This window comes from Melopsittacus undulatus, chromosome 4, assembly GCF_012275295.1.
Source record: "Melopsittacus undulatus isolate bMelUnd1 chromosome 4, bMelUnd1.mat.Z, whole genome shotgun sequence".
In the NCBI taxonomy this organism is placed as follows: Eukaryota; Metazoa; Chordata; class Aves; order Psittaciformes; family Psittaculidae; genus Melopsittacus; species Melopsittacus undulatus.
Genome location: NC_047530.1, coordinates 40,556,479 through 40,782,632, shown reverse-complemented (window position 1 = coordinate 40,782,632; position 226,154 = coordinate 40,556,479). Strand labels below are relative to the sequence as shown.

At 37.9% G+C, this 226,154-nt stretch overlaps 4 protein-coding genes across 13 annotated transcripts; 2 read left to right on the top strand and 2 right to left on the bottom strand.

The window, feature by feature from the left end:
* The first annotated feature begins 38,635 nt into the window (after positions 1–38,635).
* COCH (cochlin) lies at positions 38,636–58,504 on the top strand. Its single transcript, XM_013129105.3, has 11 exons — positions 38,636–38,758; positions 38,839–38,883; positions 43,973–44,129; positions 51,167–51,300; positions 52,421–52,483; positions 53,306–53,350; positions 53,435–53,582; positions 54,155–54,258; positions 55,644–55,870; positions 57,080–57,596; positions 58,329–58,504. Exons 1-11 carry the CDS (start codon positions 38,734–38,736, stop codon positions 58,502–58,504), a joined length of 1,641 nt encoding a protein of 546 aa, XP_012984559.2. The 5' UTR covers positions 38,636–38,733.
* Positions 58,505–66,413: 7,909 nt separating this feature from the next.
* Positions 66,414–127,466, bottom strand: STRN3 (striatin 3). 5 transcript variants are annotated; one of them, XM_034061322.1, is made up of 19 exons: positions 127,078–127,466; positions 107,835–107,938; positions 102,940–103,013; positions 101,574–101,655; positions 101,097–101,276; positions 100,509–100,641; positions 98,818–98,959; positions 93,246–93,356; positions 86,578–86,718; positions 80,912–81,045; positions 75,882–76,057; positions 75,702–75,749; positions 73,662–73,783; positions 72,404–72,571; positions 72,003–72,143; positions 70,186–70,293; positions 69,416–69,502; positions 69,112–69,313; positions 66,414–68,504 (listed from the first exon to the last, which is right to left on the bottom strand). In XM_034061322.1, exons 1-18 carry the CDS (start codon positions 127,390–127,392, stop codon positions 69,144–69,146), a joined length of 2,436 nt encoding a protein of 811 aa, XP_033917213.1. In that variant the 5' UTR covers positions 127,393–127,466; the 3' UTR covers positions 66,414–68,504; positions 69,112–69,143. The 5 variants fall into 5 exon arrangements, with proteins under 5 accessions (XP_033917213.1, XP_005149400.4, XP_030904974.2 ...); XM_005149343.4 differs by having other exon boundaries at positions 66,414–69,313; XM_031049114.2 differs by having other exon boundaries at positions 66,414–69,313; positions 101,574–101,652.
* On the top strand, positions 126,426–149,221 carry AP4S1 (adaptor related protein complex 4 subunit sigma 1). Of its 3 annotated transcripts, none has more exons than XM_005149294.3 (6): positions 126,426–126,908; positions 134,842–135,043; positions 136,694–136,780; positions 137,696–137,764; positions 140,896–140,907; positions 148,460–149,221. In XM_005149294.3, exons 2-6 carry the CDS (start codon positions 134,906–134,908, stop codon positions 148,586–148,588), a joined length of 435 nt encoding a protein of 144 aa, XP_005149351.1. In that variant the 5' UTR covers positions 126,426–126,908; positions 134,842–134,905; the 3' UTR covers positions 148,589–149,221. The 3 variants fall into 3 exon arrangements, with proteins under 3 accessions (XP_005149351.1, XP_033917215.1, XP_030904977.1); XM_034061324.1 differs by lacking the exon at positions 126,426–126,908 and adding an exon at positions 127,603–127,717; XM_031049117.2 differs by lacking the exon at positions 126,426–126,908 and adding an exon at positions 127,818–128,149.
* Positions 149,222–150,466: 1,245 nt separating this feature from the next.
* On the bottom strand, positions 150,467–206,584 carry HECTD1 (HECT domain E3 ubiquitin protein ligase 1). Of its 4 annotated transcripts, none has more exons than XM_031049111.2 (41): positions 206,423–206,584; positions 191,165–191,399; positions 190,036–190,263; positions 187,701–187,982; positions 187,167–187,437; positions 186,786–186,862; positions 186,600–186,698; positions 186,142–186,256; positions 185,277–185,451; positions 183,699–183,837; positions 183,331–183,501; positions 182,000–182,222; positions 178,601–178,876; positions 178,420–178,496; positions 176,891–177,025; positions 176,520–176,666; positions 176,044–176,138; positions 175,518–175,623; positions 174,511–174,645; positions 174,288–174,427; positions 173,523–173,846; positions 172,912–173,078; positions 172,555–172,731; positions 169,021–169,857; positions 165,786–166,007; positions 163,940–164,073; positions 162,287–162,443; positions 161,253–161,475; positions 160,527–160,581; positions 160,102–160,284; positions 159,536–159,746; positions 159,369–159,454; positions 158,159–158,286; positions 156,063–156,264; positions 155,782–155,919; positions 154,919–155,526; positions 153,785–153,863; positions 153,583–153,676; positions 153,136–153,286; positions 151,804–151,948; positions 150,467–151,424 (listed from the first exon to the last, which is right to left on the bottom strand). In XM_031049111.2, the coding sequence occupies exons 1-41, from the start codon at positions 206,560–206,562 to the stop codon at positions 151,287–151,289; spliced, it is 7,725 nt and encodes a 2,574-aa protein (XP_030904971.1). In that variant the 5' UTR covers positions 206,563–206,584; the 3' UTR covers positions 150,467–151,286. The 4 variants fall into 4 exon arrangements, with proteins under 4 accessions (XP_030904971.1, XP_030904972.1, XP_005149352.1 ...); XM_031049112.2 differs by having other exon boundaries at positions 169,021–169,716; XM_005149295.4 differs by having other exon boundaries at positions 178,613–178,876.
* Positions 206,585–226,154: the final 19,570 nt, after the last annotated feature.

The following is a 226,154-nucleotide window of genomic DNA, read 5'->3' as shown; positions in this document are numbered from 1 at the left end:
CCAGCTGCAATGTGAATTCACCCTAGAAGTAGAATTTCGATCCACTTCCCATAGATTGTTAGTCAGCCACAGGCCCTGTTCATTCAGGTGCAGTTTGAATTGGTAACTCACAGGGAGAGGTACCTACTCCTAGAAGTCTTCTGTCCAGTTTCAGTACTGGGGATATATTTTTCTGCCCAGTGAAAAAAAGCTTTGGCTAGCCAGCCTTCCCTCACTGTAGCCGCACTCTGATGAAGATAAGCACTACTCCACAGGGAAGGTAACTACATAAATCTATATTCTGTGGATTTGTATCTCCATCAATCTGGAAGTCACCTTTATCACATGAGGGATACATAGTAGCTTGAAGAAAAGGAAGGGAAAACAAACAAACCAATCAACCTACAACTGGAAATCCTCTAGAAGTGTCAAAGACAACAAACCCAATTGCTGCGTAGACCCTCACTGTATGCCACAAGACTGTTGTGCAGCTCTTACTTCTCTAGCCACATCACCAGCTTTCTGATGGTTCTGCAGACCATGTTTCTCCCCAAGGAATGGAATCTGGTCCATTAATCTTGCCTTGCATAGGGCAAGAAAAAGCAGTGTTACCAGCCCAGGGCTCTCAGGGGGGAAGCACGAGCACTCACATCTTCAGCTGCACCCACTGCTCACTGGAAAAGTTGACTTTCTGCAGGCTCAGGGCCCAGCATGAAAACAGGTGAACCAAAAAGAGCTTGCCCTTCTGCAGAGAAACTTGTTCAGTTTGGGCTTTAATTTTTTCTAAATGATAAAATCTCTCACGTATTGGTTAGGATTAAGTTTCTGTCTTTTTTCCCTTACCTTTCCTCCTCAATTCACTGCAATGCCAGTGATCAAAAGCATAGTCCCTATGCTTTAGGATAGGATCCAGCTTAATCAGTCAGTGAAAACCTGATGAAAACTGATGTAGTTTTCTAATTGTGGCACTTGAACCACGAACACCAAATCCATGATGTTTTCCAAGCTATATTTACTTTTTTAGGTGTCATTAGTAATTTGTTCTGCAATTCGCCTGGCCTGGCCTCCCTCAGTGCAATCTCTATCTGGTCAGGATCCGGGCTTCAAGTGCCAAGCTCACCAGTAGCCTTGCCAGCCTTTCTACAGGACCTTAGAAACCTGTCCCAGCAGAGACAAGGATTTAGCCTCAAAATGCTCACATTGATGCCTCAAAGGAAACAGCTAGCTCCCTTCCCAAACCCACAGGAATATTTGTACATCTAAAGTTCCCAAACGAGAAACACATCAGATTTAAAAGAATCTTTTGGCACACAATGATGTTGTTTTCTGTTACCTATTTCTAATAAACATTCATTTTGGTAATGAAAACAGGGTTAAGGAAATAAATGCAACTCTGGCTGACTTAGATCCAGAAAGGATGAAAACTGGACTGCATTCATTGGAAATTTTCACAGTAAGAAATCAAGGACAAACATCTATCATTTAGCTAATATGTCACATTTTTACACTGTTTGAATATTTATAGGTATTTTCACAATGACAATGGAAAAGCTAAATGACCTCAAGGCGTGCTCACTGAAAGACAACCTTACTCTAGTCTTCTCCTTCCTTTTTCTTACAATTATTATATTAAAGTGATTCCATTTTGTTCAAGTATTTTTACCCCAAATTTACCCCTTCTATACACAGTATTCCAATTTTTCCAATCATGCCCAGTGCTTCTAAATGTAAGAAGACTTCCACTTCTGCAGCTGCATCCTAAAGAAGTCTATAAGTGAGCAGCCACTGCATCCAAGTCCAACTTCTCAAACAGGTTTGTTGTTGTTTTCCCTTCCTCACAATGGAGATAAAATTGGAGAGAGATGGCAGGACTGACTCAGTTTGCAGATGCGTCTTGATTACCATCTTAGTTTCCCTTGCTCACTGGAAAACAATTTTGGCTGGTTTTGCGACCTCACAATTGCCAAACCTGCAAGCCTCAGCGCAGCACGGTCTGGATCACAGCTTTGCAGCACACAGATTGTGATAAAGACTCCATGGCTGCTCAAACTCCAGTGCAACCAAAGCTTGAGGAGCAACATTCAGTAAAGGGACAGTTCAAGTGGTCTAAGTCAGCAGTGGGTGGGGAATTTGGTGGGCAACAGTAAGGGCCAGGAGGGACTATGAAGGAGGCAGGTCCAGATAAGCACCTTCCTTCACCCAACTGAATGCCTAGATCAGGTGTTGGGATGACACAATTCAGAAGAAGGGTTCATGGAAGTGGCAGGGCTTGGGGATAGTTTGCTTGGTTTATGGAAAGCTCCAGAACAGTCAAGTATTAAATACTCGTTCAGTATGACCACAGGCAAGGACTGGTAACTGAAGAGGTTTCAGCCTGAAAGGAAAATGGAGAACAGGCCCTTCCCAAGGCATCAGGGTGTCAAGAGCACTCAGACAGCAGTGTGGGAAGGGAGAGGGATCATAAAAAAGACTCCAGCACAATTCCAAGAGGGAGATTCTCCCCTAAAATGGAAGGCAAGGGCAGAAAGTAATGCTATCGGTTCCTGTGGGAGCACAGGTTCCCACACTCTTTTTATAGTAGCCATGAGTAGAGGACTCTGCCCCACGCCAGGGATGGTCCAAGGGTAGGGGACATCTCCCTCTTTTCTTCTCCTCAGGAGGATGGCCAGGAGAAGAGCAGGACACTGAGCCACAAACCAGTGACTACATGCAGTTGGCAGTATCTGTCACCAAACAGAGTCAGGAGGAAGACTCCAGCATGCGAAAGTCATATCCTGCTAAGCCAGAGATGAGACTGGAAACACACTAGCATTCCACATTAGAAGAATCAAGTTGCCAAAGAACTAGTGAATCAATTCACGTATTTATGAACAGTACTGAATACCAGGAAAAATAAATGCTGCCTACCCAAACAGTGTTTACAGCTCTGTTATCAACATAAGCTATAAGCACAAAAAAAGGCACTTCAAATGACTGCAGGATCTTGCACGTTGTTTGGTGCCACAGCTACAATTCCACTGTAGAAAATTTGCAGGTATACAAAAATCTGAATGGTTTGGCAATAGATCATCAGGAAAAAAAATAAAAAAAGAAAGGTGGAGATCAAAAACATTTGGCTGATCTTGCTGATCCTATATTGGAAAGCCTGGATTGGAAAGGAAAGGAAACCTTAACCAGGTTCATGTATCAGCTATTTTGACAGGAAGCACAGGAAAACAATTTATGCCAACAGGCTGCCTTGCAATGCATACAGTCAGGTGCCCAAGTCTTTTAGAGAAACTGATATTCCTACGAGAACATGCTACTTGATGTGAATGTTGAGTGACCAACAGTTAAGGAGAATCTACCTGCAGTATCCTATGTTGATTTGAGTGTCTTTTGTTTATCCCCAAATTCACCAGAACTCATCAAAACCACCAGTACTTTATGGACTGCAATGGTAGACATGCAGTATATATTTCCACACACATCAGGACCAAAGCAAATCTCCTGATTAAACACAAAACATGGATTTAGGAGTCTTAACATTTTCCATACCACGGTTATATTAATGTGTTGCCTTCTTTATGCAAGTACTTTTATTGTATTTGATACTGGAAAGGTCCGAACATGCCTAAATCTAAGAAGTCAGCAGGGCAGTTGTTTTGAAATGGGAAAAGAGTTGACATGATGTGAACTAAAATAAAATTATTACTAATCAAGTGGCATCAAGTTATTTGACTTGCTGTTTACATTAACCCTGACGGGTTGGTGGGCAGCAGGAGCCATACTTGCAATGGAATGTAATTAGCTTGGAATCTTTTTTAAAATGTGTTTTAACAAAAGTGTTTTTCATAACTCGCTGTTCCTTTTCCCTTTCCCCACTGGGATCAGAATTCAACTGTCTGAAAGTTCATCTGGCAGCGGAAATGTTATTTCCGGTTTGCCTACAGATACAGTCATTTCTCAGGGGCTGGCTCATAGCAGGCGCTTTTGTAGATAGTCTTTAAACTTTGCCATTTCAGAGGCAAACACTCTGATCAAAGGATGAATAAAAAGAAAGGCCTCAGGAGATTCCTTCTCTGCTGACTACCTCCAAAGGGTCTTCTTGGGTTACGAGCTCACTGAATCAAAAAGCTACCTTTAGCTTCCATTTATATCGCCTAAACTTCTAGACACGTAGACCTGAAAACAGTTACAAAGCTTCCTCACAGAATAGGCATACTTCATCTCATTTCACACACTACTTTTAAAGAGAGAAGAAAGCAGAGCTGTGGATGGAAGCCAATGCCATAGCACGAGCACCCAATTGATTGGTCATCTCCTCCATAGGACAGTTTTGGTGCTCCATGGACCACAGAAGAGGGTATGCTTGTAGGAGAAATACATGGTACTTTCTTTGAGTGGATGAATAACAAAATCTAGAGAGCAAAAGACAGAGTGATGATACAGAGAGCAAATGAAATATGCACCACAGTCACCCATGTGAACACAGTCCTTTTATCAAGACTTAGATGAGAGCATTGGTGCCACTGAAGGAGTGGGAAGGAAGTAGGGAGCCATATGCATGGCTGGAAAGAAACATCTAAGAGGGGCAAACAGCCACCATTTGAGTTAGATTAGCTCCTAATTGGAATCTCTTAAAAGAAAAGATGTAAAAGAAAGTACAGGCACTCACGCATAGAGAATTATCCTTGTAGGAGGAAAGTTTTCCTACTGCAAGAGAAAAGGGCCCTATTCTACTGAAATGAAATACTGGCTATTTAACAAGATCTAACCAAAAAAAAAAAAACTCATCTGAGGACAATGTATCTATTATAGCCTTGTTTTTCAGCAGATGTTTTGAGGTGACACAGAACAACTTAGTAGCTGGGTGTTCTGTTTAAAGACCATGCTGTGAGTCGTTCCGGAACAGAGCTATTTTGGCTATACAGGGCTTTTAAATTACCATTTTTAAAGTGTACTTAAGCTGGTAAGCTATGTGTAGCTAAAGACTTTTTTTTGAGGAAGAGAGGTGGGATGCCAAGAAAGGTACCTCCAAAAGGAGAATGGACTTTATTAAATCAAAGTGCACAAACAGTACTAATCTTACCTGGTTTTCATACATTGCTCTGCAGCCCTGATAAAACAGTGTATTTTGTTTGAATTTAAAAAAAAACATTTCCTAGCACGTAGAGAAAGAGGTTTTGCTTTGCAAAAATATTCTTGCAACAATCAGGTATCTGAATGCACTTCCCAATGAATGAGCATGAGGTGAATAACGCTGCTACAGACTACATTTGACCTTTAAACAGCTTTCATTTTGAAACATGCCTTCACTGAAGCACTCACAGAATCAAAGAGTATTTAGGGTTGGAAAGAACCTTAAGAAAAGTTGTTCAGCATGAACTTAGTTTCCAGAAGTTTGAATAATAAACTACTAAGAAGAAAAAACTCAAAGAATCTCCCCAATCATCTCATTGATTTTTCCTATCTGACAAAAGACCTGATTGCTGCTGTCTGGCTGGTCTGCAGGTACCTCTGCAGTACTTAGTGTCCCACTCATATCCATTTATGCAGGCTTGTGGGCAGCAAAACACATCATTTTACTCATAACCTACCATAAATGTATTGCTGCCAGGCCTCTGTGCTTCACCAGCACCTTTCACATAAATACAACTGAACTATTTCCAGTGTTTGTCTTGCCCACCGCTGCCTAGAAAACCCTTGCTCAAAAAAGCTTTGTCCTAATGCTACTCCATCAATGCTTTTACATTGCATTGAAATTATGTAACTTCAAATTTCTCTTTTGCACCAGCAAATTCCAAATACATATGCTGTAATTTAAAATCAATTATGTGTGTGTGAAGTAAATTGCTTGTGGCCAGCAATATTTGCAGTTGTACTACTATTTCTGCCCACAGCAAATGTGGAAAAGAGCACTTACATTCTGAGGTTGAACACACAAAGCTGTGTCGTGTTCAGGCCGTGCCCTTACAGAAAGATGACCATCCAGAAGCTGCAGAGCTTCCTCTGAAGTCCTAAATTAATACCACAAGTTTTTGAATGCATCATGTTTCTATTAAAAAGTCCAAACATTTGAGATTAATCAGCAGAGATAAATCTATTTAAAATCCCACAAATTACAATCACTATATAAGCCACAGGAGAAAAGTTTTCTCAAGTTCCTGCCTGAAGGGTGAAGCAGTCCTGACACGAATGGGATACTTCCCAGCTGCGTATCCTCTTGCAGTGTCCGTGCTCCTGAGGAGATCCCACTTCCATCAGCCTCCCTGGTAAGCACCCACGCATGCACTGCAAGCAGCCAACATATAAGAAGCCACCACATTCTTTTGTTTAGTTGTCCAGAAACCATACCAATGCATGAATTGCTACAACTATTAAAATCTTTGATGGTCAGTTTAATCATTTCCATCAATAACGAAGAAACCACATACACCCCCATTGCCAATCTCTCATTGCCAACCCCTCCCTCAGACTACTGTTATCTTTATGAAGAGTTCACTAAGAAAGTGTTAACAACCTTAAATACTTAATAATAACATAGGCCACATAAAACTGGTTTTAACCAGGTCTACTTCATTGTCACCTGTACCATGTGTTCTAAAGGCTTGTAATTTGAGGTCTAAGTTAGACGTTTGCAAGCTACTTTGATTTTACTTTATATAAAGCAGATGGAGTTTTTTTGAAAGTGCTCATTAGTATCTTAATCCTGCTGCAACTGAAATCAGCAAAACACAGGAAACAACAACAGTTGTATTAGCAAGCCCAGGCAACCCACCCAGCCCAGCAAATCCAGCACAGTCAGTACCAGCAGCTTCAGAGACAAAACATATTGGCAGCCCAGATCTTGTTTCTAATGCATATTTCCATACATCTTTGACTCATGCCTACAAATTAGTCCAAGCTGTCTATAATTCATAAGCCTCAATCAAACCTCTTGTAATTACACTTACTGTATCTGAGCATCTGATCTCATTGACACTTTGCAGATACGACATGTGTCCTAACTTGCTTGGTTTTTTAATCACGAGTTTAATGGTAACAGCCCAACCTGAAAATTCCTAGTATACACACAGAACACACAGAGACGTTTTCTCCAAGTGAAACTACACCACCAGCTGCGAGTTCAGACTTATATATTTGAAAACACCAAGGACAGTACAATGTACATCTCTGCCCATAAGTTAGTGGGGGATCAACACAACAAAACCCCAATTGCCTCTCTCACTTCTTCCAGTTGAATAAAAGAGCAGAAATAATATAAGTCTTCCAAAAACCAAATGGTTCAACAGCTGTGGGGAACCAACCCAGAATTCAACAGAATGGCTTCCTCACTGCTTATGGGTCCTTGAGGTGCTGCTCACCACCATGACAGACAGAAAAGATACACAATTTAAATGCAAGGAAATACTGTCTTTTTACTTTCTTGAAAGTGCAGATTGCGTATGCTTGCTAATCCTAACTGTGGCTTTTATCATTTCAGCATTTATTATGCTACTTCTGGAAAACTAAGGAGACAAAGCCATTTCACTATTTGTGCTAATGGTATCACCCATTGCTGACTTATTTTCTCCAGACAAATGACTTGACTTTACCAAGTTCTCTTTTCCACTCTAATTTCTTTTCTCTGCTCCCCAGACATTTTTCACACACAGATTTTCTTTCTCACTTACAAATCTCCTCTTGGCATTCACTAAAATACTACAGGACATAGTTAAAAGCCAGAGGATTAAAATCCATTTAAACCAACTTGATAGAAAAGCAAGAACCTGGAGGGGTGGGGGAAGACACTGAACTCTTCTCTACTGACCTCATGGCAAGTGTCTCTCCCTGAGAACAACCTTGTGTATGGGAATATTATTATTTAAATCTCCACTGGGAACCTAAACAAATCAGTCACATGAAATACAAGCCATTACACACGACAATTTTCAAATGCACCCTCTGCCTTCAAATACTTCCCTCAAGCTAGTGTTTTTCTGCACCTACCTCTTTGAACAACTTTGAACAACTGTGCTGTCAAAGAGACTGTCTGCACCACAACAAAAGAATTTGTTTCAACGAAATTTTCATTGAGGTTAAAGCACAACTGCATTGAGACCACCTAAGTCTGAACAGTATTTAGTGTCAGGAGGGCAAGGACTTTTTCTTCTCTGAAGCCTGAAAGTCAGTAACGTAGCGAAGCCATGAAAAAGGGACAGAAGAGAATACTTTAATATTATTTTTCCTCCTCAAACACTGAAATATTCCAAAGGCAAAGTGATTCACTTGAAAGTTACATTTTTAAAACTTTAATGTAGAATTCTAGCAGGAAAATCTCTTTCATTTCTTGATGACCCTCACATAATGCCGCTCCAAGCATTCAATAAATAATGCCCTCTGGGCTTTACAAGCTGCACTGCTGGCACTCCACAGCTGTGATGTGGCCACAAAATTCATCTTTATCCAAGATGTCAGCTGCCCTGCCTGTTTGCTCTGTGTGCAAAGGCTTACCGCATATCTGAAGAATTTAAAGTAAGGGTAATGTTCACAATTTCAAAATTGGAAAGTAAAAGATTCACAGTCTATATTGAGTAATTAAAAACACACACTGACAAAATTACTTGATGTTCCTGCAGAATTTCCAGAATTCATACATACTGCAACAAAACTGAGAGTCAGATTACTGTTACTACCCATGGCTTTGATTATGAGTCTTTCAGAGCCTTTTACGTATGTGGAAACTGTTCTAACAACAAAGTAATTTCATCCATGACTGCTTAACCATTATCAGCGAGAAGATAGTCTACTCAACACTACCGATAGTTGCCAAAGCCAACAGAGTCAATATACTCATCTGGAAGTTCTATATTGAGCTATTTTGGAGATACGGTGAGCCAAGAGAGTTCGGAAAGTGTTCAAGTGAGTTAATCTTATTTTTCTGAAGCAGGAAAAATTTCCCAAATGCCTTTTCTAATTTTCCTCAATTTCCCTAAAATAAAATAAAAAGGAAGCCTTATGAAAGACCACATATGTACCAGATAAATTATTCTGGTCACAGTGAGGTGAGCAAATATGAAAAGTGAAAAGCCAATTTTAAACGTGGAGGCAAGATCAGTCCCTGCAAAATGAATGGGAATAAATAACAACAACAAAAAAAGCAAATTTATTAAGAAGCCTAAAACAGTGTTCTGCAGAAATTTTTCAAAGACACTAACCCAAACCACAGGGGAGAGAAGATTATTTCCTAGCAGATAACTCAGTAGAAATATTACAAAAATCAGGTACTGTCTCCCTCTTGTCTGCCACGAGTTTATCTTATAGGAAATTCAGGCTGGCAAAAGGGGAGAGGGGAAAGGACTTCAGATTTCAGGGGAAGGAAATTCATCTCTTCTTCTTCCAGAGGTATACAACCTCTAACTCCTGTAGCTGGCCGTGTGGCAAGGAAGACTAAGACCAGAGTAAGCATACAACAAATAATCCCAGAGCTGACAAAAAAAGAAAGATGAAAGTCAGTAGGCAGACCAAATCTGAGAAGAAATTCACAAGGAGAAGGGCAAATCTGAGCACTGAAGAGTGCGCAGTCACTGAGAAAAGAGACAAAAATCATTTGTGCAATAAAATAAGGATGGAGGGCCACCTACATTTTTCCTGAAACCTGATGGGTTTCCAAGGTCAATTTTTTTTTCCAGCTGCACATGAATTTGGAGTTATCCCCATCCTAAAAATGCTCTGTTTTCTATTAAAGCTTAGTGAGTATAACAATAAGTTTTTTATAACATGCACACTGAACATAGCAGCCATGGACACTCAGTGAAGTCACTTGCCACTATGACAGATAGTAAAACTAGAATATAAAAAATAACTTGATTTGCAAAAGCTGATTTTCTTTTTTCATGAGCTAGTTATGAGGTTGATGAACTGGTGGAGATACAAGAAGGGCATTTACAACAAACCCACTGCTGTCAGAATGCAACATTGGGCTTAGTACACCATAAAAAATGATGTTTTCACATTGCTCCTGCTCCAAGATAAACCCTGTTGCTGCAGGCCTTCAACACACCCTGCAAAGTGCAGTCCTTTGCCTCAAGTTTCTTTCACATTTTTCTCCCGTCCAGTTTAACATCAAACCCAGCAAAGTCATGTGTACTTCCAGGCACTGCAAAGGATTTGCCCATTGCTACATCAGCTATAACCGAAGACTCGGAAGATGACTGGTGTCAACAAGGGCATAGACCCTACAAACAAGGCTTTCTAGAAAAGAAGCCAGAGCTGAGCCAATTTATGCAGGGTAAGGATGTCTGCCTTCAGTGTCTTGAGAAGGAGAGACCGGTAATCCTTCATTCCAGGCCATCAATCACTCAGAGCCATTTGCTCTACTGAGTGTCAGCAGCTCTGAGGGATGCTCTATCATGCAATTCACACCATCAGAAACAGTTGCAATCACAGCAGGATGCAACAAATGCAAAGAAGAGTCTGGAAAACTGTGATCCCATGTGCCTCATTGCTGTGGTCACAGGGCACAGAAGGAGGCAAGAAAATGGTAAACAAGGCGTTGCTGTTAAAATGAAGAGTTGTGGGAGCACTGTGCACTGCAGAGTGCTTCTATCAGCACTAAAAGACTTTCCAAGAAGGGTATAAGCTAATCCAAAACACATAGAAACTGGAGCATTCTTCAGAGGGTATACCAAAACCCAACAAACTTCAGCATTACCTCTACATTAATTGCAGTAGATCTGGTGGCAAAGTACTCCAGAGATCCCTACATAAGACAACTCTCAGAACCAAAGATCTGAAAACACTTTGGCTTGTATTTAGCTCCTGGAACTCTGAAAATCATAATTTTCAATATTTTTCCTTTCCCTCAGTCCAGCTGGTCTTAGAGTTTTATTATGTTCTATTTTTTTTTTTTACTCACAGAGTAAAATTACCTATATTAAATATATTAATAGCTTGACTGAAAGATGCAATTGCAGTAAAACACAACAGAGAATCATCGAATCATAGAATAGTTAGGGTTGGAAAGGACCTTAAGATCATCCAGTTCCAACCCCCCTGCCATGGGCAGGGACACCTCACACTAAACCATATCACCCAAGGCTTCATCCAACCTGGCCTTGAACACTGCCAGGGATGGAGCATTCACTACCTCCCTGGGCAACCCATTCCAGTGCCTCACCACCCTAACAGTAAAGAATTTCTTCCTTATACCCAATCTAAACCTCTGCTGTTTAAGTTTCAACCCATTACATAACCCAGACCTATCTCATGAAAAAGTCAACAAACATGCCTTTGGCTGAATTGCACAAAAATATCATTAAGATATGTTTTTTGTAATGGTTTTATAGAATCACTTTCAAATAGGAAGCCCTTTGGAAATGGGTGGCTCAATATCATTCTGACTGATTAAATCTGGTGGCAAAGAAGTTGATGACTATATTAACTGAAAAACAGCTGGTAAACAGAAGGTAAATCTGATTTATTACAGCTGGATCATGTATTTGCCACAAATATGCCACAATATGCATGCCTCATCTTTATAATCAGTGAAGACTTAAAGCTGAGTGCATCTCCCCCTGCTCCCTATCTCCAATCCATCTAAGTAAACTCTTGTATGCCAACTCTGCTGATACCTGGCTACCTCCCAGCAGAGATCTCATTCAGGTAGATATAATCAGAAGTACATCAGGGTACAGTACAGCTGGTGGAGCAATTATCCCCCAAGAATTTAGAAATGTGGTTTTCATGGGCTTACAGCAAGACTGTTACAAGAATCTGAAGAGTGATGGACATGTTTGAACACTACAAGGTATAGCAAATTGAACAGTGCTTGCCTTCTTCATGGTAATGCACCTGGGCCACACAGAAAATGCCTTGCTTTACGTTGAATTCCCTTTATTTCACCAAGGCTCACTCCTTTTCACAGCATACAACTGATTATGAAACACATTCCACATGCTGCCCCAACACACTCATGCACAGTTTTTACTAACACCCCCCTCACACTGATAAACATGCTGTTGAAATTCTCCATTTACTTTACCAATCTAGGAAATATACTAAGAGAGTTGGATCACAGAATGGTTTGGGTTGGAAGGGACGTGAAAAGTCATCTAGTTCCAACTGCCATGCCACAGGAGTTGAAGACAGTGTGCTAGGTAAATTTTCCTAAAAATAAGTACAGTTCTAGCAAAATCCTTTTAATCTTCAAAATAATCCAAGAATGTTTCTTGGATCCTTCCCTAGCTTCTCTACAAAAAGTGAAACAGCTCCATTTACATCCTCTCCTTATTTACACTCATTTCTCTATAGTGTTATTTATTCCTGCCTTCCCAGGTATCACAGCTCAAGATTTTTCCTCACGCAGAGCTTACAGATGTTGCAAAATTTCTGTTTTGGAAAGAAAAGAAAAAAAAGAAAAGTTTTCTATGATATCTACCAAAATTAGCTTCTGATTGTGCTAAAAGAACATCACATGCTTTAAAATGGAAGTAGTATGAAGGAATATTACAGCTTTTCACTGCATGGTCCAATAGGGAAAAAAAAAAACAACCCAGGCATCACTTATATTTATTTATTCTAGGTATACTATTTCATTGAAATAGTACATAAGAAGTTCTCATGCTTCACTACATGTTTGACACTTCAGGCTTGAATAAAAAACATTTGGAATTACTAAATGTCAACAGTTTCAGTGCAACATGATGTTAAAAAAGAGAAACAGACATTGACTTACTCAGAGATGTTCATATTCAAATCTTCAGCATGTCCTTGGATACAGAAATTGTTTCAACAGAGATGAAGCAGGAAAAAAAGAGTAATTTGAGCCATAAAACTTTAATTTAAAACTAGAAATTTTCACTTAGCTGAAAGGCAAAAGAAACCAGCCAACAAGCCTATGGAAAGGGTTACAGAACAAACTAGCAGACAAATAGGATTCTCAGCTGAAATAAATTGCTGTAAATTAATTTCTGTCAATCTCTACCAGCTGAGAATCTGTGCTCTGAGATCAAGCTCTTTGTAGTCCTTTATACTGGGTAAGGGTCAGCTACCATGTCTGTACACAATGGAGACTGAAGTGAAGGGGAAAAAAAGAGAGAAAAAAAGGAATTAATTCAAGTTCAGTAAAAGCAAAGAGGTGAAGGATGTCAGCATTATGGAGGTGATCCTGCCCCTCTACTCTGCTCTCGTGAGACCTCACTTGGAGTATTGTGTGCAGTTCTGGTGTCCTCAACATAAAAAGGACATGGAACTGTTAGAACAAGTCCAGAGGAGGGCCACGAGGATGATCAGGGGACTGGAGCACCTCACATATGAAGACACACTGAGAAAGTCGGGGCTGTTCAGCTGAGCATCTTCTCTCTCACTCTCTCCACTGTTTTATCCCTCTCCTTTTCTACCTCCCAGAAGAGGCACATTTCTTATCAACAACAAAAGTACCAGTTCAATAGAAACAGCAGTTGTTTTAGTAAGTAAATATTTCAGCAGTTGTTTTAGTAAGTAAATATTTATTTGCCTTTCTGGAGACCTATATGGATGAGAAGACAGGCAATTCCATCTTAGATGAGACAGATATTCCTCAGAAGAGCCAGCCACCACTTTGGAGGAGCAGACTAATATCTACTGGTGTAGGAGCAACTATGATCCAAGCCATCCTCAATAAAACATGATTGGAAGAAGAAAGGCAAAACAAAACTGGGAAATAAAAAAGGGAAAACACTTGTTTGGATCACTGCCAGTAGTGCAGTGTCAGCATATCAGTTGTACCACAACCTCCTCTTTAAAAGATTCATTTTCAAGCATATTAAAGACAGGAATGTACATCCTCCTTTAATATTCATCCTGTTCTTATTAAAGAAAAGATGCAGAACGTGTAGGTCAAAGAAGGCTCAACAACTGCAAATCAAGGGGAGCTGTCAACCCTCAGGGTTTTCCTGGAAAAAATCACATTCTGCTCAATTCAATTCTAATTATCACCCTACAGCATTTACAGTTCTTGAAGAGTCTCATTTGAGCATCGGTGCATGGAAGCGAAACCATTTTTCTTGAAAGCAGAGGAGCTCAAGAGAAATCAGCACATGGCAACAGGCCTCAATTCTCTTACATTCATTTTATAATAAAAAGATGACTGTGTTACCGGAGGAAAAAGATAGACCCCAGCCAATCCAGAAGAACCCTGAGGAGCACTGAATACAGAGCCTGAAGACTATGGGGTTTAGATAAGGCAATCTCTCTCAACACTCTAGCCCTGTATCAGTCTGCAGACAGCTATACTATTAGTTGTGTGAAAACAGAAACCTAACAAACAAAACAAACCAGTTTCCACAATCAGCATGGTAACATAAAAAAAAAACACCATAAATGTGTGAAACCCCAGTGGAACAAGCACTGCAGACCAGACCCTGAGCCAACTTATATCTGACCATCATGCTGATGGTCACATAGTGCAGGCCACATAAAGGGGAAACGGAACATTGATCATCTAGATCCAATTACAAATTATAGCTTCTATGAAGTCCATTCTGGACTATTCAGGATATTTTGGTTTTAGAACCTTAAATCTAAAGCATCACCTTCGGTTCAAAACATCTTTCTGTGCTTCCATATCATTATTTTTATTATTCACTTTCTTACTGTGTAAAGCATGCTATGCAATCCACTTTTATAATACTTTACTTTCTAGGCTGACTGGTCAGCAGAGCTCTGTCATCCTGTGTTTTCTCAGCTGATTTCTCTCTATGGGCATATCACCAAGCAGATTCAAAAAAAATACCACTTTTAAGATCATTAATCTTCTTGCCTTCCTATGGAAGCTTTTTTGTATTTCCCATCCAGTGTTTTTATCTTGCATGTTTAAAAGCAGTAGAGTACTCATTAGTAGGGGTATTTAGTATTTTTATTGCTGTAGAGCCTGGAGACCCCCTCAAAATCTTGAAGGCATGCTAGGGCACATGAAAAACAATAAGGAGCTTGGTGACAGCCAGCATGGCTTCACTAAGGGGAAATCCTGCCTGACCAATTTGGTGGCCTTCTATGATGGGGCTACGGAACTGATGGACAGGGGTGGAGCAGTTGATGTCATCTACCTGGACTTGTGCAAAGCATTCGACACTGTCCCACATGACATCCTTGTCTCTAAATTGGAGTGTCATCAATTTGACAGGTGAACCACTCGGTGGATAAAGAACTGGCTGGATGGTCGCACTCAGAGAGTTGTGGTCAACAGTTCAATGTCCGGCTGGAGACCAGTAACAAGTGGTGTCCCTCAGGGATCGGTGTTGGGACCAGTCTTGTTTAATATCTTTGTCGCTGACATGGACAATGGGATTGAGTGTGCCCTCAGCAAGTTTGCTGATGACACCAAGCTGTGTGGTTCTGTTGATCCGCTGGAGGGAAGGAATGCCATCCAGAAGGACCTTGACACGCTTGTGAGGTGGGCTGATGCCAACCTCATGAAGTTTAACCATGCCAAGTGCAAGGTCCTACACCTGGGTCAGAGCAATCCCAGGCACAGCTGCAGGTTGGGCAGAGAAGAGATTCAGAGCAGCCCTGCAGAGAAGGACTTGGGGGTGTTGGTCAATGAGAAAATGAACATGAGCCAGCAGTGTGCGCTTACAGCTCAGAAAGCCAACCGTATCCTGGGCTGCATCAAAAGGGGTGTGACCAGCAGGTCGAAGGAGGTGATCCTGCCCCTCTACTCTGCTCTCATGAGACCTCACTTGGAGTATTGTGTGCAGTTCTGGTGTCCTCAACATAAAAAGGACATGGAACTGTTGGAACAAGTCCAGAGGAGGCCACGAGGATGATCAGGGGACTGGAGCACCTCCCATATGAAGACAGGCTGAGAAAGTTGGGGCTGTTCAGCCTGGAGAAGAGAAGGCTGCATGGAGACCTCATAGCAGCCTTCCAGTATCTGAAGGGGGCCTGCAGGGATGCTGGGGAGGGACTCTTCATTAGGGACTGTAGTGATAGGACAAGGGGTAATGGGTTCAAACTTAAACAGCAGAGGTTTAGACTGGATATAAGGAAGAAATTCTTTACTGTTAGGGTGGTGAGGCACTGGAATGGGTTGCCCAGGGAGGTAGTGAATGCTCCATCCCTGGCAGTGTTCAAGGCCAGGTTGGATGAAGCCTTGGGTGATATGGTTTAGTGTGAGGTGTCCCTGCCCATGGCAGGGGGGTTGGAACTGGATGATCTTAAGGCCCTTTCCAACCCTAACTATTCTATAACTCTATGATTCAAATTCATGAAACAACTCTGCTGAAAGTATTTCCTCCTAAGCAACATTCCCAAATAATCTTTGAAAACCAAGGCTAGGCTAGTGTAGGCTAGTCTAACCCAGGCTAACCCAGGCTATGCCAACCCAGTCTAGGCTAGCCAGGCTAGGCTAAACCAGGCTAACCCAGGGTAACCCAGGCCAGGTTAACCCAGGCTAGGCCAGGCTGGGCTAATCCAGTCTAGATTAGGTTAGGCTAAACCAGGCTAGGCTAGCCTAGGCTAACTCAGGCTAACCCAAGCTAAACAAAGCTAGGCTAGGCTAATCCAGGTTAACAAAGGCTAGGCTAGGCTAGGATATGGTAACCCAGGCAAGGCTAGGCCAACCCAACCCAGGCTAGGCTAGGCTAGGCTAAACCAGGCTAACCCAGTGTAACCCAGGCTAGGTTAACCCAGGCTAGACTAGGCTAATCTAGGTTAACCTAGGCTACGATAGGGTAGGCTAACCCAGTCTAATCCAGGCTAGGCTAACCCAGGCTAATTGAGGATAGGCTAATCCAGGTTAACCAAGGCTAACTCGAGATAACTGAGGCTGAACTAAATTAAGGAGGCTAGGATAATCTCACCTGTCTAATCTCACCTGTCTAATTTTATCTGAGCTAATCTGATCCAAACTGGGTCAGCCGAGCTAATCTGACCCAGGCTAATCTGAACCAGGCTAATCTGACCCGGGATAATCTAACCCGGGATAATCTGACCCAGCTAATCTGACCCGGGATAATCTGAACCACGCTAATCTGACCCGGGATAATCTGGACCAGGCTAATCTGAACCGGGCTAATATGAACCGGGTAAACTGACCCGGGATAATCTGAGCCAGGCTAATCTGAACCGGGCTAATCTGACCCTGGCTAATCTGAACCAGGCTAATCTGACCCGGGCTAATCTGAACCGGGCTAATCTGACCCGGTATAATCTGAACCAGGGATAATCTGAACCAGGCTAATCTGACCAGGGCTAATCTGAACTGGGCTAATATGAACTGGGTAAACTGACCCGGGATAATCTGAGCCAGGCTAATCTGAACCGGGCTAATCTGACCCGGGCAAATCTCAACCAGGCTAATCTGACCCGGGCTAATCTGGACCGGGCTAATCTGAACCAGGGATAATCTGACCCGGGATAATCTGAACCAGGTAAAATGACCCGGTATAATCTGAACCAGGCTAATCTGACCTGGGATAATCTGACCCGGGCTAATCTGGACCAGGCTAATCTGACCCGGGATAATGGGGTTTAGATAATGCAATCTCAACACTCTAGCCCTGTATCAGTCTGCAGACAGCTATACTATTAGTTGTGTGAAAACAAAAACCTAACAAACAAAACAAACCAGTTTCCACAATCAGCATGGTAACATAAAAAAAACACCATAAATGTGTGAAACCCCAGTGGAACAAGCACTGCAGACCAGACCCTGAGCCAATTTATATCTGACCATCATGCTGATGGTCACGTAGTGCAGGCCACATAAAGGGGAAACGAAACATTGATCATCTAGATCCAATTACAAATTATAGCTCCTACGAAGTCCATTCTGTGTCTCAAGCATTAATAGGCTCACAAATCTAAACCAACCACAGATCACTACTAATGTCACTTAAAACAGACTAGAACTTGGAATTATTCTAATTTAGTGGCTAAAGGGTATTATCTACAATGAAAAAAATAGTAGAAAGGTGCATGTTGAACATAATGGGGTTGTCATCAAATTAAAACAAACATATTTTTCTTCTAAAAATGAAACCAAACCGAAACAGAATCATTTACAAAATACAGAAAGCATACAACTGCTAAGTGCACACACACATTTTTCCTAATAACAGAATGGAAGCTATTAAAACTAGGTAGAAACGATAACGAGAACATTTGGATATGTATTACATGAGATTACTCTTTGTGTGTGTGTAGAATATTTCAGGTGTCCTAAACCAATCATTTAATCACGTGAAAAGTACAAACAGCATATTTCAAAATAATTTATAGGAAAAAAGGGTATCCTAAAGAAACGTTTTCTAGTACCTTTTCCTTACACTGACACAACTGAAGAACGGAAAGCATCGAACAGAACTGGAACAGCCTGTGTCAAATTGGCGTCAAAATACGGTATGTGGTTATCACACGAGTCTGGAAAGCCATAGTCCAACAGTTCTTACTCTCTGTGAGCCTAGGTTAGATCTCTTATGTAAACTGCTCTAGTGATATAAAGCAGTCTTTAAGCAGAGCTCAGGAAAGGGTTGACCTTCCTCAGCATTAGCCAAGGACTCCATGTCCTACACTGCCTTATCCTGCATTCAGTCCTTTCCTGATGCAAACATTCTCCCTGATCTTCAGCACCTAAAGGGTTCTCTCCTGTAACTTTTAGGCATGTTGACTGCTGGTCTACTCTTGATACATGTGAGGATACTGAGATGAAGAGCATCATGTAGAACAGCCTCTTGAGTTTTTCAGGGTCTGTCAGCAAAAACATATGAGACCCTAGGATTGAGAGTACTTATGCAAGAGAGAAAATAAAGTCACATGCACACAAGCATTGCCATTGAAGATTTGCATTAAATTATTCAGATGCAGAAACCCTCAATCCTTTCCCTAAAATAGCTCTTGATATACTTATCTTTAGGGACTTTCCACCTTGTGGATGGAATTCCTTAATTAATCACTTCATCTTCTGTCTGCAGTCCTGCAAACTTCCTGGCAGATCTCTTATGATACAGTTACATATTCATGTGATATGAGTTTTGTCTCAGTCAAATGTGTTTTTTTTATGAATAACAATATGTGTTATAATCAGAGTTCTTTTATTTTTGAAGTACTAGCTCATCAACACACCTAGGCAACATAGGTAGCTGTTGAATGAAAAAAGATAAGTAACAGGCTGAAAATTCAAACAAAGACACATTTAAATTACACCCCTTTAAAAGTACCCCTGCCCAGATATGCAGCTGCTGCACTTCATTCATGATTAAGATAAGCATTTACTTCCTTAATGTAGTTTATAGAAGACAAATAGTTATATTTTTCTGCAATCACTGAGACAGATGCAGCTCCTCTGTCAATGGTGAAGGCTGAATCATACGACTTGGGTTCTTTATACTGTCCAGAGCACACGGGAAGGATGCCTGCTGTCAGTTCAGTAAGCCTTTGCTGACTAAATTAGTAGCAACTCAGAAGTCGATCTCCTAGATGTTCTAGAAGTGCTGTTGCAAAACAAGTTTTCATCTATAACCATTTAGCTAGAAACCTATTTGAAAATGTAGGCTTCCAAATGGCCACCAGCCCGCATCGGCACGCAGGTGTAGATGTGGATGCACACATCAGATATAAATGCAAAACCAAGAGGTAAACAGGAAGCTTTTCAGCTTCCAGTTTCAAACTGGAGAAGATAGAATGTAAAAGAGTTTCAAGATGACAAAATGACATATTCTAGAAATAGTAAGCAATATTAAGCAAGATTTTATCCCATGTGTTTCTTCCTATTAATCTAGTTGTGCATATTACCTTCAGTTCTGTGCTGTCTAGATACTGGATAATTTTAAAGGAAATAATGATTTTTTCCTCTATCTATTCTTCTGCTTTCTTCTCCTTCTTAGGTTTGAGATTCAATTTATAATGCTACATTCTGATGCTGCCACACTAGCATTTTACATTTTTATAGGGTTTGCATCAGGTGATCTCAATGTAGCATGAAGGTCTATTTACACTTTATTTCTGTTTGACTTGTACCCAGACTTACTACAAGGCAGGTTTAGAGTAGGAAGAAAAATATCTTTTGTAATATCTGCTTGTTTGTCATAGGTGCATAAAACTTGTTAAAATGAAGTTAACACTACCCAGTCCACTACTATTAGAAGGAATCAGGCACACAATCTGCCAGCAGTTAGCACTGCTCTGAACAAGCTGCAATAGGCTGGCACTCAAGCAATGGCACCCAGCTAGCAACACACCCCTCCACAAGCCAGAACAGAGGCTGATCTGTGAAAGGAGAAAAATCCTTTGGACCAGACAGATCTGGACCAGACAGATCTTGACCCACAGAAAAGCATATATAAACACCAGTGATACACCACGGAGCTCAGGAAAGATTAAAGTTTTCCTTGGGTAAAACTCTTGAGCCTAGCCATCTCGGTCCCAGAACCACCGATAGCATCAGTCAGCAATGTGGCATCAGACCTGCATCATCATATACATAAGGACTGACCAATAAATTGATTAATGTCTGGGTTTTAGAAATTAACAGAAAAATCACCTATTATCTGACCATAAATAAACATGTGAGATTTTGAGATTTTGCCTGGTCTCTCTGAGTCTCTCAGAGTACCCCCATCATGCTGATCCCAAACTCACAAATAACAGCAGAAACATGTGCAAGAGCTGATGCCTTACAGGAACCCCACCAAGCAGAGAAACATTATCCCTGTTTTTAGAGATGAGGAAACTTAGGTATAGAGAGGTTCACTGACTTATTTCCAAAACTAGCAAAGCCCTGATCTCCCAAGAGCAGGCTGCATGGTTAAGCAGAGAGGACTGATGCAAGCTTTGGGAGAGATGAGGCCAGCAAGACTAGACTCCTCTATACTGCTGACAAGGATCTGTGCTGCTATTCCAGACCGCAGCTCCATCTGGCCCTGTCAGAAGTCATAATTCATCCCAATGAGCAGAAAACCACGGAAACTAGTAATTTTCAGTATTCTTGCAAATAAATTGTTTCATCTCCCACTTTGTACCTCTCACCAATGCATGAGAAACATAACCATTGACCTATCATGCTCTAGTATTTTGTGAGTTATTTCTAATTTCTGTGATAGAACATAACTACATTATAATCCAAAAGTTTCATAGTAACATTTCATTAACTTTCTAGCACCACTTTTTTCCAGACCTCAGAGTAACATCATGGCAGAATGTTCTGTAAACCTATATATATGTGTGTGTGTGTGTATGTCTTGCTCTGCCAAGCCTTGTAGCAGCTGGGCGAAGTTCTGGCAGTTTGGCAGACACAGAGCTCTAGGATTAGTTACAAGAGGACATTTGCATATCAATCTGTCTCTATTTTTGAAGCCTAAGAACAGAAGTGTCATTGGATTTTACTTTTGAGAACAAAGTATGAGAATCTTCATGTAAGCTGAAAAAGTTAAAAGTCTGTTAGGTTTGAGTTAGTATTCTAGACATACAAATCATATCTGTATTTTAATGACCTGCGTTCGCATAGGTGTTCAAATTATTTCTGTGGACAGGAACACAGCCATGTCTGTGTACACTGCGAAGTTCAAATTTGAACTATACCCACTCTGTTCCCCTTCTGCCTTTTCCCTGATGGATTTTCACTGCTTACTGATCCAGCTGGCTTGCTTCAGGCTGCAAGTCAGCTTGCATGTAAAGGGTGGATTTGGTTTGACTGCAAGCATCTAGATACACTTATAGCCACCTATTTTTATGATTTAGTTACCTCTTTCAAGGAAGAAAACTGGGGCAAGAGAAGCACATGCAACTAAGAAGATGGGCCACAGGTTTTAACAAAGTAGGTTAAGTGGGATGTTGAAATTCAGAGTATAGTTAATCATGATGATGGCCATACCTGAGCTGCATTGAAGTCAGTTTGCTTTATGTGACCAGAAATCCCATTCCTCTGCTGAATCACCCCTATGTTACTGCAGAGCTTCCTTCAGATATGCTCTCAGGAATGTAATCTATTATTAAAAACACAAGAATATTTTAAACTGATATTCAATATCACCTGCCATTGCAGTAAATCATCTCAGAACTCAAAAGCCACTGCTGATCACTAGCACTCCTCTTGTGAAATTTTCTTAATTTTAAAAGCTAAATTCAAAGTTTCTTCCAAGTCATTCTCATCAGAATCGGTCTCAGATGAGCTTTGCCTCTGCTGCTGTTTTGAATGATCAGGGTTAGAAAAGCGGGCTTAGAAGTGGCAGTTTGTAACTGATTGTTGGCTTCTTTCTATTCATTTTTGTGAGTGCCTGTCAACAGATTATTTTTGCAGAGATTACTGGCACTGCAACGGCCTCATCAAAATGGCAACATCACAGACCTCTTTCTTCAAGAGAAGACACTTAACTTTCCACTTTTGGCCCACTATCCTCCTTTTAAAATAGCTATGATTCTTCTATCGAGATATACTTTAAAGTCTATGGAAATATAACTTCCTGTATCTCTGCTCCCTGTATGAAATGTCAGCTGCACTTAGAAAAGTACTGAACCCTCCCACGACTGCAGCTGTATGTATGCTGTACGTATCCCAGTACCAATAACAACAAAACAGTAAAATTAACCCCCTTTTTACTGGAATGTCAGTAAACATTTTTCCATGTATAATAAAAGATACTGACTGCAACTTTAATAATTTTACAGTGAAATTTTTGTTTTAATTTACTCTGAGTATAGCTTTAGACTAATTTTCTGCTTAAACATTGAAATGCAACGGAAGCACAGTAGAAATTATTCTAATACCCACACTGATACCCAGTTAGGTTTGCAGCATAAGGATCAAGTTTTCAATCAGCACCTCAACTTTTCTGCACACAACTTTGCAGACTGGTAACAGTTTGCATGAGGAACACTGCATCTGACAACCTGTTTTAGAAATGGCTCCTATTGTTCCTGGGCCAAATCCTGCAAGGTTTGTTAACTCCCACAGCACTTGATATGAGTGACAGGTGGTCTGAGGGCTGGAAATTCATCCTTGTGTAGGTCGGCACTTATTAAACCCAAGACCTACTGTTTTTTAATCCCCAGGATCACTTTCTGACGGCTCTATACATATCATCAGGAGGATACAGCTGTTGCAGATCTGAACAGAAGAAATGAGCAACCTGACGGCAAAATGAGGAAACAAAGCAATGCGTGTCTCCAGGGAAAAGACACAGCTGTGCAAAAATGTGAAATAGGGCAACACAGGGGGGACAGCTGATCCATCCAAGTGCTGGATGTGCCTGTGAACAACCACACTCCTCCACAACAGCAGATAAAGGGCAGAGAGTAGCTGGAGGGGACTGATGATATCAAAATGATTCAGGAGACCTTTTTGAATCGAAGCTTTTGAATTGACCTATTTGAATTGAATTAATACAACTGAGGTTCAGAAGAGAAGGTAACCTTGATAACCACAAGACAATGAGATGGAAGAGTTGGCAGTTATGGCAGTTCTTAATTTACAACAAGATTAATTTCAGCATTTTCATATTAAATGACTGAGCACATAAAAAATGAAAGACTACAGATCTTTTAATACTCATAATGGCCCTTTTTCTTTGGGCCCAAAGCTTTGGATTTGTACAGTCATTTCTGAATCTGTCCGGCTAGTCAGATTGGAGGTCAGGCATTGCTTACTAAGGGCCTACTCAAACAGGTTGGATTTGTCTTTCCTGTTCCCACACGCCTTCACAATCTTTCTTTTCCCAACCAAGTGGACTATACATAAATATTTCTAATTTTAATATTATAAAAATACTCTGCCATGTGACACTGAAGTGACATGTAAGACGTAAGAGTCACAGCCCAAGAGAATAAACTATTCAAAACCAGATTCGGTTAGTTTGAAAGTGACTATGTTCAAAAGCTCTATTTTTAAAATTCCAAATTTAAAAATTGTAAATTAAAAAGTATTTCAAAATGATTTTATAAATTCTTTTTATCTAGTCAGTTTCATGATTCAGAAACAGAAAAATCATTGACATAGAAAACATACGCAGCTGAGATTTCAAATATCTGAAACACATCCAAAAACTATCATTTTTTAAAGACATCTGCTCCAATTGTACATGTAAACTGGAAGTGAATTTTGTGTTTGTTTATGGCAGAATATTCTCAGTTGCTAATTTCTGAGAGCAGAGTTCTAACTTTACATGCTAATGTGCCATTGACACAAACAATCCAATGCGAAGATATAGAAAAGAGTGTAAGAAAGAGAGTTGTAAAACTATGAGAGATACAGCAAAAAAAAATCCAACTACAAATGACTTTTGCAGTTCTTTCTGGTGGGGTGGTGTGGGGTGAGGTGAGGTCCAGCTCCTTCATGATCCTGCTTAAACACCGATGGAATGAAGCCTATTGTTTTCAGAAATAACAGGATCAAACCCATAGCTGCAAAGGTGTTAATGGCAGCAGAGTCCACCCTGCAATTGGACTGCAGGTGCTGGGCCACAAGACGTGGGCATCAGCTGCTCCTTTCCTCCGGCTGCGTGGTCCCGCTTTTCCGCTGCAACTTCCCCCCTCCACCTATGCCACAACAACTGTTTGTGGGAGCACAGGGTAAACCGGATTGCTGAAAATAACCCTTTGGAGAGTTATTTTTAACCTGGATCCCTTCAGATCACATCAGGGTGGCCTCAAACACCATTGTGTGCATGGGGGTGTGTACTAGTGCAGGATAATGAGTTGCCAACAGCAGGAGGGCTGGGGGGAATACAGAGGACCCTCTAATCTGGCTTTGCCCCTAAAGGCAGAGTATTGTGAAACTACATCTGTATTTAACAATCAATCACATGTACAATATACACAGCAGAGAGAATACAGGTCATTCTGTCCTACCCATGAGAGAACAATGAAGTTCCAAAATGCTAAAAAAGCATTAAAATTCTTTTCCTTTCTTTCTGTGTTCCTGTAGCTAAACATACGCACAGAGAGAAGATTTCTTGCACTATTAAATATTTTCCTCACTTTCTTTATCCTGTGTAATTCAGTGCCTCTTCACCAAAGCTAAGTCATGGGGTGTCAGAGACATTCCCATAAGAAATCTCTGCTAATAAACTGCTTGGCAGCTATCCACAGCAGGAACACTTGCTTCCAGCACAAGTAACACAGCATCTTCTAGACCACTTTCCTAATGATGCTGTCACAAGGAGGAAATCATAGTACGAGAGGAAATCATAGTACCTTTCAGATGAAAGTAAAAATATGTGCATACTAAAAAGTGAAGCTACATTCCATCAGGAATGAAGAGGGGCAGTGCTCTGGAAACTGGAGGAGTAGATCTGTACTTGAGACTAGCTAATGCATTCCCATCCACAGAAACCGAAGAGGTGTCCTCGCACTTGCACAATAAACACTGAATAAACACTGGAAGAAGGAAGATATTTTTTTTCCTAGGAAGCTCAGTCCTTTATTTGTCGATACATGAGTCCTATTGTTCTTTCTCAGAAGCAGCCCAGGACTCTGGGAGCTAGTTACTATGAGGCAGCTTTTTGATTAAAGAAGTTTTCTACCTCAAAGAGCAGCAGCAAGAGAAAAGCCCACATCTTCAAGAGTGGCTTTTCCTTCAGCTCTTCCACATGTTTTTTAATAGTCATTTGGCCCCTGGCTGCCTGTTCGAAGGACTGGCTGCAAAAACAAGCTGTAACAAGAAGTAGTTCCATTGGTGCTTCTGTACCTAAACAGGACATCAATATTAGCTATTTCAGTCTTTATTTTTAGATTATTTTTAATGCTTTCACATCTCTCACTCTCTGAGACTGATCTGGCGTTGGCATTGCAGCAAGAAAGGATTTGGGGTTTTACTAATCCTGATTCTTTGCCCTGTAGCTAAAAGGCTTTGCCTTGTTAACAATATTATGCTCCAGTTAAGTCAATAAATATTCACCATGTTTGCCTACTCCATGTAATTCCTGGTTGGACAAAAGCCTCAAAACATTTGAGGCGAGTAGAATAAGATCAATGCTTCAAATGATAAGCAGGCAAAAGAAACAACAAATACAGCCTACCCAGCCAGTTCTCTTTTCCCTGGCTTTTCTCTCCTTTATCCTGCTTGTCATCTTTTTTCAACACCTCATTCTCTGCCTCTTCCTTTTTCTGTGCTTTCCTTGCTTGGTCTCACCCTCACTGCCAACAGTTTTCTGCTTCTCTTTCCAAACTCCAGGTGACATCTTGTTTCCACAGCAATAAAAAAATTACATCTGCAACCAACTGCTGTTCCAACAAAAGTCTGTAGCAATAGGCCTCATCTACAATGCTAATACTTTTGAATTTGCCCCTAAAATTTTCAGTGTTAACATTTTCACTGCAAGCTATTTGCTCTGTTATCCTTAACATGCTGATGCCCTTCTGCTAACCCATCATATTTACCCTTAAGGTTTCCGAAGTTTATAAATTCATGTCTACACGTGATGCATAGATATATATTTATATAAGTACATATATCAATTTTTTAACACCTCTACAAAAAAGCCAATATATGTATATATGCTAGCATGTGCAGACTACTTCCTCCAATCCATCGATATGTGTATAACACCTGTAGAATCATCTCTTGTTTTCCTGACTGCTTCTTTACCTACTGTGTTCTGATCTATCCCCAGCATACAAAAACTATCACCTGGCTGATGCCATACCACAACCCTGATTTCAGCTTTCAATGCAAAATCATCTCACACATTCAACTGCCTTTCCCATTATTCATGGTGGTGTGTAGAATTCAGCTTAACACACAATGGAAATCCACACTCTACTTCCTATCAGTTGTGGAGACAGGATATTAACAACTAGCCAGAATCCCTGGGTCATCCCAGCACAGCAGGAAACAGCAAATGGGGTCACAGGCCCAAGTTCCCAAGTTAAGAGAAAGCTGGGCTCCCTTGGTTCCCTCTGGTTCTGGTGAAGCACATCTGAATGAGATTACTCCTTTGCCTTCTGCATTACCTGCAGAGAAAGCCAAATATGTTTAACTTCTAAATTATCAGATAAGCTTGTAGCCCAAAATAAGGTGGTAATGAACATTCCCCAGAGAATAACAGCCAACATTTCAATTTTAACCATTACAGTTTCTAACTGTCAGTGGTAGGCATGTGCATCACCTCTAACATGGTTTTACATTATTAGGGTATCACCTTGTATTTGAAGTATGTGGCAAAACTTGTATTACAGAATACACTATATATACTCTATTTTCTTCAAAACTCTGCCAAATGATGTGTTATCACTGTGTTTCTAATGAGAATATTAACTTAGCTCACTCAGTATTATATATTTCCCCATGAAATTATCCAGTTTGGATTTTGAATTTTTACTGACAGTTGAATTGCAAAGTTACAAATTAGAAACATAAATGTAATTTAACTGGATTAGAGAGTTTCAAATAAACTAACAGTTGGTTATTATGAAAAAAAATACCTAAAATTTGTATGTAATAATTATTAAAAATGAAAATAAAGCATTATCTCCAATAGCAAAGGACAGAACAGGGGAACTCAGCAAGGGAGGGAGAGCTGCAGCACAATATATTTTTTGTAGCCAGGGTTGTGAGGGGAGGTTGTTTGTTTGGGTGTTTTGCATTCGAGCTCTTTTCTCCTGGAAGCAAGGAAAAAACGGTTAGATGTGGCTTTGCATATGCCAGATGTGACAATGAGATCAAATCCCATTCTGGGGAAAGAATTGCTTCCCAGTGTTTGATTTTGAAAGAGCAAGGACTCATTGTCTCTAAATTTTGCTGGATACCGATAAATGCTGGCATTAATGTGACATTTCCCTTTGAAAGCTGGAGTACAGAATTAATCCTAATAAATAGTGCAAATCTGCAACCTTCACTAAGACAGAACACTACTTACTGTCTCAGACTTCGGAACGACTCACGTGAACACGACTGTTGAGTTACAGCCCCCAGGTCTTTTAACCAACAACACTTTCATTTTCTAGCTATCGATGGAAGTGGTGGGGTATTTTCTTATATTCGGGATATCTTTCAAGCACCTGATGCATTATTAAAATCTTCTGATGAAGTACAGCATTCATAGTGGTAGCTTACACATATTTAATCAGTTGAACTTTGCAAACGTTCATAGTATTTGCTAAATGATTAAACATTTCTTCAGAGATGTACTCCAAAGGAACATCACAGATTTAGATAAACATTTACTTATTGCATTCTAACTAAACTGCTTCACTTACAAAAACTTTTTCTTTAAAAAAATGAATGTGTTTCTCTTCATGTGCCATAATAGGTTATTTTTTTACATCTCTCGGATTGGACCTGGCTGTAAAACACTGGTTTTTCTCCTGTCATATAGTAAATTACAGCCTACAAATAAAACTGTCTAAATATCTCTGCAAAGACTCTCGGGCTCATGAAAGAAATGTTCATGTGTGATCTGTTTGTTGGTGGTCTTCTTCAAACTGCTTTCCCTAGATTTTTCATATATATACATCTCATAGATGCATTTATATTGGCTTTAAGTTCCGCACATGTACCAGTCAATTTGTTTTTTGGGCTACACTGGCCTTATTCCAGGTCTTGTCAGTCTTAGAAAGCTGAAAAAATGTTTATAAAACTGAAGAATGGACCCCCTACTAATGTTCTTTAAAGAAATTGTCAGCTTTGGGATCAGAAACATTAAAAAAAAGCACATACAAGCATTCCTTTAGCATCATCTCCTGGAAGATATTCTTAATTTTCATTTACCAAATTCATGTTAATTAAACGGCTGCAATAGAAACAAACAAAGAGGAAAAGTCAAGAACGTAATCTTCCCTGTGAAAGTAAAAAAGATGCATATTCACAAAAAGTAAAAATAATCTTTCTCAGCAAGAAGCACTTGCAATAAATCAACTTCTGAGGCTTGTAGAAGCTCTTTGTGTGCTATTTTGTGACATAAACAAAAAAATCTGAACATGAAGTACCATTCTTGGGAAGAAATTTGACAAAGCCGCAATGTGGTCACCTCATAACAGAGAGATCAACTGCTGCTAATAAAAGCAGATATCTTAGAGAGAAAAATGTGAGACTGCCACGCCTGCCACTAACAGCTGAAAAACAAAAAGTACTTGGCTTTGTGGACACTTGGGTCGCACAAGCATTTACTACAGATTACCCTATTTGTACTGACAGTTATTTGCCTGCTAAGTAAGGATCCAACCTACTCAGAGGTCCCCTTGGCTTCAGGTCTGGCTTTGTTAAGTAACCAGGGCATCTGGGAACTGATCAGTTATCCTAATATCTGCCTAGAAAACAATGTTCTCTATTCACCCTTTCAAACGTGGCCAAACAAAAGTTTTTCTTTCCAGACCCACTTTCCAGTGGAGAAGCAAAGTGGTTTCTCCAACATAGGTGCAGTGATAGCCTTCCTGACAGACCAAGCACACTCCCAAAAGTCCCAGCCCTCCGAGCAGCCTGTACTGGCCATTGGGGAAGGAGTCTCAGGTGTCTGGGGACGGACAACCTTCTGCAGGATGCACAGCTGCCCCAGCAAATGTCTCGCATGGGGCCTGAGCTTGCTTGGAAAGGAAAAGTGAAGGGGCACCTATCAGGGACCTTAAGTCTTCATCAGTGACTGGCCCTTTCCATTTGTTGATTTATCCCTATGTCTTCCACATTTCATTCATGTTTTCTTATCTATCACCTATCTTTTCTCTGTTTACCTTCCTGGCTATGAGACCCTTCAGACATAAGTAAAGGTCCTGATAATTTTTATGTTTCTGTTTATTATTTCTCCATAGTTTTGAAAAAACTGAGTTTTCCTTAAGACTAAATTTTTCCATCCTGACAGATGCTGACTGCTGCACCCACACCACCTTTAAAAATTCAGCATGTCTGTTTTACTTGCATTGGAATCACCTAGTATATTGAGTTAAATGTATAAACATTCCTTACTGAACTTACTTCATGGACATAAGAAAATGCATAAAACTGCAGAAACAACCGAGGCATTTTTGATGAAGGTGAATTACTCAGAAAGAGAACTACTACAAAGAGATATTCTACAACATAAGATTAAACAGGGTGGAAAGACTCAGATTTTCTACCTTTAACTAATAGTAATATTAGAACATTTCAAGATCAGATGTTTAATTTCAGAAGCAAGGGTGTTTATTGATGCTTTAAAAATAAAACTGGCCACACTTTCAGTTCAAAATTCCATTTATTTTTTAATTTAAAAAATTATGTGAAAAAAGGAAGAATAAAACAAAAGAATTAAATTGGGATCAAAGTGAAATAAAATGCCTGAATTTTTGGTTCAGATGTAAATCGAAAATCTGTTACTCTTCTAACAATAATCTGTGTCATAATTGTTGTTGCATGAAGAAATTACTTACACCACAGTAGCAGAAATCGTGATATATACAATAAATGTGCAGTTCAGGGATAGTAAATGCTGATAATACTTGAGTTAACAAAATAAGAACTTCAAATTCTATGCTGCACTCACAGTTTAAGAATTAACCGATCCTCCTGCCAATCTGGAAGCTACAAGAAAATGCTTCCTGTCTTTTGATATCATGATCTGAGTAAGGTTTTAAGAGCCAACATAGACAACAGCGTCAAAAGAAGGGAAATAAATATCAGTAAAACCAGAAGGAATTAAAACAAAAATCTGAGAACAAAGAGTACGAGTTTAAAGCCTTTAAATCCTTTACAGGGTGTGAGTCTCCGAGACATCAAGGTAAACAGTGTCATCCTAAACAGTTCCAAATATTCCATTACAACCCACGCTACTCTTAACATTTTCTGAACAGTTCTGAACTTAGTAATTCCAAGAGATCCTAGTCCTACAAAAATACACCGCCTATATCTGAATGAAGTATCCTAAAATTCTATTGTAAAGGGTTACAGAAACACCTAAAATCCTCTCCATGGGAAAAAAAAATGCACAGCTACTGATTTCTCCACTGCTTATTTCAAATATTTTATATCTCTTGCAAACTGTTGATAGCTGACGGTGAAAAAAATAAAACCAACAACAAAGTTTGCACCAAAGTGAAAATCTGTATTCATCATTCAGCATGACTTTTTAAAACAGAAGGAATATTGTTTTTCTCTTTTAGTTTCTGCTCTTTTGGAGGGAAAAATATTTCCTCTCTTTTGATTTCATGATCTGAGCAAGTTTTCAAGACCCATTTACTAGGACGGCATACAGTGTTAAAAGAATGAAATAAAAGCAATGAAAAAAGAACTCTTTTTTTCTTTAATCCAGAAATCTCTGGTGGCTCAAAACTACCATTCACTCAAACAAATTACTTATACACTCCAACACTGTGCTGAATAGCACTCTTAGAATAAATCATCTCTGAGAATTGACTGGAACTGGCAGAGCTAGAGGCCAATATACTGTTTGCTTTCTCCTCTTGAGCATGAACTGTTTCAAAAGAAACCAGGCTTGCCTCCTGACACCAATGCATACACTAAAATTGCTCAAACAAAGAGCAGCCTCACAAAAGGCAAAACCAACATGCTGTTAATATGCCACAAGAAAAACTGGTCATAGAACATAAAATACAAAAAACCTGCAGTAAATCTTCAAAGGACCTTAAAAACATCTACCCTTAGCACTAAACATTCCTCTAAAAAGCAGTATTTCACTAACAAAGGCAACCATGTATTTCACCAACAGAATTGGTCTGTGGCTATACACAGCTATCCAGACTAAGACTAAGGAAATCATCACTTTACGCATGCCTGTCTAGGTGGTATCTTTGCATTTGCCCTGTTATCCAGGGCTGCTCTCCAGTCATCTGTCAAGCAGAGCTGAGCCATGAACCCAGCTAAGGATGGGTTTCTGAATAATTCTAGTTTGAAACAACCCTTTTTGTTGCAAAGGATACACACACAGTCATGTCTTGCTTTGGCTGATTCAATGACAGTTCAGAAGTCTTACCAAGCACCCATTCACAACTACACAAAACCAGACACCAGACAAACCCAGGCATCCTCAGGCATCCTTCCCTGATGCTGCAAACTGTTTATAGCTCTCCGCCTCAGCAGGAAGAATAAAGGCAGACACTCACCATTGCTGCCAGAGGAGGAAAATGTAATCAATTTACTTTCAGCTCTGCACATTGCACACCTTTCCATACCCTAGATGCAGTTACTGAAGCAGTTGTGGTTTTAGCAGTGCATAGCTTGGAGTTATGGCAAATTAGCATTGTGGTATATGTTTCCTATGGCGAGAAAATGTATTCAAATAACTAATGGAGGGGGGGGGGAGAAAGGGAAGGGAAAGGAAAAGGAAAAAACAGAATGGGAAAGGGAAAAATGAAAAGGGGAAGGGAAAAAAGTAAAGGGGAAAGGAAAGGGGGAACAAAAGGGGAAACAAAAGAGGAAATGAAAGGGGAAAGGAAAGGGAAAGGAAAGGAAAGGAAAGGAAAGGAAAGGAAAGGAAAGGAAAGGAAAGGAAAGGGGAAAGGAAAGGGGAAAGGAAAGGGGAAAGGAAAGGGGAAAGGAAAGGGGAAAGGAAAGGGGAAAGGAAAGGGGAGGACAGGAAAGGGGAAAGGAAAGGGGAGGACAGGAAAGGGGAGGGAAGGAAAGTGGGAAGGAAATGGGAAAGGAAAGTGGAGGAAAGGGGAAAGGAAAGGGGAGGAAAGGGGAAAGTGGAGGAAAGGGAAAAGGAAAGGGGAGGAAAAGAAAGGGGAAAGGAAAGGACTAATAGGGAGAAAAATACAGTTTCTTCTTTTGCTGGAGATGAGTAACAATTCAATTACAATAAAAGGCAGAGGCCAAGTCTACAACCAACCAATGAATTCTATCTGAGATGCAAAAGAATCTGAACTTTGGAGTATAAATCAAATTCCAAGTGTAAAATCCAGTGATTTAACAACATAAATGGTTAGATATTTTTAAAACAGCAAAATATAAGCATGTTTATGTATAAAATATTTAAAAACATATACATATTTATGATGACTACTGAAGCAAAATCTGAACTGACATTTCATCACTGTGATAGACAATAGTGCCTTGATTAAAAAGAAAAAAGAATATATATATATATATATATATATATACACATTTAATCTCTAGAGACTATAAGCTTCCTGGATCAACTGTTACTCTTCTGCAAGTCCATATTGCACTGAACATAATAAACCTCATGTTTTCTGAAGCCTTGAAATGTTATCAGAATCTCAGTATTAAATAAAGATATAATGGTACACAAATAGGTATTATAAAATATGTTTACTTGGCTATTATTAAAATTCTGCTAAAAATAGTCTAAACAAAATATTATAATGAGACATATTTTAATGGCTGTTTGGTCTAGAAATTGATAAATGTCTCTCTGCAACCAGCTGTATAAATGGTTAAATAATACTTGGCAAAAACATGGTGTTTTTTTCTTTCAATGTATAAGTTACAGGTAGGTTAGACTTTCATTAGTTTATGATATTCAAAATCCCATTGTAGTGTAGAAGAGTTACAAATGATTTTGCATTATTCTGATTTTGGGCAATCCATCAATGACACATTTCTGCTTGTTAAAATGACCGGCACTGGCTAGTTTTTGCAACATGTACTTTCTGAACTAGCAACAAATGTGTGTTAAGAGGGTCTTTGTATGTCATGCACTTTTACAAATATTTCTTATTTTCTATTTTTTTCTTCTTCTTATATCACAGCAATCAAGAGAAATGGGACCGATTAAAATTCTGATCCAGAGACATTGTTTGTCCCATTCTATTCCAAATATAAGGGGTTGAATTGGATAAACTGAGTTCATTGTACCTTTGCTTTATAATCAGAAAATATCTTTTCCATTTATAAACTCTTCTGAATGAAGTGCACAGGAAGGAAAGACAAAGAATTCATGTTTTAAAGAATGGCTACTGTGTGTGTGTGGTGCCCTGGATTACCCTCAAAATGTGCAGATGACCATTACTGAAGGAAGTGGAAGGAACAGCATGTTCACCCACTGCAGAGTCAGGAATAACAGAAGCCACACGTTCAATAACAGCTGTATGACTACAGACAGGCTCTGACTGGGCACTTCCCATTCAGGATTAACAGAATGTTTATATGAAGCAAAAAAATGCACCTCGCTTACTCAAAGCTACATATTTCTCTAATAAATGTGTGCCCATGAAATAAGAAGCACTACCTCTGACCTCTGGACTGAACAGGAGATGGGTGAGCTCAGACTACAAATGCTAGCTGCTGAAACGGGGTTTGAAATGATCAGAAGTCATTGTCTGTTTCCAGGAAGCACACCTTGGGGTTCATATCAAAGATCAGCATCCCCAGTTCTCAGTGGGAAAGAAAGTAAAGATGTTCTGACTGGCAGTTTGTTCCAGCACACATTGTCCTTGCTGCCTAAAGTGAAACAAGAAGCACACAGACAGCAGATGGAAGGGGGGGGTCCCCTTCTTGTCTTTACTGATTATTTAAGAGTCCTTGATGCTTGCACACAGAAAAATATCTTCAAAATGCAAACAAAAATACACCTCTGTGCTAACCAAGATCTTGATGATATCCCAAGTTAAACAGTCAAGAATGAATCCAAAGTCATTAGCCACTTCTGAAATAATCATTACAATTTTATGTGTTTTTAAAATTGATATGTAAAGAAAATGTTGTTTACTATTATCTTTATTATTTTATCCCCAGGCTTCATTTTTATCCTCATACCAGTGAAAGGTTTAAGATGATTATTTAAATTAATACAGTTATATAACCCAGAGTAGCAAACATAATTTAAATTTTCTCTCAAGATAGTCTCCTGAGAGATCATTGTAAGAACTTGCCTTCAGGTCACACTGGAGAGCACAGCACAGGACAGGGCATAGGCAAGCTCAGTATTGATCACAGGGAGAGGTGGCTGGTCCTCTGCCCCTTCGTGGGGAAAGCCCTGACAGCAGAGGTAACAGACACATCTGGCCCCTCTTCACAGAACTCCACAGTTAGTACGTAAAATAAATTGCTAATCTAAACCACATACATTTATGGTAGGCGAGGGTGTGCTGCCCGCCAGGAACTATTTGCTTGCAGTTGTGTTTGAACTGTTAAAAGAGAAACCTGTGTGAGGCTACCTGTCTTCCTCCATGCTCGCGTTTCCAGGCTGTGCATTGGAGGATGGTTCTGTGCTGCTTCTGGCCGTGGTTAAAAGCCTGCTGCAGAAAACCCTTCCTGGAGAGGACTCCGGGCTGTGCAATGCCAGGCAAGGTGCCTGCTGCCTCTGCAGCCCCTGCTGAGGTGCCCCAGTGGGTCCTGGCCAGCTGCCATGGTCTGGCACAGATCTGTATATGTGAGCACTCTGTCACCAAAGAAGGAGGCCACGTACTTCCCAGGCTGGAGTTAGCCTCGAGCTGAGCCCTGGCTGGGAGCCTGGCTGCTAGTGAAGGTGCCAAGAAGCATTTCAACAGGAACAGTGGCAGAGCTCCAGTGATCCAGGTGTGCTCTGGTGCTGCTTAACACTGTATATGTGTATGCATGTACTTACATACATATATGTATAAACAAGCATCTCCCCTGTCAGACACTGTGGCAAGGCTCTAGCCACCCAGTTCGGATAACATAAATTTCGGTATTACAGTCTTTGCCTTAGGTACTGCTCCCATCATCCACTTGCGTCTTCTGCCATTCCCTCTTCTGCCTTAAGCATTTTTATTTATTCCATGTGCTTTTTCTAAGTGGGTATATTTAGGTTTATTTTACTAAAAAGTCAGTAACTTGGGAGCGAAACAAAAACCAATGTTTCACAAAGAAGCTTAACTAGGATGATGGTATGAATTAGCAAATTGAACCCGAGGGCATCAGAGGAAGGGCTGCACCACAGGCACTGTAACAGTTGCCACATCTCCTCTAAGGTCTCCCCAGTTCCCCTATCTCTGCTGAAGCACCAAACTGCCTCATTGCAGGTGCCTGCCTAGAGCTGGGCACCCACAGATACTTCCACCAGCCAGGCACCAGCTTGGCTGTCTAGCACTGGCAGTCCTGGTGACACCTTAGTGCCCTTCCCAAAACAGCATAGTTTCAAACTGAAAAATTAAAACCCAGCTCAGTACCTCTTAAGCATAAATTTGAAGGCAACATGTAAAAGTCAGTGTATAGCTAGAGGATGTATTAAGTAGCCTTTGGAAAGAAAGTGTATAGAAAATCATCGTAGGTCGGAAAGGAATGCAAGGACAAGCCAGAAACGGAAAACCCCAGCAGATTAAGTGGATCAGAGTAAAGAGAACTGGCAAGAGAAGGAAAGGAGGACTGCAGTGAGGGATGGGTGAGTGTATATTTTCAGTGAGAGATCTGCAAGGCGCGGGGCACTCACCGGGTGGTGAGTAGGGCTGAAAGTTTAATTAGACTTTCTTCTGTCTTTTCTGATCTTTGCACAAAGCCTGTCTTCACACCAAGGACAGAAAGGTTTCTGTGGGGCTGCATGGCACAGTAGCTAGTGTCCCTCTCGGTTCAGGCATTTCCCGTGTTTCCTGGCATAAATGGGGCGCTTCTCGCTGGCCCTCCTGCCTTTCAGCCTCGGGAAGGAGACGTTCCCGGGACGTTTCACCGCGGAGAAGCACACGAACTTGTGCAAAAGCCGTTCCTCCGGTTCGCTCCCGCCCCTAGACAGGATGGGGCCCGGGACGGGACAAGCCGACGCCACTGGCCGGGCCGGAGCCTCACGGCTCTGCTGGCCTCCCGAAGCCCGACGGCAGGCGCAGCCCGACTGCCTGCACAGGGCGGCTCGGGCCCACCCCGACCCATGCTATAGTGAAGGCACCAGAGCGGACAAGCCGCCGGCACTGCGGGCCGCACGGCAGCATCTGCACCAAGGCATCTGCCGGCTTCCCGGGATTTTTAAGTGTAAATATACAAATTACTCAAGCCCCCCTCTCTCTCTTAACCACCGCAGCTCTAAGAATGCCGTGAACTACAACAGAAAGCGTGAACCATCTCTGAAGAGCACCGAGCAGAGTCTGCGTCTGCTGGAGTCCTCAAGGGAGGCGAGATCAGGGACAGATTTGAGCGGCCATTGCCAAGTCTTTAGCTGGTCACCGAATGCGAAGCATGAGCGACCTGCCAGGGAGAGAAAACCCTTGGGGGAGGAGGGAGCCGGTAATTCCACCCCAAGCTCTAGGGGTCCGGAGAAGCTGAAACACCAGCATAAGTTCCTGACGTCTGCACTAGCTGCCTCGAGTAATAACGCATTTGAGATGCTCCGGTAGGAGCAGACCATGTCATGAGGGCAGCATCGCCACCTTTATCCTGTATGTGGGAAGCATAAGAATGTGTTTCTTAGACGATCAAAGGTGATGGCTTCGTGTTCTCACTGCTTCTGCCCTTCACTTGAATTAAACTCCAATTTAAAACAAATAAATAAATGAAATTGATAACTTACCCCGTCATGCTTCCCATTTCGCTCTAGTGGGCGGCATGTCTCTGAATGGATAGCAGAGATCTCAAATGTACTTATTTTCAATTACGAGATACTTCAGAATGCACGTTTTATGCGACCAGTTAAAATAAAATAAATAAATAAAATAGAATAAGCCCGAAAGCGAGGCTCCTTGCCTCTCCCCAGAGCTATCTGCAATGCCCGCACTTAATTTTCTACCCCGTCAATCCTGCCAATTCCTAAGAATTCTTAAAACTTATTTAGATTTAAAAGTTTGTTTCTGGGAACAGCCATCCCAGCAGAAGTTAAACAGCAGATGCTGACAGCCAGCACAGAACCCGGTTTTAAAGCATTCGTTGGAATAAAGGCACTCCTGCCCCTCTTGCTTCCCGTCCATGAGAAACCTGCCCGTTTCACATTCGTGCCAGCTGATACTTTACGCCCCATCTGCGTGTAAGCATTGAACTACGAGAATGAAGACGGCTCTGCAGGGGAGGATTTTGTTTGATTGGTTTGCTCTGCTTTTGGTTTTGTTTCGGGGGTGGTGTTTTGGGGTTTGTTTCTATTTCATTTAAGCAAAGTTGTAATTTACATTTAATATTTCATTTAAGCAAGGTTTTGCTTAAGCAAGGTTTTGCTTAAATGAGAGGTAGGTACCTGTAATATTTACGGTAACATTTCAGACCAAATACAAACGATGCAATCAGCTTTTTAGGGACTTTCATCTCTTTGGAAGGTTATATTAGGCTGAAATGCCCCAGTTTTCTCTTTTGCAGCACACTACTTAACCAGTTAACGCACGGGGCCAGCACCGAGAGAGCCGTGTTGGTGAGAGCTCTGCCTCTTAATTCATTTCCGAGGAAGGGGCAGAGGTTGTGGGGAAGTGACAATTCACTATCATTTCTGAAGATATCTGGAATAAAGACATCTGAAATAAGGTGTTCCAAAACTAGGTAGAAGGGAGCTAGAGGAGCGTGGGGGCAGCTCTGGAGCCACAAACGGCGAAAGGCACGGGAAGATGCTTGCCCTTCCGCTGCCTGTTTCCTGGGCAAAGGGGCTAACGGCTTTGCCCGATGCTCAAGGAAGCCCTAGGGTGCCGTTTCCGGAGGACCAGGGCTGTGCCCGGTGGAGGGTGCGGTGGGGGAGGGGAGGGCCGGGCCGGACCGGGCCAGCAGCACCTGCCGGGCCTTGCCCAGCGCCGAGGCCGCCCAGCCCCGCGCCCGCTCCCTCCTTCCCCCCGCCCCGGCCACCGAACCCGCCCCAGTGCTCATGCGCCCCGGGAGAGGTTTAAAGCGGACGCGGCGGCTGCCGTCGGCTGTACAGGTCCGTGGAAGGGCAGGGGCACTGTGAAGAGGTTGGCATCCGCGGTGGGGCGGCCTAGCGGGCAGGCTTCGCCGTGCCGTGCCTTGCTGTGCCGTGCGGCTCTCCTCTCATCACCTCCGCTCTCGGTCGCCCCGGCGTCCGGGCGCGCCCCGCCACCATGTGGCTTGTCCCCCTTCTCCTCGGTGGGTACCGCGGGGGGCGGATCGGGGCCGGCGGGGAAGGCGCGGAGCAGCGCCCCGACCAGCTCCCTGTCTGTTCGCAGGCATCTTCCTGCTCTTCAGTCCCGTTCGCGGGAGCGACGGCTCGGGTGAGTTGCCCGCTTTGTTTCCTCAACCTCCCCGAGGGGTTTTCCCTCTCGGACTGTCTCTGCGCGTCCCTCCCCGCCGGGAGGTGATGGCCCGCGGGGGCGCCAGGCAGCGGTACCGGCTCGGTGCTTGCCAGCGCTCCTGCGTGCAGCCGCCCCTCGCCGGGATGCGCCGAGGGTCTCCGGTAGCGCCTCCGGTCTGGAGCCCTGTGGAGCGTGAGCGCTGTCTCTGGCCGCGCCCCGCCGTGTCGGGCTCCTCTGGAGGTGGCCCTCGGGAGAGGCACAGAGGGTGTCAGGGAACACTCCCAAACGGGTGTAAAAGCCCCCCCTGACACAGGTTGAAGAGCGGTGGTGCCAAGTCTCCCCGTCTAGGAGAACGCTGATGGCAAGAGTGAGTGGCGGTGTGTTTGTGTGTGATACAAAGGTACTCCCGCAGTGCTTGGCAACTGAGGATCTCTGACATACTTTAAACTGTGGAATTAATTAAAAACTTTTTAAACCTGCTGCCCTGCCATTATTTTGACCTGGAAAGCGAAAGAACGTACTTAAAATGCCAGGCAGGGCAGGGGCTGTCTATTGCACTGTGCCCTGTTGGATTGTATCCCTACTGCTGAGAGCGGGCTCTCCTGGAGCCAGAGGCAACCCAGGGGAACCAGGAGCCACGGGAAGCAGCTGAAGAAATAATGCACCGCAAGCAGTTCGCCTGCCCCTTGCAGCAGTCTTGCACCAAGGGAGGGCAGGAGCCTCCAGAAGGATGCACTTCCAGACCTGCAGGCCTGGTCTGCAGAAGGTGAGTGACCTTAATCTTTTCCATTCAGGATTTTACATTCATTAGGAAATAGGATTTACTGATCATTTTGTGTTCAATCAAGCATTTGTAAAAGTCTTTTGTGCTAAACTGTTAAAAGCTACCTGTCACAGGAGTGCTGTGGCTAAGAAATTTACTTCAACCAGTAGAAAACCTACTCCAACCACAATTCCCTTCCTTATTGTTTTACAGGTGCATTACAGATGAAGTGTCAACAGTCTGTCAGGAAACAAAGGAAAAGTTTTTTCTGGTGCTTCCTCCCAGGGTTAGAGAAGAAGCCATTGTAATATGAAGGTATCTGGTGCCAGCTAAAATAACATTAAGGCAATACTGACAAAATAGAATATCGGTATTAGGATGTGTTTGTAATATAAAATGTGAACAGTTACTATGAAATATTGTTTCTTACCATTGTTCCAAGCCTAATTCAGCAGCATTTCATTTACTATTGAACTAGAGTTTGCAGGAATTCTTATAAATTCTGTTGTTCAAAGTAATGAAAAATCACTAGTTCCCTCAAAAAGCTACTGTGTCGGGCTTGTAACTGTGTGAGGAAATCTTAAGGGATTTTATACCTTTCTTTATGCTCACCCTGAAAGGCATACCAATACTAGAGTTCAGCAGTTGTGGTTACTATTTAGGAAACTCTAAGGGTGAGTGACCATTGGCATGTGCTGGTGAGCAACCGTAAGTAGATCAGAAAAGGGCAAGTCTCAGATTGAAATGAATCAGAGCCCTGACCAGATTTTTAAAATCCCATAGCTCTTGTCTAGATCAAGATATGTACTTAAGATTGCATGAATTAGTGTGCAACCTGTCATCATGTTTTCCAAAACATACACAGCTATAGTTCTATTAGGAGGTTTTTATGACTTTTTTTTCTAGTATGGATAAGGCTGGTGTGAATATTCCTTGTATAAACAGGCTTGTTTTAAGTCCTTTTTATCTTGAGGATTCGAATCTTCCTCTTTTGCAAAGAAACAATACTAAATAGTAAAAGGAATAAGAAACATAACAGGGATGAACTTCTCTATTTTCTGCCTCGTAAAGCTGTATTACTCTTGGGAATCCTTATTTTTTTTGTAATAATGTACATAAGGATTTTTTTTCCTTTGCCTAAATAGATTCTGCTTTCCTAAACCAATGCATGGAAACTTAAAGATTAGAGAAGCTCTGATTTTTTTGGCTATTGACTTTTATTTTTCTAGCGTCTTTAAATTAGTAACTCTTGTCAAAAATTAAATGAGAACTCTTATAGGCAGGTGTAAGAAACAACTATTCAGAACAAATTGGAGTACATGGGGTGAGTCCCCAAAAAGATGGAAACTGATGGACTGATTGAAAGTGTTGTTATCGGATGTTTCAGGAGAGAAGCAAGGCTTTGCTTTATTTTTTCTTTTTCTTTTTTTTTTAGGTCAACAGTGACAGAAGACATTCATCCTTACACCTAAATCAGGAAGAAATGCCTTTTTTGTTTGTTTCTTTGTAGTTTGTTTTTATGGAGTACCCTGATGTGGTGTGCTTCTGTGGGGCTTAAAGAGTGTGTGTCTTGACAGACTGGGATGATGGTCATTTTATCACAGTTCTGAAGGACTAAATTTACATCACTTAACATAGGTCTCTGGTGTTCACCAGAGTCCTGAATGGGTAGGAGTTCAGGACTGAGTAATTTGCTGTAAATTAGAAGCTTATCTTTCCTTCTTTCAGAAATATAAGGATTTAGAATACTGGATCACATACATATCCAGAGAAATGCCTCCACTAATACTCTTGTACTCTTAAATTACAATGATTAAAACTCTTACCTCAGTTACTTTATATACAATCTTTAGCAGTTTCTGTTTGCAACAGGCTGCGTCTAGTTTTGTATTGAATACCTGATGGTACATTAACAGTGAAGAACAAAATCTACTGCATAGGTGATATAAGTCTTGATTTCGGTAACCCGTACTTCTCACTTTGATACTGCACCTACTGTTCCTAATATTAATCTTGGTTATAGAAACATAGGTTATAGAAAACCAAAATGAAATTGTTGCTTTTCAATTAACGGGTTTTAGTGTATGTGTTTTACCTCTGTGGTGATCCAACTGAGATAGACTGCTAAAGCCCATAGCTACAGTATGTCAGCTCCTCAACAGCAGCTAGGTCCCTTCCCTCAGAAGCCCCTCTCTCCTGATGCAGACATGGATCATGACATTCTGCAGGCATCAGTGCATAAAAATCCTATGGGCTAGGCTACAATGGACTTCTGTATTTTCATAGTGTCCACAGAAAAAGCAGCAAGGTTTTGGTTTATTAGTTTTATTTTTTTGTTTTTGTTTTGGTTTTTTTGTTTGTTTGGCTGATTGGTTGTTTTTTTTCCCCACCCTGTCTTCAATGCTATGTAAATATTAGCCTGACACATGACTAATTACTGAGTACCCAGTGGTGGGGGGAATGCAGATCTCCAAGTGATAAATGGTTTCTAACTGGACATGTCTAATTACTGTCTTTGTATGCACAGCTTGCTAAGGGATTCAGTTGAGTTCAGTACATTAGAAATGATAGGTATAAAAATCGCCTGTGGCATCTTGCACTTTTAGAAGCTGGGAAAAATATTGTGGGAAGCATGGCACAAATGGTACTGTGAGAGCAGAGATTACCAGTGATGATTATTGCAGTGATTCCTCCAAGGACATCCATACTGCTAGCTGCTCTTTATTCTGATGGTCTTGCTAGTTGTCATTTGGTGGTTATTGCTTGATTGGTGTCCACTAAATAACCAGCACAGCTGTAGTACTTGCATTAAAGTATTAGGGGACTCAAACAGCAAAGTAAATTGACTTCTTTTAGCATAACACCAATAATATGGCACTTTTAACAAGGAAAAGATACAACTATGTATAAGCAGGTGATTCTGATGAATTTTTCAGACTTCTGTTTTTAAGGCAAATGTATAGGACTAAACATGGAAAGAAAGTGAGTAGCTAAGACTAAGTCTTGAAAGAAACTTTATTTCTTGGATACTTGAGAATCAGACTAAGTCACTTCACAGTGTTTTTTTTAGGTAGACAGCTTTTAGTATCTTGAGAAAGGAAAATGAAGAAGTATTTACTGCTCTTGTGGTTGGTTTTTTTTGGGGGGGGGGTGTTAGTTTCTGTGGGGTTTTTTTCTTGCTCTGGGCTAGATAGACATATTTAAGGCATGTATTTGTCCTGACAAATAGCAACAAAGATTTTTCAAGAAGATGTGATTAGATGGGTTAACATAATTTCAGTATAGCATTAATGAGGATTACATATACTGAAGACTAAAACTACATGGATGTCTATGAACACATATTTGATTTATGCAGCCAGAATGATCAGACACACTTCTCTTTGCACCTCTGGCTGCAACTGCTCAGCTTTTTGGTTCCAAAGTTGCTGAAATTAGCAGGAGGTATGATCTTGTCCATCTACTGATGAGGAACAGCATATGTTCCAAATACCTTGAAGTACAAGCAGCTCATGTTGGGTCAGTAAATACCCTCGATAAGAGTGGAAAGAGTGGGCAGGGAAGCAGGTGAGGGTCATATCCCTGATTCCTGAAACATACTCTCCTTGGGATGTAATGCTGTGGGGTATGAACAGATACATTGGCTAGACTCTGCCAGCTTTCATCTTAATATTGTGGAAAAGTAATGTTCTGAAAGCGTGTAGGAAACGATCTTGCACCTTCTAGTGCTCAGCAAGGGCAAAATGTGCTCTTAGGAAGCTCAGAATAAATATCCAGCCATGGGTTGAACTTGTGATGCTGAATCAATGTTGATCTAAGTCAAAACCCTGACCTGGTGTTATCAGACCAGCTGAATGCTCTCCACCAGCCTTGAGTTCTTTCCCTTGCCCTTCTGTCTCTGCAGTAAGCTTACAGATGTGAATTGTTCCTCCTGTAATATTCCTTGGATATTATTTTAATACTGGTTTTGTGGTGTTTGCTCATTTGTTTCACCCTTCCACCTTTTTCTGACACTTTTTTTTCCCATAAATAATCTTAAAGTGTGTTCTTCCTTGTCATAACCATACATTTGTAAGATCCAAAGATGTCTTTACAGACACAGTGGAGCATAGAATGATACCCTACCTAATTTCAGATTCAAGCACTGCTTAAGCTTAGAAACTGTAGAGAAATAAAAAAAAAGCAAACCGAAAACCAAAAAAACACCAAAAAACAAAAGAAAACAAAAAGACAAAAACACACACAAAAAAAGCCTAAACTAAGCCCTTAAGATTTTCACGTCACAGGTTCTTCTCTTTTCTTTAGCTCCCACTGCTGTCACATGCTTTACAAGAGGACTCGACCTTAGAAAGCAGATAGAAGATGTCATTTGCCCAGCAAACTGTCCTCTGTGGCAATTTTATGTCTTTGGGAATGGAGTTTATGCTTCTCTTTCCAGTATCTGTGGAGCTGCCATACACAGGTAAGTCAGATGACTGCTAATTAGTGTATTAAGCAAGTTCATTTACTCTTGCTACACTTTTAAATCTCAACTGTTTGATGCCATCATAATAAAGATCTTTCTGGACTTCAGGAGTCCTATACAATCAACAGCAACATCATTAGGAGAAAAGAGAACAAGGAAGAAGAGAATGGTTGGGCAGCTTGCAAGTGTCCTGGGTACCCAAGTTGTGTTTAAGTATTCCTTAAAACCACTTTAACTTTCTCTGTAAGATTACTTATGTGTCGCCCATAGACATGGGAAACTAGAGTGCAAATAGTAACTAACTGGAGAATAAAAGCAGATTTGCTTTCAGAATTTCATTTACATGACCTTTTCCCTGAAATTATTAAAATTGGTTTAAGCTCCTGTGCAAACAGACCTACCCATGGTTTAGCTGAATGATTACTGTAATCAGTGTTATGTTTTTTATGCTGGTTTTTCTCTTCTGATAGTTGCTTGTTGGGTGTTAGTCTAATTAATGATCTCTTAATGAGACCAGTATCTGGCTGAATTATCTTCTGTATCAACTGAAAACTTAGACTAAGAAAAATATTCTGATAACATCTGTTTAACATGGGTTATCAGGATATTTTTCTTAGTCTAAATTTTTAGCTGTAATTCCATGGCGGAAGGAAAACAGGCTGGCAGATATCTTATTGAGGTTATCTGTGGGATTTTTGGAGTTGTTTTCTCTTTTTTTGGTGTGTTTTTTTTTGTTTGTTTTTGAGGAAGGACAATGTTTTAATTACTTACTTGCAAGAAAAATTCTCACAAATCAATTTTTAACGATGAAATGTTGGGCAGAACCAGACAGTGCGAAACCTATTTCAGATATCTGTGGAAGACGAGCTAAATCCTGACTATTGGGCTACAGGGATTTTCAGACTTGACTTTAATACTTTGAGAAAGCATTTGGTTAATAAAGGAGGATTTTTAGCTTCATCTATTAATTGGTTGTACAATGTATTTGTTCACTTAGACTTTTCACAATATGCTTCCTACCACAAAACTTTGTAAGGTGTTATGACTCTTAAGATAGGACTGACAATCCAGGAACAGTAATTTGAATAAGACATGAAGAAAAGTCTAACAATAAGGACAGAGACGGCTATTCAGAAACTTATTTAAAGTGTCAGTTTAAATCCTCTACCTTTTAACAAGACTTTCAAAATTCTGACTGTTGTTAATAGTATTTAAACTCCAAAATAAACTAAAATAGTCTGTGTTTAAAAGTTGAATTTAATGAGGGATTTTGAGTAGAAACTGATACTTCCTGGATGCTGTAAAGGAGAGTAAGAGCTGAGGTACTGTAGGGGTAGTTAGAAAGGACTTGGGAGGGATTGTGTGGGTCTGTGTGTATTTGCTTTTAAAGCTTAAGAGTTAGTTTCAAAGATAGTTGCATGTCTCCATGTGTGTTTTATTGCTGAAACAGGCTTCTTTTTGATCATTCTGTAAAAAGAATGAATGCCCTATTTAGTGTGCTCTAAGTATCTTCATGTGTATTTAAAAAAATTAAATCTCAGTTCTTAAATTTTCCTAGCTTAAGTATTTACAGAAAGCTTGTGAAAGAATGTCTGGATCAAATTAGGGGAATGGGTGTGTGTGTGCGTGTTTTTTGTTAATGTTATCTAGGAAAACTGAGATTTCTTCCCACTGTCTTTTTTCTAGGACAGCGTTTGTATTTACCGATGTAGCCATTTATTTTAACATTCCATTTCCTTACTTGTTGCCAAAGATGTCTTTACGTAAAAAGGGGAAAAAAAAGCTCTTGCTTTCAAGACCCTTTTCCAAAGGGATTAAAGACTTGAGCATTAGTCTTGAGCCTCCCGTGCCAGTGGTGACTGTGACTGTTAAGAGGTCCCAGCAATAAAGCTGGTGAGAATCAGTTCTGTCACAGCTGGGAAACACTGTTACGAAAGGGGGAGGTACAAGAAATGGAAGATTCAGATTTCTTTCCTGGTTTTGCAGCGTTTTCCCTTAGGTAATAAAGCACAGACATTTAAACATCACTTTTCACTGAAGTCTGTATCTTACAAGCTATATGTGTATTACTGTTCTCCAGCCCAGAAGCATAGTATAGAAAAACATCTGTATTTTTCCTTAGTGTCTATACAAATTATACTACTTGTGAAATATGCACCCTGTTTGTAAAACCTGCATCTGATAATCTGTCTCCACAGACATTTTGAGAACAATGAGAGCTCTAATAGCAATGAAGGGGTTGAAATATATTCCCCCTTCTAATCTGTGTCTTCTAGTAAGGATGTAAATTAACAGTGTTCAAGCATTATGAATATGACAGTGTGTAAAGTGTTTTGAAAAAGCAAGAACATAGGTGAAAATCTTCTATTTAGGAGAACTGCTGTTTTGAGGACTACTTTTGAGTTGGGAGATGTTAGTCCTGTTGGCCTTTCATACTTGGAACTAAATTCGCTAACTAAGAACATTTTGGTTTTGCTGCAACTATTAGCAGCCATAAATGCTATCTGTGGTAAAAAAGGATTGATGAATGGAGGAGAGGCAGTAGCTTTTTAGTTCTTGGCTAATTTCAGTGCAGACTTCAAAGTCCAACAAAAACATGCAAAGTACTTGTTCCTTCTTGCTCTCTGTTGCAATGGCTAAACTCCATATTGCTGTCAAAGTAATTTGAAGATATTGCTAATAGATAATCACCATAATTTGCTGTTACCATAATGCAATTAGATATGCACTTTGAGAATTTTGTGAATTTCTTCCAAATAAGTGAAACAATCACAGTGTTTCAGACTAAGTATTCCCTACATCACCTTGCACAGCAAGTACAATATAACTATACTTTAAGCATGGCTGAATGACAACCTTGTTCCATTACAATGACTGTGGCTATTATAGAAAGCACAGTCAGGCAACTGCTCACTGTTTCGAGCAGCATCAGTCTTGGGAGCAGTGATTATAATTTTTTTTAATATATATATATTTTATTTTTTAAATTTTTTTTAACACTGGAAATGACTGTAAGCATGGCTTAGCTCCCCCCTTTGCATACACTTCAGTTTGTGTGCCAGGTCCAAACTGAGGCCTGATTCCTTAATTTTATATAAACCAAATAATGCTTATTCCCATGAGCAGTTCCATTACTGTAAGGCAATTATTAACACAATAATTATTGTACAATGCATGTAAAGAATTTAGCAGAATTCAGCTATGAATAATTTTGTATTCTACAGATGAATATGGTCTCTGCCTGTTTTAGTTTGTTGTATTTGGCTTTTTCTGTCCTTATTTTATGTGTAATTACTCTCAGGAAACAGAATATTTATTTAATATTAATCTTTTTCTGGGCAGAAGAATAAAAGATTTATTTGTTGGGGAAGAATGGAGAGCCTCCTACCAGGCTGACACTATGTAGGCATGAAGAATTGGGTAAATCTGAGTGATTAATTGGATTAATAATCGGAAGGTCAAATGAAGGACTAGGTTCTCGGCTTTTGCAGTTCTTTGCTAGTGCCAATTCCACTAAATAGAGACCGAGCCAATGTGATAGTTTTTTGATGCTATGTAGGCATGTAAATTTTTTCAGAACCCCCCTAACTAACCCCAGGATGAAACCATTAAACATTGGGGGCCCAGAATTCCAATGTAATGGAAGCATATTCTGGTATTACCAAGCTGGCCACAAAATCACCTGAAGCATGGATGTCCCTGAGCTGCCCTAGCATTTACTAGAAGAATATTTACAAAAAGATTGTCTGTCCAGAGGGATTTCTGAGCTGTTTATCTCCTGGGAGTATAGTGTCTGCTTCTGCTGCTGAGACTTCCTTCCTGCCAAAAGCAATAGAGGTCCAGAGGAGAAAGAAAGAGCACAGCATAGGGAGGCAGAGGGTGCTGGCATGAAACCCTGAGCAGCTCTGTGTCAGTGACTGAAGGCAAACAGCAGCAGGAGATTGTAGTTTGGAGAAGAGCAGTATGTGTTTTGGAGTAATGGAGAAAGGTAGATAACATGGAAGGATTTTGATGTAGCTGTTCATAGTAGGAAGGAAAGATGGGAATCCAGGTAATTCAGCTGTCTTGTCTGAAGGCCCCAGGGACAACTGTTTTCATCCAAGGACCCTATAGGAAATGCCATCTGCTCTCTGTTAGCAATGGGAACAGGAACTCTCAGGTCAAAATTATATTCTTGGGTAGCAAGGCAGGCCTTCATCTGTCAGGCCTTCATCTTTCTGCTCTCTTTCTTCTGCTGATAAAGTAGATACCCTACCTATAGACATATATGATGCATATAATTAGCATAAAAATATATCAATGAAAAATTTACCCAGAGGAAAAAGATTTTCACCAGATGAAATCCCTTGTGTTTCCTCTTTCTTTTAACCAGGGGATGGTATTCCAGCTTTCTACTGCTGTGTCTAAGATTAGTGACTTCAGTTACATCTATAAGGGTCATTGCCCATGGCTGAACAGTCTCTTTGTGGTGTAGACGTCAGTTTTGATGTGCAGGCTCCTTCAAAAAACACATTCAAAATTCAGGAGGGGCAAGCCAGCCCTGCATCTCTTTCTCTGAGAGATCAGATAAACAGTTCTTGCTCTTTATTTTGAGGAGGTACATGAAGCTCTAAAGCTTCAATCCCCTCTGCTCACTTACCTCAATACATATTTTCAAGTCTGTTCTAGATTAAATTCCTGTATTTCATGAGATTTTTCCTGTATCTTCTACTGACCTTGGCCAATACACTTTCTTCCATGAGCTATTGTGCAGTAAGGTACAGGGTTGCTTCCTTGTGTATCTGCTTTTCTGTTTAATTTGTATGTGTTTTTGAGTGAAAATTACCATTTAGTTATAAGTAACAATTTGTTACTAACAGTAAAGCTAGGCAAGAGAATGGACTGACAGCTTTGTATAAAGTTGCTGTGCAGCAGTGCTGCCAGCAGCATGAAACATAGTGAGTAAGGAAGTGAAAGCTGTTCCTGAAAAATGTGCGGAGTTCCAGGTTAATCAAAACAGCCATGGCATGCAAGTCAGTCACACAGGAGCAAAGAACTCTAAGCAGATTGTAATGATATAAATCACACAAGAACTGCATAGGCACCTCTTCACTCTTCAAATATCACTTTGGAGCTACACAGGATAAATCTCACTTTAAAATCAGTCGTAAAGGATTGCAGAAGGAAATTTGTCAATCTGATCCAGAATACAAAAGCAGACTGGCAATATGGTTTATTCTGTTTTATCAGATACAAGCATGCACTGTGAGTAAATTTGCTCTAAGAAATATCACAAGTAAAACTGACCTGACTGTAAAAGATGGCTTAAACAGTGAAAACAATGCAGGAAAACAATGGCAAGGAAGAGGAAGAACTCATAAATCTATAGACCATATTACATTCACATCTAGTATCATCCCCCCCCCCCCCCGCATTAAAATGGCAGAGCTGTTATATGGAAATGGTGTATTCAAAGGCAGTCTAGAGATTTCTGACTTGTGATGAAAAAAAAATCATTTTTTTTCTATACATGGATAAGGAGAAAATAAATCTACTTCAGTTTCAGTGGAAAGCTTCCAGATTCAGTAAAGACTATTCAGGTAATTATTTTTTTTCATGGCATGATTAATCAAAATGAAGAGACCAATAGACAAATAGAATAATATAGACAAAATTGGTTACACTGTATTGAAAATAAGCTAAAAATGTTGCTTCCAGGAATAATTCTTATGTTGAACAGTCTTGAGTCTAATTCAGACAGTGTTCAAAGTTGTGAGTCCACAACAAAGGAAGTGGGAAGAGATATTAAGCTCTTCGTGTGAGCTAACTTGGGCATAGACTAGGTTTGCTGATGCAAACCCAAAGTAGCAAATATAAACTTATACTAGAAACTGTTCCAACTACATATATTCTATTTCTGGCACATTTCTGTATGTATTAAGACTGAGACACTAGTGAAGGCTTGAATGCCAAAAAGAACCAGATACTGGAGAAGAAAACTATGTTCTAATTAGATTGAAATACTTTAAATATATTAATGTGTTATTTTCCCCAAAGACAATCTTGACTACTGAACTTTCCTGTCATTTAAAAATAACCAGCTAGGGGCTCTGGTCTGATTTTTTTCTCACAGTTTTTTACAAAAGCTGTAGAATGCTGTTTGTGTTTGCCAACTTCATAATCTGTTTTTAAACTCATCCAGGGTAACAACTAGAACTCCTCTGTCTATATACTATACACAGTGTTCCTAGATGAGAAAATATCTGTATATTTTGAAACTACTATCATAACCTTTCAAGTTTCAAGAACTTATATATATATATATATATATATAAAAATCATGGCTCAATTCAGAAATGCAAATCACATTTAGAGGTATGTATCACAAAGGAGGAATGTATTTCAGCAGTAGTCCACAAGGAGATTTATGTGGAAGCTGCCTTTACCACATATACACAGGGCTCATATTACCCGAAATATATGCAAGGCTTTCTAAACTCTGGTCTTGATTATTCTGCTTTTACAATGTCTTAAAGCAGATTAGATTGGGACCTCTTTCCAAGCAGAAAGCCAAATGGAGAAAAAAAATGAACACAAAGGTAAACGTATGTGTTTACGTAGTCATTAAATTGTTCTTTTGTCTCCCACAGTACCTGCCCAAGTATTACAAATAACCAAGCTTTTACTCCCTCTTAGAGAAGCTCAACATGTAATTTCGGCCTCTGAAAATAATAACTGATCTTTCAGTTGCACATAAAGAGTTCTGAACAGTTCTGATGCCTGTCTGGCAGTGTTCAAGGCCAGTTTGGATAGGTCTTACAGCAACATGGTCTAGTGGAAGGTGTCCCTGCCCATGGCAGGGGGATTACAACTAGGTGATCTTTAAGATCCCTTGCAACCTAAACCATTCTATGCTTCTATTATTGTCACTTCGGAATTGGTATGTTTGTGAAGTATTGCTCTTCTGTGTCAGTCTGAACTCTGCCAGAACTTTAGAATTTGCATTTTCTTGTGATTAAAATGTCTGATTTATAGCAACTGTTTTTGTATCTCAGGGGGGTGATCACCAGTGCAGGAGGAGCTGTAAGGGTACAGACTCTTCCAGGACAGGAAAACTACCCGGCTGTAAATGCCAATGGGATCCAGTCTCAGGTGCTTACTAGATGGACTTCATCTTTCTCAGTGACTGGTAGGTGGATCACACTATTTTGCAAACTTATTTGAAATATTAACAGAAATATAGAAAACTTCAGTGCTCCTGTAAGCAATCACATTTGTTTATGCTCTGAAGTATAGTAACAGAAATTTTCACTTTTAATGATTTTATCTTAATTTTCCCATGATTTCCTTAAAATACTGCTCCAGCTAGACTAGCTAGTCTGTAGCAGAGGCCAATACATAAAAGTAGATTACAGTTACCTAGAATATAATGACATGATAGTAAACAGTTGGCAGTGCAGTTCCACGACAGTTTAAGTTTATAAAAGTCAGTGCTTCCATCCTGCTATTGCAGTCCTGTCCTTCTACCACTTCCAGCTATAGTTTTATCCTTTCTCTCCCCCTGCCCACCTTTGTGCAGGCAGTAGCATTTGTCAGGCACTTCAAAGAGCTTGTGCAGTATTCCCTGTAAATAGAACATTGACCCTCCAAGGCAAGGGATAATGCCAACTTAGATGTGATGTGGTCATGAGGCTACAATGTGCTTCTCAGATGTTTTTCTGTGTAGCTGAGATACTGTGCCCATTTGCAAACCAATTACATATTGTATAAAGAAGCCTACTGATTATACATGTTGTCGTGCTTTCAAAAAAAAAAAAGTTTTCTTGTATATTTTTTCTAAGTTTTGGAAATTTATCTCTCTAATGTGGAATTATTATTTACACAGGTAAAATTCAGCCTGCTATCTGAAGATACTAGTAAACCTTGTATTGCGTATCAGTAGTTAAGAACTTGGAATTACAGGTGCTTTTTGTGAGGGTGTAAGTGAAATCCACTTCTACAGATCAAGTCCTGAGTTTATCTGCTAGAAATAATGGCTACTACAGCTCAGAACTTCTCATCAGTTAAATATGTTGTAATTACTCATAAGTTGCTGTTGTTTCAAATGCAAAAGCTTAGGGAAGTAAAATGAGGAATACAGTACTGGATTACACCAAAAATTTGTCTAGCCCTGTGTCCTACTCCTGGAGTAGCTAATAGTAGATGAAGAAGAAAGATTACTGGGAATAAATACAGTGTTCTTCAAGCACCTGTAATTTCATTTAAATGCATTAAAATTCAGTAAATTTATTCTTCCAATATTTGAACAGGTATCAAGAACACAGCGCTTGAATCAGTTGGACGATCCGTATCAACAGCACGTCCTTCTACAGGTATAAGGTCTCTTCAACAAGAGAAGCTTCTCGTGATGTGTTACACTGCATGAATCCCTGGCTAAAATGACATTTTTTATATGATTCATTTAATTTTAAAGAAGAAAACATACAGTATCTGTTCTTGCAGTATATCTTTCCCCAGCAAAAAGAGGAATCATTTGTAAATGAGATCAATTCTGATTTTAATTAAACCCCAAAGTTGAATTAATTTGGAAAAGTAATACAGATAGCATAAAGGAAGGAAAGAGTTCATGAGCTCATGGGTTATTCATTCCTATTAAGTGACAGAGAAGACAGAGATCACACATTCTTTCTTACAGAACTGCCTAACAGCTGAGTGCTGTCAGAACTTTGGTAGTAAAAATTCAGGTGTTATGTGAATTTTTCCACAGAAAATACTGAATTAAAAGGATAGATCAGTTTTTATGAAAGTTAGTGGTGTATAAATACTGGACTTGAGATGCTGTTTGCGAATAGATTATCTGCTTTATAGTTTAAGTCATGGTTTGCTTCCAAAGCATTAAAACTTCACGCTGTACACCAGGATTGCTGAGAAATGGTAGCAGTTGGGATAGTGAACTACAGCAATCTACCCAGCTTTCTAGATTTCAGAAATCAGCCAAGCAGGTGTAGAAAGGAAGGTTAAATTGTTTCATTTGAAAAAGAGTATGCTCTAAGGAGTAAAAGCAGTCATAGCGCAAGTTTAAGCTGATTGCAGTCTATCTTCAGTAGGAATTGTCAATGTAAATCTTGGGGTCTAAGCATTTGGTCATTCATTTTCTTGTTCTAACATGATCCATGCTGTTTCTTTCACTGAAGGCAAAAAACCCAAGAAGACACTTGATAAAAAGGCTGGAAACAAAGGTAAGAACCTACTGATTTAACTTTTACAAAGCAAAATCCTAATGTCTGTTTGTTGTTAAGTCTAATTATTTTGGATGTTTGCAGACTGTAAAGCTGATATTGCATTTCTCATTGATGGAAGCTACAACATTGGCCAACGTAGATTTAATTTGCAGAAAAACTTTGTTGGAAAAGTAGCTGTGATGTTAGGAATTGGAACAGAAGGACCTCATGTTGGAGTTGTACAGGCCAGGTAAGAACAGATCTATACAAAAGATAACGGAATGATTAATAAGACAATATCACTCCCTATTCTGCAGAACAGTATTCAATCAATAGTGGCTGATGAATAGCAAAAGAAAGCAAATTTTCTTGAGCTGTAGCACAAGGTTTCTCTACTGCATTTTTCATCATTAAAATCTATTCCTCTCCCCTGCCTTTAGACAACTGTAGAGTAGATGGCTGATTCTGATTTAATGACCTAGACTTGCTTTTATAGGCAATAGAAAGATGTTAAATATTTAGCATTTAGCATCTGGCATGTTCAAGTTTTTTTCCTGTATATATTCTCAACCTAATGTTTTCAGCTGTTTGATGAACCTAAGAATCATCCTGTTCTCAGTTCACCCACCCAGGTAAATAATTCATCTTTCTAAGGATTGTGAGAATTAAGTGAGGAGCATACTTCTATTTTAGTAATTCAAAATATAGAGAAGAGCATATATTACCAAGATCAGCATGGCTCAGTGTACTTTAGCTTGGTAATGCCATAGTAATATGAAAAGTGAACTACACACTTAATTTCTCTGTTTTATTTTTCCACAGTGAACATCCAAAAATTGAATTCTATCTGAAAAACTTCACTGCTGCAAAAGAAGTTTTGTTTGCCATAAAGGAATTGGGGTTCAGAGGAGGCAATTCTAATACAGGTGATTGCATACTTCCATGCAAATAGAAATGACTTCTTTACATACTTTTTTTAATGTATTTATATATGTGTGTGTATATACTGAAGCTCAGTTTAGGTAAGGAAGTGTTTTAAATGCCATACTCAGATTCAGTGGTTTTCCACTAGAACATTGCCACATCTTACACTTCCTTTCCAGAAGTTAGAGTTGCTTATTACTAAATTTTATCAGAATAGATATACAAATATCACTTCATGGTGTTTAAATCAACTTCCACTAATAATAGGGTGGTAACTTGAGACAGTTTCATTTCTAAAAGACTTAGCATTTCTTTCTTGAGTGGGTAATTGAAGCGTTAGAATAAATTTGGAATAAATGGCTGTGAAGACATGTTTGCCAAATGAGGACAACTGAGCATTCCAAATATGTTGCATTTCACAAGCTAAATTTAGGTAGCTCCTCAGCTTTCTTCCTTCCAATCTATTTTTCAGGCATTAATATATCTGCTTCCTAGTACAAATCTAGACCTGTGGGTGAAAAAACGTCAGTGACTTCTTCCTTAGCTTTATCTGGTCATTTCTTGTGGGTGGCTTGGTTTTGGTGTTGTTTTATTGGGGCGCATCAAAAGCAGCATGATCAGCAGGTCAAAGGAGGTGATCCCGCCCCTCTGCTCTGCTTTTGTGAGACCTCACTTGGAGTATTGTGTACAGTTCTGGTGTCCTCAACATAAAAAGGACATGGAGCTGTTGGAGCAAGTCCAGAGGAGGGCCACAAGGATGATCAGGGGACTGGAGCACCTCCCGTATGAAGACAGGCTGAGAAAGTTGGGGCTGTTCAGCCTGGAGAAAAGAAGGCTGCATGGAGACCTCATAGCAGCCTTCCAGTATCTGAAGGGGGGCTATAAGGATGCTGGGGCAGGACTCTTCATCAGGAACTGTAGTGATAGGATAAGGGGTAATGGGTTAAAACTTAAACAGGGGAAATTCAGGTTGGATAGAAGGAAGAAGCTCTTTAATGTGAGGGTGGTGAGGCACTGGAATGGGTTGCCCAAAGAAGTGATAAATGTTCCATCCCTGGCAGTGTTCAAGGCCGGGTTGGACAGAGTCTTGGGTGACCTGGTCTAGTGTGAGGTGTCCCTGCCCATGCAGAGGGGTTGGAACTGAATGATCTTAAGGTCCTCTCTAACCCTAACTGTGATTCTGTGATTTTGAGTTGTTTTGGTTTTTTAAATTAGAGATTGCTTAAGTGTCATTATCAGATCTCCTGGGACACTATTTCACTTTTACAGTGGGTTAGACCTGAAATAATAACAGAAATCCTTCACAGTTTCATATAGGAAGCTAGTACCAAAATACACCATTATGGTATGCATTATTTCTTTATATTGTTTTCCCGTTCAAAACTAGGGAAAGCTTTGAAGCACACAGCTCAGAAATTCTTCTCTTTGGAAAATGGAGCACGCAAAGGAATTCCCAAGATCATTGTAGTGTTTCTAGATGGCTGGCCATCAGATGATCTAGAAGAAGCTGGGATAGTGGCCAGAGAATTTGGAGTCAACGTGTTCATTGTATCTGTAGCGAAGCCCACAACAGAGGAGCTGGGAATGGTGCAAGACATTGGTTTTGTTGACAAAGTAAGAGAGAATGCCACTGTTTTTCTGTCATGGGCATAATTCTGGAGAATTTACTTCACACTAAAACTCAAATTAACTAATTAACATCTATAAGAACTTCTTTATATAAAGATATTTTGTGTGCATGTGTATGTAAAATATTATCTCAAACAAACCAATGTAATTATGCCTGCTAATAAGTGATTTAAATGAATAGTGTTAGGGAGGCTAAAGGAACACTGCGGTTTTTTCCTGCTAAGGGTCTACAGAAAGGTACCAGTGTTCTCAAGTTCAGTCTTGGCCAAGTTATAGCTCCTGGAGTTATAATTACATGAAGATTCTCAGTGTAGGAGATTCTCCTGTCTCAGGTAGGTATTGTTAAATGTGTCAAAGCAATGATATGCAGATGCATTTCCTGTCCTAAAACAGCAGCCAGGGAGGTATATCTTTCTATGGATTATTGTTTACTTACTTTCATTACAGTGAGGATAGGAAACAATGAAAAACAAGCAAATGAGCAAGTTCATGTGTCTTGGATGAAGAGTTTTGGATCTTATTCTGTGTAACTTAGAGCAGGAATTCAAACACAGATCACATACTCCCATGTGAGCTTTCTAATCTCTAGGTCTTTATTTACTACTCTCCAGTGAGAGAACCTCTCATTTTCCACAGGGAGCTTTTAGATGTCTAGTTTCAGTAGGAATTTCAAATGAACAGAATGAAGCACTACAGCTCTGCTGCTTTTAACCCCAAAACAGCTTGCTGCTGATCCCAGTGTATTACAAGCAGGTCCAACCCTTACATGCTTATAGGCACAGAAAGACGCTCTTACATGGCTGAGGCCTACCTTCCCCTTCTGCATTTTGATCTTAGCTTGATTAGTTATCACCTTGGAGAGCTGATTTAAAACTTAACTGCTTTCTCAACTACCTTGGACTTTACATCCATCTTATGGAGGCCAGGGGAGAAAGAAATTGTACTTTGGATGACTAAGAGCTATATTTATACCCAACTGTATGTCTGTGTTTATGACATATTAGATTTCAGACTTCAACTGCGGGTGTTTTTCCTCAAATTTTTTAAAAACAAACAAGCAAAACCCCATCCCAAATTCCCACCATCAGGCTCCATTTCTAACCTACCTTTGAAAGAAAGTCATGTAGGTGTCTGATTATCATCCATTCAGCTGCTGTGTCAGTATTCACCTGCTGACTTCTTGTTTTCAAACAGGCTGTCTGTCGAAACAATGGCTTCTTCTCTTACCAAATGCCCACCTGGTTTGGTACTACCAAATATGTAAAACCTCTTGTCCAAAAGTTGTGTTCACATGAGCAGATGTTCTGTAGCAAGACATGCTACAACTCCGTCAACATTGCTTTCCTGATTGATGGTTCCAGCAGTGTTGGAGACAACAACTTCCGCCTTGTGCTTGAATTCATCAGCAACGTTGCAAAGGCTTTTGAGATCTCTGACATAGGTTCCAAGATTGCGGCTGTGCAGTTCACATATGATCAGCGTACCGAGTTCAGCTTCACAGACTACAACACAAAAGAAGAGGTCCTCTCTGCTATTCGCAACATCCGTTACATGAGTGGTGGCACTGCTACAGGTGATGCCATTACTTTCACAACCAGAAATGTGTTTGGGCCAGTGAAGGACGGTGCTAACAAAAACTTCCTCTTTGTTTTGACTGATGGTCAGTCTTACGATGATGTTAGAGGACCTGCTGCTGCTGCACAAAAAGCAGGTAAATGATGTATACTTGAAAGTGGTGGAAGTTGATTAGTTCTATTTCTGCTGTGTTGTAAAGACTTTAATTTACTCACTGGGGCTGTACTTGCAAATTTTAAGTATCATACCTGTTTTAAATTCTGCAAAATGCAAGCCCTAAGGAACTGTTTTCTGGTAGGATGAAAAAAGCTCCTACTTCTGTGGAACCAGGTGTGAGTAGCCAGATATGAAAAACATACACCCAGATTAATTTCCCTAAACAGGAGAGAAATTAGTAGATAAAAGAGCCAGGTAGTGAAGCTCCAGTCAGTGCTATGACCCAATACAGCATGATGCCTACTCTCCATCATTATCTGTGAAAGAAATAAGCAGTTTTGGCCAAAAAGCTTGTTGACTGCTGATGCTTGAAAACACTGAGCATAAACAAACAATCCAAATTTATTTTCAAAATCATTTTAGAGTATTACCTGTGTTTCAAGACTGACATAGTAACTGCTACATTCATGAGTATAATTACAGAAACAACTAAGACACTAGTGCTTGAGACACCCTGTATTTCCTTCAGGATTTTTACTGAGAGAAATCTAATTCCTGATATTTTTAATAATCTTTGACAGACTGAGATATTATGTGATTGCAGGTATTGAAACATGTTCTTCCAATCCACATCCATTCATGGATGTAGAAATGGCTGTTCTTGTATCCATAAGCAGGATGTTCTTAAATAATTTTGTTTTCCTTATTGTAGGAATAACTGTGTTCTCTGTCGGTGTTGCCTGGGCACCTCTGGATGATCTGAAAGACATGGCTTCTGAACCGAGAGAATCTCATACTTTCTTCACTAGGGAGTTCACAGGATTGGAGCTGTTGGTTCCTGATATTATTAGAGGCATCTGTAAAGATTTTTTGGACTCTAAACAATGAAGCAAAAATCTGCTGTTGGTAGTTTGAAACCCAAAATCATGAAACTGAAACAGTCCCTCTCAAATACAGATGTTTTATTCTTACATATACTATCATAATGCAAGGGAAGAAGAAAGGCTACTTTTGTTTCTGTGTTTGAGTCAGTCAAGAATTTATGTAAGGTTGTTAGAAGTTGTACTTTATTGAAATGCAGAACTTGGCCAACAGTTATTATTTTCAATTCATATGTAGTATGCCCAAATTCAAAGCTATGCATATCATGCACTTGAGGCTATCAGATACAAGCAGAGGAACAATACAGCTCTGACATGTTTGCTGTCACTTGCTAGATGTCTTCTTATGGGTTAAAAATAATGTAGTTTTAAATACTATCTTCTATAAGCATTCTGTAGCTTCTGTATCTTTTCAAGGAGTTATGCTGACAGGGTGAAGTGCTTCAGTTGCACAACATCCATTATTGCCAGGCAGTTTAGGAAAAGATATGACAGGAAAAGATACGACAGATTGTAGCTAAACACTCTATTTTTTACTAGTTGAGGTTTTGCTATTGTGAATGATGCTGCCATCTGGTTCGCAAAGTTTACATCAAAAGACCCACAGATTTCTGTGGATTGATCTTGTTTGGTTTTTTTTTTTGTCATAGATTTTGAAAGGTATTCAAGGAACAGTAGTTTTTTGTAAGAATCTTGGTCCTAGCATATTGGCTGATACTACTCCTGCCTACACTGCTGAAGTCAACAGTGATATCCTAATATATCTGATAACCAGATTTTTCTTCCTGTCTGTCTTGATTTCAGAAAGTTGTTACTGATTAAACAGAGATAGGAATCTTGGGCAAAGAGATTAAATTAGATCACACACTGGGAACTGAAAGCATTCAAGTCCAAAGCCATCTCAAACCTTGAAACCTAAACGATTTATATCAGATGACAGGGTAAGTAAAGAAAAAGATAAGCAGACATGTAAGTGGGATTCAGTAGCTCACAGATAACAGCTTTCTAATGCTAATAAAAACATCCTTAAAGATGTGTGAGGTTCTCTGAAGATGAAAGAATAGTTTTCTTGAAAAAAGGCTTTAACTTGATTACATACCTAGTAATGTGTTGATATATTTATACCTACTGGTGTATGGTTAAAATGATGCAATATTCACCATGTTACTCCAGATTCCTGGTGTGAATAACATACTCCAAGTATTCCTTAGAAAAGAAAGGGGTTTGTACAAATAGAACACGTAGTGGAAAATAGAACAGCATTTTCCCTATCAGTGTAACATTTCAGTTTTTCCTTCTCCTCTGCTATTGATTGTAAAATTCATAGTAGCCATGGAGTGTCACAGAAGGGATTGTACTCATCAGGATTTTGTTGTGCATTTTTTAATAACTTATAACTGGCTATATATTACACTAAACATGAATGGCAGTGATGCCTTGTATTTTTCTATTAGTTGTTATCCTTAATTTTGTTATGTGTTTATAGATATGATTATTTTGCTGTTGCTGTATAAATTCATATGCAAAATCACTATTGCACTTGTGCAGAGGCTTAATTCATTTAGTTTATAAACTTTTTCCAGAAATATATATGGCAAGAAAAACTGACTCTGTTGCTATCTGTTTTAATATCCTGTAATATAAAAGCTTTTATGATGAACCTCATGGAGTATAGTTTGAGTAGGTAGCATCTGATGCTTCCTAACAGCTTGCATTATCTTAAATTCCAGTTTGCAAAAGAAAAAATCCTAAATCATCCTCAAACAGCAAGAATACTATTTATACAAATAGCTTGAGTGAGTCAGTATCAAGGTTTTAGTCACTTCATATTAGCTATGATGCTAGTTGACTCTTCTGAATATAAATCACATGCCAACTAGTAGAATCACATTTTTGCTCCAGCTTTGTTTTCACTACTGCAAAGGAGGCAGTTTTTACTTGTTATTCATCCATCAAGACAAAAACTGGTCTGGATCTTTGAAACCCTTAGAGCTAAATATCCAAATATTTCCATTTCATGGGAACGGTGATGCTGTATTACTTGTACCCTTCATACAGCCTGATTACACTGAGGTAGGAAGAGTATATTGTTTAAATTTAAAAAGCTTGTGTCAGCAAGCATTTGTGAGCACAGTTCTGATCTGAAAAAATACCAGTGGGATACAGACGAAAAGATTGAGACCGGATGAGATACAGAGGCAGGGAGGGTAGAAAGGACTGGAACTGTGCTGTAAATAAAAGGTAACTTTGAAGGAAGAAGTGTGGTAGAGGGTATCAGCCATGATCAGAAGGTAGGTAAATCCACAGCACAAGGTTTCAGTTTTATGGTTCCTTCACTTAAAAAAACTGTAGAAGATTCTGAGCTTAGCATTTAGGTGCTTACTGCAACTGCCAGAGCTGTTTCTGAATTTTACATTAAATAGTAGTTAATGTAGTCCAAAACTACAGAGCTCCCAGAGCAACCTAAATTTACAAAATCCTAATAATTTGCTGTCTTAAATAAATTTACTTTTTTTACAGTGGTTTCTCACATAAATGTTCTTAATTACTTCTATTTACATCTCATATTCACGTTGTCATATAAGCCTTCCCTTCTACAAGTATGGCCCTGTACAATACATACATTTTCATCTCCTGTCCTGAAGTGGTGACAACCTCTTATAAGCCATATTTTTAATGGGGCAACTCTCCCTTCTGTCAGCACTTTCGTTAGGCTAACGGGTCAGCTCCAGCAAGCATCAAAACCACAAAAATCGCAGAAATGTCTTTGTTGCACGCAAGTACTACAGCAGTCCTAAGCACACTGGCAAAGAAGACCAACTTGTATCTTAAACAAGCTGTCTGCAAACTCAAAGCCCCAACCTAAGAAAATCAGTCAAAAAAGTTGCACTGACTGGGTTTGGTTTGGACTTGAGACAGTAAACAAATGGTTTTCTTAGGGAGCTGAAGAAGAATATGTTTGAATATCTTGTGATCAGCTATCATGCAAATAGAGCCATCAAATACATGGAAACTTCCACTGAACAGTTTAAGTATGAGCAACTTTCCAGTTATACATGTCTATCAACTAGAGCTCACATTCTTTTGTCCTCTTTGGCTTCAACAGGAATTTTGCCTCTGGCTTCTGCTGAAGGAAGAACAGGTCCTGAAAATTTGCTGTCTATGATTAAATACAAGGTCTTAATCTATACTTTTGAAGCAACTGTCTACTTTAAAATTAATCACATCAGGATCAAAATTTCCTTTCCTTTCAAACAATTAAGTTTGGTTAATGAAGTATCCTTGATAATAAGCCATTTTCATTACCTGAATGGCATTCATTATTTCATTACTGTAAAATTTATTTGCATTCATCTCTGTCTACATACAGGTGAATACTGTGTCCTTCTGTTTACTTTCCACAACCAGAGCAGTCATTGAAACACTAGCAGGGGCAGCTGAACTCCAGCCATTCTATGGTAATGAGAGGAAAGAGCACTGCTTTGGCCAGGCAGTTTACTGCATCCAAATGGAGCAGGTAGCACTGCTTCCTGGCCGCCAAGAAGCCTAACCTCATGCTGAGGGCACTCTCCAGGAAGCCAGGCACTGGTCAGTTTGAAGATACCCGTAGCCTCAGGGTATAACTGAATCTACAGCTGAACTTCCTACTGGACCAGTTCCTAAGACACTGCCATGAGAATCCTGCATCACTGTTTTTGCTAGCAAATGTTAACTAAACTTTTCCAGCCTTTGCTGAGGTCAGATACGGCCTTTACTACTTAACAGTAACCAGAGAATGGTAGAATGTAAGCAAAGGGATAAGAACTATTTTTCTGCCCTGGTACATGCGATCAGATTACAAATATGATAAACAATTCTCTGCCAATGAATACAAGTTAGAGACAACAAGAAGTCAAAAGACTGAGAAAAAGACTCGCAAGATATGGGAAAATAATTAGAATCAGCTGGGAAAACAAAAATTACTAACTTAACACTACTTTAGAATGTTTAGGTTTCAAATCAAGCAAACTGTAACACTGAAATAGTCTTTTAAAAAGTCAAAACCAAATTCATAATTACATAATTTCTGGAATTCTCTCACACTTAGCCATGAGATTTTAATAATATAGTACTTGTTTAGAAAAGGAAGATAAGGAGACAAGAGCTTTCTCTCACCTAAATATTCTAAATGAGATGGGGTACACAGCTTTGTGCTGTTGAACTAATTATGGTGAGGACCAGGAGCTAGTTTAGAAACATAACTGTCTGGCACAGCATGCTGAAAGCAAATACGTCAACAATACCTTTACTCCCCAGTGGTCTGATTTGCTCAAATGTAAACAGAGACTAGACTAACACAATCAAGAGAAAGCAATCACCATCAGTTGCCTCTGTAAGTCCAAATATGTGCCAAAAAAAGTTTCTTACAGAATGTATTGCATATGCACCATGGAAACTGCCAGGTATCAGATCACTCAAACTGAAGAACATATTCCCAGCCTCCTAGACATTATTCTGTGTGGCAGCTGTTAGCAAAACCATCTTAACAGGAAACTACACTTGGCAGAATCAGCCACCTGGGTTATCAGAGGTAAAAAAAAGCCAAAGCACTAATTCAGGAAGCTAAAATACAGTTCCCATTTTGTGGACAACTACTGTAGTAATGAAGTGGCATTAAAAAGCATTTTAAAGCTGTCATTAAGACACAATAGCGTTTCTCAGTAACACAGGTAAGGCAATGAGGGGAAACCTCTGGCTACGGACCAGGCCATCAGAAATGTAAAATGGAGCCATGACACAGACTTCAGTTTACCACCACTGCCTGCATTGTCTGCAAGACCCTGCAGCAGCTAATGCTGCTGGGCTCCTACCACCAGCCTTCACAGCTGCCAACTGCTGTGCTCCTCACCAGCTGAGCCAGGCAGCCTGCCTGGGAATGAGGCAGCAGCCATGGCCCTGCATCCTCCACCGTGCTTCCCTACCTCCTGCACACCGGGTATTTTCCAAGACAACTGAAGGGTTTAGGTTTTTTTTCCTTGCAGCCATTACTGAGATTTCAGGAAAGGATGACGTTACTTCTGCATGAAGCAGCAGCAACTTACTCCCATTGAACTGTAAGTCTGACAAGACCTTAAATGCAAAATGCTCCTAATCAAATGAGAAGCTTTTTCCTCAGAAAAGTTATCCCTTTGGACCCCCCCAGCCCCACCCCAATTATACAACAACTCAGCAACAAGAAATCCACCAATTTCGAGGTACAAAAGAGCAACTGGAAAGACAGAAATGATCTGGAAAAAATCTCCTTAAACATGCTAAGCAGGTCAATCACCAGACAGTCATGTACAGCATACAGCCTGCTCCGCCAGCCCCTTTCATGAGGGTAAAACACGGCCCCTTGCCCAGCCACTGTCTACAGGCTACAAATCTGGCAGCTCTCAGGCTGGGAGTGCCCAGGATGCCACCAGTTACCCCCCATGCCCAGCCTCCAGCCTCATCAGGATCCCCCTACACGAGCAGCCAGAGGCAGCAGTTCCCAACAGTCACACCAAGGCAAGCTGCAGGCTGAGACAAGGCAGGAAACACCTGAGGGGAATGTGACCAACAGCGAGCAGCTCTCCAGCTCTCCACCCTCCACCAAAACACTGCTGCAGGCAGGGAAGGCACCTCCTGCTCTGGCTACTCACAGGATGCTGAAGTCCCGCAGCCTCACTGTCCCCAGCATAGCTGGCAGCCATTGCCTTTGCCAGCTGGCCCCACAGGTGAGCCCTGTCAGCTCACCTGATGAGCCAACCACAGTAGGGGACCACAAACCTATGCACACCCAGCTCATAGTCAGGAGTTCAGAAACATTCCTGTAGACCACACATAAATCAGAGTAAGATGCTTGTACAAGCTACTCCTTCCTCCTACAGGTTGCCCAAAGCTGCTGGGAGCTTTCAAGAAAAGCTGGAAGCGGAGAGATGGGAGAAGGAAGCTAGCAAGTGAGAGAGCTCTAATGAATGCTTAAGGTTGTATAGGATTAAATATCTTTGTAATATTATAAAAAATGTTCATCTGCAAAAAGCTCCTGTTCAAGTTACACTGAAAACTGCTTAACATCTTGGTTGCATAGCCAATCCTGTTTTTGTCATAAGGGAACCTGAGGATATAGCTGCAAATCACTGTTGTATGTTGGTATTCTCCCTTCAGGGTAAAGGATCTCAAACAGATCCAAGTCAAAGACATCCCAAAGCAAATGCCCCTTGATCACCAAGTGAAATATTTATTGTAATAAATATTAGACTAATATTTATCTCAGCTGTCCAGTACTCTCTGAAGTAGAATGGAGCATTTAAGAGATTATGAATCTTACCCCGTACCTTTTATGACAAGAACAATTCTACAAGCCACACAGTAAATCAGTTAGTGTTATCTCTATTTTGAAGACTTACCACATTTCAACGGATTAAGGCCATTTGTAAAGAACGGGAACCTTACGACCTAGACTACCTCACACTGCCTCCTCTTCATTACTAGGGATCTCACTGGAGCTAAAATCCTTAAACTTCATAAATATTCAAAATTAGAGTATTTCATTACTATAGAAGTGCTATCAGGAAGTCTAGACGAATTCTGTTATGGGGGTTTTGGGGGGTGTGTGTCATTAAGATATCCAGGTAAGAGGGAGAACTAAAAAGATAGTGGAAAACATCAGTCAGTTCAAATCTGATTCTATGCTAAAACTGGAAAATAATGTATTTTTGTAACATTTATACTGTTTTCTAGCTTATTTTTAAATAAATATTAATATAAGCTGTTTAGTTTGCACAGGACTCAGGTGTGTATTCTCCACTTACCAACAAAGCAAGTATTAAATAAGGAACTTAGACCTCCATTCTTGCTCACCTCAGATGCTGCATTTAACAGTAATTCTGGAGTCTTCCATTTTTATGTTTTTGTTTTTTTTAAAGAACGTAAATACATGTGTAGTGAAACCAAACACAACTAAAAGGAGGGGAAAAAAAATTCTCATTTTCCCCAGCAAGACTTATGCAGACCACCTTATCTGTCTTTAGCCTCCCTGCAGAAATAGCAGTTCTTCAACTGGGATGGCATTTTTGGAGACACCTTTTCTATGATATGGCAGCTAGAAGAAATAGCAGTCAGCACTGTGTGACCAAGCAGCTTTCCATTGATTTGCGATGGGAAATGTTAGAGAAACACCTAGTAATTAATAACAGTATGACAGGACAGAAAATGGCACCAGTTTTAAAAAAAATCAATTAATACCAAATAGGAGAAATGGACAGCCTCTGATAAAGATATCATCAAGCCCACAGTTTTTCCATTAGGAAAATTTACCATTAACCTCCTGGCAAATAAATTCTTCCCTTGGATTTCTAAATTAGGGAAGGCTCTTGATCAGGGCATGTTACACCCTTTTTCAGATGTGCTTAATTATATGTAGACAAAATGCTGGACTGCAGTCACCAACACATCTGCTTTTAAAGTTCCCACAATAAAAAGCAAGATGGGGAGTCAATCCGTTAACATGAATCATACCCTAAGTGCTAAATGTATTCTTAAACACATTCAGATTTCTTTCCATTCAGGTTCTGAGTGCAAGTCCTTTGGGTCTTACAAAAGACAAGTAAATTGGTCCTTGCCTAAGTTGAAGCGTTTTTCCTAAATGAAAACATTTATTTCAGCATTATCATTTCCCCTACCCATCATCAGTGCTACAGCTCTTCTGCTCAAAACACCAAAAACTGAATGATGGTTTTAGCATGTTACACCTCACAATAAGCAAATTAAAGACTCTGTATTGGAGAGTGTTGTTAAAGTTTAATAAATGAAGCCTCACTATAGTATCTGACCCACTATATGCATTAGTGAACTACGATGACTCCGAATATTTCAATTTCAAAAGGAAAATAAGCAAATATTTTTGGTTTTACCATTTCAATTTTAATACAATTCAGAAAAAAAAGTAAATGTTATGCATGGCAATGTTTATTAAACAATCACATTTCATTTAAGCATTAAAATGCAGCAGTCTGGAAAAGCTGCCAGAAACAATGTTTGGCTTCAGAAAAGGCGATTATGAAATTACTTCCAATAAAATTCAAATACTCTTGTCTGTTGATTAGTTGAATGCTTTAGACTGGAAAGAACAAAAAGTGCAAATCAGCTGAATGTTATTTTCAAAAGTAAAGTCTTAGTGTCCTACAAGCAGTTACTGAAAGGCCTCATCTTAATCTTCATGGTAAAGGACAAAATTCTCTGATTTCTATACAATTATAATTTACTGTAACATTTCAAACCAACATTAATACTAAACCAAAATTAATTTCAGAATAGAACTGCAGTATTCTGCCTACCATAAGCACCTTTTTTAAAAAAAAAAAAATCTAATTTGCTTGACATGAGATGGCATGAGATACATTTTCACTGCAAAAGTGGAAACTTACAAGGAACAATACAGTTACAACCACTTATAGGAACATGTTCTTGCTTAAGGTAATTTATACCTAAACATACTACTTTTACATGGAAATCTAAGATCCATATTGTGGTATTGTTTCTGCTGATATACTTCCAGGAAAGTGACTCATCACGGAGTAGCTAAATGTTGACCTGCAGCTTAGACTTTTGTGCATCATCTTCACTGGAGTACTTGTAAAGAAATGGACAAAGGTTAATAAATATTTGACATATGGGCAAATTTTATGCGTTTGTAAATAATTTTTAAATTTTTGTTTTTCTTTTTAATTTAACACAATGATTCAGTAGCAGTTTGAAATAAAAAACAGAGTATCCTTCTGGCTCCTAAATCACTTGAGAATCACTTCAATGTATAGAGATAGTGAAAAACAGTGCAATTATTATCTTATAAAGACTCTTAAGAACACACTGGAAATTTTCAATTTGTTCTTGTAAAAATTTTAAGAAATACTGTGGAAACATGTTCTTATATGTGGGTACTGCTGCTTGAAACTGAACAGTTGGTTGACATCCAGACAACTAGTACAATTTTCCAAAAGCAAAGCAGCTTCTAAGCATAATAAACAAATGGTCATTTTTCTAAAATTTAGACCTAATTTAGTAATTGGTAGAATGACACTTTCAAACTGTGTAACACAAAATAATGTAGCCAACAGTAACATACAGGTACACCATTTAATATTTATTATATGCATTTTATATACATTATTTTTCAACAGCTGTACTTTTGCTATGTGGTACAATCTTAAAAATTTGCTGATTCATAGTTTGTAAAACAGAAACCTTACAAAACTCATCAAAACTCGCAAACTGATCAGAAAAGTTTTGTGGAAGACTAGAAAAAATACTTTATTGTATTAATCATGCATTACACAAACAAAATCTTTAGTTACACCATAAACTGAAGCACATCTGAAAATAAAATAAAAGCAGGGAATAACTAGTCAAAACACAGCAGATTTATGAATCTTGAATCAACTACTTTTGTATTCTATTTTAAACGCAAATAAAAATCATTTTCACTCCAAAAGTTCTGAAACAAGGTTGGTTTTTGGAATCAACTCCACTCCAGCTACTTAACCAGAAGAAAAAAAAAATCCTGGTTTGCAACTTCAGAATTATCAAACGTCCCGTTTTCTCATCTATTTTAGACTGTTCAAAGAGTGCCATAATAGATATACAGGGCCCTTTAACACACTACATAAAAGGATATAAAGACCAACAAAAAGTGAAATAAATAACAATAGGCCATTAGCAAGATGGGTAATCCTTGATAAATAAACTCGTAAATACAGTAAGATGTACAAAATATCACATAGTGATAGGATGCCAAGATTAATTTTTTTTAAAGAGTTCATTCGGGGGGGTTAACCCCTCTGTGTTTCATTTGAACACATTTTACAGTCCTTTATTTATGAAGACAGTTATGCGATGATGATGAATTAGCATCCTTATGCAAGGACTTAGCTGAGCTGTATTAGGCAAAAGAAGGGAAGAGTGTGGTTACACGGCAGCGGGTCAGTGAGATCTCTGTGTTTAGGGTTCTATAATGCAGAAAAACATTATCAATACAATCTTGAGCACTGTTGTGACAGGCTAAATATATAAAAAGACTTATAAAAACTAGAATTTTATCCAAACATTTTGTGCAACTAATGCTAAAATATTTTAAGTTAAATTTCCTTTTCTTTAAAGCAAAATAAAAGTTTAAAAGGGGAATCTGTGGCATTCAACTGATAAACAGAAGATTACTAAGAGATGAAAAGAAAGCTACTCTTGGAGCTCACTTCCCCCCACAAGAGCACCACATTCCTAACCCTAAGGCAGCACACAGAGTCCAAAATAAAAGTCTTTTGTAAGATCAGACTCCACGTTTGCTTAAAGACACCTAAAGAACAGACATACGCTCAGTTCATATCCAGTCAAGGCTACAAATACTGGTTTTCTTTTTTGTATTTCGCCCCACCCCCCCAAATACAGTAATTACAGTTAAATGAATGAGCCTGACATTGTTCAAGATGTGGTGACTTTTCACCAGCTTATACCTGCCCCACATAAAAGCCTTCACTCAGGCAGATCAGATGTAGTGTCTTATTGGTAACCTTATCATTGATGGCAGTGATGCATTCCCTCTTTTTTGTCCAAACAGACCTGCTGTTATGATGCAGGTTTGTTCTGCTATGTCACACAAATACTTTGGCAAGGGCATCAGCTCCTGCACTGGCAATATATGCTTTTGACGGATGAAATGCTACATCATAAATTGATTCATCCAGCTTTTTCCTATGAGCTGTTATTTCCTGCACACATGTCTTGCTGTCCAAATTCCATAACCTAATGGAACAATCATGGCCTGTTTAAGAAAAAAAAAAGACAAAACACGGATTTGTCAGACACTTGAGTGCATCATAAACACAAAATTTACAGAGCATACAGAATATGAAGAAACCCTTACTTCCAGACATTAAATAGATTCCATTAGGATCTACAGCTAAACTTGTGACGGCATCCAAGTGAGCAACCATAGAATGGATCATTTTACCTAAAAGCAAAACAAACAGTGAATTTCCTGTAAAGTACTGTTTCTTTTAAAAGTAACACTGCCGTTAAAAGCTATACTTTCAGCTTTTAATCTAAATAACAAACTTATTTAGATTTGAATAATATCTGAATGATATAATTCTGTTAGAAATTAAGTTTCAACTGCAGACTCCTGTGTAAGTATACGAGTAAATGACATGGAACTCTCAAGAACACATTCCCATTATAAGCACATTTTTTATCCATCTAGCATCTTTACTGATAGCAATGACATTGAAGACCAATCCTAAAATGGCTGTGTGAGAACTGCAATTTTTAGATCCTTAAATAACTTCATAGCTGCCCCAGAAGGACAAAGTGTTGTTAGTCAACACATTGTCAACGCTTTGTAAAGAGACTTACTGAGTCATACTAAAGGTTCATCTACCTTTGACATTGCTAGCAGAGAAGCTAGGGGTGAAAAACCAGAAAAGAAATAAAACTAAGGCAACTCTATGTGACACTTGCCCAAAATACTCTCCAGAGAATGTGCAGAAGAGGTTTAATCTTAGAAATACCAAAAGTTCTCTTTTGTGGAAAACTGCATCACTAGTAAGTTTTCTGCTAACTGCTTCCCCCCCGTGTCCATACAGATTTAATTTAAACATATTCATAACATACAAATTAGGTTCTCTTAATCCTTACCCGTTTTGTTGTCAAAAAATTTGATGTGTCTATCTTCATGTGCTGTAATAGTTACAGGAAGTGTGGGATGACTTACTACCTTGTTAACATGATTATTTGATTGTACACCTGAAAATAAAAGAAGAAATATTCACTGACTTAAAGTAAGAGTTAATTTAAAATGAGAACATTTCAGCATTACACTTTAGCTTACTATATTAAGTAATATGATACAAATAATATTTTAGGAAGAGCCTAAATGAATTTCCTAAGAAATAAATAATATTGTCAAGCAAGAAGCTAAGCTACATAGTGTCCGTCCAGTGTAGTGTAAGGTTAAAGCTGTACAAATGGTTTATACATGAAAGATTCTTGAGAGACATAGCAAACAAACCAAGCAAGTACTGCAGGGCAGCACTAGTCAAGTGGAAACAAACTCTGGCATGCAGGATGTGTTTAGCACACACCTCATACCTTCAGATTAAAAAGATTTAGCTTGGGAAAAAAGAAGAGATAGAATTTAGTAACTGAAGTATTGTCAGATATGACTTGTTTCAAGGTATAGAAAGAAACAATGAATGGTTTAGAATCTCTTTACAAGCTTTTAGAATACTCTTTCAAAAACACTTTATCTTGATAGGCCACTGTTTTAAGGCTTGTTTCCTTAATTTTTGGACTTATTTTCTGCTGGAGCTCTTTGGCCTGGAGAAGAGAAGGCTGCGTGGAGACCTCATAACAACCTTCCAGTATCTGAAAAGGGCCTATAAGAATGCTGTGGAGGGACTCTTTGTTAGGGACTGTAGCGACAGGACAAGGTAACAGGTTAAAACTTAAACAGGGGAAGTTTACACTGGATATAAGGAGGAAGTTCTTTACTGTGAGGGTGGTGAGGCACTGGAATGGGTTGCCCAAAGAAGTTGTGAATGCTCTCATCCCTGGCAGTGTTCAAGGCCAGGCTGGACAGAGCCTTGGGTGACATGGTCTAGTGTGAGGTGTCCCTGCCCATGGCAGGGGGGTTGGAACTTGATGATCTTAAGGTCCTTTCCAACCCTAACTATTCTATGATTCTGTGATTCTCACTTTGAACTCAAAAAGGCATTTTTCTTATTTGTGATGTCGATGCTAGTTTTTGCACAAGCTACCTAGAATATATCTTTTACACAGGTTTGTTACCTGAGTTGAAGCCCTTATATAACCTACCAACAACTATAATCAACTAAGTAAACTAGATTATTCAGAGGGGAGAAGCTAATTCTCCCCTTGCATTATTCTTTCAGATCTCATTTCATAGCAAGGAATGACCAGAAACTGGAGGTTTTCCTTCTGCAGTACTTTCATAGGTTTAAGCTAAGAAGGCTCCTCTGTCTACAGCTTCATCAGATACACACAATTCTTAAAAAGCTACATCTTTGCAGCTCCTTATTTGTAGCAACAGAATTTCTAATATTAAAAGTTCCACAGGAGAAAGTGTATAATCATGACCTGTGCAGAATCTGATACTGAAGTAATATTCTGCTTAATTAATTTACTTACTTATCTTAATATCCTCCATGTCAAAGCTATATAGTGAAAACTGTGTTTTAATATGCAATTCAGACAAATGAAATTCTTGAGAAATCCAGCTGAGAACAAAACCCGTTGTTTTTTGCCATGTCCATTTTCAAATCCTACTAATCCACAGTTTCTTCCACTGTGTCTGTTCCAAGCATCTAACTAACTTCAAAACTGCATGATGCAGTAGAGGAATGAAATATTTTCATTTACTTCACCATACAGTAAAACTTTGATAAAGGTACCTTATTCAAGATGGACATTTAATGCAGAAGAGCTTTACATACCAGATTCTATTTGTGATGAAAGCATTACTACTGACTGGGATGTTTCTAAATCATAGATGACTGTGTTGCCAGTGTTAAAAGATGCCACCATGTGAGCAGGGTCACAACCTATAAAGTCAACTGATGTAGGTATTCCATGCTCTAGAAAGAGAGAAAAATTACTTTAGAAAGACTAAAACACTTCTGAAATTCTTGACAGTTTAAATATGTAGTTTGTTTTATACTCGTACTTTAAATAAATTAATTCCCTTCTTTGAAGTAATGCTACAACATCAGCATTATTTTATTAAAAGATCTTTTTCTTTCAGTCCTGTTCCCTGGTTAGGCTAAATGGAGATAAGGAGACCAGATGGACCATCAGCTGCCCCATTACATTCCCGAAAATCACTGCAAAACCTTACCTTTCTCTCCATTGTAAGTGCAAATACAGGGCATTTTTTCTGGTGGGTTCCATAATCTAATAGTGCCATCTGCTGAACAAGATAGTAAGTGATTCTTTACACCGCTGTAAGCAAGACCCCAGACTGCATCTGTGTGAGCAATTAATGTGCCAGCTAGAACGTTTGGCTCTGGAAAAACACACAAAACAAAAAACAACACAAAAGCTCAGAAATTAAACCTTTTTAGCGAAGAAACATGAAATAAGTACTTTTTGTATCTCAGTACAAGTTAAATCCCACATAAAATTGTCATATATCCCCCGCAGACCTTCTTATTTAAACAACAGATAGAATATTACACAGGAGGTCATTTTGTACAAAAAAACCCAAACCAATACAATATAACCAACCAAATAAAACCACCCACAAACACCCCCAAAGGCAGGAAACAAACAAATAAAAAACACTCCAAAAGAAAAATCCAAACCCCTGCTAATTAGAGCTCTCTCTTTTAAAAAAACAACCCTGTCACTTGAGTAGAGACGGTTCTGTCTGACATCCATGAAACTGATACCAACTATCTCACCTGCATGAATTCATCAGGCCATTTTTAGTGATTAGACTACAATGAATAATTTTTTAGCAGGCACAATCTGAGCTTACATATTGGTTTTAAGGGACTGAGAATAGCAGCCTTCCAAAATCTCACTGCCACAGATTATGCAGCCCGAGTGCTGCATTAGCTCACTCATAACAACGACACAAGGGAGAGAGGAAGCCGACTGCCCCATTCAGTCTTCAGTGAACCATGAAACTGCACCCTTAGAATTGCATTAAGCACAAAATGCTTATTACCACAAATGGCAGGATAGTGATACAAAGTTTCCCAAACAGTTATCAACTCCTTAATTTTAGGGACACTGGCTATGGGAACAGAGCTGCATATCAGAAACATGGGACCCTGAATTTGAGCACACTCATCTTAGGTTTCTGAAAAATTCCTATCAAAGAAATGGTAATTAAAAAAAATTGGAATGCTGGTTCAAACTAGCTTCTTTAAAAAAAGTAACAGTTATGATTAATGTTTTATTTCCTGTTTAAACCTCAGAAATTGCCAGTCTTCCTCTTACAGTTCTATACAAAGTAAATCACTAGGCCAAGTGGGAATAAACAAACACCATACACAAAGTTGAAACAATCTAGTTGACAAACAGCAGTTACAGTCCACAAAATGTGGAAGACACTGGCCACAAGCTGTTTATCTTTTAAAAATACTTACCATAGGTATCATATGGATCCACGTTGGGGCTAGGCATATTCCACCACTGGATGGTTGCATCAATACCACCACTGAAACACTGTTCTCCATTGGAACTAATTGCCAATGACAATACAGGTCCGCTATTGGGAGACAGAAAAAGAAGTTTACTGGTACTGCCTACAGGACAGAAGTGAAAATCTGGCTGCTTTCAAAAAACAACTGGACTGAATTAAGTACTTGAAATTTCAAACTCCAAAGAAACAATTCTGTTAAAACCTTTTTTATGGCTCAATAAGTGATACCAACCTCTATTAAAATATTAACATAACTAAAACTATCTGAATTCAAGCAATTCAAAGACCACCACCTTATTTCTCAGAAGCAACTACACTTACAAATGGCAAATTTTTACAGTGCATCTATGCCAACCTAATAGCCAGCTATGCCGATAAAGGTGGTTGTAGTTCTTACTCCCTCACCACCAACTGCTTTTCTCATCATATTTTAGGAAATTACAGTAACCTATGCCCCAGTAAAAGGTTCAGAAAAAAATATCCTAGGAAGAGTGCTTCTGGGCCAAGGTTAGACTTTTACTGGTTTTAACTTCTTCAACCTACTTGCTGTGGTATCAGACAAGTACAAACTGTGTCCAAAGGAAGAAGCAAATCCACTCCTTTGGCCACACTAAGGTAGGTTTAACTGTACTGTAAAACGAGGTTGCCAAAATTAGATGCCTGGCTCCTCTGACAGGCCCATGCTCAGGACGTAAGATGTTCACCAGTTGTTTAAGTGCAGATGAGCAAACTAAAATGATATATTTGAAGATGGTGAAAAGGAAGAGTATGGTTGAGTCCACCTGAAGAACAGAGGTGGGCTGAAAGGGAATGTTGCTCAAAGCCTGCCTGAGGGGAAAAATAGTAAAATTACTTTGCTACCAGTCTCACTGTCCAGGTGGGGATCAGTTTTGTATCAAGACTTCCCCAAACCTTACTTTCTGATATTCATTAATAAAAGCCTCCATAATAGCCCAAATTCAGACAGAGAAAGAGACAATTCAATTGTTCTTTCACCTTCAAAGAACATTTTAATCACTTGAAAGAATACTTGTATTTGAACATGAGGACAAATCAGCCATCCAGTCCTAGGGAAGAATCTTCTATGCTTTAGCTAATAAGCCTTAAGACACTACGTTCTATCAAGTGACTTAAGGAGGAGGGTGGCAACAGTACATACAGTACAAGCTATTAATTTATTTTTTTTAAGGCCAGCAAAACAAGTGCTATCCACTTCCACACTTAAAGAGCTCTTGTGAAGCTTATTTGCTAACTGGATCTTCAGCTATATAAGCAAAGTACATTCAAACTACTGTGACTGGCTATGGACTGCACATTTCTGCCTTGCCTTCTTATTGGAGGGAAGCAGAACTCAAAACTTTACTCAGGTATTAATCAGTTTTTTGATTACAACCATTATCACACTTATTTCGAAGTTCCCCCAGCCCCAAAAGGCATATGTATAAACTAATACTCATGCCCTATCTACTACTTCGGCCTATACTGATAATAAAATTTTCTCTTACTCTTGTTCAAGCCCCTAAAAAGAATTCAGAGCCCTCCTAGCCACTTGTGTGATCTCCTGATTTTTCAGCTTACTGAATCCACACTTAATTTTGGTTTGTGTTTTTTTTTTTTTGTTTGGGATTGTTTTTTCTCAGTCTTGTATCTAAAGATACTAGGTAAGACTAATAAATTCTACCTTATTTTTTCACATACTACATATAAAATCCACAGTCCAAGACACAGGTGTCACTCATTGTCTGTGACTTCATTATCTTCTCTCCTTTCCATTGCAACTTAACCACATTTGCTACTTCCCGTTATGTTATCATGGACTGTGCAATTGATGACAGGGACTCAGTAGTTACCCGTTTTGACAAAGTATGATGGACCTTGCCTGTATGATGTAAGAATAGAATATATTTCTGGCTTTTACTAGTAAGTGTCTTATAAATCTGAGACAATGACAATATATTTATCAAGCATTAATTATATCACTTACATGTGAGCCCTAAATGTGTAGATGGGTTCTACATCTAAAGAGGCACTCCTGAAAGAGATAGGAACAGTTACTACATTACATGAAATCTCTACTGAAAAACTGTGAAAACAGTTAAGAATTTAATCAATTTCAAAGGTATTTCAAACACAATCAATGTTGTATAGAAACCCATATACTTGCTTTTTGGCAGGAACCGTTTTCTGCAAATTCCAAAGTTTTAGAGTATGGTCCTCAGAGGCTGTAACCAGCACAGGCTCTACAGGATGAAAAGCTAATGCCCGAACTCCATCAAAATGACTGCGTAGCGTATACTTAGGGTTCCATGTCTTCCTAAAGGCATCTTTATTAGCTGGCAGCTTAAAAAAATGAGAAGGATTAATTTTACCTTGGGTTTAAAAATATGCATAATATGCATATCCCTGTATTTTAAGACAACACATTATTTTTGATTCAGATAACATATGTTCAATCTTGAGTTTGCATTTATCTATTGATCTGTAACTCCTTCTCCAGCATGCAAGGTATGGAACGGAGTATAATGCTGAACACACAGACAAGAAGCCTTGATTTTTCAAAAGCTGGTTTTAATTCTTCTGTGCAATAATACTTTAATTCTTCTTTCCTGAAGGTTTCATTGCTAAAGCTGTCTGCACCCAAGGAAGAGATTACAACTGTCAAAAGCTTATTTATCACTTAAATATAATCAAAATGAGCTTCAGGTGCCTAGTGAGTGATCTTCCTCATATAAGTAACTTGACTGAGAATGACAGGAAACATATAATCCTAAAATACTTCTATATATGAAGGTATGTACACAGAAATAGATAATCAAGATTTCAATACACACTTGTACAGATTTTAAATAAAACACTACATATCAATATTTTGAAGTCTTTAATGAGTTTTAAATACATTCATAAGACAGCAACTTAGTTAATATGTGAAGTAATATACACAAACTTTTCATTTATATATTACAAACACCCAATTCATAGTCTTAACCTATAGACTACTAGGCTAAAACATGGAAGTTAGAGCTGCTTAATATTAATTGTAAGTAACTCAGAAGAGTTACCAAAAAACCTCAAACTCTAATGACTGCAAGAGACTAATTTAGAGTTCTGAATTACAGTTTATATTATGCAAAGAGCAGATCCTTAGAAGACTACATCCCATTTGTCCTAAGCTTCCATCATAAGGAGAAGTACATGTGCAGGTACTTTTCCCCTCGAGTAACTACAAAGGGAGTTTACTAGATGACCTAAATTAGCAAACTAAGAATAAATAGAAACTAATCCTATCCTCTGCCTTATAGACTAACTATTCACCATGTAATTGTTAAAGCATGTTTCTCAGCTGTGGGGCAGATTCTCTCAGTATGATATTTTCAGCAACACTATTAAGAGATTAAAATCTCCCATAGATAATAAAATATTAGGCCTTTGTCAGGACTGAAAATCTATATCCTGGAACTGAATTACCACTACTCATTCAAACCAAATTTGATTCTATCCAATCAAAACAAATAGAAAGGCTCAGACAATTAAATTTACTCCTCTGAGTTACAGGTATGCAGATATTTGCTTTTCCCTTATATTAATGTAAGTTTCTGGCCTAAGTGCAAGCTATGCCAAATTCGGATCAAGTAACTGAAACTTGTTATATATAGCATGGTAACCTGGTTTTGTTTGTTTTTTTTTTTACCCTACAACAACAAATACCATTACAAAACTTTTTGTTTCCAATCTTCCCACTTTAGAGGATACTGAGTGCTGCAATAATTTTATAATTTACTTAGCACTACCCTGCATGTTATATACAAGCTTCATGAAAAGAATAATCTTAGTTTCAGGGAACAGAGTGGAATTCTGAAGTTCTGCATTAAAACTGACATATTTCAACCCTAACTGTGTATTTCTTCACCTCCCTGAATCTAAAGTGGGTAAGAGAAGGAAACAAACAAAAAAAACCAAAACAAAGGTATTTTTCTAGCAGAGTCCCTCACTAGTTTTAATCCTTGTTATGTATTCATCCTTCTGCCTAACTCATGTTGCCTCATTCACTTGTGATGATCTGGGGCTTAGAGAAGTTAAAGCCAAACATCTGAAATAGCAATGGCTTATTTCAGCATTCTGTTATGTCCCAGATTAGACAGAAGACCTTGATTCTTTGGGTGCGACATGCATTCACACCACACTGATTTCTATTACAGTTGTGATTAAGTCATTCAAGAAAACCAGGAGCTGATTATATAGTGGACTCAGTTTTCAAAAATAGGAAGAGAATTCGTTAAATATTTTTTGTTAAAATGGTTGTTGCAACAGTAATTTCATTCTCAGCAGTTCACTGGAATCTGCTAAAACGCAATGTACAGAAGTTACAGAAGTTACAAAAACAAGGTACATTTAAGTACATCTTTAAAGCTTGTATTTTTTAAACAGACTTGAACATCTTTGTTCTTTCAGAAGTCTCCACATACAGCTTCCTAAAAATCTAGCTATATCTCAGCTGATTTTTTTCTAGTTTATTTTCCCCCATCCATGCTTCCAATGAATCTTGACATCCTTACTGTAACTAAAAAAAATACTGGAAAAGACTAACTGACACATCTGTAAAAGAGATCATTGCAACCTTTAAGAGAAAAAGCTAACCAGTAGTATACAAAAAACCCAAAACAACAATAAGAATAAAAAAAAACCCACAAAAAAACCACCTGAACAAACAACAACAAAACAAACAAAAATCCCCGAACACCATCTCAGAAAAAAAAAAAAAACAAACAGTCTTGGACTTGGAAAAGAGATTTGCTGATTAAAGAGAATAAATGTGACATACAAGATCAGCCAGAAGCATAATGGGACAGTATTAAAATATGACACTGTATGTCAGTATTCTGAAGCGTGACATCCCAAAACAAAAGGCATGGATACACTGCCCCATTTAGTCAATGTCCTACTGTAAATGCCAAAATACTGACAAAAGACAGACTATGGAACTACACTGCTTCACTAGGTCCTTCTCCCTTTTTTCCTGAACTTTGGTGGACTTTACTATGGACCATGAGGGATCAGCTCAATCCTTGATCCTAGTTCCCTGCCAGTGAGCAGCAACAGAGCAAATGCTTAGAATAGTAGGTCTACCAAACAAATTCCCCTGCCCAAAACCACTGACCACCACCCAAACAAAAACTCTGCCTAGATCAGGAGACACCAAACACTTTACATGTCCTAAAAAAACTTAATCATAAAATCCTTAAATTTAGAGCTAGATGGAAAAAATACAAACTATAAAACACAAAAAATTGCTAAACCGATTAAAAAAAGTTGAAAACACATGCTTTATAATACTTGCTCAATCTAACCTAATAGAAATCCTTTTCTGCCTTAATTTTGTCTGTATAGGAACATAAGCTAGCAACCTATGTCTCCTGCCTTATAAATCACCAGCAAATCAGAGTGAAAGAAACCACACCTAAGCTAATCACAGGAAAAACTAAAAACAGCCCAAAAACCAAACCCCTTAAAATAATCCCTAAAAAAACCCCAAAAAACTCACCAGGGAAGGAAGTTCTTCCTTCCCCTGCAGTCAACAGAAAAGCAATAATTAGTAACTGCAGTCAATGTCTTTAAATATTTTAATGTTATCTTTTTCTTGATAATGTTCTGTTGATTAAAGATTTCCAAATTTAGATGCTCTACTAAATGAGGACTTTCCATTTTGCAGCCCATCCTACAACAGGAAAACAACCACCATCCTGTGCAGCTATGGAATCCAAGAATATACAAATAGGAGCATTTGATTTGGTAACAGCATTACTCCCTTAGCATACAAACAACTACATACACTGAGGTAAATATAAGGAACAAGATACAAGAAAGACACTACTTGAAATGACTGTATTATATTACAAATTGACTAGTCTTAGGGACAACTTGTGCTCTAAAATCATTTGCATAGAGAAAAATTTCCAGATATCATTCATAAGACTTAAAACTTAATCTCCATCTTGTCCACATACCCTCTCCTTTTCAAAATACCACACTCATCAAGGGTGCTTCATGAAAGACAGTGGAATCCTGCTGTGTCTTTATTTATGCACTGTAATTGCTAACACAAGCTATGTGAAGAGCACAGACCTATTGGGAACATAATGCAAGAAGTAGGAATATTCAAGTGGTTTGGGTTTTTTTATTTAAACATTAAACTTAGCTTAACATTATCTGCTTATCTGGAGATTTACTGGAAAAGGAGCTGACTTCAGCTAAACTCATAGGGGCATGTGATTAACATGTCCTACAAGTGCTGTATTATGGGTGCAAGGTAAGACTTGGTCTTACAGCACTGCAGATCCACAGTTATGTGGAAACAACTTCAGAAATTATGGACTATCGAGGAATGTTTAGCCTGAAGGAACACTGTGATGGAGAGCTAACAGCATCTGAACTTCACTCTCCTCAGACCCGCAACAGGACAGACTCATTTCTTAAATAAAAATTAAAACATTTTCTAGCTGTGTTATTTGATACTTCAAGTTTCTCTTTTCTGACACATGAAGTCAGAAGCCACCATGCACTTTTCAGATATGCTCCATATATTTCTATGATTTTTCAACTTATAGAGGTATCTTAACACAACCACCACTAATAATAATAATGATAAAGGCCCAATCACAACCTAAAAACACAAGACACTTTAAATATAATACAATATATAAGACTTACCTGAACATTTCCCTAACCAGCCATCAAATGTTTTTAGCCAATGAAACAGTCACATGAACTTTCTTGGCTTAATGAATATGGTCAAAGGAATGTCACAACACTCTGGCTTGTAATAAAAATGCACCCTAAAAGCTTATATCTGAAGTATACTAGTATATATAGTCTATACTGTTAACACTACACAAAGGGGACAGCAGAGAAATAATATCAATATTTGTGTTTTATACCATGCCATCTCAATACTCCATGTCAGTGTATAATTGGCCATTTTTGTTCAAGCAAATTAATGTTAAGTAGAAAACATGTCATCTCACTTAGTTTTGATTACCCAAATTACTTAGCCCATTCACAAGGTGTCTCTCATCCCAAGTAACTGTTTTTGCTAAAGAAACCCCTGTTCTTTGCATTTATTATGTTCAGGGTTGGGGGGAGAGGGGACCCAACTATTATTAAACTGTATAAAGAATTTTAAAATAAAATTGCACTTACATCATAACTATAGTCTGCATCATTTGTTACTGTCAAGTCTGCAAGGTCTCCAAGGCCCAGTACACTTAACAACACATCATCAGAACCCATAATAAATGACTTGCCTCCTCCAGGTGGAAACGTTATTGGCTCAGCTACAAAGAACAAAACAGTTTAAGTCTCAATGTAGTTAGTCAAACTGATGAAAAAGTGCATAAATTTGTCACTTAAAAGCAAAGCAGAAACTTGTATGTGCTACATACTGCCCCAACTAAAAAAAGAGAGCATGAAGACACGCACGCATGTGCAAACACACACACATATACTTTAAACACACAATTCTTGTATCATGCTTTGTAATTTGATTTTAATTTTCGACAAGTGATTTGACTGACATCACTTTACACTGCAATATCAAATGTACATCCCTGGTGTCCAAATTCTCAGCTAAATATTTCATTCACTACACCATGCATGCTACCTGCAAGTAAGTGTCTGCTTTATACTAGTCAAGTATGTGTAAGTATTTTTTATCTCTCAGGCTAAAGACCTCCTGTAAAGCATCTCCTCTACTTAGAAAATTTCAGATGATTAAAAAAATGAAAACATCTGTTATTCATGAATTCCCCTCTCTCACTTTCTCAGCATGATTCTGGATTCTAATTTAGAATACACTCAACTGGTATTTATCCTATCTAGCTGTGCCTTCCCCAAATCAATGTTCATTCAGAATTCACATATGAATAATAAGCTTCCAAATATGTACCCATATTCTTTACAGTCCAACAATTCTGTATATGTCCTTCTATCTACAAATACCAGTTTAGCAGTAAGGAATAGGAATAAAGGCTTAAAAAATGTTGTACTTTAGCATATTTTAGAAGCTGCTTTTACTTGTCAGTATTCCTTTCTGTGCAAAAATTAGGTGACTTGTTAGAAGCAGAGCACTTAAACTTTAGCTAAGTGTAAACTTCAGCTAATTGCAAACATTTGCAAAATAATGTTTGATTTTTAAAGATGTCAAGTATGATTTAACTTGCTTAATGTCAAGTATGATTTACCTTGCTTAACACTTGGATTTAACTGATTTGGCAGGGAGAGTTATGGTCTCACTTTAATGCCAACCCTCGTTTCTAATCCTCTGAGAAAACCCTTGAAACTCAGAGAAAACAAAATTTCTGGATCTGAAAAACATCTATACCCTAAGTTTTCTCTTAAAAAATAGTTCCAAACAAGAGGACTAATAATTAACAGAGTCCTGTTTTGAATATGCATTTTTACTATTTTGTATCACCACTGTCTTGAGTGGCAACCCTGTTATGTTCCACTCCAGATGAAGTAAACATGACCATATGTAAAGTTATAGTTGTACGGCATCATTGGTATGGCTATGCAAAGAGGAGTCAGCTCAGCTAGGTAAAAAAAAAAAATCACTTGAAATAAAGCAGTTAAAATGCTCAAGAACTACTGTGCCATTAAAAATGTAACCTTATTAGCACACAACTGTGAGGATCTAAAAAAAAATCACATATGTAAGAATAAAGACTGCTGTTCCTACATTTACATAAAAAGAGCAAGCAGTATTATTACCATGCACAACCACCTCTTTTTAAAACATTCATAATCCATACAAAAGTCTTGACCCATCAGAATGCTACATTAACAGTTCAAAATAGCTTACCATGCCCTTGTATGAATGTTACTTCATTTCCATTAATATTTTACCAAAACTCTGGATTTGACAGTCTATTCCAAAACACTCATATTTCAGAAAAAGCCATATTGTTTGAAAACACCTAGTTATTTCTTCTTGGGTTTTGGGTTTTTCTGGGGGGCATGAGGGCCTATCAAGTCATCCATGATTATTAGATGAAAATTTATTCTAAGGATTTATTTCTTACTCTGTCTGAGCTGAGTATAAAAGGAGATAAAACAATACTTTATATGAAGCAAGAAAGAAAATAACATCACAAGCATCCTCTGGTGAACTGGGGAAAAAAAAGAAGAAGGAAAAAAAAGGCTTAAAGAAACAAATGGGAGTTTAGGATTTTATACTGTTGGTTGTTTTTATCACTGTTTGATTGGTTTTGTAGTTAGGGTTTGTATCTGTGTGTTTCCCCATCCCCCCCCCCCCCCCCTTCTTTTTGTCTCCCACAGTAAGACTCCAATATTTTTATCTGGAGTTTCCAAAAACTTGCTACCTTCTACTGTCTTGACAGGGTCCCAGCTTCTGAAATACAAGAATTCATTTACAAGTTGAACCTCCCAAGTCTTTGTGAGACCAGGGTTGCTGATCACTTGAGAAACAAAGCTCCTATCTGATCTTTAGGACAGGCCTCCACGGTTTTAGCTCCTGAACTTGTCATACTAATTCTTTGTGAAATTAATGTAATTTGTCCTTAACAGATCAACTTTCATATGAAGGCACAAAATGAACAACCATCACAGGAAAACACTACTCCATTAAGAGTCTCTATTATAGATCTATTTTTTATATCTTTATACGATAGATCTTTATTTGCATCAGAGATTAATATACCATTAAAGCTTCAAAATTAATACTCTCTGAAATTTAGAAGCGTATTTCTCAGTATTAAAGGTGCCAATATGTATGTATAACATGTAGTATAATTGTATTTTAATTTATTTGCACATTTCACGATTTTAAAACACAACCTATTTAAAGAAGCTTAAAAAATTAGCAAGCAGTTTTAATAAAAAGGTGGAGAAGTTGTAACATAATGCATCTTTCATTGTGTAGCTACCAAAATAAAGACACACAATTCTGTGTATCAAAAACACACCAATATATATATGCGAATTATAAATAAATTATTGAATACTTTTAATAGTTAAAAAATCCAAGTATTTTCCTAACGCGTACTCAGTGTTATCTTTATAGCCTTCTGTATGTTTAACTGAGTTTGCAATCTATAAATATAAAATAAAAATATATGTGATAGTATAAGTTTCTTCATAGGTGAAAAAAATGCAATTATTAAATATTTGCTTGGCCAATCCTAATCAGTACTTCCTACCCTCAAGATCTCAATATACATAATTAAGTCAAAATCAAGCAATAGTATTTGTACAGACTGGAATTCTGTAATGATGGAACTGCTTTAACCTCCGATTAGTTATGTATGATCACATATGCTGCTGTCATCTATTATACAATAGGGACTTCTTAATCTTGTTTTCCAGAAAGTTAATGCATGGTACACCAAAAGTAGTTAATGTCTCAGGAATTAGCGGTTACTGCTATTTTTTCACATCATAGAACACCAGGTTGGAAGAGACCTCAAGGATCATCTGGTCCAACCTTTCTCAGCAAAAGCACAGTCTAGATGACATGGCCCAGCATCTTTTTGTTGACCTATAGACTGATGCCCCCCAGCTACAGATACTGAAAAAGAAAAACAACCCACAAAAATAGTAATTCTCTGTACAATACATGGGATAGAGAATCATGCTGCAGTTGATTATGTTTCTGAAAGTCAAGCAACATGGTGAAATGGAAACCTCCATTTCTTATGGCCAAAACAAAGTGTAACTATAGCATAACGATTTTTTCTTCATACTAAAGCAGGTGTTTGTGGGGAAAAAAAACCCCAAACCAAACCAACAAAAACCCAAACGCACAGCAAACCAAACCCTGCACTGTTAAGATGTTTAAAAGATACATTCCCAGCCAATTAGAACCATGGTTTACTGCCCTCCCAGAACTCCCTCCTCCATCAAGAAAGCAAACAAAAAATAAATTAAAAAAAAAAAAGTGAGCTTAGTAACACTTTGTTCTCTATATGAAAACAAAATTACTAACCACCATCTCAGAACTGTAACACTTCAGAGTGCAGCACAAACATTACATACAGCCACATGAACATTATGGCTTGGTAACATTCATCAGCATACCCTAGTGTGTCCCACCAAGAAAAATTAAAGTTGCCTGCAAAAACCTTAGCTTTTAAAACACAGCAGAATAAATAACTGAGCAAAAAATGTACTTTATGATACTGAAGTGTTTGGCCTTGTTAACAAAAGACAGACCTAGAAGCAATTCAAAGGCAACACTTGTTTGCTTGTAGCTTTCCACCGTACAGTACAGACAAAAACTCAAAAAGGCACATAGTTATTCAGAGCAGGATTTCTGATCAAACATCAAAATGTACACTCTAATATTAATTTTTTTAAGTTATACAGAACCCACAATTAGCAAATATTACATTCATACTGATACTCAATGAATAAAGGTGAAACTACACTGATAAGCTGAAAAACATATGAGCACATTAAATACCATGAGAATATAAGCCTGAAGGTGGAATTTATTTGAAAATAGTGTGAACAGTCTTTATTTGAAGCGCAGCAGAGTGTTTGTGCTACAGGAACCAGGCAATAAAAGTCAGTCCAAATTTAGCACTTATTTCTTCATGAAGATTGTTTTGTCCAATGGTATTTGAAATTTAACGTCTCTAACAGAGAAAACAGCTATATGACCTATCCTTAACAATGAATGTCTGCGTACCTCTTATGGCCTAAGAAAAATAGCCCAAGACAGACTGAGGGAACTGTAACTATAGTTTCATGTGCCCTTAATACCTTAACAAGGCTAAAAGGCAACCTAAAACACTATGCCTAAATACAACCTAAATGTATGTTTGCAAGTTCTAGCAAATGCATCACCAGTAGGTTTTTCAATTGCACTCCACAGATAAATTCCATACTGGTTCATCATCTAGTCAAAGATGAAAAGGGAGGCAGTAAAAGAAGGGAAGACAAACAAATACTTTTGTAAAATAACAGCTTGGAAGAGCAACAAAAAACCTCCCTGCAAAATTTCTATTCTGCTTGCCTGGTGACAGGCATTTGTGGGCCGGGCTGAAGGAGGAATGGGGGAACCAACATATTATCGGGATTAGTAAGAACACGAATACCTTCCACTTCTGGTATAGCTGATGTTATGCCAGGGCTTTCGAATCAAAGATCATCATAAAGGAACCAAATACGAATTGATCTAAGTATACTGAATGTGTTCCAACTGGAGCACAGAATTTACATAATGGTATTCTAATCTCAAAGTTAATAGAAGAAAATCAGCCCCTCAAAACAGAGAACTTAAAAGCTAAATACAAGACTTAGGACTATTTAGATAATAGTTTGTCACTAACTTTCATTGCGTAAGATAATCCTGAAATTGAAACCAATACTTCATAAAGAAATAGTGAATTTGTACACTTGTGTATATCCACCAAAAATATTTTTGAAAAGAGAATATTAAAGTTGAGAGAGACTAATTTGTGTCATAACTTACATAATCACTCAAATTTCGTTTTAAAATGCAACCTGTGTATCAAATGTCAATACTCACCTTTTTTCCTTTCTATAACACCCTATTTGTAGAAGGTTTTGCTAACAGGAAGGGTCTGCAAACAGGGATTTAAATAGTGAATATTTTCAAAACACTGCTGTACGTGAAGTTGTTTAAAAATACTTATGAAATAATGGTGAGTTACGATAAGCCACAGAAACTGAAGCCGCATTCTCATAAAACCATTTGGAAAGAATTGCAAATAAAATAATAATGTGGCAATGGGCAACTGCATTATCGAGGGGACAGTAAATTACAGTGTGTGCTTTCTGAAAGAAATCTCCTGAAATACAATAAGTAGCTGAATTTTTTGTACCTTCCTCTGCTCTTGCACCTTCATGATCAGTCATTCTAGAAGAGGGTGACCTAGATTGATTAATGACTCCTGAAGGGATGTGGGGTATCTCATCATCACCCAGATCAGCTATCATGTCGTGAAGTTTTGTCCTGTTGACTCCTGTAAATTAATGTCAGCAGCAAAGATTCATTTGATTGCTACCGCTTGACTTGACTGAAGTAAAAAAACCCATTAAACTAATTAAACAAGAAATGGGACCTCCTTGAAATAAATACAATGCTTTGGTTTTGTCTTTGTATATTAAGAAAATTGATCTTTTGGAAATCAAAAGGAGATAATACATCAAATCTGAAAACTACATGCATACAGTTTGAATTCACTGAAATCACAGAAAAACTCCCTTGTGTTCTGTAGATCTATTCTACAGTTTGCTGCAGGAGAGAGAAAAAAAGTCATCTTACAGCCCTACTAAGAAGTCAAGCCAAATATTAAAACAACATTAATTATAAAACAAAATACATTTGAATTAAACATTTGCCAATAATATTACACATCTTTAACTATACTAAACAATTTGACATGGAAAAACAGTGCAAACAAAAATAAGCTTAAAAATGAGGGGAAAAAGTACAGACAACTTATAGGGGTGCAACAAACAATTAACTTTCCCTGCTTCTGAATGGTATTTAAATTGTAAAAATTGTTATTAAATACAAGAACAAGAATGTTTCCACCATTTCATGGAACTGCAGATGTATATTACCTTTATTACTAGCATGCCTCTGGAAACAAAGCATACTGAATTATATGTACATTATATTCATTATGTAGACACTAGCAAACAAAAATGGTACGATTTTTTTTCTTTTAATTGATAAATTCATTTCTGCTTCCACCTTAGAGCTTGCATATCAGAAAGTCAAGCTTCAGTCACAAAGTGACATTTCAGTGACAGAAACTCTTGAAAGAAAAAAAAATCCACAGTGATGCAAGACATAACCAGCTTTTACCCGCTGAAAGAGTCCTTCCTGGGACTGCAGGCAGTTATACTGCAGAACATTAAAAATAACATGTTCACTATATTTAAAAGGGCATACTAAAACATATAAAATCTTCAAGTAAGTAATTTTTTAGTAAAGTATGCATTAGGAAGCAATTTCTCTGATATATACTCTGAGGTGACATGTGCCATTTTTATTAAAAAGGAAATAAAAACTAGACCAAAGCCTTTATTCTCAAAAAAGTAAGAAGATAAACGCTAATTACAGATGACTTAAAAGCAAAACTGCTCATTTAAGCAGCTAAAAACTAAACCACACTTTTTCAAATAATATCTGATCAGTTCAATTTTTAGATATTAATGACAAAAACTGGTTAAAATTCATGTGTTCAAAAATAACTATCCATCTATAACTGAATTCTCTGGAAATAATAGAGATAATGGAGAATTCTTCAGAGAGGCATGACAATGGGAAATATTTCTGGAAGGAGAATCACAGCAAAAGAATACGATACATACCCCGAGAAGGATGCTTTGCAACTATTCTCATTAATACTTGCAGAACATTTTCATTTTGCCAATTATAGAATCCCTATACTCTTTTTTTGTGTGTGTGTGCATGCTTTTGATATTGTTCTTATATAGTACACTTAGTATTCTAATTAAATCTATGAAGGCTGATACCCAGAAGTTGTCTGAGAAGAAAAACACCTTCCAGAAGTTTCTCTTGTGCAACAGAACAAGAACCATCTTGAGAGGTTTCATTTCATTCTCATGTAGAAGTGAGTCTAGAAACCTGCGACCTCAGCTAATGAAGTGAGCGTAAAATAATAAAAACAAGGAATGACACTTTTGCACCAGTCTTTCCCCTCCTCCCACCCAACAGGCACTAGGCTGATAGGATTTCATTTCAAAGATATATTATTTAATCACAGTCAGGAGGTGAAACCTTATAAAAATGGTAATTCTTAAAATGGCCAGGTTTCTACCAGACAGACCACAAAGCTTGCTTTTGCCTTTGTTCCAGCTGGCCGCCAACCAGCCACCTTCAGTGATCATCAGCAGATACATTCTTAAAGATACTATAGGGCAATCAAGAAATGACATGACAGAAGTCATGGCTAGTACCCTAAGCTGTGTACTTTAATATACCCTTTGCCTTCCAGAAGAAAACCCATTTGTCTTCTCCAAGTCAATATGCATGAACTGTTCAAAACATGAATAGAAAATTATAAAAATGGCTTATAAACTATTACTCAGACCTAAACTGTAAGCATCTTTTTGAGGTGCTTTTATACCAAATATAAGGGCATGAAAAGTTTGACTCAGCACACTCAAAAGCAGCTCCCCTGCTCTGCTACTCTGAGACAGCCAGCCAGTATGTCACTGATTAAGGGACTGTCAGCCTCACCTTTTAAAGTTCTTTGGTATGTTTATTCACTTCTTGTCCTTCATGTGTAACCTCAGAACAGCCCTCAATTTATCACTCAATACAGAGAGAAACTTCTTTCTGAAGTTCAGAAAAGAGCAGCTACGGTTCCCAAGTTCTTTGTACTTCACGCTGAAAAATGACAATATTCAAGACTGACATGAGAAGGCATGGACCTGCTCGAGCAAGTCCAGAAGAGGGCCCTGAAGATGACCAGAGTGCTGGGGAGCACCCCTCCTATGAAGAGAGTCTGAAAGAGCTGGGCTTGTTCAGCCTGGAGAAGAGAAGGCTCCAGGCAGACCTTACAGCAGGCTTCCAGAGGGGCTGACAAGAAAGCTGGAGAGAGATTTTTTTCAAGGACATGTAGTGACAAGACAAAAGGGAATGGCTTTAAGCTGAAGAAGGGTAGATTTAGGTTAGGTATTAGGAAGAAATTCTCCACTATGAGGCTGATAAGACATTGGCACAGGTTGCCCAGAGAAGTGGATGCCCCGTATCTGGAAGTGTTCAAAGCCAGGCTGGATGGGACTTTGATCAACCTGGTCTCCTAGAAGCTGTCGCTGCCCACGGCAGGGGGATTGAGTTAGATGATCTTTAAGGTCCCTTCCAATCCAAACCATTCTATGATACTGTGCCATCACCAGAGAGGACTGTGAAGATTTCTCCTTTCAAGCAAGTGCAAGCATACCTTTATATAATTGTTGAGATTTTTTTAAAAATATTACAAAGAGATTTTTAAGGACAAAAATGTGTTGCCCCTGCATAAGCAGCTATGTTCAAGGCACAAACTAGATGACAGTGTTTTAGCCACAAGACTAGAAAAACGATGCAAACCTCCCCTCCTCCCCTCCCAAACAGTAAACATGAACCTGTCCCATATCAATCTATCCACCTTCAGAGACCAAAAGCAAAAAAGGTAATTGAATATTCAGTGCTGAAAAGACATAGTCTGAAAAGCGTATGAAGATTTCTACTAGCTCTGAGATGTAACAGCCCAAGTCTGAATATAGCACAGGGATCCTTCTATATTAACAAGTCATGGTAATGAAGATGGTAAAATCCAAATTTGTTTTCATGCCTATTAACTATTGTACTGTATTTCCAGAACCTAAGGTTAGCAAAGTGAACGGGACAGACAGTGTTTTGTAAATACAGAAAAATTACACTGAGGGAAAAGACAAAAAAACTAAGAAATTAGAAAAGTTTCAAGGAAACTAAGGAAGAACTGTAAAAGGATATTGATTTTAGCAGTGATGCACACATAACAATTTAAGGCATGAAAACTACTCTTCAAATTGCTGAGAACACATTGTGCTGACCTGAGAGTACAAATCAGATATGCATCGTGTCCACTGTTATGTTCTGAAAATGTGACAGACTGTATTTGAAAAAGTCATCCCCTGACTTCCCTGACAAAACTGTTCTTACCAAACCTGGGCAAGGAGCTGGCCTTCCATTCAGCATATTACTGTAAAAGGTAAGCCTGATTTTATAGAAATCAAACCAACTCCTTACTTATCACAATGAAGTCCAGAATAGGCTGTGTTTGGTTTGTGGTGGTTTTTAGTTATTTTATTTGTGCTGACAAAAGATGACCTAAAATTAAGGTGTTCCACCCAAAAGAAAATACATGAATGCAGACTCCAGAAGTATCAAAACAGAAATGAAAACTACTTCTGCTCACTTACTTATCTCTCTATATTTGGAATGAAAGTTACTATACCAGGGATATGAAGATTTCATTACGAAGATAACAGCCTAAATGCAGATTATGCTAGTTACCAGATGCACATCCAACAAAGGAACCTGTCAAAATGTTTGCCTTATTATGCTGTCCTCAAAGTACTGCAAGAGGTGAGTCAACGCACATTTATTTGATCTTTTTGATAATATATACTGCCATGCAGATAAACTCTGATAATGCTCAAAATAAACTGACAGAAGTCTGACAATACACTGAAAAGACATGAATATTCAGAAAGAAGTTCACAAATTCTTAGAGAAGGCTTTCAATACTGAGTCTCAGAATGTTGTAAAAAGCTGTGAAGAAAAAGTCTAGGAATCAAATAAACAATTTAAATAAATGTGCCCAATCTTAAAAGCATACTTTTACTGTATGTAAATTCAATTAGATCAGTAATTTAGAGGCCAAGTTTTAATCAGAAACTATTATCATGAATGTGACACAAGTCCAGAACCCCACACACCACCCTGTGGGGCTACAGAAGCTCAGGGTTTCCCTAAAGAGAATTTAAACCCCAAAATGCAAAACAGTGACTTACATGACCTCACAGCATGGTGACACACATGTGTCTCCTAAATACTCTTATATGAACATAAGCAGTTTTCAAAATTACTTTAGATGAAGAAAATTTTTCCTTCAAATTTTGATAGTGGAATACACATTGTCAAAAGAATATATATATCAAATAATAACTGATGGCCAGCATATCCCACCATTCATGGTACAAAACTTAATGTTACACTGTTTGCAGCAACAGTGGGAAAGTGGACAGGAAGAAAAAGTTTGATTAAAAGTTTGTTGCAAAGTTTTAAACTTCCCAACAGGACACTTCAGATAGAATAATCTACTATTTACTTTTAAACAAATTGTCACAACCAATTCAATTGGCAGTGTAGACCATTAAAATGCCCATTTCTGACAAAGTACTTATTTCTGATCGGCAAGAATTATGCTCCTTTTCCGGAACTTTAAGATTTACAGAGGAAAGCCAGAAATGTTATAGAAAAACAAAAAGGTGATAGAGATTCTTGACTGCACAGCAGCCAAGGAAACAAGTGCAGGCAAGAAATCCTTTCTATGCAAGCCAATACCACTACAAGAAGTCTGGAAGCCTAAGAAGAGTTTTTCATATAATTTATGATCCTAGAACAACACTAGTCCTTGTTTTACAGATACTTTTGCCTTGCACAAGCCAGGAAGTATGAACTGTGTGATGGGGTGGGTAAGAAGAGACAACCAAATATTCAGTTTTTAGAACTTTATGCAATAACCTAAAGACAATTTTTGAGAGAGAACTACAAAAATGCCCTAATTTTTTTTCTCCCAGAATTCAGAACATTTGCTGTTATTTTGCACCATCTGTGCTTCCAAAAATGTGAAATTTAATATGAAAATTTCAAATAAGTCCATTTTAGTATAAAAAGGGATTTTCTAACCCTAAAAATACTTCATGTGAATTTGGTGCTGATTTACATGTAAAATGAGAATACCTAAAAACTAGGTGAAAATCCTTACTTCAAAGCCCTTCCATTTGTGTGTTTGTGTACATGCAAGTCATGCAAAATTGCTGTAAGATCAACATGCGCTGAATTTTCATGTTAGATGTTGCAAAGTAAATTCAAATCTTAATTACAGAATTCTTCATGAAGTGTTATACTTTAATTATTATTTAATATAGTTAGTACATATTCACAAAATTTTTCAAATCAGGAAAAAATATTTTTACTAAACATCATCAGAAACTGTTATAATATACTTTCAATATAAACCCACTGCAATTAAGGGAGCTTCTCTAGAGTGACACCGATTTACTATGTCCACTACGAGCTTGGTATAGTTAACAAGTTGCAAAGTTATTTTTACTAAGTACTTCGATACTGAAGTCTGATTTAACTTACATAGTTCAAACAGGTCAATTGGTCTGAAAACTCTTTAAGAGTACAGAGGTGTCAATCAAAATGTGGTAACTGCAGAGAAGTGAAGGGCACCATAAAATAAAGATTATATTCTAAACAAATACACTGAGTTCACATTTACATGAAAGGCATTTTTAAAAATCTCAGTGCCTTAGACTGTAAAAATAATGACAAGTCCACAGATACCAGTTACAGCTTGACTCAAGCTCATGTTAAAAAATGCCACAGTATCATACTTAAAAGAAGCAGATAAAGTTTAATTCTTTCAGAAAACTTCTTAAGCTGTTCATTATTTTTACTCTCATATTTCAAAGCATTAAGCTGTCTCTACCTATTTAACCCTAAATTTTTAAGTTTTCAACATTTCTCATCTAGGAAATGGCTGTCAAAAGTTTTGACATATTCACATTCAGCAGGTAGAAAGTTAAAGTTGGTTGCCCCCATTACAGAAAATGATGCTTACTGAAAAAAAAACAAACAACAAAAAATAAAACAAAAAACCAGAACTTATGTGGAAAAAAAAAGTAAAAAAAAGTCTTCTATATGAATGAATAGGCAAAAAAGCGTTGCATTACAAGATTCAGAATCTGCACTTACTCTTTACCCCTTTCTTCCCCTTTCGTTCCTTCTTGTACTGTTCCTTCAGTTTACTTATTAGCCCCTGGTCTACATCCCAAACCTCAGCAGTTGGGGACAGGTCATCTTTGTCTACATGCAGCATATTATTAAAAGAAAAAAAATCAGCAATTGGCAATGCAAGCTGTTGGCAATTTACTATCATAGCTATATAAGAGCATTATAAAAGTTCTTAATAAATCTTTACTTTAAAGGTGCAGTTTCAGTTTTAAGTTTACAAAATACTGTCTCATTTCACACAGTATTCCAGGGCACTGTAAAATATCAGTTGCATATTTGAAAATTGTATGTTAATTTGTTACTAAGCAGCAAACAAATTAAGTTTCATAAGTAACTGTTTGTTAGATACTTCAAAATACACAAAAATTCATTGGTGTTCCAAAACAATTACTGCATCTTTAGAAAGACAGTGTTAAAAATTACTCAGCCAATGTTTAATAAGCAAATAAAAGTAGTCATGCTATATCTCATGAAAATGCAAGCTGATTAAGTCAGTGCCAGTTTATTCATGAAGACCACCATGCATCCTTTCACACTCATTCTACATGCACAAGAAACAAACCTTGGTCCTATATATAACCAAAGAAACTAGTCTATAAATACAGCTTTATACATGAAGTAATTCACATAGGAGAATAAATTGACATCCCACTGCATTCCAGCAATTAAATTACAATTAGCAGAAATACAACATTCCACAGCAGTTTCAGAAAATGTATCTTTTTCTGTTTGATGAATATTGCAGAATAAAATATTCTCCAAGAAAAGCTGAGTCTCCACTTTTCTAAACTATCCATCTCAAACATTTCTGGACACAGAATTAGTAGAAGGATAAACTTGTTTCTACGACAAGATAAATGTAACATTTGCAGAAGCACTTTTGCTGCAGCCAACTATGCAGCAACCAAACTGTGTGCCAGTTCAGCTTATGCTCATAAATTCTTTAGCAATAAAAAAAACCCAAACAACTTAGTTCATCAGCTCCCAACTTCCAATCATGCCTACAATATCAGTGTTTCCATAAAAGAGCTACTTTTGAAGTTATAAACATTACAGTAATAAAAGTGCATAGGAGGAGCCATACACAGCAGAAACAAAGAAACATGCATTTAGGATGCAAACCAGTACAAGTTATTCCAAGTACATGTTTCATGACAAAACATGACAAGTACGAAGATATCCTAGGATACTGATGCATCTACCCTCATTCAAATAGGGCTGATCAATGGCAAGAAGAAACAATCTTGATCAAAGAGATGGAATATAAGAACAGCAAGGATGGCAAGGGCATGAAATGGGCAGCTTAAACGTGGCAAAGTCCCATGAGCTGTACACAAAGAACTGTTGAGAGGGCAATGAAACAATAACATCCTATACCAAACAGCAGCTACAACTACCAAATCACAAACACAAAGACCTCAATCTTTATGACTGCAGGGCTAAAACACTGACAGAGAATAGTGATTAGTCAGAATATACAAAAGGCAAAGAAAGGTAAAGCCGAGCTCGACCAAAAGAAGGAGAAAATTATAAAACCAAAACAAAACACCAAAAAGATCACCACATCCTAAAACCCAAGGAAAGGAAATTTAGTTCAGAACAAATTAAAATAATAATTAAAAAAAGAAAACCAATCCAAAACCAAAGCACCGTTAATAAAAGGAAAATAATCAGCTGGGTTGAAGCATTGCAGAGAAGAACTGGAGAATTAAACTGAACCAGAAGCTGAACATATAAAACAGCAATGTAATGCTGCTGTTAAACAAGCAAAACCCATCCCAAAACAACCCCAAAACCACAACAAAACTGTCTGGCATATTTTTAAAGATGTGGAATATTAGTGTATTGAGACAGGAGTAGTCCAAATAATTCAGTGGACAATTTTGGTGATGACAAAATTGAAGGAACATGTCCAGTCTGTGTTCCACACCAGAAGTTTAGAAAATGTCTGCAGACTGCAAAACAAACAGTGCATTATATATCAAGACAAATAATTTGAAGGAACTGGGCTCATTCAGTCAACAGAAAACAGGAAAAGTATAAGCTTGCAAACATAAATACTGAAAAACAGTGCTATCAGCTGCTGAACTGTAGGTTGTAAATAGAAAGCTAGATAAAACGCTAACACTGATTAACCAGAGAGGCTGTGCAATCAATTTCAATGAAGATTTCTAGGAAATCTAAAGCCAGAAGTGTGTTTCAGGTATGTAGAGATGTACTTAGCTATTTTAGAACAGAGCCGTAAGACCACCTCCATAACTACCCCTAGTTATGAACTTCCTCAAATTGCCTGTAGTGTTCACAGCCCACACTATACTGACATCAGGACAGGCCAGCGGATCTGGGATGTTCACTAGCCAATAGTACTTAGTAGAGAAATGATTTAATTTGGTTTTTAAGATGCCTCCCAGAGTTCTGGGCATAGTTATTCTTTTAAATTTGTCCATCTGTAAACAGAACTTTTGGTCTTTCATAAAGAGAAACATTTAGTGATGAACACAGTCATTGAAATTTAAGCAAAATACAAGGATTATGTAATACATAACATCTGTAATATGTAACAATATGTATTTATTCCTGTTTGCTTAAGCAAGCACAAGTTCTACATGCATCTTTTTCTTGATGATACTGTATCACCAAAAGGCATTTACAAATTCTTTAATCTAAAAATGTACATTCATTTTTTGGCATGCTGCACACTTCAATCCTTTATTTAACACTGTTTGAATTTGCTCTTTTTTCACTATTTTGAAGACAAACTGTTCACAAGTAAAACATGTTGGTGATAGGACACTTTAAATCACAATGTTTGAAAATAATTTAAGATTCATAGTACATTAAATGAAGCACCTACAAAAAGAGAATGTGTTTCTAAAAAACAGTATTACAGGAAGGCAAAAACAAGCAACCCAAACTTCCACACTCAGTGGCTGGTTTGCAGAAGTCTTCAATAGAAAATGTAACTATCAAATTTGGCAATGAAACATTTTAGTGTATCTGAAATTAGACCTACAGATAATACTTTGACAATTATGTACTGACAGTAATAATAAAGCAAGACTAGGCAATAGGTCTAGAGGCTAAACATCAGATGTTTGGTTTCCAGATACTAAATAAAAGCATTTATAAAGAAATGCACATGTAAATATTTACTTCTTTTTCAGAGAGCTTAAAACTGCAAGAGTAAAAAGTGATAGAAGGATGCCAACGACAGGCAAACTAAAACAGGAAATTAAAAAAAGCTAAGAAAAAAACCAGAAGAACTACTTACATTATGAAGTATGAATTTTAACTGAAATATTAACATTGAAGTTCCCCCTCAAAAATAAATTAATAAATGGATGGACCTGGTGATTTCAAGTTTCAGAAAGCTCAAAATAATGTAACAGGCTAAAATAAACTGGTTTAGGCAATGTATTATTTTAGAAGGTATTTCAGTGAGGCAATACTTGTAATGTTATTTTTGATAGGTAATAAAGAAGCATTGTCTTTAAATATTTCAAATTTACATACTGATCTTTAAAGAAGTGACACTTAATGCCAAGACTGGATAGATTATATCCTTGAACATCCATTTAAGGAAAGAGCAGCTGTACTGAAATCAGTGACATACTACGAAAGAAGCACTGCTACTACAGTTAGAAGTATGTCTTCCGACTCACTATTTAAACAGTAAGTTAGTATAAATTACACAACTAATTTATAAATATTGTCTTCAAATGGCAAAATTTTGAACACATTTTTATAGATGAAAGCAGGTTTATCTTTATTTCCTCCTCCCCACTTCCTTGCCCCAGATACAAGTGTTTTGGTAACAACGGAATTACTGCAGTTAAACTAGCTGTCACAAACAAAGCCATCACTATGTACAAGCTCCTAAAATGCTCTGAGTCACTTCTGCTATGAGTTCACTTAAATTGTAATAAAAAAACATTCAAACTGCTCTCTGTAAAGTGGGGTTGGTTCAATTTGATTTTTAAAAAACAGTCTTAGATTTTATTTTTACATTTGGTACAGTTTTTAACCAAACTGCTCAAAAACAAGTTTGAAAACATGTTACTTGCAAAACAACACTGCAAAATAAAACAGAATCCTCCACATTCTGGTTAATTGCCTAAAGAGATGACAGAGACAGCCAGTAACCTTGGAAAGGAATGGCTAGTTCAGCAAGTTTCAGTAGTATGCTCTGAAAAAATGGATAAACCTTTGATTACATGTATTATAGTATCAAGCTGTCTTTCCTTCTACATAAAACAGTGGTAAGACTGATGCTAGACCCAGAACATTTTGCATTACTACACATTTGAAGTGATGTTGCAAAGTCAAAACCTTAGCTTCAGAGCCTATGAGACCTCCTATACCAAGAGATTTGCCTGTTTGTCTAAATAAAACTATGATTAAGAAACTAATCAAGTAATGTTACCTTCAAAAGAGGAACACCGCCAAGCAACTAAAATACTTCCAGAATTGGATAGGTATTACCAAAGCTAAAGGTAACATTTATTTTTCAGCTTCATCTTCCAACTAGAAGTAAGACTGAGCTTTAAAAATAATGGAGACTAAATCCTTTGATACTAAGTTCCAAGAAGGAATGCTTTCTAATCCCCGATACCTTCAAGATCAAGACTGGGTGATTTTCCTGGAAGATGTGACAATATTCTGATTCCTGTAGGTCTTTATATTCTCTTTGCTCTACAAAGTGTTTATCCAAGTATGACAAATCCATTGTCTCAATGACAAAATTGTCAAGATGATCTAGTAACATTTTTTGGCCTTACAACAAAAGACTAAGTTTATGCAACTGCAAAATTACTTTTACCACCATTCAAATGGTCAATTTCCCACTTCAAGGAAGACATGAATCATTTTGTTCATTATTCTTTTTCCTATGCAAATTGTCTCCCTCTTTCAATTTCTTCTTTTGAAACACATGGGCTCCAAGAGTTTCTGACTTAGCATAGTTTCACAAAAAATTATTAACCTACTTACTTTTCTTATCTATACTAAAATAAAGTTATGCTAGTACAACAGTACTTCTTGATTCTACAAATGCAAGCCACATTAGCAATAACATCTAAAAATCTCAACCAAAAAAACTAAATATATTAATTGACCGTTTTTACAAGTACACCAAAGAAATCTCTTTAACTTAAGCACAGAAAGTTTAAAGCTCTCGATCAAAAAAAAATATGCTAAAAAGAATCTAGATATGAAAGCACATTTAATCCAGGTATAAAAATATTCCAAATCCTAGTTTTTCTTATCCAGGAAATAAAATCATCTATTTCAATTTTTAGAATGAAAACCAAAACCTGAAACAAACGTAACTATAACTGTGTTTGTGGCAACTACAACAGCACATATACGTATGTATAGACACAAAAGTTTCAGCATCCGGTATACTATTAAGCAGTAGCATTTAATCACGGCAATCATCCACACATCCACATCATCTTAAGTAGGTATTGCAATTCTTGTGCACTATCATGAACAAGTATTGTTTTATTTCTAGAAGCTTCTGTTAGCATCTTACCCCACTCTGTTCCATCTCCTGAACTTCGAGCTTCTCCAGCTCCCTCACCATCTTCAGCTGTCACTAAAAAATCAAATTCTTTCAAAGCTTCTTCAGTATCGGGGTCATCTGTAAGGTCAGCAGCTAAACCTTCATTACCAATCTGCAAGCAGATAAATGTTTTTCTGCATTTGAATCATGAACAGATTTTCTACTCAAATATTTAGAAACAATATAGATTACTCTGAGTACCTAGTTTCAGGAGAACACATTTTTCAACATGAAATGCAGAAAAAGATACACAGATATAGTCAGATCTAGAGCTGCTTATTGAAAACAAAGCAAAAAAAGAGCAGTGAAGTATAGTGATTATTAAGAAATCAAAAGAACACCAACAACAAAAACAATCCCATACATCCAATCTTTAAAACCTATAAACCGGAAAATTTTGTTTTTTTCTTGCAACATCAGCAGAAAAGCTTTACACAGTTTTTTACTGATCCAGAAGCCTTTTTTCCTTTTGCTTTTCAGTTCGATTTCAGTGTTAAACATAAGCTTGCAAAATACATTTTCTTCTGAAAAGTGTCTTTTTACTAGTCCTACCACACCTTCACCTTAAACAAAAACCACCCTGCATCAAAACATCAGTAAAAAGTTTTCTTTTATTCTGCAGGTGAAAATTTCCACATGGGGTTATGTTTCTACAACTTGGACAATATTCCCACCCTCTCGCAGAAGAAGAAAATTTTAACAAAGATACCGATAAATGATGCTTATACTCTCTATAACAAAACAAGCTTTGTCAAGAATTAAAAAAAAACAAGTAACGTCTTCATATCTGCTTGGAGATTTACTCATTTAATAATCTTTTTATCACATGATCTACTGCCTTAGAACAAAAAAAAAAATCCACTGATTGAGTGCTTAATCTGTTTACCAAAAGTACAAGTTAATACCAAAGGTATGGCGAAAAACCCTCCCTGACAACTCAAGTTCAGAGATTAAGACTTGTGTCAAGACAAGCTAACGTTGCCATTTAGGAAAATCCAATGCAGCCACAAGGCTCATAATGCTACAAAAAACTCTACTGAAAAAAAAAGTAGGAGACCTGTGAGTACAATGTTCATAAATAAATCTCTTTACATGAAGAAACGCGAACGACAGAGACATTCTTCCAATACAGGAGGAACGTAACTAAGAAAGTACAGGTAAGACACAGTTGCTCACAGAATGGAAAACTAGAAAGGAAAATAAACCAGAACCAAACTACTGGAGATTAAGTCTCTGCCAGGCTCTTAAAGCATTTAATAAAAAGCTGTATAGAAGGAAGAATTAAACAAATATTTGACATGGAAATGATTTTTTTTTAATTACTAATTTAGCTCCTTCTAAGAAATTATCCCTACCTTCTCCAAAATTTGGAAAGGATGCACACTGTATTGTGCTAAATCTGCCTCATAAAGGCCCTCAAAAGTACGCAGAGAAGCTAGGATAGCCAATCAGTTACCTCTTTCAGCATTTAATTCATACTTGCAAACAAATAATGCCTTAACTAAACTACCAAATTTACCAATACTGCTTCTGTTTACAATCTATTCAGATAACAAAGGTACAACAACATTTTAACATTTACAGTCATCTGGAAAAAAAAGAATAAAAATCCCTTTTTAAAGCGGATTTCAGATCTATATATAGTAACCAAAAAAATTTACTTTGTGTTTCTTATTTATCCGGTGTTTTTCTTTTCCGTCTGCAATATCTTCTATCATGTCACTCTCTTCTTCTTCATCACTGTCATCTGCGTTTTCTAAGAAGTTAAATGTTTCAAGAACATCACCAGAATTCCTACATAAATAGAAACATTACAAGAGAATCCATTTTACTTGCTGAAGAGATTTTAGATGATTAATCAGATTAAATGCAACTGCTACCTAACAGCATAAGAGCTTTAAAACAAGCAAAACAACAAATATGAAGTTTCTATAGCTGCCCTAATCCCTTATTATAGAAGCACCACAACTGAATCTTTCCTTAAAATAACTCCAAAGGGTTATATGACAAATTCAACTTCAATACACTACGTATTTTCCTGTATATACACATAATACACACATATGTATGTAATAGAGATACCTATGTTCCTATGTATAATCAATTTCACTGAAGTTCATAATCATTTGTAGTCCCTTACACCTACACCTGTTCAGAGACTCTGCAGTTGAAAGTTCAATATGAAACGACCAGCACATATCAACGGCAAAGAAAAGCAAACTTGAGGCATTCCTTATACCTTCACTTACCTTTTGATTTCCTGTCCCTTTTGTTTTGATGAAGGAGATTCACCCCCATTGAGGATTTGCTCCAGGTTCTTTGTCTCTACTGAACCATTTGGTTCTGAATTGGAGAGCCCAAGCAAAGACCTTACCCGCTGGGAGCGTACATCCAATATTGTATCTGTATAGCCTACTTCCTGAAGATATCTAGAAGCATTAAGAATAAAAAAAACAGGAAAGCATATTTGAGGAAAAAGGAAAGAATGTAGTATAGACTGTTAAAAATTGATGCCACTATTATACCATGGAAAAAGAAGCCTTGCTGTTAATCTGTTCCATAGGGAAAACCTTACTCTATGCTGCCTACAGCTCAAGACTATGAAATTCAGAAAAAGAACCACGATTTATCCACCTCAATTATCGTGTTTCTTAGAGTAAGTATATACATATACAGCTTGTACTTCATAGGAAAGCTGGAATACACCAATATTCAACATTACTTACTGTCTCAGTAACTGTCTGCCTTGCTTCCAGGTCAATTGGCTATTTTGAGGTACTGCAGGAACCTCCATATCTTTGGTTTCTTCTGAAAGATACAGTGTCATAGTTGGGTGGCTTTGTTTGAACTCAATTTACTTTTCACAAAATACCAATGAAACTAAAAGCTTTAAATTAATTTCCCCCCTAATTCATTGCTGAAGAATCAGGCAAATAACTGAACAGAATACTGAAAAATCCTGACCCCTTATAGACAGAAAAGTAACCAGAAAAATATTTAACTTGTACATGAAAGAATGTGTACTGAAGTGTTACTGCTAAGAAAACAGGCTATATCTCTTTCACAAAGCAGAGATGCTTAGAAAGCAACATAAAAAACACAGTTCAAATAAATGAAGTAGTGACATACATCAGCATTTGGAGAAAACTAACACGTCAAATTTAACAAATTCCACCAGTTTGCTATCAACAGTTAAAATCTAGAACCACTGCATTTTTACCATGGTAGAGACTGTAAGACATAGCACAAATTAAAGTTTAAGGATTTTAACTTCTAACTTATAATGCTTTTAAACACATGGGAAAAATCCCATCAAGCAAGAAACATGAATCATGATATCTAGTTTCGATTGAATATGAAAACACTTCTAAAACAGAGGAAAACAAACAAAAAAATGGGATGCAGAATAAAATCCTACATTTCAAGAGAAGCTACATGCAATTCTGCTTATTAAAGTCTTATGTTGTTATGAAAAAATCCTTTCCTATATTTGCAGTACTGTTAAGAGCAAGAATGTTATGATCAGTGTATCTACATTCAAAATAAAGATGTACTCCAGAGTACCAATAAGAATAGTCTGTTTTATCTCTTTGGACTTTTTTTTCCCTTGATTTAAGATAAAACCAGAAGCTCTGCAGCATTTTTTTTTCCTTGCAAGCCAATGCAGTACAACTTTTTTTTCCTCATTCTTTAAACACTAGTATCCTATAAAACCACCAAATACCAACAGTATTTCTTATGTTTATTCTGCAATTATGCCTTCCTTCTGGACGGATGGCAGAATAAGGAAAAAAAATAGTAAATCCTTCAAGTAGGGATATTATCAGGAATAATGAGAAGCATCAGCTAAACAAAAATTGTATAACCTCATTTAAAGCTTTCTTTGACATTCATCCTCCAAAAAAGGTCAATTAATTTTGATTTTCAGATCAAACAATACGTAATCAATGCCAAACTTTTCCTTGAGATCTTCTCTAACACACCTGGGAATAGGGTGCGAGGAGACTGAAAGCTGCAATAAATTGAGCACAGCAAATCTAGAACAACATATAAAAAAAATAACACTGAAACAGACTATTGTAAAAAAGTTACCTGAATCAAAAGTTGGCATTTTCAAGTCACCTTGGTTCAATTCTGTGCCATATTTTAATTTATGGTATTTTGCCCTGAAAAAGCATGCAAATGTTTAAGAAATTAGCGTACGATGCTCTACCAGATCATAACATTCTACTATTCCCATTTAAAACCATACTAACAATATAATTTATCCAGACAAAACTGTTGTGACCATTACTGCATCATACAATTATTTCTAGTTTTTCAAGAATACAGTTTTGAAACAACTTACAGATGAGGGTTTAGTACGTTCTCCAAAAATCTGTTTTTCCATGTGTTGCAGGCTACTATGAGAACCTTTCAAGAAACAGTGGGTTCAAGTATTTAGCAGAGATTATTTTTGCTGTGGTAGCACTATCATAGCTAGCCAGTCACACTACAATGAATGAACCTCATATTGGGGATTCCTGCCTTTTTGCCACCTTCAAATTCCTCTTCAATTTTTCTCCTGTTCTGTCTTTGCTTACAATGGAGACCTGTTCCTCTGAAGAACCATCCTGGAGTGTGATTTCCGTCATCACATGTATTCTTTTCCTGATTTTTCTCTTCCTCACTGACTAGAGGCTTAACTTCCAGTTCCTCAGTCCACCAATGCAAACACGCCCCACTCCTTTGCATCTTCTGATTGCTCATCTTCTAACCTCCCCTTCTCCATCACCTTCTAAAAATCACTCTTCATGATACTATTTCCAGGCAGGTTTACATGAGTCTTCCAAATCTTACTCTCTACCCACACTGCCTATCAATATGTCTTCAGCTCCCTTTACCTTCAGGAATACCACATGAACTATTGACACCTAAATCCTGCAATTCTCTATCTTAGATCTTTCAGTTTGACTTTTGCCTTGTAGATCATGTGCAACAATACTCAAAATCTCAGGGAACAGAACTCCAGATCTTCTGCAGTACAGCCAAGGTGAAAGATCTCTGTAAAATTGTTACCAGCCACATTTTAAGGAAATCTCTATAAAATGACTGTCTTCATAATTCTTTATTAGTATTTGACCAAAGCTTTAAGAATAACTAAATCTACCTTCCACAAATCTTAAAGAGATTACTCCTGAATATGAAACTTCCTGAGAAAATATACATAATAGAGTGCGTGCTGGGTGGGCAAAATGAAGGATTTCCAACAGATCTTCTCAAACAGCTGTGCCACTGCTGTAAGAAGTTCATCTCAAATGCTGCCTGACGTACTTGATGGTATAAAAGATTCTATTCTAAATTACACAAGTTTCTGCTAAACTTGCAATTGGGAACAGTCTCATTAACAAATGGTCAGTAGATGGCACTATGGACCCTTTATAGTAAGATAATATTCTGCATTTTGTAGCAACTGTAACAGAAAAACTGTAAGGCTCCTGAAGAGTAGGGATTTGTGTGACCTGAATCTGACTGACTGCCAGTTAAACAGTAATAAATTATTTGTTAATATGTTCATGTTTCATTCATGCACTAGTAAGACTATCCTAGTGGTCTCTAAACTGAGACAAAGCTTCGTTCCACATTATAACAGGGCAGTGCACATGCTATGATCTATAACATACTGTACATTTGGTTTAAAAAAGAAACAAGCAAAAAGAAAATAATTAAGAAATTGTGACATTAAATAAAGCTGCCAAAATGAGTTTGCTTAATTCATAAGTGAAACCAATAAAGCACTGTAATTGAAAAGCCAACATGTATTTGTTCAATTCGAGCTGTATGAAGTACCATTTAGGAGCAGTTGTTCTACTCTGGAGCTACAATTTCAAAACAATAATTAAAATTCTGCTTTAGTTGTTCATTAGAGAAGATAATGATACATCTGATCTAAAATTATACCAATGACTAGCCACTACAAATAAGTCGAACTACTGATGCATGTAAGGAGATCAGTTCTTTCACATCAACTTCTGTTTTACAGTAAGAAATTACTCTTATTAAATTCTAATAAGCTATATCTTTGCATATGTATCCCTTTCTATATCGTCACACAAACAAGGGTAATTACTACACATCTTAAAAACTACTAGCAAGCTACAGTCGTTGACAAGCCGGTGACATTATGCCCCCACAACATATAGTAACTGAACTCTACACAAGTGGCATATTTTGAATCCTTTGAGTACTAACTCGATACTCTTCTAAGACTAGGTTTCTACAGGTGAAAAAGTAAAAAGAAAAGAAATAATGCCCTACACCAATTTAACTGCCTGCTATTTAGCTGTTTGAATCCTACCACTCATTTGCAAGGATAGAAGCGAGCACCAGTCCAAACCCCATAAAGTCAAAATATATCCACCGTTTAATGATCTCAGCAAGTCTTCCTAATTTAAGCACAGCACTATGCTAATGAAGGTTGTAGTAAAGTGGCTCAGAGTATGTAATAGAAGTCTGCCTGGGTCTCAAAGCACCATAAAGGAATATACATTAGCTACAAACAAAAATAATCCCAAAAGGTAGAACCATACTTAGGCCCAATTTTATTACAAAAATTGATACAGAACTACCAAAATATTTAAGGACATTAAAATGGTAACATTTTACTTCTCCAGAACATTATCACACAATGCATACATGCTTACAGATGAATACTAGAAATGTCAAACTATTTTGTAACTACTACTGCATTTTATTTAACCTTACACACTGATGTCCTGTTTCATACGTTTTTTTCTGAGAAATCAGTCATCATTGAGTGATTTCATTTCTGACTCCTTATAATCTGGTATTTTACTGCATGACTCTTTGACAGCATCAGGAAGTTAAAACACAGAAAGGGGGCAGAGGTGGAACATGTGCAACAACAATTTTTGCAGTTAACAATTTTCAGATCTGAAATTCTCAGAATTTCTTTTCATTAGTTATAATTCTTGACTCAGAGGAACAATGGCAAAAAAGTAACCATTTTTAACCTGAAATTTTCACTCAGTGCAACAACCAAGACACTAAGATATTGTCATTCCTGGATGATTTGCTGACATGTCAGTACCTGTTTGCTTTCCTTGCTCAATCCATCATACTTTTGCAATTAGATCCCCTCAAACTACTGGGCATTGTAGCGAAAAAATGACAGCTTCCTTGTTGCCTCCCACGCATTCACCAATCATCCCCAGACTTTCAGTTCCTGTTTTCAGCAATCTTCATGAGAATTCTGGCTGGAACTTAAGCAAGGATTTTCCTTTTGCAAAGTATGCAGTGTTGGCTTGTACCCACTAGCCACAAGAACTAAAGCGAACTGCATGTTTCTGCTGTTCTATTTCTGTTGTACATATGTTTACAACTTTCTTACCCATCAGATGAATTCTGGAATTTTACAGAAGTCTAACTATAAAGGCAGCTGCATTTCAGGAGAAAGCAAGAATGAGATTTCACCAATGCCATTCATCTTCAAATTCTGCAAATGATGTCTTCACACTCCAGCTGTAATTAACTGCCTCTGATTTATCTCAGTAAGCAGGCAATCCTCACAGCCTTATGGTTGTGTATCCTTATGGTATCTCTGTATGTGCAGCATACAGAGTTTATTATTGCCACAATAACCAAAACTCTTTCTTTTTATTTCAGAAAATTACTTATGCCCAAGACACTTGGGTTTCTCATAACAGCTTATTACTCCTTTGATATGCCCCATATTCTTTAAAGGAAGAGTACACACACCGCAACACTTTGCATACTTTTCATCTGTCTTGAATCCAGAGTGACCTGCAAATTACCTGTATGATGCAACAACATAACTTTTAGTCTTACAGGGGTTGGAAACCTTGCCTTACTTTTGTTCTAGAGGACAGAGCTGAAAGAACAAATGGATCCTTTCTCCCTCTTACTTCACCAGAAAACACAGGATGTGCCAATATGGCTTTCTGTATGAACTCAGGCTGTTTTATGAAGCACCTTTATATTGGACATTTCATGGACATATATAGTCATCCTTGCCAAAAATATTAGTTTTTAGTATGAAACCAACAAATTGAAGTTATCTTTGTACTAGTCACTCTTAATTCATAATGGAAAATACATTCAGATATACTTACTCTAGAATAACTAACTTAAAAATGCCTAGGTGAAGCCTCACTACACTTTGATACAGAATTTTAAATTTACTCTGGCAAGAACATTCCTTCCACTCAAAAATTAATGGCTACTTGTTTTGTTGCCTAATTCAACCACTTTTGAAGAGCATGATAAAATTAAAGAATTGAATCCTCTACTGAAGGTACAGGCACATGACAGGATTATTTTTCTAGTGTTTTTGCAGAATTAAGTACTAATTTTGGTCAAACGAAATAACCAGAGCATGTAGGTTTGAAGGATATTAGCCTGCATGGACTGAGTGGAATTTAAATTCTTAAAGCACTAATGCTACAGAAAATGCACCTACTAAGACCAGACATTCTAGGATCTACCACACAAAAAAACCTGTATTTCAAAATGTAAAGCTAACTTTTGAAGGATTCCATTCTGACATAAAACAGTTTTCATCATGCAACACATACACAATAGCTATAGAGAATCAAGAGAACAGTATTTCTCACTCTTTTAAGCTTAACACATAAGAGCAGGTAAAGGTACAGTAGTAAGATATAAACGTTTGGAACATTTATTCTTCCTTAGTACACCATTACTCTAACTCAGAAAAGGGACTGTCCAATTTGCACCTGTGTGATTAAGATGCAAGTCCAAACAATTTGAAAATTATGCAACTTTTACTGATAGCAGACACTAAAGGTTATAAGAAAATGCAGTGTAAAGATGACCAACCATAAAGACAGCTTACACAAAGTAACAGAGAATCGCCTAGTAAAGACAGTTTACATAACACGATGGAATTCCTTTTAGTCTGTAAAGTTTTTCAGGTCAGATAAAAGCTGAACAATTTATATACATACCTTTCTTGTTTTAATGCATATTCTAACATTTTTATTCTTCTCACTAAATCTTTCTTCAAATTTTCTTGACCCTTTCTTTCCCCTTGTAAAAACGCTATCCGAGCCTGAAAACACACACAAAAAAGAAAAAAAGATAACAGATTGTATTCTATTCTGTTCTCAAAAGAAAGCAAAGGGGGCGAGGAAAACAACAACAAAAATAATATATTGTTATTAATTACTTCAAAATAATTAACAACAAATACTTCTACACTAGAGTCCAAATATTACTTTCTGTTCATAAATGTTGGGAATTTTTCCTTGAAATAAAGGTATTTAAGTTGGTGTAGTAGCTCTAAAAGAAGGCACAAACAGCAGTCATATAAAACATTTCAACAGATGCACATATTTTTGCCCTTATGACATTGTTAGTATAAATTCTATTACACATTTTCTTCCAAAGCCCAAACCCATACTAAACAGGTACACAGCACACTTTTAAGCAATTTAGTTTTTAATGCCAGTATATTGAATAGATTAAGAAATAGTATCATGAATTCCAATACAGAATTTACAGAACCATTACAGAGGAAACAGCTATATTTTACATTTCACATTTTACTTAACTATTGAAGATGGCTAAGATTAGAACATCAAGTAAGAATTTGGTTTAGTATGCTGTTCTATATGAAGAAAAATGCCTTTTTCTATGCATTTTCCTTTTTAAGCATCAATCCTATTAACCACCAAACTTACAAAGAAGCAGTGAAGCTTTATACTGGCCTGCTAACACAGCAGGTAACAACAAATTCAGTAGAACATACAAGCTATCAGTGGAAAACTTGACAGTAGCTGAAAAAAGTAGGAAGCCTAATGAAAAATAAGTACTCTCTTCACTACAAAGTGAAGGGGCTTATATTCCATCTTTTGCCAGGTTCAAATCTTAGTGAAGACAAGGGAACAGATGTTAGTACAAAAATTTAAACAATGATATTGCTGGATTAGCCTCCGTTACAGGAAACTACTATCTCCTTTGTCCTCATTATGACTTTATATTGACCAAAGTCATTGGGCAGATAATTTAAGAGAAGATTCAATTTAAATTTTTTTTGGAAGAGGAATTAAAAGGAAACAGAGTAGGGCTAGTAGAGACCATACTGATGTACCAAGCATAAGATCAACACCACAGTTTCATTATTGAAGGAGGCACAATTTTAAAAAAATTAAAAAACCAAACAAACCAACCCTACCAACAGAGCTATAACTGGCATCTGCTCTATCATGAGCATTTTTTTAAAGGGAGTGGTTGTACATTTTCATTACTCTCAGTGGTTAGAGCCTGAAACATCTAACCAGAAGGACAGCATTCTTGCATTGCTCCCTTCTCAAGACTAAGTGGTATTATCACGTAAACCTCCACACACCAGCCAATTTTAGCCCCTCTGCCATTTACGCTCAACAGTAAACAAAATTGTGTTCTTTTATAATGTATTAGCTAACTAATGATTTAATCAAAAATTAAAATCTTAGGGAGAACAAGATAGTTATGAGTATTTCAGTTAAGTCTGTCATGAAAACACTCTCAACTGACCCCTGCCACTTGGTGAGAACGACTAATGCACCAAACAGCACACCGAATGAAAAAAAAAAATTAAAAAATGGACTTTGTAATGATTGCAGAGATATTTCAAGATCAAAGCTAGAAACCAAGATCCAGAGTCTGCTATTTTAAACAATCAGTCCCAGTGGAAGGGGGTGGAAGAAGTTAAGCAAACCCAACAACTATGCTCAACTGCAATTATGTTACTTAGATTCTAAAAAATACTATAAAACTGACTCTAATCCAATTGAAAGTTAACAGCCTTCTGCAGGAAACTACAATTACAACTAATTTGCACTTCTCTGGTATCTTGGCTCTAGTAAGGAAGAAAGTGACCAGACAATTTCACACCCCCAACTTATTGCAATTTTCACTCATCAAAGATGAGGCAACAAAGAGTAAACAACGCCCTTATGCATAAACTAGTTATAAATGTAGCTTTTCAAAAAAAGTAATATATTATATGCACATATGCAGAACACCATACTTCAAATACCTGGAAGCTACTGCATGCACACAGACTTTTTACAAAAATAAATCCAGAACTAAAACCAGTGATAATAAGCATCTAACGAAGGTTATGAAAGTTCCTTATGCTCTGTGACTTGAATTTCGTTTTCAATTCTTTCCAAATCTTAAGCATTCTGTAAGCAATGCTTTCCCTATTATATTAGTCTTCTTTCATTGGCCAGCACACTTTTGTAACTATTTGACAAATCTTTGTAGCCACCTGCAGCTGTTGGGCCTTCTTTCATCCACAGTTTGCTGATGCCAGGGGAAAATAATATAGCTGTTATTCTGTGATACACAGAGGCAAGAACCTGATTCTTAAGTGCACACAGCCAAACTGTTTCCTTCTTCTGGAAATACTTCTGGAGTACTTGGCTAAGCAGAATCAAGTCTCCCTGTTTCTTAGCTATTGCTTAGCTGTCAAACTTTTCCAAGAGACAGGTTAATGAGCAGAGTAACCTAGAGAATCAATATACTACAGAAATAATGTTATAAAAACAAACAAAACCCCAAATGCCACCCTACAAAAAAGCCCTCAAAAAAGCTTTTATATACAACAGTGTAACAATTTTCACAGGGTCCAAAAGGCTGAACAGAAAGGCTGCCACACATAAATGTCCTTTGCAATTGGGCTTTTGACATTTTTGTCAATATCGACAGATGTGTTTTAGCATCACTTTCTGTAATTACTTATATACACACCTGACTGATTTTAGGGATTCCAACCCCAATGTAACCATCACAGGGCTAAAACTTGACAGAAGTTTTCTGTTCAGAAGTTGAGCTTGATCTTTACAAAAATGGAAAATTAATTTAGACTTAGGAATACTTAGTCATCAAGACCCTCAATATGATACCAAGAATAAGATCACTGCAGATTTGCTGTATAAATTACATTAATCAATTTTCTTCCTGCAGCCATGAACTGAGAAATGAGGGGTGTCAAAACTATCACTTGATGTACTGAATGACTATGAGCCCTAAGAATTAATACACAATTTCCCAACATTGATTTCTCTGAAAAGCAGTAAATCTCAAGTTTGATAAAAAGAGATAATATGAACAGATGCATCTCCTTCATGGTCACTGTACTAACACACAAAGACAAATGCTTAAGAAATATTCTTTACATAATACAACTTCCTTAATCCTTAGATATTCCTTTCCTTTGAAACAATTCTCAGGAGAGCTAGATTTGAATGGTGATAATACTGATCATTAAAGATCAGCTAGCACTAAAATTGGGAAACAAAATGCACAGAACAATCTGGTACTCACCTTTCCTCCCTCCTAGTTACGACAACAGGCTGGAACAATGGAATTCTTTCCACTGTCTTATGCCAGTTTTTAAGTCCCCAGGCTTATACTAAGAAGAAGCCTCGCCGTATTTCTGTTCTTTCTACTGTGCTGATTTAGCTGCTTCTGCTGCCACACATTAAGTCTAACGAGGAAATCATTCTATTTATTTTTTACTCAGTTCTGAATTACATCAGTTTCCTGATCCTAGCTCTGTATAGCCATGGGAGTACTTAGGCTGGCATGAGGGATGCAAACAGGATACTGAAGTTAGAGCTCCTTTCAATGACAACATGGTGTTAGATCAGCCTAAACTCAACATGATATCATAACCTGCATGTCCAGGGTGTGAGAGTTGCAAAAACAAGAGCAAAGAGACTAAAATAGTCAAACATAAGTTTTAACTCTTCTGAATTATAAATTCAATCAAAATGTATTTTTTAAAAGTGTATTAGCAAGATCATTTGTTAAGGGGAAGAAAATATGTTATTTTACAGAACGCATATAAAACATTAGTTATGCAAGCAAAAATATGGCCTCCCCTGGCTTTTAAAAAAAAATCCAGCTGAATCTGGTTGTGTACAGGTTCTGTTAAGAGTGTTCTTCTCCACAGAGAGGGCTATGCTTCTTCAAACAAGTTCAACCAGGAGCTTTTTCAAGGCAGATTCCTCCCCTTCTACCAGACTGTCCATTTTCATATTTATAATAGCTTTAGACCTCTGACACCCACTACCTTTCTATAAAATTCAGTGACACTTACCAACTCCGAGCTCTCTATGCCTTGGTACTTAGCTGTAAGCAAGAGTACCACCACATGAACTTGCCCAGTTTTATTATGAAAGTAAATTCAGGGAGCTCCAAGAAGCACTGAGAGTGACAGGTAACTTGTATTTGTGCAAGGATGCATGAAATAATGTCTGAAACTAGGCAAGATAGAATACAAAGATGAAAAGAATTACTGAACAGCCACTTTAATAGTATGGTTTCCATGAAAAAGATTGTCTGAGGTTAAATAACTACAGAATGCACATAGAAGGGGACAAAAAAATTCTAACATCAATTACACTGACACTCCACATCCCCAGCATGCAATTACACTGCTTGACCAAAGAGTTATAGAAGATTGAAAGTAGTTTACTAGAGAACTTCCACATAACCTTAAATTATTAAAAATACTGCATTGCACATACAAGTTCATAAATCAGAACTCAAAGAAAAAAAATGTTTTCTGGAACGAAAACTTGGAATTCCCCCCCCTCTCTTCGAAGAAGCTTGAAAGGTCCTAAAACCCTAGGAATTATTGCTCTACATTTCATATAGCACTACCCATAATAGCAGCATTCATATTAAAATTGCATTTTATTGTCTCAACTTCATGGAAAAGCTCGACTTAAAGACAACCTTTACATTTATCAAATATATTTCTCTTAGCCATTGAGGACAAATAAGAAAAGTTATTACAGCATTTTGGGCAGGTAGAATTGCATATGTAACCCAAAGGTTATGTAATAACTACATATAGGATTTCACAGAATTATTTTATTAATAAATCCTGATATGTGGTATTTGAAATATTCATCCAATACCTCAAACCTAGCGAAATGTGTCAAAGGGAAAAAGAGGCACAAAACCTGAATGGTAAAGCATGCAACACTTTAAGCATTGCAGGACTTATTTTACAGTTGCCGAAACACTAACACTTCCCTGTGCAATTCAATCCCATTCTAATGTACTTACCACTACAAGAACACTTTCATTTCAGTTGTAAACACTGTTAACTCTCAGATGCTAGCAGTGTATTTCAGAATTACTCAACTATACGTAAAGCAATGCCAGCTGCAATACAATGCTTGTGTTTTGCTTTTCTAAAGCCCATTCAGGCTTCTAGAAGGAAGGAAGGAAAAGCCTGCAGTATTTTTTTAAAAAATGCAATACACTGAAGCAGCCTGAAGCTACACACCCAGTGCACACAGAAGTGTACACTTACCCTACTAGGGCATGTCACAATACTAGAAACAACAGTTAAGATTTTTTGGTTTATTAACATTTTTAGTCACAAGTTTACTATCACACAAAAAGACTAGCCTAATCTTCATTTACAGGTATTTCTTATGCTGAAGATGAAGTAGAACACTATTTAGGAAAGCTAAAAAATACTGGGGAAGTGGAAGATTTGACTCATTACAGTAATTTAAGAGTGGACACACCAGTGTAATATTCTGGTTCTCATTCACAGCAGAGAAACTGAACCTAACAGAAGCCCTCACCTTCAGTTTCCGACAAACAGTTTGAAACTTCACCTCATTCAGAATACCTAATGCATCACTCATATAAAAGCACTACAAATTAGGAGAGCTTTTGTGTATCCTTACAGACCTGTCATGTCTCTACATTTATTACAATTACCATTAATCCTTAAACTGTCAATTGAGGACTAAAAGAAGATACCTTGACTATTATAAATAAATATACATAAATAAAAGTAAATCTTTATTTTGCAAATTCAAGTTTCAAGCAAGATTCTCTCTGTAGTAAGATCTGCAATGAGACAGGTGTTGCTGGTCATGTCAGGATCATATATGTTTCAAAGAAATATAACTTTTTAAGGCCCTGCAGAACAAAAAATAATCAAAAACCTTAAAATTTGAAACACCAGCTCTCATATGTTAACAGAGACCCTTTACTTCATAAAACAAATCCAGGTTAAAAAAATATTTCAAGAACTAATACTATTGTACATTTGAATAACATTTGCAAATAAAGATAATTTTCTGTAGAACCTTATGAACAATCAATTATCAGGTCAGTGACTACCCTTCAGTCCTGCAATGGGTATGGCAAAGACGAGACTTGCAGAACTCCCTCCTTACCTGAATCTGTCCTTCCTCTTTACCACTACCACCATTATCAGCCTCAGTCACTCAGATTCAAAAGTTTGCTTCTTGTCACTACAGGGCAAAGTACTGTCAAGTTTCATCAACTTCTTCAAACAACTTACAGAAAAGCCAACCTTTAATTGCTGCTTCTTCTCAAAGACAAAAACATACACAGACTAGAAATCAAAAACTAAGTAAAACTATTTTTTTGGAATAAAAAGTTTAAGTGCCTTGAAAGTTCATAATTCACTGACAATTCTTGTACTTGAGTGTTCGTTATGCAATAGCAGGCTTCTAGAATTTTGTTTCAGTGAAAAACTTACAAAATACCGAGCACAGTTTAGAAGTTTTTCTTTTCTGTTTCAGTCGCCGAGGGAAGCCTTCAAAAAATAAGTTCCTGCCTAGGAATTTCTTAAAAGAACTGTCATCTTCCTGAAAAAAAAATCTGTTCTGTAACAATGGATGATTACATTTAACTTCAGGAAAAGTGAAGTTACTCTGGTCATTATCAGCAACATACTGCAAGAGAACTGCTAAAATGCTCCACACCACAGTGTCAGGATATTAACCAGCTCTCTGCCTCCCCACACACCTGACAATCTCTGCAGGCATTTTATCATTATTAAGTGATAATCTGCTGGCAAACTTGCATTTTCCTTTGCACATCCCATGCAAATCATCAAGAACTTCAGCAATCAGATCCAAGATACAGCAAACTCTAGCTGAAAGCCACTGAACAATGAATTATTTCTTCAACTGACAACTAACAGGAATGTTTGGAAGTACTAGATCACCTAACAAGACAAAACTGCTCATTCTGACCTCAAAGTTAATCTACCTTCACCAATATCAATAATTCTACAATCTTTCCATTCAAGTATGAAACTGAATGCCACCACTCAAAACAATTAAATAGCCAAGTAAATCATAAGCAGCAAAGACATTTCTTACTACTTATAAACATTATTCCATAGAGTCTGGATAATATACTCCAACCACGTTCTTTTAGCAGGCTGAATGATTTCTGACACATGTTTGAGCACAAGCTCCCAAGACTCTGAGGCAGTCATGTTTCTAATAATAATTTAAGAAAGCTCTGCAAACAAATGTAAATTAAACTAAGTTCTCTTTACAGTCAGAAATCCTTCCTCAAGAAGTTATGTACTTCCTGAAGATCAAGTCACATGAAATAAAACCAAGAATCCCACATCTGTTCTCTTAACTAACCTGCTATGGGACTTTAATACATTTTACATTTGTTTTTCCAATAAATAAGACTATTGATATTCACATGCCTTTCAATAAGCATTAATACATGTTAAATAGTTCTGCTTATCAACAAATTGGCACTTTCAATGGGACTACAGAAAACTGCAAGAACCTGAGTTATGCAGTTTAACCCACCATTACATTTTGACATTGACCAAACTACTTAAAACAAAACATACCCTGCATCCATCTCCAGTTACTGTTTCATTAATCAAACCACCTAGCAGATCTCTCCCACAATATTCACAACACAAACATCAAAGCTAGCTTTTGTTATTGTCCAAAATGTATTGCTGCTGAAAGCTTCTCAAACACATTACTAAATGAAACAAGGAGTACACAAATAAACTCCACCCCCTAAAAAAAACCAAACCAAACCAAAATCCAAGGGCAAAACCAACACCAAACCCCAACCAAAACCAGCCCTAAAACACACAAAAAACCCAACCAACACCAATACCCAAAACAAAACTTTCCAAATTTATTTATAATTTAACACAGCAGAGCTTAAGAGCATCTACCCAAACAAATCAGTTTCCTTAACATGTCTTTCACAGGCATAGTACTTTTACTGTTCCAACTGTTTTTATGAAGTCACACAATCTTTCACAAAAAATTGGGAATAGAGGACATAATAAACATCCTGTGTTTTTTCAAAGTCAATGCTACATTCTCTTTGCCACATACAGCAGTCATTTTTTTTTTCACAGAGGAAAATAAATTCTTATTAGACTAACACTTCTAAGAAAATATTGAGGGTTTGCATTTTTAAAATCAATTAAGTCACAGTATTTTCCAGATGTTTGTGCTGGAAAAGCCCACAACACAATTGCAACACCAATGTCAAAAGCTGAACTCTTGCCAAAAGTCTCAGCTATCAACGGGTAAGTGCTCCCTCTCCTCAATTAACAAGACTGTTTATGGTATTTCGTATGTAAGCTTTCTATTTTGGAACATTTTGTATGTTATTCTGTATTAAATACAGGAAGCTAAGGTTGTGAGCAGTATCTTCTCTTTGGACTAACTAATGAAAACAGCCACCAACAAGCCTGTGGACAAGTCACAGTCCAATCACTGAGCTCAATAAGCAATACCAAAATACACAGTAACCACAGATTAGATTGTGCTTTAACCACTTGAAAAAATACTCTTGACCATCACAGCTACAATACCACAGTACAAGTATTTTGAAGACATTTAGCATCTTCATGTCAGTTTATTCATGAAGTGTTCCATGCAAATTAAGTAATGCTTAAATAATCCCTACAAAAATTCACTCAACTTTTAAATCTCTGAAGTACTTTTCTAACAAGATCCAAACACGTATTTACTCATACCACAATAATCAGAGATTCAAAACTGTTGAATTTACTTGTATCTTCTCTCTGTATTACTGAAATTAATGGTTCTAACTAACACCACAAACTGATTGCAAACTCAAATGTGCAATGCAACCAGAGCAATTGTAAGAGAACTTTTTAAAGAAAGGTCAGGATAATTTTTCAATTGGGGGTCTTGAAATCACACTGCAAGTATCCTTGTACCTTTTCTTCTGCCTTTTAAGAACAGCTTCTAGCTCTGTACAGGCATATTCAACAACCCACCAAGCTACTACTGTACTTTGATACTGGTTATTAGTAACCTATTAGTTCTGTATTTTAGTGAATAAACAAAAAGGTCTTAGCAAAAACTAGCTATGTTTAGTACATTTCAACTATTACAGTACAGATAGCGCTGGCTTCCTTTTCATTTAAGACAACCATTCAGTAATGGGAATATGCAAGATTCATCTACAGAACTCTATCAAATTCCTGCTTACTACTGTAGTCTTCTCCATAACTGGATTAGAAAACACAAAACCAAAGGAGTGATACTGAAAATAAGCAAACTGTATTTGCGTGGCTCTATGTATTTATATACACACACATAGACATTTTACCAGAATTTGGAGAATATGCTTTTGCTATGCAAAGTAGTCAATATATAGCACTTTTTATTTTCAATCATATCATTAAAGATTCATGTATGACCCAAAATCAAGGTGCTGGATACTTAGTTCTATAGAAAAGCAGTGCAGTCAACTAAAAATACATCTATAAATTCTCCATCCCCTAGACTAGCTAGTCTTCTAGCTTCTCCAACAGGGCAACTGGAGCAGAGGACCCTACAAAAGGATGTTTTCAAACTAACAGTGATGCAAATAAAATTGATTTAAAGACATGGCAGGAGCTTTGGAACTAAATGATCTTAAGGTCCAACCCTAAATATTTTATGGTTCTATAATAAGATCCATAAAGCAGTCTGACATCAAGACAGACCATATTCCATTGTTACCTTTGTACCGAATCAAAGGTTTGACTCATTTAAAACAAACAAAAACCCAAAACCAACAACCACAAAAAAATCCCAAGTCCCTCCATGCCCCCAAAAAACAAAGACAAATTTCCAAGTTCTCTCAAGTAGCTTGTTCTCAAGGGTCCAGTTCTTTACATATGATGCCTTAAGTATGGAAAGAACATACAAACTTAATAGCAGCAGATGAGACTACATGGCTTATTTGGAACCCATTTATGTTTCTTCTGTCTTCACATAGAAAGGACTCAAATTTTCACTGTACAAAAATTATTTCAGTATATTTTGGCTGTTCTAAAATATATATATAAAAAACCCTAAGCCCAAAAAACCACCACACAGTTACCCATGTATCTGTCACTATCTGCACTCCCTCACTGGGGTAACTGTCTTTTTTTTAAGGTGAAGTGCCCATTTGCTGTGTCATATCCCTCAAACTAAACGATTTGCTACTTAAAAATCATCTGAATATGCCTCAATACACCTAATAAAGCTATCTCAGACTTTTTTTTTATTAGCCAACAAGACTGAATTCTAAATGCATCACTCTTCAAAATGTTATTTCCAGCCCCCAAACTGTTTTTATGCCAAATTTTCAGCATTTTCAAAATTACCACTAAGAACAGGACATTATATTGCAATGTTGACCCTGCCAGTTCTGCACAGATCACAAGACAGAAATCACTTCCCAATTTCTGTATTTAGAACTCACACAGATCATTCAGGGGTTTTCTGAATTTCTTTTAGCAGGAAACTTGCAGCAGTCCTGGAGGAAAATTTTATTTCACCACCAATCTTTGGATGCAGTTCCTCGTCCTTTCACTATCATGTATATTTTCTACATTTCTCCTAAATGCATGAACATGGCAAGTAACATCTTTAAAAAAAAAAGAAAAAATAGTTACATACCTTGGCCCATTTCCATCTTAAAAGATTCACACAGCCTTTTAAACTGGTGGGTATCTTTTGGAGCACATCTAAGCTCATAAGGAGAAAGTTTTCTTTCTAGTAAGGTTGCCACTAGAACCAGTAGACTAATCAAAAACTGATAGCAACACCAAAACCACAGCATTTGAATTTGATAAGATTAAAAATGTCTTTACTGTCAGCATTACTATATGGCACCTTATTCCATTAAGGTGAAGTTATGCAGCTAATAATTAAATGCTACCATCAAAGCTTCATTAGACACTTAATACAAAATAGAAATAAGAACATGGGGCTCATTGTCTTTATTATGTCTAGTAGCTCTAGCACAAAACCACAGAAATCAGAGTGAAGTTGTACTTTGTAGCATGGCAGGTCCTTACAATCACTATAGAGTGGAAAGAGAAGGAAAAATAGCAGTGTGGCAAACATTCTCAAGAATGTACATTTCCTTTCCAAAACCAGAACATCTATTTATTATTTAGGAATATAGAAAGGGAAAGTATAATCTGCAGCAGACCAAACAAGTGGCCTGAAATGACCTAGACTGTTGTAGTGACAAACACTCATATCAATGTTCATCAGCTGCAGATCAGTAATATCCATTCTCAAGAATAGAAAAAAAACCCAAAACAATAACTACTGAAGTATCAGAACTAGAATATAAGAAACCATCTACATATGTATATATTACAGAATACAGTATTACAGAGCTGAAGGAGCTTTGCATCATTAAGGCAATCCTGACAAAAACAAAAGTGAATACAATCAAGTTCATGGAAATAAAAATTATGAAAAACAAGAGTAAGACAGTTAAAATACAAGTGTATATCAAAGTGTTTTAATGGACACACCACAGAAAGTTGATGAGGAAGAGGTGTTCTGCACTTCCTAAATGTTAATCTAGCCTCCTGACAAAGAGTAGTGCCAGCACTCTCTTAATTTACACCACTTTTGATTATCAAGAGTTAACACAGCCAGTAGTCCTGCCTTCTACCAGCTCAACTGTATTAATCTTGCTAAAGCTATGAAACTGAATAGATCTTGTAACACTTTTGAATATTTTTACATGTACTTCTTGAACACTTGAGAGAGTTCTATTTGTCCACTCAGGATCTTCTCCTTTCTCAGGTTCTCAAGGTGTATCCCACAATTTTGTTACTGTAACAGACGGTCTGGGAGTTAAGACAACTTACCTACAGAAAAAGCAAACAACTTCCGTTTTGTAACTCTTGAACCTCCAAGCGTGTTACCAAGTTAAACTAATCTGATTTGTTACCACTTCTCATTGTCTACTTTAATAATACTGTGATATCTGAAATACCAGCAAATCTACATACAAGCAAATGATACTTAAGCTGTTTGCTGGTCAACCCAGTACCAAGCCAAAGATTATAGCATTCACCTGGAACATTTTCAGATAAATATTATTACACAGTTTAAAGACTAGAATCAAGCATTTCTCACCTGCTTCTAGGGGTCACTGGTATAAAGCCAAGGGTTTGTTGTTGGGTTTTTTCCTGTGGTTTTGCTGTTGTTTGGGTTTTATGTTTGTTTTGGGGTGACATTATCTACCTCTCCCCCCCCCCCCCCTTCTAGAAGGACTATTGTAGGATCACCACCCTCGAATTTGGTAGCAGTTAAGGTGTGACCATATTTGACTGAAGAGAAACCAAGATGAGCAAATGGAAGAACCCTTACAGCAAGCACCCCGTTTTTTGGTGGTTTTTTTTTTTTTCTAAAAATCAGAGAACTTCAGGAATCTGGAATTTCCGAAGTTTGCTCCCTATTTCGGGATCATTTCAATCAGCAGAGAAGCTGTTTTTCACAATGTTACTGCCAACATACACAGGATTTTTCAGCACAAATACATCTATCTATACTTGCACAACACCTTCAAAAAGGCTAGGAATGCACTCCATCTTCCAGTAACATGAAATGGAATTACCCTGAACCCAGAAAAATTTATTTTTACCCTTAACTACTAACAGCAGGTTACCTCAAATCAGCCATTTTTATAAAGGTCCTATAGTGGTCGAAGAAACTACAGACTGCTTGAATTTGAATACATTCAGGACTGGTCCTGAAAAATAATACCTGTTGGAGTTCTAGATGTGAAGGCCAAAGAGATCATTAAACTCAACATCCTGCTGGGCCACTGCTTAAGATAATTCAAGAACAGTCTATGCAAACAGAGCTCTTTCGGGTCATACATTTGTCATGGAGATTCACGAAATCAGTGGAGAATCCAACTTCCCCAGCAATTTTCCTCACCAGGAAACAGAGATCATCATTACCTTCTCCCAAATGAAGAAAGGATGAATAACATCCACCACTATCTCAAAGGCCACTTTAGGAACAATATTCTAAAAAATTATTCAACTACTATACTGATCAGTATCTTCCCACACATAAACCTCATCACTATCCAAGTACTTCCTGTTCACTTTCTACATGGATCTTTATGTAACGCAATGCCCTGCATTGTTTTATTCTCTAAGGTGAATACTGCAATAAAATGATTGCAAAATAGTAAAGATCTATATCAACTGTTCAAAATATAAAATTTTAAGATTGGGGTATAAACAGGAAAGTGAAAATACTGGGGATTTTTTTAACAACACTCTAGCCCTTCAGAGCCACAAACAGTATCTCAATTTTACAGTGAAAGAAAGTATTAATAATGCACCCACTTTTTGCAGAAAAAAAAAAACAAAAACAAAAAAACAACCTCCTTATTTCTATTTACCTTGAATTATGTCAAGAAATCTATTTCAAATTTGTGTGCGTATCTTTCAGGGTAAGCTCTTCTATATAGTAGCCACCTTTTAATTTACATTCCGGTCTTCTCTGTATAGATTATTCACCCAACAACTCTGCACATTTCCAGTTTGGAAGCTGATGAGGAAGGCATGATTTACCCATACACACACAGAAGAACAGATTTCAACCTTCAATTACCAGGCACCTAAAGTTCTATCAGAGGCTATCTACCTCTAACACAGTTGACTAAACAGCTCATAGAAAGCCACAGTAGAGAAACCCTTGCTTATGTCTAATTGCGCTCTATCCAAAATATACCGAATTCAATTCAGTGCTTTAAATTGCAAAACTACAGAAGTATGTAGCTGTTTTCACCATTAGCTTAGAAAAATTAATGAACAGAAGCTTCTGGTTTTTAATTTCTATACCTATGCTCCTTTATACTGAGAAAAGTTCTGTTATACAAAAAAAATGTATTAAGCACTCATATACTTTATTATTTGAACAAACATTATTTATGTGTACAAAGAGGTACTTCTGCACCAATGCTATAGCAAGCACCCTAACAGCTTGCACTAGCAGAAGTTAAGCCATTTCAGACATATATGCTAACAACACTCCTCAAGTATCACAAATAAGAACTCTGATCAACCTTTTACAACCTATTTCATTTTACTTAAAGTATCCTCTGTTTTGTTTTTTGTAAGGGCTGCTTTAGCAGTTAGTTAATAAATACTGTGATACACCTGGAAGAGCCAATGAAATAGCAGTTTATCAACTATACATATTTTCCAACTTCAACCATCTAGAATGCAATCAATGAACAACGCATATGGTTAAAATACATCGCGTATTTCCCAACTGCAGTATCTGCATTTCCTGCTTGTAATCTTTGCATGTTCTATCACAATTAATGCCCCTGATACCAACCAGGGTTTGTTATTTAGGCAAAACAGTATCAAAACAGCACTAAGTGTATTTTCAAATGATCAAACCAAAGCATTTCAAAGCTACCTCACTGGTCATTACAATGTAGGAATGGCTATGTCTAGCCAGACCAACAGAACACCAGCCTCAGTACGCCACTTCTATACCACAGGCAAACAGGCAGCTCCATGGGAACAGCATAAACTCAGAAGAATAAACCTCAGAAAACATTCCAAATTTCGAAAAAAACCTTGTAAATCAAGTGTGTTGAGCCACAGTATCTCTGACTTCAGACACCCCCAGGCATTTTTCTTCACTGAACTCATCCAAACACTTTTTGACTCAGGAACATTTTAGCATCTATAATAGTCCCCTCCACAAAATTCCACTAATTCCCAAAAAGCCACCGTTTTTTTTTAAATACTTAATTTCACTTCATGCTTTGCAGCTGCTCACTGAGACACACCAATTCTTTCCTTAAACTAGTGACCATTCTACAAGCCTCACAACTGATTTCACTTCCAGTCTAGCATCAAAACATCAAAACAAATCCTTTGCCAAAAGCAAGGTGAAGTCTGTGCTACCAGAAGAATTAACTGTTCCTCCAACTTTTAAGAAATGTACCCAGCATTATACCTCCTGTCAAACTTGCAAAGTAAACCAAGCTACATATAGCCAAATATGTCAACAAATGATTCTTGCTACACTTTGTAAATGATGAAGCTTTGAAAAATGATGGAATACTACAGGAGTGTATCTACACTGAACATGGTCTCATCTAGCTCATGTTATTAACATATTTCGTATGTTTACATATTTACAGTTACATGTAAAGCACCTAATTTAGATAATCACCTCAAATCTGTAAGATTACTAGGAAGATATACTTTTCTATTTAAGAGTATCTCATTGGGATGTAATTCTGCAATACCTAAGAGGTTCCCGAAGTTCATTAAATTACTTTAATGAGCTGCTCTCCACCCCAAAAAGAATAATAAGAAAAAAAAAGGCATACAAGTAATTTAGTTTTTTTAACACTTATATAAAGAACACAAAATGTTAAGTAACAAAATGCTCCCATAATGTCACTGAATAGTTGGAATAAAGAGCATTTGTAAAATTAGATAAATAAGGAACATCAGTTTCATGTCACTAAAGCCATCATTTTACATGATCATTGAATCACAGAATAGGTAGGGTTGGAAAGGACCTTATGATCATGTATTTGCCACCTGTTAATGCTGTTTATGCTGAAATTTAATGTATTTTCCTTTGAGTACTTGTTTCTTAATTATTCCTCCTATTCATTAAAACATTTGGAAGTAACATCTACTGTGAATTCTCTCTCAGCACATTCTTGTGTGATTTTGAAGTATCTTAAGAGTACTCAATCACATTTTAATCTGTTTCAGAAAACGTGAGTAAACTGCACAACTGAAACCTTTACTCTAGCCCAGCATCATTAGCCTGCAAGCCCCATAAGCAAGTGGAATTCTATTAATTTCCCCCTCAAAAAAAAGTTGTCTGATGATACTCTTTTTTGACACAACTTTATCTTCCTTCTCTGTTTCTGTAGTGCATCTCCACTGTTCTCCCACACACATTTCTTTTTCTTTTAGACTACAGAGCAACTTACCTGCTAAAGGAAACAATTATTTCTAACAAATACATATCATCCAGCAATATGGGCTTGCTGTAACTCCTCTGAAGTGCATAAGAGTCTTAGAAATCTAACTGAATTTATCTCAGAATAACAGCTACTGACACCAAGGTCATTACATTGACAGATCAAAGTTACAGTTAAAATTACACAACATTGTTGCAGTGAAAATCATTCTTTTAGCTCACAGAATAGGGAACAGACCCAGACTATTACTTCAAGTGATTAACACACTATGCCAGGCCAGACCGTTTCCTTCCAACACAGCAGCAAGTAAAAGCTGAAAAAAGTTACTGTGGCAGCCAGTATTACAAGTGAAAGATAAAAAAAAAGTGTACTACAGTTCAACTACTGCTCTTCTAATATTTGACATTTCTATACTTCATATTGATTTGCAGACAGATTTGGCAAATAGTTATGTTGCTCCACTTGTGCACGCTGATAGAACAGCTATATACCTCAACTGCCAGAGAAAACAGTGTAAAATGATTAACAGTTAAGATTCAAAGTCTGATGGGAGAGACTTAAGTCTACTAGTACTTCTTGAGATCCAAAGGGTTGAGACCCTTTGTCAATTTGGCTGTAGTATAAACCCCAAGATAATGAAGTTCATTTTCAGGACAGGTAAATAGAATCAAATCACACATATTAAGTCATTTGGGGTTCCACATACTTTCTATAAAACACTATTTGCAAAGCTATCCAGTTAACCTAGAAAAAACCTGTAATTGCCAGCATTGAGAAATGTTTGGAGTTTGCTGTCATGTTAAAAGAAGGAAGACATTACTTGCATGAGGAGAGCTGCACCTAAAAGAAATCAACTTACACTTCCATATTAATTAGCTGTCATGCTACATAATTTGCATTTTTCCCCCCTTTAACCGAGGAGGCCTCATATCATGACAAAACTTACACTAGTACAGAGTAACACTGTCAGCAGCTTCAATGGACAAAACCATTTTTTATGGTCCAAACTATTAATGCTTTATAAGTCAAAAAATACACTGGGATTTCTCAAGTTGTAGAACAAACAAACAAACAAAAGCCACAAAAACCAAACCAATCACCAACCAAACCCGACCATAGGCCTGGTAAGTATTTCTTCCAAAAATACTCTTAATGCATTGCTGTATCAGTCTTCATCACTACACAGGTTGACATTTAAAATCCAAATGTAATGCTCTCCCCTTTCTTATCCTGGGCTTCCAAAGTTATAAAAGCCACCAACCTCATGCAGTGATTATGTTGTCATGACCTGATGCACACATGAGGCAGAGCTAATCAACACATACCCAGGGTCAGAATGACTACAGCATCTTCAGAAATAATCAACTGAAACGGCATGGCCATGAATAATAGCAGTTACAAACAAAAGCAGCAGACTTGGCAAGAACACATCACACGGTGTCTAGAGGCCACATGAGTTCATAGCAGCACTTTTTTCAGTCAGCTAGAGCATTCCAAGTATCCCAACTGAGCTTTACATTAGAATACAGAATGCAGCACTTCATTTTAAAGCAACAAGCCTATATATAAAACAAGATGTTCAAGATGTTGGGCTTTTTTTTTGCTAATGAATGACACTGAACAACTAACATATAAACATAGTGCTAGAGAAAACAAAAAAAAATAATTATTCTCTGCGAAAAACGTCCACCAAACTGATTTAAAAAACAGCCATTCCACAAGACTTAAAATAAGACAGCTTGTAAATGAGAGAAATAGTGAAACATCTTCATCTTATTTCCCTTGCTGTTTTTTTTCAATTGTCTCTTAATTATGGTTGTAACAAAAATAGCGTAGATTACACGATTATAGAGCTGAGAAGTTCTGAAAGAATTGCCCAGGCTCAGGTATAGTTTTTGGTTCTGAAATCTGACAGTAAATACCTCACAAACAGTGCAGCATGCTACTAAAAACTCTAATTACAGTGCAATTTGATGAAATGTCACTTCAAGACAGTAAACAGTACAAAAATCGCCAAATATTTTTGGAAGCAATTATGTTTGTTAACTGTCACTGTTACATTTCTGTCCTACAAAACAATAATGACTCCTATATGGATACCTCACACTCAGTGGATTTTGCTATGTATACATAAACTTGTAATAGTCTATGCATTGCTTTATTTTTTATGTACAAATGTAATTAGTAGAGACATCCTTCCTATTACTGAAAGTAAACGTTAATGGCAAGAGAGCTATACTGGAACTCCAACACTTACTCTCTACCCTGAAAAGTTACTCAATTTTTGTTTCCGATAAAAAGTTTGTACTTCTATGTATATTAAAGTGAACATGCTGAAGACCCATCAGCTCCGTGCAATTCTTCAGGGGGTGCTCCTCCCATTCTTTGAAACCTCCAAAGAAACGAGACACACGCTCCACCTGTCTCAAACCGGAGTGCCCGGCCAAGTCCCTTCCTTGGATTTCCTTAACACCCTTTCCTCGTCCTCTCCCTGCTCGAGAGGCAGGCAGTCCTGCCTCTTGGCAGCTCTCTCTTCTCCCCCAAATCAACTACTCGCTGAGCTTCGGGGAGGCGCCAGTCCTCCCAGATCCGGAGGCTCTTGCTCCCCATAACCCACTCCCAAGGCTGCGGAGGCCGCCGGCCCGGAGAGCCCCGGAGTCATTGTGCCGAGGGAGACGATCGCAGCTGTCAGGGCACAGCCCGCCGTGTCGCGGGCGGACAGGGACGAGGACCAGCAGTCCCGGGCGGCGGCAGCTCCCGTCCGTCCTTCCGTGGTCGCCCTTCGGGCCCTGCAACGTGCGGAGCAGGGGCTGCCTCCGGAGCCAGGAGCCCAGGCGGGCGCCATGCTAAAAACCAAAATGGCTGCCCCAGGGAAAGAAGCCCAGCTCAGGCCGTGAGGGGCTGCGCCTTCGCCTGCTCCGCCACTTCGCTCGCCGGACGTCTCCCAGGTATCATCTCCAACCCACAGCGACCGGCTCGGCCTCAGAGACCCAACAGGCTCCGCTCGCCGGCGCAGCTTTGCTCCCGCTTCCCGAGCGCGGCCCGGTCCCCAGAGCCCACCGAGCCGGTCCCGGCCTGCGCCTCGCTCTGCAAGGAGCCCGCCCTCGCTCCCCGTACCTGAAGCTCGGCCCGCTCCACCTCCCAGTGCGCCCTCTCCATCTCGAAGCGAGCCCACTCGTGCTGGATGTAGTGCAAGATCCCCGGAATGGTGTAGTGCTGGGGCCGGGACAGCTCGGCGGGGCCCGCCGTCTCCTGGCCAGCCGGGGCCGCGGGGCCCTGGGGCTGCTGCTGTGGCCCTACTCCGGCTCCGGGCCCCACGCAGCCCCCACCCGACTGCAGGTTCATGTTCCCACCCGCCTGCGGCAGGGGCTGCTGCGGTCTCGGGGCGGCCGCCATCCCACCACCTCCTCCGGCTCCAGGGTGCTCGTCCATTGTCTGCGGGGAGCCCTCCTCCTCGTCCCGCGGCGGGGGCCTGCAGCAGGGGCCAGGGAGGGGGTGAGCGGAGCTGGCTGGGGCGGGGAGGAGGGGGGCGGGCCGGGCGCGGGGAGGGGGTACTGCGCCGAGCAGTATCCGGGTGTCAGAGCAGCGCCGAGCCGCCGCCAGCCGCCATTACAGCCGCCGCGCCGTCGGCCCACCCACCCGCGGCCGGGCGGGGAGGGGGAACGCCGCCGTGCATGCCGGGAAATCGCTCCCCTCGGCCGCCGGCCTCCTCCTCCGGGACGGGCAAGCGGTGAAGTGCGCATGCTCGGGAGGGGAGGTGAGCGCCGTGCCCTGGGGGCGGGGGCATGGAGCATCTCACGGTGCTGACGGGGGGGGGGGGGGGGGGCGGCAGGGCATACCACCTCCCGGGGGACAGCCGCTCCTGCCACAGGATGTAGCGGCAGTAGCCGCGAGCAGGCGGAGGCCTCAGGCTCCGGTGCGTCAGTCGGTGCTGACGCTGATGGTCGCGGGTCTGGCCGCCCCGGGGCATTGCGGCCAGGCGGCTTCCGTCCGCTGTGGAGCGAGAAGCGGAAGTATTGGTGTTACGGTGGGATGGCGGAGGTTTGGTTCGCCGCCGCTTTGGGAGCGTCAGACGCGCTCGAGAAGGCCCCAGGAATGGCCCTGTTCGGGGTCTGGGCCTAGGCGTGCTGCTCAGTCCGACGTGCAGGCAACGCGGTGCGGATTGTAGTGCTGAAGCCTCTCAAACTCGGTGCGGTTTATGGTGTGCTGAAGTTGCCCCGCAGAGAGATGGTTTTAGAATGGAGTTCTAAAATTTATGGTGTATCTCTGGAAGTTGACACGAGTGGTCATCTTCATGATATCTCAGTGATAAGGCATGTGTGTAATTGCATTCCCTCCTTGAGCAGGGGAAGTGAGTAGTGGTGGCTATCCAAAAATCTTTTCCACATGAGGAAAGGTTTGCCAGAAATTTAGTGGTTTATTTTTGCCTTTATCAGCTTCACATGTGATGACAGTGCTGTATTTGATGCACATCTTGGATAGGGTGAAATTGCCTCAGTTGCAAAATGATGCTCTGAAATGCAATATTTACAGATTATCATCACAATCTATTTGAAAGTAACTGAACTGTAGGTCACCCATTGTAAGTCAGGTAGGAGTCTGGGTTTGCCTCTCTTCAAAATATTTACATGCTGTACTCATTCAGTAAAAAATTGGATAGTTTCCTAAACAGGGTTTATGCTTGGCAGAACTGGAATTGTGTTAATTACTGAAAAAATAAATACTGCTTGTCTCAGTACTGGCATTTCCTTTCTTTACTAATCTCTCCTCAGGTGCATATTACATTTCAATTGGTTTCTTCAGTCCCTCCTTTTTTGCCCATTAAATCATTTCCCAATAAAATTTTATCCTACGGTCTTCCTGATTCCATGTGGATTAGCCCATCTAAATTCAAAGCCTTACCACCTCAGGTGATTTTTTTCATTGTCTACTGATAATATCAGATCATTACTAAAAGCTAAGACATATAACTAGTTTAGCCTTTTGTTTAGCCCCAATCTCATGGGACATTCCTCATTCCTGAGTATATGGGAGTTACTGCAATTTAATTCCATTTCTATATTCAGCCAGTATTTTGACAACTCAGTGGCAAAGGAAAACTTTTTTACTCTTTCCTTCCTCCCTGACTTCCCTGGATTAATAAGGTTTCTTTTTTAGAATCCCTGATCCTGAAGTTGAACACAATATTTTAAAGTCACATAGATGTACTTGTTTCATCTTTGGATGAATTTTAATGTGCACTATAGTAAGATCTAAAATTACTGTTACTGATAAATATTATTAACACTGCATGTGATTTTTTTATTAAAGCCTTGTCTATGGTCAGAACAAAAGTAGGAAGAGCAAGGGTTTAGACTATGTGAGTGGTGTTTGTTTGCTCCATACTTCTGTACAATAAATTCATAGCCAGGAAGCTCTGTAGGCAGATCTGTATCTCAGAAGTATTCGTTCCCATACTGTCATCTACTTGTGCCTCTACTGTTCAGCCATTTTTTAATTCTCATTAGTGCTTTCATTCCAGTTTAACTGTTTGTTCTACACTTAGTACACACATAAAGTGCATTTAGACCCATGCATCCAGAAACCCAACTTATTTAGAGTTGGACAGTGCAGTAAATTATAGTTCTATCTAGCAGTTATTTTTTTATTCTTCTTTTATTCTGGTGAAGCAGTTCTGCAAAAACTGTAGTGTAGTTTTTTGTTTATTAGAGCTGGTCTCTTATTTACATTTTAGCTGAGAAGTCATAGAATATTGTAAATATTGTTACAGCACAATAACTAAAATATTTCTAAACCTATGGACATTGGCTAGAGTTGTTCTAGCTTGAGAGACAAATCTAATTTGAATGATAACTGTACTGCAAGAAGTCCCAAACTGAGGTTGTGTTTCTTTTTTTGTAATTTATGTGTCTGAGTATGTATTAATATTGCAGAAATCTGTGACAAAATAAATTAATGTTGATGGTTTGTATCTACTGAAGGAATAATTAAAATCATATTTTAAGTATATTTTCTATTACTGCATGTCAAATCTGCTGGGTTGGCCATGTTGGACACTTAAGATCTTTTTATCTGCAAAACAGGTATTGCAGGCTTTGCCTCTTTAAGAGGTCTCAACAGTGTCTAAAAAGAGAGCTTTGAGGGGTGTGACTCAAAAACAGGAACAACCTACTTTGAGGTGTCTGTTGCGGTTATGCAGCCTGCAGAGCTTGCATGGCCTGGAAGCAGTCCCTGAACTGTCATGGTTTCTGTTTTGGTAATTTGAAGTAAACCAGGCAGGTCTAAGGTTGTCTTGAAATACAAGCCTAGAGTTAACCTATACATGCAGGGGAGACAAGCCTGATTGGGGCAGTAAAATCAAGCATCTGTGTCTTCATGAGCTGGGTCCTTAGTCTTCTGCACATGTGCTGGTTTAGAAGGAGTTAAAAGTCATTGTATTCTAAGTCATCAATGACTACATACTCCATTAGTCTACCAGCATGAGTCACACAAGCCAATCATGATACCAGTTTTCTCATAGATATTTATCTGTGAGAGATCATTTAATGAGGGTGAGATCTAACACAGTGTAATAGTGCATATTAAAATAACAGCACTTAAACTGCATGTTGTTTGTGTGAATGCCAAATCATCCTTACAGGAGAAATATTTTGTGTAGAAAATAAGAGAGTGCTACTCTGTCACTGTGGAAGGTAATTTCTCTTGAAGGGAGGTTTGCAGTTTCGAGACTTCTTGCATCTTCCTCAAGTGATACCTTCTGAGATTTTTGCTTCTAGGGAGTCTGTAGGTGTTTTATAGATTTGTTATGCTCAAAGAATATACTGTAAGCTATTCTGGACAGAATTTCTAATGCATGGTTGACTCTGACAGGGAGAGCTGGACTTGACAGTCCATCAGGATCTCAATAGTTCCTTCCAGTTTTCTATTCCTGAGTGTATTTGTGATGCAGATAGCTGTCTTTTGACCTGGAATGGGACAGCCTATTCATTTCTGACAAGCAGCCTTCAGATAGTAATGTGTTTTCATTACTAAAATGAGGAAAATAATGACAGAGATACGAAAGGCTTGTGTCTTGTCACCAGTTCCCTTGAACCATTTGATTGTGTATGCATAAAAGCATCATAATGTGTATGTACATCGATACAAATGTGTGCATGAGAATGCACAGAAAGCATGTAAGAATCATATCAGAAGAAATGGAGCTATCTTTGTAAGCAGAGTACTGATTATTTACCATAAAAGGTAGCTTCTCAAATACATAGAACTTGCAGCAGCCTTCCAATATCTGAAGGGGACCTACAAGGATGCCAGAGAGGGACTCTTCATCAGGGATTGTAGCTGTAGGACAAGGGGCAATGAGTTCCTACTTAAACTTAACAGGTTAGATATAAGGAAGAAGTTCATTATTATGAGGCTGGTGAGGCACTGGAACAGGCAGCCCAAAGAAGTGGTGAAAGCTTCATCACTGCCAGTGTTCGAGGCTAGGTTGGACAGAGCCTTGGGCAACATGGTCTGGTGTGAGGCAGTGGGATTGGAACTGAATGATTTTAAGGTCCTTTCCAACCCTAACTGTTCTATGATTCTGAGGAATGGGAGTTTCTCCATCCATCATCATGCACAGATTTGCTTTTCGTGTGTTTATTATACAAGTTTCTTTACAACTCACGTGCAAAACTAACATGTTGTCTGTATCTGAAAGCCAAAATGAAAGAAGAAATAAACTTTGTTAGAAACAAAACTCAGTAATTTCATTTTTTTTTTCTAAATTGTGCAAGCAAATGTTTTTATTTCTACAAGTTTTGTTTTTTTTTTCAGAATTATTTTATTTTAAAGTAAATAAAAAAACCCCTTAAGATATTTTTAACACTGGTGTTATTCTCAAAGTCAGATTTCACAGCTATGCTTGCACGCTTTTTGTAAATTAAAATTAAAATTATTTGTGCATATAAATACATTCCAGTGTTTTGCACAAAACTGTGTGCTTGTGCTGACACTTCTACGACCAAGATTTCTGTCTAAAACTCTGGAGGCTATTTTTGGGGCTGGTGGGAAAATACAGAAATGACCAGTGATACTAATGGTCCTCTTTCCTGTAGCTGTTAATCACCTCTTCTAATACCGTGACTAATGACTGCCTCAGAGATTACAGATAACACATTGGAGTACTACTGTGGTTCTACTCTCATTACAACATGATTCTTCTTTTTTTTATATCTATTCTGGGTAAGAGCATTTGTGAGGATTAAAAAGAAAAAATCTAGTATAAAGTATTTTCATATGTAAAACAATCCAGGCCATTCATAGGAATACACAAAGCTATGGTAGTTGTAACATCAGAAAGGGATTAAATGTGTAGAAGGATTAGCTTAATAAAGGTGTAAATAGTTGATAAAGAGGACAATCCTGCAATAGCATCCATATGTATCAATTCTTCATATATTTTTTGCTGTTATATATTGCTTATCAGTAGCTTGAAGTATAAGAGCCCTTGTCAGTATTCTTGGGGTAGTTTTACTGTCGTACTGTCAGGTCTCACGTGAATATCTGCAGAGATGTTATACCTCAGGTTTTACTCTTCAAGGATGGATTTCTGCAACTTGCTGATTTCTGAGAACAGGGCTTACACTCCTCAGTATGATTTCTGACTAAATTATTAAAATAGCTTGGAAACAACTTGTTCAGTTTCAGAGGACTATTAATTCATGCTCCAGCAGTACCAAACATAAAGACAAAGGATAAAACTAAGAAAAATTAAAAGGTGTCTATGTTGCTGTCATTATCTGCTTAGCTTGGACAAACATGTTTTGCAGTTGATCTGAACAGCTTGTGTAGCTTTCTGTCTCCCATGTCTGAGCTTGCTATTTCTTTCATTAAAACAAGAGGCAATGTTTCTTAAGTTTTTTAATCTTTCAGACCACAGCCCTTTTAAAGTAGTTTTAAAGCTTCAGGTTTCTTTTGCTAATGAGGTTGGCCCTTAGTTGAGTGCCTTGTTCTAAGCCTGAAGGAGTCACTCATTTTTATCCTTATTTAGAAGGTTTGTATCAAAAAATTACTAAGTCATCTGGCAGTTTTACCTTTCTCTGTGCCACAGAATATTAAGATATGTCTTCCTACTGCAACTAACTTGGAGCAGCAGTACAAAATGGGGGGGGGGGGGGGGGGAAGAACCACATATTAAATAGAAGATGATACAGGAGGTACTCTTCCATTTAGTTAGATGTCAGCCTAAGCTGCCATCTGACAATGAAGATCCTATCATAAATTTCCATCTGGGCCCTTTTTTGTCTTCATTACCTGGTTCACTCTTTATTGGAGACCAACTTGCACGGGTTCAGAAGCCTGGGGTGCAGTGGACCAGCCATGTGCCCCACTGCAGCAGTGCTGGCTGGTATCCATGACTCTTCTGTCAGAACAAATCAACAGAAGTGTGCTCCTGTTCTGGATGTGAAGAGACTTCATCATGCCTGATGGAGATGAGAAGGCTCTGAGACTGTCATGATTCCAAGCAGACTCTCTTGTCCTGAGCATTGATCCTGGAATTCTGTTCACTTCAGGTGTCATTTTTGAATTCTCAGTATCAAGTCTAATTAGTGAAGATACATTTGGTACAGAAATCTAAACCTTGTATATGGAGTTAGCACCCATGAATAGTATATAACCAAGAACTCTCAGTATCAAGTCTAATTAGTGAAGATACATTTGGTATAGAAATCTAAACTTTGTATATGGAGTTAGCACCCATTAATAGTATATAACTTGTTTGTTCAAGTTACTAGTAATACGAGGCAGCATCTATGCAGCTTGCATTGTATAAAATACCAGCATATGTTTAAATGTCTGTGAGATTGCTGCGTCAGAGACCTCTTTTGGGGTTTTTATTTTCTCCACTTCTGCTTGCCTGCTTCAAGATACACTGTTTTTACATGAAGAGCTACACTGGGCTGTTCTGTGGATTCCTGATACGTTTATTTCAGCTTGGACTTTCTCACAGGAGTGAGACAGGAGAGAATATTTGCATCAGGCAAGGAGTGCGTCTTCAAAACTGTAATAAACAGCTTTTGCAGTACTTGCTGTATTTCCAACGCATAAACTTCAAGAGCATTTGGCCCAGTAAATCTGTGATCCACATAGGGAGACAGATGGAAAACATTACAGTGACTGTTTCTGGCATTAAAGAAAATAACCCAGAACTATTTAAAAAAATTACGTCTGCAGCTTATCTTTCTTTGCATGCTTTTCACAACATGAAAGATATCAGTTGTTAAGCAAGCAGATTCTGATACATGCTATGCTCTAATAGCCTTTCTCATTGTACATTGCATGTGACATTTATATTCTGTAACTATTTCAGTGGTATTGTGTGGATTAATAATTACTTAGATTGAGTGAGATGAAGCTGTTTTAAGTAATTAACTTGAACAGGTTTCTCCTTAGCTATCAAAGACTCACTTAGTCTTCATGAAGTGCAGAATCTACCTTTCACTTCAGTGTGGGAAATAAGGTGGGGGAAAACAGGTTTCAGCAGCTCCTGGTCCAGCTCAAGATATGTGCTTATACTGCCAATACCTGAATGTTAAGAAGGCTATCACTCTGCATTAAAGAAATGGTCACGTGTTGTGGCCCACGCATTTGTCTTTGTCTTCTCTCCGTTAACTCTGACGTCCGGATAGTATGAATGAAATTGTTAAATACAAATCAGAGGAAAAAAAAAAAGGAATTTTACTGCTGGGATGCATGAAAAAGAGTAGATATATTTTTTCCTACATACTATGTTTTGGCTATAAACTCAGTCTTAAATATGTGTGGGTCTAGGCTGGCTAGTTTTTAGGAAGTCTTTTATAACTCCTATGTTAACTCTTATTTTTTCTTTTTTCCTCACAGAAATACTCTCCTTTATTCCTGCACCCCACGTTCAGATCTCCTGCTGAGATCAACAAAACCAGAAATGATAAAATTTTTTCTTATGGTAAACAAACAAGGTCAAACAAGACTTTCTAGGTATTATGAGCATGTAGAAATTAAGAAACGGACAATGCTGGAAGCTGAAGTAATCAAAAACTGTCTCTCCCGTTCAAAGGATCAGGTACGTTTTGTAGTTCTTCCCCTAGCCATTCTATTTATTAGCTAGGTTGGAAAAGACCTTTAAGTTAATCAGGTGCACCCATTGCTCCAGGACTGCCAAGTCCACCACTAGACAAGGTCACTAAGGGCCTCATCTGTATGGTTCTACATCTCACATTTTTCATGTCACTAATTCTGAAAATACATCAGTTTCCTTTCCAAGTCATTATTTCATTTGTACCCCTGAAGAAAAAGATCGTATTTCTACATTATGGGTTTAGGCCGTTGAAATGTTATTCTGCATTGAATAAATATGTTTTCCTGAGGCTTACAGAGATTTTGGGATTTTGTGTATCACTGGCATGAAAGTTCCTCCATTCTGTTTGAAGAAGCTCAGAAATCCAGTAAGAATTTATTTTATCTTTTTACTGCTTGTCTGGTAGAGATCAATAGCAAGTTATTGCTGCTGCTTTGCTGGAGGGTAGTAAGGATACTACTGACAGCTCCAAGTTTAAACAAAAGAATTATGAGCAAGTATGAAAATACTATCTGAAGCACGGGGGGTGGGTTGGAAACACAAACTTTTAGGCCCTTTTTAGGCATTTTTATTCAAAAGAAGTGTTCACAATTTCTGAAAAAAAAAGAAAGAAAAAAAAGAAAACCCAGAAATTGGAAGATTTCTTAGCTGAACGTTGAGATTTTCATGGCTCAGTTGAGCCATCGGCTCTTTAAGAAAAGTACCAAACTTCACTAACTCTTAAAGGCACAACACATTGACTTGCACTGGGGGAGAAATCTGTAACTTGGATTGTGAGTGAAGATTTTTGGCTTCTGTTCTGAAGGCAGCTTCCTTATTTTTCATTAATGACACATCTTTGAACAGTGTGGACTTCGTTCTAGAAAGCCTGGGGAAAAAAAGTAGCAGTTCCTATGAAGTACCTTAGTTCACAGACTTAACAGTGGCTAAAGAAATGAACCTCTTCAGCACTGCTCTTGCAAGGGCATCTCCAAACTGAAACTTCACCAAAGGAACTAACGGCATGCTGTCATTTCAAGGACTGAGCAAAATGATACTGAAAAAATATAGGAGGAAGCAGCTTGTAAAGCAGCGTCTAACAGCACCATCTGCTGGCCTCTCTCCCACTGTGAAAGACATGTTAATTTCCCTCCTTGGGTCTGGAAGTCTTCATACTCCTAATTTTGATATAAAAATGTGGATCATTTTTTAAACATGAAAATGACCTTCAGGTTGTCTCTTTTGGAAGTGCTTCCAAGTGAAAGTTTAGGGGAAGGATCAACAGCCTTATAATCCCAAAACAAATCATTTCAACTCTGTTTCACACAGAATCACGGAATCACAGAATCCCAAGGGTTGGAAGGGACCTCAAAAGATCATCTAGTCCAACCCCCCTGCAAGAGCAGGGTAACGTAGAGTACACTGTTTGTTCCAGTTTTTCCATTTAAAATATGGTAGCATGTTTTCTGCCAACAGATGAAATGCTTTGTGTAATTAATGCCCTAAGAAATTTCTTTCAAGTCAAAATTCCGTGATGGATCTTGAGAAATCCATTGTTCTTTGTGGGCCTTATGCACATGAAAGCAACTCTGTGCTTAATACTGTCGTATACTTAAGTAGCAGCTGTTATATTTTACTTGTTTTGTTTCTGCCTAGTGCTCTTTCATTGAGTATAAGGACTTCAAGCTGGTATACCGACAGTATGCAGCCCTTTTTGTAGTTGTTGGAATTGACCACACAGAGGTAAGAAATTACATACCCTCTGGAAATGAGAGCTTACAGTGATTGTTATGGTCAAGAGCTCAAGTCTGCTTCTAGTATGGAATTTTGCAATAGAAATTAGAGAATTTTAAGGAGTCATTGCAAAAAGAAAAAAATCTGTGAAAAAAGGGAGGTATAAAAAAATGTGGTATAGTGGACTTTGGTCTGTAGCAGCAGACTGAACTGTTATCATGAGACAGGCTTTTTGGGCCTTGTGCTGATTCTGCTTTCTAAATTTATTTGATTAAATGTAAAATTATTTGGGGTAGTGTTTCTCAACAAATGTTACCATTACAGCCGGATCACCTGTCTTATTTATGGCGATTTCCCAACTGCCCACTGTTTTTAACCTCCTTGGCGAAAGAAAATCCATGCTGTCAGCTAGAAAGATGCCAATGTATTGTATTTAAAAAATTTAAAAAAAAGTATCTGAAAAATGACAAGTGCTGTTATTTCAAATGTTCAGGCTGAGACTCCAAGGCTTTAGGGTTTACATTGATTCCTGGTAATCAGAAATTAATTCAAAGCTTACTATTTAAGACCTTATCAGGGTGGTGTGGAAGGTAGCTGCTGATTACCGCAGTGTCTTCAAGTCAGAGTTTTAATGCTGTGCAATGTGGGACAAACTCTTTTGGCTTTGCTACAAAAATGGCCACCTCTGCTACTGCAGCATAACCTGGCTCTGTGCTGCAGCTGGCCAGTGTGACCTCTGCTGCGTAACCACATGGTTACTTCATCCTCTTCCCATGGTGGCCTGAGCTTGTGCACTTTATTGTAGTAAGCTTTACTATATTTTCTAGTTGCTTTTCATGCAGCACTAACTGAAATAACACAAAGAATACAGTTACCTTTTCTAGCTATTCATTTGCTCTTCACTTGTTTTTCATTTAATTTCAGAATGAGATGGCAGTATATGAACTAATTCATAATTTTGTGGAAGTTCTGGACAAATATTTCAGCAGAGTGGTGAGTTGAATCTATTACAAAATATTTCTTCTCTTTCAAAGCTGGTCTAGTGTGAGTTGTCCCTACTTATGGTAAGGGGTTGGAACTAGATGATCTTTGAAGTTCCTTCCAACCCAAACCATTCTATGAATATGTAATTTCATCGAATAAACTGAAAGAGAATTTGTATTTTTTCCATATTTAGAATTCTGAATACTTTATCATGAGCATTACCACCAAAAAAAAAGCCAACCCAAAACACACACACACATAAAAGCAGTATTAGTTGGTTCTTCAGAAAAATATAGATGGGTTATCAAGCATCAGTCAAAGAATACCAGAAATATTTCTGCTAGAATAGCATGATCTTATATGTTTATATTCAGGGATTTCTTTGGCTCACCTACTCTTAATTTAAATTTTTATTTTTAAATTAATTTAAACTCTTAATTTAAATTAGCCACTGTCATTTTGTACATTTTAAAGAAATAAAGAGGTTTTTCTTTACAGCTCTTTTTTTGCAATTCAGAGCATTATATTCCCTGAATTAATTTATGATAAAGATGGTGTAAACATTTAGCAGGGAGCTGACATCACTCTCAGTGAACAAGATCAGAGGGATGGAGCACATAAAACCTCAAAAACCAGTCTGTACTTGTGCTCTCCATGTTGTTGTCATGCAACAATGGATACCAGATAAAACAGCTATTATATAGATAGTCATTTCAGTGAGGATTCAGCATCAGGCATGACTCCACTTAAAATGACAGTGCTCCTTTGGGTGGGAGATACTTTTTGTTTGCTTGTCTTTATGAAGGTTGAAAACGCAGCATTATAATCCTGCTATTCAATATGGGGTTTGTCATAATTTTGCTATAAAAAGATTTGCCTGAAGTCCCAGTTTGGCACAATTTTAGTGCAATTGCAGCACAAAAACTATGCTAGAATATGTTGGATACCCCCCTCATGGTCTGTAACTGGTTTCCCAGTCCTAGTACTGCAGCGGATGTGCAGAGCCTTCTCTAAAGAATTCAGGGACACGCTTGAAAAAGTTGTCTGCACCCTGCACTATTTAGATGCCTGGCAAGTGTTCTAGGCTGTTATCTATCTCTACTAATGTCACACCAGCCTGTTGAAACTGATGGTACTAACTATATCACTTTCTGACTGTACTAAGTTCAGGATTTACCTCTTAACTGGCAGTCCCAACCTAACCAGTGATAACCAGGAATGGACAGCACAGGGAAGAAGAGTAAAATTTAGTCACATCTTGTTTATCTAATTGAGCCAATTGTTGCCAACCATTTGACAAGTTTTATTTTCCTCACTTGGGACAGAGCAAAAATATATGTATTTTTTTATACATATAACTGTACTGTATATAACTCCTTGACTGCCTATATAACCCAACCACTGCTTAGAAATTTGCTGAATTCATCACACCAGAGCTTTTTGTACTGTCCATCTCATTTCAGGTTTGAAACTAGGGGAACTGAAAAGGGGGGTGGTTAAAAAAATCTCTTGCCATTCTGTGGTTCTGTTTTTAATAGCATATAACACAATAAATGGCAGAGCACTGGAGAAGAGGGCTATAATTCTAGTTGGTGTTTCTGGCAGAAACCACAGAGCAGGAAAGTATGTCTGTAGTCTCATGGATTTGCAGAATTTTAGCAGAATCCCAAATTATGATGATGACAGAGACAGAACTCTGGAAAAGGAAAGAACATCTGTCCTGCTCTAGAAGGACATTTTGTCATCTATTATTTTTAAGCTTGTGAGCCTTAAGCATTCTCACATACTCTATTTTTATCTAATGCAGTTTACAGAGCTTGAATTCAGATATCAGAACAAACATTAACAGAATTAGGCAGAAAACTTTCAAAGTTGCTTGTGAGATGGAATTTTGAGTCCTCTTCATTTTTATTATGGCTACCCAGGGAAAACTCTGCATACTGTTCAAAATACGTGTTCCAATGTTTTCAATTACTTTTTAAAGCTGAGTAAACTTAAACTGATCAGGCGCTTAAAATACAGTTTTTGTGACACATGAAAGATTTCCAGTTGAAGAACAGGGGAGTTGGTCAGCAGAGACCTGTAGACTACAACTAGTCCAGTTTAAAGCATCTTTAGACCATAGAAGTAGTAGCAATTTTACCAGTGGGACCTTGGCCTAAAAACAGGGTTAGACTGTGAATTGAAACCATGTTAGCAAACAAATTCCCCTGGTAGCAGATAGATTCCCTCTTTCAGCAGACACTGAGGCAGCTCCACCCCAGCTGTGCAAGATCTTAACTGCTGAGGCTGTGATTAATTGTTTCTAAATTTAGACATTTAACTGAGGCACTTAAGTTAGAAGTTTGGTCATCCTAAACTCCCATGACCACTGGGCAGGAGATGGATGAGTATCTCGAGAAAGTGAGTCATGCCTCAAGAGTGCCGAGTCAACTGTTGAAGATACCCATCTCTTGTGTTGACTGCAGAGAGACCACAAGGGCTTCTCACTCAGACATTTTGGTTAAAGGAATAAAAATACTTGGGGTAAATCCAGGCCAAGACTAGAAGGGAAATGGTGACTACATGAAGAATTACATTGCTGCCACTGGAGAACAGTTAGAAGTACTAAGGGTCCAAAGCCTGGAGTCGCCTTTCCTTCTCCCAATATATTCAGCCACAACTACCACGGCCATATGTATATATACAATGTCTAGATTTTACTGTTGAAATGATCTGCAGCAACATTTTAAGGTGCATTTTCATATAAATTGCAAGCTTGGCATTAACATCCCCTTTTTGCAGAAAGAAAATAGAGGGCTGGAGTTAGCATGATTAGCATTGCTGGTTTTCTATCACTTATTCAGATGGCACTGTGTCTATTCAAGCTGTTACTTGTGGGTGACCTCCATGGTTTTTCTAAGTAAAAATTTCAGAACCGTAGCTTTTGATACGGAGGCAGGTGATGCATCAAAGGCAAAGCAGTGTTGCAGGAAAAGGCATGGAATTTTACAGTCCAGAACAGAAATCTGTATTGCCCTAGAGTTTTGTGTCATTAACGGTAAAGAAACGCTTCAAAATAAAGGGGTGCATAATGCTTAATGCCTATGAGATGAGAGATGAAGCTGTAACTAATTGTTGTCTCACTCTTTTCCTTGCAGAGTGAATTAGATGTATCCTTTTCAACATCAGAAATCCATTTGTCTATCTGGTTTTGGGGTATGTTCCAGTTCATACTGTCTTCATAGCACTGGCTGTCATACAGGCAAGACAATGCAGAGGTTTTTCAAATTTTGCACTTTCAGTAAGTAGCACCATTTTGGCACCTTTCTGAAAGCATGGTTGATGTTCGTGCAGGTTGCTTGTTCCAATCCTAACTCATTGAGATAAGCCTGGTACCATTTAAAGCAAGACAGGGAGAGTTTGTTTAGAGAGAACTAACTACTACCCAGACATGAGAAGTAGTATTCTGGGGCAACTTTTAGGCTTAATTATTACTACAAGGTTTTACTTTTTGCTTTAAGTTTGTAGTAAAATAGATGCTGAAATGACTGCCATAATAAGAACTGAATGTTACAGGTATGTCTTGAGCCAGGTAGCAGTAGCGTCATTGTAAGATTACGTTTGTGCTTTGATCTTGCTTCATGGAAGTGTAGGTGAGATTTACTTTCTGTATTGATGAAAAAAGAGAAAGGCCTGAAAGGAGGAAATTTAGGAACCCAGGCATTGCCACAGATACCTTTTACCTTTCCCGCTCTTCTCTCCTTACGCAGCTATATTTTCATGTGTATGATTCAAAGGGTACTAACTAATATATATATATGTTTTAAATGAACTACAACCAAATACAAATCCTAAACCACAGTCCTGAACAACTAAACACAAATAGCAAGTAAATAACATACAATACTAAATTCAAAGAAAATTAAACCAGGAGAATGTGGCACAGTCTTCCAGTCCCACTGCCTGCTCACTCTACTGCAGCAATCCTTATGCCTCTGTTTGTTGTTGGTTAAATGCAGATCTACTGGTACAAAGAGTTTCAATTACGCACCTGAAGTACAGTTGCCACCCTGGAATCATGTAAATTACACACCTGAAATACTCTAAAGTAATTTAGAATTAGTACATACGAAGAACATTAAAAAATTCTGTGAATTTTCTTGAAATTGTTTTACTCCTTTACTAAAAAAATACATAATTTCATTTTTGTAAATTTTTTAATGCTTGCTACATGATGGAACTCTGTTTCATTTACTGAGCTTATATATGTATGTGTATATATACTGTATGTATGTGTATATATACTGTCTCTATTTCCTTCTTGAAATTCACAAAATGCTGTGGTATTAATATAACACTCCTCAATTAACTTGTATTAGAATAGAGCAATAATGAAATTTCAGTATGGAGGGAGTTAAGGTCTCTGAGCAATTATGTAACTGTGTTTTTGTATTCAGTTACTCTAGTTAAGGATTAGAACCATGTTTACTTGTGTGTGAGCTTTGCTGAATTAGAGACTAAACCCATGACCTGTTCAGTAATTATACATAAAAAATAGTCCCCTGTGTTACTGTATGGTATATTTTGAGTCAGCAGTTGCCTGATTCTTTTTGCCTTAGATTTTTTGGAGTACTGATGATACCAAATTCTGCCTCTGGTCATCATTTTCACACTGAGAGGAATAGCCTGTAAGGCATATACTAGGTTACCACCAGCAGACTGTTTAATAGCTGAGAAAGGACACTGTATATCCACAAGCTTCTGCACACAATGTTATTCTGCACTGTTTAGAGAAGTTGTATTATACACTAACAGTTGCAGTGGGTGCAATATGGTGTCTGAATGATTCCTGTAGAAGTTCATCTTCTACATGGATCTCATCTGCATGAGGGTGTGAATATAAATATTTGGAAAACAGAAGTGCACATTACTATCTTATTTGATAATCCTGGAGATAATACTGGAAGAGCTCATGTCTGGTGCATCCCTCTGACATGTATGACATGAATGATGCATATATTTTTTCCACTCAGAAATGCATCTTTCTACATTATACATTTCGGGAACAATTTTCAAGTTAAACATTTTGTTTTACATATGTACAGAAAACCTCTTTCATTTAGGAAGAAGAGCTTTTCATAAGCTGAGAGGAGCTCAGCTTACTTACTAACCTGAAATAGTTGAAGTAAGACAGATACTCAAAACATTAAATGTCAGAGTTGTAAAGATGAGGTGGATTGTCCAAGATTGTATTTATCTTTTATACAGCTTGAACAGCAGCCCCTGAAGAACAGTGTAAGATCTGGGCTATAAGTGTCTTAGATGTTAATGCAGTGCAAGCAATAATCCATCAATATGCCTTTCATAATGTGTAAGATAATATCCCCATCTGGGATTAAACCATTTCCTGTGCCAAATAGTCTTTTGCTAACTCTTATATTCAGTACAGAGAGTTTAGATGTAAAATATCTGATGAAGGAAGTACTGTCTAAAGGTTTGTAGCAGTGAACATCAAGTGTATTTACAGAACTTTTGTATATGGAGTATCTATCTGGTGGGAGACTGTCACCATTTCCTGTCTCTGGACTATTACTTTTGTGTACAGATCCATAGGATGTTTATTTCAAAAGTAATAGTGGGCATTCTATATAGAAAGTAGTGTTTACTAACCTGAAAAAAATAGTAGGAAATTACATGAAATCAAACCCCATGAAAACCAGATAAACATTAAAGGCTATTAACCCATGCACAGGGCAAACCCCAGTTAAATCTGAGGCTGAAACCATCACACAATCACTCCCATGCTCTTGGCAATGCAGCTCCTCCTATTAATGTGGGATGCCAACTCTCATTTAGATCCAAAAACCGAAGTCACCCAGGATGCTACATCATGTCTTGTGTCATAGCCTGAATCTGAAGTCAGCTGTCAGGAAGGGAAGGGCACCTTCTGCACAAGGCAGAGACTAGGTCCCATCCGAATCCTGCCCAACAGGATTCGTGTGTAATATTTATACTTATGTGTGACACAGGTGTGTGTGATACTAACCAGTGCATGGACAATTGGGAAGTTATCTCTTCTGATTAGCTATTAGCCAATTAAGTAACTATTTTAACTCTAGAATAGGCATGGGGTTTAGAGAAGATTTTATGTGTGACCTGTAAGGCATTTAGCCATTAAATGACATCCATTTTCATTCTCATTCACATACTTAAGGGTAGCTGTGACAGAACAACATAACATTTCTAAGGTTATCTGGTTTGTTTTTTAAATATCTGTAGGTAGTGCTGTGGGGCCCAGTACTTGAATGGGCAAGTACTGAAACCCCAGTCCTGAGGGTGTTGCTTCCTAATGTGTTAACAGCACTAGATGAGCCTCCCTTCTGTGTATGACATGAGTGGGTGGGATTTTCTGCAGCTCTAACACTCCAGCTTGCATAGACCTACTTTCTTGGTGTGATGATAACAATGACATAGTAAAAATGCCGTAGCTCTGAGAGCTTCTGAAGGGTTTCTAACACACAGAAAGTTGAATTTTCTGTTGCTTGAACTGGTGAAGCAAAACTTACTTGAAGATACATAGTTAACTTACAGAAGAAACAGATACTTACATTCCCCTTGTGGGCGGGAAGGGGGCAGACAGGGTTCTCTAGGACCAAGCATTTGAAGAATGTTGTCTTGATCCAAACCCCACATTGCATTCCATTGCAGCTAGCTGCTGCTCATAGGACAGATAAAAGCTTTGATACAGTGACTGCTTCATGCTAATCAACTGTATTCTTCAGTCACTCTCAGAACCCAGGGCATTTAAGTAGTAAGAAAACTGAATTAATTCCTTCTGAGAATTTATGAGGATACACTTCAGTTTGTACTGTAAAATAAGTACTGCTCTAACAGAAACCTATAAGGATTAACTTAAAACAGTTCTATAGTATCACTGACCTTGAAAGCACCAGTTGTCTCCTTTATGTCAGCGTAGCTGTTTGGGAAAGAAATGGTCAGAAAGCATCAAATGGGTTTCAGTGCCTAAAACTGGCCTGCCATTAGATAGGCTAAAAGGTAATTGAAGTGAATGTTAGCAAAGATAAAAGTTAGAATGTGTGATTTTAGATTAAAAAAAGAGAAGCAACTCTAATCTTCAGTTGAAGATGAACATCCAGAATGGAAATCAAAGTTTTGTAATGCTGTGTATTCAGTAGCAAAGTACCTGTGCTGTAATCTGCAGAGCTTTTGTTTGGGCTCCTGGGTGTGTTACCTGATCACAAGTGGGTTGGCCACACTTTATCATCTCTTATGCCTTGACACACCCTTAATTACTTGCCTGGAAAATCCTGAGGTATCTTAACATGTCTCCACTTGAGAAAGGTACTTATCACATGCAAATCCAGAATGTGCCTTTTTCCTTTCCTTCCCTCCTTCCCCACTTAACTATCTGCCTATATAACGTTTTGCATCACATTTACCTCCTCTTAGTATGTACATGCCAGAAGAACTCCATGATAGTAGAAAGTATTGTTGGTGTCCTTTAATAAGGGAAACTCTTAAGTTACCAAAAGCCAGCAAAAATACCAATTGTAGCAGCTGCCTTTTACTTCTACCATGAGGTACATAGCCACAGTGGCACAGAGTGAAATCTGTAAACCAGAGGCAGTAGGGGCTCACCTTTGCCTGGGCTGCCAACTTGTGAAGAGCATTTCCTAGCTGGGTGCTCTGAACTTTCATTACAGACATTCCTCTAAAGATGCAGAGATTAATACATGTGTTCTTATGCATATGTTTTAAAATCCATGTTAGCCTCTGCATGGATCTAGTGAAAAACCCTCAACCCTCCTCTATGGGGAGCCAGGATTCTTACTAGAAGCAGCACCTTGAATGACAGCTCTGGGTGGAGCACATGGCAGCACACACGGAGCACAGCTTTTTCCTGTTGCCAGTTGCTCAGACTGGTTTGCTTTGCTGCTTTTCAGCTCAGCTGGGTGTGGATCCATGACTTCAGGGCTTTAAACTCTGAAATCTGGGATCAGTTGCCAAACAAGTGACAGGTGGGGAGGATGCAAAGGATCAGAGATACACTGGGCAGGGCATTCAGATGTTAACAATGAAGCAGTGTATGTATAAAGACCATAGAACATAGTCATGAGACCTGCAGGAAGGGTGGAAAAGCTAAGGTGGTCCCTGTGAAATCTGGGTGTTTACCAAGCATGGTAAAGGGAGGTGGGAGGAGAAATGAAAGGAGCTTTGGGACCTTCCAATATCAATATGGTAGATGTCTCTAGAATAGTGTTAGTATCCCCATTCGAACTGCAGGAGAAATCAATAGGTCTGGAATGATGACTGTAAGGGGGTTACAGATGGACAGAAGTCACACGCTACTATGTCCTGTAATGGGGTAAGCCACTCTTGAAATAAGCAGGAAGGCTCTTGCAGGGGAACTGATGCCTCATTTAACATGCTGGGTTTGAGCAGAACAGCTGCAGGGTACTCAGTAGTGTGGGTGCAGTTTTCCTTTGACATGGTATCAGGTCTTTAGGGAAAAATAGGGAAAAAAGCAGTGCTAAGCGTGTTTTCTTAAACAAGGTGATGCAGAGAAACTGATGGGAGTGGCAAGTTGCTGCATGATCACTGATTTACAGGTTTTAGAGCTTTGGGACTCTGAAAGGAAGAGGAAGGCCTGGAGAGGCACGAGCTCTTGCTCTGCCATGGGAATTGGAGCACAGTGTATCAGTGGTAGAGTGGAAGAACTGAGATCCAGGAGGAGCTGGCTTTATCGCTTGTTGAAACCTGAATGGAATGTTATCTAACTTCACTAACAGAGCCTCTTGCCCTGTGTATAGGGCAGTGCCAGAAGTGAAGTAAGCAGCACCAGCAAGGCAGTTTTCCTAAAAATTCTCACACTACTGGAATAAAGAAATTCTAACTTCTCAGATGAAAATATCTGTGTAAAGATTGATTTACTTGAAAAGTAGGGTACAGGAAGAAATTTATCTCAGGTCTTTAAGTCTGCCAAGCAGAGTAAAACTACCACCTCTGTCTCTGGAACCACAGAAGCTGTTGAAGTTTTAAGGGCAGTACTGCTCCTCAGTAGCTGAAGGCATGGAGATGGTCAGTGTTACTTCACTAGAATCTGTTTCTTCAGGCCTAAGACTCTTTGCTTTCATGAGCTCATGTTGTTGCAGCTCTAGTGGTTTAAGGTGGTGTCTCCTCACCACTTGAATTTACCACACAGGAAGAACAAATACATAGAAATATGTGGCTCTTCAGCTGTTGTCAGGTACAGCTCAGTACTGCCACTGCTCCCGTGGTTTGGTACAGCACAGGGCAGACTGCTGTGGTGAGATCCACAGACCTTGTGGGATAGAGCAGTCCTCTTCCATGCCCAAATCACCTTCAGAAAATGAGATTGACTCTCCATCCTGCCAAACAGGAAAACACTGATGCCTTTAAAAACTTCGTGCTGATGCTTTTAAAACCAGCTCTGCTGGTTAGAATGAAGTCTACTAACACAAATACAAGGACTAGAGTAAAACCAGGCTGCCTTCCTGAGCTCAAAACATATCATAAGAAAAATAGAATAGGCAGAGAAGGCCCTCAGGAGATTCCCATCAAAGTTGGAAAAAAGTACTGAAAGATGTATTTCAAAGTTACCGCAAAGCATTGTGCCAACTCCACTACAGTAGTCCTCAATACAGGCAAGGACTAGAAGGAGCAGATGTGCTGAGCACAGCAAAGAACACACTTAAAGAGCAGCAGCAGGTGGAGAGCAAGGCAGAGGAAGGGTTATTCACGCCTCTGTATGCACACACACGTCAGTGAGGCACAGCAGATGTACCCTCTGGGCTTTTTTTGCTATGCCTGTTTCCACTGCAGGTTCTGGTGATAAGTGGCAACCTAAGAGGCCTTTTTCACGAGTAACCCTTTGCACTTGATCAGTGATACACAAACGATGAATGTATGCATAAGGACTCCTGCTGTGTAATGCTGGAGCCTGTTGTCTGGCTTGGTTTTCTTCTTCTTTCAAGACAGATGCTATTAGATAATGTTAAGACACGTAATTATGGACAAATCTCATATATCACAACAGCACAAATTCATAGTTTCAAGTTATTTTCCTTTAGGAGAATATTAAAGATTATTATTTGGAAAGCATTTAAAATAGGGACCATTCATTTACTTTAGCTGCTCTTTCTGAGATTTATTACTAGATCAATGACTCAGCTTTACTTATCAGCATATATGCTATTTTCAAGCAGATCCAACAGTCTTAGGAACTTAGGGTAGGAGAAAATCAGAGAATCAAGTTTTAAGAATTTGATGGACAATTGGTTTTATAAGAAGAAATGCAGAATACTGGTACCTTCCCATTCAAGGTTGTTAATCTTTAGTAACATTTTTATATTAAAACAATATGTGGTAAGACTAAAATTAACCATCTACATCTAAGTTCAAGTTCACCATGCTTTTAGTACTGTATGGTAGTCTTCCAGGCTGGGATACTGCTGGGGCTTCACCTTCTCTTCTACAAACTTTTTGACATCCCTGTGGTCAGGAAAAAAGTGTCAGTTCAGCAGTTTCCTTCTCTCTATTAAAATAAACAACCAAATAAATTAGAATAAATTAAGAAATACCAATTTTAGCAAACTTTGAAAGTACAGACAAAGGTGCCAAAGATTTTCTTCACGCTATCTTCATGTTGTTCAAAATATACTTAACCTGAAATATTTCTAGATCATGTTCAATTTGGACAGAGTGCACATCATTTTGGATGAAATGGTGCTAAATGGTTGCATTGTGGAAACAAACAGGAACAGAATTCTGGCCCCTCTGCTGGTGCTTGACAGAGTAGCAGAAAGCTAGGAAGATGCAAGACTGACTAAAGCATTCTGCTAAGGACGATGAAGCCACCAAGAGCTGACAACAGCGGTCTGATGCCATTAAGACTGACTCATGCAATATTCAAATTAGTTGGAAAATATTTCCTGTTTCTCATATGCCCAGTGTACCTAATGGAAAGACACATCTATACATGAAGTGGAACCTTCCATTTCAGATGCAGCTTTCTTGATGCAGCAGAAGTCTTCCTGCAACAGTCAACACTTTTTCAAACTGAGAATAAAGTAGTGGCAACTTACATGTGACTGTCCAAGTGTCACTGAATTACACAGCACTGTGCCAGGCCTAAGACAAGACAGAAAATATGAAAATATAAATTCAAGGTTTCAACACTTCCTTTAAGCACCAATTTCATTTATTTTTATACAAATGTCCTGTAAATTATGGTTTCATAACTTTTAGGACCACTTTTTTGAATTAGATTAATCCATCAAAAAGCTAGTTTCAGTCCGATTTCCATGTAAGTCATGGTTACAAAAGGAATGTAAATACAGAAGTCTGTGTGCATTTAGTATTCCTGTGTAAGTTGTAACTGAAAGTATTCGGCAATTAAATATGGGAACATTAATAAAAGGTAATTATAATCAAAAGTTCAAACATCTTTTATCATGTTGGCTTCATAAAGTACACAAAACCTTTTCTGTTTTGGCCACCAGTGAATTTTTTCTCTTGTATATTCTATCCATGCATCACAATTAAAACTTATACAAAAGATGAGTAAAAAAAGGTACAGCTAGGTACCAAATCAAATTTGGCTTCAGCAGGAGGATGTAGCTACACTCTTGTATTGACAGGTGCAACATACCACTTCATACTGTACACTGCACTACAAGTCACTCAATAACTTTCGCAACCTGAGATTACTTTCATTACCTTTCTAGAATTAAGGTATCTGGCTCTTCCGTCATGACCAACACTAGGCGTAACCTGACCCTGAAAGAGTGTATGATACACACTGTGAGCTTCGTGTGTGAAGGCACGTAATGGTCACATCTAAATTGCACCTAGAAACCTGGCTCAAAGGAGCAGAGTGGTGGGTTGTGTGGGGAACTGTCCACATCACTTTAACAGAACCATTCCCCAAAACAAGTTGGCATTGGAACAGATACTTGTACGCAAGGATTATGCTGCTGTTCTGTTGAAGCACAACAACAGTCACAGGAGCGTGAGGGTGGAGATTCCCATTCAGTTTTGCATTGTGGAAAATTCCAAAGACTGTTTCTGTAAAGTCCTGGGAATGATGCTATGACAAGCAGTCTGGTTTCAGCCTGGTTTGTACACATGAGGCAAACTCTTAAGGCAAGCCTTCCCTGAGCAGCGGTCCAAGAAAAGATTGTTACTAAAGAGAACTGACACTGAACAAAACTTGCCACACAGGCTCAACTAAACCAAGAGATTTTCTTTCCTGGTATCAAGCACTTACATATCTTCAAAGATACATTAGGATCTTGCTTTATCTTACTGTAAACCAACTTTTTACCACTAAATACCTACCACGTGCTGAAATCAAGGCAGGGCAGGCGCTCCATCTCAAGTGCAGCTACATCAGCTGTATCACCTGACCCCATTTTTATTCCAACGCAACGGGTAACTTCAAGCTCAGGACACAGTGGCCTACTGAAGAGCTCCAAGAGAGCTACACACATGTTCTCACTGCCAGCTCAGCTCCTAAAGAGGTGGACTGTGTAAAACGTCATCTCTGTGTAAAAAGAGACAAGGTGATGAGATCAGTTACTGCCATGTAGCTCATTTAAGCCTTGTAAAATGTATGGCATGTTGTTCAGAACGTGTACAACGATTTAATAACACAAGTAGTATTAATGAAGTACTCAGAGGAGACAGTTTTATATGTTGCAAACATTTTAATGATTACTTTTGAGCTTACACATTGGGTGGGTTTTCCTTAAACTTCAAACTGCAACAAGTTAAATAAATGTTTATAATATACAAAGAAAATACAACCAAAAGTAAAACTTGCTTTAAGTGTGTCTTGCATGAGGAACCAGTGTTTCTTAATAGCTTTATTGTTGAGCTGCACAGACACACTTAAGGATTTGATCTTTGTAGCAGGGCCTTTGAGAAGTCAAAATATATTCCCACTTTAAAGGAAAAAAATAAAATAAAAAATGTTGTGCATTATATGCAAAAAACCCACTAAAATACTCCAATAGTGCAGGCACCATTAAAAAAGGAAAGGCTGGAGATGCCCATTAATTCTAAGTTTTAAGGAAGCAAGTTTCTGACCAGTTAGCTTAAAGCCAGCAAAACAGGGATCAGTGATGGCAACTGTAGTGTACAAGGTATTAAATGACAAACTTTACACAAATACACTGTTAGAAATTTGTATCAGTGAACACTGAAAATCTCATGATCTGTTCTTTGGAACAGTCAAACAGAACCACCTCAATTTCCAGTTGTGCAAGCCCTTGAAGCATCACACAGTGTTCTGTGCCAATTTCTTGCTGGCTGTGTAGTTACAAGGATTTATTTTGTCATTAGCAGCTAACAAACTTATTCCACATGTCCTAAAGCCTCACAGGTGAAAAAAAAGGCAAGTCTCATCAGAGCACAGCGTGGAGATCGTATTTTTTTGCACACAAACACAAGAGGCTTCACTAGTATCAAAAAACACTTTCTCATGTCCCGTATTGCAGTCAGTGGCTCAGTTGAGGTGGAAGCCTTTCTCCATTGTAGCAGCTAGCAGGCGCTCTCTCATAATCTCCTCAGAAGAATACTCAGGCAGCTTCAGGTAATGCACACATGTATTCACAGATGGGTAACTTGCATCTGTAGCATCAACCTGAGGAAAAGAAAGAACATTTCTCATTGCAGTTGTTCTCTGTACTCAATGTGGATGTTAAAAGTGGTAAAGTCCTCTAATTCATGGCATTTACCACATACATATTAGCAGTTGTCAACAAACAGCAGCATCAGGAAAGCTGCAAGCCAACTTATATTTACTTTGTATGTATGTTAATTCTTTTCTATTCAAAGTCAGAGAGGAGACCTCAGAGGTTAGGACTGAAAGCTGAGCATAGCATCAGAAATTAAAAAAACAAAAGAAAAAAAAGCAACCAAAATGAAAAATCATCAGCATTATTTCTTAATGCAGCAATTCACAGGATCAGTGATCTGAAGTCAGGATCAGTGGTCTGAAGGGCAGCCTACAGCTGCCGTACCTTGCGTACAACAGTGAGTCGGGGATGGAGGTTCGCCAGTCCTCCTGGAGGGAGTGTTGAACAACCAGTGGTGAACTGGAGAAAAGCTTTCCTCTCATCCGAAGACATACCACACAGGACTCGCACAAACCGAAGGAATCCGGGGCTTAAAACAGATTAAAAGAGTTGTGACAATATTATATGTGAGGTTTTTTCAGTTTCCCTTGTCTTAGAGGCAGTACAATTGTGCTCTTTAGTCATGCCTAAGCAGTCACTGGAAGATTCCAGTGCCTGTTCGGTACTGAGTTAAGAATAAATCCCATAAAAATACCTCTTTAATCTCTTTGCTGTGTATTACACTGAGAAATGCAATTATCTTATTATGATTGACAATAAATTAAACTAATTTCCAAGTCTGTTTTGCCCATAATGATAATTGATGAATGATCATTCCCTGTCCTTATCTCAACCCACAAGCCTTTGGTTACATTTTCTCTGCCCCATCTAGTTGAGGAGGGTGATGACAGAACAGCTTCAGTGGACACCTGGCATCTAGCCAGAGTCAAGCCACCACAGTGTGATTTCATTTCTAGCCTGTTAAAGACTACAATAGCTCTTTAGGAAATCCTTTCATCTATACCAGCCCTGGGAGTGAGTGGGCAGAAGAGGGCACGAGGAAAGCAGAGCCTGCTGAAACACACCCTCAGGTATCAGGCACTGTAATCTCAGTTGCATCTTTGTATGCAGGGCAGGGTCAATAGAGTAATCGCTCCACGCAACATCTTAGACTGGTAAGGATCCTTCAGCATCCTTATACTACCACAGTTCCAGAAGTAGTTCATATTGCTACCAAACATAATAAGCAGCAAAAAAAAACCAAAACCCAAACGCAACAAACCCAAAAATATCACAACCACCTTCTGATAACCAGAGGCCAGTACATTTGTTGCCTACATAGTACATTTTCATTTTTATTACACTTGAAGAGAAAGATATAAGGAGACAACAACTATATCCAACAGAAAAGAAATTATAAGCACCAGCAAAAATGAAAGAAGAACTCTGAAGTGCTATTTTTACTAGCCCGTATTAGTTACCTGCTGTTATATTTCCACTACTTCACATTTTAATATTGTAACTTTCTTTATCCCCTCTCATCACAAAACCAAGTACCTTCCAACATGACCTATCTGTTGTAACATACATGGTTATTTTATGCAGTTTTAGACAATCACTTGCTCTTCAGTGAACACCAATCCCATCCAATTTGGTGTCTTTATCTAATGAACATTCTGGACATTTTGTCAATTAACATGCCTTTTAGCGAGTATTTAAAAATCAGAATGTAAGTACCTGTCTCGTGTATATCCCAGTTTAGGTTCAGTGTAATTGATGATATCCTCAGCTGCCCAAGAAGGTGATTGATTTCCACAAAGAATCATCTGAACTTCTTCATGGCTGAAGGAACTTAGCTTCTCCATTGGAAAGACTCTATTGAAACCATCTTTAATTTACACAAGATAAAGTTACAAACATAAGGCAAAAGAAAGTTTATAAAATAATGTCAGCATTTCAATTATATTTTAATCAAACCAGTATCAATGAACAGTTTCTTAATTAAGGTAAATGAAACCTCTTCAAGATCAAAAATGGCCTAACTCATGCAAAGTATTATGAAATTAATACCTTATGTATTGCATTCTAAATTTAAACATTTGTTTTTGAAAGCCATTCTATGATACCACTTTCAACCAGCACACCCTGAACATCATGTACACATTCTGCCATATTTAAAATTACCTCTGAAAGCCTCCATCTGTTTCTGTATACCAGTATGCATGCAGAAGTCAAACATGAGGTCTACATATTCCTCTGCATTATCCATTGTTACAGTCTGCAAAGACAATATACCAACACCGTAAGAATTCACCTTCATCAGTTACTGCTAAGACCGTAAAAACCTAACTGCTGTTTAAATTGCAAAGGTAGGTTGTTTCCTTACCTCATCTTCACCACCTGGCTTGAGATCCACAGCTGTAAACCCATACACTTTGGATGAAGGGCAAAACTGAAAATTTAGACTTCAAAATACAAAGAGAGTTACTAATTGCAAACAAGTCCACAGATTTATAAACGGTGCCCCACACCCCCAAAAGCATCTTGCTACATTTCAAACCACTGTTTGTGGATCATTTTCTACATACATGAACAGTGGTACCACAGTACAGAACAACAATTAGTGATGGACTACACAGATAATACACGTCACAAATCTGTGTGCATTCTCCCACTCTTTGGATTTGACAACCACTGAAAATCCCGTAGAGTTTGGTATCTTTACACTGTCAGCTTCAAACTGCTTAAACTGTTTAACTCTGTTAACAAACTTAAGAAATCCTTTACATTAATGTCCAGCACTAACAGTTACAAAGCCACACCAGGCACTTAGGCCTTCCAGAGGTACTACTTGCTTTCTTTCTGTACCAGGCATGCTGAAGCCCACAAAGCCATAGGGCTACTACTGAACTCTACGCAATCCTTGTGGCACAACACGATTTTAACAAATAACCTGTAATATTAATGGTAGAAAAACTCTGTTGTTAAAAGAAATAAAATAATTAGAACTACAAAAGAGCACATCCTGGCATGAGTTTACACAGGCATGGGCACTTCTATGTCTTTAATGTCTCGTAAAAGTTAGCACATTCTGTTTAACGTGGATTCAAGCACTGCATTGCATGCCTGATTAACACAAGCTGCAATTTCAATCTGTTCTCTTTAAAAGTTCTCCAAAAACCTTGATAAATTTCAGTAGTTATCATAGCAAAGAAATCAGCAATTTGGTTTTCCAAAGGTCTTTACAGGTGTGCTTCTAGAGTCATATGGCACTGCAGGGCAGCCACATTTAAGTTTAAAAATTAGGAAACTGAGCAAGTGAGAATAAAAAATCCTCAAGCTAAGGAACAAGAATATAGCTACAGATGGTAAACTGGATTTTGCTGCATCTCTAATGATTCCCTCTTGCCATGATACTATTTAAAATGAAGATATCTTCATTTTTAATTATACGTGCTGACAACATTTGTCTCTAACACAACATGTTTGCATATTTATAAATAAATATGAAAATTCTTACCCCAAATCCTCTATACTAAGTGGAGGCCCGGAACCTGATGGATTCTTTAGCATTAATTCCTGTAGTTTTGTGTTCTTTTCATCTTCTGACAGGCTTTTGTTGCTTAAAATTTGACGCCTTTTAATTGCAAGGTCCTTAATTTCTTTTAGAAACCTAGCTCTATGTGGATTTACTAATTCAAAGTCTTCCCATGTTAAAATTCCATTAAACCATGCAGGAGGCTTAGGTTTTGGTGGATCAAGAATAAATTCTGATTTGGAGTCTTCTTCCAAACTTCCCACTGACAAGGAATCATGCCCTTCTTCTGTAGAAGCCTCCGACTGACTTTCAGTACAGTGCAAGTCTCTGTCACCCCGTGATTCATATATCAACTTACTCATGTTACTTTTAATGTCCCCCATACACATGAGTTTAAAAAAAGGCTTGGAAATGGGTAAATCCACAAGTCTATTGTCCTGAATGCATTTAGCCAAGAAAATCCCAAGGAAATGGAAGAGTTTGGTTATTCTTTCAAGTTCATCACTATCTTGTGGGAACGGTGCTGTGAAGAGTCCACACGATCTCTGTACATAGTAACCAGGGGGTTTCAATCCACCACCAATATCAACCTGATTTAAGAGACACACACAAGAAAGTCAATATTGTTAAAGGTGAACTTAATTACCTGTCTGTGCTCTTTAACTTATTATACCCTACTTCTCCCTTAAAAATAGAACTGGTAAGAATGCAAGCTGTGGAGCAGAGTGGTCACTCTTGACCATGATGAATAGCTGCTCACTGATCATGTGTTCTTCCCTTCCTGTATACCTATATAATTTTTCTTTTACACAAGTACTCAGTTTGAAATGCAAACTGAAATATACCTGTCGAGACTCATCATCTGGAAAATCATCATCACAAAGCCAAGCTCCCAGATCTGTCCTCTGAAATTCTGCTGCCACCAAGGCGTAAAATTCCAACGTAGGACCCAGGCCTGTTCCTTCCTCCCCTAAAAACTCCACCTAGAAATATATAAGGAAGGTTAATAATAAAGAAAAACCTGGTGAAACTGTCAGTATCAGTTATGGAACAGAACATTTAATATCCTGGCCAGTACATTAGAAATAGCTATCTAGCCTCGCTCTGCTAGGTAGATATGCTTTACCTCTAGAACAGATTTTCTGTCTGCATGAATCTGCATGACATTTTCTGCCCATTCCATCAAGGATTCACCTCGCGGAACTTTCACTCTCTCATGTTTGAGGCGTCCAACTCTGAATTCTCCTGGATCATCACGTCGCACTGTACTTGTGGTCCTTGTCCGTTCAACAGTGGCTTCACGCCTGTTCTGTAGCCATACAATTGCTCTGGAAAAAAAACAAAATCAAGGTGTTTAAAACTTGGATGTCTACCAGCCTGGAATCTTGAAAGTGGCCACTAAGTTACCTTCTTAAGTATTAATTACTCCTCCCTCAATATATAAGTTATATATTGAAGTGTTTCTCTGAAACCTCTGGAATGCCCAGATGTGAGATGCTTTGCATTTTCTGAGCTCAGAAAACTAAATAATTTTAATTGCTATGAAGGGCCAGCCATAACTTGTGATGTACTAGATGGCACCAAAGAAAACATGTACAATTCTTGATTAGAACTAGTTTTCAAATTACAGTGGAATAAACTGAGGGCAGCATTTACTGCAGTACTTTTTAATCACAGATGCTCAAAACTATTTACAAAAGCTTATGACAACTTCCATTATATAGTGCAAGGCAGTTGTACATCACCCCACTGATACTGACCAAGTTTTACAGCCAGACTGCACACTAGAGAAACACAGAACCAAAGCTGAAGTGCAGTCACACACAAACAGACCCATAGTGGTGAAAGAGGAAGAGCTGCCTCTAATAGCAGTACTTATGTGAAGTCAAAGTTTGAAATTCTTGTATGCATTGTCACCCATGCAGCAATAAACTATCATCTGTTTGTTGTTTTCCAGGGCCGGTGAAGTGACACGACAGATAGAGACTACACACCCATATACTCTATAGGAGCTCTATGGGTATAAGAGCTCTATGGGTATAGGAGCTCTATGGGTATAAGAGAAACTATTTCCAGTATTTTAAGAGCTTAAGAAAGCTCTACTTACCAAGTAAATACTATGCAATGTTTCCTGAGGGATCTCTTTAAAACACAGTTTTTCTAAAACATTACCTTTTCTCAAAAGAAAAGCCACCACACATGGCCCAGTTTTCAGGACCAGTTTTCTATAGAAGTTAAATATTTCCATATTAAGATTTAAACTGATGTTTTGCAAGACAGTAACTTTTCTTCTCCTTTCATTCACTTTAAATACCTTTTTTTACACTCTTCATGAGATGTTTCTAATGTGAATTAGACACAACAGTAATTTTTGCAACTCAATGTCTACAAACTTCTTCCTCTTTGGAAAACAAACTACCAAAACCAGGCAAGAAAACCCACAAAAAATATTTCTTCCTTCTTAATTCTTCTAAAAGTCACCTGGCAAAAAGGTTTACACTGTCTACATATTCTCAAGATAATCACTGCTGCACTAAAAATATTAGGGATTCCTAGGTAATAAAACACTTTCGAGGGTACCCTTAAATGTTGTAAAGGTCTGGGTTTGTTATAGTTTCATCATGCTAATAGTAACTTTTGAAAAGGCATCTCTTCTTGTTAGATTTTATTTATTTTGTTAAGATTTTAGTGAATGAGAAATAAATGAACCAAAACAAATAATCACCAAACCATTGCAGGAACTATAAAAATAAGACATATGCCTTGATATAAGCTTTCAAAAAAATAGTTAATTCACATTTATTTTCAGAATGTTTTCCATTTTGGTTTTTTAGTTCTATATACAATGACCAATCCAGTCAAATAACTGTCCAACAGGACAATCTAACTAGAGGTCCACCAGGAATTCTTCACCTTAAAGTTGAAGAATGAAGTTTTTTCAGAGGAATTTCCTGAAGAATATCAAACAGAAGGCAGGCTTGTTATCATAAACCTCTACCACAATGAACAAAAATTGTTTCAAGTGTCCAAAAGCCTTTCTGAAGTTTTCCATCTTATGCCCTTTTCTACTACCTAAAATACTTTACATTTGGCAAGCAAAATTTATCTTGTTGGGGTAAGGGCCTTCTGTGAATCAGCAATTTAAAAACTATTATATTTTGTAAAAAAAAAAAATTAAAAAAGCAGGGTTGTTTCTTTTTAAATCACTTTTATTTTTTTTACCTTGATGCTCCAAATGCTGTGCATGTGAAGTACAACTGTCTTGTTTCAAATGGAATTAGGAAAGGACACTTGCTTGTTAGCTGTTCACACCAGTCTGGCAAAGCACCACTTGCGAGTGCCAAGGGCTCCTGTAGTTTAATGGAAGGAAAAAAAAAACCCAAAACAATAAAAAGATAGAAGTATTTCTAATATTAGATTCAGATTGTCCCAACAATTTTGCAAGTACATAGACACCCCATACACCCAAGTACTGGGGTCACCTGTGCTGAGATTTTTCTCAGCAACAGCCACTTTTTCTGGTTTTCCTTTCAAATGCTATGAATGAGAAGTTCACAAAGTTTCTAGACTCAAAAGTGGACACAGTGGTGGTTTGGCACAAAGACACTAAAAGCTGTAGTAAATCTCTGGGATATGTACTACTCATAGCACTGTGGGAAGATCCAAGTAGACAAGTACCTGGAGAGAATTACTTCTGAGTTTTGCCCAAAACTGATTAGATACTACTTCCTCAAAACCAGAAGACACAAAAGAAGCTTTCTGGTAGTAAAGATGATCCCCACTGAAATATCACTATAGTCTCTTCTAAAACACAACAAGAAAAGATTGCAGGAAGTATTACCATGAACATATTCAGGGTGCCTGAACAACCTTTAAAAGAACACAAAACACTGAACCTGTTTTTCAATGAATAATTAGAGCAACTTCACTGTAATTAAAAAAAACAAGAACAAAACCAAAAAGCAACCCAAATCTCAAAGTAGTTCCACTACAGAAGTTCTCCTTTTAATGCATCTAGCTGACCTGGTACTAATATATTTTTTAAATTCTATTTTGCAAGCTTTATGTGGAATGTATAAACAATAAGATGTCTGAACCCTAATACAATTAACTGCCTTTGTTACAATGCCATCAGGCAGACAAACAGCTACTACATTGTAAACACTGATGTCTGGTGCAGAAAAAAAGCCAAACATTTTTTCCTAACAAAAAGATGCAATTCTATCACACGATTCTTCTTGGCATGCTTGGGTTTTCTTTTTCAGACTAGTCTAGATTTGCTAACACATCCAAAACATAAGGAAGTATCATATGAAACAATTCAAAGTCAAAACAGCAAAGAAGCTAACAATTTTGAACAAAGGAAGAGTGTAACAGGATCTTAAAAATGGTATTAAATACATGGATTGTCCATAATACATTAATGTAATACCTCAATCTGTTGCAGAATCTTTGTAGTAATTTTTTTGCTTGTGAATTCATCTGGTGGAAAGTTAAACTGAGGATGCTCATCTCCTTCTGAAAATAAATCAAGACATTTTTTCCTTTATTTTGCTTTCATTAAAGCACTTAAGAAGCTTTGCCAGATAACTGACTTACCTTCTTGAGAAGTTCGTGCTGCGTACGGGTCACTGGCAACTATATACAAAATGCGAAGTAACTGCAGAACATCTTCTACTCCACAGGAGTTCTGCCCACTGCCAGCTTTGGCCTGAGGTTGTTCCTTTGCCAAACTAAGGATATCGGAATTTTGAAAAGTAGACATGGCCCCTTGATTTAATCCAGATTTTGATCCATGTTCACAAAAATCCTGGGAAAAAAAAAAAAGAATTGTTAGGAATGAAAACTGCCTGTGTTACTATCTTTATGACTGTGCACTCCAAATTAATGATTTGAAAAATCAGGGTGGTTACTGCATTTAACCTCAACACTTAAGTTAAATTGTGGGTGGTTCAAATCACGATACAAATGCATTCGAGCACAACTAAATTTAACAAAAGATACTAAAAAAAAAAAAAAAGGCAGCAAAACCTAAATTTGATATTGGCATGTGAACATTCAACTGCCCTATCCATGGCATATTCCTCCTCCACAAGAATCTTTAAAGCTGCAAAACAAAGCACACAGCCGTTCATAACAAAAAAAGTTTGGATGCAGACATATACCTTGTATGCAGCTATGAGCTGGGAACAATTTCTGTTTTTCCTAATACTTTTATTAGTGCCGGTTAATTTCCAGTGGCGCAGGAAAGCTGAGTCTGCATTCTTCTGCAGGTAGGTTATCAAGTCATTCTTTGGTAATTCGTCAGTGCCAAGGTACTGCTCCACATGCTCTACTGACCAGCAACCCTACAACAGGAACCACCACATGTTGGGTTTTCCTGGTTGTAAAGTCCTTCCGATTTCACATGCATTACACACCATCTTTTTTAAAGGAGCATGCATTTACAGATATACTCACTCATATCCTTTAAGTAACTGACAACTGTTAGTTTTTTTAATGTAGCATTTCAAAACTGCAATAAGATTTGTTTCGCTTTTGGTTTAAACAGCCACAAAAACATACACGAGGTCACAGAAGTAAGTCTTACCATTTTTCCACTTTCTTTCTCTTTATCAGAATCCTTCATTTCTCTGTACATGATTCTAGATATCAAAACAATCAGTTAGTATTTCATATTCGTAGCACATCCTTTAAATTCTGAAGTTACACACTGACTTTAAAACACCAATGACGTTCAGATAACATGAAGTAGAACAGTGATAGCAGCTGCTTGTCACTGCAAAGAACATCTGGGACGCCTGGTAGGGCAAAGTTTTTAAACTCATGTTTCATCTTCATGATGTTGATGTCTATCTTGCAATGTATAATTTATGTTTCCTTAACTGAGGCTCAACTAATCAAACAACCTTCACTGTGCAATTTCCCATACCAACTTGAGGTTCTTCATTACATACATACTAACCCTTTGAAACGCTGAAGTCCTAGTGTAGTTTGATATGTATTATAACTTCAGAGATACACACATTTACAATTATTTCTCCTGATTTTTAACTAAAACCCAGTTTTGATACAGCACATAATTTTTGACACAACGCAACTCAGAAGAGGTGCATCTCATGAGCACTGCTGAATATCTAGAGTCACAGCACTAGCGTTAAAATCACTTAGAACATCCTGCCATAAATACAAGAAACAGTGATTCTAAAACATTACTTCCTTCAGAGGAGGAAGAAAAAAAATTAACATTGTTTCACACCTGTTTCCTAATTCATCACACTATTCTCTACACAGAATAACCAACTTGTGAGCTTACGTGTATGTTGGCTCCCAAATACGTCTAAGTTTGTCAGATTTCACATTGCCATTACAGGAGAGCTGTAACAATTTCTGTACATAGTAAAAGATGGTCGATCGAAAGTTTGTTAGGGGCAGTTCTACTTCTCGAGTTGTCCCAAGGCCTGAAACTTTCAAGGTAAGTGCTAAACGCGGTGAAGGCATGCACTCAACCTCTTCCAAGAGCTCTGAATGAGGTGTACCTGCATGGGAAAAATAATTTGAGAAACCATTAATACGAAAATGTATAGCGTATGACAAGGTGGCTTAAACATTAATAAAGTGGCTCAAACTAAGGTAGTGTGAAGACTTCTTGCACACCTGTCAAAGAAACAATACTCAGTTTTAACGATGAACTGTATCTAGGGGCTATAACTGCAGCACTTTGTGTGAGTAAAGCTACAGGAATTTCTGGTATCTCTAGTGATCCTTATGTCTTGATAAGATCCCCTTTAATATTATCACAACACGTACATTCTTCCCGCACACAGTACCTTCCTATTGTATCAACTCCTTTCTGTTCACCAAAATGAAATGCTGAGCATCTCCAGATAAGCTGAACCTATGTATTCCTTTCTGTAATGAACACTGACTACAGCCACACTGCCAAACTAAGGAGCAAGGTGCTGTGCTGCTGGTCATACAGACCGCTCAATTATTGTATTAGCTTTCTCCTTGCCTCTGATTTGCACTATTTCAGCAAACCCTCCTCAATCAAAGCAATTCTGGGTAGCTCAACACACAGATTTACTTCCTGCAGGTGGAACCAAACACAAGAGATTTATCACTAATCCAAGTTAAATTCATAAGTACACTTATTTTACACTGCACTTTAATTTACTTTTCCTTCAATAATGCTGGAACCTGGAGGTAGATGACACTCTCAATTCAGAGAAAAGCCACACAGCCAAAATAGCATGTTGTAATAGTGAAAGGATCCCCAGAGCTGGGCCCTTAACAGTAAGTCTCCATACCAAAACCAGATCAAATACTACAAATGTCTTGTCAGCATACCTGGTGGAGGGATTTCTAGGTCAGTTGTCTGTTGAACATTAGTACGACCAGGTCTTGGATCAAAAGCAGGAACCAGAGCAGAAAACTGCCTTTTCAGTACATAATCATCATCCCATGTTCTTCTACGGCCTCCTTTGGTTTCATACTCCTCCTCTTCCTAACAAAGAGAAGTAGCAGTTTATTAGATTCTGCTACAAACAATCATTTGCTCAAAAATTTTGAAGTTGGGGAATACAGCAGTCATGTAAACCAAAATTGGCACAACGGGTATCAAAGCTGGCATGTAACAGTATTAGTTCCATTTAACTGGTCAAGCTGGAATCAAGAGAACTATCAAAACCAGACATACAGAAATCAACACAAATGGGCTAACCTGACAACAGGTGTATTTACAATTTCTGGATAGAATGAAACTTTCTCTGAAGTATCAGAACTCAGGGAAATACAGAGTATTACAGACCAGCAAACTTGGTGCACGTGTTTTATATATTCCACAAACTCTGGAATATCAAAGGTTCAAATAAATCAATGGTATCAAAATAAGTACGTTATTTTTTCTCAAGACAAAAAGGGTTGGGTTTGTTTTTTTGTTTTAAATGTATATGTATATATACAGATATATAATGTATACAAATTTTATCCAAAGACTAAGTCAAATAATGAAATACTGGAATTATAATGGTGGGAAGATATCTGATTTTCAAAAAGCTTTAGCAAGTGTTGATTGCTTATGACTTTTCTACAACAACCTTTTAATCTGTTCAACTCCTCACTGAGAAGAATTATATAGTATATCAGAGGGAACAGGACTGGAACCCAAGAAAGGAAAATTTTCTTTTCCAGAGCCAATCTGTGCTGTGGAATCTTAAGTAAAGATTAATGCAGCTATTTCTGCTTCTTCCCATGAACAATATTAACTTCTTTTAGTAATTTCTGAAAAGTAATCAACAATCTGCAAACAAAGGTTATTGTTTACACTGCAGACCCACTTAAGTAGCATTGACTTTTCCATTCCTAACTTTATATCTTTTTGCAGAAGATGAAATAACTAAGTATTCAGTAATGTACTTGAGCTTCTATTAAAAGCATAATCACAGTAGATTGAAATACTAGATCTTTTGGTTCCAATTACTGAAAGTTTGCATATTGATTACAAGATGAAGTTTCTATAATTCCATAAAACAATATTTATATTTATGTAACAAGCATTATATTATCATCAGTGAAGTTTTTTTCCTCTTAGACCTTATAATATCCATTCTGATAACCTCAGTGGTGGTAGAAGACCCAGCATTATTCGTAACACTAACAAAACCACCAAATGAAAAGCAGAACTCACAATAATGCAGCTAAGACCCATATAGACTAACCCTAATTTGCTGGGCTTTGGCTTCTCCTTCCTGCCCATCCACCCCCCCAAAAAAATTATTTTCTCTGCCTACTTAAATTATTAGTTTGCTCCACACCAGCCTGCAGTTAAACACATCCCAGAACCGTACCAGCACAAAATTCAGTGGCCTACCCACAAAGTTGAACAATTTCATGAGGCAGTGAACTAGTAACCCATCATTTCTACTGTCTGCTAACTTGTTCCTCTGCTGCTTTTAAGATGTTAAAGAGATAAAGTTATCATCTATGCTAACTATACTGTACCATAACTTCCTCATATTCTTGATCATCTTGGTTATCATCTTCATTTTCATCATCTTCTTCATCCGGTTCAGGTAGATCCTCATCATCATCTAACTCTGCCAACAGAGTACTAGCTCGGCAGCTATCAAGAAAATCTATAACACATATATATATATTAACATATGGAAGGAACAGAAGCCAAGAATAACTCTTAAAGCAAAATTTTGAAACTTAAAGGAGTATTGGGAAGAATGAGAAAACAAGTCTCACTTAAACAAGAAAAGAACTAAAACATTGCTTATGGCACAGTAATATTAAAAACTGTGATAAGAGCACACACCTAATAAAGTTCAGGGGTCTAGTCAACAGCATCATTAACAAAGCACTTAACATTTGTATAATTAAGAGTGATCAGCAGAGTGATCAGCAGAGTGATCATTATCTCATTTGCTTATATCAAACATTCTATAGCTACACTTATTTAAAGTTACAAAACATTGCAAAGAAATGATACATACACGTATGCTGAGTCTATGCCTAATTAATTTAAAAAAACAGGCTAGCAATATAATTTCCACTAAAGATGTATGGCTCAGACCTCAAATTGCAATGTAAAGGACATATAGAATAAATATTTAAGATTGATATTTTAAAAGTTTCAACTGCTAATTAGTTTCTGTAACAAGAAGCTGAAGACAGATACACAGTTCAGTTTCTCCATCTACTACTAAGACTGAAAACAAGACCACCCCCCAAAACCAGAAAAGAAGTTCATAGCAGTCCACGGTGGACAGGGAGGACTCTTTGAACTTTTACATCTATCTATACACACATAAATTAACTGTAACACCAAGACACCCTCTGAATTTTTGCCAGCACCCCAACAGAAACTTTAAGGTAACTATTGATAAACAGCTGTTTATGATATATTTTAAGAGTTGTTACTTAATCAAAATGTCAAATGACAGTTAATTAAAAGAATAAAGGAAGATGGCATACGCAGACCACCTCCAAGCAGCTTATTTCCAATACCCATTGAAATTACCAGATCTTTTTTCAAGCAATTTCAATAGGCAACAAAATAGACAACAACCAAATGTTAAGCAAATCCAGTATCTTTTCTTACAGGAACATGTCACAATCCAATAGATTTTACATTAGAAAGCATTTTCCAGCACCTAGCCCAGGTCTTTCCTGACTTCATTTCACCAACTTGATTCCTAGATATTATCCTCCTTGTTAACTTTTCACAGTATTAACATCCTGCAAACCACTCTTGTCCCAGTGTCTGTTTCTAGAGATTAGTGCTCACATAACTCTGGATTTTGTTTTGGTTTGTCTGGATAATTCCATCCTCTGTGCCATTTTAATTTTTGTGGTCTTTCCAATTTTTGCAATTAATATTATAATGTTGAGGTACCTGGAACCTCATACTATTTTAAGTGTATAATGTGCCTAATGGCAGATGCTTTCCCATCACCAAGTAACAAAAGATACCTCAGACTGAGCACATAGCCTATACAACACAATAAGAAATAACATTTTCATTTTTATTACAGGTTCTTAATGCAAACTGCATCAGATACTAAACTTACTTAAGGAAAAGTTTAAGTGCCTAAATAAACTATACCAGAAATAATAACATGGGATAGAAACAGATGAAAAAAAAAGACCTGAAAACAAAAAGATACTACTAATGTTAACACTATTTTACTTAGTGCCTTACAGAACTAGTAACATATGGACAGCTCAACTTTCAAATACTTTTCAGTAAATAAACTACTACATGAGAAGGTCATAACAATGGGAGAAAAGAAAAAATAATTAATGGGAAGTCTGCTTACATTCATTTAAAAATGAAACTTACCATATAAAGAATATTCTGCCTCCTGACCTGTATCGCTCTCACTAGATGTTGATGTTAGGCTAGTAGTTAGAGTATTACTAAGCGACTGACCAACAGATAAAACTGTAGTTGCTGTAGCTACATTGCTGCTGCTAGTAACACTGGATGTAGACATGGTCACTGTTGATGTGGTACCAGTTGTAGTCAGATTAGGAAAACTTTGGGCACCCATAAGAGGAGAAGCTATAGATAAAGATACGGTAAGATAAAATAAATGATTTGATGACTTGAAGAGTACAATTTACATGCATGACTCCTGTGTTGAAAAACATATTTGGAATTGAAAAATTATCAGATGTTACAATAAAGGATAACAGATAAGGGGGAAGGGTTTCCCAGTGCATAAGTGCACCTACAATGCAGATGCCCACTTCTGAACATATTCTCTTGCATACATTTAAAACAAATAATTTCATTAAACAAATCCCAAAATCCCACTGTAAATCTGAAGTAACTTCATTTTCAACATATGGAAAGTATTTCTGAAATCTTTACTCCAGATGCTGTGTCTGTCTTTAAGCCTAAATGATAACTTGGCCTATAAACGGCAAAATAATCAAAATTATACAGGTAAACACAGAACAAAACATATGACAAATGAGAAACTTGTGATTTTTAGGCATTTTTCTAAATTTCTTAAGGCAGATGTGACTTGTCAGCTCTCACAACTATCAGCACATATGCTCACAATGGGCGACATGCCTGAGTTGGCAGTACTGTGAAACAAGTGACTTAATACCTTACTTATGCTGGATTACTTATGTAATTTTCAGAATAAGCAAGCAACAACTGAGTTAGGCTACTGCACATTCACTGTATAAAACACAATAAATGATTTTTAACAACCGAAGATACAGACTAAGTTCAGTATAAACTCAACAGAAAGAATTTCAGGTGGTGTACCTAACTATGAGTTCTACCTGTGTGCAACTACACATTTACATCCCCATCTTCAAAACATTTTCTCATGCTTATCTTCAAGCACAGGTGATAAACCACATTTGCATGTGCAGATTTTTGAGGTCCCTTATACTTAAAAGTAAAGCTTACATTTTTCAATTTATCTTTCCTAAAATCTATCAAATGCAACTTTTGCAATCTTAAAGTCACTTTAATGATTGCAGCTTATGCAAACTGAAGCACTGCTTTCTTAAAAACATAACGTCTGAATTTCAGACTATTATTATCAAGGTTTGCAAAGGTTACTACCCTTGAAGAAAGATACAACAAAGATTCTTTCCTTCAGTGCCTGTCACTGTTTCAATTTTTGTTGATTGCTAGATACTTTTTTTTCTTAGAAATGGAAGTAACAGATCGCAAATACAAACACGCAAACAAAATATCAGCAAAGGTGAACCAAGCAGGTATAGCACTTGAAATTATTTCCGTGCATGAGGAGGGAGAGAGTGAAATTTAAATTTAACGTTATTAATACGCTCATCTCTCTGGAAGCATGAAAATTTTCAAACCATAAGGTTCTTCTTTTGTTGTTTAAGAATTTGAAAATAATTTGTTCAGTATTTGTATCTTCTACCCACTTCTAATGAATAACAGTAAACTCTTTGCTGTTACAATAAACAGAAGAAAGCCATTTTGAAAAAGCATTTCATTTGCTCAGAATTCAAGAACATACCAAAACTAGCTACCCTAAAAACCACTTAATTCCTGGTAAATACCCATGACTTTAAATGCAACCACTACAGCAAGTCCACAAAACTTACATCTGTAATCATGATTTCAGACTTGACTTGAAGAGGGTGCAGGGATGGAGTGCAGCTTTTTCTAATTGGGGGCAGGTGTGTTGGTTAGATGTTTAAACTTGGGCAGAACAAATAAATAAATATCCAAGCTTTTTACAATGCTCTAGTAGAACTTTAGTGAGATTGCTCAAATTTAATCTCTGATTTCTTTTTAGGGCACAATTTCCCATTAACAATATATATTTGCATAAAACACAATACAAAATATTTCCAACATGAGGGACAATTTTAAAGTATAACTATGTTTTAATATTAAACCCAATTTTTAATTTGCTACATTCTTATTTCTACTTCAGCAGTGTATGATATCAAAACACTTAAGTTTCTCCCTTTTTGTAAGAAAAGTTTTGCAAAGGTGCCCTCTGTCCAAGATGCAAACATTCCCTGCCCCCCAGTATTACAATTTGAACATCGGAATACACTAAAAAATCTCCCCAACAAAGAAAGAAAACACTACTCAAAAACATTTCTAAATGCTAAAAGCAAACACACATTTTAAAATAAGGAAGCACAAAAATCCTAAAAGAGCCTGAAAACATGAGTTAAGTGTGCATATTTCTGGCTTAGGCAACTTTTATCTTTCCTAACTTGCCTACCTCATGAAATACAGCTCTCTGGTTAAAATACTATCACTCTCACTGAACAAAATACTTAACAAGGCTAGCTGAGTAACAACTCTAATGGGAGCATGCTGAAAATTCAGAAGAGTGAACTCTCAACAAGCAGGTTTAAACAACTTACCTCCTATTACCTTGATCCTATATATGATCTTCAAACATGCAAATGTTAAAGCATGTACACAATGCCATTTAAACTACTTTTAACTATAAACTTCCTGACACTTAACATGCCTAAACAGTTTGCTGAATATAAGCCCCAATGATCATACCACCTTCAGAAAACATACACAGTATTAGAGTACACCAAGCTATTCAGCCTGACAGAATGAAGGAAGCTACTAAAATTTCATCATATTGCAATTTACTCTTTCTGCTGTGTTCTTAGCTCTTAAGGTCAGAGACTTCACAATATGCACAAACTGCCTCTTTGGAGAAAAATGGAAAAATAACAGAAACAAGCCCATACATGGTAATTATGCAAAATCTACCCAGATCGGAAAGAGCGTTCTACATTAGCTACTGTTGCTAGTCTTCCAGCCTCTTGATCTAAACCATAGTCTCTCTCTTCCTAAACACGTAATAAACCTATCTGATGGGTATAACACTGTAATCTGACATAACAGGGCAATGTAACACTTGCCAGCTGACAAACTCTTGTGAGCTCTTCATGAGTTCTACAGGTATATACAAGGTCAAGGCTGCTCTAAGTTCATTCTCTTTCGGGCCAGAAGAATTCAAGCTTTTTCAAGTCTCACGAAAGTAAGTAAAAAAAAAACCCAACAAAAGCTTCAAATAAAATAATCATAGGTTACTTACTTGCAGTACTCATTACATTTCTTCCCAAAGTATTAGTATTGTTATCACTGCTACTTCGGCTTAAATTCATGTTGTTTGTGGCATTGGTACGTGCTATGTTTGCTACTCTTCGTACAAATGACTCCAGACTAGAGGTTTCTCGAGATGATAAATTGGGAACACTTGCACTAGAGCTCATCGGTGCCCCAGCAGCCAACAAAGAACTGACTGAGAGTCTATTACTTGCTGAAGAGCTTAGAGGTCGTTGAGAAGCTGCTTCTTTATTAGTCAGTTCGGAGACTGAACTCACATCAGGAGAGCTTACGCTAACAATTCCCATGGATATAGCACTGGACTCCCCAGGAGTACGTATTGAGTTATCAGGACCTAACTTCCTCTCTGCGTTTTCGTTTCCCATGTCCGCTGTTAAGGTGCTGGTGCTTGCACTGGAAGATGACCCTACGTCAGCCTGAGGCACACTATCAACGGACGACAGAACAACAATTGGTTCATGGACGTCAGTGCCTGAAACTATATTTTGCTCCATTACACTTTCTGATCTCCGCTCCATTTTGGTCGAACCCAAGCTGATGTCGCTGCTACTGGCCACGCTACACACAGAACTGCTGCTTCCTTTTCTACTTGAGGAGCCTGCAGCAGCAGTCGTCTTGTCTGGACAGTTGTTTTTCACCAAGCTGCTCCATGACTGCGTTGTGCCTGAAACAGTGGATGAAACAGGTTTGGGTGATGCCGCTGAATCAGGGTCGTACCCTGGTGCAAGCTTGAGGTCAAATTTTCCTTCTGCGCCCATACGGTAAGAGTTAGAGCCACCAGCATCCCAGGTGACATCAATCCAGCCTGGAAAGGGACAGGAGTTTGTGAGATCCAGCAGAAAGCAGACAGGAGCGTGTCAGACAGTAGCTCCACAATGTGGGATCAGCTTCTCATAAAGGCTGCATGTCTGAATTACTAGAATTGCTAAATAAGCCTTAATGCCAATTAAAAAGAAAGTGGTTAAACCTAAATGATTTGGTATTTTAAAATGTTGTTAATATTGAGCAGCAATATCTTGATCAGCCTCGACCTTCAGGGTCCCAGAATCCAGCCAAAAGTAAAGTTTCCTTCAGGAAGGAGCCTGACCTACTAGGATCTCTCAAATCTTTATTATTAGATTCTCTAGTAACAGAAATGCATACTAAGATGTATCATAACTTTAGTAACATCTGTCAAGAAATCATAAATCTTGCAAGGACATTCTATAATATGTTTCTTTGCTGGATGCTTGTGGACAAGCATATTTACTTGACAGAAGACATTTGATTAAACAGATTAGTTTGGGATTTATTATTATTATTATTGCCCTATAATGTGGAAGAATTAATTTACTGATACTCATCCTTTCATTTCAATAATTTACACAGACTCAAATATTCTTACTCGTAGGAAAAGGCTTACAGTAGTCAGGTAAGGACTACTTCATGTGAGATTAAGGTTGAAAGAGAATACATTTCATAGAATGAAACTTTATATTGGGACCAAAGACTGAAAAGAGATGCTACTCTTCAATTTGTTTAGTAAAGGATTATTTAGAGTACCAGTATTTTTTTAACAGTTAAATGTAATAAATTTGCAATAGTGAGGGTAACACGCAAAATTTGCAAACTAGGACAGAAATAGGGGCAAAACTACTTATTTTTGCTTCTCTGAGTATGCACCATGATTTCAGAGCTATCTAAAAAAATTCCTTCAAGCAGTCTTATTCTATGTTATCTGTAACAGAACTTGTCAACATTTTAACTGATACACATTTTCTTAAAAAATAAAATGCATAAAACTCAATTATCTTCTGTAACTTCTGACAGAAATTCAAAACAAGAAGTCTGGTTCAGATGTACACACATTTTTCTTTAATAAGAGAGTGCTAATTTAAAGTAAATTTCTTTTTAGTATTGCCAATTACACTTTTATCTTATAACTATCCAAAAGTCTTCACTTCTAGACCAAACCAGAGTATCAGAGGTAATTTCCTACTTAGAAATATCACCCTGAAGGAAGAGTATTTAAAATGGATAAAGTTTTCAGATAAAAGTGGACATCTCATCCCCACATGAGCAGGTTTACATCACTTTATTTTTGTATTATTTTATTCCATCTTTATGAGCCACAACCGAGTAGCTTCATGTCACTAAGCCTTGAAAGTTGTGAAGCAATTATGAAATTTGTCCTTTCTATAGTTTATTTGCCTTGCTTATTAAAAAGAAAAGTGGCTTCATACTGCAGTTACAGTATCATTTTCTCCGTTTATGAATATCTGGACAGGGTATTTTCTAAAAGCATACCTATTTAACTATTCTTGTTTTCTATAGTTCCTTTTCCTAAATTATTAATTACAAGCAATTTTAAATCTGCATAACTCTTTAATACATATGCACTTGGAGAATTGCTACGCCATTATTATTGCCCTAAAACAACTCAAGATTTGTCTAAACTTGTGAATAATAACAAAAAGGTCAATGGGATACTATTTTCAAAATTCTATTTAAAAGACAACTGTGGTAGGAATAAGAGTCTACTAATGTGTTTCACATTGTTTGGCATCACCATTTATCATTGATAAATGAACCTCCATTTCACCTACGCTTAAAAGGGAAAGCTTCACTGGAACATAAGAATGAAAACACTGATTTAGTAGAATACTACTCACCAATAATACCTAAAGTCTTCAAAGTGAGAATGTAGCTATGGATACTGTTGCATCTGATAAGAACAATATAGAGATGATGGAAGCATTCCCTACAAGCCAGCCTGAACAGCTTAAATAAGATTCAAAGTTTCAAAACATTTTAAGACATTGTGCTTTGGACATTTCTCCATCTTTGCGAGCTGACAGCCCAGCAAACTAGAAGAATTTTTAGAGTGGCTGAAGATGCTTCAGGAACAAGGTAAGTTTTTTATACCCGTAAACAGAGGGAGAAGGGGGAAAAAGATGGAAAGCATGTTCAGCGGACAAGATCACCACCTCCTCTGGAGCCTCCTTAGTATCTTATCTTCCTGAGGACTGACTTCCTTGACTAATGCAGGTTTTTGTTTTGCTCCTTAAGTTAATTATTTTCATGCTTTTATTTTAAAAAAGTAGCTACTTGATCCCAATGAAGCTAGCAAAGTAGGAAAGGTACAGGATACAACAAAAGTCAAGAAAAATATTGCAAATGCTAAGCTAGAAGGAATGAAAATGGCAATTGTAGATTTTGCAGGCCCAAAGCTTAAATAAGTTTACAGCAATCTCCTTCATATACTTTTTTTCTTTATAACAATGTCTAAATAACAATTTGGTATTTTAATCAAGTAATGCTTTACAAAACTTTCACTTACAGCAACAAATTTTTTTCATGCATTAAAAAGGAATTTCACAAATGGACTACAACAGTTGTAGCATTTGAGTTCCTTCTCCCCAAAATATTCAAGACACTACAAAGGAAGTACTTCAATGCTACCCCATTCCACATGTACTAATTTTGCTACAGGCATTTACAAATTCAGGCAATTTGTGCTCACCATTATGCAATTCTCCTGTAACAGTGCCTTCACCCTGTGGGCTTCCATCCTGATCTCTCCATTTCCAATCAATTCCTCTGATCACACGAGCTCCTGGAACCATATATTTCAACACCTGAGAACGGACCAGACGTCTCTGCCTTCTCAGATTTGCTTCGGCTTCTTTAGCAGCTTTTCCTACAAGAAATGTAAGAGATTAAATGACTTAAAAGTACTGAATGGGGAATAATTTTTAGCCTGTTTCTAAGCCATGTTCCACTGCAAAAGCTAACCTGCTTTTCCACACTGATTTTTATATTGTATGTTCATTAGCATTGCAAGAGAACAAAAATAGGATGTACACATTCTTTTTCTTACCTAGCTGATCTTCACATACGCCATTCACAGTGCCATAAAGTTCAAATCCAGACAGGGAGAGGTAGTGTGTTTGCCCACTGGCATTCTTGCCCATCTGTTTTATTCTAACATGCCTCCAACCTTGTTTCTCATCTTTTGGAGGATCTAAAGGCCATGTTGCTGTAGACCTTTACATTTATCAAGGGAGAGGAAAAAAAAATAAAAAGAAAAAAAAAGAAAAAAAAGATTAAATAAAAAACCTTAGTACCAAAGCAAACAAAACCATAATGCTGATCATGTATGGATAAAATCAGAAAACTGCCAAGAACACAAGGTACATTAAACCTACTAACACCAGGGACAAACTCTGGTTGAGTGCTGGTATAAATGCAATCTCAGAAAAACATCAAATGCAAAATTTATAGTGACAGAAAAGCATAAATTCCATTATTTGAACCATAGAGACCTTATGAAACACTTACTTTCCAGCCAATCCTTAATAACTTAGATCACCTGCCATTCCTTTTTATAGTTACATTATTACACCTACAGAACACATTAAATTAGTCTACAGCAAAGTATATTTTTCCTGAGCTCAGTTTCATAAGAAATTATAAAATACACTGACATACCCTGGTTCGTTGAGACTACAGTCATCAACATGCGTATATAAAGTAGTCCAGTTCTGTCCATCCTTAGATACCTGGAAAACCCAATTTCTGAGAGCAGATCGTCCATAACCTCGAGCATGGCGTAACGTGTAAGCTGATGGAATAACCCAAAGGCCAAGATCTATGGCAAACCAAGCATTCTTATCATCGTTAGTATGACAATTGAGAGCTGAACTGTCACGGCTTAGGATGTCTTCTAAGCGGCCATAAGGCAGATTTCTTCCTTCTGAGGACGTAACCACTACTAACCCATAGGCTGCTGGATTTACCCACTCATATGCAGTTCTATATTAAAAAGAAAAATGTACTGTTCAATTATTACTTACATTAAAAAAAACAAACATAAGTAACATTTCACATTTACTGTAAAACACATATTACAGGTGAGTTTGTTACAACACATTACTACAGGGGTTTTAAAAAACTGGAACAATAGAAAACTTAAACCAACAACCATGGCAAACAAAAACAAAGACCAAACTTCCCCCCCCTTTCATTTGTAAGCATACAAATTCTCAACACAACTTCAGATTTTCATATTTCTCTATTATTTAGATTGTGCAAAAATAAACGTAATTCTATCGATCCACAGTAAAATTAAAGATACCTCTCACACCCAGAATAACTGTACATTTCATTTCATTATGAATTCTCTCCTCACATCCCACCCATGGATCACAGTTCATTGTGTCCAACTTCAAAACATCTAGCTCTGAAGGAACTCACTTTGCATTTGTTCCAATCCAGTAAATAATTCCATTTTCATCAAAATCATGTTGATGTCTGAACACAAATGTTTGGCCTTCACGGAGTTTCCGTACAAAAACAAATGAAGCCCTATCAAAGTCGTACCATTGCTTTGCTACCTACACATGAATGAAAAGAAATCAAATATTAGAGATTCTGAACACAGCCATTCCTTGTGAACTCTGTGTGGTACGTTGCTCACCATTTTCAGAAGATACTGTTCTAGAGATTCAACAGTTGCCAGTGGCTCCATCTTTAGCATTCTACCAGTTCTATCTATTAAAGATGTCTCCCCTGATGAACGTTCCAAACGAAACCTCAAGCGTCGTGTTAATATCTGAAAGGGCAGTTCAACATTAACATTAGCTTTTCTGACTTGGTTTTGGAATTTTAAGAAAAGCAATATATTTCACTATAAGAGTTTCAGTGGTGTATCAAGTATTTTTACTGTGCAAATAAGAAAAACATATTCTAATTTAATGCTTTAAAAAGTAATTTCCTGATGCTCCCTTTTTTCAATTAACCAAACAATTCTTTAATATAACAGTCTACGTATAAGCTAATATTTTCTCACTCTTTATGTGTTTTCATTACTTTTCTTTCCAAATCTTGTAGACTAGCAACCACAATAATATAAAAACTGAAAATGCTTTTTTTCAAAATACTCAATAGCACAAGTGTTTTTGCAACTTTACGCAACTATTTGCTAATAATGTAACATCAAAACAGAAATACTAAAAACTTCACTGCCACCTTGCAAAATTCTGAAGTATGATTTCCAACTACAGAAAATTAAGACTTGAACTGGATAAAACCACATACTGTTTTTAGCCAAACTGCAGCTTTCCTTTCTAAAAAGCTGCTAATCCTGCAGGTGTCTTGTATTACTAAAAATCACATTGCCCTAGAAAGGGCCCTTTTAAATGATTATAGCCCACCACCAGTCATCACAAATAAACATGTTGTAGAATCGTCTTCAAAAAAATGCTTGTTCATGTTTAATATGGGCAAATTCACATATAAAGAGAATGCTTGAAGGCAAAAGAAAGAACAAGCATTATTTCTTCAATCAAAATTTACTTTCACTTCACAGTGTAAAAGTGGCACCTTTAGGTTAAGCATTAGAGGAAATAGATGCTAAAATGTTTGCTGTTCTTTACCCAATTCTAACTACTTTTACAAGACCTGCTTCATACAAACTTTATTTACCTGAAGATTATAGGTAGATCCTGGTGTATCATACAAGTGGAGAGGTAGACGTTCGATAGATTCTAACACTGCTATCAACTTCCGAATTAACGCAACTGCTGGACGACTGTAAAAATGAACAGTTACCATATTACCACACAACAAACAAAAAAATCCTACACTATCTCAGGGAATAGTACCCAGGTGTAGCAAGCATCCTGGCATGCTCTTTCTACTGGTATTGTCTGTTCTAATCCCAGGGCTACAGCACAGTGAGAAAAATACTAGTCTACACAGAGATGAACAAGACACCTTCCTATCTGTCAACAGATGTACATTCAGTACAGCTGACTCCTACAGACAGAAGTAATTCAGTAAAATTTTCAATTGCTACTTCAATAGGAGATACTGTCTTTCAAAGTGCAATTTTCTCTTCCAGAGATAGACAAACTGAAAGGGAAAGAACAAGTTTTTTTGTCTTTAAGCTATTTTAATCATACCATACTGCTTCACAGATGTGAAGGGTTTTGTTTTGTTTTGCTTTTACCTTTCCTCATCTTCATTTTCACTGAATGCTGTTTTGAAAACGTTGATTCTCTCTACCAGCTGACTACAGTCTTGCTTCACATCTAAATCAACATTCTAAGAGAAAAAAAAATAAAATAGATGTTACTTTTAATACAAAGCAATATATTAATTCTTTGCACTGGCAAAAATACCCCTTCAGTCTCTTGGAATTTCCTATTTAAAATCTGTATGTGAAAAGCTAAATTATATCAGCCATGAGAACTGACCAGTGTTAAGATTTTTAATGGTCTATTCAAACTAATCTATTGTGATAACATATATTCAACAGGTAGACCACTAACTGGAGCAAGTCTGCCTGATTTTCATCAAGACAGGAAATAGCCATTGTTTATAACCCATTGTTTATAACAGGTTTTCTAAAGTAAGGCACATGTCCATGTTATTTTTTTTTTTTTAGAAAGTTCTTCTTTAGAAATTTATGTTCTATAAACTCACATTATTTAAAACTGTAAGCAACGATTGAACTAAGCCACTACTGCACATTTCATATGGAGAAATAGTATTCTCATCCTTCAATAACACAATTAAGTCTTCCAAAGCAGTCTTCATTAAATCTCTCCAAGTATTTTCTCCCTCAATACACTGGAAGACAAAAAGACAATTATGGTGAAACAATGTAACAGTATCTCCAATTGCTTCATTTGAAAAATAGTATCCCACTCAAGTACATAACTAGGAATTACATGCATTAAAACCCCCATACTTCAGACAGATGTACTGTGACTTTCTATCGTGACAGACTGATCTGAACATCATTATGTGATTTCCACTGACATCACACATTATAAATTAAAGGAGGTACTTACATGTCTGTTTGTGTGAAGTTCCCATGCAGACTCTAACTGTGTTGCTATGTTCCTCAGTGTTACAACTACTCCACGAGGCATGCTTTCAACAGCTTTAAAATGATCATCATACAAATCTCTTGCCATAGTGCGTACCTGTAAAATGGATTCTGATTATCAGAAGTCATACCTTACCGTAAAGAGACTACTGTTATTCTCTAAAATACTAGAAACACAGCCATCTTTTATAAAGAAATCCATGACAGATACAACAAACAGGGGAAAACTGAAAACTATCATACATCATGAAAGCCAAAGGTTGTGAAAGGCTAAAAGTACATAGAAATACACGGAATTTTACTGAAACTTACAGAAATAAAGCTTACAAGCATGTATTAAACTACAGCACAAAGATAAAAGATGGGACTCAATCTGTAAATCTGTTTCACTAGAACTCTATAATGGATCTGCTAATCATTTTAGAGGTAAGATTAAGGGGGTTTTATACAGTTTCTGAATGCTGTATACATTCCTTAAACCAAGTTACATAAGAAGTCCTTATGTGACCTTAAACTAAGAATTACTTTTCCTATAAAATACGGATCACACAGGATACAGATCAGATAAAATAAGTTCTTACTAAACAACATCTTGCTTATAAGAAATTCCTCCAACAATCTTTCCTTTTCATTATCAGCATATATACAACAATGCATTTCACAAGCTTCTGAGATACGCATTGCAATCTCAGGTACAAAAGTGCACTGCTTTCCTTTCATCATTCCACCTATCCTCATTCATGAAGTATTTTAATTTTCAACTTAGTTTCACATTTCTTCAGATATAAGTGTCCTTGCATGATGCAGATTTTTGGTACAGAGCATATCAGCTGCACTGCTAGAAACTGCAATTGCAAGAGAGGTGAAGACTTCAGATCAGCTTGAGCCCTTGGCATCAGCTGGCCACAGAACATACATGTTCTATTTTGTGGTTTTGTAAAAAGCTCAATATTTGATTTCTCAATTTCCCCCCAGCCTCCATTATGAGGGGAAGAAAAAAAAGGGGGGGGGGGAATTTTAAAGAAGCCTAAAATCAGGGCATTTAGATTCACCAGCACAATTTTCACAATACAGACTTTTCACTTACATCCCCTTGTCTGTCACAATATCCAGTCTAAAATTAATATCTAAATGTAGTGAACAGAAGTAACATATGCCTCTGATACAACTGTAGTACTGATCATTAACATCTTCTCTTTCCATAACATTTTTGCTTTTATAAAAGCAAAAGAAAAACCTACAGAATTACACAACTACGGGTCTGAAGGACTGGATTTCCTTACATTTTTTTATGTTTACTAAGACTGTTGGATAAAAGCACCTGCACAAGTACTTTCTTACAAGTGAAGTTTTCCCCTTCAAGCTTAGCATAAAACTTTATCCAACTGAAATCAGAGATTTTAATCCTCTATGAAGAAACTACAACTCTATAAGCATATTATAGAACAAAAACTCAAATCTTAAGTATAAAATTCACAGGTTCTCACCAACCTTTTGCTTTGTCTTCTCCAGTTTTGATTTCAGCTTTCTTCCTCTTTTGCCTGTCCAGCCTGTCACAAATTCCGACCCTGCAAAGTATTTTCAGAAAAGTCAGATTTCTCACTGCTATGAAAAGCAACAAACAGAAAATCTATCTCATTTACACTTGCTCCTACCTGCACATAACACATACCTACATACTTACCCAAAGAGGTTTCAGCTGTAAAAGAATGCTTTGTTCCTCTGTTAGATTCAAACACAAAGCCTGGCAGATCTTCTTTCAGGATGGTAGCTTGCTGACCATCGGAATTGTGAATAGCAATTTCTCCTTCCTTTAAACAGGTGAGTGACCAGTTTCCTACAGTAAGTTTAGTTGGCCCTGGTGCCGATAAAATTGGCTGGCTTGTGGTAGATGGCTTTACTTGGCTTCGAGCTCTCTGCAGCTTCTCGAGGAACTCACTCCTACTTTCTATTTAAAAACAAAAACATGTATTTTTTTCTTCCCACAATTGTTTCAACCATCATATCTCTCAAACTTTTTTTTTCAGTTGCGAGAGCAAAACAACTGAGTACATTCAATGCAAAATTAAATTTGAAATTAAGGTCTTAAAGTGTTCTAAATTTCTTCCCACTATATTTCTGTGCTTCAATAGTGATGTATTTCCATGATGGCATCAAAGCAGACAACACAATTCTTTATCAATGGTGCCACTGACAGATGTATTAAATCATCTTCACAATTACAATGGGAAGATCAAAGAAATACATTATAAGCTTTTGGTCTTGCAAAAAATAACTTATCTTTTTAAGGCCAGAATGAACTATTCTCAAAAGAGAGTTTTTAGGACTAGGATATTAAATGAATCCTCCAAGATGAAAACAGCAATCAATTTAACAGCTAAGAGCAGGTGGACAAAAGATGCTGAAGACATAAAAGCCAAGCAAAAAAAATATATTTCAAAAAGTCATCTGACAAAAGCAAATTTGAGCTAACAGCTGTTTGCTCAGATTAAATGTCACAGAAGCAACAAAAATATTTTTTTATAAAATACACTGAAAACTTTTCTTCATCTCTTTTGTAGAACTTCTAAGTTCACCTCAGAGAAAGAAATCCACAGTCACAGTACTTAATACAGTGACATTAATGTAGATGTTCCTATTCCTTCTTTAATACAGAAATTTTATGGACTTCTATACTTCTGAGGAAAACATGACATTAAAAAAAAATACTAACTTAATGGCACCACATTGAGACTTGATTAGGACTTTATATGGAGATACTTAGCAGATGAAAAAGTTATCTAGGTTAATCTAGCCTAGTTGAAATGATTCCAAACAACTACCTCAATTTTTATTAAATTATATTTTGGAGTCATTAAAAAAAACGGGACACTACATTGGAAATATTAATTAGCACAATTCCAGAAAATCTGACATGTTTATAATTTAAAAAATAAAAATGCAATAACCTCATTAGAGATTACATCCAACTTCAAAGTTAACATGTATCTTTACCTTTCAGCATACTGATTTGATAAATACAACTTTTATAGTCCACGCACTTGTAAAATTGCTGTTTTCCTTTTGCTGCCATGACTTATGCTCTAGGTTTTAAAATGTGCCATTTTTATTGTTTTATAATACAAAAATGAATAATCTTTATGCAAAAATATATATTCACTCTTGAGGTATAACATTCATTATTGCTTAGAATTCATAACATCTAGAGAGATTCATAAAAAGAACTGTAAAATTTCATATGCAAAATTAAAGTTCTATTAATGGAATTCTTCCAGATTTACGTAACTACATTTTAACAGATTTATTACATAGCACATTGCACTGAAAGTGAGAGGATTACACATGATTGAGAATAATTTTGGGTTCCCTTAGACAGATATTTGGAACTCATTTAAAGCTTCATATTACCATTAAATTTCAATTTTTGCATTGAACTTTTATTTTTTCTAAAAAGTCAAACAAAACAAGGATTAAGCTAGTGGAGAGGGGTGAGTACAGACCTTCAAAAAAATGTTCACAGGATCTATATTGCCCCCTCCCACCACAACTTTGATCATGCGATACGCACTAACAAATTCCATTACTCAACCCTCTATATTCTTGCCAGTATGAAATTACTAAAAAGTATACCATGAGATCAGTCAGTAATGATTTAGTACATCAGAACATATAGTATAGTTCAGGACTATAAGATACTAATCTGAGTCTATACTGTATGGTAGTAATTTTAGTTACTAAATACTAGCTTTTTATCTCTTTAGTAAAGAGGCTGCTGCACACACTTCGAGCCAATGGTTAAAGTTCAGGCAAATTACACTGCAATGTCAGCACTCTTAGTAGATAGCTATTTGACAAAAAGTTGGAAGAAGCCTCGTTTAATCCTAGTTAGCTCCTTCCCTTCCATAACATCCATGCTAGTTTATCTTCTTCAAAAACTTGGGATTTATTCAATCTTTTTAAGAAGATTGATATAAAGATGCATCATTTTAAATTCTCAATCTTTCAGGTTCTCTTCACTCCAACTTCATCTGAACTGTGCCCATTCCACTCATGTTGCAAAGAAATAGTGTCATCCCCACGCCCACATCGTTTAGAAAGAAGAAAGCAGAATTGGCATCTAGGGCCTACGAGCATTTAAGAAATTAATCTCATGGGTCTTCAAATTAAAACATGTGATAAGCAAGTATCTTATCACAGAAACTGTTTGCCTTTTAAAGTATTAGCCTGGCTAAAAAGAATGCAATGGTAAATTTTCTGATAAAAAATAAATTTAGAAAAAATAATAGAAGTGGTTTCCAGCTGTGTTATAGTCTAGAAATACACTGTATCACATTTTGTCTTCATGCCCAAAGATTAATGGATAAAGTCATTAGCACTTCATTTCTATCCTGAATCATAATATGTTCTGTTATTTCACTCAATGGCTTGTTGAAAACATAATATTGCAAAGCACTTTATGTCTGCAGGTTCATAAATGCATGAACTGTTGCAAAAAAGAAGAAACGATAAAGGAGGGTTGTTTCTGCATTCAGAACAAGTTGTGTATTCTGTACAGAAAATTAAAACCACCTGTGCATTGCCAGTGCATAAGGTCTGTTCCCTTATCCTCTCTCCAACAAACAATTAAGACACTGTAATTTGTTTCCCAATCTCAATGAGAAACTTTCCATTACTTTGTCTTCAAACACATGCAATTTCATTCTGCTAGCTAGAAGCAAACAACAAATCACCATTTCAACCTGCTTTTCCTGGGACGGCCACTACAAAGTGCTTTTAATGATTGGGGTGAAAAAATTAAGTATGCATGGAGAAGATCAAAACAAAACAAAGTTAATACACTTTTACTGGCAAGATGTTTGCTTAACACAATTCACCAAGGAAGTCAAGTTATGGTCACATGCTATCTGATAAAAAGCATCACAATTAACTGACCACCTTCCACCTGTTTACATCCTTTACTATTTAGTAAGCCAATTCCTGCAAAACAAAATAGCTCCAATGAAATTATATTTATTTAAACAAATGTAACAATCTCAAAGCTTAACTAGGACTTGAATTGCAAAGACACTACCTGAACTATCGGATCCTCCTTCAGGACTGCCACTGGAATACATTGTGGCCAGTTTTCCATCCAAAATAAACCTGAACCATCCATTACTGCCATTAGACAGTTCCAGGGCTGCAGCATCACTCCAGATATACAGGCAGTCCCTTCCCCTAATGATTGACCAGTCTCTCCAGTGATAGGGTTTACCCTGTTGCAGTTCTTTTGCATCCTCCTGTGGTTCATCCTCCTGTAATAAAATTGTATTAAACAAAAGAAAAACAAAACAAAAACACCTGAACAAGCAAAAAAACAATGAAAACAAAAACCCAACCCACCTGACCCATTAAAAAGAAGAAAAAAAAAACCCAACAAAAACTACAACAAAAATTAACACACAAAACAGGCATTTTATAAAGTCTTGAGGTGAAAAAGGGCTCAAACCAAAAGCATAGGAACTATACTTGTTGGCAAAATTTATTCTATTAAAGAATACTTTTAAAGATACCACATTTTTTAGAAGTTTCCTTTCAGGTACGTATTTATCTATTCAATGATAGCAACAGCCTACTGAATGGGACATCCACCTCTATTCAAAACTTGTACTGTGAGAAAGAATCAAAAACGGTTGAGGTTGGAAGGGGCTTCCAGAAGCCATCTAGTCCAAACCCCTTCTCAGGCAGGGCCACCTAGAGGCAGTTGCACCAGATCACATCCAGACAGCTTTTTAAATAATAATTTACTGTTTGAATTTTATTTTAATTTAATAATAATAAAAAAACCCCACCAAGACCAAAAATCCCCAAACTACCCAAAACCAACAGTAAAAAGCTTAACTATACACTGAAGACTTAACTATAAATCTTAACTGAATGGATAACAAAAATAGTCTGCTATCCATTCAGCTCATCTGAGTGATTAGTAATAGGGCTGCTGGAAATTGGTAAATATGCATTTAAGGTTTTCATTATGAAGAAAATTCCTTTTTTAAATTTTTGATATATTCAATAACAATGTCTGAAACACCTGCAATTACTTGATGAACATATGCTAAAGATGACCTTTGTGCAGAAAGCACTCATTTTGCCTCACAGCCATTTTCAGAACACTAGAGAAAAACAAGTGTTGATCAACTTGACCATAAGTACTTAACAGTAGGAAAACTCAGCAGATAATAATACACTAAAAAAAAAGGAAGTTACAGAAAACAAAACCAGAAACAATTAAAACAAGTGGCAGACAATAAGCATTAATGTAATAACCTAACTACCCTGCCCTAGACATTTTCTTAACAGTGAAAACTGTACTAGAAGAGTTGGCTTCACAGGACCAAATCAAGCTATCAGTTCTGTATTTACCTTCTCAGGCTTAGACTCCTCTTCATTTTCGTCATCAGATGATGGCCCCGCCAAAGTTGACACTTTACTAATTACACCAAGTCTAGCCAGTTGGTCTAGAAAAAGATCACCACCTTTATCCACCAAATCCCTTATGATTTGCAAGGCTAGCAAATGGCCATCATCATCATCCTGTAATACAGTGGATGGAAAGAAAATAAGAGAGGATCTCCTTACCTAAAAAAACTTTACATGCTTAACTTCATATACTGTCACAGATGAGTGCTATGAACACTTCAGTGTTAGCTATTAACAAGTGTGTGGAATCTAACAGTATAACCCCCCTTTTCTGCACTGGTTACATACAAGGACATTTTCCTTCTTCCTACCTCTTGATCAAGAACTGTAGCTGTTATCTCAACCAGTATTGTGGGCAGGTTGTGGCCAGCATCAGAGTCACAAACCTCTTTCAGCAATGCCTCGGAACAAAAATGTATCATTTTTCTAATGAGGGCAAGACTTGCTTTCCTTTAAAAAGAGATCATAGGGGGGAAAGAAAAAAACAAAAGAAAAAAGATTATTACAAAGTTAAAGTAAGCAGCAATCAAAGCAACAAAACAGTTCAAGATAAAACTGCTTTTGCACTATATTTATGCATGCTTTCAAAACAGTATTTCTTTTTTGAGTTTCAGATCTTGTTACTGAAACCAAAAATTGGTTATTGTTAAGTCCTAGATTATCTCTACGAATAATTCACCTACTGAACTTCCTTGATTATACAGTACTAGCGGTCTAACATATTTTTGTCTCCTCAACACTTCTCCAGGTAAACCTATTCTACATTCTGTTTTTATCCACTCTCAGTGATGGCAATTCACTTCTAAACACTCCATCTTCCTCCCTGGTAGCCAGCCCTCCATTTCTGACACACACTTCCCATGTTTTGGCAAGATCCCTATGGTTTTAATATCTGAAATTACTATTAGATCATATAGCTTTCCATACCACAATTAATTTGGAAGCCAATCCAAATCATAGCTAAAGCTGAATTTTTTATTTTCTGAGTTTTAAAAACATTATTTGCCCAATTAATAAAGAAAACTTCAAAATACAGAAAGCCAACTACTTCTTTCCACAATCTGCAACAACAGTTAATAGTGCACAGATTATTAACACAGTTTCTTACTTCCTTCATTTGAAATGACCTAGTTTAAGCTCCCTATCCTTAGCTCATGTAGAGTTTTTCTCCACCAGAGTCCCTTTTTATCTTCTATTCTCTCCCCCCAAAGTACCTATAAACACTGGGAACATAAATGAAAAAGATTAAGCAACTGTTAAATTCATAGTGTAAAAGGCTGAGAGGGTATGGTCAGAAGCAATTTATCACAACCATTATCCACCCTCAGTATTCCTTTTAAGTATTATATTAGATTACATTCTTTTAATACTCTCAGTAAGATGTATCTTCTCCAGTTGATTAACACTTAAAGCTGTTAAGAAGTCTTCTAAAACCTTCTAAAGTAACTTTCTCCAGTCTTACAATTTTGCAATGAATTTATCTTGATACCACCTCATTAGTTCACCTCTTGCAAATTAGTACTTTCATTACAATGGCTACAAACAGCAGTAACCAAATACACCATCTATAGAAGGTACTACATGAACATAGCATTCTTTCATCATTCTACTATAGTCAAGAGTATGCTTTGCTCTCCCACTTCTGACTCACCAACCACACTTTTTCCAAGATACCATTTCACCAGAAAAAAACCTGCTGCTTAAAATATCAAGTAAAAAAATCAGACTTACACCACTTTTCAAACCACCAGTTCTATTCAAACAGAATTATGTTTAAGTACCATGTTGTAATTTTTAATGAAAAACAAACAAAATCTTGGCTTTTTTTTAACAGAACGTATTAAGGAATTTGAAATATGAAGGGAAATTGTCTATCATGACAATATTACCTTATTGAAGGCAACATAGTTTGTTGAAATGTTTGTGCAAACACAGGCAATAATCTTTTCAAGTATATGGGTGCCATTTCTGGATCTCCTTTGGGTTCATTACATTCTTCCTCATCCTTGTTTGCATCTTTCTTTTTCTTCTCATCACCTTTGTTAACAGGACACATCCAGTCTCCTGGAAAATTTTTTTTCCCAATATGGTCAATGGCAAAACCCGAGAAACCAAATGAAAAAAACCCCTTCAAATAAATCTAAGAGTTTTCTTTACTAACATCTAAGTACCTGAATGAAATATGCATCTCTAAAAACAGAAAATTTACACCTGCAAGACTCATTATCAAACATTTTTTTCAAGTACCACCACCAAAGACCAGTCGCAGGAGAAAGTCAAAGTCCTCAAAGGGAACTAAATATGAACACATAATCCCTGCAGCTCCAGCTCTACAAAAGTCTCACAAACAGGTGAATTGCAGTTCCCATGTAGAAACAAAGGATGCCAGAGAGACTACCAAGGCTGACATCTTCTGAACCCACAGCAAAAAAAAACAGTCTAACCCCATTGCACAACTGAGGAGCAGAACAACTGGCAGAAAGCAGTGTTTGTGGCCAGCCAGCAGTGTCTTCAGTAATCCCTATCCCTTCAGAACATCTGAAATATTTTGGTTTTATATACACTTTGCAATTTAAAGAATGCTAGTCGAGAAATATATATATAATTTATTTATATTTATTCTACATATACATTTATCTATTTATATATATATATATATCTTTATTAATCTTAATAGAGTAAAATTCTAATAATTGAGTTACTATATATAAACATTTCTACTAGCAAGGACATGAAATTAAAAACTGCACTCACCTGGAGACTGAAGAATAGCTACTACTTCACTGTGTCCCCTTTCACGAGCTTTGTCTAAAGGAGTTTTCCCATCCTCATCTCTCAAATCAGGATTTGCACCATGTCTTAACAGAGTCTGGAAACAAATATTTTTAAATACATATGTATAAAAAAAAAGTAAAAAATTAAGATTCTTCCTGTCAAAGTAGTAAAGATGTTTTTCATATACTTTTCTTACACTCTTCTCATGGCTGTAAAAAACTTAGGACATTGCCTGTTTTTTATATCTGTAGAGCTAATATACAACTTTTATTCATGTCACTGCCCTGTCATGATGAAAAAAAATTGTTTTTTTCATGAGCACTGTAAAGAACATGTAAATATTTGACAGTGCACACATCAGACATACTGCATTGAAGACGTTTTGAACAGAACAAAGCAAAAACCAGCATAAGGCTAAGTGTCAGTTTAATTCATACCTTTGCTACCTGAGGTCTTCCAAAACATGCTGCATAATGCAATGAGGATGACCTCTGACCTCTGTTTACATCAGCACCCCTTTCACAGAGAAATTCTACCTGTTAAACAAGAAAAAGGAAATTAGTTTTTTTTTATTTTTCCTTATGTAAATAGCCTAAAAGTCCTTAAGATTCTGTAAAACTTACCATTTCCTGAGTTCCAAAAGCTGAGGCCCAGTTTAAAAGAGTTTGTCCTACATCATCCATAAAGTTTACTTCAAAAGCTGAAAGATGCAATGAAATAAAAATAGTTAAAGCTCCCAGAATTATAAATTAAACTTCATCAGTGCTCTTTAAATAAACACCAGGTCTTAAAAAAACAAGATCCTCAACAATTCTAGAAGCATTTATGCTCTTAATTGCTATTAAAAAAAGTAGCATGGGAATTATTACTAACAAGACCTGTTGTGTATTTAACAAAATAAGTACATAAAGATTTTCAAGGCACTACCTAAGCATTTCTTATGACACCACAGATTATAAAAAGATACTCTGAAAAAGAAAATGAGATAAAGTATTTTTGCTTACCTCCTGTGTCAATAGCATCTATTAGTGCATCAGTATCCTTACTGCGGATGCAATCTATCAGCTGCCGATGAGAACGTTCCCCAGAACTATCCAGTCTTCGCAACCCTGGGATTCTGCCTGTAGATCCAGCACTGGATTTTGGCAGGGCTTTTCTCCCTTCGAATAGTAGCACCAAAAGAAGATCTACTAACCGCATGGTATCCAGTACACATCTCTCATCACCCTGCAACGCACTTTCTATAGAATCTGGAAGTTCAGATCTTAGGAGATCCTGGAAATAATTAAAAGTCTGAACAATAAAAAATATACAGGGCTTTAGAAAATACTATCAGAATCGGGTTTCATTTCCATATGAAATGTTTCCTTTCTTCCCCTCTTTATAAACAACCTATATGTATGTATACATGTAAAAATAAAGCCTAAAAATTTGTGTATTAATATACAAAATAGCAACACAAGTCTTGCCTATATTAAAGTACACAAAGGGGAAAACCCTATGAGAACAAAAAGCCATAGCATAAAAGGATTTCTTACATGTGTTACTACTGGAGAGCCTCTACACAGGGTTGACAACAGGCTTACAATAGTTGACACCTGATTACTTAATTTAGAGTCTGCAGCTGTAGCTGGTGCTCCAGTGCTACTCCGTCCTGGTTTGCAAGCTGAAGATGGTCCTGATGCTGTTCCACCAGCAGCTGCCATGCGGGACAACAACTCCTCAGTTAATCCATGCTTAGCTAATGGGGCAGGGTCAACTCCACGCCGTGTGAATCTGTCAGCTAATGAAGCAAAGCACCTCAGAGCTCCATCTGAAACCTAAGGAAGAAGCACAAGAGATATCATGAAAATTCTGTTACTTAAAATGAGAAGATGCGAAGGAGATACTTAAGAACACAGGACACATAGAAGGACTTGTTTTCCACAGGTTCCTCTCAAAGTTAATGAACAGATATGGGCTTTTTAAGACAGAAACATGGAGTTGGAACCCAACAATGTCCTGAACTGCTCACTGAAAGGCTGTACAGCTCTTGGGTTCCCCTCACCCTTTGTCTCTATTGATGACACATAGAAATCGAGGAAACTATTTTTCTTTGACTGTGGTTCAGCATTAGGAACATCTCTTTAAGCCCCAAATCAATCTAGAAAAAACATGCTCAATAATCAAATTGCCAAATTCATATATGTTGCAGCACATTTTTAGAATTTTTTAGTTATACATGCTGTTCTTACAGGAAAACACAACTCTCTATAATCCCTACTAGCAACTGTCCATTGTTGAAGCTGTATTTAAAGGTCTACAGGGCTTCTCTTAAGTAAAAGAAATTTTTCACCTGGATCAAGCCTAAAAAGCAGGACAAACTGGGAAAAGCTGATTTTACCCTAAGATAATGCAGACTGCCCACAGAGCACCTGACCCAAGGATAAGAAGTACTTTTGAGACAGTAGAATACAAACTCCCAAATTTAGGTTTGTCACCAAAGAAAAAAAAACAAAACAAAACAACAAAAAAATAACCCCACAAAAACCCCACAAACCAGCAGTGATACTGTAGAAACAAAGCTTACTGTTGATCCTCTTAACAATCCAGATAAAAATCACTGCTGGCCAACTGCCCAGGAAAAAATCCAGCTTCTTCTCATGATGGTGTTGAAAAGAAAGGAAGGGGTTTTGCCTTTAACATCCCTCTCATCTATATGCTGAAAGTATCACCATCTTTCAAAGTTTGCATAGGCACATCAAGATGAGCTGCTTCAGGCACATTTGCCTTCATAGACTTGCAGTAGCAAACCAGACCAGTGTCAAGAAATAATTAAAAATCCGCACAAAATAAAAGCTAATATCGATTCTTTACTAAAATCTCAATTAATACACTTCTTACTCCTTAAAAAGTCATCAACTTCTAGCACAGTCCATCTTCCAAATTATTGTCAGCCATCACAAACCAACTTTCATTCAGACCTCCAACAGCCCCAGCAATTGCTTTTTCAAACACATTATAAATTGGAAAACAGTTAAAATACTACAGACTTACAATCTAGATTTCAGGATTAGCCTGCCCGAGATGAGTAGTGCATTAATAAAACTAGGAGACATTTAAAAAACATGGTAGCTTATTCTGAAATGGCTACTGTGACAGCCCCTTGCTAACTGGGTCTTTAAAAAAAAACCTAAAAATATATTTTAAAAAATTAAGCTCACAGGCACAAAGGTTTATATGATGTGCTGCTTAAACCACACTGGAGCCAAGGGGTATAGAGAAAGGAATGAGGACAGAGGTGGAAACAAAATGGGGGCTGAGAATGATATGGACAAGAAACCTGGCCAGAGCATAGCAAGAATTTGGCTAAAGACCTATTGCAAAGCATTAGGATGACATACATAGAAGGATTCTACTAGTAGAAAGAGAATTCCTTTAGAATTAATTTTCTAGATTTTACAAGCAGTGCTTCATCTCAAGTTACTAAAACTGCAATAGAAAAGCAGTGCTTCATCTACAGTAGTAGCGCCACTTAAGATGGCTTCCCCTGTAATATTTTAGCATTGATTGTGGAAGCTTTAATTGCTTCTCTTAGTTTGCCAAAGGAAAAAAAGTAATTTATTTTTGTCTCTTATTTATGCTCAGATTTCATAGTGAAAGAGGTGCAGTCACACAACAATTTTTATCTTCTTGTCGTCACAACTGTAAACGAAGCTATCATAATATCTAAATATAACTACTATGTAAACATATAGTTGTGAAGGCTGTATAAAAATACCTAACTATTCATCTATTAAACATATTAAACGTTCTATCTATCTATTAAACATAAAGGAAGTTAAATTCACAGTATACCGAGCTGCAAATTTATGTTATTACATATTACATTACCTGATGATCTTCATGTTTTAATAAGCTAGACAGCGACTCCACACAGATCTCTAATGAAGAATCCTGAGGCTCCATCTTGCCGCAGAGCCTGGATACTACAGCCATAGCTGAATGCAATGTATCTTTATGCACAAGGTGTCCGCTGTCACGAATGAATGTCAGTACACAATTCAGCCCTCCAGCTTCAAACACAGCTCCCGACTCACGGGTACAGATTAATTCTAACACCTACGACAAAATGAAATTTAATTAGAATGGAGTATACATAAAAAGTCATTTATTTACCCATCTACAAAACTGTTAAAGAAAATGAAACAAAAGAACAAAAATCCCACCCCACTTCCTCGACTCCCAGCTGGGGCCAAAGCCTCCGCTACTCTAGTAGTTACAGTTTTCTTCAAAAATACAAAGGCAAATACAAGAACATCCCCCAACAGCATGGTCACAACAGGTGCTCATGAAACAGCTGGAAAACAGTATCCTTTCCTGGGAGAATTAAGTCTCTGGATAACACACAATTGAGAGTTTCGAAACTTCCAAGAGTTCTATTACTCCACTCCTCCAGTGATGTACTTTTGAGTACACTAGAACTAGTAAACACATGTCTGATGTATTTACTAGTCTGATGCCATGGTATTCAAGGACTTAAAACTATGAACTACCACATGACCATGAGTTATGCTTTGAGCAATAGATTTTAAGGGTCTTGAACTTTTCTCTGAAAACTTTACAAGGGTGCTGAAGAGCTGTGTGTAGTGCTACGGAAGAGACAGCAGATCATCTTTTATAGCAGGTAATTTGTCTGTATCTGGAGCAATTCTTCATTCCCTTTTTTTGCACAAAATTAGACTTAGCATTTTAAGCACACAATATAAACAGTAAAACTTCCTTCTACTTTGTTTTGTTTCTTTTTCAATACTTTTTTAAAGGAATCTCAGCTTTGAAGAGGAGCAGACTGACAATAAAGATAAGCAGAATCACTGGCATGTATCGTACTCTATGGTTATGCTTCGCATTTTAATGAAACGAACAGGATTAGAATATGAGGAAACTCGTCAGAAACAAGAGCAAGTTTTCCAGCTCCTTTTCCAGATCCTTCCTTACTGAAGAGGATCTTCAGTACACACACCTTCACACACTGCTCAGCCAGATCTCTGCTTGTTCTGTTGTTAAGTTCAACAACTACTAAACGATTACAAAGTGCTTTGATAGCTCCATCCACTCCCACAATCCTTCGGGTGCATTCAGCTGATACATCCAGATAATACGTTATGGCACGAGCTGTTACTTCTAATACGTTGTCTGGAGCACTTTCATCAAGAAAAATTTTGCACAGTGCTGGTAAAAAAGTTCGAGGAGGGCATCTGCAGGAGAAAAAAGACACAAACACACAACAGCACATTACTAAGGTGCATAAGTTTCTCTACATTAAATAATTTCATACACTTTCACATTAACAGATCAACATTTTTCACGCTAAGACGATTTGCTCAGTTCCTCTGTAATTGGTTCAGGGCATTCACTTAGAACACTAGGATGCACACATCTCATACACGCTCAAAAATTCCAATCAGTAATCTGAACAGACACTGCACTAAGGGGAGCAAGCCAGCAGGGGAAAAAAAAAAACCCTAAAAAAATTATTGGAATTTTACAACCATTCAGGGAAAAAATTATCCTCTTGGGAAATTATTTTAGGAATTAACCTCACATACCAATCTAAATGCATTTTTTTCTTAAAAGCTTCAAGGTTCATGATTATAAATAACTATTAAACTTAACCATGAAATATTGATACAGTAACTAAAGATTTTGGATTTGCTACACAACTTGATTCTGAGTGGTCCTTCTTCCCTATGTTACAAGCATTCTCACTTGTCTTTTTATCCTATTTCAACTTCTGCCCCTGCACCCCACCTCATTCTTTTTCCCTAACCACACTGAGAACATATTTAACTCATTTAGCTTGCTTCCATTACAGTTTGTCTTCATATCCATGTCTCAGTAGCCTTGGCTCTCCTCTTTATTGTTAGGCTCATTTCCATAGACAAGGACAGTCAAGAACATCTCCATGACTTCAAAACATAATAAGCAAGCTGCAGTAGTCCTTCTACCCCTCTGACATATTAGGACACAAAACAAAATTGATGGTCATAATAATGCTTTTCACTATTACGGCAGCTGTAGTTAAGACTGATTTGGATCAAAAGTTTTAAGACATGAAGCTATACTTTAAGACAATTTATCTTCCAATAGCATACTTACTCAGCAATAAATAACATAATGATTGCTCACTACAGTGGCATAAGACTTCCAAGGTGGTGGTGGGGAGTTAAGGGAATATACACTATGACAGTACTCAAATTAACTGGATACCTCATTCTTAGATGTAGGAGATGAGACTAAATCTACAGGAAACAAAAACTGTAACTTTTCTTACATTAGGCTTTTGGTTTGCAAAAGAAAGCCTAAAACTTCTCTAAATTAAAAAAGAGCAGAAGCAATAGCATGCTTTTGGTCTAGAAGACAGGTGAAGTACTCATCATCAATCCTTCTGAAGGCTAAGCCAGAGATTATTCATATCCCATCTGGTACACACAGTGACTCATGCAGAGGCACCAAGTCCTGGGACAGCAAAATACTAATAGTTTCCTTGAAGATCTGCCTATGCTTTTTGAAGTAATTAAATAATACTGCCTGACAAATAAATATATTAAACAGTGATCCTTAATGACATAAATTAATAAGAGAAACTTTGATAAGGCTAAATCACATATTTAACATGCACATTGCCCTATGCAGCCTATATTGTCTGTTATTCTTATGGAATCTGCTATTTAAAACTCCACATCTTTCTTAAAGAACTTTGCATTTTGAAGATATTATCCTCTGAAAAAAGTCATCTGAAATCTGTATTTATTATTAGATGACCACCATACATAAGAAGTATTGCAGTATATAAAAATTAAAATGGACAGTGCTATTTGAACAAGTATTTTTCTGTTGAATTTTTTACAGTGCATTTTGTGCCAGACAGATCACTAAACCACTGCTATGAACTTTTTGTTTGTCCAGCATCATACTGCATGAAAATAAATTTAACAATAAATACAAATCTTTAAAAATCCCAAATGAACCAAAACCACCCACATATAACCACATGGAAGGTCAGGAATTCCACTGCCTCCACTGCAACACTAGCAAGCAGAAGTAAACCATTTCTTAGATATCCAAAGAAAACAACACAAAAAATTCCTCAAGATTTTTGCAGGGAGTTAAAAGCAAATTTAACAGTTACATTTTTTTCTATGACTTAATAGCTTATAAAAAGACACAGCACAAATGGAACTCAGCAGCATTTTTTTAATAGAAATCTAGAAATTTAGAAGAAATCTATTCCTGTCCTTAAAAACGCCTGTACACAAGAACCAATTACCCAGCAGATATAGCAAAAATACAAGGTTACTAAGAGCTTATCATTGCTACTGAATTTTTTGCCAGCACACAAATGTCAGCGCACTGTAACAGCAACACTCTTGTAAGAGCACAGCTCACTGGCAAAAACTGAAGTGCTTGGTTTTTAAAATGCCTTTTTGCCAGAACCTCTAGCTACATTAGTCAGAGCCCACACTTTTTCAATTATAAGGCAAACAGCAACCTCCAATTGCCATCATGACATTTGTTTTCTGACTTAGAGGAATGATTTCCAGTTCTCCAATAAAGTAACCAAGTTTATCACAAGGTTTCAGGAAGAAAATGCAGATCTGTCATGCACTTCACCTTGGGATTTACTTGGTTCTCAAAATAAACAGCTACCCAGACTTCAACAGTTTTGTAGACTATGGCAATGCACACTGAATTCCTATAAAAGCAGCAATGGTAAGAACTTCACTTGTTCTGATAAAAATAAATTATTTATCCTTTCTGAAAATAGCGCCTGATCTAATTTTAACAAGAGTTTTCACAGAAAATTCTTTCAAGCTACTTTGACCTGGGAGCAGTATGTACTTGATGCTTGTTTCTTTTAACAATTTGCGTCTGGTGTGGAGGTTGGTTGTTCAGGTTTTTTGTTTGGTTTGTAGTTTTGTCAGATACTGCTAGCAACCAGGAAGAAGAGAGCTGGACTACACTGTGTAGAAGAGGCAGCAGAAACATTTTATAAAGATGTATTAAGGACAATAAGTAGGACTGAAGAAAACAGGATGGAAAAAAAGCAATACTGAAGCTTTAGTTAAAGTGGTTTTTTTTCACCTTCTTTTTCCTGCAGCAAATAGAAAAAAAAACCCCAACACATAGGAAATAACAGGCTTGAAAGTAAAAACACAAATTTAGAAGTAATAAAAACATCAACTTCTTTTTTCTTACATTGTTATCAGGAACATGGCAAAAATACCAAACCAGAATTTCTGTCCTGGTCTCCAAAACAGTAAATGAGAGCCACTTATTTTAGCATGTAACTAAAATTTCATGTACAGCTGAACCATCTTCTTCCCCATCATGTCTCTCTCAACTCAAACAACTTGAATCAAATTCTACACAGTACAGGAATACAAATTCAGTTATTATCCCTAAAGTCATACCAGGCAATGAAACATGTGCACAGAAATATTTATGAGGAAAGCAAAACAGACAGACCAAGATTCCATCGGCCTTGAGTCTCTGCCAGCGAGACTGTCAAAAAGTTCTTCTATTATTTACTGTTTTATAAACACTGCATTAATAATCTATCATGTACAGCTACTACTTTTTCAAAAAGGTCATAGCTGGCAAGAGATCCAACTTGTTTTTCAAGTCCTAAAGGATGACAGCAACAATGACACTGACTTTGAAAATTAAGTCAGTATTCTCAGACACTTGGGCCAAAGCAGCCTGCAACACACCAATTTGCCTAGACAGGACCTCTATGGTGTCTTGTCCACTGCTCTGTAACATTATTCCAGGCCAGCACATTGTTATACTTGGTTCTAAACAGCACAGTCCTTTACCATTTTGAACTTTTAATGGTATCAGCAGGAATAAAAAAAAAGTTTTCTGTGCCAGCCCAGTATACAAGGTTCTCCACTATCCATATGTAACAGCTTTTCTGGTCAGTTACACACTTCGGAATTCTACCAGACCACAGTTACAAAGTTGTATTTGCATGTATTTCTGAAGTACATCTTCAAGAAGCCATGCCCAAGCCTCTTCACATAATCTCACTCTGTGGGTGTCAAGAGTCTGAGACAAGATTAAAAAACCCAAACCTATCACTATGTACTATTTATTTCCTAGAATTTAAACAGTATTCTGTTTATGCAGATTCTTATGGTTAGGATGATAAATTTCTGTGCTGAACTAAGTGAAACAACCTAGCAGCAGGAGCTTCTTGTGACAAATGTAATTGCTCTTCATTACCATCACATAAGATAGCAGGGAGGAAGCACTGTCTTCCCACCTTAACTCACTGCAGTCTTGTGATTGGTAAGATGTGTAAGATGTAAAAGACATGTAAGATCAAGACAGCCTCATGCATTACTAGCTCTGAACTTCTCATTACATTGCCTTCTCCCATCCAGAAAAGTTTCTAATAACGCTTAGCACCTCCTTCTAACCTATTACCTGCAACACACAAGTCATTAGTATTTATCATACTGTAACATCTGAGGGCTCTTGTGACAGATCAGGATCTCCCTGCACTACCAGAGCAAAACAGATTCTATCCTAGAAAAGTTGAAGTATAATTGTACAATATGATTATTGTACAGATACAGACAAGAGAATGCAAATTAATCTTCCCACATTATTATACAGATAAATTCAATTATTTTTCATGGCTGAAGTCTGCTTGGGCCTTAGCAGTCCCTATGGTTCCTGCTAGCGAGGGAACAAGAAAGTACCAGTTCTGTCACTCACACACAGTCTGATGGACCTCTAATAGCAGAGAAGGGCAGCATACCAACACATCCCCAGTGCTCCAGCCCTAGTCTTCTCAAACAGGTGGTTAGAATAATAATAGCATAAAATTGTACAGACATCACTTTGAAGAACTTCAGCCATTACGCTGTAAGTAACTTTTCCATCAATGACTGTGTTACAAACAGAAGTACACAGGTCAGATTTATAGAGATCACCTTCTAATCCCCAAATCCTCGCTAAGCTATTTACACAGGGGTGTTATGGCTGAAACTACAAGAATCTGCTACACACATCTCAGGGACAAGAACTTGCATGTGTGAGTAGTGGCAGAGAAAGGACTGGAAGTGGTAAATGGGAACACCAGCACACAATGTGATGCAATACCGTCATAGCCATACAGCAGGTGTCCAGAGTACACCCCTCCCTTCTGTCACATGTGGATTTCTGTGTGCTGGCCCTGGACCCCTAAGAAAAAGGTAAAATTCTGCCCTTACTCAGTGGATGGTCTTCCAGCCCAAAATTGTGCAAACGGGCTTTGTAAGTAGTCATCAAGTCTTTACTCAATCCAATCCTGAGTAAAGGCATCATGTTACTAAAGTGTAAGCAAAGAGAGCACAGGGAAGACAAATCGACTGTTCACCTGGAAGTAATTCTAGCAACCAGGTCCTGAGACAAGCACCTTCTGAGAACATGCCCTTCTTTTCAATGAAACACCAAGTAACCAAATAAAATCAATACAAGCAGGAACTGAAGAGTTAAGTCAGATGAGCCATGTTAGGTATGCATCACTATTACTCCTTAATTCCCAGATAAATCCCTACTAGCTTCCTGAAGCAGACCAAAATAAACCAAAGGGGACTAAAACTGTCCCAAATATTTGCTGCAGAAGATTAGGTCCCATAAGTAATACAGAGCCTAATGCTAAATGCCCAACTAAGATTGTGCTTAGAATTAAAATGTATTTTGACCAGTAGTGAAGCAAAGCACTTCAGGAGTGTTGTACTACAGTGGCTGCACAGTCTCGCCTTTAGAAAACTGTCTAAATAGGAAAATTAAGGCTACCAAAATGTCCAAGGACAGCATGGAGGGTAAGGGCAAAGCTATGGGACCAAATGAACTGATATGACAAGACACAATGACCAGTTTTCAGTACACTGCCTTCTTTTGGCAGATGATGCTTTTGATTTCCAAGGGAAAAGAACACAAACAAACCTTCCATCACTGCGGGCCCTGACTTCCATAGAGAGGAAAAAAAGCGTAATTTCTAAACTTAAAAGCAACCTGGTGAAAACAGTTTTGATATTGGGATGCTTTATCTAGACCATATATTAACTAAAATTAGCAATATATATCAGAAAAAAAAGAAATTACGACAAAAAAGTTGCTTTATCCTCAAAGTTGGGGTGGAAGGGGGGGAATCATGCTGTGCACAATGGCCTGTTTGCAGTGGAACAAACAAGATGATAGTGGTGAGTGCTCTAACACCAGAAAAAAAAACAGCTATTAAATATGCTTTATTCTTTCAAAATAGGAAATAATGACCAATAGCAGCTAATAGGTAGCTCCAAAGTTCAAACTTCTATTTAGGAACATTTCCTAATGAATATGAAAATTAAAGGAAATTTTTTAAAATTTTCATTTCTAAGCTGTATTAATATCACATTGGGCACTTCCTAAAGTACTCTAAGAGAGTGATTAGGGATCAACTTAGTGAATTAATAAGGTCACCCTGTGTTATTCCCTAGTGAAAGACTGACTTCAATGAGTTAATGAGGTTATTACTCTGCCCAATGCTACAGCTACAGCTCTTGCCAATTACTTTAAGTCTCTCAGTTCTGGATGTCCACCCAACTTGATTCCTGTACTCCCAGGAAAAGAGCTTCTGCCCTGGAAGACAGGTTTGTAAATAACAATTTTCAAAAAGTCTAAAATAAGTACTACGCAGTATTTAGCCTTTAGACTTTAATCTATTAGAATATAAAGCATTGTGTTCCCTGTACTAACATCAAGAAAAGAACTAAAACACATTAAGAAGTGCTTATTCTGTGTAATTCCTATTAAAAGTCAAATTTAGTTCAGTATTAAAATTAGTTTACTGGATTGTAACCACCACGATACACAAATTCCTTAACATACATTCTTCTTCTGCATAAGTTTAACTGATCTAAAAACACCTTCTTAATATCACAGTCACATTGATAAGATGTCAAGAAAGGCTAAGGTAATGTACTAGTACCATTACTTCAGCATTTATAGCACTATAATCAGCATAACTTCTTATGCTGAAACACTTCCGACTCATTTCTCCCTCCCCCACTCCCTCTGCAGGAACAGAGGTTTCCATAGGGATACAAAATTCTTAAATAGCTACACCAGTAAACTGCTACCAGTGCTAAGCCCTTAAACTCAAATGAGATGACTCAGCTGATTTTACAGCCTGCCAGTATAAAAAAAAAAAACACCAAGGAAGTAAAAATAGGCACTATAAACTCACTTATGTAATTACATTTCATACTTTAAATGCATGTAAAAGCCTTAGCTAAAGCAGCAATAATAATGGCAGTTCAAAACTACTGTCGTGTTTCAACAAAACCCAAAAGGAGGAAAAAAAATAAAGACAACCCTACTTCACCCCCAAAATGGTTAACATGACAACTGCTAGCACTAAGGTGTATTACCCAATTCCAAAGTAACTGCTGGACGCAGTGGGTGTGGAGTCCCTGCCATGTGACAAGGCCTTGGGCTTCATGTGACTTGTGGCTGAAAACCAAGCTCAGCTGCCTGCCAGAACTTGTGCTGGATCTTTAATGCATACCATCTGCTGAGGCCGGTTAAACATAGGAAAATAAAGAATCATATGTCCCTACACTGTTTATAATTAATATATAATAATCTTAAATAACTAAAAATTAAAATACTGAAGTTAAACCTCACTAGTAACTGGTTTTGAGGAAAAATATACCAGTTACATTTATAACAATGTGCCACATTACTTTAAAGTTTCAAAGAACTTCTTCAAAGAACACATCCTGCACAACTGAGCTGTTCTTAAAGCAACAGTAATTCCAACTTATTTTTGATTAGTGATTGTTTTTCCTTTCCATAATTCTTTCTATGGCTGAAATACCATTTTGTTTCCACATACGAAACAGAAAAATAAAAAAAATCAGCAGAGTAATCAAGATCATCCACAAGAGAACAGATCGCACCCCTGCATTGCCTATGTATTCTTCAGGAACCACTTCCAAACTATATAGCACTGTTTTCTTCCAATGCTGCTACACAACAAATCCAGAAAATATCCACTTGTAAGACTTTAGAGATACCAAACTGTATTTTTAAGGTACAACAAAGGCACAAGTAAAAATTAATCTCTAATTTAGGAAATTTTACCACAATTATGAAATATTAAACCTTTACAACTCTGAATCCCTACTCTTAACTCCAATCACAGCTCAGGCAATAAAATAAAGCTAGGGAATTAACAACACCATCCTGTATCTACTCCAGCAGAAACTCTGCATTATCAGAAATTAAAATTAATTAATTTAGAATTCAAATTTGACATTTAGAAACAATTCCAAACTTCCATTTAGCTAAATAAAAGGACAGATAGCTAAGCCTTTTTCTCAGAGCTCACTGTTAGCAGGGAACACATAATCTAAGCATTCAGCTACACATTCAACAAATACCAGTTGTACGAAATGAAACAGAAATGCAAATGTGCAAGAAGGAACAGTTTATGCAGAGTATGTAATTTCTAAATTTCTAAATAAAATTACTGTTAGCTTTGCTTCTGAGTTTACAGAGCATGTGCTGGGCTGCCTTTTGCGTTTTTCAGTATCTTATGCCATGCCCCAGGGTAGTAATTCCACATATATTTGTTCTCTTATCTCCAGCATTTTGTAATTATTTTGTAGAAACTTGGTTCACAACACCTGAATAAATTACAGAATGTGAAACTACAGATATTTCTGCCTATGACTTCCACTACTAGCAGTGGTTCAATTATACATTTGTTAACATTTCTAAAGAAAATAAGCAATTAAGACAAAAAGTATGACTGTGTAAGTGCACCTAAACATGCACATTTCCCAACTAGCTTCTGTTGGATTTCCAAGTGCTCAGAGAACTGACTTCAACAAGAAAACTTCTGTTTCCTCATTACCAATCTAGTGAACATCCACGCTGTCTGTGGCTCTTGCACATCCTCTTTTTAAGAGGACAGTATTTCAAATAATTTGACTAGCACTGCCACTCAAGAAAGGAAGCCCGCTGTTTGAAACTCCTAGAACACCTATTTTATTGGCCTCATTGGATCTTTTAGGAGGTGGCATCTTTCAAAAAGTCATTAACTCACTGCTTTAAAATCGTGTACCCATCTTTGCATACCTGCAAGAATCACTTCAATTTTGTGTCATATACAAACCCCTGACTAAAACAAAGAGTACTTGATGATACTATTACAAAAAAATTAGAAAAAAAATAGACTAGTAAATAGTAACAGTATGATGTGTTACACAGAACTGTCTGGACTACCCAGAGGCACAGGCTCATTTAAATGAGATGTTTTTTAACATACAAAAATGCAAAGTTACAGATCTTGTTCTCAGTAAAACATCCAGCCATATCTAAAAAGCGAGTAATCATATCCTGGAAAGAAACTCTGAGGATAAATAACTAAAACCATACTTCCTGCACAATGTTTTGGAAACATCTAACTAAATTTGGGATGTATAATTGGTTACAGTAAGTTAAACAGCATGGACAAAAGACAACACTGGAAATTATTTCTGAAAAACTTAGAACCTGAAGAATTAGAGAGGGGAAGGAAGACTGAGAGCTGATGAGATCCTTCTGCACGAGTACATTCCCAGTAAGAACAATACTGGCTTTTCATCCAATAGGAAAAGCTGGACTGCCAGCCACAGAATGCAGCAATCTGGCCAGTTCAAATGGAAAACGAAAAGCAAATGTAAAAAACAAAGGCAACTATGTAGCAGATTAAATAGCAAAACAGGAGGTAAAATTAGGTAGTATGGCCTACTGGAAGTATTAGCTACACCTTATGCCTGTATTCAGTAATAACCAGGTACAGTACAAGGGTCTATGTATGACATAAGAGAGGATGCCATTTTAGATGACCTCATCTTCCCTTCTGGCCTTTGCAGCCATTCTGATTCTCAAAATGACTAGACAAGGCTAGTTAATCTCCATAATACCTGTGACAATGAGGCCATAATTCCCATTTTACAAAGAGCAACCAGAAAGACATTACTGTGTTAAAACTCTTAGCACTGCAAAAAGCCCACAACTACCCAACAACAAAAATCAGCCTTAAAAAAATCAGAACTGTAACAAGACAGCTTCCTGAAAAATACAGCACACCCCTACTTCCATCTCAGAAAAGCAGTCTGTAGGATGATGAAGATCTCACTGTATTGAGTCCACAGAGCACATAACTCCAGTGCTGGCATTTCACCACTGCCACATCCTCTGCCTTCATTAAAGGCAAAAAAAGTTATTAGCAATCACATGAGTCTTGCCTTTGTACAGCTCACAAAATTTCTTTTATTGAGATGCCTGCATTAGTCCAAACCAACAACTTACTACGAACATATGCTCTGCATGGCTTACAATAATGAAAACTGTAGCCTATTGTTGACAGCAACACTTATCCTAATTTACTCACGGCTGCACTCCAGCACAAAACTGTAATAATGTCCTGACTTCTTTTCCCCCCCTCTCTTCTTTAAAATAACAAACAAGCAAATTGAGGCCCTTAGTGACATGGTTTAGTGGTGGCCTTGGCAGTGCTGGGGTAATAGTTGGACTTGATAACCTTAAAGGTCTTTTCTGACCTATCTGATTCTGTGACATCTGAAGGCCACATAACGTGAAACCACCTTGATACTGATTGAGCTGTCCTTTCACCCTGTTAGTTTTACCATGATTGTTATATCTGCTAAAGGGCACTTTACTAATGTCTGAATTACAAAGATGCTTTTAAATCCAGCATAAATTTTAAAAATAAGCTTGAAAACCACTACTTCGTATTCCTACCCCCATCTCTGTAAGAAAAATTGGTTTCCTCTCTACATCTAGTTTTGACTTGCTGAAGTTGTTGATACAATCCTGATAAACACAGGCACCTATAGTTTTAAGCAATCCAGTGGAGGTAAAGCTAAACATTTTTCTACCACAGTCTCACTAGCTCACAGTCTTTGGTTCACTAGACTTTCTTCTTACACTTCTTATTATATGTTAGCAAATACAAGGAAAATGTATTTTCCCTAGTGAATAACATACTTAGGAAAGAATAAAGGTTAATGTAATTTAAATAAACATATTTGATCTAAAACATCAACTGAAAGGATTTCTATTTTACACATTAGAACCCTAAATTCTGATCCTTTGTATGATTTTTAGTTATATTGTCAAATAAGCTGATAAGTCTTGGTAACTTTATGCTGACTAAATCTGTTAATGCTAAATATTCAGAGGTGACTTAAGGCACAGCCAAAAGGGAAGACAGGCCTTATTAATGCTCAGAGAAAGCATGTTTCATCTGTTCAGTGTAGAAAAGGTTTTATTGAGGTTTTACTTTACTTGTTATACTATCACCTTGTTCTACAAGTATTCTTTGTAATTATGGAAAATAAATAACATCTTCCTGGCTAAATACTTTTACTCTGACAGACAGGGAAACAAAATAGCAACACGAAAACCAGATCTAAGGAGTTCTCATTTTATTTCATCAAAAATAAAATGAAACAATCAGACAGGGGAAAAAAAAGATAAACTGAAACACCTATGTGGAAAAGGGCTATATTAACACTGTGAGATTGCAACCAATAGCCTCTACATTGTCTTTAAAATTACCTGTAATAATTTAAACACTTAAAAAGTCATTCCAATTAAGTTCAGATGAAGTGCATACTTAAAAAACTATTTAAAGTTGACTTAATAGCACACAGTTTGACTATAATTTGGGACTAACACTTTTAATCTTGAAATTAGCCATTTTACTCCAATACAACTACTTCACAAAATTTCTTTTCACTCATTAAGTTTCTGTAGCTCAAGCTACTGGCTTTTGCTGCTGGTAAAATGCTAGCCATTCTTCATGCTAAGTGACTAACAGTGTCTGTGACTCATTATCACCAGGAGATGAATATGCTGCTGATTTTTGTAATGCTAAACTACAAGTAACACCAAAAATAATTTAATCATACGTAATATGTAAATCTGGGGAGAAGTAAAGAAACGTCAGTTAGTTGGCACCACCACCTGTTATTGGCTGCACACCCTGCAATCTGCTGCAATGCTGCCAGAAAACCACAAGACACACCACCATACATGTGCACCTACTTCCACTTTTCTGACTCGACCTGAAAAGCTAGTTTCAATATCCACTACCTTGTACAGAAACAAATTATTAGTTTTAACATATACCATTTCCTTGAGAATATGTCTGCAAAGTAACCCTATTACTTGCACAGCAAAGTGCAACACTTTGAATCCATCATTTCAATGCCCACCCCCTAATTCACTCACAGGTGTGTTATCTTTCATTGCTAAGTGAGACTGTGTATTGCCCTTAACTCCTTAAGAAGACAGCCTGGAAAGAGTGTTGCGCTTTTAGGGAAAAGGTATAGCATTCATGTCAATATTTTTCATTAGTCTGTTTCAGTTTTGCTAGTTGTCACCATATGCAGCTCTTAATCATCAGATGCACTTCAGTAAAATGATGAGCTTTTTGTTAGCTTACATCAAAAGAGAAAATAATTTCTTATGTACAAGAGGACTAATATTTCACATTTAAAGTCACTAACTGATCCCTGAAAAACATCACATTTCATTCCCCAGGAAATTGACTGGTTTAAGATTCCACCTTCCATCTTCTAGGTGTTGAATTCCACAGCTAAGAAATGAAGTTTTCTTTGTCAACATAATTAATACCAATAAACAATTCCAAAACCTTGAAATAATATCTGCACAGCATACAAAATCCGGGAATACTCTTCTTGCTTAACAGCAAAAGAAATGTAAAGCCTAGAGGTCGGTTTTCTTTCCAACAGCAAAAAAAATGCCAATTTTCAAAAAACCATTTTCAAAATTAAGTCCCTGAAAAATGTGTTTGGCAGCCCTTCCGTCACATAATAAATCTCTTACCTAGACAAGCAATAATTCCTTTAAAAGCATAGCTGAAAAGCAACTTTAAAACATTATGAGGAATTATTGTAGTTACATCCCCTCAGCACAAGACAGTTTTGGCTACTTGAACTATCATTTGGAAAGATTTTTAAAATACTTTTCAAGATATAATTTATTTCTACCAGAGAGTGTCAAAATAAGTGAGGTCACCTTGAAATGAAGGCTCTGGTACCACAGGCACCAAAGACAATACCCTGAGAACTTCTCTACTGAAGAGCTTCTGCTTCTCCCATATTTCCAGTTAGCAGTTTCGCCTCCAGTACTTACCAGACACCTATATGATCTGCTGTAATTCAATATAACAGCAGAAAATGTGCTGTCTTCATCAGTGGGTTTAAAGAGAAGCTTGCTCTTTTAGTGAATTAGGAGTCCAGTCAGCTCTGATGCTGCCATCAGAGGAGGAATCAAAACTGTGAGTGATAAATGAGAAGAAGTAGGTCTTGCTTTCTAAGGTAATTAGCTATCATGCCAGCTCATCAAATACTGTGGAGCTATATCTTCATTATATTCACAATGCCAACCAGAAGTTTTAACCAGTTTTAACTTCCACTCCAAAATCACTTGAACAGGCAGGGAAAAAGTTATCAAAGTAACTTTATTCTCTTCCATTTCAGGGAAGCTTAAAACAGCAAAATAAATCAACAATTCAGAAGACCAGTAAAACTAAATTATACCAAGGCTCAAAACAAAAACACCAAATGGTATTTTAAAGGTTCCTTCTTTCAGACATAAAACCTAATTTTAAAACCACACCACTGCAATAATAGAGCATTCATTAGCTGGACTCTAAAAAAAAAGCAGCACTTGGACTATTTAGGTCATTTATATTGAGATGAAAGTCTGTTCTAAATAAAATGCATACAATTGCATTTGACATCTCATTCATAATTCTCAAATACCCAGATGATATCCTTACAAATGCTTATGCCCAAGCTTCTACTTCTGTTCTATGCTGAACATACACCAAAGCAGAAAGTTCGTCTAGATTTGTCAAAAAAAAAATCATTTTTAACTACTGAATTATTTTCTACAATAGTAAACTAAGAAGTCAGTAAATCAGCCTTTTTGCAGCTGGAAACATAGTCCTCCACCAACAGCATCAGCACTATGATGGACAGACTGGGAAGTCAAAGGTATCTTCCTATAGTAAAATCTCTTCCAGGCCAGAACTGTACTTTAAAGCTGGTTAGAATCAGGCAATTTCAAATTCTTAAGCAGTGTACAAAACTGCATTCACTGCTAAGTAACCGCTACAAATCCAAATTTTAGAGATGTGTGAATTTTACACTTCCTCTAAGAGAAGCAGTTGTGAAAGATGAACAGCTTTTAAGAGATAAGCCCCAAACCAGTTCTGCTTCAGGACTACAAAACTAAACACCATAACCAACAGCAACCTTCTTAAACACTTCTAAACTGACAACCCTAAGAAACAGGATGTATGAGAAAGAGACTAGCTGTGCTCCAAGATGCAAAAGAAAGTGAGAGTAATAAAAGAAAGAAAATAGGAGAGATGTAAGAGCACCAAGATCAGAACTGCGGAAACAAATAAATTTAAGCAAGAGAACTAAGATTCCAAAGTTGTGATTGTTTACACTTTTGCTACCTCCCTTCCACACTACTCACAGGATGTAGTGTGTAACACATGCACAGCAACACTATTAAGTAACAGAAGTGCTTACATCAACGTTTCGTGCTGTGAGTTAAAAAAAAAAAAAAGAGAGCAGAGACCATGCTATATGAAGTGTACAAATGCAGTTGAGAAGGAAGGTGGCAAGAACAGCAACATTCTTCTACAAAGGGGCAAAATATTTGTGTGAACAGTGACTAATATTTATGTTTTTTGTTTGGATTTAGAGAGCTCAGAAACAGCTACTCTCTCTCTTGAGAAAAGCACTGCAAGAGTACAGATGCTTAAATTGATCTAAGTAATTGCTATAGTTTTAAAGCAAAAAAAAAAAAGTTTTTCTCTACCATTAAAAACAAAACAAAAACTCCCAACACTTCCACACTGCCACTCTGAATACATCTCTTCAAACTAAACAATCAGCCCCTATGTCACAACAGGCACTGCAGATCACTTGCAGGACACTACCTTTTTAATCAGACAACAGTACTTCATATAACATTACCAGAAACTCTTCATTTCAGTGATCTACGCCCATATTCAGTCTGTAAAGAAAATTTTTGAGGCTGAAAGTTTCTAGGAATGATGACTGTTATATACAGCTATGGAGAGAGGAAAGCAATTCCCTAAATAAAAGCCAAAACTACTTACGTTTCAAAACAGCGATCCACGTTGTCTGACATCAGAAGTAGCATGCATAGCTGTTCCAGTGCTATTAGCTGCATATCCCTTTCATCTCCCTGCCCCATCTGCAGCCATTCCAGCAGCGTGTCCGGGTCCACATCTGCCATCGTTGGTTTGGTTGGTTTTTTTAATTAAAAAAAAAAAAAAGCAGCCACCTCCACTTAAATTAAAAAGTACCAGAAATATCCTTTAATTGTTTAAGCCAGACCAACTTGAGCACAATTAATGTATCTCTTCAGCCAGCCCCAAGCTTTGACAGTTTTCACCTGGAAAAAAAAGCAAAACAAAAACAAAACAAAAGGCGATAAGGGAATTATCACCACAATCTTGCCTTTGAACTTTTCAAATTTGCTCCTCTCTAAAATGTACATCATATTTTTAGGCTGACATTAAGAAAACTTCTACACATTTGATCAGCATTTGCCCCACGCACCCAAGGTTTATATGTGAGTAAACAGTAAAGAGTTTGTTCTGTTTCACTGGAAATAAATCTCAAGTTCCAGCTGACAATCAAGACTCAGAGCCTACTCTTATTTATAGGATAACTCAAAATTAAAATTTATGTATAAAAACTGCGCTTAACCCTATTCTCAAAGCTAATATAAAGACAAAGCTTTGTCTTGCCCATCCCCTTTTCTTTAAGGTCACTCTATAATACAGTGTTCCAAACTCCTGAGAGATGGATTACCTCCTCATGAAAATATTCAAATATAGAAACACATCAAATGTCACATTTTAAATACAAATCCACAAAACAGAAAAGTGAGATGCACAACTAAGGACTTGCAGAATCTCTGCAAAAGTTTTTTACTAATCCTTCATCTCTTAAGATGGCATTTGAACATAAGGAAAGTAAGCTTTTTAAGTCGGAGGATTAAAAAACCAAGAATTTCAGAATTACTTCCATTGAAGAGTCAGGGGTTTGTTAATTTTGTTTTTTTTTTAAGAGAAAAAGAAAATGTATCTAATTCATAGCTTTAAAAAATGCAGTGAATAATTGAAATTATCCATGTACATATAAGGAAAACAACATTATTTGCTGGGCCAATGCCACAGTTGCACATGCAAGCTGAAGACAAAAAATGTCCTTTTAAAATGTTAAGAGATATTTTTTACCCATGTACTTGCTTTTTATGTTTTACTAAGAAATAGCCAAATTCTTCTCCCGTGCCTAAGAGCAGAGCAAGTACTATTATTTTCAGGTAAAAACTAAGACGTTACAAACCAATCTCTCTAAATTAAACACACACACACAAAAGAATTACTACTTTTTAAATGTAGCTTAGAAAATAAGAAGAAAATTAGTTTACAAACTCGTAGATAACTACAAAATACTGGACAGTGCCCCCACAAGCTGGGGGGGGGGGGGGGAGGGAGAAGCTCCATCTGGACAAAGTCTGCCTACTTGTTTACTTTGGTGGTAACGAGTTAATGGTTAAAAAATAACTCCATCAAGGGCACATCTACAAAAGGGAATCAGAAATTGGTGTTACATGGAGAAACACACACTGAATCAGCAGTGCTGTTTCACAACAGCTGTGAACTCAAAGATGTGACTAAACAAAAGTATAACAGATAGGATTTTTGTTTATCGTTTAGGGCAGTAAGATCACAGATCACCCGGTTACTGCCTGCCAGTTAAATATTTTTGTTATTGCTGCAGTCTTGCTGTAAAATGTAACTGAAATGTTACTCATATGATTTTCTGTGCTTTAAACAATGCCTACGATGCTCTGAGCTGTTTACAGGCCGTATTTCCTGTTCCAAGACTAAATAAAATTACTTTTAGCCAGTACAAGTAGGATCATATCATAATACCTCCCCTTAACGAGACTAAAACCTTAATTTCGGGGAGAGGCGAGGAAGAAAGGGTGAAGGCAACAGAACGATGAAAATTAGGAGAGATAGGGAAAGTGGGGTAAGTTCAACACAGGCACCTGCTGTTCTTCCATCCCCGACGGGCTGTAACCAGACGGAAACGAAACACAGCGCACAAAACAGAGTACGGCGAGAGGTTCCCGGGAGAGCCGCACCAGAAAAGGGGCCAGGCCGCGGCAGACCTCACCCCCCTCGCCCGGGCCTGCACCCGCACACACATGCACACACACTCACTCACACCTCAGGCGGGCCACAGGCCCCCGCGCTGGGACACGGGGCCCGCTCCCCACACCCGGCCTCGGAGAAGGGGACCCCCGCACCGCCTGACCGCCCGGCGCACACGCCAGCCGGCAGCGCCGCCCCGCTCTGCCCCTCGGCCCCCACGCACAGAGGATCTAACACCCGCCGCCTGCCCCCGACCCGACCCTTAGCCCGCTCCCTCCAGGCCTGCCGTCGCCAACCCGCCAGGCCCGGACAGCGACACTCGAGTTCCGGCGAGCCGCAGGCCTCGCAGGGTGACCCGGCCTGGCGCCTCAGGAAAGGCGCCATCTCCCCAGCGCCAGCAGAAGCAGCCCCGCACCGTCCCCACCGCTCACCTCCACTTCTCAGAGCCCTTCCGCCAGAACCGACCCCTCCTCAGCGCCGCGGGGACACCGAGGCAGAGGCACGGCGGCAACCCAAGCCCCACAGCAGGCAGCAGCCAGCGGCATCCATGGCGCTCCTCCCGGCACGGGATTGGGTGGGAGGGGGAAAGGGAGCAGCTCCGCGGCAGCGGGGGAGGAGCCAGCGCTGGCCGAGCGGCCGCTGGGGGCGCTGTGAGAGCGCCCCGGTCCCGCCTCCAGCCTATCAAGCAGAGGGAGCTCGGGCTGCGGGGGGAAAGGCAGCGGGCTCGGCGCGGTTCTGGCTCCGCGGGCGGATCCCGAGGCTGGCGGCCTTCGGGGATAAGAAGCGGCTGGCGCTTCGGCACCCGCCTCTGGTGGAGCCGGGGACCCCGATTCAAGTGCCTTGCCCGGCCCTGGCTCGGCTCCTTCTGCCTAAGGGCAGCCGCGGTCCCGGCCCCCCTGCCCGGGTTCTGCAAGGGTTTCCTCGGCCTTGGGAGCGCGGTTCCGGAGCTCCTCCCGGGGCCTTCGAGGAGTCAGGAGGAGGAGCAGGGGCTTACCCAGCGTGTCCGCCGGCTCCCCCGGGTTGGGGTGGCCATTCCCGGCCTGTATGGGAACTTCGATTTGGGGTTTTATGTAGTTACAGATCATCTTACTTCATGCCGTATTCAGGTTATTTGCTTCAGTATAGTATTCTTTATGTTTACCGAGGGGCGTTACGCATTGCCAGGGCCCACTCTTGGAAACACTTTGAACCACCTCCAGCACTTCCATTAAAGGGGCTGCAGACTTAAACACTGCAGGAACTGGTCTGTCAGAGCAGATGTTTTTACTTGCCTTTAGCCCTGCAGTGTGTCTGAGATACTGCCAGCTATACTGTGTAGCTTGAGACAAGTTTTGAAGTAGAGCAGCCTCATGCCATGCATGCTGCAAAATGCTGTGGTTACCTTGCATGTGATCAGAACACAGAGGAAGCAAACTGCTATGAACTGAAACTGAAGGACTGAAAGGACTTCAGTAGCAAACCACTATAAATGCAAAATTAAGAACTAAAAGCAAATGATCTTCAAAATAATTTCCTTCTCTGTAAGATGACGTGTGTTTTTCTAAGGAATTTAAGCCTATTAATATAAGTACAGTAAATAAGATTATTGCACATTTGAATGTCAGTCCTACCTACCTCATTGACATTTCCTGTAATTAGGAGACTAAAACTACCCACTGAACAAAAAGGCAATAGCAGTCATGCTTGGTTGAAACTTGCCGAATAAAGAAATTTTTATTGTTTGATGTTGTAATGACACCTCTAGAAAGTATAACTTTCATTGCTGCAGGTTTTTTCAGAACACAACAGTAGCTCCTTTGTCTCAGATTCCTAGGGCAGCTTAGCCTTCCTGTCTCACTGCATTATGTCTTACTTAACTGCCACTTGTTCCAGCCCTGCTGAGATTTACATGTATATCCTGTGCCTATGCTTGTCTTTCAGAGGTCAGCAAGACTTATGTGCTTAAAGTTAAGGACATGAGGCAGTAGGAAGACTGAGTCTGCAGTCTTTAAATTTAGAAGGTCTATTTTCTTTCACTTTCACTGGTATGGCAGAATTAGGCCAAACTTAGGAGAACTGCATCTGCTAAGTGACCTCACTCCTGTTGCATGATGCTAGAACAGTTTCCTTTGCTTTTTATTGTGGCTTCAATTAAAGCAACATGAATTTCTTCTGAAGGCCAAAAGCAAATGCAAATTTTCAATTATAAAGACCAAAAACTGAAATCAAACAAGTATTTCACTCTTCACATAGGTCGCAGTTTCTAGTTCAGGTATCTTTGAACAGGATGAGGTTATCAAAATATAGATCAGTTTAGGAACAAAATCCAAAGTTTGAATATTGTACATGCAGAGAATACAAAGCATGGATTTAAAATACTACTAAGTAGGAGTACAACACTTAAAAATACAGGAAATAACTTTCTGTGCTGTACGTATTTATTTCTAAATGGATTAACAGAAATACTTCCATGTCCTGTTGCATTAATTGCCAAATCTGATACATTCTTTAGTTCGGGAGTTTTGTAAATTAAAGGAAGGGTATCAAGTAATGTATTATAGCTTTAGTCATGAATCAGCATTTTTTTCCATCATACATTACATTTTTCACTTTCATTACATTTGTAATATTTAAGAGTTTGCAAGTGAACTTTGTTCCTCATCACAAGATTTTTTTCCCCCTGGAATGAGTCTGACAAAGGAGAACTGCTCTGCTGACAAGATGATCTCTGCTTTACTGACTATATTCATAGAATCATAGAATAGTTAGGATTGGAAAGGACCTTAAGATCATCTAGTTCCAACCCCCCTGCCATGGTCAGGGACACCTCACACTAAACTATATCACCCAAGACTCCATCCAACCTGGCCTTGAACACTGCCAGGGATGGAGCATTCACAACCTCCCTGGGCAACCCATTCCAGTACCTCACCACCCTAACAGTAAAGAATTTCTTCCTTATATCCAATCTAAACCTCGATTATATACTTCTTACAGTGTGTATGTTCATGCTCTGACTAATACTTTTTCCAATCCATGTGCTGACAGGGCACCGAAATTCTTTTTGGCAGTTGGCAGAGAGAGCACTCCATTGAAATGTATCACAGAAGTTACTGTTTCAGACTCCCTCTGACAGCACTGATGTGGACTGGGACTAGCTCTGCAAAAGTGCATTGGACTGCTCTAACATTTAGCAAGAAGGAAATCAGTAGCAAGTAAGAGTACAGTTAGTGGATAGGACAGACATAAGAATTGCTGTTATTTGTTTTCATTTGAACTTTCACATGAACAAAGTTTTGTTCAGACCCCCAATTTGCAGCCTGTGGCTTTCATTTGGTTAGTGCTAGGCCTAAGCCTAGTGAGGAGGGACTCTATGTGGGTTAGTGCCGCCAGACAGGAAGGCAAGTAATGCAGTATACTGAAGTGACAAGTAATGGGGCTTGACTGTCATAATTCCTTTGAAGAAAATCATGCTGAGCATTGTGCACAACTTACAAAAACAACTACAGTTCCACATACTTGTACAACGTACATATTGTTCAGTCAGTCAATGACCTGAATTCTAATACCAGCTGACATGCACTTTGTGTATGACCTTGGCGTAATCCCTTAATCACTGCATGTCTCTGTTTATAAAAAAACAAGATAGTAATCCTGAAGTCAGAAATGTCTTAGCATTTATGGAACTGTGAGTTGCTGAGGCATGTTAGTACACTAAGTCTTAAATAATATAAAACAAAATTCCTGTTTGTGACTACACTTGAGTGGACCACATGTGTAAGTGACTGAGAAAGCGTTTGGAAATGAGGTCATGTAGAGTCAACATAGACTGAACTGTAGAGTGTGATATTGACCCATTACCAGCATTTTAGCTGTGTATTTGCTTGAAAATTAAAGCTTGTCTTTAAAAGAGAAAACATAAGTACAGTTACTGGAATAATATCATGCCAGGGACACATGAACCATAGAGAAATATGCCATGGAAGGTAGCAAGGGTCAGGAGTTGGAGAGCTGCAGATGCAGAGAGCTTCTGAGACATGTTATAAAGAACACCCTGCTTGAGGCAGTGACTCTGTAAGAAGACATTGCAGGTGTTCTCCAAAGTGTTTGATTCTGTTTGAAAAGAGGTAACGTTTGGTGAGAATTTCACAAGATCTTCTCAGGGTGGAAAAAAAACCCAGATGTTTTTTCACTTACAGCTCAAAGCAAAATAACATTTATTACCACTTTTATATTATATTCAGACTGGTGCTTTCTTTATGCGAAGGAAAGATCTGTCATGGGAACTGTTGGTGTCACAGTGTGGTAGTAAGGATTGTAAGCTTCAGAGAGGAGGGAGCGGTCTTTTGTTACAAAAAAATACAAAACTGGCCAAAAATCAAACTGAAATACTCCTACAGGTCAAACAAAGCACTAAGTCACAGATGCCTCTTTGTATTTTTAATGCATATAGAAGTGGGAACCTAGTATAATTGATGTTTGTGTTAGCTGTGCTGCCCACCTCTGCACACATGCCATTGATGTTTCCAAAAATATCACTCCTCTAGAGTAAATAGATCAGAGGGTGACATAAACCTGAACACCTCCACAAATTCAATTGAGTAGTTTATACTAAAGGCCAGGGCTGTGCCCAGCCAAATAAAACAATTAGGATATTTATGGATTATTTATCCTTTTGCTTTAACACTTTTTTCTTTACTACCCACACAATAATGTGGTAGGAAACACTGAAAGTTCCTACACCTCCAGAGACTAAATATGAATAATTCCCTACATGTGTCATTTTTTTTGATGAATATTGTACTTTTAAAGACAAGGATAGCCAATGTTGACTGCACATTTCAGAACAAGGAGGTCAGATATTGCAGTAATATCTTGCTGTATCAGGCAAGGTTTAGTTTTACAGAATTTGGTTATTTAAACTGACTGACTTCTTAAGCATATTGCTAAAAATTTTTTCTTCTCCAAAACTGCAGTTGGTATAAGTTTCATTTTATTTAAATCCTTCTCTGTTGTCATGGTCTCTTCTTTGCCACTTGGCTGTTGCAGCAGCCTGAGGAGCACAAACACAGTGTCAGTGTCTTGACTTTCCAGAAGTAGGTGCCAGCATTGGCAGGCTGGCAGTCACAGAACAGCTCTGTGCCCACGGCACAGCCCAGACTGTTTGCCATGCACGGCCTTGTGCAATCTGCCGCATCAGGCACTGTGTGAAAGGTTGCTGCTGTGGGACTCAATTGCACATGTTGATGTGGTGAGCACACGACTGACGTTGACGTGATAAATGTGTGAGTGACATGGTGGTGTTTATAGAAGTACAGAGCTGAGTCATTGCTCTGCTTGTTAGACTCCTCCTCAGGAGAGCGTCAGCTTCCTGGAAGGTTCTTATCCACGGAGCTGAGGGAATGAACATACACAGAAGAGCATGGTTTTCTGAAAACTCCAAATACCCCGAAATTACATTTTCTTCTTTCTAAAATTATTGTTCAGTATCATATACATTATGGTGCTTTTTCCTAATTAAACTCACCCTTCTGGGGTTTGTGTATGTTGGGGTTTTTGTTGTTTTTTTAGGTTTTTTTGTTTAAATATAGGTTTACTTATTTGGTATTCCAGGCTGAGGAGCGAGATGTGGGTAAACTTTGTATCTCTTAACTCCTTTTTATCTCTGTTTACCTTCTGCTATATCAGTTGTTTGGACATAAAATAGAAAGCAATCCATCACCACCGCCTGCCCTCACTCACGTCCCTTCCACCTCTGATTGCCAGAGGGAAAGTGAGGTAGAAATTAGGCAATGGTTATCTATTTCAGGCTGTTAGCTGTACTCCATCAGTAACATGGGCAACAGCAGTAAATCTCGATCCAAGACAAGTGCAAGGAAAGATCAGCAACTCAGATCACAGTATTTCTTACTGGTTTTAATGGCACATCCAAAGATTCATCAAGATTTGGGATTTGTTCCTCCTAGTTTTACTCCCTTGTCATGGGAGCAAAACATGTATTCCTACCAAACATCTCATGTAGCTCCCAAAATTTCAATGAAATATTATAAATGAACTTCAATGATCCATGCTGATAAGAAAAATTACAATAGGAAGAAATTATCTTTTGCACCAAGTGATTCTTCTATTTTCTGGGATTAAAACCCTAGCTATATGAGGTTTTATTAGGAAGTGTACTTTTTATCGACTTAAAAGCTTGCTAATGCCTTTTACTATTCTTGTAATGAAATTATGGCCTATTCAACACTGTTGAATGTCTTGACATGCAAAAAGAAAAAACAGTCTCAAGCTCCTAAAACCTGAATTTCTGGACAAGTTGCTAACTGGAAAGAGCTACATCCTTCATTCAAACTGAGAAAAATCCACAGAAAGAATATTGTGGAGGAGCATCACAAAGTTCAGTGCTAGCACTGCCCTACAGCACATGACACAGACTACAAAAAATGGTACTATTTACTCACAAAACAGGAAAACTTCCTTGCCACACTGGTGGCTGTTGGGGAAAATGGGAAAGTACTGTACTTTTGTTTACTCAGAAAGATAATCTGTGCACTCAGCAAGCTCAGTTAAGCCCTGGATTGTTTGATCAGGAGGAAAGGTGCCATTCAAACAAATAATTATCAGAAGTGATGACTTTTTTATAATTGTAGTAGACAGATGAAACCAGGTTTCTGCAGATCCCCAAGTCAATATTCCTGCAAAGAAAGAATACACATTCATTAAGGAATATATTACAGGTAGCAAGCTGTGTACCTGATTTTCTCTTAATTAGTTTTTATTAATAAATTAAGATCATATTGTGTATATTTTGGGACTTTTTCTTCACTGTAACCTTTGAACTTATTTCCAGGCTACAAACTGCATTATGTAGAAGTGTCTGAAAACAGGAAAATGATTTTTACAAAAAGAAATGAAGGACTTCTAATTTCTACATAAAGGAAAAAGAAAGAGAGGAATAAACCCCAACAAATGCAAGTGATGAACAATACACCTGCTGACCATCTGCTGACCCATACCCAGCCCATCCCCCAGCAGTGATCTGCCCCTTCTGGGTAACTTCCCCAGTTTATATACTGGGCATGATGTGCTGTGATATGGAATACCCCTTTGGCTAGTTTGGGTCAGGTGTCCTGTCTCTGCTTCCTCCCGGCTTCTTGTGCCCCTCCTCACTGGCAGAGCATGAGACTGAGCCATCCTTGATTGGGGTAAGCACTACAACCAAAACATCAGTGTGTTATCAGCACTATTCTCAGACTAAAGGCAAAACACAGCACTGCACCAGATACTAGGAAGAAAATTAACTCTATCCCAGCTGAAACCAGGACAATGATGCTGAGGGGGTTCCTCCTACTGTTTTAACTTTGTTTTTCCTTCTGCTACTGTACTTCTTTTGAACTTCCTTAATTTTATTTTTTTAAGAGCAAAAATAGCCCCCAAAGCTCAGAACCCTGAAATTCATTCTGCTGTGTTGAATGTAAGGAAATGATGAGAAATACAACCCTTTCTAGGGCATTAAAAACAAATAAATACATTCCTGTTTAGAAAACATCTTAGAAGAAGCACGTTTTGAATGAGAAACTTCTCTGTCTCAAATGCAGTTATACTAGGCTGTATTGGATGAAACAGCACCTCTTGCAGAAGAAAGTGGATCTATAGGGCTGAAGGCCCAAAACATTACCTTTGTTCACTACATTTCAAACTGTGATCCAGGCCAATTAAAGAAAATCTTTCTATTTGATAGTAGAGAGCTCTTTTGCATGTTGTAGGCAAGTAAGTGCCTATGGAAAAGAATTGGTGTAAATATCAATTTTTTTGTCCAAGAGTTTTCAGTTAAATATCTAACACAACCATAAGGAAAATTTTAAGTATGATTAGATAATTAGAGGACTGGGGCACCTCTCCTATGAAGACAGGCTGAGAAAGTTGGGCTTGTTCAGCCTGGAGAAGAGAAGGATCTAGGAAGACCTTATCTAAAGGGGGCCTACAGGGAATCTGGAAAGGGACTTTTTACAAGGGCATGTAATAACAGAACAAGGAGAAATGGCTTTAAACTGAAAGAGGGTATACTTAGATTAGATATTAGGAAGAAATTCTTCACTATGAGGCTGCTGAGGCATTGGCTGCTCAGAGAAGCTGTGGCTGCCCCATCTTTGGCAGTGCTCAAGGCCAGGTTGGACAGGGTTTGGAGCAATCTGATCTAGTGGAAGGTGTCCCTGACCATGGCAGGTGGATTGGAACTGGGTGATCTCTAAGGTCCCTTCCAACCCAAACCATTCCATGATTCTATGCTCACTTACTAAGGCACATAATACGTAGTTATTGACCTATTTCTGAAAAGTTTCATCACCAGTGTTTTAACTCCATAGGAGTTCAGAGATTCACATGATGAGTGAGTGAGTAGCACAGGATAAATGATTCACACCCATTTTCCTTGTTGTACCCTACATTTTACCTTTGGACACCCGTTTGCTTATGCTGGTGAGAAGCGATTTCCATGGACAGGTCATAAATTACTCCAACTACTACTCATGACATTGTATTTCAGTTCTTGTGCACTTGGTATCAATACCATAAAAATAAGGTGAGTAGGAAAGTAGTTATGATGTAATTCCAAGCCCAAGTTGCTATGGCTAAAACCTTTAATATCAGTGTCTTGTTTGCATTGACTCTTAGTTATATACAGTAAGACACCAGCATTATTTTGTTATGCAGACATATTGTACTTACTTTTACTATCAGTTCTGTGTCATAGGGTTGTATTTTTGTACTGTAGAACATTCAGTCATTGGGGTTTTGCTGTCTGTATAAATTTCTGTGTAAACACTGATCTCAGTGGACACAGGTAACTTATTAAAATGACTAAGTATTGTGTGTCTGAGCCTGCATCAAAGCAAGAATGCACTCTACCCAGTTTTTTTTCATACAGTGCCAGCCTTAAAATCAGCAGGCCAAATTATCTTTGTAAAGAAATGCCGTTCTGCTGAAGTCAGTAAGGTCTCACCAGTTTGGGCCACCATGCAATTTGGCTCAAATACCAGCACCTATTGTGAGAGTTCAGCTAAACTGAGTAAGTAAGGTTTTATACAAGATTCTTAGCTGGCTTGACATTTTAGGGTGAGAGACAGACACTGAAGCACTTGAATTAGACATTTTGTTTCTAGTCTATCTCCAACAAAGGATTAATCCACTAGAGTTAATGTCATACAGTAACTCTTGAATCAAGAATACAGTTCTCTTCTGTAGAATTAAGAACTCATCCAAGCCAGATCCAGTGGCAGATCTCATCTGTTCATATACTGAGCAGCAAGTTGCAGATTTTAAGAGTATAAGGAGCTGGTAGTGCACTTGTAGACTTTCTGCTCGTATTTCAATGAGAAGAGGCGTTACAATTGCTTCTTGCAAGCTAATTTTTAGGGAGCATCAACCTTTTCTTTTGATAGAGAAATGTTACCTGCATACAATGAGTTCTCGTAGTAAGTGGTGTGCTGCACTGATGATGTCAGCAGTAATTGTTGGTAGAAGTATTTATGTCATTTTTGCAGTAGCATTTCATGAACAATTATGGTTGTATGTAATTGCAGCTCTTTGACTACAACAATTAGTCTATGTCTCAGTCCCTGCTCTGACCCCAGTGACAGAAGGAATAGCCTGGGGCTGCTGCATCTTATGCTAGTGATTCCCAACTAATTCATAGTGGAAGATCAGTGTCATTGGTAGGAATTTTTAATACTGAAATATTGAAAGGTCCCAACTGAGATTCAGGCCTCACTGTGTGTGATAAAAGACATCTCCATCCCAGAGTTTACAGCAAACAGAAAATTCAGACAAAGGCTACAGAGCAGATCAGAGAGTCACATAGTCCATACTGATAAGCTGCTTAGTAGTTTAACTCAGAAGCCACATATCCCCACTTCTGCATGTTAGTAGTCTCCAAACTATATGGAGCAACTCTTCCTAATGCAAAGCCAAGAGGAAAACAGAAGCTGTTCTGCATTTGCACTCCACAGGGAGACCCACCGAGACAAGGAAGATGTACCCAGAGGAAAGGATTCTGTCCTGGTGCTGGAAAGAAAGGAAGCACAGCCAGAAGGGAGCTGGCTTTCCCAGTGTCACGGCAACTCAGAGCTTCTTTCATTATTGGGAAACTTAGATAACAAATCAAAGGGAGAATCCAGTCCTGTCTCACAGGTAGGGCTGGTACCTCTGCCAAGCAAGATTGCCCAACATTTAGCATTACTAGTAATTCGATGGGAAAGTAATAAGCAATGTTTTGAGAAAAACAACTGATTACTGGCCACAGAAATCATATGCAAATATGCTTGCAAGTTATTGCAAGCAGGTAATGTCAGGAGGCTGGCTTAAGACAGACATTTAGAGGTAAATTGTGCCCTCCATCACAATATTGTACCCCACCAACATATGAAATTCAGGATGCAATCTGTAGGTGCTTGTGTATGCAGAAATTAGCCCAAAAGCACATTTTAAAGTCAGAGACTGTCTCTGATGGTGTTAGGCAAGAAAGACAAGACTTCTGTGTTCTGGATCAGGCACCTCACGTATACTTTAAAAGAAGAACTGTGCTGTAGCAACAGGATATCTTGTTTTAAATAGTAAAGATAATGATAGAGTACAATATTGTGGCCCCATCTGCTTTTCTTCTTTCCCTTGATTAACAATTATGATAGGAAACAGGATCCTGGGACTGGTACCTTGATGTCCCCCAAAACGGTTAGAAGATGCAAGCATCAAAACATTCTTAGCTGTAAAGTGATACACAACTGTGCCTGTCCTGTAAGCTAAATGTCTGACCTGTTACTGTCTTTCAGTATTAATCCATACCTACTGTAGGATGATTTGCTCTGACACAGCCGTTTCAGACACCCTACGGAATTTGCAACAGAATACGGAATATAAAGAGAGTTTGTGTAGTTATCAACTCTAATCTGTAAACCAGAATTTACTCTAGGGACATTCCAAAACAAGAGAATTTGAAAACATCATCACTACTACCACACATCTGCATTCATCACTTGTAATGAAAAGGTGGTTCATTAGAGTTGCACCATAATGTACATACCACGTTTATCTAAAATAAGTAAATTCATTGGTAGTATTTGTTAGTACATAACTGAAGGGGGCCTACAGGGATGCTGGGGAGGGACTCTTCATTAGGGACAGTAGTGATAGGACAAGGGGTAACGGGTTGAAACTTAAACAGCAGAGGTTTAGATTGGATATAAGGAAGAAATTCTTTACTGTTAGGGTGGTGAGGTACTGGAATGGGTTGCCCAGGGAGGTTGTGAATGCTCCATCCCTGGCAGTGTTCAAGGCCAGGTTGGATGGAGCCTTGGGTGATATGGTTTAGTGTGAGGTGTCCCTGCCCATGGGGGGGTTGGAACTAGATGATCTCGAGGTCCTTTCCAATCCTAACTATTCTATGATTCTATAATTCTATAATTAATATGGCTGAATTCTATATAAGGTGGTGGTGATGGTGTTAACTCCAGGTTCATTTCACTCTGTAGAAAATTTAAGCAACCTTTTGCAACTGGCAGAAGCCAGCATAGTGCTGGCTGGTGCTTCCTGGCCTATCGCAGTGATGCTTCACCCTTTATGCTGTGAAGAGTAAGAAAAAATCACAGATGAGGATTAAAAGCAAACCTAGTAACTAAAATTAAAAGTGGTCCTGTCAGTAGGAGTTGTGATTTATAAAAACATAGAACAGCAGACCATAAGATCATGCAAGACTAATGTATCAACTCCTGCAGTTGAATTATTGTAATGTATTAGAGAAGGGCATTGAGGATTCTCTTGTCTGATGGTGTTAGACATAGTTGTAGATAAGAGGCGAGTGAAATTAAATATTTGAATTAATTTTGTTAGTAGAAATTATGTAAATAAAAATGATACTTTTGGTATCACTTCACAGTGATGCTGCTGGGTTTCCTTTCAGGCAACCTGTATGCACAGAGCTATATGGCAGTCACTCCTAAGACTAATTCTAACTGATAAAATGTCTTTTTTCCTCAGGCCCTTTCATGTCAGATGTGGAGCATTTCTGGGACTGTACTAACACCTACCCCACCATTCCCTTGAGAGGGCTTCCCATTCTCTTTGCACATAACACTAACACGAGGTCTCTTTTTGTTGCCAAGTTTTCATAGGAGCTTAAAAAGTTTTTAAGGAAATACATTTTTGTCTCTGCAGTGCTATGAACAGTTCACCTCCAAAACTGTAACTCACGAGTTTTTTTGTTTTCTATTCCTCAAACTAACCTCTCCCACATCATCCTTCAAATGATAGACGCATCCTGTATGTAAACTGTTGTTATTAAGAGCAAGGAGAACTGATAGGAGGAAGCCAGGAGTAGCACAGTACCCCTCTATCTCCCAGGCAGGCCTCAGTACAAGTTGTCCTCTGCCACCCAACCCACAAGCTTCCTCTTTCCCTGCTTTTCAGCAGGAAAGTCACTTACTGGGTCTATTCTGTACCTTCAGGCCTGGGGGTAGCAATGCAGGCCATGTCTACCTGATGGGCCATTCCAAACACTTCTCAAAAAAAACAGACCACTTACGTACCAATAATGCACCATTTCTGAAAATTAGCTCCCTCTGCTCCTTGATTTTTTGCTTCCCAGAAGAGATGCTGTGTTTGAATCCAATTTGCAGTCAGTTCAAAATTTTCCTTTGCAGTCTGTCCAATCTTTTTTCCTCCCTTTCTTCCACTTTCCCTCCAGAGTAAAGTTTACATGCAAAGTATCTTAAAAACGCAGGAAATCCCAGTATTTTAAATCAAGGTTTGGCTACTGAAATGTTTGGATTTTATTTTAATAGTGCTTACATGTGGCTCAGGATGTCACTTTCAGCTTTCAGAGCCATTGGATTGGAATGCTCTTCGTAGGATAACGTTATGTTTAGCCTCGTGACAAAGTTCAGATCAGACCAGAAGTTGTCTGAAGAGAACAGCAATCTGTGGGCCTACATGAAACAAACAAAAAAAGAGTAACACATTTGTGTCTATTTCAATACTTAAACCAGTTCCACAAACTTCAGCTTGAAACCCAAAGAATATCAGTGACTGACCAGATATGATAAATAGTTGAGAAAACAAAGAAGTTAATCTCATTATCACCCTTTTCACCAAAGTGTTCCATTTATCTTTTTGATTCTGATCTATTTTGAACAAGAAGTGGAGTAGTGTGGCCAGAAACAACCCAGGAAAAAAAAAGCTTCTGTACATTTCGCACTTCACCATATAGTGATAAATAGTCAAATTTCTCAAACTGACAAGTGACATTGTCAAATTGTTACTAAATATTTAGGGGTTTGCAGTGTTGATTTTATTTGCAGAATACTGTCTTCCTTGTTATAATGTTAATTACTGTTAATTCACCAGTTCTGGTGATAGAGATAGCAGAGTAGGAGTCAACAGTGACTAAATTGTAGTTCAGCTAAGAAATGGGATAGTCTCCATCATTCTGCAGTGGAACTGTTATCAAGGTCAATTCATCAGCACTGGTGTAGCAGTGAGTGAATTCATTTGCTTTGATTTCTAGAGAGCATTTGCTACCAGCAACTATTTGGACTTCTCAATCAGATAACCTGCCCTGTATGCATGACACTTGTCTCTGTGGCCTCACTGTATACCTATAAAGGTTGATAAAGCTGACCCTTTGTGAATGACTAGTCCCTCTCAGGTGGGGTTGCGATGGGAGGACAAACAAGGGCATAGCAATATTCTGTCTTCACAGAATGTTTTCTCTGGCACCTCCATGGTTTGTTTCTATTTCTCCCCTCTCCCCAAAATGGCAACAAGCACATTTATGCCTGCTTTTAAAAACTGTTTCCCTTCTTAGGCCATACTTTGTGCAGACTGTGTTATCAGCAACTTCCATTTCTTCAGAACTGGAGAGTAAGAATGAGCTATAATTAAAGACTGAAGTTATTTACCCTCTCTTCACTGCCCTGAAGGAACTGAGCTGTTGCCAGCAATCACAGGCAGTTGGCAGCTCCCTGGGATCACAATAACCAGGAACCAGAAAGCACACTCTGGTCCCATCTTCCTGCCCTACAAAACTTCTCTGCCATGGAACAGTGACAAACACTTCCCAGCTCTCTGTGCATTCGTTCTGGCCTCTGAATGCCTTCCAAGGAATGGTCTTCTTTTCCAAAAACCACACACTGGTTTGGGGCAGAATCCTAATGTAAGAACAGCCGTGAAAATGTTGTAATTCAAGTAACTCCTTGTAAATAATTTCAAAATCTTTTAGTGAAAACATACAAAGAGTATATGCATGGATGTTGTAGGAAGTACTGGAAAGGCATGGAAGCCAGGGCATGTGTCTGCTGTTGCAGTTGAGAGTTACAGCATTTCAAACCTGTCTTCCTGCTTTGCATACTATTTAGTAATTTTATATTTTTGGATGTGTGTGTGTAACAAACAGTGCTTTCTGATGACATTTTTATTATTGCAGTGACTGTTTTCACAGTTTACTTAAGAAACCACACAGCATGTGATCAAATTGTGGCTGCTTTGCCTATAGGTTTACAAGTACAGATCCCCAGTATTGCATGCAAGTAACCTGGCATTACTTTTTACAGCACTGTCTTTAACTTGTTTCATCCTGTGCTGCTAGTACAAGATGTTTTGCTCTGATTTACATGGACGGTTAGCAAGGGTTTTTTTCCTGCTGGTAAATACTGGGCAGTACGAAACAGACCAAGCAAAGCTGATGTATCAAAACACATGAACTTTGCAAATCAGAGTGGTCTCATTTGTAAAATATTTTATAGGATTCCAGGCAACTATTAAGCTATGATACCTCACAGAGGCCCTTTTGAAGCAATGAGTCAAACCGGTAACCAATTTAATTATTTTCCCTTTCTTCATTCATTACCCATGCACATGCTTTCCCCTTCCTTCCTCTCTGTCCTCCTAATCCTTCAGCACTTGTTTGATTTGGAAAATAATCCCTTGAGAATGTTGTTGCTTCCTCTGCAGCCTTTATATTTGCCCCTTTCCTGCTGCTTTTCCCTCAGGCCTTCCCCATCTTCACAGCAATCTCTTGGTTCACTGTCTGGAGCATATTGCCCTCTAGGACTTGTACTCAGCACAAATCACTCTGCAAGTCATGGCTGGCTGTTGGCTACCTGAATGTAAGGAAGACAAACCAGAAAAGATCTCTAGCAGGGAGCTGCACATAGTTCTGGAATACTAGCATGAACAGGAACTGGATTTCAAATACTTACTTGCTGCAGGTCCTGCACTTATTAGAACCACTCAGATATAAGAGAAGTGAAAAAGATTCAGTTGTTTTGGAGCATCCTACGTAGTCTAGGGACAGCTTCTCAAACCTGGAGAATCAGGAGAAAATCCCTGATAGTTATTGTATTCATTACCTTCTGAAGGAGAAGATTACAGCACTGAAAGCCATTCACTTAGTTAATGTCCAGTACAATCTGTATTACAGAATACAGTTTTGAATCTTGACCACTAGCTGTAAAATTGATACAGCCAATATGTACCGCAGCCTGGAACAGCCAGTTTCCACAGGCTGTAGCAGGTACTTCATGATCTGCTATGTGCCCTCCCATTAATGTATCAAAGCCACAGGAAGTTTTTGTCAAATTTCAAATGCTTACAAAAGTACCATAATCAAAATCTTCCCCAAATAAATTTATAATAATAATAAAAATAACATCCCACTAGTAAGAAAAGGGATTCTCAGCAATTCTATATTGCATTTCATTGTCCATGCGATAATTCACATAAATTTTAATACATGAATATTAACACTGGTTTTAAAAAAATAAATGTTAGGCTGGACAATTGCAAATCTTCAGGCTGTAGCTGTAGAATAGGATTTTATCAATCTTTGCCATTATTAAATTTAGCTTCTTACAAGCAACTTTTAGAAACAGACTTTCCCTATCTGCAGACTTCTTTACATATACAACCGATACATTTTTCTGTGCAATAACTAGACAAACAGATGCATGCACCAGTATGTACCCCTAGAGCAGGCTCTGCTATGGCTGGTACTCACTCTCAATTTGTTTTCTACTGTGAGTGCGTCACCATTAAGCAGCTGGACTGAAGCAGGAGGAAGGGGATTTGAGGCCACATTCCACCTTCTAGAATCTGATTCTGCACTCCACATGACTGGGACTATGGAAGTGGCACTAGGACCACAGGGCAAAATAGATACTCTGTTGCAGTGAGTGAATTGGGGTTCAGCTACCAGAGATTACTTCAGGTTTGGGAAGCCTGCTTTTGCTTTGACCTGCTTCTCAGGCAAAGTCTTCAGCCCTACTTTTTCTATATTTAGATGTCACTTCCCCTTTCATTGTTACATGTAATAAACCATTTATTCTCCAGAGAATACAGGAAACATTTTAGGAAAAAATATAATAATAAAAATAAAAATCTGCAACTGTACATCAAAGCCAAAATAAGAACCACAAACCATGTTTGAGAGGTTGGTGGCCCAGCACTGACACCTTTCACGTTTCCTTGTCCAGACAACATAACATGGAAATGCATCTGATTTATTTTATTCTAGATAATCAACTTTCAGTATTCACAATTTTAAAATGTTAGAGGCAGGTAAAAGTGTGTCATGTCTGGCCAAATACACTTTTTAATTTTTACGTCTTTGAAACTACACCCCATTGTCACTAAATAGCTTGAGCAGCATACATAAAAATGAACTGCTTGCTGCATACTTCAGCTAATGGAATTGGGGTCCAATGTGAAATGTAATCTACAGCAACAGCTCCAGTGTTGCTCAGACAAGAGCTCCACGGCCAACTCTGAGTGCCTCTTTTAACAATTGGCTGCATGAAAGTTCAGCCTACTGGCTACTCTAAGGATCAGAGGTTGCAACTCAACAATTGTTTCATTATGTCTGTATTTTAAGAGCAACTTTACTGCTCAGTGTGTAACCAGGCCACATGGGCTTCTCATGTGCAAAAAGCAGTATCTAGGAATGCCCACAGGAACAATGATGGCAAAATAATACTACTTTTAAGACACGAGGGATTGACCCTTCCTATGGTTTTTGACATCACAATGCAGAGAAGAATAATCTACCTGTCCAGCTGAACCCACAACACTACCTGTCTGTATCTTCTTTTATTTAAAAATTGAACAAAGAGCTTTAATTTTATAGGAATTCTTTTCCTTGCTTTCTTGCCTTGCTTGAAGTATCATTGTCCAGGTTTTTCACTGGAAGCAAACACAAGCAGTTTGTTAGTGGACCACTGTCAGTTAAAAAATAGTATGGTCTTCTAGGAAACAGTATGTTTCTGTAGGAACAGCTTCTGACTTGCTGTCTACTGATAAAATAGTTACATCTCAGGAAGCTGAAAACAAACCCCTCATACCTGGCAGTGAGATTAGGGATGAAACTTTAGAAGAGATTGTCGCAGTGACCCCTTGTGTGTTGGTACTGCCACAGATACATACAAACTCATCAAATTAAAACTATATTGAAATTCTATTGAATTTGCTGCCTGATCCCTACTAAGCAGTATTACTATTACATCTGACAGACTACCAAACTATCCAAGACCATTCCACCCCTCCTGTGACTGCAATAACTCACATTGCTGTGGCAGTCTTGGGGGGGAGGGGGATTCCTCTGGAAATTCCAATTAACAATTGACTTTTATTAATA

Coding starts and splice junctions, on each gene's coding strand:
- COCH (XM_013129105.3), top strand. CDS start 38,734: ATGTGGCTTGTCCCCCTTCTCCTCG. Junction 53,351..53,434: donor TAAAAAGGCTGGAAACAAAG/GTAAGAACCTAC, acceptor GGATGTTTGCAG/ACTGTAAAGCTGATATTGCA. Junction 57,597..58,328: donor TGCTGCTGCACAAAAAGCAG/GTAAATGATGTA, acceptor TCCTTATTGTAG/GAATAACTGTGTTCTCTGTC.
- STRN3 (XM_005149343.4), bottom strand. CDS start 127,392: ATGGACGAGCACCCTGGAGCCGGAGGAGGTGGTGGGATGGCGGCCGCC. Junction 107,939..127,077: donor TGGAGCGGGCCGAGCTTCAG/GTACGGGGAGCG, acceptor GTGTGTTTTCAG/GCTCGGATAGCGTTTTTACA. Junction 101,277..101,573: donor GGCAGACAGTTACTGAGACA/GTAAGTAATGTT, acceptor TAATGCTTCTAG/ATATCTTCAGGAAGTAGGCT.
- AP4S1 (XM_005149294.3), top strand. CDS start 134,906: ATGATAAAATTTTTTCTTATGGTAAACAAACAAGGTCAAACAAGACTT. Junction 135,044..136,693: donor TCTCCCGTTCAAAGGATCAG/GTACGTTTTGTA, acceptor GTTTCTGCCTAG/TGCTCTTTCATTGAGTATAA. Junction 136,781..137,695: donor TTGGAATTGACCACACAGAG/GTAAGAAATTAC, acceptor ATTTAATTTCAG/AATGAGATGGCAGTATATGA.
- HECTD1 (XM_031049111.2), bottom strand. CDS start 206,562: ATGGCAGATGTGGACCCGGACACGCTGCTGGAATGGCTGCAGATGGGG. Junction 190,264..191,164: donor TGGCTGAGCAGTGTGTGAAG/GTGTGTGTACTG, acceptor ATTTTGTCGTAG/GTGTTAGAATTAATCTGTAC. Junction 151,949..153,135: donor CTGGGATATACACGAGACAG/GTACTTACATTC, acceptor ATCTGTTTTAAG/CCCCGGATTCCTTCGGTTTG.